The 288,358-nt window shown below is 38.3% G+C and overlaps 10 protein-coding genes across 20 annotated transcripts; 7 read left to right on the top strand and 3 right to left on the bottom strand.

Annotated features, from left to right (window-relative positions):
* The first annotated feature begins 36,319 nt into the window (after positions 1–36,319).
* Positions 36,320–62,439, top strand: loxa (lysyl oxidase a). The gene is made up of 9 exons (XM_077243013.1): positions 36,320–36,384; positions 54,760–54,897; positions 55,001–55,677; positions 56,378–56,486; positions 56,937–57,074; positions 60,056–60,212; positions 61,480–61,575; positions 61,664–61,779; positions 61,863–62,439. Exons 3-9 carry the CDS (start codon positions 55,056–55,058, stop codon positions 61,867–61,869), a joined length of 1,245 nt encoding a protein of 414 aa, XP_077099128.1. The 5' UTR covers positions 36,320–36,384; positions 54,760–54,897; positions 55,001–55,055; the 3' UTR covers positions 61,870–62,439.
* Positions 62,440–72,637: 10,198 nt separating this feature from the next.
* Positions 72,638–77,759, top strand: snx24 (sorting nexin 24). The gene is made up of 7 exons (XM_077243016.1): positions 72,638–72,926; positions 73,278–73,361; positions 74,636–74,740; positions 74,854–74,948; positions 75,104–75,133; positions 75,408–75,472; positions 76,407–77,759. The coding sequence occupies exons 1-7, from the start codon at positions 72,702–72,704 to the stop codon at positions 76,475–76,477; spliced, it is 675 nt and encodes a 224-aa protein (XP_077099131.1). The 5' UTR covers positions 72,638–72,701; the 3' UTR covers positions 76,478–77,759.
* Positions 77,718–89,578, bottom strand: ggcx (gamma-glutamyl carboxylase). 2 transcript variants are annotated; one of them, XM_077243015.1, is made up of 15 exons: positions 89,325–89,578; positions 88,440–88,646; positions 88,208–88,366; positions 87,155–87,320; positions 86,934–87,012; positions 86,731–86,837; positions 85,904–86,067; positions 85,521–85,822; positions 82,233–82,364; positions 81,750–81,901; positions 81,443–81,612; positions 81,213–81,343; positions 80,944–81,091; positions 79,047–79,251; positions 77,718–78,971 (listed from the first exon to the last, which is right to left on the bottom strand). In XM_077243015.1, exons 1-15 carry the CDS (start codon positions 89,353–89,355, stop codon positions 78,812–78,814), a joined length of 2,313 nt encoding a protein of 770 aa, XP_077099130.1. In that variant the 5' UTR covers positions 89,356–89,578; the 3' UTR covers positions 77,718–78,811. The 2 variants fall into 2 exon arrangements, with proteins under 2 accessions (XP_077099130.1, XP_077099129.1); XM_077243014.1 differs by having other exon boundaries at positions 88,440–88,649; positions 89,325–89,571.
* Positions 89,579–90,704: 1,126 nt separating this feature from the next.
* gmcl1 (germ cell-less, spermatogenesis associated) lies at positions 90,705–99,222 on the top strand. The gene is made up of 15 exons (XM_077243012.1): positions 90,705–90,936; positions 91,365–91,551; positions 94,155–94,278; positions 94,375–94,471; positions 94,580–94,677; positions 95,769–95,881; positions 95,961–96,026; positions 96,102–96,186; positions 96,749–96,839; positions 96,911–97,051; positions 97,240–97,309; positions 97,391–97,466; positions 97,542–97,687; positions 98,306–98,393; positions 98,478–99,222. The coding sequence occupies exons 2-15, from the start codon at positions 91,376–91,378 to the stop codon at positions 98,619–98,621; spliced, it is 1,515 nt and encodes a 504-aa protein (XP_077099127.1). The 5' UTR covers positions 90,705–90,936; positions 91,365–91,375; the 3' UTR covers positions 98,622–99,222.
* Positions 99,223–99,984: 762 nt separating this feature from the next.
* fam136a (family with sequence similarity 136 member A) lies at positions 99,985–102,165 on the bottom strand. 2 transcript variants are annotated; one of them, XM_077243010.1, is made up of 4 exons: positions 102,071–102,165; positions 101,812–101,944; positions 100,436–100,576; positions 99,985–100,353 (listed from the first exon to the last, which is right to left on the bottom strand). In XM_077243010.1, exons 2-4 carry the CDS (start codon positions 101,896–101,898, stop codon positions 100,165–100,167), a joined length of 417 nt encoding a protein of 138 aa, XP_077099125.1. In that variant the 5' UTR covers positions 101,899–101,944; positions 102,071–102,165; the 3' UTR covers positions 99,985–100,164. The 2 variants fall into 2 exon arrangements, with proteins under 2 accessions (XP_077099125.1, XP_077099126.1); XM_077243011.1 differs by having other exon boundaries at positions 102,083–102,165.
* On the top strand, positions 102,121–108,488 carry pcyox1 (prenylcysteine oxidase 1). Its single transcript, XM_077243009.1, has 7 exons — positions 102,121–102,250; positions 103,668–103,812; positions 104,763–104,969; positions 105,582–105,756; positions 105,851–106,062; positions 107,134–107,286; positions 107,768–108,488. The coding sequence occupies exons 2-7, from the start codon at positions 103,701–103,703 to the stop codon at positions 108,436–108,438; spliced, it is 1,530 nt and encodes a 509-aa protein (XP_077099124.1). The 5' UTR covers positions 102,121–102,250; positions 103,668–103,700; the 3' UTR covers positions 108,439–108,488.
* Positions 108,489–111,728: 3,240 nt separating this feature from the next.
* stoml2 (stomatin (EPB72)-like 2) lies at positions 111,729–120,033 on the bottom strand. Of its 2 annotated transcripts, XM_077243007.1 has the most exons (11): positions 119,846–120,033; positions 118,315–118,467; positions 118,138–118,237; positions 117,996–118,054; positions 117,819–117,920; positions 117,596–117,730; positions 117,373–117,517; positions 116,355–116,434; positions 116,063–116,191; positions 114,470–114,586; positions 111,729–113,296 (listed from the first exon to the last, which is right to left on the bottom strand). In XM_077243007.1, the coding sequence occupies exons 1-10, from the start codon at positions 119,888–119,890 to the stop codon at positions 114,470–114,472; spliced, it is 1,065 nt and encodes a 354-aa protein (XP_077099122.1). In that variant the 5' UTR covers positions 119,891–120,033; the 3' UTR covers positions 111,729–113,296. The 2 variants fall into 2 exon arrangements, with proteins under 2 accessions (XP_077099122.1, XP_077099123.1); XM_077243008.1 differs by lacking the exon at positions 111,729–113,296 and having other exon boundaries at positions 114,221–114,586; positions 118,315–118,455; positions 119,846–120,003.
* A 3,116-nt stretch (positions 120,034–123,149) lies between these two features.
* Positions 123,150–231,854, top strand: unc13bb (unc-13 homolog Bb (C. elegans)). Of its 8 annotated transcripts, none has more exons than XM_077243000.1 (48): positions 123,150–123,389; positions 135,363–135,392; positions 148,130–148,229; positions 154,703–154,820; positions 154,980–155,103; positions 158,046–158,119; positions 159,952–160,009; positions 160,295–160,324; positions 161,924–162,137; positions 174,565–174,861; positions 174,967–175,036; positions 186,131–186,177; positions 186,367–186,445; positions 187,612–187,686; positions 187,784–188,003; positions 188,648–188,875; positions 189,022–189,163; positions 190,355–190,524; positions 194,516–194,631; positions 194,733–194,896; positions 199,119–199,269; positions 208,774–208,842; positions 208,936–209,025; positions 209,139–209,279; positions 210,156–210,286; positions 210,378–210,463; positions 210,608–210,734; positions 213,950–214,046; positions 214,418–214,561; positions 215,070–215,147; positions 215,577–215,654; positions 215,996–216,016; positions 216,175–216,216; positions 216,309–216,338; positions 217,843–217,881; positions 218,553–218,573; positions 218,718–218,744; positions 220,001–220,021; positions 220,340–220,428; positions 221,808–221,954; positions 222,038–222,161; positions 222,437–222,487; positions 225,221–225,298; positions 225,381–225,528; positions 225,941–225,997; positions 229,599–229,691; positions 229,788–229,947; positions 231,082–231,854. In XM_077243000.1, exons 1-48 carry the CDS (start codon positions 123,368–123,370, stop codon positions 231,365–231,367), a joined length of 5,004 nt encoding a protein of 1,667 aa, XP_077099115.1. In that variant the 5' UTR covers positions 123,150–123,367; the 3' UTR covers positions 231,368–231,854. The 8 variants fall into 8 exon arrangements, with proteins under 8 accessions (XP_077099115.1, XP_077099114.1, XP_077099117.1 ...); XM_077242999.1 differs by having other exon boundaries at positions 174,967–175,057; XM_077243002.1 differs by lacking the exon at positions 135,363–135,392 and having other exon boundaries at positions 174,967–175,057.
* LOC143750688 (uncharacterized) lies at positions 163,089–174,081 on the top strand. Its single transcript, XM_077243876.1, has 2 exons — positions 163,089–163,096; positions 164,160–174,081. The coding sequence occupies exons 1-2, from the start codon at positions 163,089–163,091 to the stop codon at positions 174,079–174,081; spliced, it is 9,930 nt and encodes a 3,309-aa protein (XP_077099991.1).
* Positions 231,855–242,061: 10,207 nt separating the features above from the next.
* On the top strand, positions 242,062–287,305 carry atp8b5b (ATPase phospholipid transporting 8B5b). The gene is made up of 28 exons (XM_077243023.1): positions 242,062–242,211; positions 244,185–244,262; positions 244,377–244,432; positions 251,508–251,621; positions 251,764–251,862; positions 251,964–252,025; positions 252,135–252,207; positions 258,110–258,180; positions 258,276–258,358; positions 258,535–258,693; positions 260,054–260,142; positions 260,225–260,418; positions 262,344–262,552; positions 262,638–262,681; positions 265,702–265,867; positions 274,635–274,823; positions 274,907–275,022; positions 275,101–275,265; positions 275,409–275,520; positions 275,670–275,775; positions 276,057–276,198; positions 276,326–276,509; positions 278,943–279,166; positions 282,034–282,117; positions 282,212–282,457; positions 283,286–283,424; positions 283,503–283,633; positions 286,615–287,305. Exons 2-28 carry the CDS (start codon positions 244,208–244,210, stop codon positions 286,870–286,872), a joined length of 3,570 nt encoding a protein of 1,189 aa, XP_077099138.1. The 5' UTR covers positions 242,062–242,211; positions 244,185–244,207; the 3' UTR covers positions 286,873–287,305.
* The last annotated feature ends 1,053 nt before the right edge of the window (positions 287,306–288,358 follow it).

Below are 288,358 nucleotides of genomic sequence, written 5' to 3'. Positions count from 1 at the left end.
CCATGGTATCATTTTCTTCTTCTTTGCTCCAGATGTTTTACCTATTGTTTCCTCAGCTGACTTATGCATTAACTTAATAATCAAATTGTTTAATTCCTCAATGTCTTCACTCAAATTTGGCATCATTTCAATTAATTTGCTGCTTGTTTTAAAATTATACAGTCCCCAATTGACCTCTTTCATTCTCCATCTTGGAATCCAATTTTCTTCAAAACTAACATTTTGACTCCTTATCTTTACCCAGATAGGATAATGATCACTACCTATTGCATTATCACTTCTCACATCCCATATGCAAGAACCTGCTAGTTGTTGTGATACAAAAGTAAGATCTATTGCAGTTTCTACACCATGTGCTACATCGTATCTAGTGCCTCTTCCATCATTTAAACACACTAACTGATTATCATCCATAAAATCCTCAATAATGTACCCATCTCCATCTGTTCTAGCACTTCCCCACAGGGTATTATTTGCATTAAAATCTCCACATATTATAACTTATTTTTCCACATCATATATACTCTCCAACATGTCTCTAGTTATTTTTTACAAGGATTATAAAAATGTATTATTCTAGTTTTTGTTTTATTCACCCATACTTCAATTATAATTATCTCAAGCTCTTCACTACTGTTGATAACTCTATAATTAACACCATGTTGAATGAAGGTTATAACTCCACCACCCATAGCAAGGGTTCTATCCTTACGTACTGCTGTATATCCATACAATATAAAATCAAGTGAAGGTTTTAGCCAAGATTCCTGAATACAAATAATGTTAGGTATGACAGATTGCTCCTGAATGTGCTGTTTTAATTCTTGTCCGTTCGCAATTAGACTCCTCGCATTCCATTGTAGAATGCTTAGCATCATTATTAATCTCCACCACCACATGTTGATTGTGAATCTGATATCCCCATTCTAATTGTTGCATTGATGATCTCTACTGACATCTCTTCCATTTCAAAATATTTTTCTGCCGCTTTTGCAATTATCTTAATTCTCTCTGTTCGGCTACATGCTTGGGCAGAGCAGTTAATGATTTCCACCATAAATGCTACAAACTTTTTCTTCTCCACTATAAGTGTATCCTTGGTAATATTGCTACACTTATGCAAATTTTGAACTGGGGATTGAATCACAGGTGCTAATCTACTATTATCCTCATTAGATTTAACCTTTCTAATTGCCTCAACGTACGTTAGTTTTTCTTTTACCTTCACATTCTGAATTTGAACCGCTTTTTTATGTGCATCACATCCTTTGTAGGCAGCACTGTGCTCTCCTCCACAATTACAACACTTGATTTTAGCTCCTCTCTCACATTTCCCGTATTCATGTTCCCCTCCGCATTTGGCACAACGGAGTTTACTCTTACAAGCTGCTGCAATATGCCCAAAATGCTGGCATTTAAAGCATCTCATAGGGGGAGCGATATATGGTCTTACTATATAGCTGACAAACCCAATTCTGATTCTTTCAGGAATTTTATCTTCCTCTAGAGTCAACAATACAGACAAGCTGGGCCCCTTAACACCATCTCTTGTAAAAGGTAAACGTTTAACTCTCATTACTTTCACTCCTCTTACATTATCCCTGATTTCTTCTTCAGTTATCTCAGTTGATACTCCAGATATTACTCCCATAACCTTCCTTCTGTCTTCCCATACTTGTGGTTTAACCTCCTTCCCAAGCAATGATTTACACTTCATTAATCCATGCTGCTGAACTCTATCTCTACATATAATCAGTAGATTCCCATCTCTTAAAGTTTTAACAAACCGTACTTCACCTACCAATTTATATATTGCATCACTAACCTTCAAGGGATTTGACGTACAAGGAGATTGAAATCGCAGAATGACTTTAATTTCAGAACTTTGTTCTTCCTCTCCTTTTTCTCCTTCAGATTCTCTCTGCTTTCTTTTCATTTTTTTCCGATTCACTATCCTCCATTCTTCGTTGTTTGATTTTCCCTCGTTACCTGTGTCTACCTCAATCTCACTTCCTTCATCCACCTCACTTCCTGCACCTCCCGGATCACACCTCATTCCTCTCAACTCAGCCATTAACATCGTGGCCTCTCCCCTTCAAACTGAGTTACGCGCCTTCCGGAAGTCCCTCCTTGCTCGCGCTGCCAGTCAACGCATTCACAGCACTTCCTGTAGATCGGCGACGGCTCTGCATTGGTTGCTAGAATGTAAATAGAATGACCGGAAATGAATACGCCAACTTCCCAAACCGGAAGTTTGTTCCTTCGCCTGTGCACGTAGCCCATAGCCTGTGCAAAATACTAAGTAGGCCTACATTTATTTCGTTTGACACCTAATGGCTGAGATGAGAAGACTTACCTCTACTGGGCTTTCTTTTTATCTTTTTGCTTTCTCCGTTTTCGTCCCTTTAGAGGGTTTAGACCGCTTCATGTTTGATCAACGCGCCAGCAGCTGAGCACTTGCCTAAAGTAACGCAACTTCCCCCACCCCGTTTAGAAACGATCGACAATAATCATCAATTCAATTTAATAATCAGGTTGACAAGTAATTAAACGTGGGGCTGAAAGGGGCGCCTTAGGGTGATCATGTTTAATAAACATGTTTTTGTTTCATGCCAGTGCGCGCCCGCGCCCCCAACACATCGTTCGCATTCACAATGGAATCACAAAAGACCGATGTAGAACACAGTGTGTAAGGAACACTTCAAGGTAATTTGCATTCAAAGCACAACCTGGAAACTTCGTTTTGGTGATTTCGGGTAAATGTGTTATAACCAAGAAGTCCAGAAGGTAAGACGTGATATTTACGTTTTAAGAACCGTTAAAAAACAACATTTTTACGACTTTATGCATTAATGCAACGTTGTAAAAAAACGTATTAAATACGTCGGATAAAAACGTTATCACAACCTTTTCATGACGTGAAAAAAACGTTTTTAAAACGTTTTTGTGTTTGCTGGGAAGTTGATCATTTAGTCACTGGCTTGATTTACTAATGCATTAAACAGTATTGAACGATTTTGAGAGAAGATAATATGTCTGAACTCGAATAATTACACATCAAATCACAGGCCAGGCATTAGAATAAACATGGTTACTTGCATGTGTGGTGTTGCTGGCACTATCGTAAAAGTCTGTTTGCAAAGCATGCGTCGAAATTGACTGAAATAATCCACAGTGAAATGTACCGGATAGCCTACAAACACTGCTGAGACATTCACATTGTTGAAAGAAATCCCATTTCCTAGCATTTGGATCCTTTAATGATCCTGTGTCGATCTTTTCTCGTTCTCAAGTCACTCACTAACGCCAGCGGTGATGTAACGTTATATGTAGACTTACCGGTAGTTCCTATTCTAATTTTTTTTTTTAAGGAATTAACACATTTCTTATATCACAAATATATAAGTATAAAAATATATATATATATATAAATTTACACACAAACATATACATACATATACAATAAATGTATTCCATATAAGTAAGGTAAAAGGATACAAATAAAAGTAGGCTATCAACCACAGAAATCAGAAAAATTAATCTTACACAAACAATACATAGAGGGTAAGTTAATCACAATAATATCAGGTAATCTTACCAAATATACTTTTATAACACTCTATAAATCTATTACTTTTCTTATTATCTATCAGGATAAGAGAATTAAGAAGTAATTTAAATTCCACTAAAAATAAAGGGAATGAGGGCTGAGACCCTAAGAATTTCTGTTTATGAATGAAAAATTTCCCCAATAAAATACAAAAATTAACCACATGAGTAAGAGATTGATCCTTACTATTATCATAGTAACATATTACATCCTTGAGAGAAAATGTATAAATTATCATGGGAGGGTGAAATATGAAATGATTTAAATCAGACCAAAACTTCTTTGTAGAATCACAATGAAAAAAAAGATGAGTAAAAGTTTCATCAGCGCATCCACAAAAGGAACAGGAGCTATCAACATCCATATATTTGGATATTATAGAATTTATAGGATAAATTTTATGTAAGATTTTAAAATGAACTTCTTTTACCTTGTTGGAAATGCAAAATTTATGAGGTAAAAGCCATGTTTTTTTCCAGTTTATATCATCCAGCTGTGAATTCCAGTAAAATTTTCCTCTTGGAAGAACTTTGTTTTTACTTTGCAAAATTCGCCGAATGTATTTATTGTTAAATTTTTTATCAAGTAATTGAATGCCGTTCAAAGACAATGTAGGTTGAGCATATGAGGTATTTACTTTATTAAAAAGAACATGACTCCTAATTAGATGGATCAAACCAGAAGAGATGGCTTTAACGACCGCATTGTATTCCTTAAAAGGAATGGGAAAACTGTGCTTTATCATGAAGTCCTCATATGATAGTATGGAGCCATGTTCATCAACCAACGTCAAGATATTTACAGTATTTCTTTGGAACCACTTTGGATAGAAGAGAGAGGAATTTCTAATAGTTATATCAATATTATTCCATAAGAAAGTTCTGTGAGGAGAAAAATTGTGGACAAAACATAGCTTCCATGCAAGAAGTGACTGCTGATGAAACTTAGATAATGCAACAGGAAGTTTGTTTGGATGATAATTACATATCATGACAAAAGAGAGGCCACCAATTTTTTCAAAAATGTAGTTGGGGATAAGAAACCATACAGAATTAGGGTTTGCCAGGCATCTTTTAAGCCAGTTAATTTTAAAAGTATTAACAGTATCAATGAAGTTTAAAACTTCAAGACCTCCTTCCGCTCTGCTAGATAGCACAGCATTTTTAAGTTTGTGAGTTTTATTTCTCCAAATAAAATCAAGGAATAACTTATTAATGTCATTGGCCATGGATTCATTAACAAAAAGAGAAAGTGAAGGGTAAACAAAGCGAGACAGACCCTCGGCTTTTGATAAAAGCACTCTACCATATATCGTTAAGTCTCTTTGAAGCCAGAGGTTAAATATATTCTTAGTTTTTTTAATTCTCTCATTAAAGTTCAAATGTTGTCTGGCTGAAAGATTCCTGGATATATAAATACCTAAATATTTCACTACATTCTTTACAGGAAGACTTCCTATCGAAGTATCTTCACAATCATGCACAGGCAACAATTCACATTTAGATATATTAAGCTTTAAACCTGAGGCTGCAGAAAACTGTTCGACTACCTCAACAGCTTTTGGTAGCTGATCTTTATCTTTAAGGAAAAGTGTTCTGTCATCCGCCAGTAGCGAAATTTTAATTTCCCTATCAAATATGGAGATACCTTTAAAATCAGGATTGCATACAATGTTCCTGGATAACAACTCAACAACTAAAATAAAAAGAAAGGGCGAAATAGGGCAACCTTGTCTAACACCCCGCTTTATATCAAATCTAGGAGATTTACTATCACAGAGCTATTAATTCCTTTATAAAACATATCAATCATCTCTACAAATGTCTTTCCAAAACCAAACAACTTGAGACATTTTATACGAAAACCATGTTCAATGGTGTCGAAGGCTTTATAAAAGTCTAAAAAAAGGATGAAAGCTTTAGAGTTTATTGAGTCTGCATAGTCCAATAGATCTAATACAAGTGTAACATTGTTACTAATATGCCGTCCCTTAATAAAACCTGACTGAGGTTCAGCAACAATATGATCAAGTCCGCTCTTTAATCTGCTTGCAAAAACTAAGGCCAAGATTTTATAATCAATAGTCAATAGAGTAATGGGCCGCCAATTATCTATTAGTAAAACATTTTTATCAGGTTTTGGAATTAAGGAGATAACCCCCTGTTTCATCGTTGTGCTCATTTCTCTCTGACTGATGCATTCTTTATGCATGTAGAATAAAAGATTTTGAATAAGGTCCCAGAAATGAATATAAGATTCAACTGAAAGGCCATCTATACCGGGTGCTTTCCCTTTTTTCATAGAAAAAAGTGCTGTTTTAATTTCATTTAACGTAATCTCTGAGTCACAAAGTATTTTAAAGTCATCCTTAATAGCAGGCACATCCTTCATTGATTTAGAGATGAAATTTTCACATTTGCAATCATCAAATTTGGAAGTGTAAACGGTACTGTAAAATGAAGAGACAAAGTTGGAAATCTCTGTTGTATCTGAACAGTGAGTTCCATTAATATCAAGAACATCCAGTGATTTCCTCCTTCCATTTCTTTTTTCCAGAGCAAAAAAGTAACTGGAGTTGGTTTCTCCTTCCTCCAGCCATTTAGCTCTAGACCTTATAAATGTCAGGAGCCAATCAGATCCCTCACATGTCACCACGCAAAGATCACTGTCCCCAGATTACTGATCACCTGCACCTGTTTCCACTCAGCACTCACTTCCCAGCCAGCACAAAAGCACCCGATTCACTCCCAATCATTGTCAAGCCTCCAACAGGAACGACCCTTACCAGTCACCACTTGTCTCACTCTGAGCCATCCTTCAGCAACGGACGTAAAGTATACTTACCTGAAAGAAACTAACCTTGTTGTCCTTGTTCTGATGTTCCCAGGATCCGCTCCATGACTCATGTTCTCCGTTTCCTGGAATCCGCCACGAGTCCCGTTTCCCACTGGATGAGCTGCAAGAGAAAGGGAAAGTATCACTGAACTGGTGAGCTCATTGTCAAGTGCACTTCAAAGGATCTACTCACCTGGAATCCTTCCTGAATCACGCCTATCCACGAACGATCTGAAAATAGAGAAAAACTCAAGTTATTGATCTGTGTTAACCGCCACGTTATTCCTTAAGAAGAGGATTCACTCACCTGGATGCATTCCTGCCACATATATCCTCTTCGAGAACACCGTTGAACTCCCGAAACCCTGCATACTTACCTTTGAGTTAAATAAAGATACATTTATGTTTATCACTTACCTCTGTCTCCGAGCCTGAATCCTGACAGAAGGCTTGACCTAACAACAGAAAGAGGTGAGAGATGGATTCCGGACAGCCCGCTGTTGCTACCAGCTCCACACCTACCACCGATCCTCCGACAGAACCCATGTTTACTCCAGTGAGAACTTCCGCGAGCGCCGCTTCTTCGATTACCTGCTTTGCAACTCCCCCGTCGCACCCAGCGCCCTTCTCTGGCCGGGCGGAGGACTGCAACGGATTTTTGCTCCAGTGTTCGCTAGCTCTGGAACAGCAAGTTCAGCTCTATCCCAATGAGAGATCGAAAGTGGCATTTATCATTCAGCAACTCTCTGGAGCAGCTCTGAGGTGGGCAGAGGCGTTATGGATGCAGGAATCCACAGTGGTTGCGTCAGTTCAAGAGTTTGTCAAACATTTTAAGGAAGTTTTCGGACGACCCGCGGATGATTCCTCATTTGGAGAACAGCTCCTACAATTACGTCAAGGAAAGAAGTCATTGACTGAGTATTCTGTGGAATTTCGCACACTTGCATCAAATAGTGGATGGAATGAGAGAGCTCTGATTTCTGTTTTCCGTCGAGGTTTAAACCCAGCATTGCGCCTCCAACTGGCGATCTATAATGACAGCTTAGGAATTGAGAAATTCATTCAGCAAGCCAAGCGAGTCCATCAACGATCTTTGAGTTGTTACGCTGATCAGTCTCATCACCATCCTGTGTCTTTTCAGAATCCCAAGAATCTCAATCCAGAAAATCAAGTTGGAGAGTGTTGTGGTTTTCAATCTTTCTGAAAAATAACTTCGCAGAGATCTTTGATGCCAGAAATAATTAGACTTTATTTTCGAACGCCGTCCCGTTCCATAGAACGGCGCTCTAACGCTCTCTGGCCCTCTGGCCTTCCAGTGCGCGCTCCCGAGTATATTTTGGTTCAGAGTTATATACATACTTCTTCTTCCAAAGAAGGTAACACACCCTATAGATAGTTTTGGGTAAAGGTCTTTTACCATGTGACTTCTCAGAATAGAATTTTCTGCAGCAAACAACATTCCATTCAAGGTCTTTCACATACACAGAGGAAATCCAAAGTCACAGACAGAAGAAATAATTGTGTCCAAATATATAGCAAAATTACTTGTTTTCTAAATAATAAAATCTTCTACATTCCCTCCTCTGAGGCTTATCTAAGCCTCACTTTCACTAGCTTTTTCCAGAGTGTAATTTCAAAATCCAGCTCCCTCAGTTATGCTACCTAGTGACCCAACTGAGTCACCCATTCTCCTTTCCAATTACTAGATTAAGCCACCACACTCTGGCGGAGCACTCGAGCCAAACATCTTCTTCCATACATTTTTATTTCTTTTAGTTCTTTCTTTTTTGTTTAATGGAAAAAGTAAAAAACTCGAATTCTCCCTAATCAAAATTAAACCAAAGAATAAGACAGTGTTATAAGTGTGTGTATACATTTGGTTCAGCATTGCCTGTTATTGACACAGTTATGTAGAGTATATCAAACATAAAAGTCTCTTATACTATTGAAAGTTTTCTTGCGGTGTAGATATCCTCTAGGGTCTCGCTCATCAATCATCTTCTTCGTCCTCAATTCCTCATTTAATGGGATCAACATCCAGGGTTTGTAAATATCAATTTGGTTGCCCTCTTAAATTAGTTTTCATTATCTTTTTTCCCACATTTCCATTCGTTTAACCGTGGTTTTCCAACTAGTGATCTTAATATACAAAGTACACAACAGAATAATAACCCACTTTTAATACTGCATCTCCAAAAACATCTCTAATTGAGAAAATCATAATTTTCCAGACTTTACATTAAGTTTTTCTTAACTTCTGCTCTTAAGTTTTTCTTGACTCAATCGTAATCGCTAAATTTTCCTCCCTGCGCAATATTATTTAGTAAAAGTGCAACACTGATCACCAAACATAAGTCATTCTACTTTTTTCATATAATTGTTTTTCTCCTAATGCAGACAAAGCATTATAATAAATATCTGCTTATTATAGTAGTCTAATTGATTTATTATGCATTTTTGTTCTACTTGATCCATATGACTATTAATTCAAAATATGGCTGGGTAAACATAACTATCTCATTTTTATCACTTCTTATGAGAGAATATCATTTTCTTAAATTCGAAGAATCCATTTTTTAGTCAGTCAATTTTAGTGAACAGAACACTTTACACCTATCTAATAAATTGCAATACATTTCGCTTACTGTCTATTTTATTACCAAATTTAAACAATAAATTCCAATTTGACCTTTTTAATCTCGCGTATTGCTTCCTATTCTCACTGTAGCTCCTCAGTTCAAGACTAAACTGAATACATTTTCTTCTTTTCTACTAATTTCTAAATAAACTATCATGAATAAACTAATTATGTCTCATGTAATCACTCTAACTAAGAAAGCTTCAGAGCAATGTTACATTTATCTCATAAAAGTCATTCAATAAACTCATTAGACAATTAGAAAAATAACTCTAGCAAATAACTTTTTGCACTCTTACATATTCCTTATATGTACATTTCTTTTTCTTTATATCTAACAATCCAAAAGTTTTTCTATCAACCTTTTAAACCATTAGCATTATAACTTAATTATTATTAAAACTTCCTTGTATTCGTATGCAATTTATTTTTAATCTTCAATACTTCTGTTTAGTTGACATATAATCTGATCTTATTTCTGATAGACTTCCAATCTAAGGATTACTTCTCTGTCAGAGATTTAATTTCTGTTCCTGCCCTCCTCTGCTGATTTCTTTGCTTTTACCCATCTATATCATGTCCACATAATCCATTACCAAGTGTTTTAATAGTTCTTCTGGTATACTGACATATGGCCTATTTTTGTCGCTGTTCTTTTCTTAACTTTGTTTTTGCACAAATTTCACAAAACTTTGCAAAAATGCATTTAATTTTAACTTCATTTTAATTTTTAATTCCTTTCCTTACTCCCCCCTTTGATGCGCACTGGTTTAAAACCATTGCGCATCTGGACTGAGAATATTCAAAAGTATTCATTGGTTCAACAATCTGTCCTTCATGTGAATGCTAAATATCTATTCTTGACCCCCCTCTGGTGCCATTTAGATTGTTCACAAGGGCCTGTTTGTTACTGAATTTCAATAACTTCTTGTAAGTCTATAAACTTTCTATAAGTACTACTTAATATTAGTCAATTGCATATTGAATCAAATCTTATAAATTCAATTTTGACATTGAATATTTGTTAATACCCAGTGTTAATACTTGCTTTAATTTCAACTGTAGCCTTAAATTAAGTATACCCTTGTATTGACAAGTTACATCTGAGTACCCCTTAAAATGTATTTTAAAGTTATTTTTAGTTCTAATTTTTTCCTTCATGAATTGTCTTAATTCCCACTATGCTATATCAATTTCTTAACATTATTTTAGTTTCTTTTCTTAATTAGTCATTATCATTGTTTTCTATGTTGCGTAATATATTTTTCTCCTCAATAATTTTTTGTTTTGATGGGGTTATTATTAAGTTGCTACTGAATCTATTCAAGGGCTGAACATTCAATCATAGGAAAGTTGGTTGATGTTGACTATTGTTTGAGCTTGTACTCATCTCTGTTGATTCTCTTTTCTTTGCACAGTTCCTCTCATTACTGTGTTTCTGGTCAAGTTTGTCTTTTCTTCCATTCATGATTTGATCATTCTGTTAACCTTGTCATCAATCATTACATCTTTCACCAGGGTGTCTCCAGTGAGTCGTTCGTTGCAATGGACTCTTTCTCTCATTGTCAGCATGTCCTTGATCCCTCACTTCAGTTGTGGGGGGTTGCTGAAGTCAGTTGGTGTATTTTAAGTTGAGAGGCATGGACTCAAATGTCACACTGTTGATCACTTCTTCTGAAATTACAAAGCACAGTTACTGGTTCTTTTTGTTAGACTTGTTCCAGAATCCTTCCTGGAATTGAGCTGTTGCTATCTGTAAATTAAAGCTTCATTATTTTTGTTAGTGAAAACATCATGTGATTTCAATCATCTGCTCATCTGTCCCATTGTACTTCTCGCTGTTACCTGTAGAAAGGTCATGTGGGCTGAGTGGTGTCCTTTCTGCCTTCATTAACAGCAGGAATTTAATCCATATATTCTTATTTGTTTTTCATAAATTTGACTTTTCATCATTATTTGCAACTTTTTGCATTTTTCTTACAATAAATTTCAATGTACTCTTATAATTAGTCAATTCAACTCAGTTATCTCTTTGTCTTGAGTTCCACTATCAACCCACTATTTATTAGGCATCTTGGACAATACTCAACCCACTTTGACAAAAGTTACAAGACAATATTTCATACTTTTGACAAAGATCAGCTCCATCACGATATGCTGAAAAGAAAGGCAGACGTGTTATGCTGAAAAGAAAGTCAGATATGTTATGCGCTGCGCAAATGTGGCACTGTTTTTATATTTTTTATTTTTCTCTTTTCATTCTTTGTTTTTTCATGTTGTTACTTCAGTTCCTGACCAGGAAATTTAACCAAATCCATCCATGGTCATTATTTTATTGGGCAGAATTTTCCCTGTGGGCCCACATGTTACATTTTAAATACAGCTGTATTTGCAAAATAATTGATTTGCCTTAGATGTTTCTTCAAACACCATCTCTCACTCATTCACACTCAGTGTCTCTCACACACACACTGGCCAGCATACACTCTTGCAGGTTGTGCTATAAATGTGGCATCCTATAATTGTAGCCAAGGGTTGATCAGGTCAACACAGCTATGTGAAACACTACTGAGAAGTGTCAATGATCATAAGGTTTAGTTTAACACCGTTGTTATAATCCTTTTTTTCTTTTTACAAATTCTAATAGACTAAGTATTTTAGAATAATAAGCCTGCCATTGTAATTTTTCAAATACATTTTGTCATTTGTTTTTCTGATTTTTCCTATTGTTTTTTGCTCATCAGCTGCTTTATGAAATAAATTGGAGATCTCTGCATAATCTTGGATCCATGGCCAACAACATTTCCATCTCATTATCCCAGTTCTGACAGCATTTTTTGCGATTTCATAAGCTTGGACTTTTGGAGTAATTTTTTCTCCAATCTATATCTCTAAAAACTTAGCAAAACAAAATGGAGTGACCAGTATCATTGTTTTGCAAACAATAATAATAATTCTTTGACATTTTGCGTCTATCTTTTTCTTTGCTACAGAATAATTTTTCTCATGCTTTTAGCCCTATAGTTGTTTCATATAATAGCCCTCACTATAACAAATCCAGCCTCAGATTGAACTATTTGGTGAGTTGAGCACCCACTTCTCTCTTTCAGTGTATTCTCTTTCTTTTTTATATGGCTGGACTTGAACCTACCGGAAAAGCAAAGAGGGTTAGTTTAGCAGAGAATATAAAGAATTGCTTATGAGACCAGTGAATAATCAGAATGAATAAAGTTAATATAATAACTAAATTTGAAGCAGTCTCTAGAGGGATCATCGGAGTTGCCACACCTGTGTTGCCCATAAGGGAAGGGTTTCAGTCAGTTCTTCTGTTTTTAGATTATCAGTCTGTTGAAGCTTCATGGCTGTCGCTCTGCATGTGTCGTCAGCCTAGCTGTCACTCAAGGCTTGGTGTAAACAGGAATATAGGCTCTGTTGTTTCTCTGCCCCTTCTCAGTTTGGGCTTTGATAGATTTTGCCACAGCTTTGCATCTCAGGATTTTCCTCTTGTCCTCAGGAAAAAGTCTCCAGTGAAATAGTGAAAGTTTCACCTTTTCCAGCATTAAATCAGTCTTTCTCCATGCCAGTTTTCCAGAGAGTGGTCATCTTCAGAAGGGGAGCTGAAAGCCCCTCACCCTCTCATCTTCTTCTCTCTGCAGTCGTGTCTTTGACCTTTCACCTCTTCCATTCGACACTGAAGCCATCTGAAACTTGAACACTCAGAGAGCTGCATAGATCAAATTAGTCTTTATAAATATTTGTTCCTGAGCTATTAGCTTTTTATCTAAATTCCACTTTTTAACCATCTTTTTCCTAGTTCTTTTATACTATATAATAATCACTGGTTGACAACAGCAGTTCTCCCATTCTGTTTTTAGTAAAGCAGTTCTTCGTTGCAGCTAAGCAAGCTATTTCTTCATTGCAATATCAGCAATAATCTAACTTTGATTTTCTGAGTATAATACAATTAAATAATTTTCCCTATCATAAAATCAGCCTTCAATCTTTCTCCTATATTTGCATGCTGTGCTCAAAATAATCTAACATGGTGAATCAACTTTTCCTCACCCATTTCCAACAATTCACATTTACTACAATTCTAAGATTGCTGTAAATTATTTATGACTGTTTAAACTTGGTCACCCAATCTTGTTCACTTTTAGCACACTGCACAAGTTATTTTTTCCTTAGCACAAACTTAATTATCTACAATGGAATCATTTTTCTCACTTTGTCTTCAGGGATAATGAGATACAAATTTTAGACGTCTTCAGATATAAGATAGAATATATTAAGCACGTGCATTCTTATTTATTTATCCATTAATATATATCAGTCCATTTATTAATATATATTTTATACTTTAACTTATTTCATGCTACAATAATCTGCAAGACTAATATCTTGAAACAATTGTTTTCTTTTACTATTTCCTTTACTTTTAATACTCATTTATACAGTACTTGTCCCTCAAGCACATTCACACATTCCTTGTCCCCTATTTTTAACCACAGGCACAGTCAAGCAGACACACAGGACAGGATCCTACATACACACACAGAGCTATATTCTACTCACAGTGTTTCTCACTGTTTTTACAAACAATACTTCACTGAATAACTTTAAACTATCACAGACCTCTGCGATTCACTTCCTCCGACACAACAGAGTCATATACTACATAGCTTTTCCGTACAGTCCCTTGTTAACCTATAACAAGGCGGTAGCCAAAAGCTAAACTTATCTGTGCAATATTCGCCATCCTTCCAGGCCCTCTTGGCGAAATCCACATAAAACTTACCCAGTCCCTTGTTAACCTATAACAAGGCGGTAACAATAAACCAAACTTAATCTGTGCACATGCAATTAACTTATTATCCTCAAGGCCCTCTTAATAAGTAACACAGAGTTTTGGTAACCTTTACCAGTATACTTAACTTCATCTGTGTACATGCTATCCCATTATCCGTCAAGGCCCTCTTAATAGGAAACACAGAAACCTGATACCCTTTATCAGTATACTTAAATCTATAAGAAACCTGATAACCTCTATCAGTACACTTGTCATCCTCAAGGCCCTCTTGACAAGAAAAAACAATAATTGTTATCCTTTAACAGTAAACATAAAAAACCTTTAGCGGCACATCAGCATCCTACCAATATTCACACAATCTGCATCAGATTATATAAACACAGGCAAACACTAACGGGAGCTCCGCCGCGCTATAACACAGTACTTGACATCATCAACAACAATAGACACTTATTTCTAGAATCAAAGATCCTCTTTTCAATTTTTTAGTTCTTTAAACTTGGAGAAGCATTTTAAAGGGTCTTACCACTCTGGCTCACTGGTGACAACACATACTTTTTCAAAAGCAAAAATCTGCTCACCTCAAAGTACAGTGGCCACTGTTGTCTGTGTCGGTCACCAGAGTCGCCTTTCGTGGTTCCTTTTGCTTCAAAAACCAAGTCCCTGTTCGGGCGCCAAATGTTGTGGTTTTCAATCTTTCTGAAAAATAACTTCGCAGAGATCTTTGATGCCAGAAATAATTAGACTTTATTTTCGAACGCCGTCCCGTTCCATAGAACGGCGCTCTAACGCTCTCTGGCCCTCTGGCCTTCCAGTGCGCGCTCCCGAGTATATTTTGGTTCAGAGTTATATACATACTTCTTCTTCCAAAGAAGGTAACACACCCTATAGATAGTTTTGGGTAAAGGTCTTTTACCATGTGACTTCTCAGAATAGAATTTTCTGCAGCAAACAACATTCCATTCAAGGTCTTTCACATACACAGAGGAAATCCAAAGTCACAGACAGAAGAAATAATTGTGTCCAAATATATAGCAAAATTACTTGTTTTCTAAATAATAAAATCTTCGACAAGAGATGCAAGTCGACACTTCAAAAATTTCTCAGGCTGAATGTGTTCGTCGAAGAGAGATGAAGTTATGTATGTACTGTGGTACCAAGGGTCACTTCAGACTTAACTGCCCAATTCGACCGGGGAAAATGATGGTAAGCTCAGTCTTTAATCAACCCATAGTCTCAGCACCACTCACGATTCCTGTGATATTAAAGATTCAAGAAAAACACATCTCTGTAACAGCTATCATCGACTCAGGGTCCGCGGGAAACTTCATTTCGGGAGAACTCTGTAAGAGGCTCAGTCTGCGAGAGATCAACACTCCCAAGTCTTACGCCATCTACGCTGTAACGGGTGAATTAATTAACAAGACGAACGTTACTACCCAGATTGGTCCTATTCAATTGTGTGTGGGAGAGACGCACCAAGAGTGGTTTGAACCATTTGTGTTGCTAAACAGCCAAACAGATCTCATCCTTGGTCGGCCATGGCTCGTCCATCACCAACCCACCATTGATTGGACGTCTGGGAAAATCCTGCAATGGGGATGTCAATGTCCAGAGATCAACGATCCAGTATCCCGTTCATCCAGTAACCCAAGGACCCAAGTGCTCAAAGTTAACTCCACGTCCATAGAGAGTCCCACGGAAAACTTGTCAACTAATATCCCAGCCTGTTATTCTAAGTTCTCTGACGTCTTCAATCCTGTCACTGCTTCCAAGTTACCCCCTCATCGACCATGGGATTGTGCTATAGACCTGATCCCTGATGCACGTCTCCCCAAGGGTCGGATTTACTCCTTGTCCATTCCAGAGCAATGCTCTCGAACAACTCAGAGAGGCAAAGATGTTCACCAAGCTTGACTTACGGAGTGCGTACAATCTAATCCGTATCAAAGGAGGAGATGAGTGAAAGACTGCTTTCATAACCCCTGCTGGCCACTACGAATATCTTGTCATGCCATATGGTTTGGTCAACGCTCCTTCCGTTTTCAAAAGTTTCATGGATGAGATCCTCAGAGACTTTCTAGGGAAGTTTGTTCTGGTCTATATCGATGACATCTTGATCTATTCCAAGAATCCAATCGAACACCAGAGACATGTGTCTCTAGTCCTACAACGTCTCAGAGAATTCACTCTGTTCCTGAAAGCTGAGAAGTGTACCTTTCATCAAAGCACCATCGACTTCCTGGGATACATACTCAGCGATCGAGGAGTGGAGATGGACCAACAAAAGACCGAGACCGTCCTGTCCTGGCCAAGTCCCAAGTCCGTGAAGGAGCTTCAGAGATTTCTCGGGTTCGCCAACTTCTACATGAGATTTATCAACCAGTACAGTCTTCTCACTTCTCCATTGACCTCCTTGCTAAAAGGAAAACCTAAGATCCTGCAGTGGAACCCCGAGGCTGAGAAAGCTTTTCATGCTCTGAAATCTGCCTTCACCAGTGCCCCTTTGCTTCACCATCCAGACCCTGAAAAACCATTCATGGTGGAAGTCGATGCCTCCACCACCGGGGTTGGAGGAATCCTGTCCCAATGTTCCGAGTTCTCCTCAAAGCCACTCCCTTGTGCATTCTTCTCCAAAAAGTTTTCTCCAGCAGAGGCAAACTATGATATTGGAAATCGAGAACTTCTCGCAGTAAAACTTGCCTTGGAAGAATGGCGACATTGGCTAGAGGGAGCCAAACACCCATTTCTAGTCCTAACCGATCATAAGAATCTCCAATACCTGAGAGATGCCAAGCGGTTAAATCCACGTCAGGCCCGATGGGCGTTATTCTTTACACGCTTTCATTTCAAGATTGCCTATCATCCAGGATCCAAGAATACCCGTGCAGACGCTCTTTCCCGTATCCATGCCCCTGAGAGCCCTGTTGATCAACCTGAGACCATTCTACCCGAGAGGTTATTCGTAAATCCTATCCAGTGGGAAATAAACAAACAGCTTCAAGAATTGGCTCATCAGCAACCCAGAGTTCCCGGATGTCCTCCCGGGAAGATTCATGTCCCTGAAGAATTTCGCAACGCCTTGATTTCCTCAGCTCATTCTTCAGTGGCCACTGGACACCCAGATATAACCAAGACCTTAGCCACACTTCAGGAGAAGTATTGGTGGGCTCACATGCGCCAAGATATCACTCAGTTCATTCAAGGTTGCATCCCATGTGCCATCTCCAAGGTCCCAAGAAATCTGCCAGTGGGGAAACTGGTCCCCTTGCCTATTCCAAATAGACCTTGGTCCCACATCGGAGTGGACTTTGTTACTGACCATCCGATTTCTGACGGAAATACTTGCATCCTAGTAGCCATCGATCGGTTCGCGAAGGCTTGCAAGTTCATTCCATTAAAGGGACTTCCAACCGCCTTTGATACTGCTGAGCTTCTCATGGAACATGTCTTTCGAAATTTCGGTCTGCCAGAGGACATTGTCTCCGATCGAGGGCCACAGTTCATTTCCCGAGTCTGGCGATCATTTTTCACTCTCATGAATGTGACAGTGAGTCTGTCTTCCGGGTATCATCCACAAACCAATGGACAAACCGAGAGAAAGATCCAGGATCTAGGTCGGTTCTTTTGCACATTCTGCCACTCCAACCAGAACATCTGGAGTAGGTACCTCATCTGGGCAGAATATGCACAGAATTCCCTCCGACAAGCATCCACTCAATTGACTCCATTCCAATGTATCCTTGGTTACCAACCTCCGTTATTCCCATGGTCCGGTGAACCTTCAGAAGTGCCCGCGGTTAACAAATGGTTTGAGGAGAGCGAACAGGTCTGGAACCAAACTCATCAGCACATCCGACAAGCTGTGAATAGACAACAGCAGTTCGCTGACACCCGCCGAAGATCCACGCCAGAATACCAACCTGAGCAACTAGTCTGGCTTTCCACTCGAGATATCAAACTGTGCCAGTCATGTAAGAAATTAAATCCCAAGTACATCGGACCCTTTCCAATTGTCAAGCAAGTCAACCCAGTCACTTACCAGCTCCGGTTGCCCCCAGAATACCGTATCCATCCCACGTTTCACGTCTCACTTCTGAAACCCCATCATCCACAGATTCCCCAGTCAGTCAACGAGGTCGAACCCGAAGAAAACCCCCCGATACCACCCGTTGAACCCGAGCCCATCTACCTCATCAAGGAGATCTTGGACTCTCGACGTCGGGGAGGTCAGTTAGAATACCTCATTGATTGGGAGGGATATGGGCCAGAAGAGAGAAGTTGGGTACCTCGTAATGATGTTCTTGATCCCAGTCTGCTCCTAGAATTCCATGCTCAGCATCCCGAGAAACCTACACCACGACCCAGAGGCAGACCCCCACGACGTCAAGGTCCGCTGGCGCGGACTCTGGAGGGGGGGGTACTGTCAGGAGCCAATCAGATCCCTCACATGTCACCACGCAAAGATCACTGTCCCCAGATTACTGATCACCTGCACCTGTTTCCACTCAGCACTCACTTCCCAGCCAGCACAAAAGCACCCGATTCACTCCCAGTCATTGTCAAGCCTCCAACAGGAACGACCCTTACCAGTCACCACTTGTCTCACTCTGAGCCATCCTTCAGCAACGGACGTAAAGTATACTTACCTGAAAGAAACTAACCTTGTTGTCGTTGTTCTGATGTTCCCAGGATCCGCTCCATGACTCATGTTCTCCGTTTCCTGGAATCCGCCACGAGTCCCGTTTCCCACTGGATGAGCTGCAAGAGAAAGGGAAAGTATCACTGAACTGGTGAGCTCATTGTCAAGTGCACTTCAAAGGATCTACTCACCTGGAATCCTTCCTGAATCACGCCTATCCACGAACGATCTGAAAATAGAGAAAAACTCAAGTTATTGATCTGTGTTAACCGCCACGTTATTCCTTAAGAAGAGGATTCACTCACCTGGATGCATTCCTGCCACATATATCCTCTTCGAGAACACCGTTGAACTCCCGAAACCCTGCATACTTACCTTTGAGTTAAATAAAGATACATTTATGTTTATCACTTACCTCTGTCTCCGAGCCTGAATCCTGACAATAAATGCATCTTTGGCTAAATCCTTATACATTTGATCTATTTTTAGTTGTATCTCCTTTAACTCCATTTCTTCCTCAGAAGATACAGTACGTTTAGTTAAAAGGATTTTAATTCAATTTAATAATTCTGATTCTTTTTGATTCCTAAGGAATTTAAGTTCTTTACTTCTCTTAATAGCAGCACATCTAGCCATATATTTAAAGTATTCCCATTTTTGCTTGAATTTGGAATTTGTATTATCATTAAATATTTCTTCAATTATTTTTTTTATACTATCAAGTTGACGGAAGGAAGTTGAGAGGGAGAAGAGAGTTATTGAATTTCCAGTAACCTCTTAAGTTTGCAATTTCCTGTGAATCACCCAATTTCAGAATAATTTGTTTATGATCTGATAAAGGGCAGAAGAAAGAGACACGTTTTTAAGAAGATGAAGAGCATTTGTTGAAATTAAAAAAAGATCAATTCTAGATTTACACGACAAACTTCTGTTAGACCAAGTAAAATTCAACATATCAGGATTCAAAAAGCGCCATGCATCAGTCAGAGACAAGTCACAACAAAGTTTTAAAATCAGATTGTTACTTTGTAAAGGTTGGCCAATCTTGGGAGGATACCTGTCTTTTGCATCATCAGCACATTCGTTAAAGTCACCACCTAAAATTAAGAGGGAGTTTGAATACTTCTGTAAGAGTTCATTTAATTTTAAGACTATGTGAGAGAAAAGCCCTTTGTTTCAAGAGCGTGAGTTGTGGCCATAAACATTGCACAGAATAAGGACTGCATTATCCTGCCTAATGACAATAGTTAACCATCTGCCATCATCAGAAGATACCACCTCTAGAATATCTCCTTTAAATCTATGTAGAAAGATAGAGACCCCAGCTGAGTGATTGGTGCCATGACTACAGTAAATTCCATTTCCCCATTGCCCTTTCCAAAACTTAATATCCGATTCACAGGAATGTGTTTCTTGAAGTAGAATCAAATCAGCCTCACTTCTTTTACAAAATAAAAAAATAGCTTTCCTTTTTACAGAGTCCCGTATACCCCTGGTATTCAATGACATCACAGTAAGAGAATTTAACTTAACATCCATCAAATAAATTAGAAAAACAGACACAGAAAAACAAAAAAACTATAAGACACAAACTTAAACAAGCTCTCAACTAGTAACAAGAAATGTAAGTGTTTAAGTAACCATTGAAGAAGGATTGATACACAACCATTAACATTATGGTGAACAAATAGCGACTAAATAAATGTATATTAAGGCACCATATATTTGATTTGGTATAATAATAAACAGAATTACAAACTATCCTTAACATAGCCATTTATATAATACTTTTATCAACTTAGTTTAATTATATATATGAACTTAAGGTATTACTTTTAAAGATACTAACTTCTTTAGGAGAACATATTGTATAAGGTTAATTAGAAAATTTCAGAACCAAACATTAGGACCAAATAATCACAAATAACTATATTAGCCAGCCACTAGCCCATATTTGGGTGAGAACCTTTAATTCGTTTCAGGACAAAAACAAAATACTCTTTTACTGTCCTTTTGTTATTTTCTAGACCGTTAGATTCACTCTGGGATCACGGGGGATGAGAAATCATCATACAACTTCCCGTCCATCAAATGTCAGTTTAGAAAGTATTAATCACTGTCTGCGTAGTTGATCTTTTTCCCATCAATTAGCGCGAGGGGGCCAAGGAAAGAAGCTTTTTTCCCCTCCTCTCTTGCTTTTTTAACTAGGGGCCAGAGCTTCTCTCTGGCAATTCTGTCCTCCGGTGACAAAGCCTCAGTAAGCTGCAGTTTTTTGTCACGTAGGAACCTGCTCCCTTTGGCGCTCTTCCAGACAGCATAACGGATGCGGCGAAGTGCAAATAGAATAATGACAGATCTTTGGGGACCATCCTGTTTTTTAGGGCCGACACGATGGGCAATGTCGATCCCCTCCTCCAGGTATTCCTGTAGCCCAGGTGCAACTTTTCCAATCACAGTAATCACCACCCTTCTCACATCCTCGTTGGCCTCCTCTTTCAGCCCGTGCAGCTTTAGCGCCCATCTCCAGCTATAACGCTTACAGTCAGCGACTCCTTCCCTCAGGATTCGGTTTTCTTTTTCAGATGTTCAATCTCTTGCTTCGTGTTTTTCAGTACTTCTTTATGTTGCTGAACGTCCACCACAAGTTGTTGAACAGTAAATGAGAGTTTCTCAATTTGCTTAGAGGTTTCATTTGTTGTCAGTTCGATGACCGAAATTTTATGTAAAGAGTTGTACATTTTTTGCCCTAGTTCACCACAACTTTTGGCTAAATCTTGGATAGCAGCCAAAATGTCCGCATAGCCATTCTCTTCGCCGTCACCGTTACCATTACTGTGTTCGCGCTTCTTCTTTGTGACAGGTTTCTTAGAGATATGAGGTGAGGTGGAAAGAATGTCACCTGTGTCAACGTCAAGTTTATTCAATACATTGTCTTTACCCGAGTCTTCCATTGGAACTTCTGTGGTACTGACATTAGAAGGTCTTCCATTGCTTTCACTCTCTGGCGTGTGTTCCCGTATTGACAAAACTTTAGCCTAACGCTTACCGCCAGTTGTGACTTTTCCCTTTTGCCGGTTCTCCTTTTTAATGTAGGCTATATGAGCATATTTTCACAACACACTTGCCTCTTAGCACCAAAAATGGTTTCCCTTACTTTCAAGCCATCATTACACAGGTTTCATGTCAAAGTAATTAGGTTGTGTTATCAAAAACCTCCACTTTTCTGACAGAAGAGTTCAAAACAGCCTCCTGAGACAAGCGCCATCTTGGCTCCCGGTAGTTCCTATTCTAGTTGATAGTTTTTCGCTGCCCTCTGACTTCACAAGTCTCCACTTTTGAGATCCTGTCGTTTTTTTTATTTTATTTTCGAGAATGGTCCCTTTGTATTGCGCAGCTATATGCAGTGGGGAAACTATTTTCCTCAGATTATTAATGGCTTTTATGTAAAACGCATTGCAGCTGCACAGCGAGCACAGTGAGATAGGTCTGGCTGCAGAACCGCAGAACCATTACGTCATAACAGTCTGAGGACGACAGCGCCAGCCCCACAGTCTGAGGGCGGAAGTGGGCGTGGCAAGGCATTACGCTACTTCCGTGTTTTGGAAAGTTTTAAAGTTTAAAACAACGTTATTATAAAAACTTTGTTTTAAACGATTTAATTGAAAATGTATATTTAAGATTGATTAACAATATTATACATTAAACAAAGCATAAAATGAAAAATAAATAATACAATGAAAACAAAGCTTGAGATTTGAATATTTTATTCAATTGAAAATACTTTTAAAAACTCAACCAACGAAGACCACCATGCACAATAATATGATGGACTGAAAACACAAAAAATATTAATTTAAATAAAATGAGTTTTTTCCTCTGAAATGTAAAAATAAATCACACACTATAGCTGTTTTCTAATTAAATAAAATTACAAAATTAAACTATATAAATAAGTTATATAAAACAAAATCAAACCAAAGAAAATAAATCTTATAAAAGTTATACAGGCACAAATTTGACAACAATAATTCTCAAGAGAAAAATAAATAACAAATTAAAACTCCATACACATGGAGTTTATTCTGAGGTGCCTTTCGTCGTGACATTTGAAAAGAAAAACTTCCATGTCCTGTTAAAACTGGAACCGAAACATGAAAGGCTCTTTGGCCAGTTCCAGAGCATCTTTTCCTTCTGCCCGATCAGGTTTAAGAAGGGCCACTTCCTGGTCTTCCTTCTCTAGGTCCAGATATGACGGCTCTTGCACAAAACCTCTGACGTAGTGGCAGGTGTTCCGCAGCCATCCAACTGCGGTCCTGAGGTCTTTGACCATCTGTGGTTCCTTCATGAGAGAAGAGTACAAAAAAGGAATGAAATAATTAATTCATTTAAAATAATTATTCTCACAAGAGAAGAGATGCACCACATTTGGCTGCTAGCTAATTTCCATCTGTTGTCCCTGAGTGTCCTCAACAATACATTGTGGTTTAATCAGGATGCATGTAAATTAATGCTTTGAAATTATGCTCTTTCATGTGCCCGTTTGAGACAATAAAAACATACCTTGTCGCTGATTTCAGAGTCTTCTTGTGCTTTAGGTGGCTCATGCACATCAACGGCAGCATGTTTCCTGTGACAAATACATTTTTAAGTAAATTTATAGACAGAGAAAAACTTGAGAAAGCAAGAGAGAGTTACCTCCATGAGGGGATATATATATATATATATGTATGTACAAACTTGGAGACATTGAAAGATGCTGTACTTACTGAACATTCATACATTGAAGGTTACCTGGAGAAGGTTTCTTAAGGTTAGACATGGTTAGACATGGTCTTTCCACTCTTGGTAGCGATAAAACATTCCACACAGTGGGCAATTCTTACAGTAGGTTGATACTTCTATCATTCAAACAAAGTATTACATCAGAGGACAGTGTAATTTCATTGCATATATGCATATTCATAACAACGTCCTACCTTCAACAATGCACCAGTTGGAGAGTATTTTAGCTCTCTTTGTAATTAAAATAGGGTCACTAAGGGGGACGACACCTGGGCATCTATGACAATACATTAGATTACCAAGCAAATTTTATATCTTCAGTAGGGCATTGGTCTGCGTGCATGGAGAGCAGTGTCGTTTTGCTCTTAGTGACAGGGGTTCGACTCCAAGGTCCGACCGTATTTTTATCTCCGCTTTGTTTCTATTGTATTGGTCTGTTGGTGTATGTCTTTTAAATTTCGGAAGACTACCCGATAGCTGACAACATTGAGTAGCCTAACAGGCTGTAGGCTACTTATTAAGGAAATGACAGCAGCAACTGTTTTAAGTCCGTGTAGACTGGCTGCTGTGGGTCCCTTTATTGCTGATTATAATGATTTAGATGGGCCAAGGTATATGCTTCACGATATAGTCCATTTCGCTTTTTAAGATAATAAGACTATTTTAGTAGTTCACAGGATACACAGGTAGAGCCTTCCTAAACGATTGAACTAATAAAACAAGAGATGACGCCAGCCCAAGCGAGGACCACCGCTGCTCTTGGCCATCATACAAGACTGTAATATATTTCACATATAAATTACTTATTATCACGCTGCCATTGCCTTCAAATAGACATTAATATTGTTAACAGTGAATAATATATTTTGTACTACCTTGTTCATTCTGATGTCATACAGGGGCGTGTCTAGGGGGAGGCTGGGGCAGGCAGTGCCTCCCCTAGGATAAGCCCTGCCTCCCCTGAGAAATTATCTGTCCATCTGATGATAAATTAAGATAAAAGTGGATTGTTTTGTGCATATTTTCCCATCGCTAGCGGAAGGGTCTGACCCAACAAAAATCCAGTTAGGCGCTGTTTGACAGTGTGCGCGTGCTTCGGACGTATACGCACTCAGAAAAAGTGCATAATAATGTGAGAACAGAACGCCAATGAAATGTTTACCTGTCAAAGCTTTAAAGCACGAGCAAATAATGAACTTTTGTGATTGCGAATAAGTGCAGTGTCCTGTGAGTTTAACTCTACCGCTGCATTAACATGTGATGTGAATGTACGTCGAGTATTGGGACTGCAGCTGATAGAATGTGCGCTGTAGCACGATACTATCATATTATACTATATCATATTTTAGTTTCCATGCGCTTAATGTGTTTCCACAACAATGTTAGTGAGTAAATCTACTGAAATGGCCAAATGATGAATGAGAGAAAGCCGTGTGCAGTGCGTATGCTATATGTAGAATATATTTAGTTGCTCAAGCAAGTGGTAAAATATTCAACCATGTATTTATATTAAAATCTGATTCGCAAACATTTTAAATTAAAACTTAAAATGGACAAAAACAGCAGACTCATACATTTTCTTTTGCATTTAAATTTTAATACAATAAATCCTGCATTTCACAAAGAACTTGTTTTTCCACCTCCACGAATGAGACTATTATCGTTCATTATGTCGCCTTGTTGAGGTAAATTGTAGTCTTCCTTGCTTTACCCCGGTCTTAAAGTAAAAAGATGACTGTGAAAAATTTAAGTATGCAATGACATACATCTAAGTCTATTTTGACTATAGATCTCAAAACTCCTCCAGTAGCCCCTTAAATAAAAAACGAACAGTCCTAACCAGAACGTTCATTAAATTTTTTTTAACCTATTGCTTTTCTATGACCCATTATTGGGGGTGTGTCAGTCTGCTGCCGGATCACTTTAACAATCAGAGAGCGCAGCAGTCACAGTCACTCTGCACACAGCCGATATAGATTTTGAATCTGTTGGCAGCTCGTGTTAAAAGTCTCACTGATCACAACTTTGTTCTTTTCTCATTTAATGCTAGTGTGTACTTATAAGCTTTTCCTGAAATTCTTGTGGTTGAACAGTTAAGTTTTGTGTGCACTTTTTTTGTCATTTTAGCAGGCTATTAATTTGTTGGGTAGCCCAGGCTGCTTAGCTAGCTGCTAGTCACTCACTTAAGTTGCTAGTCTCTAGTCACTGAAGTTGGCACTGACTGACTGAAGTCAATGAAGTAGGCTTTTGGATTTAATAATTAGACCAGTTTTTATTAAACATAAAAAATGCATAAGTGGCTCATTTAAAAACAGGCACCTTGTCCTTCGCCCTCCATACAAGCTGTCTCTGTTGAGCTCAGCTCACCTGCTAGCAACAGTGAACATGCTGCCTCTGACAAGCCCAGTACCTCTCCTTCCGACACCGAGCAGAGCCTTGTTGCATCCACAACGGTAAATCCTCCAAACGCATGTCCTCCACAAAATCCACATGCACCATCCTCCAGCTCTGCATCTGTGCCAGCAACATTCTGCCCTCCCCAAAACAGACAATCCTCCTCCAGCTCTAGCGTGTCTGTTCCCCCTGACTTAGATTTGTATAGCCCATCCCAGCCCAAGCTAAGTAGCTATCCTAAGCGCCCATTTGGACAGGCTCTCAGGTGTTTCAATGCGGGCTGGTATCAGTCTCGACCATGGCTCGAATATTCTCTCTTACGGGATGCCAGCTTTTGCTTTCCCTGCCGTAAATTTAGTGTCTCCAATTCAGAAAGAGATGACGCATTCACAAAAGTAGGCTACACCAATTGGAAAAAAGCGCTGATAAAAAACAGTGGTTTTCAGAAACATGCCTCCGGCACTGCGCATGTCAGAGCCATGTCTGCGTGGCAGGAATGTGCCGGACAGAGACCGATAATACCATTGTTCACCAGCTTGGTCAAACTCACATAGAAAAAAACAGATATTATGTAAAAAGTATTGGGGAAGTTATTCAGTTTCTGGCGGTTAATGAACTTGCTCTACGTGGGCACCATCACGGGGGTGGGGATGAGGAAGGTCTTTTAATTCGGCTATTTGATTACACCCTCCAAAAAGACCCTAAACTCGCAGAGATTGCAAAAAGCATTCCCGAAAACGCGAAATACACGTCCAATTTGATTCAGAACGAGATAATTCAAACTCTTGCCAAAATGGTACTAAAAGACATCCAGACCAAATATGAGGAGGCCGACTCTCCTGGCCTTTGTATTAAAAGTGATGGTACCAGGGATCGGTGTAACATTGAGAATTTGTCAGTCATCATTAGATTTGTCCGCAACTCAATCCCAGAGGAACACCTAATTGATCATTGAATTGAATCAGCTTGATGCTGAGTATGTGTGTGACCAAATTCTGTCTAATCTGTCTGACCTGGGTTACAATGGTGACAATTTAGTGTCTCAGTGTTATGATGGTGCTTCTGTCATGTCAGAAGTGAGGGGCGGTGTGCAGGCTTTGCTGCAAAACAAAGTGGGTAAAGATATCCCATATGTGCACTGCTACAACCACCAACTCCATTTGGCAGTGGTACATGCAATGCATGCAGAACCTGTGGCAAAGAAGTTCTTTGACTGGTCCAGTTCACTAAACACATTTTGTCACAGACATTATGTTGCAAATAGATACAGTACACCCGCACTGAAAAGACTATTAGAAATTCGCTGGACCAGTCATTATGATGTCACCAAGTCTATTGTTCACAATGAGGATGTCATCAGGAGGCTTCTGTCTGAGATAGCAGAGGATGACAGTGCTCCATTTGACATTAACACAGAGGCATGTGGTCTTTTGACTCAGCTTAACAGACAGAACTTCTTTGACACTGGCAAATTTCTTCTGCATGTGCTTGGTGCGCTGAAGCCCGCCAATTCAATTCTGCAGTCCCAAACAGTGGATTTGTGCATTGCAGGGGAAGTGGTGACAGCTTCCCTGGGCACACTGAAGGAGATGCGATGGGACTCATTCTGGGAGGAGCATTTCTCTCGGTGTGGAAGTAGGCCTACCAACCCACCTAAAAGAAGACGGATAGTTAATTCAGAACTTGTCAGTAGTGTTATCTTGTCTACAATAGGGCATGGTGGTGACTCTGATGACCAAACTGCTCCTAATCAGACTTTTAAAAGGGCTATGTTCAACATCCTTGATAGGGCTATTGTGGAGATGGAGACGAGATTCTCTCAAAGAAATGTTGATTTAATGTGGGCAACATCATTTCTCCTACCAAAATCAGCGTCTTTCCTTGACCCTTCTCTCCTGAAGCCACTTCAAGTGCTTGCAGGCACAGAGCAAAATAGTATGACCTTGCAAAATGAAATTGCTGTGGCAAAAGCAATGTTGCTCAATAAACTGTCCACTGATGCTAACCTCTCTGAAGTATGCAAGTGCATTCAGCAGTACAAAGAGGCCTTCCCCATTTTGCATAAGCTGTATGTCACAGCACTCATCATAGGTGTGTCCTCAGCTGCATGTGAAAGTTCTTTTTCTACCTTGAGCCGCATTCTCACCCCTCTCCGAAGATCAATGCTGCATTCAAGGAAGAGAGATTTGGTCATTTTGGCACACGAAAAGAAAATCACAAAAGGTCTGGACATGAATCGATTTGTTTCTGAATTTGCCAAGACTAGCCGCAGACTGGTCCTGTAGATAGGATACACTGGATGATTCAGGGACCTGATTAAATCCATGAATAAGTACCACTAAATATATATATATATATATATATATATATATATATATATATATATATATATATATATATATATTTACCAAAAAAAAGTTATGTTGCCTCTGCTAATCATATCATAATTTCAATTCTTATAGTTTCACAAAAAATAGCTTTTATTTCAACTCTCTAGGTCTCCTGACCCCCTGCATGTAGCCTAATATGTTTCCTTTTATCTAGGCCTACATTTTTACATTTATTCATTTAGCAGACACTTTTATCCAAAGCCACCAGAGAATAACATTCAAATACTGTTCTCATACTGTTCAAATGAGCATATCAAAATTGTTTACCTGGGGCCGCATTCACAAAGAATCTTATAAGAGGCTACAAGTAGCTCCTAACTGGCGAAACTCCTAAAAATAATGGGCGTGTGACTCATAACTTTAGACTCCTAATGTGTTTTACTAAGAGTACTGCAAAACGTAGAGGGGTTACAATAATGGCCCTTAAATTGTATGACTGTTAAATTTTTTTTGCTTATTCTTTTCCGTCCGAGTCACGTGACTTTCAAGATTCCGGCTGGGAGAACAAAAAACATGATGGCGGACATTTTTCATTTTTAGAGAAAAAAATCTATATTTTGAGTTATTTTCCGCATTAAAGATAAGTTTTGATTACATTTCTAGCGAGAAATATGTATTTTATTTTCATAATATTCACTAAGTGAATGTACATAATCACTCGCTTGCTCGTTGTTGCGAATATTTTTCAGATCTCGCCAGAATAATGTGAAACTGAAACGTTTTGTTTGCTATATATATGGACGCTGCTTTCGCCATACTTTGATTTAGTTTCTGCATGAAAACAAGTTTTGATTACATTTCTAGCGAGAAATATGTATTTTATTTTCATAAAATTCACTCGAAGATTTTTTTAGATCTCGCCAGAATAATGTGAAACTGAAACGTTTTGGTTGAGTCACGTGACTTCAAGAAGGCTGAGGAGTGGGTAGTTGTTAGAGTATCTGATCAAGTTCACAGTAGGTGGCGGTAATGCTCTATCTATCTATCTATCTATCTATCTATCTATCTATCTATCTATCTATCTATCTATGTGTGAAGGAGAGAGATGATCTGTCAAGCTTTTACAAACACAGCATGTGTTCTCTGGTTTTCTACAAAGTGGGAGTCTTACAGGCTTTTGAATATTTTTTTTAATATACTGTATAACAACATAAACATAGCTTATGGAAAAAAACAATGGGATTGAACATTTTCTTAATTCTTGGTGTTCTCCTCCGCCACCCACTGTGTCGGCCAAGTTTTCCCACTGTAATTAAAAGAGATTGTTATTAATTTAGGTCTTTACATCAGCCATGAATTTAATTCAAAACAAACTTGACAAGGTTAAGGGCAATGAGGAGCAGCAAGCCACCCCTTCATTCAGTAGGTTTATAAACTTACAGTAACCTTATAGTAGTCAATTGCCTGCCTGTGGTAATATTTTGGTTAAGGTTTGAATATGTATTACCTACGGTGTAGCCATTTATTTGAAATCATATACCTCTGCTCTGAAGGTATACATTGTAAAAGACCTTTGCAATTTGCTGCACAATAATAGTCTTGAAAATGTAGTCATGAAAGACCTCTCAAGTCTTTGGACTTTTGTAAATGCCTTTAACCAATGTGTGTTACTTTATGTCAACACAATGTCAATATCTAATCAAAATTCAATGTAAAGAAAAAGGAAATCCTTGCTCAGAATAAATTGGTGATTATGTCCAACATATGTCTCTCCATTATGGCAGTCAGGTTTATCTGCCTTAAGCACTACATAACTGATAAAATACACAAATACTGTAAAACTTGAACTAAAAGCTCAGTGCCAAAAATTGTCCGCCCTCTTATGGGCCTGATGTGATAGCACATTTTGATAAGTGAAACTCAGTCTCAGTTAGTTTTTTTTTTTCATAGTAGACCTCCGTTCCCTTGCACTGTATATGTTTAAACTTTAGGCAGCATGCGACATATCATTATTTAGTTTGATTCTAAACAATTAATCCATCCAGTTAATCTCATGGTACCCACATGCACCAAATTATAATTCATTTAGATTTGAGCAAGAGCTTTGCACAAAACAAATTAAAGGTAGGCCACATATAGATGGCTATCCCAAATACAACCCGTTCAGTTAAGTGGCTGAAGCAATTATGGATATTAAATGGACTTGCACTTATATAGCGCTTTTATACTTTCTGGGACCACTCAAAGTACTTTTACAATGTTCATCACTACCACCCTTTGACACACCCATTCATACAGAACTGTTTGCAGACAGGCTTTGGAGATTGGATTCCCACGTATTCACACACCCAATGACACACTGGGGGGAAAGTGTGGGTTCAGTGTCTTGCCCAAGGACACTTCGACACACTGAGCCACAGCCGCCCACAAATACAAGCCAAGGCTATTACTTTAGTATTAGTTTTGAAGTACTAAGAATTAGGATATTCCAAGCAAAACTATGATAAATTGTACATAGCAAAGTGAACAGGGCTCCCATTCCACTAACTTCATTTGGATCCCCTGTAAAAACAAAGTTGGGGGGTTAAGGGGTTTCCAGTTGGGGTGCTGCAATTCCACCGAGTACAGAGTACATCTAAGACTTTTAATTATTGTAAAGCTAACCTTCTGCATTTTGCAGCGGATCACCCTCTTCACTTGGTAGTAAGGTTCCCTTTCTATGATTCCATGGTTACAATCTGAAAGAGCAAAAAAAGTAAATGAGTTTGACCTCATACATCATCAATATATTTAAAAATTATTTTGACAGGCTACACATGATATATTTATGACCTACATATATCTGGCTAAGGCAAAAGAATCACAGTATTTGAAGTCTGATTTGAAATGGTGAAATGTAAATCTAGGAAAGCTTAATAACCTTTGGGTGATTGTGTCCCCCTCAGTTTCTTCCTTTTAGACATGTCTGAGACTGCAGAATTCTTCTGCTTCTTTTTGTTGTTTGCAGACATCTCTGTTGAGATTAAGGAAATGTATCTGTGAAGAGCTGTTATTACAATGAATACTGGCCAATAACAAATATATAATGTCACATTACAATTGGAAACATATTTGCAGGGCACTCATTGAAATACATGGACACTGTTCAACCATATGCTGTATGGTCCCTTATTCACTCTACAGTACCAAGGGTTATAGAGTACAAGATGTACAAACAGGTGATCAATTGAAGGAAAAGCCTGGAAGATGAGGGGAAAAACAATTAATGTAGTTCCTCCTACACATATCACCTTATACGGTGACAGGGTCTCAGAGAATGATTTACTAATATGAAGATTCTGTCAATCTGATTCAATGGGTTTTACAAACCCCAAATCCAATTAAGCTGGGTCAACTGTAAAACGAAAATAAAAACATAATACAACGATTTGCAAATCATTTTCAACCTATATTAAATTCAATACTCTACAAAGACAAGACAAGACGAAGACAAGACATTTAATCTTTAAACTGAAAAACTTTAGTTTTTTAGTTAATATTAACTCATTTTGAATTTGAGGCCTGCAACATACTTTTAAAAACCTGGGACAGGATAAAGACTGGGAATGTTTGGAACATTCCACAGGTGAACAGGTTCATTAAAAACACTCGAGTGTCATGATTGGGCATTAAAGGGGCATCCCGGGATTCATTCACAAGCAAGTCATCCTTGGTTGTGATTGACTGAGCCTTCTGGGGATGCTATGTGACGGTGGGAATCTATAACTATAAAGGATATTAACATGGGCTCAGGAACACCTTGGAAAACGATTGTCAGTTAACACAGTTTGTTGCTACTACAAGTGCTATGAGTGCTGTACACATTTAAAATAGTTTATGGAAATCATGGACGTCGTGTTCCTCGGAATAAAGAGGAAATTGACCTCCCAGATTGTTATCAGCGCTAAGTTCAAAACCCATGGGGGGTTGTTAGTGTCCATGGCATACCCATGCTCCATGACATTCAAAATGAGTGTATCTTTGCAAACAAACCATGAGCTTAGAATTATACAGTTCTATCTCCGTTTAGGGGTAGTTCTGAGATATTGAGCATCAATGGTTTTAAATTCCTGCTGTTTTGTGAGATGGAACCTTTTTATTTTATTAATAACTACTAACAAAATATTTTTTTTTTGACAAAAATAACACCACACAGGCATTAATAAACACCTAATGGATAAGATTGTCAAAAACTCAATTTCGACCAAAAGTGGAGATAGAACCATATAATTCTAAGCTCACGAAACAATAAAGCTTTTCAGTTTGAACATTAAACACCTTGTCTTCGTTGTATATTCATTGAATATAGGAACTTCACTGGAATAGGGGTTTGTATGATCCTCAGGGGCCTAATTTAGACAGAAGTGAATTCTATACAGCTAAGAATGAGGCACCAAAAACCTGCAGCAGACTTTGGATGTGCAACAGTGCTCTCGATCGTCATCAGTTCCTACATAGATTGAAGCTGTTCTGGTTGCACATTGTGGCCGATACCACCTCAGTAATTCACTTGCCAAAAGTTTTTGCTTCAACATCTGTCAATCATCCTGTCAGAATTTTGAAACGTTATATTTCCCTTTAGTAATATTTGAAAGGCAAGTTATCCAGACCTAAATATTACAGTAGTTACTGGTATAACACCTCAGAAGTCACCTCACACTAATCAGTCACTTATATATATATATATTTGTTCAAATTTAATACATTTCTTCATTTAGAGTATTATTTCAGTTTAAGGAGAGACATATTAAATGTTTTACATGGTTATCATGTATATCCTGATTAAACAACATATGAAAAAGAAACACGACTAGCAATTGAATCATGATTTATATGCTATTTGAAAATATCAGCAGAACTTACTGCGTTTCTGCTGAGGTGGTTCTGTGATGGGTAGGATGGGAGGACTGGTGGTGGGCTGGATGGTGGACTGGATGGGGGGAGGACTGGTGGTGGGCTGGATGAGGGACTGGGTGGGAGGAGGACTGGTGGTGGGCTGGATGGTGGATTGGATGAGGGACCGGATGGGAGGAGGACTGGTGGCGGACTGAATGGTGGACTGGACGGGAGGACCGGTGGTGGACTGGATGGGAGGAGGACTGGTGGTGGACTGAATGGTGGACTGGATGGTGGACTGGATGGGAGGAGGACTGGTGGTGGACTGAATGGTGGACTGGATGGGAGGAGGACTGGTGGTGGACTGAATGGTGGACTGGATGGGAGGACTGGTGGTGGACTGGATGGGAGGAGGACTGGTGGTGGACTGAATGGTGGACTGGATGGGAGGACTGGTTGTGGAATGGATGGAAAGAGGACTGGTGGTGGACTGGATGGAAAGAGGACCGGTGGTGGGCTGGATGGAAAGAGGACTGGTGGTGGGCTGGATGGGAGGAGGACTGGTGGTGGACTGGATGGAAAGAGGACTGGTGGTGGGCTGGGGGGAGGACTGGATGGGGGGAGGACTGGTGGTGGGCTGGATGAGGGACTGGGTGGGAGGAGGACTGGTGGTGGGCTGGATGGTGGACTGGATGGGAGGAGGACTTGTGGTGTACTGCTGGTTAGTACAACCTGTACAAATGGTACAAAAAGAGGAAATTATTTACCTCCTGTAATAAGAAAAAATGTCCCCTTTTTCAAGCAGTGACTGTGCTCCATAAGTAAACATCCAGTACATTTGTCTTTTGTATTCTTCTGTCTATAAATGCTGCCCTATGGACTCTATCCTCTCTATCGAACTGAGGCGAGGCTGATTTTGTACTCTGGTGCAAATTGTATGATCTCATTACCCCATGTGAAGTGGAGGTATGTGTTTATAGTTTTTTGAAGTTGAATTGAGCAATGCATCTTGCTGTTGACTCTTTTGCTATGTATGGCAGACAATCAGTGAGCTATGTGGCTCTGCAAACAACGGTTATTTTCATAATCTAAAAGATGATGTATGAAAAAAAAAATATATATATATATATATATATATATATTCAAATGTAAGACTCTGAAAGCAGAGCATTTGTTATTAAACAATGATCAAAATTGTTGGTGATTAATTGTATAATTGATTAATAATCTCAAATATCAATTCATTGTTGCAGCTCTAAAAGAAAGATCTTTATAACACTTTATAATAATGGTCCGTCATTAATAAGTAACTGCAGGAAGTAATGCAGGACTAATGAGTAGTACTGCATTAACACTTTAGCTACTACTATTAACTAACATAGAAACAAGCTTAACTTATCAGTAAGTAATATCAAATTTAGGAGATAGTTCATTATTAGGTAATCAATAATTACTTAATGAGATAATTAAGAAATAATAGGTAATTATGACAAATTAAAAAGAATAACTAATTAAATTAATTACTAATCACAACATTAACGCGTCTGAGACTTTAGCGATTGTCTTTTTTTACTCTCAACATGGTCATAAAATGCATCACTAAAACTCAAGGGTTACCTAGTCACTCTTCAAGGACTACTAGTGATCTGGACCATTATTTTAAAGTAAGAAAATATGTTTTTTACTTTAAAATATTGGTCCAGATCACTAGTAGTTCCTGCATAGTGACTAGGTAACCCTTGAGTATTTATTGATGCATTTTATGACTACATTCAGAGTAAAAAATTTGACTGATTATGTCTCAGCTGGCCGATGCCCATCTTTATGCAAATTATTCCGTTGAACGCGACGCGACTATCCAATAGAAGCAGAGCATATGTAGACGGGAGGAAGTCCTCTGTTCTAGACTGGCCGCTGGCTCAAAACCACACCCATAGCGGTAAACTAGAGGAACGCCCATCAAAGTACAAATATGGGGAGGCGTCGGGACACCATGTCGCTACTCGATCCGTACCGGAAACACGATCTGTACTGCGCATGTGCGAGAACGAAGTTTTTCTGCCACTTCCTGTCATCATCAATGTTTTTACGACATCGTCACTGTCACTACTCGATCCGTTTACTGTCACAATTTGTACTGTACTGTGCTGCATGTGCGAAAAAAACATGGATTCTTTTGCATTTTATGTGAAAGTTCAAGAATTTCTCTTAAAAGGAGAAATGCCTGGCAATCACGCAGAGCGTCGGAAAGTGAAACGGTCGTCTGCGAATTTTATCATCAAAGGTAACTATGACAAGGTTTAGACTAATCCAGGATTAGGCCTTAGTTCAATTTTGTTGTGTAACAATATATCGTGCCACAATATATCGTAATACAAAAATCATGCAACAATACGATAGTGACAATATATGTATCGTGGATAGTTCACCCAAAATAAAAATTGTGTGAGGAAAAAAATTATGTTTGCAGAGTTTTTGTATAAGTACTACATTAAACTACTATATAATGTTGTTTTAATGCCAAACGTCTTATGTTACCAGAATGTTAAGCATATTCGTCTAAAATAATTTTTATTCTGGTGGCATCACTATCTGCTCTGTGTTGAGTTTTTTTTCTATAATCTTTCTAGCTGTAACATTTTAATTCACAAGGTAGGGTTAAGTGCGTTCTATTTTCATGGATATTAACAAAATACCCATTTCAGGTTATGTTGGTAGCTAAAAGGGAGATACTTTTCCTTGATTCTCTTCGTCCTGATGGTTTTGGAGATGAGAGTTACAGAACCATATTTAGGTTGGTTACATTTCCAAAGGGAGCCACTTTCTCAGGCTTCGTTCACATAAAAGCCTCGTTCTCAGGATTCAAGTTCACATAAGATCCTCGTTCTCAGGCTTCAAATTCATAAAGCCTCGTTATCACCATACATAACTGATCATTTAATTACATATGTATTTTGTGTTTTCTTTGGAATGCCAGGCACATTGAAAGCTCCATTGACCCAGGATCCTGGACTGAAAAAACAGGAAGAGACCTTGGGGTATGTTTTAAAGGATAGAATTGTGTAAAGCTAATTTAAGTATGCATGTATAAATGTTTAAACAAGCTAGCAGTTGTTTTTAAAATTACTTTGGATGGACTTTCCCTTTTAGAGGTTTCTGTTCAAAAGTGTTCAGAGAATTCCTGTGCTGTTTACATGCTGATGGTAAGAATAATTCATTTGTCAGAGGTGTTAGATAATAAAAATCAAAGTCTTACAGTGTTATTTGTATTTCACAGTATGCTCTCAGTACCTGTACTTCCTGTCCATTAATATTCACAGAGGTAAGCTGGATTTTCACACAAGTATCCCATCAAACTCATATGTATCAAATATTTATTTTTTATTTTTGTGTGTGTTTTTAGGAGGAGGTGCCATTGATTCGCCAGTGGTGGTGCATTCAGCTGATGGAGAGGTTTTGCCTAGAAGGGTATGACAGATTCTACATATAAAATGGAGGGATGATGGAGGGAAGGGAGGAGGGATGGAGGGATGATGGAGGGAAGGGAGGAGGGATGGAGGGAAGGGAGGAGGGATGGGAGGAGGGATGATGGAGGGAAGGGAGGAGGGATGGAGGGATGATGGAGGGAAGGGAGGAGGGATGATGGAGGGAAGGGAGGAGGGATGGAGGGAAGGGAGGAGAGATGGAGGGAGGGAGGGATATAGATGGAGGGGTAGATAGATAGATGGATGGATGGAGGGATGGATGATAGATGGATGGAGGTAGGTATGGATTAATTCATTTATTAATAAATAAATAGTTATTCTGAGTGTTTCTGTGTTTTTTCTTGAGTGCAGACATTTGTTAAAGTATGCTGCAATAAGTAGAACAAACCTTTACAAAATGAAATATTACATGTAGTAATATTGTAAATATTACAATATATTACAATATTACTTCTGTAGAGGAGACTACATACACATCTGTATGTAAAATTGACAACAATAACTGGCTTAAACAGAATTGACAAATATATGAGTGTTAACATGAAACGGAGTACGTAGAATAACACAACTTTAGGGAGAAGAAAATAAATTAAAGTTATAATAAAATAAATAAACAATCAATAAAATGACAAAGGATAAATAAAAGTCAGTTAAGGGGCTTCAGTTACGGTCTTTTACTGTCTAGGGTTACGATACGGATCGGGTAGTGTCGAACAACAACTGCTGTAAATGGTTTCGACATCAGACAGGAAGGAGACGCGTTCTCGCACATGCGCAGTACAGATCGTGTTTCCGGTACGGATCGAGTAGCGACACACCACACTAGAGTCGTGTCGCAAAAGTGGATCTCTACCGTAAAGTGGAGCGCGGCGCAACAGAAGTGTCGCACGGACAAGTGGATCTGCACCGTCACACAGGTTCAAACCTCCAGGGCACTAGCGTAGCCAGAAAAGCGTCTTTGGGTGTGCATAAGAAAAACTGGGTGTGCCACATTTATTGTCAAGTAATAGAAAATCGGTCATTCACTTGTCCAAATAAAAAAATTGGTTGTCCAGAAAAAATGGGATTTTTTTGTGTTGTAAATACAATTTATTCTGAAGCAATATTCTCATCAGTGTTCAGTCAGCTTTTACATATTTAAATCTGCATATTTATGATATTTTAACCTTATAACAAGCATTTCCCCTGATCGGTTTAAATATGTGCTTCATCTTTCATTTTAAATTCTTAAATTTGATCAATAAATTCAATTGAAATAATAAGAAACTATATGGCTGTACCAATCAAATTAATTTACACTGAAATATTACAACTGCGTTAAATAATGTTATGAGATTGTTTTAAATATTTTTTGAATATACAAATAGAATTATAGCCTACTTTTAAACACGAAACTAAACCACCAGTAGGGGGCGGCAGATGACCGTCTTAATGAGTGAGTTATTAGGTGTTTCTCAATGTCAAGGAAGGATCCTCGGAAGCCGTTATTTCGAGGATGCTACGTCATCGACATCCGTAGAAGGACTGTTCCAATGTCGAGGATCCTCAGAATTTCAACCAAGGACTGAGTCCTTCGTTCGAAAAATATCCCATTCACAGGAAAGGATGCATATGTGTAGCATATCAATCATTCAAATCACCCACAATCCTATGTGCCAGCTTTGCTATCTTGTTCAAAAAATAAAAAATGTCAGACGTTAGCGGAGTCGGAGCAATAACGGGGCGCTATGCTTGTACATGTAAGTTACCATACATTTGTTATAACCGTTATACATCTAAGTAAAGTTTAACGTTTAAGTGCCAATACAAATTACTACCGTATTGATATTACAAATTATACAAATATATAAAAATTACGTTATTGATAGCTAACTGAACCGGACCTTTCATTTAGCTTGGTTGCCGTCACCGGCATTTCTTTTATAAATAACTAGTTAAGTTGTACAAAGTAATTTAACATGATTAGCAGAAGAGAATTCTTTTAAAAGCATTTAAAATCGTACTGGCCCCAAACTTTTGAACGGTAGTGTACATCACAACTTTTTGATCTTTTTGAATTTTTGCAGCGCCAAAAGCGGATCTTTTCACTGACGTAATGACGCAATGACGTGCACTTGCTAGCCTGTTCCATTTACGTGTTCTCCGAATGCTAAAGAGGAGCCTCGCCTAGCCTCTGAAGGAAATGACTTGGAAGGATCAATCCTGCCAAGGAAGTATCCTTGACATTGAGAAACGGCTATTGAGTCATTTATTCAAATGATTCGTTCAAACGGCTGAATCGTTCAGGAATGAGGCAGTTGTTTAATGGGTCATTGAATCTTTGACTCAACCGATTCATTCAAAGTGCTGAATCATTCATTAATGCAGTTATGTGTTCCGGTGAGCTGCGCTGTGGTTCTGCTGTGATCTTTGTTTGAACTATTTTCGCTGCTTGAACAAAAACAGTCAATATTGTCTCTAAAATGTAAGTGACTTGATATTAATTACTTGTTTTTTGAACTGTCATATGAAATCAGTTTCACGTTTTCAATTGTGATGGTATTCAGCACTCGTGATCGTGTGATGTTGCTTAACTGTATAATATGTTATAAATCTAAAAACTCCGCATTAATTTTTTAACCGCTGCGCTCATTGTTTACATTTCTCTTCATGACGCGCGAGCCTCAACAGCACAACACTCAGCGGCTGTTTGCGGATTGGTTGGCATGGTCCAAATGTTGGCAGATATTTTTTTAACGATAATAATTAAAAAATGAAAATACATTTTAAATGTACAAATATTGTAAGTAAACAACAATAGTCCAAGTTTAGAAAAACATTTTTATTAAGACTTTAAAAAATAATTCTCCATCTATTTTTAGGTGTGGCACCGGCACACACATGGCTACGCCTATGCTCCAGGGCCTCAATGGCTGTGACCTAGGCCGGAGAGAGTGCACTCTGGCTGGGGAGTGAGTTCAATCTCCACCGTGGTGGAGCTTTGAAAAACATGAAACCTCCAGGAAAAGGCATGGCGCACTTCTCCTGGTTAAAAATAAAGCATGGTGATGAAGCCAAGCTCGTAATAATGACAAAGTCCAAAAAGTTGCGGTGGGTTCAGAGCTCCATGCTCTCAGACCTCCCTGGGTGGCCCGTACTGGGCCAGAGTCAGATTAACATAGAGGCATAGGCGGCTGCTTGAACACTTAAATATAATTAATATTCTTAAGAAATACGTTGAAATGTTGAAGTAGTAGTTAAAATGTCCAGTTCAAGGTTATCTGTCCCTACACATAACACCCCTTACTTTCTCAATGGAATGGACTAGTCCGTAACGGTGCGCGCTGTGGCGCGAAACGGCGAAAGATAAACACACAATGGGTCTCATTCATGAAACATTCGTAAATATACGAGTAAATATGCGAGTGATTTGCGCGTAAAGAGACCTTCCCGAAAACTTTTCTCCTGATTCACAAATACTTCGCAAACGTCAGATGTGATAGTGAAATGTGTGTGTGTTAATGAATTCCAATCAGTCGTAAATGGGATGCGCGTGCACGTTCATTCTCAATTACCATAAATCCCGCCCATTAAATCCGACTAACAACTAGGCCTATATATGGGCATCATATTATGACATGAATGCGAATGAAAAAGAAAAATTTATCAGATGCAGGAATTGAAGTTTTATTATCAGAAGTTCATTCAAAACGCCACATTTTATTTTCAAGCGTACATAGTGGCGTATCGGGTCCTAAAAAAAAAGAAGTTTGATAGCATATTACAGATGCAGTCAATGGAGTTTCATCTATTAATCGAACATTCCCAGAAGTGAGAAGAAAATGGTTCGACATTAAGCTTTAGTTATGGAACTAAACAAGAATGCATAGAAAGTAACGTTAAGTCGCACACACAGTGACTTCAGACTCCACTTTTAACTCTCCTCAAAAGACTGTGTGTGCGACTTAACGTTACTTTCTATCCATTCTTGTTTAGTTCCATAACTTTGTAAATTAACACAAGCTAGGAAGGGTTTGTCTTTCTCCTGTGTCATTCTTGTGATTTGGTAACGTTACACACACTGGTTCTATTGGCATCACATGTAATGGTACACTCACCTTATGTCATTCTCTGCCATCCGACGACGAACTGTTGGTTCGCTGACTCCAAAAAGCCTTGCAATGGCACCAACAGGCAAACCCGCATGTAAAAGTCCTTCCATGGCGTCCACAGGCAGCATATAAGCAGGGCGACCAGCTATCCCAGGTGTGTGATTAACGTTAGCGACCGCTTCCTCCAGATTCTGAAAAACTACATTGTCGACATCTGTGTCCATGTGTGCCGCTAACTGAAACACATGTTCTGTCAGAGCGTCCAAACGAAAAATAATAAAATCAATACAAACGTTAGCATTGTTTTCAAAAACAGTTGCTAAATGCCTCAGCTCACTGACAACTTCATCGTAGGTAGCCATCTTTGTTGTGACTGTGGCCGGTGGCATGTAGATTCGACCGATGCAGTAAAATGCTAACAAACCAATGGGCAGAAGTTGACCCCTTAAGACACAGCCCCTCCTCATTTGCATAATGAGGCAGAAATGCATTCAGAAATGTAAAAGCGACAGGCAGAAATAAATAGCATTGAAGAAATAAATAGGGTAAAAAAAATACAAAGGAAGAATAAAACAGACAAAAATATTATAACATGCACATAAATAAATACTTAAAAAAATAAGTAATTAATAAATAAAGTTGAAGATTATAACGGACAATAAATAAATGAGGTAATTATTACAAAGGTGAATAAATAAAGAAGCTAATTAAAAGAGATATATACATTTATGTCTCACTGTATAATTTAATTTCTACCTACATTTAGTTGTTTATTGTATTTTTGGGGGCAATTAATTTTATGCTTATTTATTTATTGAGCATTTATTTATTTCTGTATTTATTTTTAAATATGGTACAGTTGGTCCTCCATATAGGACTCCTAACTCGAGTCGTAACTGACTTCCCAGGTAATTATGACATGGTGTTATTGCGGTCCTGCGGTGGGAAGCAGATCCGTCCATAGACCTTTGTTTATGGAAGTAAAGTAACAATTCTACAAAACACGTAATGAAACTAACTTTAAATGAATGTGTCCAAAATGACTTATGTAAACTGTGTTTTGGTTAAAGACTGTGTTTCCTTGACGATGAAGAAGAAAAGGAAGCGCGCCACAAGTCGTCGTCACTGATCGGGTGTCTGCACGTGCAGGTCTCGTGTTTCCCGTCGAGCACTTTCAGCAAACGTTCAGCACTGGAATGAACGAAGTTGGTTTGACGTTGGACGTTCGATATTCGCCTATTTAGGGACCGTCTCTAAAGTTACATGCGACACTGGTATAAACGTTTTTTAACTTCAATAGAGTTCGAAGACTTGACTTACAGTCATAAAACCTACTGTACATTGTTCACCCAGGTATGATGCACACCGTTTCGATTTTGGTATGACAATAAACTGTTAAATCATATGTAAATATTGATATGTATTTCACTACTGTATGGGATCATAGACAAACTATGACAATATTTAAAGCTCAATAGCGTTCAAAGACAATTACTTACAGTCATAAAACCTACTGTACATTGTTCACCCAGGTCTCAGGTATGATGCACAACGTTTCTTTTTTGTGTTTCCCTTTTTTATATCTGGCCATGATGCCTGTGACTGCAGTCTGCTAACAGCATGCAAATCTTAATTGACTGTTGGGCTAAGTTAATCAAGACAGTTCCGAACTCAGAAGTCCCTCCACCGGGGCCGGATATAGGCATGGGCAAGGAGGGGCAATGCCCCCCCAAATGCCGTGACTGCCCCCCCAAACGTGATGACATGCAAAGATCACAAATTTAAAAAATATTTCAAGAAAAATGGTCAGAGTGAGCGCTCTCTGCTCTCTATCCCTCATTAAAAGTAGCTACTGATTGGTAGATGCATAGGGAGGGCGTGGCCGCTTTACCGGCTTGTGGTGAACCTGCTGAGCTTCACGTCTCAGTCAGTCACTGCAGAGCGGAGCACGCAGACACACTGTCGTCAGCTGAGCTCAGCCCCTTTTTTGAGTTTCCTGCGCCGTCAGTCAGTCACTGAAATTATTTGGTTACTCTTTCTGTAAGCGTGTTCTCATTTCCTCCATATCTCTCTATCGCTTTCTCTTGTAATTTGCACCTAGTGACGAGTAGGGCGTGAAGTGCTTGAAAGCAGCTTTTGATGCGCTCGAACCGAGTTCGAATCCGCCTTTTGCCGAACTCTCTCTTCTCCCTTTTCCCAACACATATGTAAAGATGTAAAATGTATAACCTAAAATTAAGGTCTCTAGCGTTATATTTTGCCAACAAACTAAAATTTAAACCATGATATGGCTTTGTGTCTTTATAAAACAGCACAAGACTTTAAAGGAGAACTCCGGTCAATTTTAACATTGAACAAATTTTTTTGTACATTTGGAGTGCTGTCAGTACAGACAAAAACGACAAAAATCGGTGTTGCCTATGTAGCGGGGCTCTCTCTCTTCTAGACGAGGAGCAAAAAATAAGGACACTACCTCTAGCTTAAACATGACTACGCCACCCTGTTTACAGGGAAATGTTAATACTTTGAATCCAAGATTTTACACAGGACACACAGGAACGTGATTTGTCAAGAAGGGCTAGAGACGTGGATACCAATAATACAAAAGTTTTATTTAAATACTCACAATAATTTTTAAAGATATAAAACTGGGTCATTCTCATTCACAATACAAAAGAGACCACAAGATAAAGGAGACCGAGGCTTAACGGCAGATGCACAAACTCAGTAAGCACAAGGCTTGTATATCACTCTCAGCACCCCGTGTACAAGTATCAGCACACACACTGCAATAAAGGCAAGAAATAACCACACAGCACTCTGTGACGAGCCCTCCACCACAGCGTAAGGGCCTACTAGTGGCCTACCATGAAGCCTCGGCTCCTGCAATGAGGGCAAAAAAAATATTACAGGTCTCAAATAGATCACAATCACAAATAACATTTAAACTAGTAAACCATATTACAAAAAATGAAAACATGAAAGTCAAGAAGGGTTTAGTACTAGTGCTGGTATACCCTCACTGATCTTCTACCAGCACTTTTAAAGATCACGAAATACTGTAAAACACTCAACATAAACCAATCAGGACAGTCAGTAGCACAAACAATGATACATGAATATACTGGAAAAATAAATACCAAACACAAACACTTGGGAAGTGTGGAAGACACCCGGCGCTCACGGTGGCACGTACTGGAGAGCGAGCAAGCCTCACGCAAGACGCCTAGGCTGTGCACGCACACACACGTGTGTGGGGAACAGAGTTTGTTATCGAGATAATCTTTATGTAGACAGAGCAGCAGCATCAAATCAGCGTTGCCCACCAGGTATCACAGCTATTCCTCCTAAAAATACAAACATAAGCATACTTGCGATATATAAAAGAATGAGCGCTGTAAAAATTGGAGGTTTCACGTACCTTTAATTCATAAACCCGTCGCCCATCCACGCATACAGAGGACACGGAATACACATCCCCGAAGCACGGGAATGCAAGAGGGCCTACAAAGAGAGAGCGCCGCCGCTCAAAGCTCACTCCGCAACCTATCCCGGCCGCTCAAAGCATCATGACACGGGACTACAAGAGAGGCATGTAACGTAAGAGCCGGAGCCGCGAACAGCCGCGTACTATCCCGATGCTATAAACACAATCGTTTACACAACATCCCACATCGGTGTTCACTACCTACCTCAAAGCGGAAGCACTACAGGGACAAAGGGCAGTCCCACGGGCAATGACGCGACACTCAACCAGCAAGCACACGCAATAAGTGACTACATGTTCTCTTTTTTATATCATCCCACCCTGTTTGTGATTGGACCCACACTACCCCAAGCACATTAAGTTGATTACCGGGCAACAATACGTCCCACTACACCTACACCGTGTTATCCTCTTGTTAGTCCACAGTAGTCGATTGTCGAGTTCGCGTGCGCGATCATTAGTTATATTAGTTACCAATGATCGCGCGTGCGAACTCGACAATCGACAACTGTGGACTTCGAATGAAAACAGGAAGTAAATACAGGTATGTGAGCTGGCTGAATTAACATCATTTTTATTAATATCTTTCACATCTACTGCAGTCAGATTGACCGTGGTCACTCTTAATAACACCACCCACATGGCTGTGCACATTTTAAAAAGAGGATAACACGGTGTAGGCAACACCGATTTTTGTCGGTTTTGTCTGTACTGACAGCACTCCAAATGTACAAAAAAATTTGTTCAATGTTAAAATTGACCAGAGTTCTCCTTTAAGAATAGGCATCCTGTCTGTGCTGCGTGATTACTTTGCTCACGCGATCAGCATGGTTATCTGGTGTTTTCTCCTAAATAAAAGCTCAAGGAGAAATTAGGACAAAAATATTTTAATTGTCCTATATTATACAGGTCCTTCTCAAAAAATTAGCATATTGTGATAAAGTTCATTATTTTCCATAATGTAATGATAAAAATTAAACTTTCATATATTTTAGATTCATTGCACACCAACTGAAATATTTCAGGTATTTTATTGTTTTAATACTGATGATTTTGGCATACAGCTCATGAAAACCCAAAATTCCTATCTCAAAAAATTAGCATATCATGAAAAGGGTCTCTAAACGAGCTATTAACCTAATCATCTGAATCAACTAATTTACTCTAAACACCTGTAAAAGATTTCTGAGGCTTTTAAAAACTCCCAGCCTGTTTCATTACTCAAAACCGCAATCATGGGTAAGACTGCCGACCTGACTGCTGTCCAGAAGGCCATCATTGACACCCTCAAGCAAGAGGGTAAGACACAGAAAGAAATTTCTGAACAAATAGGCTGTTCCCAGAGTGCTGTATCAAGGCACCTCAGTGGGAAGTCTTTGGGAAGGAAAAAGTGTGGCAAAAAACGCTGCACAACGAGAAGAGGTGACCGGACCCTGAGGAAGATTGTGGAGAAGGACCGATTCCAGACCTTGGGGGACCTGCGGAAGCAGTGGACTGAGTCTGGAGTAGAAACATTCAGAGCCACCGTGCACAGGCGTGTGCAGGAAATGGGCTACAGGTGCCGCATTCCCCAGGTCAAGCCACTTTTGAACCAGAAACAGCGGCAGAAGCGCCTGACCTGGGCTACAGAGAAGCAGCACTGGACTGTTGCTCAGTGGTCAAAAGTACTTTATTTGGATGAAAGCAAATTTTGCATGTCATTAGGAAATCAAGGTGCCAGAGTCTGGAGGAAGACTGGGGAGAAGGAAATGCCAAAATGCCTGAAGTCCAGTGCTGCTTCTTGCCCCCGAACCCCCCTAGAGGCACAGAGGTCCACCCAACATAGTTTTACAAATCGACCATTTATGAACTTTACTCCAGCATAGTACAACAAAGTTACTTTTAAATCAGTAAAACTTTAAATGCCATATTAAAATGTCCCTGGACAAAATATACATTTGGCCTGCCTAAGAGGGGACCTACAAGACATTGTGCCCAGGGGCCTCTGAACTCTTAATCCGGCCCTGCCGGCGACGAGGGCCAGTGGTCTACGAAATTTCCCGGTAGATTTTTTGGTCCCACTCCGGCCCTGGATTTCGTTTTCACAAAACAAGGATTTACTAATTGGAAAACTGCATTGGAAAAGCAGACGACTGATGCTATAATGACTGATATAAGCTGATCAAATCACTATATTTGTCAAATTTAAATGTTCCGTTAAATGACTTGCCCCCCCTGATATTCTACCTGCACCCCCTAGTGGGGCTGGCTGAATCCGGCCCTGCCCTCCACCAGGTCATATGGCATTTGTTGGCATATTTGATTTGATTTAAAGGGTAACTAACCCCCTGGTCAGAGCCTGACTCCACCCACTGGCAATATTTGAAAAATGCTGGAAAAGTGGGCAGAGCCCAGCGGAGGGGGCGTGCACCTGAGACGCATCTGTCTGTATGGAACTTGCCTACCTCACCAAAAACCCCTTACCTCACGAACCACCCCAAACATCCAATAGGAAAATTCAACTGCAGTAGCCACCGTTCAACCTGAAGAGGGCAGCACTCAGATGTTTTTACACCATATATTGTAGAATTAAAACACTTTATACACAAATCTCAAAAAAGTTACTCGAATCAATGAACAGTACTAATAAAGCCCCATTCTTTCAGATCATTAACTAAAAAAAGTTGGTTTAGGGTTTAGGTACCCTTTAACAATTTATTGTCATACATATCAAAAATCTAAAAGGTGTGCATCATACCTGAGACCTAGGTGAACAATGTACAGTAAGTTTTATGACTGTAAGTCATTGTATTCTAACGCTATTGAGCTTTAAATATTGTCATATGTTGTATATGATCCCATACAGTTTTGAAATACATATCAATATTTGCATATGATTTAACAGTTTATTGTCATACCAAAAATCGAAACGGTGTGCATCATACCTGAGACCTGGGTGAACAATGTACAGTAGGTTTTATGACTGTAAGTCATTGTCTTCGAACGCTATTGAGAGTGAGGAGTTGTCGTCATGGTACAGAGCCCCTCCCCTCGATATCACGGGATCTCGCGGGATTCTCACCCTCTCCGCCATGTTGGCAGGATTCCGGCGGCAAAACAAGATTGTTTACGTGTGTTGTTAACTCGGTAGTAGAGGAGGTTCTCGCATTTCCACACTGTTTTACCATGCCTGGAAGTCACTGTTGCGTTAAAAACTGCTCCAGTACCTCACACGATACATTTGGAAAACGTAGGAAGAATGGAATACAGTTTTTTAGGTTACCGAAATGGACACAGCATCAGGGAGAGCAAGTCTCTGACGAGGAGACGCCGGATTGCTTGGTTGGCTGATGCCTTTGATAAGTTGACACTGTTTGCTGTGCCTTAACGAACATGTGCAAAAGTGTTGTTTGAGTGCCTTGTTCATTACTTTTTTATTTCTTGAAATAAATGCTTGAAACAACTTGATATGGCTTAACAATATATATATATGTATTTTTTTCGGACAACATAAGTTTCATGGACAACATAAGTAATAATAATAAAATAACAATACTGTTCTTAGTGCAAAAGAACAAATATCTTGATGCTGCTTCTCCAAATACCGCTGTTTTGCGCTTGGTGTGAGCTTGTTCCTGTAAGGTCCCTTTTCTTTCGCCTTATCTTTTTGCATTTCTTTACTTTCTTCCTTTTTTTCTCGTATTCGTAGATCTGTCTCTGTCCCGCCGAAATAATAAATGCGCGAAAATAATAAATTCGCAAAAATGAAAGAGCTCTTGAATGTTTAGTCGCGCTTCTGTGAAGTTCTGATGGCGTTGCCCCTGGCAACCGATAGCGTCTCCTACCATCATGGCGGACCGGCTCAGACCCCGCCCACATCGGCACGTGACTCCTCAATCTCAATAGAAGTTAAGAAACGTTTATACCAGTGTCGCATGTAACTTTAGAGACGGCCCCTAAATAGGCGAATATGGAACGTCCAACGTCAAACCAACTTCATTCCAGTACATTTAGCGACGGAAAGCCCATGCAGACCATCGAAGAGGAGGGCGCAGTGTTTTTCACCGGGGCGTTGGAGTTCCTTGTGGTCGAGGTCCTAGCTTTAGCAGGACAAGATGTTGTACTTCAGAAATCATATAAGATCACACTGCATCATCTGCCTGGACTGCAAGACAGAAGGAGATACGCAGAGTTGAATGGGACTCTAAAGAGGAGGAAGGAGTCGGTATAACTGACTGATGCACGAACACTTATTACATCTACAGCATTGTTTTCTCAAGCACGCTGTAGTGTTCCTTGTCGTTAAGTTTTGCTTGACATGATGTCTCTCAAAGCTCTGCTTTACTGCGGTTATTTATGTTTTGAGGCTGTCCAGTCCTTGTGCATTAAGTGTGTTCTACACACGCGTATTTGTTGCATTTAGTAAATGGGTCAGCATAACTTAATTAGCTAACAAGATATAGCCTAATGGTATTTACAGACAATGTTTAAACTAGTCCCAGGCTAAAATGCATTTGATCTGTTTTAACTGAAAGCGACTTGCACTGACATATTATCTTAAAATACATTGCCATTGTTTTGTCTAATTGAACTAAGGCCTAATCCTGGCTTAATTTAAGACCTGTGTAACGGGTTTAGGGTTACATATGGTATTTGTAAACAATAAGAATGACCTAAATGGCCCAGTTGCATTAAAAAAAAGATTTACTGTCAAATTATGCATTAACTGTATTTTCAATCATAGGCCTGTTCCGTAATTAGTGTTTCTGAGAATATGATCCCTAAAATGTTAGAAGACTAAACTTGATTCGGATGGAAAAATTAATTTGTTTGCATAAGTACAAAGAAAGGGATTTAAGATATGTTCAAATATAAGATGTTGAACTGAACTGAAGTGTTACAGTTACAGATCTTTGCAAGTAGGTGGAGCTAGTACCACATCCTGTAGTGAAAAGTGACTGTGGCAGTGTCCCGAATAGCATTCAGTATATATTATGTACAGTATACTGTGAACACTATGCAATTATTATGTTTTTATTTTTTTGTATATAACACCCAAAGGAGCAATATTTTCTAGTGTGATGGAAAAGCAGTAATTTTCAATATATCTTTCTTGCATCATTATTTAAACATACCTCCTATAATTTAAAAAAAAACTTTATTCAAGCATGCATCATGATGAGGACGAGGTCATCTGACAAAAGTACTTATTCATTTTTATAGTAGGTAATAAAATATAATTTTTATACTGATTAAAAGACAGTTCTTTTCAGCTGAATTTGGATATTTATATTTGGCCTGTATGTGTTAATTTTCAGTAGACTTATATCCCTTTAGATAATAGGCTACATTTTAATATTGCTTTGGAAAATACAATTGCTTTGAATGTTTTGTGAAAATAGGTTCCTATATGGCCTATATTATTTAGCTAATCCTATGTACTTTCACAATATATTTATATATATTATATTTTTACCCCCATTGTCCATATTTGTATTATTAGCAGACTAAACACTATTTTCTTCTGCTGATTTCAATCAAACAACTTACATTATCACCATATTAAGAGGGAGGGAAAAGACAAACAAAGCCCGACTTCAAAACCAGAAGAATTTCTGTGGAAATGTTTAGCCAAAAGTCTGGGATAACTTTGAATTCTTCTTTTGTCACTACCAAGTATAACATTGTGGTTTACTCCTACTCATAAACAGCTGCTATTCAGTGGGATTTATAATGAGGTAATTCAAAAATGGCCGAAAGGGCATGACAGAAATGTTTAGAAAGAAGATGGGAAGATGTTCCCTATTCTAAAGGAGAGAGGGACTCCTCCCCTTATTCACTCTCGGTGAATTCTCTCCCAATCCAGCATACACGTGCTGAGTGCCACGTAGTCCAGTGTATACCAGTTAAGGCTTTGCTCCTTGCTTATGAGTAATGGAAACCTGCTGTTTTTGCGTGTTTTTTCAAACTGTGTCGAGTTACAACTTTATTTGGATAGTCTACAAATAGTATAGATGTGTTATATTAGATCATTTATGATTTAAGTTATTTAAAAAGGTTTTATTATAGGAATTTATGGGCAGTCCAATGTTAGGTTAAAAAAAACCCTGATTTTCTCGCAATTTAGTGAGTTAAAGAAGTCATGTGCTAATTTTGAACATTCCCCTAATGTATTTGATTCTTGTTTAATATTAGTTTAGGGATATATAGAGGAAGATTTTCCTTTTCCATAAGTTAGGAAATCAACTAATGGGTTTTTCGCGTGCAGATAACAAGTGTTTTTAAAACGATCCCTTTTCACATGGATCTGCTAAAATGACTAAAATCCGCTGTATTATTCATGCCAGGCCAGTAGATGGTGATGCTACTTTGTAAGGAAACACTGCACACCTATAGACTGAACAGGTAATACGCATGTGCATGCCCTCACCATTTTCACAAATTCAGGTTTTTGTTGTTTACATGGATATGATAATGGTTTTGTTTCTTTAATCTAGCTTTTAAAAGGTTGCGTTCAGGCCCCCAAAACTCCGTGGTCATTTAAAAGAACGGCCAAAACGCATAAAAAGTTTTCCATTTGTTGAAAACTGTCTTGAAAACAACCCTCATGTCAATTTAAACATAGGCCTTTTGCAAACTAGCTGCTTAGAAGAATGTTCCCCCTGTTAGGGGACGTTTACTCGACACAGTTTTAAACTACAAACGGAAAACGCTAACTTTTGAAAACGGTTTCAAAGTGCACGTTTTTGAAAACGATACTTTTAACTTCTTTGTGTAAACTACAAAAAACATGAATTTGTTTAACTTCTTTGTGTAAACTACAAAAAACATGAATTTGTTTAAACGGTGCCGTCATGCACATGCGTATAATAGTGTTTCTTTACGAAATGACATCGCCATCTACTGGCCTGGCATGAATAATACAGAGTTTTAGTCGTTTTCGTGGATCCGTGTGAACGGGGTTCGTTTTGACAATTTTGTCGTCCGTACACAAATAAATGCAGGAAAATCTTTTCTTTTTTTATACATCTTTGTCGTGTAAACATACCCTTAGTAGCCTATTTGGCTCCTGTTTGGTTATCTTTTGAAAAACAATTTTTTTTTCTATATTTTGTTGTTGACGTGATTCAAACATATGGTAGATGTGTTGCTCCTGTAGGCTAGGCATTAAAAGTAAGTTCACATTAACCATCGCTCAGGGCGAAAATGTTTTCCAAGCAGATTTCACTCTTATTCCAGTTGGTCACGAATTATCCACGTTGACCAACAGAAAATGACCTCTGTATGAGCGATGATTGATGTGCCGCTAGGCCTACTATTGATAATGGACCATTTTTTATCTGTAAATTTTTTCTAATGTAACCCCACCTGCATGTACAGTGCCTGACAGATATATGATTCACATTGCATTTTACCTAATTCCCCTGTGACCACCACTTTTAGGCCGTCTCTGTGTTTTCACCAGACACTTTTGACTGCATAGCCTATCAATTGAAGAGAAAGCAAGCAACGTGGACAGAGGAACTAGGTTAATTACTTTCATATGTGGTTCTACTGTCTGAGGAAAGCAGGAGTGACCGCTGCCAGAGGAAAGGGAAGCCCATGCGCTGAACGTACCGGGTGATGTACGAAAAACAAAGTGACCCAGTACAGCTGGTTCTGCTCATGTGGCGCTGAGACGACAAGTACAAAGTGTTTTCTATTTTTCTTTCTCAAAAACATGGCAGACAGCTACACTGGAACGCAAGGCTTTATTAAAACGTTTGAATCTGGCCTTCTGGAACATGAGCAGATATTTAGAGCTTCATTCTCTGAATACCCCATCTGAGTCCTTGTGAAGAAAAACACTTTTATTTATCTCTTTGAATGCGCCAGCAGATCATGGAGGAGGACAGGAATTTAGGGTTTGTTTTATAATATGTTACCATTTTAAAGTGTTTTTTGTGATGTAGCCTACTTTACATTCATTTTATTCTTGTCATAGCCTCTTGAACCAAATGTAGCATTTTCAAACTGTTAAGACTCGCTTACCTCCAAGACATTTTGGGCAGACATCCACTTTTGTGCAAAATTAGCCTTGCTGGCATGTTTCAGCTTACGCAAGCGGTTCAGGGAGGTCATAATGTTCATATGTATGGCCGATTTTTGAGTTCATGTGTGCTTGTCATAGATTTTCTCTAGATTATTATAATAAATCAAACGTTTAACTGATACAGTTCTTAACACTCAACTGATTGATGGATACTTTGATGACACAAGTGGAGAACATTGCATGGCATGGCTTTAACATATAACATGCGGCAGACTATAAAACAGATTCCTGGATGCTGATTGGTCGATGCAGCATTCCAGCTGTGGCATGAATCACCAGTTTACCTAGTTTGCTATATAATAACTGCACAGGTTACTTTGCAAATAGTTTTTTTCAAAATAAAATATTAAATACTAAAAAAATTTAAATGAAAACTTTTTAAATAAAAAATTATAATAAAATGGAACATTTTAATATTAAATTAATTTAATTAATTCATATTAAATTAATTTAATTTGATTAAATTAATCAAATATCTTGATTAATTTAATGTCATTTTAGTTATGTGGTAATTATTTTACACCAGGCCAAACTATATTGTGAGTATAGTCACCATATTTTAGGCGGACAATCTGAACCTGTTTGCATAGCACGTCATGCTGTGATTTTCTTCATTTGCATTATTTTAAATTTTAACTAAGTTGGGCATCTACAAGTTGTTCTAAATACATTCACTGTACTGAGGATACAAAATATCATATAATCCTCTATTACGGCTTTAATCAAATCTTTAGCATGTCTGTAAAGAAGAGTACCAGACTTTTGTTAAATTAAAATGTGCCCTCTAGTGTCAACATTATGGAAGTTGACTGCACTCGTGGATGATAAATATCGCTCATCTACCAGAGCTTTCATTTACATTGACTCAGATAATCTTTGGGTTCAGAGTGAAGGCCACAATGAAATATGTAATGTATGATCCACGTTCAACAAACCCTTAAATTTAAAGGATTTTCTCTGCTGGTCCACTGAAAAGAGAGGGAAAAAAACTTTGGGAAGCTGCGATGTTGGTCCTTGTGTTTTTTTCACTGGGCATGAGTGGTTAAAGAGGCTAGACACAGAATTTCAAGACCATTGATTAAGTTCTTCTAACTTGCAATCATGCAAGCCATAGGATGCATTGCTCATGGGAAAGTATAAGGCAGTAGTTGGGTCAGATGAGAGCAGTTGAAGGAAAGAGTGGATCTATGTTGAGGTCTGGGTGGCCCAGGTACGTTTATGATTGAATGTTATAAACAGTGCATCATGTGACAAACGTAGAACAGTTTCCAACAAGTCATGGAGCTCCTATTGAAAGTATAAGCACATGTGATGTTTAAAGTAGCACCTCGTTGTCACGGAACACACACAGGAGGCAGAAAATCCAAGAGCAGTAGTTTTTAATTAAAGGGCAATCCAAACTCGTAGTCATCCAGGCAGGTGTCAAAATCCAATAAGGCAATCCAAAACACAAGACAAAAACAAGAAACGGGCAGATACAGACTGGAAAGTGAGGTGACATAAACAAGGACTCCGTAACAAACACTAACACAGACAGGGAATATATACACACAGAACTAACAAGGTGATGGGAAACAGCTGAGTGCAATAATCAGATAAGTGACAGAACAGAATGCTGGGAATTGTAGTCTAATGTGAATGACACACTGAGAACGAGGACCTCTAGTGATAACCCAGGGAAACACAACCAGACACTGTGACAGGCCCTGTGAAGGCCCCACACATGTGAACCTGTGAAGGCCCCACACATGACTTTGCTTTCACTTTTCAGAGAAGTGGCAGAAAGTATCAAAGGATTTTGTGAAAGTGATTGGAGGAAAATAAAAAATGGATTTTATTTTATGAGCAACAACTTCCCGAACAGACAACATAGTGTAAATATGCTTTACCTACTTTGCAGGCCCGTATTATGAGACAATGACATGTGGAGACATTTGTGCCAAGAATTCTTTTTCTGAAGTGCCTCTTAAAGGTTCATCCAAAAGTCAGACTGAGAGGGATTTGTCTAAACACAACATGAAAACCAAATCTTTCTTCAAACATCGTTTGTTAATAATGTTTAGAAGGAATCGTTTAATGATGTGAAAACTTTTTTTTTCCCCCCCATCTGGACTGTATTAAAAAATATAAAAAGTCAGAAATGAACGTAACTAAAAATAACAATTAAAAAGTCTTTAAACATATTTTGGTGTAAGTTTGGATTTATTTATTTATGTATTTATTTATGTAGGCTATTTATTTATTTGTTTATAAAATACATAAAGCAATATGACAACAAAACCTTAAACAAAGAGTGTGTGTATCAGGGTCATTCCATTTGTTTAAAAATATTTAGACTTTTGTATTAATAAAAATGCGTTTTAAGTCAAATGGAGTAACCTTCCCAATAATGTAGCCTAATAATAATTTTAACTTTGAAAAAATATTTTGGAAAATAATGATTTAGGCCTATAGCTAGACCTACATGTCTATTCAAGGAGCAAGTAAAGTATTGTTTTGTTTTTTAGAAAATGGTAGGCTATATCATTATTTGGTATAGCCTATAATAGGCATATCCTTTTAAAAATGTAGTGAGCATACGATTGGGAATGTATTGCACCGAGGAAAATTGTAATAAATATTTTTCCACTGATGTAAGAAAAAAATTCTTTGCATGTTTTCGTCTTTTTTTTTTTTTTTTTTGAACATGTTGAATCTCACGTTTTGCAGCTTTCATAAGAACCGTTACCGGAGCTTGTATAACAAGAAACTTTAAAAATCAGCTCCTCCTCCCTCTTACACTTGCGCATCAGTTAGTCCAAATGCAGAGCAATAGGAGGTCGCACGGAGATCTCACCTTTCCGTTATGTAAGTGTCACTTTATTTAATTTTAATAATTATTTTAATTATTATTGTTTTCAAATCAGCTTTATGAAAGAGCACAACTTAGACCAGTGTCTTGTTCCCCCAGTTCAGTTACTGGAACATCGACAAGCAGAAGAACTGGAGAATCCAATTAAATAAAAATGAGTACGAGTTTAATTGAAACCTTAATTTACGCCTTTGCGCATGTGTGTTTATTAAGTTGCATTGTACAAACTGGTCATTCTCAGCGTCAGGGCAACACTGGTGCGGAAGCTCTCAGACAAACCATACAATGGCAGCACAACGGCAAACTCTTTAGTATATTAAGTCAAGGCTCTGAGTATCAGCCACCGTTAAAACGAGACGGAAAGAAAGAGCAGACGGAAGCCAGGCCGATAGCCATTGTGCGCAATGATGATGCGGCTACGAGAACCGACGGCTCAGCCTCTTCATCTTCCCCTTCACGAGCCTCTCAGAGCCGCGGCTCCGCGCGTTTGCCGCCAGGTATCGGTGCGCGCGGTGGCGCCTCGCGCTGGTTATCAGGTGGGGATGGAGAGCGCGCCAGAGGATCGCACGGGCGCAGGAATCACACGGATCAGCTGCAAACATCGGTCAACGGCACCGACAGAACCGCGCGGGAAGATGATGTAATGGTCGGAGATGATCCTTACAACCCATATAAGTCTACTGACCCGGACAACCCGTATTATAACTATTATGACACGTACGAGAGACCCCGTCCTGAACAGCGCCCGGGATATGGCACAGGATACTTCCAGCACGGTATGGACAGATCTATCTATCTATCTATCTATCTATCTATCTATCTATCTATCTATCTATCTATCTATCTATCTATCTATCTATCTATTCAAATCAACTTGATGTTTAAGTAATTTTCATTTAAAAAATGAGTTGAATCTTGTATAACGTAAATAAAATTTGAAAATTGCTTGACTTATTTTGATGAGTTAAAGCAATGTAAAAACATGTTGTTATAACTTATTGATCATATCATTTTTTGAAGTGTGATTGAGGATTAAAAATGTTCTGCAATGCTATGGCAAAAAATCAACCATTAGAATGTCTAATTTTGATCAGTCAGAAATTTAGGTCGGAAACTTCGTAATGTCCACCATCTACTGGCTACAATGAAAACTCTATCACTGCAGCTATATTGAAAACTAAGTTAAAAAAGGTTTTAGAAGTCGCTCAAACAAAGAAAAGAAAGCAGGACGCCATCAGATCCACCTCTTGTATTTTAATTGCATAATTACACACATTTTTAATTCAATTAAAACTGTCAGTTTAAAATAATGACATATTTGCAGCAAAAAATGGTTTGCTGGTCAGGGTGGTCTAGTTATATTGGGTTTAGAGGGTTTTTGGCGTTCGTCAGGTGGCCAGGCTGGTTTAAGCTGTTATTTTTATGGTTCTGTAGATTTTCTTGTATCTTTTAATAAAACATTTCAGTGTTTCATAGGTTTGCCTGATCTTGTGGGAGACCCATACTACATTCAAGCGTCCGCCTACGTGCAGAGGGTTCCAATGTACAATCTCAGATGCGCCTCTGAGGAAAACTGCTTGGCGAGGTATAATTATTGATATAAAACAGAAGAACGTAAGAGAAGGAGAGTTAGTACACTTGCATTCCTCTGAGTGTAACAGATGAGTCATGAGAACCTATTTAAAACCCATGTGGTAGGAACATCCTATAACTCAAACCAGCTCTGGGAGAGGGGGAAAAAAATTAAACGAAAGTCCTGCCACGATGGGAAGTGAGAAACTCTGCAAACAGACTTCACATAAAGCTGTTTACATGGAAAAATGATCACATGCTTGACTGCGAAACACATTACTGGGGCACACAAGAATAGTCTAGTCCAGTAAAAGGAGTGTTTTTTGGAGACTGTAGTTGTTCCATGTGCACTTGAATTGTGGCCACAGGGCCAAGAAACACATTCTGAAAGCTGTTAGGACAATATGAGAAACTCAAAGAATGTCTGATATTCTGTAACCGCTGGGCTGTTTTTGTTGAGCAGCTCTGCATACAGGTCCAGCGTGAGAGACTACGACACGCGCATGCTGCTGAGGTTCCCGCAGCGAGTCAAGAACCAAGGTACCTCCGACTTTCTTCCCAGCAGGCCACGCTACACCTGGGAATGGCACAGCTGCCATCAGTAAGTCTGATTCTAACAGCTCAAATCATTTGCAGCATTTTCTGCAGTTTTCTCACTTGTGTCTTAAAGGTGTAGTTCACTTTAAAATGAAAATTAGCCCATGATTTACTCACCCTCAAGTCATCCTAGGTGTATATGACATTCTTCTTTCAGATGAATACAATCGGAGTTATATTAATATATAGTTTTGAGCTTCTTTTGAGATCTGTTCGTTGCAATCCACTGCCATTATTAAGCTTGGAAGAGCCAGGAAATTTATTAATATAACTCTGATTGTATTCGTCTGGCTTGACGGTGAGTAAATCATGGGGTAATTTTCATTTTAAAGTGAACTACTCCTTTAAGTAATGCATCACAGACCACTATAAAGAACTCTAAAGGGAGATGATGCATTGAACTGAATTCTTTAGGGAAAAGCAAGATTGTGAAGCTCATTTGCGGCTTTATCATGGTTTGAGTGTTTTATCTGAGGGATATCTCAATCTAGTGCTGGTGGTGCTGTTTTTACAAGGAAACGGGTCTGTGTTCTTGTCTAAATGAAAACACTCAGCAGAGGCCCGGTATTGCTGCTTATACTTCATTTGAGTCAGTAATAGCTCTCTGCATAGTTTCATCCTGAAGTAAGCCGAGTCTCACCACCAACTATGGCTTACATTTGGATAAGCTCCAGTGTGTACAATGACTTTAGGTCTTGTGCATAAATGGGGTGTAAAGTCTGTGGGCTGATTTGCATTTATTTGACGTGTCATAATATGATGGTTTTCTGCTTTTCTTGCCTGTTATTTATTTATTTATTACTGTACAAAATGTTTTTCTTTACAGTGGGCTATTGAATCATCCAATATGACTATATTAAGTGTTTTTTTTTTTGCTATGCTGCAGTTTTCCCGATCGATTTAAAGGAGTCATTCACCAAAAAATGACCATTTTGAATCTTTTACTCAGTCAAACCCTGTATACCATTCTTTATTCTGTGAAACATAAAAATAAATATTTTGAAGAATGTACAGTTTGCTTTATTCCATACAATTACAATAAAGCGACTGGAGCTTTCATGCTGCAAATATGATGCAAAACACCATAAATTAGTCTTGATACCATTTGTGTAGCAATGATAGCAATTGTTCTTTTGAGTTGGATCAAATTAATGAATCATTGATTCAGTTCACAAATCACTGTGTAATCCTGTTCACAAAAACAGTCTGAAAGATTTGTTCACAAATCTGAATTATTAATATGTTTCAATCCGAAGCCAACACTGCATTGTCACGAAAGTTTAAGCATTGCCAATTTAAATAATCAAGTGCAAGAAGATGCGAAAGGGAACACAATTTGTTACTCGCACATCCGAAATGGACATTCTCTCCCAGAAAGCCTCAGACAGCGCGTGAATCTTGAATTTAGCTCTCTTTCCTTCTTGCTCTTGAACAGACAAATTCACACAAAATTGTCAACAACAACAAAAAATTCCTGTCTTGGTAAGTAGTAGTCGGTTATGTCTTAAGTGAACGTAAACAGTTGAGAAATAAAAAGCATGTGTTACACTATATTCGATCCTGGCATTAGCTCTTAAAGTGACAGCAGCCTAAGAAACCTGCTGCTGTCTGTGATTTTATTGTTAATCAAACAACATGGACAAAGAAAAAATCACTCACTGCTCTTGACTCAGTAACTTTTGTCACTTTAATAAGGATTCATCTTTTTAATTTATACAGTAAAGATTATGCAGTGTTATTTTACATTTGATTAATCATAATTTCTGTACCCGAAAACTACTGTTAGACCTACCTGAAAAGCACTGTTTATTTCATTTGTATATTTGTTCTACTGTATTTATTTGTCATATTGCATGTAATTTGATTATTTGTTCTTATATTTAATTATTTAATAATGTTTTGAATTTATATTAGTTAGGCTAGTTTTAGCTGTGGTAGCCTATCGAAATTGTAATAGAGATTTGTGAATTTTGTCATAACCAAAATTTTGGTTTCATGGTCGGTAAAAAACTATTTATTGCCGGTAAATTTTTTTATTTACCAATTGCCAATTGGCAGGTATGGCAAAAAGTTAGTTTTAGGCCCTGCTTATAAGCCAACTACGCAAAATTGGAATCTCGCATAAAACATTTGCGAATAAAGCACCGTTTCATCCCATGTGGTCAAGAGAACAAAATCGTTTCTTCCTGGGAAAATGGCACAATATATCTGTAATAAAAATAGAAGTTGCTGCAATCGAGGAAGCCACTTCTCTTTTTCCTCCATCATAAATGACTTTCGTCTCAGAGAGCGAAGATGAAACGCAACAAATGCTGCAATGTTATTTTGTGTTCGGATGCTTGGTCTTTGGGAACGCAATTGTGTGATATGCTTCTGGGAGGTCAATATACCAAGCATTATTTTGATGACAGACTTTGGCTCAGAAAATGTGCATACAAATAGATGGATGGAAACATTAGCTAATGATCTGGTAGCACTGATTCTCAAATGAACAGCTTACTGGAGGGAAAAGATTACATTTCAGTGTGTTCCTCACACAATTGAATGGGTTAAGAAGCTTTTATTGTGCTTTTGCTGCATTTTTGAAGCTCTAAAGTCCCCATTTATTGTAATTGCATGGGGGAAAAAACACATGAAAAACTGTTTTTAAATGTTCTTTTTGAGAAAAAAAAACATCATGAAAAAGTAAAAGTAAATCATGCGAACTGTCCTTTTAACAATTTCACTGGCTCCACTGAAAATATTTGAGGTGAACTAAGCAGATTCTGGCGTGGTGTAAATTCCTGCTCATACATTGGCCACGAAGTCCATCTGGAAAGGCTCCACATGACATTCCTCTCTGCCTGAAAATCTGATACATGTCCCATTCTAAGTCGATTAACTAGCTCACTTATCAATGCGATTCCCAGAGGCAGGCACAATTTGAAATGCACCAGTTGAAAGTCATGCATGATGATAACCTGATATATTTTGCTGTCTCTATAGGCACTACCACAGCATGGACGAGTTCAGCCATTATGACCTGCTGGACGCCACTTCTCAGAGAAGAGTAGCAGAGGGACACAAGGCCAGTTTCTGTCTTGAGGACACGTCCTGTGACTACGGCTACTACCGACGATACGCCTGCACCTCCCACACTCAGGTCACACTCATCTATTAAAGTCGGCATGAAACAAAAGTTGCGATAGTCTTTTCTTCCCTATTGTGACATATATTCAGTTTCTGGAACAAGAAAAAATGTTGGGCGGGACAGGATGAAATGCATGAATGAAATGACTTTCAGTTGGCGCGAGATTGCTGACTGCATTCAAAACAAAGCAAACAGATGAAAACTGATAAACTGTTTTGATAAAGGTAACTAGATGATGCTTTTTTAATAGTAGGCTACTGTAAATGCTTATGTTAGAGCAAAGCAGAATAAAGATGTGTAGCTTTTTTTCTCTCTTCCGCCAGTGAGATAGCAGTTAAACTACTATCCTGTCAGTGAGAGACTGTGTGCATGTTCGTTAGCTTTATTTATAATAAAGCTGTGGTCAGAGTCGGTCTTGCAATTTTTTTGTATGGACTTATTTAACCCTTATTTAATCAAATTTCTTAAGAGTTGCATGTCTTGCAACAATGTGTAATGGTTTATGTGTTTATACAGTCTGAAGCCGGCTCTGAATACATTATAGTCACAATGAAATCAAAATTGAGCATTCTTATTTTTTATGGAACATTGCATTATTTATTATAAGTGTATCCATCATTATTATTTTTTTAATTCATGTGCCCTTGTAATATTCAATCAAAATAATTTCTCCTCCCTCTTGCAGCGACTTCTCTTCTCTTCTCTGAGGGAGGAGCAACCTGTCACTCACATGAAATCAAGCAATAGCAAACGCCAACCATCCAATCAATTCCCCATGGACGAAATCAAGTCCCGCCTAAAATTTTTCTCTTTTGAGATGATGGATATACATCATAATAGAGAAGAAAAGACTATCACAACTTCAGTTTCAGGTCGTTTTGCGATTCTTCAACCTTACTATAGCAGTACCATGGTCCAGTGATGGCATGATATGGTAATACTATGGTACTTTGTAAAAAAACATGATGCTGTATGAATAATATATCTTGGTTTTCCCATTATATTTCAAGGTACATCAAATAAAATTAGTGCTTTATTTTACAGTCCTGTTCTTATAGTGATTACAATAACTGTATAATAACTATGCACTAACCCTGAACCTACCCTTAAACCTAACCGTAACCCATATAGTTACCTTATATTACCCAGTATTTCTTAGGTAAGAATGCTGTAAGTACACGTAAGTGCGCGTACTGTAAAATAAAGTGCAACCCAAATAACATACCTTTACCATTTTACATGTCTGTGTGCTGAAAGTATACTGTTGTTGTTGGTCCAGGGTTTGAGTCCAGGGTGTTACGACACTTACAATGCCGACATCGACTGCCAATGGATAGATATTACCGATGTGAAACCTGGAAACTACATCCTCAAGGTTTATGGGCTTAATCAAATGAAGAGTTATTGTATTCAAGAAATATCTTGTTCCTGAGTTCCAGCCTGTTTTTCCCTTTCTGGTTTAGGTTAGTGTAAATCCCAGTTACCAGGTGCCAGAGTCGGACTACAGTAACAATATTGTGCGCTGTGATGTACGTTACACCGGAAACTACGCTTATGTTTCAGGATGTCATATTTCGCAGTGAGTATAACTTAATTATTTCGAATGACTAGGGCAACTGCATCTAGTTAAATTTAACATTCATGTTTTTGGTTTTATTTCAGGTATTAAGAATCTGCAAAATAATCCCAAGGAATAGGAAAAGATCATCAGAAATGAAGTTTGATGATAAAAACCTGCGACAAAGTGAACAGATGGCGGTCATGGGCCACTTTCCTGTTTGTGAGAGCCAATAATCAGCAGGGCATTTTAATGTTGACTATGCATAAATACAGTTTTAAAGTGAATTGCATTATTGATTTTTTTTGGTTTTGTTGCTTTGAATTTATTAAGCAAAAACAATGTTTTTATATGTGTCCAGGGTCATATTGTGCTGGATTCCTTCTAAAAACTGGATAAAATGTTGGTTATTTTTCCAGAATCCTCCACTGTTTGATACCACACATTCCCCAAATAATTTAGCATCATTCTCGCAGACTGATCAAATATACAAATGAAACCTTCAGATGTTGATCCACACTGTTGTTTTTTTTACCTAAAACCTGCTTTTTTGTGTGTGTGCTAGAGGGAAGCTTTAGTTGTGTATTCTAAGTAGATATTTATATACAGATACTCATATTACTGCAACACATTTTATATATTAAATGAAAATTACTTGAATAAACTTCACACTCAGCCCCATTAAGTGAATTTGTCTTATTTGTATTCTGACTTAGTATTCTTTGATGTTTACAAATGATGCTTAAATTTCATAAAATAATGTTTGGCCACAGGTGGTTAAAATAAATATTGAGCGCGCCCGCGCGCGTCAGAGCCCGCCAAGATGGGCGTGGCCAAGAGCTATATATTGGGCGCCCCGTCATGAGAGTTCTTTAGGTTAAAACGACTGATGCGAACTAACCAAGCACAAGCACGGCAGCTTACGCAATACTCGTTCCCTCCTCTCAGGGAACCGAGGTTACGTTAGTAACCGAGTCGTTCCCTTTCGAGAGGTCTCTCCTATTGCGTAAGTAGCTTACGCTATGGGAACACCATGCAAAACGCTGTGCGTGCTGAACTTCGCCTTATGATAGCCAGAGGCAGGTGCCTGAGCTAAAAAGCAAAGTTCTCATCCAACTAGCCGGCAGAGGCGAGCTTTATATGTGGGAAAAAGGTAAAGAGCGGCTAGAAGGCGCTCAGTGTGACACAAGCACATACATAATCTAGATACGAACTCATAGTTCTTCTAGCATCATGCTGATAGTACATTGGAATGCAATGTCGGGACCTGTAGGTTGTAAAACCTGATAAATGTGGACGGTGAGGCCCAGCCTGCCGCCGCACAAATATCCTCGATCGGTATCCCGCTCGACCACGCCCAGGAAGAAGCCACACTCCTGGTGGAGTGTGCTTTGACTCCCCAGGGGCATTGAAGTCCCTTGGCTTCATAAGCCAGAGCTATAGCCTCAACTATCCAGTGAGAGATTCTCTGCTTTGAAACGGCGGAACCCTTCGTACGGCCGCCAAAGCATACAAACAGTTGTTCTGTCTGTCTGAATAGGGCAGAACGCTCCAAATACACTCTGAGAGCCCTAACGGGGCAGAGTAGGTTAGCGTCGTGTTCGTCTGCTGGAGACGATAGCGCAGTTAGGGAGATAACCTGTGCTCTGAAGGGAGTGGTGAGCACTTTAGGAATATACCCATGTTTTGGCCTAAGGACGACCCTGCAGTCGTTAGGTCCGAATTCCAAGCAGGCAGCGCTTGCCGAAAGCACGTGCAGATCGCCCACTCTCTTGACCAAAGCGAGTGCCAGCAAGAGCGCAGTTTTGAGCGAGAGCTGCTTAAGGTGCACGGTTCGGAGTGGTTCGAACGGGGGCCCTTTAAGAGCGTCTAGGACAGTAGCTAGGTCCCGGATCGGCACTGAGGGGGGGCGTGAAGGGTTCATCCTCCTAGCGCCCCTTAGGAAACGAATAATTAGGTCGTTTCTTCCCAATGGACGTTCCATCACAGGGTCGTGGTATGACGCTGTGATGGCCGCCACATATACTTTGAGCATGGAGGGGGTGCGGCCCACCTCCAGAAGCCCTTGTAGAAAAGCGAGTACGTTCGTAATCTCGCATGTTTCAGGGTTCAGGCCCTCGGCGTTACACCAGTCACTGAACACTTTCCATTTCTGGGCATATAAGCGTCTCGTGAAGGGCGCCCGCGCCTCAGCGATGGTTTTTAGCGCTCCACTCGTGAGGTTCCTGGGAACCCGTTGAGGGCCCATGCATGAAGGGCCCACAGATCGGGGCGGGGATGAAATATCATCCCGCTGGCCTGACTGAGGAGGTCTGGCCTCAGTGGAATCGGCCGTGGTGCAGATTGCATTTGCATCAATTCTGGAAACCATGTTTGGTTCTTCCAGAGTGGGGCTATCAGGAGCACTGCGTTTTTCTCCTCTCTGACCCGACTGATGACCTATGGCAGCATCGTGATCGGGGGAAAAGCATATAAGGGGCGGCTCGGCCAGCTCTGGGCGAGCACGTCCGTGCTTTTCGTGAAGAAAAGAGAGCATTGTGCATTCTCCTTGGAGGTGAAGAGGTCGACCTCCGTCTCGCCAAAGATTTTCCATAACCACTGAATCGTCAGCGGGTTGAGAGCCCATTCTCCTGGGAGAATCTTGTCTTTGGATAGCATGTCTGCCCCTTGGTTCAGCGCGCCTGGCACATGCGCTGCTCTCAGCGAGCGCAAGTTGTGCTGGGACCATAAGATGAGTCTCCTGGCCATTGAATGCATGGAGCTCGACCTGAGTCCACCCTGGCGGTTTATTTTACGACACTACCGTCATGTTGTCCGTTCGGACCAGGAAGTGTTCGTTTTTTAGATGTGGAAGCAGGGCTCTGAGAGCCAAAGCGACCGCTTTCATCTCCAGACAGTTTATGTGTAGGCGCTTCTCTGGGTTTGACCAAAAGCCGGAGATAGGCCTGCCCTCGTAAAGGGCCCCCCAACCGATTTTGGAGGCATCTGTTGTGATCATCTTTCTCCTTGTGTTCACACCCAGACTCACGCCTGACTGGTACCAGTCGGCGTCTTTCCAGTGCGTCAGGGCTTTTATACAGCCGTGGTTCGCTCTGATTAAAAGGTGGCCCGAACGCAGCTCTTGAGCCAGCGTTGGAGAGGAAGCATATGCAACAATCCTAGCTGGAGTACGGCCGATGCTGAGGCCATGAGACCCAGCATCCTCTGAAACCGCTTGACGGGGGCGTGCGCACCCGCCCTGAATGATGTTGCAAGGCGCCGGATGGTGAGCGCGCGCTCTGATGAGAGACGAGCTGTCATTTGCATCGAGTCTAGAACTATTCCCAGGAAAGAAATCTTCTGGCTGGGAGATAGTATACTTTTTGCAAAATTGATTCTTAGACCTAGGCATTCTAGATGGCTGATAATCCAAGATCTGTTTGTTATTAACTGACTCTCTGATTGTGCTAGGACCAGCCAACCGTCGAGATAATTCAGTATTCGCACTCCCCTTCATCTCAAGGGGGAAAGTGCTGCATCCATACATTTCGTGAATGTACGGGGAGCCAGGGACAGACCGAACGGAAGTACTGTGTACTGGTAAGACTGTCCCTCGAAAGCGAATCTCAGAAAAGGCCTGTGATGAGGCGCTATTGGAATGTGAAAGTAAGCATCTTTCAGATCCACTGAGAGAAACCAATCTCCTGGGTGGCAGGGCTTCGAGGGGTGGTAAGCCTTGGCTTTCCATCCGGTGGTGGAGGGCGGGCAGAGATGATTGGCCACGGCCTCCTCGAGGGGCGGCGTTCCCTCGTAGCCTCTTTCCTTCGCGCCGTCCACAGAGGAGAGCGACGAAGAAAAAGAAGGCTTCAGACGCGCAGAGTGGGGGGTTTTCCATGACTTGGTGAGTTCGTCGTGAACTTCCGGGAAGAAAGGAGAAGGCCTTTGCCGAGGGGCCTGCTGGCGCCCCTGCAGAAACCACTCATCCAGTCGGCTTCGGGTTGGTTCTTCGGGAGAAGACCAATCGAGCCCGAGGTCCTCCACGGCCTTCGAGAGGATGCGGACAATCTTGTATCCATAGAGGAGCCCCCACTCGTGTTGGTTAGCGTCGACGGGGCGGAGTCGAAAGTGGAGCCCGGCCAGTCGTCAGATGCAGCGTCGATGGACAAAGAGTCATCTACTCCCCCGTCGTCCTCAGACGCGCCGAAAGTCACAAGGCCCACCGCTCTGCTAGAGAGGGTTTGTGGGTCCGGCTGAGTGAACTGAACCGGCGGTGGGGAAGACAAGAGCGGCGGTGAAGCACGCGGAGACTGGCTCAGCGTGACGTCACTGAGCTCAGGTTCAGGAAGCCTCTGTGAGCGGCGCTTTTTCTTAACACGCGGCTCAAACAGAGGGGTGTCGGCGATGGGCTCGCTCGCGGCGAAAGTGGCGAAGCGAGCCCGCAGTGCGGAGAGACACAGGTCGTCACATTCCGGGCATCCGCCCTTGGTCAAAGCAGCTTCTGCGTGGTCCCGGCCCAAGCAGCGAGCGCAGATGATGTGACGATCCCCGTCTGGGAGAAGGTCTCTGCACGACGCGCAGGAAGGCATTTGAAACAACGCCTCAGAAAATTGCTCTTTTACAAATGTCGCGGGGCGAACAGATGTAAATACTTGTGTGTAGCACGCCGGATGGCTCAGTAGGATGGCGTTCGAAGGCGGCTGAAGATGCCGACGTCCTCGTAGCAATCCCGCTTGTATGCTTTTCCACGGCGGCGAAGGCTTTCAATAATCCGGAGGATCCAGCGAAGAAGGTGTTCGCTGAAGGAGATTAAATCTAAAGAACTCTCATGACGGGGCGCCCAATATATAGCTCTTGGCCACGCCCATCTTGGCCGGCTCTGACGCGCGTGGGCGCAAGGCGCGCTCATTGGTCGCGCATTTTGAGTCGCCCCGTCATTGGTTCGAGCAAGTTGCCGCAGCACAGCCAATGACCGAGCTCCTTCGCTCATTGCTGTCTGCTGTGCAGCTGCAATGCGTTTTACATAAAGACTTCAATATTCTCGAGAAAAGGAGTTTTCCCCATAGCGTAAGCTACTTACGCAATAGGAGAGACCTCTCAAAAGGGAACAATGGGTACAATGGGATAACAAAATGGGTATCTCGGTGCAAGTCATTTTCAGTTAAAAAAGCTCAAACATGCATTTTAGTCTAGGAGTAGCTTAAGATTTGTCTGAAACCGGGGGTTAGTGTGCTGTTGTGTTATTTTTGTAACATAATGGGATGTGTCTGAATACAGTTTTGTGTGATTTATATATATATAGTAATTACATACGGTTTTTCTTATTATGAGAGCCAGTAATAGCATCTGCGATGGTGGTCCTTCTCCAGATTTAATACGATTTTTCCGAAGTGAACTAATTCGTTTTTTACTCTCAAGCTTAATGTCGAACCATTTTCTTCTCACTTCTGGGAATGTTCGATTAACAGATGAAACTCCATTGACTGCATCTGTAATATGCTGTCAAGCTTCATTTTTTTTTAGGACCCGATACGCCACTATTTACACTTGAAAATAAAATGTGGCGTTTTGAATGAACTTCTGATAATAAAACTTCAATTTCTGCATCTGAGAAATTTTTCTTTTTCATTCGCATTCATGTCATAATACGATGCCCATATATATAGTTGTCAGTCGGATTTAATGGGCGGGATTTATGGTAATTGAGAATGAATGTGAACGCGCATCCCATTTACGACTGATTGGAATTTATTAACACACACACATTTCACGATCACATCTGACGTTTACGAAGTATTTGTGAATCAGGAGTAGAGTTTTCGGGAAGCTCTCTTTACGCGCAAATCACTCGCATATTTACTCGTCGTATATTTACGAATGTTTCATGAATGAGACCCATTCATACTATAAAGAACATACTTATTTAGTATTCAAAATAAGAAACCTACTCAAGAGAGTATGCGATTTTGGATTCAGCCCCATAGACATCATATAGATAGACGCCCTATCGACCGCTACTGCCTATGGGCGCAGACGAGCCGTGGGGCTGCCATCTTAAGCCGGTCACCCACTCCGCTCAGTGTAATCTGTTTGGCAGGTGCAATGAGCTGCCAGCGCATTTAATTAATCATATCTCACTGAATACCGAACTGATTTTCACGCGGGTTTTTTTGCTGCAAAGTTCATTCACGTAGCTACGATACAGGACACATTGAATATTTTACTCACAAAATACAAACAATACTACGGTAATGTTAAATGTTAAATCTTACTTGTGAAAAGTAATCCCCGAGTGATGGTCTGCCGATTTGAGCAGGAATATGCTGCACAGTGCTCTGGCATCTACTGCTGTTATGCAACGCAAATATGAGTATGACCGATTTAAGATGGCGGCCGCATTTCAATAGACCAATTTCGAGCCGACGTCACAGTTACGTCACGGCGCTAGCTGGAGGCAAAACAAAGGGAAAACTGCAGGCGGCCAATACAAACCAGCACAGATTCGGCTACATAATAAGGAGCTTAAATTGTTATTATTATTATTAAATATCATCTTGTTGTGTTGTTGGGTGCAAGAATCGATGAAAAATGAATATGCTGTATCTGAAATTTTTATTTCTAGAAAATGTTCACATCGTTAAAATTGCACCGTAATGTCACTCTTTACATTGTCGTCTTCTTGGCGCTGGCTAGGCAGAACTGCGGATCGTACCACACAAGTCTTGTACGTGACCATTCATCAAATAGTTCTAGGCATCTAAAGATTTATATGCCCTCAGTTTCTCTATCGGATAGGTCTAGAGGTCAGGTCACTCAACCGGAGGTAGCCTAGCGTTAACGTTAATCCTGTCAGATCGTCCATCATTGAGTGAGCGTGTAACGGCTATGGGTCAGCCAATCTGGTTCCGTCCTTTAAAATTAACTTTTGCAAATAACAATCGCGGTCTTGGACAGTGAGTGACCTTGCACATTAAGATAAAATCGGATTTTCTCCAGTCAGTGTTAAAAAACAACCTAACAAAACTTGCATACTAACGTTAGGGAAGCGGCCAGAGGGATTATTCTGCCATCACCTAAGCTCCGCCCACAAAAAACGTTACCATGTTTACCAACTGAAAAGGGGTCTATAGGGCATCTAGTCTCTATATGATGTCTATGTTCAGCCCAGCGTACATTGGTTGTAAACTCGTTATTGCAGTGCGTTGTGGGATTGAATGAGTGTACTTGATAACGTCCACTATGATTTCAGACACTACTACAAATGGCTGTCCCTTCAAATAGTGCCTTATTCAAAGGTACAGGGGGCGATTTCGGACAACGCCCATGACAAAACTAGGGCATAATCAGTAACCTAGGAAACAGAAAGAGAACAGGAAGCAGAAAAGCAGATAAACAGTTCACAGAACAGAACGGAAACCTGAAATATACATAATTTAGGTCCTTTTGATCATTTGTCTTACAGTAAATGGTAACCAAGCTGAATGGATGATGTTGAAAATTGATAGTCAAGTCATAATAATATGTTTAATTTAAACTACAAAATGAGACTGCATTTATAACAATACATAGGCTACATCTAACAGCTGCAACCATCTTACTCATTTAAGGTACATATATCCCAATCTGCCTTAAGCCTGTTTTATGCTTCTGCGTCGTATCGACGGCGTACCCCCGCAGACCCTTCTGCGCGCTCATCGCTGCAGTCAGTGTTATCAGAAAATGTCTAAAATGGGGAGAACTTCTGGCTTCTGGACTGGTTGCAGTTCCAATCTGGTTCCATATGAGGGCACTCACAGGACGAGTGCAGAATGAATGGAGGTCAATGGAGCTATACCCCTCAAAATCCACTTTTCTCAGGATATAATACTTTTGTCTAGTAATTTGAATGTTGTATTCAAAAGGAAATGCAAAGAAATTACACATTGCTAATTGTTAATTTATCTCTTTCACTTTCTTATCTCTTAGTCACTTATTTGCTTTAAAAGGTCTTTTAAAATGTCAATGACGTCATAAACATCGTACGACCAGAGATACGATAATCCTTCAGTCACTTTGGTGCTTTCGCGCTCTGCACTTTCTTTGTGTTGTCTCGAGGCATCGACAACACAACTGACACAGGTAAATAGACGTGCTACTCTTCTAGCACGTGTATTTACCTGTGTCAGTTGTGTTGTCGAAGTTTTTGTTTTGTTGTTTTAAAAGACCACGCCAAAAACACACACACACATTCTGGTTCCGCTTCGGATACTACAATGCCATCAAGCAGTATCTCTGGTCGTAATCAGTCCTTCACTGACTAATCAGCGTTTGTTAGCAGAATGCTAGCGTGTAATGGACAACAATAACTCAACCTGTAAGAAATCGAAAAGACATAAGTACTCGCTCATTAAACTTTCAACCTATAACCCATGTTGAACTTGCAAAACCTACAATCAAATCTGAGATTTCTCAACGCCAATCGGGTGAAAGAGACAAATTTAACCGCCTAGCTTCATAGACTCCCATTCATTTTGCACTCATGGGCGATCGACCCCCAGTGGAACTCTGGTGGAACTACAACCAAAATTTGGTACAATAGGACTTAAAGCAACACCAAGGAACTTTTCCTCTGTGGTCGCCCTACAGGTTTGAAGCGGAATTGTCCATTACCGCTGTCGTAAATAATTTAGCCTACCGCAGCCTACTGTCGCACGTGCACTCTCGCTGTTTATCCAGCACCGGCTTTGGAATGAACAATGGCCACAGACAGCAGGCTTGTGCAAAATTCAGAATTTCAGAATTAGCCTCCATTCAATTCATGAATTGGAATTTGAATTGAATTGACTCCGCCCCACAGGAAGTTGAATTGGAATTGGAATGACAGGAAGTGGAATTAAATTCATGGCAATTCAAAGAAATTCTACACAGTCACACATAGGGTGACCACCATCAAACAAACCAAATGTGGGACTATGTGGGACAAGTTACCAAAACTAAAACATAACCTGAAACTGTTATATAATGTCCATTTAACTTAATAAAAACATTTGTATTCTGCATTTCAGCTGATAAAAATACTTTGTTATTTAGTTCCTTCCAGACAACACAGTTACATCACCAATGTAACATTACATGTCTTTATTTTACTTGCCATTTAAATTCAACATCACTGAGCAAGGCAGCAGGCATCATGCAGACAACTATTTTTGAAACAGTTCTGACTAAGTCCAACTAAAATCCAACAAAATAAATAATGAACAAATAAAATATAAAACAACATGATATTAGTTTATTGACAGCCTTATATATTAAGAATATATTACACCAAACACTATCATATTTTTAGAAAGGATGTGAATTAAAACAACTACAGCAGGCAATAAATTGATAAATTCTGTTAAATTAAAATGTTAATTTACCGAATTATCCATTTGTTTTCGCTCCATTATCCAACACATGGAACGAATCACTGCTCAACATTTTGATTGACAACCTACTAGTGACCGTGTTTACTCCTTTCTTTTCAACCATTGGATATGATTTTAAAAACGGCTGTTGTATTTGTAGGCCTACTTCTGACGAAGCGCTGTTAAATATAGGTGAAAAACTACGGCGCAAAAAGAAGAAATAAAATGCTTTCTTAAAAAGGCAAAAAAAACGCATGCACATTTTCTTAATATGATCAAAACAAACAGACTGATAAAAATGCGGGACATTTTATCAATATGCGACGTGGGGGACAAGGGGTGAAAATGCTGTGCGGTAGGCTACAACACAAAGCCTGACGGGTGGTGGTCACCCTAGTCACACAACAGAAAGAATATGTTGAATCTCACATACATTCAGCGTTAGGAAGGTTACTTTGGAAATGTAATTGCTTACTGTTGTAAGTTACCCATTATAAATGTGGTTTGGATTATTTTATTTGGATTACTTTATCAATGTAAATCAATTTCCTCTTAATTTGATTAGTAACTAATTAAATTACACATTTTACCTCAGTAATACAACCAAATACAATTACATTCATTTTGTAATTCAATAACATAATTTCATTACAGGTAACTCACTCCTCAACCCTGCATACATTTTGTTCTAATATATATATATATATATATATATATATATATAAACAAAAACAAATGTCCACCTAAAATTGTTTTTTTTTCTTCTAAAGATTTACTAAAGTAATTCTGGGAGTCATGTTCTATCATGTTCTGAGTCATGTTCTATCATGTTCCACAAAATTACAATTACAATAAATCAAACTTAATTATTTGTTCTGTGACTAGAGATTTTAACATTCATTGCTTGGGGAAAATATTTCCTGTTAATGTAATCTGTACAAGTAGTTCAAACTAATATCATTTATAGAATATGTAATACAATCATATCTGACATATACTGTAAAGCTTCATTGTTAAACACTTCAACTTAAAATATCTATATGAATTTCTTAGAATTTGTTTTGAATTACAATTCTGCTTCCTTTAATTCAAATTCGAATTGTAATTCTAGATCCTGTTTTTGACTTCAATTCAAATTCAAGAATTGAATTGGAATTTAGGAGTCATTCTCAATTCAATTCTGAATTGTGCACAAGCCTGACAGACAGGGTAGAGTATGATGCATGATTTTATGAAATACATCACAAACGGAGAAAAACTATGTATGCCGTAAAGCAGTTAAATTTTGTAGTTCTTTTTGTGCTCCGGTTACTACCGAAACCCAAAGTTACATAGTGCCAGTAAAAGAAATACAGACCACGTCAGACTATGGCAGACGTGTCATTTAACCTATTGTAAGTCGATGTACCATCACAAGGGTCTTGGAAATATATTATGAAGGTTGAAAAACTACATAGTGTTACTTCATTAGGGAGTGGCCAAGCTCTCCGTAGACGGACTCTGGTGTTATTACTGATGTATTCTCTGTCAGAACGACAGGTGGCAGCATCACATCTGCAGACCGACCGCTGAACCTCCTGCATGCGATGGAGAAGAAGTGCGTGGAATATTTTCAATTCATGTCTGGCGTCCAGTGAACTCGACAACCAGTACAATTACTCTGAAGGGGGCCACCAAGGTCTCTCGCAATTACTTGATCTGGTGTGCCACATAATTGCTGATATATCTCTTTGGATCATGCATCCGTTAGAAGTGTCAATCCCGTCTTTTCGATCGGAGGGCAGTAACATGGAGAAGGGCTACACGGTGAGTTCAACAGCGGCTACTTTCAAGACCAGCCAGCTGGCGTAAACATGCTTTCATTCCAATTTACGATAATAAACGTTGCACTTGACCTCAGTAAGTAACGATAAATGTCGATTTAAGACGTAGAGTCTTTGGGAGTGTCTCAAAGCCTATTGCGGTTACTACTTGGAGCAGGTTCGTGCGCGTTTGAACACTCCTACCGCTCCTATGATGCCTATAAATGATGTCTAGGTTTTGATATAGCCTGTATTTAAAGTGAATTCATCCTGATATTTATGAGCCATCTCATCTCACTCAATTAGACTGTATTAAATTCGAAGGAAATGATAGCAAAGCACTTTGTCTCGCCAGGTTTTTAAGATCGAGGTGCTCATGTGTGGTAGACAGCACACTGTTGAGAAACGCTACAGTGAATTTCACGCCCTGCATAAAATGGTAAGCACGCATAAAACTGCTAACAATATTCTTTATCACACTGCAGTAAAATATGTAATGGTGGATACGAAATGTATTTGTTGGCAAAAAAAAAAAAACTATAAACTTGGATCCGAAGAAATTAAATTAAGAAAATAATTGATGACAGAATTATTTTTTGGGGTGAACACTCCCTTTAATTTTGACTCACTTGTAAGTTGATTACTTTGGATAAAAGCATCTGCTAAATGCATGAATGAAAGTGTAATTATTATTAATTTGTATGCATACTTTCAATAAATTCGTAACACTTTAATTAACATTAGTTAATGTATCATGAACATGAATTACCAGAGAACAATTGTATATCTATGAATTAAAGTTTGCATGAAAATAAATAATTACATAGGGAAAACATACACATATAGAAGAAATCATAATATCAAAATTAAGTGAAATATTTCTTTAGGAGAATTAGACTATTTTTTGTTTGTGAATGAAACATTTTGCATGCAATATAAAGAAATTGGCTACATATTCAGGGTTTTCATGATAATAAATAATATCTTTGATAACAAATGAGTTATTATCTTCTATAGGGCTAAAATGAAAGAGTTTAAATCAAACCAGAATTTATTTGTGATGTTACAATCAAAGAACAAATGGCCGGCTGTTTCTTCTAATACACAGCAGAATGAGCATGTCTCATCAATGTCAGAATATATTTAGAAATAGAATGAACAGGATCATTTTTAATTAAAAATGGGCTTCCTTAACCTTATCAGACATCTCCTAAATGATATGCTGTAAAATATCACATGTATAATCTAAGTAACGCATGAACTAATATATTTTGACTTATTTTGCACACAATTGTCACAGGGTGATTCCAAAAAGCCAATAATAATATACTATTATTATCAAATAAAAGCATGTACATGTGTAAAAGCAGTGTTGCTGAAATAGTTAGGCCTAATTGGAAAACATCTGCAAGTTTTCAGCAGAATTTCTCAGATCAGCACTTCTTATTTGTATATGATCAGAAATAATGTTGAGTATTTATTGTGTGCAACTGGAGTACATCAAGACTGTATGATTGTGTACATTGAGGAAAGAGGATATTTGAAGTCAAGTGTCAGATGAAGTGGAATTTTACGCAATTTACAGTTTTGGCAAAATGCAGAATTTCCACTTGAAAAACATGCCTGCCCTGACCTGTGTGTAAACTAGAGACTCCTTCTGGACAGTGTGTAACATGTTCTCTCCCCCCCCCCCCCATAACTACTCTTTAATAGCTTAAAAAGAGCATTAAACCTCCAGAAATCCCTTCGAAGCATGTGAGGAACTGGGTGCCTAAGGTTCTCGAGCAGAGGAGACTGGGACTAGAGCTCTACCTCCAGGTATTGAACCGTTTACTGAACAAATTAAATCACACAGTGACAAACAGCCCCTTTCCCGTATCTTGGAATAACCATTTGGGGTTTTTTTTCTGTGCGTGTGCATGTGTGTGTAGACTATAATCATGGAAAATGAGGTTCTTCCAAAGATATTCTTGGATTTCCTCAATATCCGCCATTTCCCGTCACTGCCAAAAACTGAGAGTTGTGGGTAAGGCTTTAGTTTATTCTGGGTAATTTTGTCTGAAGTATAGGCCTTAGAAAGCAGACCTTTGGACAAACAAAGTCTTTTCAATATAGTAATTACAAAAAAGATCTTTGTACAATGTGCATGTGTGTTAAAGTGACTTTCTATTTTCTGTTTAGATCATTTGAGACCGAATCGGAGGAATCAAGGTATGCAATATTTACATCTGAAAGAAGCACAGAATGTAAATATCCAACCTTTCCAAGCCATTTTGATGTGTGACGTGCTGTTATAAAAGCATTTTTGAGAAGTTATTGCGCTGGGTGGGAAATGACACCAACCATGTGATAAATTTCACAGTCCGCTTTGTTTTTAACACTGTCATCAGAAACCGAACCAGTTTGTGAGTCATACTGTTCTCTCTCTCTCTCTCTCTCTCTCTCTCTCTCTCGATCTCTGACCTTTCCTCTACAAACACTGCAGTAAACTGACACATCAGCCAGCACTTCTCTTCCTGAGGGATCCCTATCTGCTGCCTGTCACCAATGGTACATGTCTATCCTTCAGCTTTCGTTTTTTTAAGGGGCAAAAGAATGTATGTGCATTCATGTTTCCGGCTGCTCTTTGGGAGTGACAGATGATAAATTATATTATTAAACACATAGCAAAAGATGTTATAAATAAATAGATATAAATATAAATACATAAATGATATAACATTAAATTAAGTATAGATAAATATTAAATACATGTTGATCAAGGATGCATTTTATATGATCAAAATACAGTAAAAACAGTAATATTATGAAATATTATTAACATTTTTAATAACTGTTTTCTATTATAATATATTTTAAAATGTAACTTATTCCTGTGATCAAAGCTGTATTTTCAGCATCACTACTCCAGTCTTCAGTGTCACATGATCCTTCAGAAATCATTCTAATATTATGTTTTGATGCTACAGAAATGTTTCTTATTACTATCAATGTTGAAAACAGTTGTGTTGCTTCATATTTTTGTGGAAACCGTGATACATTTGTTTTCTGGATTTTTGAACAGAAAGTTTTTTTTTTAAATAGAAATCTTTTGTTACATAAACCTCTTTACTGTGTCTTCTGATCAATTGAATGCATCATTGCTGAATAGAAGCATTCATTTCAGTAGTGTATACATGCATGTAAACTTGAGTTCAAATCAACCAATGCACCATTTGAGCCATTTATTTGTGAATCAGTCAGACAACTCCCATCTTCACTGAACTGACTCAGATGACTCTTTCGCTCACTTAACCACAGGATTATATCTGAACTGAGCTGAGAATTCAGTCAGTCTAATTACTGTTCATTTGTCACCATGTAGTTAAAGTTTCAGAGTCTTGTTGCAATAAATAGTATTTTACTAAAATAAATCCTGTATTTAACACTGCATATGTATTATTGTACATATACATTCAGTGAATGCTTTTCAATTGTTTTGCAGATACGTTTTCAAATATGGTTATCGAAGGTGTGTTACGTGGAATATTTTATCCAGACTTCCAGCCAAGGTAGATCTCAGCACTACGGACGACATCACGTTCACTGATAAAAAGGGATTCATATTACCAACACTAAACCACGCAGCACCAGTTTAACAGACCCACTCATTACAGCCTTGAAGAGTGGTTTGGTTTCAACACTCCATTCAATTTTATTGTTTGTTTTTGTGTTCTGCAAATGCAGGAATTGATATTTAGTTTTAGTGAACATTCATATCGACTGCCGAATCAAGGTTTCGATTAATATGAGAAGTACCTCCGCAAGTATTTGCACATCTCTCCTCGTGTCATATATGAGGTCAGATGGATTCTCTCATCCGCTGACTGCATGTTTCTCTAGATGAGGTGACTTATCAAATAAGGAAGTTGTTGAAAGAGCCTTAAACCTTTTCATTTGTTATTGAATTGTTGTATGGACGTCATTTACTTTGTTTGCTTTTGATTTGGCAATTTTCGATTAACAGCCTTGGCTTATAATTAGCAAAAAGGGAAGTAATGGGTGGACCAAGTCAGTGTATGTATAGGTGTGTTAGACTTGACCGATTGGTGTGTGACATCAAAGTACCGCAAGAGCGATTCGAAAGCATACGGAGACGTCTTCTCTCTTATCGCGTTGTTTTGATGTCATGCACCGATCGTCTGCACAGCGCTGTCGATCACACCTAATATCTCATATCATGTTACTGCCCAAAACTATGAAAAAGAGTTGTTAAAAGTCAAAGACTTAAGTTACCATGCAAGTTAGCTTTGCTAACCTGGAGCCAAGTAAATCCTTTTCAGTGGGTTAACCTCTTTGTAAATGCAGTTTAATCTGGACCAATGTTAGTCTAATATTTTTAGGAACTTCACTGTGTAAAAAGAATGCATGTGAACAATAGTTTTAAAGCTTACACACTACGTATGGAAGTAGTACTGGTGATGACCATTCGGTTTGAGCTGTTATGAGTCATAGCTGTTTAAATGTTATAAAGATGACAACGATAAGAATGGATTTATGTACCATTTCAAGCAGTTTTTCAGAATTTAAGTGTTTGTTTTCATTTAGATGTCTTAATTCTGTGTGGACGATGTGCCATTCCATTATGTGTGTATTTTAGTTGACACTTTGTATTGTCTCTTGCACTTTAACAAGGGTGAAAAGATCAGTTGTAACTGAATATCATTTAAAAACTGATAGCAATAAAACAGAACAAATTTATTCATTAACTAAATACTTTGTCACCACTAAAGCATGTTATAATGACACATTGGGGTAGTGTTGCACTTTTTTTAATTAAAAATCAGACAAAATCCAATCTGAACAGCTTATTTAAATTCCCAATCCCACAATCACAGTGTGCATATAAAGAAGGTTGAGTTCATGTTATTTTAGGCCACCCAGGCATTTAATAACAGCATTTAGCATAATGAAACTTATGCATCAAAGACAATTCGGTACCCATCCATGTTTGGCACGTTTTACAGCCAAGATTTGTCCAATTGAAAGATTGCCTGAAAATCGTTTGATGTAATGTATGCATAAATCCTGTGAGACGAACTATAGCAGGATCCCTTAAGCACAAATGAGTGAATTGTAAGATAAAAGCTTTTATTTGGTTTAAAGGTAAAAAAAAAAAAAAAAAAAAACTAACAAAAAAACTGCACTTCAAACATTCTCACAAAAGGCCAAGTTTCATTTAGATTTATTTTAATACTGAAAAAGTAATAGTAAATGAATAGCTTTTAAACTTAAAAAAGCTTTTAAGTTTTTTTTTTTGACTACTCCCAAAAAAAAAGTAAGTCTTAGTGTCATCATTACTTACATTTCAGTAACCAGTAAAAGGGAATGAAAAAATAGTTAAAGTAAAGATTATAAAATCAGTCCATCATTGTTCCAAACCTGTATGACATCCATGGGACACAAAAAGAGAATTTTTTTTTTTAGAATGTTCCAGCTGCTTTTCTCTTTCTCCATATAATGAAAGTTGAATAAAGAAAGAAATTGTCAAATTCCAAAAAACTGAAAAATGTACTGTACAATAGTCTTTTACCACTTGTGCGCTACAGTACATTCCAGGTCTTTTGAAGCCATATGACAGAACCATATTAGGAACAGGACAACATTTCAGGACTTACTCACAAATATTAAAATCTAACATAGGTATGCGGGTCTAGAATGACATAAGGGTGTGTAAAATATTTTAATTTTGGGGCTTAAGTGTATAATAAAAAAACATTTAAACAATAACCTGATTTTTTTCTTTTCTTTTTTCTTCACAATCGTGGAATGTTCCAAAAATACTGACTTAATAAAGCATTTGTTGATTTTCTGCAGGGTCAGCCAGCAGCTCAGTAACAGTCTGTTTTCTCACAGCTCTCCGTGGCCCACCTCGTCTTTAAGACGTTCATCCTGATTGGTCTCGCTCTCCGGCTCCTTTAGGTTGGCATAGGCCACCTCTCTTGTCAGTTGCTCTAGCGGTGGCAGACCTACAGCCAGGTTCCGCAAAGCGATGGCTGTCATCAGGAACCTAAGAGATGAACCAAAATAATTAATTTGTACTGTCGCAAGACATTTAATATCTCCGTTTAATACCCCTACGTACCCTCGTCTAATCGAGTAGTATTTCTTTGAGGCAAACCTCTGGAACCTCTCGACCACAGAAGCTTCCCGACGCTTTTTCACCTCCTGCATGCGCTTCTGTCGTTTGAGGAAGATTCGTACTACAGGGTCGATCACGCTGTTGTCCGAATCCTGGTCGTCGAGACCGGTGATGAGCGGCTGCATCTCAAGAGGCAAAGGCTCGGTTTCTACACACGGCAACAAGTTATGTGTGCTTATTCAGCGTAGCTACACAAAAAAATGAAATTCTTTCAGCCCCCTCGATGTTTAAATATATTATACTAAAGGGAGCTTTTGATCTAGACCATTGTTGCTATTATTAAAGCCACCATGAAATCAAAATGAACAATTCTTATATTTATTATGAAATATGATTTATCTGTGCACAAAAAAAGTGGCCATTCTGTGAGACAAAACACTATATGCCCTCGTAATCTTTCTAAGTAACTTTGACATCTCTTCTCTGATGATGTGTTTACTGGCGCAAAGGCGGGACAGCCTGTCACTCACATGAGATCGTCGAATAGCAAATCACAACCAGCCAATCATCATATCAATTCCCAATGGACAAAATCAGGCCCCACCCTACATTTATTCTTGTTCTTGTGAAGCCGTTTTACTTAGATATACGTCACCAGGGCCGTCACATGTACGTCGCATTATTTCGCAGGGCTCTCAAGTTTTGAAGACAGTCAAGAGTGACATCCAGCCAACAGATACATTTTTGTCATTGGTTGTTGCGTTAAATCTTACCCAGATACGATAGTGCTATTTTCTGATTGGCTATTGTGTAGCTCGACGAACAACACCAGAGGAGATGCGCTTGATTCCTGCCGGTTCCACAGTGAGAGCGGCGCGGCCAGAGTTTTGCCATATTAAATATATTACAAATAGTTTTTCAGCGTGAGAAATACAATGTGTGGCGGGAGAGCGTGACAGTCACTCATTTCTGTCTTTTGTCACGCTCTCCCACCACACATTGTATTTCTCACACTGAAAAACTATTTGTAATATATTTATATATAAAACACATACACACAAACATTTGGCCTGTGTGAACGAGGCGATTGCCTGAGTCATGAGATTAAGGAGAATCTGCATGCTACTCAATACAGCCGGAGGAATAGTCGGGAAACTCTGGTTTATTTTTATTTATCTTAGCCTATTGTTTTTGCTGTAGGGCATATGTATTAAGATTAATATCCACTCTGTAGACAATATAATGGTGTCCAATTATTGGGCTCATATCAGGCCTCGTTTAAAATGATCATCAAACCAGTTTTAATTTTGACTTCTTCAATCCATTCCACAGCCGACGCTCTTGGTTTGCTTCTTATTTATTAAATCCAGGCAATTGGGTGATAACACAATTAAAAATGAAAATTAGAAATATTGCCTTGGCAACTGACTGAAATAAATTAAAGTACTGAAATGACCAACTGAAAAATGTTATCTGAATAGAAATATAAAAAACAAACCAATAAAAATGGCAAAACAAATTACTAAAACTAAATTACAGTAAAAACTGAAAATCTAAAAATAAAGGTAACTCACAATATTAAATACTATAATAGTATATAAATAAGCTCTGCTCATATTGTAAATAAAGATGTTCTTGGTTTTGTTGCTATTTTTTTGTGGCTTGGCTTTGTTTTACACTGAAATAATGTGTGTTGTGTTGTTTGTGTGAAGTGAACCCAGTTTGCAATGTTGCATTGGCAAAAATATATGTACAAATCAAAGTAAATATGTTAAAGAGAATAAATGAACTATTTGACATGTAAAAATTATTGGTAAACAACAAAGAATTAATTTAATCTGAAGGAATTTGTAGTAGTTTTAAAATCAAAGTTTTCACATGTAACCGAAAAGTGACTTACCTGTTCCATTGCGCACTTTCTCCTGAAGTTCAGAAAGCTTGGTGAAGTTCTTCTGAAGCTCCGCCTCAGTAGTATTTACATAAATGTACATGTAACAGGATGGCCCTTCTGACACAGTGTACACCTTATGGTACGCCCCAGCTGGAATCTTAATACACAATAATGAAATGTATCAATATAGATACTAACATTAATAATAGTAAGAGTTTAAAATGTTACACTGGAACAAAGAGTTCAGAGTTTCATAATAGAGTATAGGAGAATTTTACCTGCATCTTTTCTCCTGGTTGTAAACTGTAGTTCTTCTTTTCGTCCACTATTTCAACCTTCACTAGACCCTCCAGGACCTGAACACTGGTGTTCCCAAGATCCTCACTCACAAAGTTTTCAAGAAAAAGGCCTGTGGATGTCACATTAATAATAACTGAGCACCTGAGTGTGCAAATTAAGCAAAAGTATTCCAGTAAAAAAAAAAAAAAACACAGTTAGAGATACATACCTGGGAAGTCAGCAATGAATACCACCTCAGTCTGGTTGTCCAAAGACCCCTCAATCTCCTCAAATTTGGTTCTCCATGGTGACAAGTCAACGAGAAGTGGCATGAGCCATGGATTGGGGCGGAATGGCGACCAATCGGCTTTTACAATGTCAATGCGTGGGTCAAAAATCCTATTGGATAGAAGAAAAACCAAATTGAAATGAAGGCTTTTTAACTTTGATGTCAGAAGCATTGGACTATCATTTTATCTGTATGAATCAAAGAACATCTAGTAGTGTAAATTGAACACACAATTAACACGACTAACCTCTGTTGGAAACGGTCATTGATGGACACCCAAATGTCAAAGTAGATTTCTGGGTCTGAGATATTGAAGTGTGGCAGATTTTCACTGAGGCAAGTCGCGTACTGCTTCAACATGTCTCCATGGTCTTTCCATCTCCGGCTCTGAGTGAAAACCTGCACCATATTGGAATGACATGAGAAGATAAGCATATAAAAGCAGAATAATGTAGTGGTGCAATTTGAATAACTCCAGTTGTTGTAGTGTTAAAATAAGGAATATTGTGGGCTAAAAACAAGTCAAGCTCTATTGATGGTATCCGTAGCATGTTGACGATTATCACAGGAAATTAATTTAGAATCACTTTTCTTTTACTTATACTTGCATTGCAAGCTAATGAAAAATGTAAAAACAAAAATTTCCACAAACGGGTATGGTTTGAAATTATTACTAATAGAGCTTAAACTGTTTAACCTGGAACATTCCTGTAAAATAGTTTTGACTCACTCCAGGGTTCAGATATCCAACCTCGCCTGTTACGCCATCTCTGTAGGTGATCTTGACATGCTGATGTGAGCGAGAGTGAACCATCATGTCCCATGAGTAGCCATACAGTCCATTTGTCCAGTTATTATAGCCCTGTATGGCCAAGAGATTAAATGTTCAACATTTGAAAATCTTATATTTTTCTATATATTTATAATTCTTGTACAGGGCTTGACATTAAAACACGCCAAATAGGGGTGGATTTCAGCAGTGGCGTGAAAACACAGTCACTCCTACTAACCACCTTGGCAGGATGAATTGTATAAATTGTAGTCTTTTAAAAAGGCATCTGAAATATTAAACTAAGTATAGTGTCAAAAATATAATTTTTTTCATACATATTGATACTGAAATATCTTAAATGCTTCTGATAATCATTTTCCACAGAATATATGATACCAGCTGCTTTTTTTGCTCTCACACCCAAAATGCGCTCACATAAAGCCGCCTCTTAGTACTAAATTTAGTTATTTTTAGCTGTGTATTGCGCTTAAACAGTCAAATACACACAAAATAATGTAAAAATGCCGGTCTTGACAAGTATTCACCTAAACAGTTAGTTATTTTTTAAGAGAACGTAAACAGTTGAGAAAGAAAACAGTATAATGGGTCCGTGCATCAGGTCTTAAAGTGACAGCAGTGAAATTATGCTGATAATAGGGGTGTGACAAAATCTTGCGAGACTAAAATGTGATTTGTCGCCGAGTGAAAAGCTGTCTCGCTGTTTTTATAAAAATAAAAACCATTGTAAACTATTGTGTACGGCTGCTCTGCTCATCAAACACGAGTTGCACAGTTCACTGATCGTGTGACGATGGCGGAGGATTCGTTGCGCAACAGAGCCTAAGCGTCTGATAAATGTCTTATCTTTTAGAATGCGCGCTCAGCACCGCTGCTCCCTTTACATAGTAGGTGCGATCGTGAATTTTAAAGTGAAAGTAAAATTGTTTGCACTTAATAAGACTAAGAAAAAATATATATTTTTGTGATTTATACTGTTTTTATTTCTATGTTGAATTTGTGGAAAGGAGTTCAATTAGCAGGTCACACACAGCCTCAATCAGTTCAAAGTTCTGGAAGCTCATAATTCATGTACAGTAAGGTCTGAAAAAAGTCATGTGAAATCATACAAAAGAAAAGCCAGTCAGTTGAGTTTGTAGCAAAACCTTTTACAGTGCTTGTATATTGTTGTCTTTCTATGCATTTTATTCATACTCATAAAGCAAAACTGAAATGACATTCATTAAAAGATTATTAGTTAAAACATTGCAAAATGCACCTGCAGACTATTTTTCCAGTCATGAATTTTGTCATTGAGGATTTCTATAAAATATTGTGCAAAAATCTAATTTTGTCTCGTTCTCGTGAACACAATCTCGTGTCTTGTCTCGTGAGATAAGTGTGTCCTCACACCACCGGCTGATAATATTAAAAATATTATATGGCCATTTTTTTCCCCACGGTATCGATGTCAAAATTGTGGCTATTTTACATTTTTAGGGGCTAGTAACTTTGGAAGACCACTAGCCACAGTGGCTGGTGAGCAAAAAAGTGAATGTCAAGCCCTGTTCTTGTATAATAATAATAATTTTAATAGAAAGTTAAATTATTGGTTGTTTTAATCCGTCTCTTTTCTCCACTTTCAACCATTTCCTGATTTCTTTGAAGAGAGGGTCTATGGGTGGGTAAATGTGTAAGACTGGAAAAACTGGAAGGACTTTAAGATAGGGCCACTCTCTGAGAAAACAAAGGAAATTAACATTTGAACTCCCCCTCATGCACTATTGTGACGAAGGTCTCACCTCCCTCATCCTAATCTACATTTCTCTCCCCCATTCTTCATCCTGGCAGAGATCTCCCAAACTCACACAAGAATCTAAATGGTTTAATGTGAATGATTATCATCGAGTTTTAGACATGTTTGGTATTATTTGAAATGTCTCGGTGCGACTGGTAAAAATGTCTCATTCCCAAAGAAGTAAACCAAAAGGTAATAAAGTTCTTAAGAAGTTTAGAAATATCTTCCACGCTGGAGAGTTAACACTTTCTGACCATTTGACTGAATGCTAATTCCACTGCTAGCAAATGGTGATTTACAGGCAAATTTCCACTGTGGATGATGTTTAGATTTGAAATGAGGTCTGGGTATATAATGAAACGCAGCGAGAGCTCGGGGATTTTTCTATATTTGAGATCGGCCTGTGAGGCTGAGAGTTGCGAGACTCTCAGCCTCACGCATTTCTTGTGGGGTAAACTTTTTCCTCTTTTGTTCTACAGCATTTGATGTTTTGCATTGATTATCTTTGAATTGGTTATGAAATTGTAATTATACATTTACCTGACATATTAAATTGTGATATTTGATTATTCTAATTGAATTTGACAATTTTCATTCAAGAGTTTAAATAGAATAGTAAAACATTCACTCACATTTAATGATGCACAGATATCATTAAAGCCTTTTTCATTTATGGATTTAGATGAAATAACGAGTTAATACATATGAGAAAATGTATTGCATTTAACCAAAAATATTTTGCCGTGAGAAAAGACTTGTAACACGCAAGGACCTTCACCGCTAATTCGAATACCGCCATTGGATCGAGTTAGACGGCCTTACAAAGTGGTTTTTTTCAGATCTTTCGATTTAATGGACAAAATAAGCTTGTGCAATTTACATATGAACGCACCTGGAGACGAAGGAAAAACATAAGGAGAGCAGCAGCTTTTGTTTCTGCTCTGACAGCCGCAAGATCACGCTGACATTGTGAGTGCGTGTTAGAAATCAGGAATGGTGAGAGAACATTGTGCTTGGTATGTTTTTTGTCTTCAAACCAAACTTGGGTCTTCAGCCGACAAAGTTTAAATCCCGTCTAGCAAGTGCCCTTCCCTTAATGTTTTTGCATTAGGTCAGTAGGCGGAGAGTAGGTGTCTTTTGTGGTCTTTGTGGCCACATGAGCATTTACACTATGAAAGCAATCCGGTCTAATGTGTTTTTGACTACCTCTGGAAGTGGTCAAAAGTGGACAGTCTCAAAATGTTTTAGACCACCTCGACCAAAACGCATCTTAATACCAGGTGTAAACAGGGCCTTTGAAGTGAAGCGTGAGCAAGGCATGTGATTCCTCTTCCAAAGGTTTGTGCAGATATTTGCTTTTGTTCACTATCTGTGTTTACATTGATTGTGAAAGCTCAATGAACCTTCTAGATCAAACTGCATCTAAACAACAGAGTGAAGTTTAAAATCACCTGTGTGATGAAGTGCGAGTATGGCAAGAAGAGCTGCTCTGTGATGTAAAGGATGGTGAAGAAGGCTCTAAACTTGTGTTTGAAGCTCGGTGTGGTGGGTCTGGGACCCGAGTGGGTCTCATCTTGTTCTCTAGGCACACTGGGTGGATTTGGGTACACGCAGGAGGAGCTGGCACTCGGGGCAGGAGAGATGAAGGGCAGTACAGGCCAGAGGAACTCTGGGAAACGGCCAAAAAAGCGTCTAGGCCAGTCAGGGTAGCAAAAGAGAGGGCTTGTGGCCAACATGGTGTAAGCAAACATTCCTGAGGATAAAAATAAAGATCATAAAGTTTTCAAAATCACAAATCTTTTGAGTAAACTAGTCCTTTAGTGTCATTTTTTACCTATGCTAAAAAGCTGGGAATTCATGCAGTGGAAATAGCTGACAAAGAAGATGGCGACAGGACGTGTGGCATCGAAGAAAAGCAGATAGCCAGCTGTGAGGTCTAAGACCAGACCCCCGCCATGGACCACCATTAGACTGACCAATTCAACAGGCAAGATCATTCTGAGACAGAGTGAGGGAGAGGGGGGAAAAAAGGACAAAATTAGGTCTGTCATCATCATGAATTTAACTGTCTCATAAATAATATGCGATTATCAATTGAATGATGTCAGAATCGGAAGACTAATTCACCGCTGGTTCCTTTGAGATTTTCCCATGGGGGTTTTTCAATTTATGAGTAAAATAAAGCCTGTGATAAACATAACTTGAAACACGTCATAACTGCACCACTCTATAAATGCTTAAATTTATCTTATTTGAATGTCAAAATGTCACTGAAATTTAATCTGCGATTTATCAATAATCGTGACAGGCCTAGACAAAATATGGCCACATTCAGACTGCAGGCAAAATATGCCTAAATCTGTTTTTTTCCGCTCGTGTGACTTCGATGTGTAAATGCTGTCTTCAGTAACCTCTGTGTTTACGTCTTGTTATTGTTCTTTTGAGCATAAAGGGTCAGTTCGGGCCTGCGATCAGTTCAACCTCGAAACTGATATTGGACACATTTTTTAAAAAATGTGAACAGCCAAACAAAAAAATCAGATCTGAGCAATAAATCAGAATTGAGCACTAAGGCTTGCAGTGTGAACATAGCCATGATACTGATCCATTACAACAATGTGTCATGCTAAGGCGGATGTAATTGGAGGCTAATGTACTCACTTGAAAGGGTCAAATAACCAATGGTGTGCCAAGTATTTCATTGAGTACCCTTCCACCCAATCAGCATCTAGTTTCTTGACCCCAGCGATAAAGTAGACTATGAAAATCTGTCAAAGGCAATGCACATTTACTATCTCATCATAACTTAATGTCCTACAACACAGGGATGATATTTCAGGCCAAATCTAGATACATCAGCTGACCTGAGTTCTCAGCAAAGTGTAGTTCCACAGCGGTACATGGGCGTTCCTCTTCCTGGGGTTTCGGAGTCCATCTAATGACCTGCATTAAAACAATGTTTTGCTTGTTTTATGTTCAAATAGATTACTCTTGGATTAATGTTTTGTTGTGTAATACATATTTTTAAGTGTGAGCTAAGTGTCCAAAAGTTTTTGGGGCCACTGTACAGGAAGTGTAAGCTTACCAGTATCTGTTGGCGTCCATGAGCGTGAGCTGGAAGCCGATGAGTCCGTACAGATAAGAGTGATTGTTCCAGGTCGTTTTATCCAGGAAGAAAACGTACCAGTAAGTAGATACAAACATCAGACAGGCAAGGCGATAAAAAAGGCCGAGCATGATACCAACAGCGCCTGCAAAACACACACAAGTGGATGATCAGTCTTGTGTCTTCTTAAAGAAGTGCTGTGTTCACATTTGTCAAAATGACACGATGGGTTCTGGAAATAAAAATATCATTACATTTCTCCATTCTGGCTGACACCAATACATCGATAATTATTTTCAGCAATGGCTGAAAACTGATAAATTGCCAATAATACATTTCTATATTATTTTGTCTAAATTAAAAATAAAACTATAATGTTGAATGCTACGACAGAATTTAGGCATCAAAACATTGTACAAAATTACAATGTACAGTATGAAACATAGATATTATAAAAGATTATATTTAACAGTGTTATTAAATTATTTCAAGTTATTTAATATGTTTTTTATTATGTTTTTTAAAGATTAACTTTCAGTGTGTTAAATGAAAGAAAAAGTAATCTAAAAATAATCTGTAAAAATAGAGACATGTACAAACAACTATCGAATGACAGAAATAAATGTAAAATTCTTTTAATATCGGCCAAGAACCAGTATATTGTGAATCCCTACAAAAAATATTTGTAACATTTAATAATTCATATATTTTAATAATAATAATAACTGTATACATTTTAACAATAAATATATTAATTATATTTATATATTTAACATTTATAAAACTCAAATTTTAATTATAATTCATGTAAGTCCATATTTTTATATTTTATAATTTTTTTTAAATAATTTAAAACTCAAAGCAATACATCTCATAGCAGGTTGGTTTGGTTCAAAGTCAAAACACTTTACTAAAGAATTTTTAGAAATGCTATGGAGAGAATGAAAGGTGAAAAAAATACTTCCAGAAGCAAGGTCACTAGAAAAGTGGGCAGTCAATGTTGCATTTGATAAAGTTTTTCGAGGAACTCACCAAGGAGCATAACAAAATACACAAAGAACATCCAGTCCATGGGAAGGGGCTTCAGGAAGTTGAAGAGGGGGAAGCGGCACACCGGTACCCCGTCTAAATACTTAAAGTCCAGATGACTCAGGCCTCGCTCCTGGGTGATGTCCAGCGCCATCAGCATCCCTGAGGAAACACAGCACACATCAACACCTTCACCACAATTTGAAATTATGGATGCTGTAAAACACATACTCACCAAATAAGAAACGGAAAATGCCCAATGAGGCCGGGTCAGTGGGGCGATTGAGGAGACACACCAGCCGATGCCATGATGACACTTCTTCTTTCTCAAAGCCAAAGAGACGCTTCATGGTGCTGGTCTGCTCTGATGGGGACAAGGTTGCCTGTTCGTTCTCCTCCCTGCTCTTTTTCTTCGCTTTGGAGGGTTCAACGTATTGAGCACCTGCTAAAGCAACAAAGGGAATCTCAATAATATCTCAGTAGTTTCTCCTAATCAGCGATGATATTCAACTGAGAGGGAATGGAGATTTAGCAGCCAGTATCTCAGATTTTTCTCCTGAGAAAAATAAAAACATTATTATACTGATGCACATCACACCTACAGTTTCAGAAGAGATCTCAAAAACGTCTCAATGTTCCCAGTTTTCCAAAGTTTTCAATGACAAGTCAGAGATGTCAGTTGATTTTAGATTACATGACCTCTGAGAGATATGCTGTTCAAATTAATTTTACAGCTTTCTACACCAATATTTATATTAATATTTGTGTCTATCAGGCACTTCACAGAAAGAATTTTAGGAGAAACATCCGACACAAAGTTAACTGAATAAATCTCAACATAGAACTCATAAGCTATAAAATAAGCAACCTCTGAGGAATACATGTTCTTATTAGTACACTTCATAGTATACTACTAAAAGTACTTGCATTGTTTTCGACTCAACCTCGATAAATCAAATTATATCTACACTTTCACTTTTAATGCACTTAATCAGACTATACGTACACCTTATATAATCAGATGCATACTAAAGCTAATGTTATGCAAAGTTATCCGATACAGTATTATATCCATATCACCCTCTTTAGGCCACTTTTACTGTAGTAATACAGTATTTACCTGCTGTCGCGTCACTCGCCCCTGGCTCCATGTTGTAGGTTATGTAACCAGTATGCACTGAACGTTACAAAAGGTCTGTCAGTCTTGAACCGCCCGAAACTCTTTCACACCCGTTACATGGGTAGACTTCCACACAACAGGGTGAGGTACGTGTCAAACAGACACACAGCACCCTGAAAGCTTGGCTATCCGCAGAAAGGTAGGCGACTGCGTAGATGTCTCGATGCTCATTGGCTGGTTCCGTCTTAACTCCCGCCCATCCAATGGGAAGTATACTCTTTGTTATGGTCAAAACCCGTCAGTGGTTGTGGTTTGTTGGTGGGATTTTTGTTTTGTTCTTTACATTTCTATTTTAGAAAAAATTTAAATATCTCAGCTGAATACCAATCATTGTTGTTTTGAAGTAAACTGGGAAATAATGTCCCTGCATATGTCTTAAAATATAGAAAAACCTCACTGTTTTAAAGTCAAAAGTTTAATTAGTCAAGATTAGTTAACTACAGTAGTTAATATGGACAATACTTACAGCATTTATTAATCTCTGGTAATGTTAATCTCAACATTTACTATTCTTTTTTAATAAAAATGTGTGTCTGTTAACATTAGTTAATTCCTGTATTTTTTACTAACATTAACAAAGATTAATAAATGTTTAAAGATGTATTACTTAAAGTTTGTCCATGCTAGTTTATACATTAACTAATAATGTTTCCAAATGAGACATTGTGAAGTGTAAAGTGCACTGTAAAATTATATGATCGATAACTTATGACAATATATGTTTTTACATTGCTTTAACTCTTCAAAATAAGTTAAGCAATTTTCAACTTTTTTCAACAATTTTAAAAGTAATTTTAATGTAATTTAAATTGAAATGACTTAAACATCCAAGTTGATTTTACTTAAAATTTTAAGGCAGCAACTTTTTATCATTATTATTATTTTTTACATTGTATTCCATTGCATAGTCAGTGTAGGCCTATTATGTGTAAAGCGTTTCAAATAATTTAATTGATTATAAAAAATAATTAATTCAAAATATTTATCGTTTTATGGTTATTGCAAATTTATAATACAAGGCGGAGAGACAATTAGATAACCACTAAAAAAATAAAAAAAATAAAAATAAATAAAAAAATTAGATAACCACTGAGATGAACGCTAAATAATAAAACTTAGATAATGTCAACACAACATATAGAATTACACTAAACAAGACTGAAGTAAAATAATATCGTTTTTATGACATAGAAGAACGTAAACAGTCTTTCTTTTTTATTTTCTTAAAAAAACAACGTTTTCATAACAAAAAATAGAGTTGTTTTTCAGTCTGCAAAGTGTTGCAGCGTCTCCGCGACAGCAGGGGCAGCATCGCCCGATGATCAGCACACAGCCGTGACGTGGAGGAGAGACACATACCTCTGTTTGTTATTTAGCAGTCTGCTGTTGTTTCAAACGGCTGCTTAATTCATTATACATTTAACAGCCGATTTTGATGTACAGTCATTAACGGCCATTATATGCGTTCATAAACGCCTAATGATGCATTTGCGGAGCGCTTAATGAGCAGATTCCAGGGTGTGTCCAGTGTTTTGAGAGTCAGAAGCGTGTGGTGAGTGTTTACAAGAGGCCAGATTTCTGGTTCTTAACATACACACGACTTTAATATACAGCTTATGGAAAAACAATAAGTTCTTGATGTTGAAATAATACTACTGACCGCATAACTTCTCTGTTTCTGTACTAAACCATCAGAATGTAGCTTCACAGGACCTAAATGAAACCACTGCAAAATGAAATAACATTAATTTAGGCAAAATAACTTTAGATATTGCAAGCTAATTAAATTAGGCAGTGAACGTGATCTCACTCACCACCTGTCACCTGACTTCACGCCCTGGTAGCCATACAGTGCTTACATTTAATTATTTTTTAGACTTTTTGCAGGTGGTACCAAGTTGTCATGCCAGTTGTCATGCCACGTCAGTGGTGTTGTGAAACAGTTTAGTTATATGACTAAATGAGTAGTGTATTCTGTAGGCTAAATAATCATGGGTTCACTCGGGAGCCGGTTCCAGTCGTCAGCACGGGGCCCAGAGGAGGCCCTGGAGAGGCAGTGCGCTGGAAACAGACACAGCTGTGAGTGCAGGAAGAGGAAACGCAGCTCACGCTGTGAGTGTGACAGTGAGCCGGAGGAAGAGGACAGCCAGCTGGACACGCCACGCAGGTCGGAATACAGTTGTTTTGCCTTATATTTTTGTGGAAATTGTTTCTTTGATGAATAGGAAGTTCTTAAGAACAGTATTTACAGTCAAACCAATATATTTTTTTACTAGTGGGTGCAGGACACTCTAGTTCATTTATGTAAGTGAGAATAGCAAAATAAAGTAAACTGTGACATATTATACCCAAATATTCTTCATACAGTGGAGTACCAGTACATTTTATAAAAATTTGTGGCCAAAAATTATTCAGACACTTGACCTGGCCATGTTTTCGTAAGTGTTTTTTCTTTATTTGCTGATACAACCTTTTTACACCACAGACTGAACAAATTAAGCATTGCTTGTTAACTGGTTGACCTAAATTAGTATTATCTTATTGTGCACTTAAATTTAACAGCTGACAGCTATTCAACATAATTAAAGCTGCAGTAGGGAGTTTTGAGAGAATGTTGACTTAGTCTGAACATTTGAACAAGCAAAACTTACAGGTCCAACCCCCTTGCTCTCTGCTGCGCTACAGCCCTCCCTCCACAGCTCCTCCCCCACAGCGGAGCCTGCCGTGAACGGGCAGGCTAGTAAGCAGGACCACCAATGGCGGTGGATTATAAACAGTTATGGAACATTCACTAATAGGGACGAAACATCAACAATATGCTTTACATTGACTATGGCCTGCCCATACTTTGACTACAAACATGGTCCTCAAATCATCATGTATTTTGCAATACATGTAACTTTATAACGTTGCACTCTTTCTATAAGTTATAAATAGCTAGTAAGATAACGTTAAAGGATTAGTTCACTTTTAAAAAAACTTTTGCTGATAATTTACTCACCCCCATGTCATCCAAGATGTCCATGTCTTTCTTTCTTCAGTCGAAAAGAAATGAAGGTTTTTGATGAAAACATTCCAGGCTTTTTCTCCATATAATGGACTTCAATAGACATTTCAGTGCAGCTTCAAAGGGCTTTAAACAATACCAGACGGTGAATAAGGGTCTTATCTAGCGAAACGATCGGTCATTTCAAAAATAAATAAAAAACTTTAAGTTTTATAAGCACAAATGCTCGCCTTGGTCTGTTCTGTGATGCACGTTCGTGATCCTGTTCGAACTCGTTCATCAAAATGAACAAATCTTTTTTCGAGACATTTCGTTCGTTGAATGAACGAAATGACGCCGAAAAAAGATTGGTTCATTTGGATGAACGAGTCCGAACAGGAGAGTCACGTACGACGGTATGCGCTCGCGCTGTGCAAGAAAGGGGTGATCAGCGCGTACACGAGCGTGATTGACACTGCCAAGACATTCCTCCTGGCTCTGATTGGTTGTTTCTGACCGGGAGCGGTGTATTTCTGCAAATGGCAATAGGACCACAGGGAGGAGCTTGATTTTTTCACAGATTATCTGTCTCATATTCTACTGTCAGGACATAATGACAGTTTTAACAAATATTTGTTTACAAAAGTTACCTACTGGAGCTTTAATGTGTGAGACAGTCTAACAGAAGGATGGCCAAAACCAGTGAAATATCAACTTATTTTTCATATTTTATTATCATTTTCAAATCTATAGCGACTAAACTGTGATAATGTGAGAAATGTTGAAGGTGTCTGAATACATTTTGGTTTGACTGTATTTGAAATATAAATGTCTTGAAGGACAATTCCAGCGCTAACCTAGAGCTAAATAACACATGGGTACCGAGTCGACCGTTCTCTGGGATGCGTTTTCATGATAATCGAATGTACCCAGTCTTAACGTTAGTTTTAGTTTAACCACAGATCAGCTTATAACGCTAGTGTATGGGGCATCGAATAAGTAAAAATAAAAATCGCTAGTTAATACCACTAACAAGGCTCAAAATAGCCCCACACTAACACGGTAGCATAATTAGGGTCCCTACCTGCAAACCGTTTAATAAGAAGATACTTTATAAAGACAGTACACTTTACGTATACAAGCAGGAGCCATCTTTGGAAAACAGTCTCGATCAGTCAAACCACGAACGCCGTGCTACGTCCTGGTCAATAGTCACAGTTCAGCTGACGTAGCACGGCGCTCGTGGTTCGACTGGTCGAGACTGTTTTCCAAATATGGCTCCTGCTTGTATACGTGAAGTGTACTGTCTTTATAAAGTATCTTCTTATTAAACTGTCTGTACACTTACAAAGTTCTCAATGCTTCGGTTTGCAGGTAGGGACCCTAATTATGCTACCGTGTTAGTGTGAGGCTGTTTTGAGCCTTGTTAGTGGTATTTACTAGCGATTTTTATTTTTAATTATTCTATGTCCTATATACTAGCGTTATAAGCTAATCTGTGGTTAAACTTAAGCTAAAACTGGGTACATTTGATTATCATGAAAACAGATCCCAGAGAATGGTCGACTCGGTACCCATGTGTTATAAACCCCTAGACTCATTTTGTGCTGGAATTGTCCTTTAACTGTCACTTTTGATCAATTTAATGCATCCTTGCTGAGTAAAAGTAAATGTCTTTCTTTTAAAAAAAAATATAAATGTGACAGTTGATACTCACATTAGTTAGAGTTGTTAATAGATGTCTAATTTTTGTTTTTGTCTGCATTCTTTTTTTCTGCGGACAGGAAGAAGTTGAAAAGCACCTCTAAGTACATCTACCAGACTCTATTCCTGAACGGAGAAAACAGTGACATCCAGATCCGTGCCCTGGGGCAGGAGTGGAACCTGCATAAAATATACCTGTGTCAGGTTGGTCCAGCTGTTCAGTTCTCCTAATAACAGACTACTCATTTCGCTTTTGATTTAATTGTTTTTTCCCCCTTTCATTTTCCTGTTTGGAAACAGTCTGGCTATTTCTCCAGCATGTTCAGTGGTTCCTGGAAGGAGTCTAACATGATGGTTATTGAGCTTGAAATCCCAGACCAGAATATTGACACTGAAGGTGGGGATTTTACAGCACCTTGATGCAAGGAATGCATTTAAGTTGTTGTATTTGTATTGTGGACACCAAACATTCATATCCTGACCTTGTTTTCTTCTCCATCTGTAGCCCTGCAAGTTGTTTTCGGGTCACTCTACAGGGATGACGTATTGATCAAACCAAGTCGGGTTGTTAATATTCTCGCTGCTGCTTGTATGCTTCAGTTGGTAAGTATGTCTAGGGTTAAAAACAGCGTCTGATCCATAAAGATATGCGATTTCTCTGTAATGCAGATTCAGCCTGTCACGTGCCCTATTTTACATTTTTGATCATGTGCACACATTTTTATTTATTGCAAACTTTTGGTTTCCAAAATTGTGGTTGTAAATTCTGCTAATCAACTTGTTAGCTACATGAAATGATCTAATCCACTAGATAGATTAAATTGCAAGAATTACTTTTGATAGTCATAGTGACATATCCGTATGAATGGGTTTTGCCATCTGTGCTGTAATTTTTCAGCAAAAAGTGGTAATGAATGTATGGCTGTCTCTATTTTTAGAGTTTCAGTTTGATTTTGATAACTATATTATCTAGGTGTTATTGAGCTACAATGCAAAGGTTTATGTTTTTTTTAGAAATTAGTAGTTTTGTTCAGCAAGGATGCATTACACAGATCAAAAGTGATAGACAAGACATTTAAAATGTTACAAAAGATTTCTATTTCCACAAAAATATTTAGAGGCACAAGTGTTTTAAACATTGATAATAATAATAATCATATTAGAATGATTTCTGGAGGATCATGTGACACTGAAAACTGTAATGATGCTGAAAATTCAGCTTTATATCACAGGAATAAATTACATTTCATAATATATTACAATAAAAAGTAATTTTAAATTGTAATAATAATTTTCAATATTACTGTTTTTAGTCTGTTTTTATCAAATACTTGCAGCCTTGGTGAAAATGAGACTTCTGTTAAAACGGACTCCAATTTGTTTTTGTTTTTTGTTGTAAAGAGCTTGTGTACAAAATTTATAATAGTTTATAATATCATATAATTCTTGTGTTTTTAACAAGTGCAAACATTGACAGGGCAATACAAATCTGAACTACTAGAATGACATGACAAGCAGAAAAAATCATCACTGCTGCAGAAAGCGACAAATACACAGCCAATCAGAATCACTCTCCCAGCAACACCTTAGCAACCAGATAGCAACACCCCTAGCCACCAACTACACTTTTTAATCACTGGTGCGGGTTGTCTTTCTAGTGTCATCCTTAATAATATGCGTTTTGTCTTTCTCAGGATGGATTAATCCAGCAGTGTGGAGAGACCATGAAGGAGAACGTGAATGTGAAGACCGTGTGCAGCTATTATAACTCAGCCACCATGTACGGCTTGGACTCCGTCATGAAGAAGTCAGTAGTCTTGTTTGATTCCCTTCATTATTCTCCAACACTCTTGTGACATAATAAGCATGTTGCATGTGCATTGCAGGTGTTTAGAGTGGCTCCTCAATAACCTCATGACGCACCAGAACGTGGACCTCATGAAGGAGCTCGGGTACAGTCTTACTATATGCATCTGAAGGTTTAGTTTTTATAAATGTTTGGTCTCACTTAGTATGTGTGTGTGTAGGGTGGAAATTATGGAGCAACTTATTCAGTCTTCCGATCTGTTCGTAATGCAAGTTGAGATGGATGTTTACACAGCACTGAAAAAGGTAGGTGATGTGATCCACATGTCTTCTGTCCCCTGGTGGTTTAAACATGCTTCAGGAAGTAGATGGAAATTTCATACATTTAAATATATTTTTGATGATTGTGAGAAAATAATAACAAAAGAACAACAATATAAGGAGAAAAAAAGAATACACTTTATACTGTTACTGATATTTCTAAACATAATGTTTAGTGGATTTAAACAACTTGTGCTTTCTTAATATTTCATTAATTAATTATAGAACATTTGGGTTTAAAATATGATGCAACACGTATTTGAGGGATTATATTAGTGTATGTATGTGTATGTATATATATATCCCAGCGAGGCTGCATTTATTTGGTTAAAATACAAAATTCACGCCTTTCATATGTACTACTGTACACCAAAAGCGCTTTACAATCATGTCGGGGTCTCTCCTCAAAAGTTTTATTTTCAAGAACATTAAAAATAAAAAGTGTTTCCGAAAAAAAAATGAATGTCAGTCTTTGTTTTTAGCAGTGCACTGAAGTTACATAACAGCTTATTATTATTTTTCTATAAAAACTTTTTTTTTTTTCTAGTGGATGTTCTTGCATCTTAATCCATCCTGGGATGGTCCTATCAAACAGCTTCTGCTTGATGCAGATGCCTGGCTGTGTAAAAGAAGAAGTGGTACGTTCCAAGCATACAAATGCTTAAACACATTTCTGTAATCTTCCTCTAACTGCCACACTCGTACACAGAGGCTGGAGAGCAGGAGCCCTTTCTGACCTCAGATGATGGGATGACCTTCGTGCCCGTTTTCCGACTCATCCGCCTGCAGTACATCATTAATGACCTGGCCTCCGCCCGCATGCTGGAACGGGACAACATCCTACCACCCGGTGAGACTCCTGCTGCACTCATGACTTCCAGAACTTGCATGAATCCAGCCAGATTAAAAAATTGAGAAAGCTTTTGATATTTTTGTGTGCAGTATGCATCCTCTTGTCCTGAAACGGTCCATTGTTATCTGAGGTGGATATTAGTGGGGGGTATATATTAACCCGACTTCCTCTTGTGCGTTTATCAGAGTGGCTGAGCACCGTGTACAAACAGCAGTGGTTCGCCATGCTGAGGACAGAACATGATAATGATAACGGGTGAGAGAACGGCCAACACCTGCACTGCTACACATTAAACATGTGGTTTGAACTGCAAATGAGTGAATCTGATCATTACAGACCACAAGAGGCCAATAAAGAGGAGTTTGAGCTGAACAGCATGCGCTGTGGACGAAAACTGACCAAAGATGGAGATGTGAGTTGAACTCTTGCTATACAATAAATTGCATATTTTTGTTTTGAATAACATGCATTTTTGTTGTCTCTACAGTACTGTTGGCGATGGACGGGGTTCAATTATGGTTTTGACCTGCTGGTGACTTACACAAATCGCTTCATAATCTTTAAGAGAAACACCCTGAGTCAGCCATGTGGGGGCGCTGTCAGCTTACAGCCACGACGCCACCTTGCATACCGGTGAGCTGTTACACATCTGGTTATTTTTCTCATACGATATTACATTGCATTACATTATGAAGGAATGAGTATCATAATATAGCAATTTATCTTATGCATCTTCCTACAGACTGTCTAAACTACAAATAATAATGTTTGCTTGTACAGTGTGTATATGTTTGTACATACTGTACATATGTGGACATTGTTTATTAGTAATAATTTTAATGAAATTATCTAGAAAACTCTATTCATAAAAAAAGTAATGTTATTAAAAATGATATGTATATGCTTTAAAATAATTAATAAATTCATTAAATTGAATAATTTCTATTACTTTATAATTATTTAGTAACTAATTTAATAATGTATTTAATAATGAATGATATATTAAATAATAGTAAAACATATTACATGTTTTAAATCAATTTTTAATATGATATTAGCAAGGTGGAAAACAATGTTTTATTTTTTTTTTTTCAAATTGATATTATATAATTAATAATTTCAGTTACTTTATAATTCATTAATTTTGAAAATTATTTAACGTTAATATTTAAATAAATTATAATACATTTTTTAAAATATCAGAAAATATTTTTAATTTAGTATTTAACAATTTTTGATTTTCTTTTTCAGATTGCGCCTTGCTTCCTTTGATAGCAGTGGAAAAGTGGTTTGCAGCCGGTCAACTGGCTACCAGCTTGTTACCCTTGAAAAGGACCAGGTATTCTGTCATCATAATGTCATATATAAAATCATTTTTTTTCCAGTTACTTGACCGAAGTACTACTTTGTGTCACATTGACAGGAATATGTGGTGATGAACCTGGACAGCCGGCTCTTGTCTTTCCCTCTGTATGTGTGCTGTAACTTCCTCTACACTTCTTCGTCCAGCGAGAGGAGAGGCGACACGCCAGAGCCAGAGAGCAGCAGCGCACGCAGTGTGTCGTGACCCAACACCACATAAACCAGTCCAGCCTGTAATCGAGCCCCTTTTTATTATTTATGTTGTTAGCCTCATGTATATTATTTCATTCATTTTATTTGTATCCTTAATTTGTAAATAGTCAGGTGCCTTTTAAATAATTTACTATATATCAGAGCTAAGAGTGAGTGCTCTTGATCCTGTACTTCACTTTCTTTCTGCCCGTTTGATTCTGTTTGTAAATTATTTGTTGGAAGTTGTCTTATATTTAAACATTTCTCATTGTTATTGTTAGGCTGGTTGTTAATTGGTCAGGCATTCCCACATTTTTTTCTTTACAAAAAAAAGAGAAGAGAAAAAGACTGAATATTGGTTTTGTACTGTTACAATCGTTTGAAATTGGTGCTAATATGATAGAAGTTGTTGTTGTTTTTGTCAATGCATGCTGATGTAGGATCAGTGAAGGTTGAACTAGCATGTGTTGGTTTACCAGCAGGGCATTTCAAGTGACTTCCACAAGTGTCCAATGAAAATTTATACAGTGTTTTTGGTTAAATGTAAATATTGTTGGACCAAAGCATCATGATAGAAATTCTTATAAGATGAGAATAAAAACAGAAGAAATGTCTTTGACTGAAGAAATTTTTCACTTTTTATCCAGTATTAAAAACATCTCATTCTCACTTCAGTGCAGTAATAAAACTGGACTAGAACATTTTCAATTATTTTAATTATTATAGACTTAATTTAGAACAGTTAATACTATGAAGATGTGTGTGTGTATGTACACACACGCACACATTTTATAGCTATATATACATTTATTTATATGTTGTAAATATATATGTATGTTGTAAAAAATATAACGTTTTTATTTTTAATTATAATAAAATTGTTTTAATAGTTAGAATGATTAATACTACCATTTTGTTAAGTGTGTTTATTATGATTAAAAATATTTGTTTTACATTTATTATAAAAACAAAAACGTATATTTTATACATATAAAATATATACATATATGTTTATATATATATATATGTGTGTGTGTGTGAATAATACACATCTTATTTTCATTATAATTAAAAATTCAATTCAAAAGTGTTATTTATTAATATACATATACATTATATACATACCACACACACGCAGATATATATATATAACAATAACAATGTATGTTACATATATATACATACATATTTATGCATGTTATATAAAACAACGCCTTGAATTTAATTATAATAAACATTTACTACAAACATTTTTAATTATAATAAACATTTAACAATACAAAAAAAGTTTTAATGGTTCTAAAAATAGAATTCATTTTCTTTCATCAAAATGTTTTTTTTTCTGTTTACCTGGGACATATTCAACAGACAGCAAGTTGATTTTGTCACATTTATTGCCTGTACAAAAGCCACAAACAATACAGACACAGTGATCAACACACATCACTCACCAATAAGGTGACAGCAAAGAGCAATCTTCTCCAAGAGCAAATCTTCATGGTAAACCGACGAGTTCACAAGAAAGATTTTCTACAGCCTCAGCCATAGTCTGATCTTCACTGAGGTATTGAGTTCAAGCTGTCCTTCAGTCTGCGGGTCACACTGGGCAGCAGGTTCAGGTGCTCGTCCACACAGCTGCTCACACAGCTGTCCATCAACGCCCGCACAGCAGGCTCCTTCGCCCCGGAGTCAAACAGGTCCTTGGCTTTATCGTTACAGTGCATCGTACACCTCGAGAGACGATCCTGTGGGTGAATCAAGAGTTCTTCCACGTCACGCTCTTCCAGCTGGAAGATTAAGAGTAAATGATCTCACAGAACGACTGACCTGAAACTGCTCGAGCTCACTAGTGACCAGTCCTTGAGCTTTAGCCAGCGGTGTGTGGCAGCGCTCGATACACTGGTGCACCTGGTTCATGGACTCACCGGGACGCTCACAACACTCGGCACTGCAGTGGAACATGCGGCCCTGAGAGCACATTTCAGTGTTAGCCGCCGTTTACCTCTGACTAATAAGTGGTCGAAGACTATATTTTAGATATTAAAAGACTTCAAATCAATATAGAATATCAGGAGGGAAAGACGAAACAGAATCAATGACAAAACTATGATTAAACATCTCAAAACATTCTTGTATAAAATTAGCTATATGCAGTTTTTATTACTTCATATTAACAGAAACCACATGTAACAAAAAATACTGAATGATTTTTTAGAATATTAAATAAAAATGTAAATTATAATGAATAACACTGTATATTTTTTGTATAAATCAATTTGATATAAATAATATATTCATATTAATTCATTTTACATATATTATATCTTATAACTATAATTATTTTTTATAATATGAGAAGTATCTTATGCTTGCTCACCAATGCTGTATTTATTTAATCAAAAATACATTCAACTGTAATATTGTGAAATATTATTTTAATTTAAAATAACTGTATTCTATTTGAATATAGTTTAAATGTTTATTTATTCCTGTGTTCAGTTCAGTTATTTTTATTTATAAAGCACATTTAAAAGCCACAGGCCTGACCAAAGTGCTGTACAAGCTCAAATAACCTGTGATAGCAAAGCTTTAATTTCTTTAATAATAATAAATACAAAAGCATCTTACTGACCCCAAACTTTTAATGTGTGAATATATGATTAAAAGAAAGAAATTAATATCTTTATTAAGCAATGAAGCATTAAACTAATCAAAAGTGACAGTAAAGACATTTTTATAACACTATGAATGATTTGTATAAAATAAATGCTACAATTTTGTATTTTTCTATTGATCAAAGAAGCCTGAAAAAATGCAATATTTTAATAAAAATATTAAATAACAAAAACTATTTTCAACATTGATAATTATAATAAATGTTTCTTGAGCATCAAAACATCATATTAGAGTGATTTCTGAAGGATCATGTGACACTGAAGACCTGCGTAATGATACTGGAAATGGCTGCATACAGTAAAATATAATGAACTAAAACAGAAAACGGTTATATTAAATTGTAATAATATTTAACAATATTGTTGAACAATGAATGAATCATTGCTATTCATATCATAAAAAACCTGAAATGAATGTCGAGCCACAAGGAGCAACAGTGTTCTCGTATCAGCATCTTAACCGTCAGATCAATTACTTCTGATTTCATGTTTTACAATGAATCTGAAGGTCATCCTCATCCTCCTCACCTGCATCTTCCGGATGTGATCTCTCTCGAGACTCTGAACCATGTCCTCCACTGCCTTCTGCACGCGAACCTGCTGAGCCTCTGCCATTCCTGATCTCACATCCACTGCTTCAGTTCTTCTTTAACCAGCGACTCTATAAAGCCATGAATCACAACAAACACGTGTTACTATCAACTCCTCGAAACCATTCCTGAAACCTTACAAATGCATCTGTTTGAACTGAAACCAAAATGCTTCAATAATACTAGAGTAAGGTCACCTCCTACTATACCTAAGCATGCTGCCACTGTAATCACGCCACTTCCGCCATGGTGCGCCTTGTTTCCGGTTCCGTACTTCTTCTTTCAGGTTCCGTACTTCTTCTTTCAAAGGACGAATCTGGGGCTGATAGATTTCACGCACTTTATTATTTTAACTTCTCAAAGCGAGATTTACAGAGGTGAGATGTATGGTGTTTTGACAGCTGCGTAAAATTGGACGTGACATGCATGACAATGTCGGCATGAAAGTCTTAAGTAGTTTAACTTCTTTAAGTTAATTTGTTTTGAATCGATTAGACTTATTGGTAACGTTACTTTGTCCTCTCTGTGGTCTCTCACTCTAACGTTACAGCATTTTTATCAATGCTATTGATTAAATATTTACATTTTTATTACAGCTTACATTATTAGCAGACTGTCGAAATTGTAAATTGGGCTTATCCATGCTTGTGTTCAAGAACAGACGGAGCTCTACGCGACTGAACTGAAGATTCTCGAGATTCGTTTTCCCAGGCGCGTGTGTCAATCATAGACTGTAAAAAAAATTAGTTAAATGATTCCTAAAAAATGGACGAAACGAAAAGAACGAGTAAAAAAATATTTTACTGTTTCTCATTACCAGTGTTGTGGGTAAAAAGTAACGCGAGGTACGTAATCAGATTACTTTTTCAATTAACTAGTAAAACATTACCTTAAAATTTACTTTATTAATGATCTAAGTTACTTTTTCAAATAAGTAAAGCAAGATAATTTGTTTTCATATATTTATTGACGGACAGTTCTCCTGTCCCCATGTTGAGAAAAAACTGGAGTAAGTGCAGAAGCGTTGTGTGGCGCTGAGTGAACATGATGGTTAAAAGTGCTACACTAAATGTGAGCACTGACGAGGCATTTACTCATCTCACTGGGACAAAAACAGAAACAGTACTATTCCTCAAAATTTATAAAAACAGACAGACTAATACAAATAAGCAAAAATTGCTTCAGTTAAACATCACATTTGGTAATTTTTTTTTCGTTTTTATTGCTGAATTAAGAAGCTTCATCCAAAAAATCATGCTCTCGTGAGTAGGTAGTATTTAGCTTAAATAAATAGTTACTTTGCAACCGTTAAAGTACATATAGTATGAATGTGTGCTGTAATCTGGGCTACACTGGGCTATATTTGAGTCAAAACGGTTTTAGAACATGTAATATGCATGTCACAGACCACATGATGTCAAGTTATAACTTCGCTGTGAATGTTGACAGTGTCAGAATCGCTAAATTACTCTCTTTTGAACCAGTTCTTTGTAATTTATTGTTAGGGAAAAAACAAGTAGCAGAAATGTGTCACATTTGACATCCCTGCAAATTTATGAAAATTCCTTCATAGAATACTTTTCTCTAACATATTTTATCAACCAGATAAAAAAATGTAAATCTGGAAGCAAGCTACATGATTTGTTTTAAGCAGAATCTGTCTTTTGCTATTAGATTATATAAAACACTGCTAATGAAGACATTTCGAACATCCACCTTCTTCTAAAGTACATTTCCTAAATGAAAAAGTTTATGATCTCATGTAAATGCCTTTTCTTGCCATTTCTTTTTCAGATGTTATTATTTGTGAAACACTGAATCCCTAGAATGGCTCTGAGACACCTATCGGTGAAGGCTCTACTTTTCATTGGGCTTTGTCATGTAGGACGCAGGGGTTTTGCCTCTGCTCCTGAAGTCAGAGAGCCACCCAAGAAAATCGGTATGGTCAAATTCACATCATTTATTTATTTTAGTAGGTGTAAGACTTTTTAACCCTTTAAAGACCTACAATGAAATAATAGTCAGAAAACTAAATTTTTAAATGGAACAGTTTATTGACCTTTAGCATACATCTAAAAACAAGAAGTTTGCATGTGTGTTTCAGATTTTGTATCATATTTGATACACCAAGATTTTATAGCTCATATAGTATGATGTAGTGAGAAATATTGAGGTCACACTTGAGGAGAAAAACACCTTAATTTTATTCAGAAGTGACAAGTCCAAACTGAGCAAAATTCTGCTATTTTGTGCAGATGTTATTTATATGGCCAAAATGTATATAGTTTGTAAAACCAGTATAGCAGACTAATTGCATAAAATTTTCATAAATATCAGTTTTCAATCTATATATCTAATAACAATATGCCTTAGTAAGATGATATGTATATAATTAAATTATTTTGTGGGCGAAAACATATAATGCGATACAATGATGATTGAGAGATATTAACATACGTTCTTCAAAAGCCTGATGTATCATATTTGATACTCACATTTTAATATGATTTTTCTAAGAAAATACATATGGATAATCAAATAAACCTCAGTTGCTTCAGTCCAGTAAGTGTTCATCTTGAAATATTAATAGCAATATAAAATTATTCTTTTTACTTGATCGTTTTCTTTTAAAGATTTCACTGCAAAAAGACAGTTACACTTAAAGGCCTTTTACTTGCTAAAAACATTTGAATTATTAATAGTGCATGTAAATGAAAATGCATGTAGTAAATTGTGTACAACAGGTTTTTCAGCAAAGTTTTTATCATGTTGTTAATTTATAGGCTAAGCTTTAGAAATTCATTTATCAGACATGAGACTGTAGACTTTATAGGGTTAATGGGAGTGTTTGGTGGGACCTGATGGATAAAGAGTCCATTTCTTCTTCAGCAATAATTGGGGGTGGTATTGGAGGCACGGCAGCAGCGTTTTTCTTAAGACAAGAGTTTGGGCCGGGAGTGAAGATCGAAGTGTTTGAGGCGGGGACTGTCGGAGGGCGTCTGGCCACTGAGAACATTGGAGGATACGAATATGAGACGGGGGGATCCATTATTCACCCCCTTAACCTGCACATGAAGTACTTTCTTGACAGACTCGGTCAGTGTCCACTTCCCTCTCAAGATCTTTCTGTTTAAAGAAATCTTATGATGTTCTTCTACAAAACAACTGGATATTTTCAGTTTAATCTGGAAAACTAAAGTGTGTCACTTCAGGGCTTTTCACCCTGGGTAAACGGTTAATCTTTGGTATTATTGACAAGACACTACATTCCTAAACCCTAGTTTAATGTCCTTATTTGCATATTTGCAGCGCCAGTGTCACTGATTGGACGAGCACAGGATCGGTTTATATAAAATCAAATTTTATACATTGCCGACTGTGCGATCAAGCTGAAACTGCTGTTTATACAACATACAGTGTTTCCGTGACTGTCCAAAGCACAGGAATTTGAGGCATGTGATGCATCTAGCCGTAACATTCTATCACCAGATCATTTCACACGTTTGGCACCGCATTACAGAGTTAACAGTGCAAAAGCGATGCTAACCCTGCTCTGGACCAGGGTTTCATAACCCTGGGTAAAAAGCGCTTATCCTGCTTTTAAATTACAAGTGTGAACCTTTACCTGGGGTTAAAAGCAGGGTTTAGAGCGACGACAACCCGGCTTAAGTGTGAAAAGCCCTATCTTATGTAATTTTCTTTGATCAGGTATGTCACCTCGTGCTGATGTATCTTCTAAACTGGCGATATTTGACGGGAAGGAGCTGACCTTTGAAGAGAGCGACTGGTTCATCGTGAATTTCATACGCATGCTTTGGAGATATGGATTCCACTTCATTCGAATGAATATGTGGGTGGAGGGCATACTGGACAAGTTTATGAGGTTTGCCTGTCGTGTTGCCTTAATTCATCTAGTGAGGAATATAATGATTATAACCAGTAAGTTCTTAAGTTCCTTTTATTGTCCCTTTCTGTAGGATATATCAGTACCAGCAGTTTGGCTACTCGTTCTCCAGCGTGGAGAAGCTGCTGCATGCTATGGGTGGAGACGGCTTCCTCACTCTGGTCAATCAGACGCTGGAGGAGGCCATGCTGGCCGAGGGCTTCTCTCAGGTCTTTCTCAATGACATGGTAGCACCCATCACACGAGTCAACTACGGCCAAAGTGTCCGAATCAATGGATTTGCAGGTATGTTTATACTATAAAGCAGGGATAGGCAACGTCAATCCTGGAGTGCCGCTGTCCTGCAGAGTTTAGCTCCAACCCTGATAAAAATTCACCTGCCTTTAGCCTTAGTGATCCTGAAGAAATTGATTAGCTTGTTCAGGTGTGTTTGATTAGGGTTGGAGCTAAACTCTGCAGTACAGCGGCACTCCAGGATCGACTTTGCCTATCACTGCTATAAAGGATGTTTGTGACCTTTCAGCATTAATAACAAATGGGGATATAACACAAAATTTTTGTCTTAATAGAATCTATTGCTATTTAAACAGTGTAAATAGCCGCTACTTTAAAATATTTATAATACTCGGAATGTGTGATGTTTGTGCCAAATCAAAATCATCTGGTGCAACCAGTGTGCAAACATGCAGGGAAATCATATCATGACTGTTTGTCAAGGTCAGTTTGTCTCTTAAAATATCAGATAATTTGACCTTTTTATGACAAGGCAAAGCTAGTTCAGGTTGAAGAATGTTATGTGGTGCGACTCCGCAAAAACTTTATGAGATTTACAAGTTAATGATTCATTATATTCCTAATAAAAATATTCTTTTTACATTGAAAAATGTATTTAAAACTTTTCTGAAAATAATGATTAAAGTGTGTACACTCATAAGTATTCGCAGTTGAAGAAAATTTTATTATTTGGTTACACCACATTTTTAGTCGTCATATTTTTCCTTTTCTTAATTTTTACATTTTTCTTAAAGTTTTTCAAATTAATATGAAACCAACATACATTAAAAAAAAAAACTTTAAAATAGTTTTTCTTTTACCTTTTCTAAATGATGTACACTATTATTTGTCATTGTCTCAAATGCCATATAGACCATGTGCTATAATTATGTAACAGCAAAGTTAGCATTTTTAGTTTTGTACCACAAATTTGTTGTTGCGTTGGGTCAACACGTCATATCTGTGTAATCTGATGTATAATCTTGTTGTCTAATGTGTAATCTGGTCCTTCAGCAAAAGCATTTTGGAAACACTGATTTAATACAGACAGAAGTGTGTGAATATGACATGTTCCTATTGTAGGCGCTGTTGCACTAGCAGGAGCCGAGTCAGGTTTGTGGGCAGTGGATGGAGGGAATAAGTTGGTTTGTTCCGGGCTTTTGTACCACAGCAAAGCCGAGCTTGTTCCAGCTCGTGTGACTACCATCTCCATAAAGATGAGACCATCCAAAATTGGTACAGTCTACTATGAACATTATAGTAAATCTTTTTATATAGTATGTACACTACCGTTTGGGGTCAATACAACACATTTATTTAGTAAGGATACATTAAACTGACCTAAAGTGACAGTAAAGACATGTGTAATGTTTCAAAAGATTCTATTTCAGATAAATGCTGTTCTTTTGAACTTTCTATTGATCAAAGAATCCGAAAAAATTTTCACACCGTTGTTTTAATATTGATTAAATATTTCTTGAGCATCAAATAAGAATATTAGAATGATTTCTAAAGAATCATGTGACATTGCATCACATGAATAAATAACAATTTAAAACACACTGTAATAATATTTCACAGTATTACTGCTACTGTATTTTTTATCAAATACATTCTGCATTGTTGTGCATAAGAGACAAAAAAAAGTTAAAATCTTTTGAATGGTAATGTTTACAGTCTGATCATATTTACCAATTTTTTTTTTGTTGCCTTTCAGGTTCAGCCACTAATTTCTATGAGGTGAACTATGTTGGGGAGTCTGGTGCCGCCCACTCCATGTACGACATAGTTGTAGTTGCCACACCTCTCCACCAGGGCATGTCTGAGATCAACTTCTCAGGCTTTTCTCCACCCATTCCATCCCACTTCCCCGGCCGTTACCACCAAACGGTGGCCACGCTGGTCCATGGTCTGCTCAATGTGTCCTTTCTAGGCACCACAGACAAGCCGGAAGACTTCTTCGTATCCGATGTCCTCACGCTGGATAACAAAGCCGCCGACATCCTGAGCCTGAGCTCTCTGAGCCCGGTGAAAATTCCCAAGGGCTACAGTCCAAGCCCTGCCAGCCAAAGCAAAGTTTGGAAGATCTTCTCGTCCCAGCCTCTTTCTCTGCAGCATCTGCAGCAAATCTTCCTGTCCTGGGACTCTGTGTCGGAGAAGCGCTGGCTCGCGTACCCCTCCTACAACCCGCCGCACCGCAGGACGCCTCCCTTCATCCTCCACGATCGCCTCTACTACCTCAACGCCGTGGAGTGGGCGGCCAGTGCCATGGAGATGAGCGCCATTTCGGGCCGTAATCTGGCCCTGCTCGCCCACCACCGCTGGTTCCAACAGACGGGCAAAATCGACCAGGAGGATCTCCACACCCGACTCAGAGGTGAACTTTGACAGAAGAGCAGTGCGGTCAAGAAGTAATAAACTCTCTTATGGAGATGAGATATTCGATTTATGTGCTGTTTATTTGAAATGAAAAAAATGTTCTTGGTGAATCTGATAAAGAAATATCTGCTTTATATTTTGCCCCCCTAAAATAAGAAGTTATATTTCACCCATTTTTTAAATATTATTTTCAGTACAACTAAGCACTTTCATCCCACAATTCTCATTACCTTAATGTGGCAGAATCTTATTATCATTACATAAGTTCAATTCAGTATAGTAAATACTTGATCTGTACTACAAATATACTTTATATATTATTATAAACTATATATTATTATAATGAATGGATTTTTATATATTTTATATTAGATTTTTTTGTCAGTTGTTTTGCGATTCATTCATGATTTCGTTAGCAGTGGCCTGGCATTTAAAGTAGCATCACTCAACTTCACTGCAAAAAAAATTGCAATTAATAGTTATACTAGTATTTTACTGGTATCTTTATTATTATAGATTTCACAGAAAACTCAAGGGTAAATCAGCATGTTTCACAGACTACAAAGAGAAAATAATTATGTGACAGACAGTTAGTCTACATTACTCTTTTGTACTAGTAAAGGTTGCTAAGACACGATTGGCCACGCCCGAAAACCGCCACGGGCCAATCGTGTCTTAGCAACCGTAACTAGGCGCGGGAGGTCTGGCAAGCTTTCGAAATTCGAGCGAGGGAAACATGCCGAAGGGGAGTTGTGCGTATGGATTGTGCAAATCTGATACCCAGTTTCCTAAAAGTTTGGACGGGGGAGTGGATTTTTTTTCCTTCCCGAAAATCTAAAAGCCAAGGGGAGAAATGATGTGCGTGGCTCAACCAGTGTGGGAGACCCCAATCACATCTGAATGTCGACAGGATTAACAAAAACACCTAACGTTATTGCTTGGAAGTTGGAAATAATGACGGTTCTTTGTTCATAATGCATATATTTTAACGTAAAATAAGACGATTAAAGACAAGACGGCGGCTCACTGACATACTTTCAAATATATTTCAGCATTTTGTTAATCGACGGCCTACCCTGACTGAGTAACTTTAACCCAGTCCGATCGCGGCTCTCCCGGTGTTAGTGTTATTCCACAAGATTTATGGATAAACTGTTTGATTTATAATTATTAGATTATTTTCACTTTTCACTTACCCTGCTGTGCACCAACATAGCTGTTCCTCAATTTGTGTTTCCCATTTGAATGGTCAGCGTATGAGGCGACTGCTGCTTGTGCTGGGACTATAGGCTTTAGCTTCAATTTTTATGAAATTATTCTCTAATCGGTTGCATATTATTTCGTGGATATATCCCTCGAATGCACACTGCAGTCCCTTTTGTCTCGCTCTCTCAGATACTTCACATGTTCGCCAAAAATTACTAAATATCTCATAGGGAATGTCTGACACTGGTGCATACACACTGTAACAGACGTGTCAGGCGCGAAAGCTTGACAGGCGTAGCAACCATAGACAGTAAAAGAAATGGACACAGCGACCCCATTGATTTCAACGGAGAAGACTGAAGCCCGATTATTGCACTGATGGCTGAGCGACTGCGCTGGCTTAAACTGAGCGTGACGACAGTCTGAATGTTGTACATCTTCTAGTAGCTGTGGCAAAACAAATCTGAATCACCTAATTCCTCAAAAACGTTGTTGAAATATTTTGTCCCGTTGTTTTTATGGACTCTCTATCTATGGGCTTCTCCCTTGACTTTATGCCTCTATGTCCCCCCTATTGCCTCATAGACAGTAAAAGATTGCCTGCGAGCTTCTCCTCCTGTCTATACGGTAATGTCTCTGTTGTGCGACATAAAGTCGCGTGGTTATGACGTAATCGTTAGCCTGTTTTTAACAAAAAATTGTGCATCTGAGATAAGACCCGCAGTGAGGGATTAATTGACACCTGCTGTCAAACTCGCTAAAATGGAGAGCAACTGGAGTGACGCAAGTAGCTTTGCAACAGAGCGCTCATTTGAAGTCTTTTCTTCCCCACCTTCACCTGATATTTCCTGAATTTTTCAGGTGTGGTCATATTTCGGCTTTTACAAAAGTCCCGAGGGAAACTTAATCGATGATGGTCACCCTGTCTGCAGAACATGCACAAAAAGTAGCTGCAATACACTTCAAAATGTTGTTTTGAGTTGAAATATTTAATCTCACTCACTTGAAATAAACGTGAAGCTTCCACGAAGAAAAGTTCGCATTAATGTTTTAAATCTTACCTGTTTATAAATCCATTTTGTACAGTGTACAAAACAATCGTCCAGACAAGATTATCACAACAATATTATCAAACTCTGTAAACAATAAATTAACTCTGATTTCATTTTCAATACGGCAAGTTGTATTTGAATGAAACGAGAGAGCGCGTCCGTTGATGCATGGATTTGTGATGCGTTGCTATTGACGACGGACAGAAGGAAATGCCACAGAATAGAATCTTGCCTCAAAAAGTGCATAGAGCTGCTTGTTTTATTTGTTGATTTTCAACTATAAAACTATCCTGATCGTTTTCAATACTCGTAATTCCAACTCCTGACTCGCTACAGTAGTTTTGACGGAACCAGATGCTTTTGTACCAGGGGCTGGCAAGGGCGTGGTGAGCTCGCACCAAGGGCGTGACAGAGCATCGTCATAGAGTACCCTACGCCACAGAGTACCCCTACTTCAGGAGCTTTCCGTGTAACCTGAAGAGGGCAGCACTCAGACGTTTTTACACCATATATTTGAAAATTAAAACACTTTATACCCAAATGTCAAAAAAATTACTTGAATCAATGAACAGCATTTGTGAAGCTCCATTCTTGCAGATCATTAACTAAAACAAGTTGTTTAGTTACCCTTTAAGCACTTATTTCCCCATTACCAAGTTTTTTTTTCATTGGGCTTGCATTGATAATTTTCATTAATACGTTTTAGCCATATTACATTAAACAAATATTGTAATACAAGTACTTAAATTAAAAATTACAAATTAAAGACTACACAACTAAAACAATGATAATTACAATACAATATTTTCCCCTTGTATTGTTTTCTAGACGAGTTTAATGAGATTCATTCTTGTTTCCTTCAGGTACATTTTATAATTATTATTAATATATTCATTTTATAATTTGTAATTATTCGGCACCCAGGATGCACTAAAATGTCACCGTAATAGTGAGCGTTTAGAAGATTGTGGGTATATTGCCCACTTAACTCTTTTGTGATGAGAAACTACAGTATGTTGAATCACTGGGATTAGCACTATAGATGGTTAGACTTCGACTTCTCTTTATTAATCCTTTGGGATGACTCCCGCAAGGAAATTGAAAATTCCAGCAGCAGTTTTAGCAAGGAGGAAGGAGAATAGTAGATAAAAAAAGTACAATAATAATAAAAATAATAATAGTAATAATAACATTAGTCAGAATATCAACAAAAAAGACCATAAATAAATTCTTTTAAAAGGTGTCAGGGTTGAGTCCAGTGTTAAAGTGATAAAGTGACCAGGTATTAATGTAAGTCCAGGTGTGTATGTATGTATTGTCCGTATCGTCCTCTCTACCCTATTTCCTCCTCCCCCCAAGTGAGGAGTTGTAGAGTCTGATGGCATGAGGGACAAAGGAGTCCTCAAGTCTGTTTGTTAGTCTGGCACTTGGGAAGGAGCAGCCTCCCACTGAACCGGCTCCTCTGGGTGCTGATGATGGTGTGATGATGGTTCTTTTTTTGATGGTGTGATGATGGTTCTTTTTTTTTTTACGAATTGGAACAAAGTAATAATATTGATCGATTGATACTACTGCTACTAGTGTGTTTGAGTGGCCAGGGTCACTATCATGTGCCAAGTTTGCACTGATATGTTAAAACAACCACGTTAGATCACTTGTTCACTCCTTTAACTTGTAATTTACAATGTCAATGACCTATAACTCTGATGAATGTGCATAAGAAACTATTTGACTTATTTTGTTCTTCCTGCAAATTTACATTTAATATATTGTTAATTATTCTTTGTGCCTTAAAGCATCTTCCGTTTTATTTTAAAAAAACAACAAAAAAACTTTAATGACAGTTTAAATATAAAAGAATGGATGTGTGACTTGATTTTATTTCCACAGACCACAGTTCCAGTTTTTTTCACCCACCCAAAATTATGGAGGTATTTGTTTTACTGCCGTCAATTAATGGTGATTTAATTAAAAATAATAGCATTACATGTGTTTAATAATGATCACCATGGAGAATAATGGATCAAAACCTTCAGAAGTATTTTTTTCCTATTTGCATAGACATTTACAGTCACGGCATACTGGCAAGTATTGAGACTACTGATACTTGGACTGGGGCTTGATATAAGTTTCTATCTCTGTGTTTTTCATGCAAATGAGCCTCTCTTTTCAGTGGTTTGCTTGTAAATGTTGCATTCCTACAAGCAACATACTTCATTTCAGTCTGTTTACATATTTGGGATTTTTTTAATTCTTTTATTGAGGAACCGTGTTAAGAAATGAATGAAGATTGTTTTTTATAAGAACTAATGGATGATTGTTCAAATTTGTCAAAAGGATTGACATTGATGGGAAAATTTTATGTTGATTGAAGATCAAAACATGTTTACAATTGCAATAAAGGTTAATGTCTTTTAAAATCTCATTAAATGTATTATTTTGTGCAGTTTTAACAATTACATGATATACTTAAATGTTTGTGTTAGTGGCCTCAAGACCAGTGAAATTAGTGTATATGACAGGTTTTATCTCAGCTTGCTTTCCATGATTTTCTATCGAAAGTTTCCGCCAGGGAATACAAATTTGAAAAAGTTGATCTTGAGTAAATCCTAGGGACCAAAAAAAAAAAAAAAAGTGTTAGAATTGCGAGATATAAACTCGCAATTGCGGACCAAAAAAGCAAGAATTGTGAGTTTATATCTCAATTTTCAGGAAAAAGTAAAAATTATGAAATTTTCTAGTCTTGATCACCATTTGGTTTATTTTAAAACATTTTTTTGCAAAATATTATACATACACGAACCTCTACTTAAAACCATATAAAAGTAGCTATAGATCTGAATTATAAACTACTTTTTTTGTTGAGTTTGCTGTAGTGCACTTTTAAATGCAGGAAATATCATCACAATTACATTTGTCTTATGAAATATTTGTCTTCTATTGTATGGACAGATGTGTAAAGCTGCGGTCACATTTGCCATTGTTCGGTGAATTTTCACGGGCAAAATCCAGTCATTTGAATAGAAGACCATGCCATCGGAAATTTCGCGATGAATAGCGCAGGTTTCGCAACGAGTTCAAGTTGGTCAAGCAAAATCTGCATTGACCAACATCATAATCCTGCCTAGTGTGAAAGTGACTTCTGTGCGCTTACAGAGGCGCCTGCAGGATTTTATCTTGGGTACGCATCAGATCAGAACTGATATGATCCGAGACCATTCCCATCACACCACCCTTCAAACACTTGCCACTTTCATCCATATAAGGACCATGCAGAAACAGTCCTGGCATTCTGTACAGTAGCAACCACACGCAGTGAAGCCCTAGTCTAGTGCATTTAAGTCTGTCCTATCTAAAAACCGCATTCATTTTCGCCCATGAAATATTTCAGAGATTTCGCTATTGTGATGTACCTTAAATCACAAAATACATCAGTTTGTAAAAAGCTGTGTACAGCCATACAACATTTACCAATCTTCTGCAGTTCATCAATTAATTCATTTGCATGTAATTTGAATCTCATGAATATTAACTACTTGTTTAATATTTTTTATTGAAAATATGAATAGCAGAAACCTTTGAATAATGGTGAATGGCCTTTAATTGTACAAGAGCTAGAAACAAATCATCCCAAACTTATTATAACAGACAGAAAAAAACATAAAATCTTTGTGTAGTTACAACAGAACACCATAGTGCTTCAGGTATTTTATCATCATAATTGAATTTTTATCACATCAGTCCTCTACAAATGAGATCTTGTCCCAGAATGAGACTCAAACCTATTTCTGTGCAGTTTCAGTTTCAGACGCTGTATTTCCTTCCCAGGACTCGTGGGTCGCGATGTCTGCTGTGCTCGGAGCTTGTGTCTTTGATAAATTCCCATAAATCGCCATGGCCTGAAGACGGTAGAGAACAATGAGGAATACATGTCAACTAAAAATGATTCTAATTATTAGGATATTTTATGTGCAATTTAGACACTAGCGGTCAAAAGATTTTAAAAAATAATTCAGATTTAATGTTTTTAAAAGTCGTCTATTACTCTTATGGAAGTAATATTTTCAAATTTAATTATAATTTAAAATAATTAATAACTGCATCTTAGAATGATTTCTGAAGGATCGTGTGACACTGCAGACTGGAGTAATGATGCTGAAAATTCAGCTTGGATCACAGGAATAAATTACATTTTAACCCTTTCACACCTACGTTTAAAATATTCTAACTGACCCCCCAGCGTGAGTTTTTCAAGGCGACCGTTATTTAGAACTTGTCACTTTAATGTTTCCATGGTGACGCGTCATTGCTTGTCACGTGACACAGCGCAACCACAACACAGCGCTGAATGAATGATGATCTGCTTTTATGTAATTTTCCCTTTTTTATTAAAAATATTCACAAATGTATTAGCTATAGCATGAAACACTGATATTCCGATTGTCAAATATGTGCAAGTGGAAGTGTTTTGTTGTTTAAACACCTTTATAACGATCGCGTTAGTTGAGCTGTATGCGCGATGGGCAGCGCCATGTTAGTTTGTTTCACAGTTTAGAGAATCGGATCTGTTGGATTTACAACACGTCAATTCCTCCACTTCTCACGAAATACATGAAAGTAGGTGGCCGGTGAACTGGGAGAAGAATAGGGTCAAATGTAAAGCTACTTACACCATGTGTATCGGATAGGAATAAAACGTGTTGTCTTATTATAATGTAAAGGATTATTATTGCCGCTTCCATAAACATCACCGTGTGTTACAAACTCAAAATCATTGTTTTGCTAGTACTTGTGTGTATTTAAATGTCTGAAACCTAAAATAAACATTATGTGGTTGCAAACACTCAATAGTTGTGATATATGACAGCACTGAGTGCGTCCGTCTCTGGCTCAGCGCCAGCAAACGCGCGAAAGCACATTTGAATTTAGCAGTTGATCACATGATGCACTGACAGTTCTAATCACACCGGTGTGATCGTACGTGCGAAAGGGTTAAAGGTGCAGTGTGTGATTTTTATTGGTATCTAGTGGTTATCTTACTAAGAAATTAGGTTTACTTAATGATTCAGTAAAACGATGTTATTGCGAATAATAGTGTTACTTGTTCATAATTGGGTCAGTGTTTTATTCACTGACTTTAGCTAGCTTCCTTGCTCGAAGAACAACATAGTGACGAAACGCGTTTGTTCGTTTAGGGCTCCTGTAGAAACATATCAGGGCATTTTAATGTAAGGGGACCCACGGTATTTCACAATATTACTGCTTTTGTTGTATTTTTGATCAAGTTAATGCAGCCTTGGTGAACAAAAGAAACTTTCAAAAACAATGAATCAGAATTATTCCTAACTTTTGCCAGGTTCAGAATGAAGTCATACCTGAGTGACCATACTGCTGATGTCTCCTGTGTTCGAGGGCAGCAAGATGGTGTTGGACTCCTTGGCCAGGTTGGAGAAAGCAGAGACGTACTGTTCGGCCACACTTAAAGATGCCGCAGCATTTCCATTCTGTACAGATATGAGACATCAACAAGATGCCTTTATAATGTTAAACAGTCTCAGGTGTAATACTCTATAAGTCAGTTTACACATCTGAATGACTGAAGAATTGATTTCCTCTCTTCTAAGATACAGTGTCATGTTTATAGGTGTGATCTGAGCTGAGGTGTACCTGCAGAGTGAGCGCCTCGGACAGCAGCCGGATGGCTTTGGCCTTCGCCTCAGCTTTAGCCAAAACAGCATTTGCTTCTCCTGCACAGGGGAAAAAGATATACGTCATATACGTCAGTGAAATTATATTCAGTAATACGTCAGTGAGGATTATGAATAGTCATTCATTCGTTTAATTATGAACATATAATTAAAATACATTTGCATTATTTAAAAATAATAAGAAAAATGTTTCTTAGATTTCTTCATAATAATATAAACAATAAAAAAGTAACAATTATTTCACAATTTATTTAAATTTGTTTGCTATTATCTGTTATTATAACAGCAATTTGTATTATTATAAATCAATAAATGTAAAAAACTACTATTTTAAGCTATTATATTCATGTTTATTTAAATTCACTATAAAAAATATATATATAAAATACAAATAACCATATTAAGAATAAAAAAATATTTTAATATAACATGAAACAGCATTCCTAACTTATTTAATTTTAAAATGTTCATGCATTTCCAAGTGAAACGGGTATAAAACTGACATCCAGTGTTATATTAGCATAATTGATATACTATTATAGTTACTTATATGTAACTTATATTAGTATATTAAAACATAAACTATTAGTATAACATTTTAATTCTAATTTTCTTTGTTTTAATTTATTTTATATTGTCATTTTGTTTTTTAATCATTTTTAATATATATATATATATTCAACTTAAACTAAACAAATAAGAGAAATAGTAAATAGCTGAAATAATTCACATTCGATATTACAGTTACCGTTTATTTTTATTTCAAGTAATGAAATCATTTTTTTTTATGGTTTTCGACTTTTAACTTACGATAATAACCCTGGTGACATCAGCCAAAAAAGAAATTCAGTTCAGAGGTGGGGTAAGTTATACCATGAATTGTTCACAATAAGATAATTTTGGTTTAATTTGGATTTCAGATTTGACAACAACATTTTATTTCTACTGCTAACATTATTCCAAAGTAAAAAGCCCACCAGCAGCTTTATTAATCTGTTCGGCCTTCTGTCCCTCAGATGCCAGGATCTGAGACTGTTTGCGACCCTCCGCCACATTGATGGCCGCCTCTCTGTGTCCCTCGGACTCCAGGACAGTCGCTCTCTTTTTCCTCTCGGCCTCAACCTGAACGACAATCATGTCATATCAGTCATATGATTTAGAGATGCTGAAGAGATCAAGTTGAAGAGTAAATCCTCATACCTGCATTTGCATAGACTCTTTTACCCGTGGAGGAACGTGAATGTCTTTGATCTCGTATCGAAGACATCGAATCCCCCATTCATCTGATGCCTGGTTTATCGAGTGGACAATATTGGAATTCAGGGACTCTCTTTCCTGCCAAAAGACGAAATGATCCTTAAGCATGCAAATGAATGGTATATCCAATATTGTAAGTCATTGACAGATTGCCTGGCATTCATACCCTAAACACTTTGTCCAGGGTCAGTTTTCCCAACTCTGATCTCATGGTGGTCTGTGCCAGCTGGGTGACGGCATATTCTGGGTCCTCCACGCCATAACTGGCCTTCAGATGAGAACAACAGCACATTATGAGAGGAAAACCTAAAGAAACACTGGAATAAAGCAGCAAAGCACTCACCTTAAACGGGTCAAGTATCCTGAGGTATAAAACTCCATCTATCTGCAATGTCACATTGTCTAAAAGCAAAAAAATCATATTAAGTTCATCTCAATAATCCATAAAAGTGTGAGTAAAAAAGATCAGAATGCCTGTGATTTACCAAGGGAAACTGCTGACTGCTCCGGCACATCTATCACGATCTCTTTGAGGCTTTGAACATATTTAATTCTGTCCAAGACTGGAATTAAGAAGTTTAGACCCTGCGGGGAAATCAAATATTTGAAATGGAAGTGATGCATATATAGAAGCTATTGGTGGAGAAGAGATGAGAACTCACTGGTTCCAGGATTCGGTGGAAACGGCCCATCCGCTCCACTACCCAAGCCTCCTGCTGGGGAACGAACAGAACCACAGTGTTCATGGGAAGGCTGGAGGCCCATCGCTGCTGAGCTCGAGTCCCCCACAACACAGGCACTGTCTGACGCGAATGCTGTTCACAGAAGAGAGACAGAACACAACCAGATGTAGTATATGAAAGCAAATTACACAGCAAATATATATATACATTTTTTTTTTTTTGAAAGTCTCTTATGATAAAAGATTAAAAGATTTCTATTTTTGAAAAATATTAAGCAGCACAACTGTTTCCAACACTGATAATTAGTCAGCATCTATAGAATGATCTCAGAAGGATCATGTGACACTGAAGACCGGAGTAATGATGCTGAAAATTTCAGCTTTGATCACAGAAATAAATTATATTTTCAAGTATTTTAAAATAGAAAACTATTATTTTAAATTGTAATAATATTTCACAAAATTACAGGTTTTTTTCCTTGTATTTTTGATCAAATAAATGCAGGCTTGATGAGCATGGAGAAAATAGAAATACTAAAAAATAGTAATGTTTCCAAACTTTTGACCGGTACTATTAATAACTTTTTTATTTGCATAATAAGATAAGTAAAAAAAAAAAAGGAATTTTATATATATATATATATATATATACATATCAGTGTTGTCAAATCGATTAATCACATCTATTAAAATTTTGAGTTTATATAATACTGTGTGAGAATATTATGTATAAATATATGTTTTATGAATAATTTATACTACTTTCATACACACACACATATATATATATATATATATATATATATATATATATATATATATATATATATATATTTATACACACACACACAAGCATATATTCAAACACAAACTTTTATTTTAGATGCGATTAATCGATTTGATAAATATATATAATTAAGTCAATTTATTTTAAAGAAATTAAATAAATATTAAAACTTTGAGCACTGTGTAGTGTAGTAAATGTTGTACAACCATTAAAATATATAATAGATCAGCGAGTACAAATCGATGTACTAATTCTAGTACTACTTGTACTTTCTCTCTCTCTCTCTCTGTGTCTGTGTGTGTGTGTGTGTGTGTGTGTGTGTGTGTGTGTGTGTGGTTGATCAAGATAAATTTCGCTCATCTCTGCAATGGCAAATAAAGTCATTGACATCTACAAGACCTTTTTATTTAATTCAAAAGTAATTAAACATATCTGACACCAGCCATCATTCATATGAGGCTTGACGTTGAAGTTCACGTACACAGTAACGTTAATGTGGGATGTAACACGCCCGATGAACTAAACAGCTGATGTTATAATCATCACGTCTTCAAAGAAATTCATAATACTTATATTAAATATTTAGAATATTATCTCGAAAGAAAACGTGCGAACGATCTCGTTTATATCGATTTAATTTCGAAATGAACTTCAAGACAGAATTCAGCTGAAGTGTCAAGCAGTGAAGGGACAGTCCTACAGAACAGCAGTGAACGTGTGTTACCTTTAAAAGGCCGCTCCCTGCCCGACACACCACCGTCCTCAGCATTTCCACCCTGTATGAAAACAGATGTTGAAGATGTCTATAGCAAATGAATGAACTCTTCCCGAGCTTACACTACAAACGTGACCCTCTAACAACTGCGGAAATCAAAGTTACAACATCACAGCGTGCGTCAATTACAAACATCCGGGTCTACGAGGGAAACAAATTTCTTTAATATATGGTTCCGGGAATATGTCCGTAATGTCTGTAGCTGAACGTTGAGTGTGAAATATTACAAATACATTATAACGTTTAATTGTACACACCAGTATATTTATGAATGTTTCAAGGGATGTTTTTTTTCTTCTTCTTCTTCTGTTGTTTTTATTTTAAAATTCAGCCAATAGTGGGCAGTCATATTTTTTAATTCAGCTTTTAGACGATGTTGTAAAGCAAACTTTTACATTATGGCTATATAACTTCTCTGGGGTGCAATGCCTTATAGGCTAAAAGTTCCCTTGGATGTAATTTTTTTCTACATTACAACATACACTACTATACTAAACTACTATACTGCATCAACTAGTTTTGCATAATTTGGGAGAAATTATAATTTGTTGTGATAAATGTGCAATGTGGGCTCATATCAACAGCTCCAGTCCCATGTTTTTATTGTTAACCAAAACTAAAACGTTATTAAAACGTTAATAAGTTTCGTAAATTAAATAAAGCTGAAATAAAATGAGATATGGGCCTGGTTTCACAGACAGGGCTTAGATTAAGCCAGGATTAGGCATTAATTTAATTAGGGCATTTAAGTAGCTTTTACATACGTGCCTTAGAAAAAAACATTAGTGTGCATCTTGAGACAAAACAATGGCACTGATGTATTTTAAGATATCTCACTGCAAGTTTATTTCAGTTAAAACAGCTCAAACAGTCTGGGACTAGCTTAAGCGTTGTCTGTGAAACCAGTGGTTTAAGACTTAATTAAAAAATGAAACAAAAAAATTAATGAAAATTAGTAAACTAACTGAAAAATATATTAAAGCTAATTAAAAATATGAAATAAATCACAAAAGCACATAACATGACTAAAACTTAAACTATAATTAAAATGAAAAATATAAATATACTTATTAAAATAAAATCTAATTCAAAATATTAATAATTAATATTATAGTAATCCTATAACACTGCTGAAGTCACAATGAAGATTTGTAAAATATAAAGTTATTTTACTAATAACAGAATAATGCATACATTAAGTTCTGCATAAACAAAACAAATAAATACAAAAATGTACATAATTGTGTTACAAAAACAACAACAACAATAAAAATTTAACCCATAAATGTTCACTTTTTTTTGTTTTTGTTTTGTTTTTTGTTTTACACTGGTCATATTTGACCAAAAGGATCACACAAGGTTTTCACGATAGGAGAGTAAATAACAGAAATATCCATATTACACTGTATCGTAAGGTACTTTTCTTCATATGTTTTGGGAGTGTCCAGTTGTTGCCAACATATGGGATAATATAAACTTGGTTCTATCCTCCTTACTACAAATTGATTACATGTCTAATCCATGTTTTTGTCTTCTCAATGACGATTCTGACTCCCATAAGTTCATTGCAAAAAATAATGTTGTTTGCTGGGTTTACAGCTGCGAAGAAGACAATAATACAGAACTGGTTTACTCCGCACATGTGTGCAAAAACATATTGGATTCATAGCCTCCACAAAATAGTGACTTGTGAATGTACAACAGCACGAATTAACAAGGCTCAACTTAGAACCATTGATGCATGGCAATGTTTTTCTTCCAAAATATTGGATTATATGAAGGAATGACTATTTAAAGATCTCCTTTCTTTTTTTTATTATTTTTATTTGTATTATTATTTTTCTCTGTCATATTGTTAATGTTTTGATTATATGTCTGTTACTCCCCCGTCCCTGTCTTTTTGTCTGAGTGGATGTTTGTTTTATTTTTATTTCTTAAAGACAATAAAGAGTTGATCACAAAAAAAGAAATATCCATATTAGTTGACTTTTTACTGTTATCCATGTCCACCTAATGGACTGATGAAAGGAAATATGACAATGTTAATTTCATTTCAACAGTCAAATAGTCCATCATAACAGTACATTCATTTATAAAAAATGTTTTTATTGAATAAACATTAAAATTATGAATGCACTTTTGTTCAAATGCAAATTGAACAATAGGTTTATTATAGTTAACTAAAACTAAAATCATTACTAGAAATAAAACAATGTTAACTGAATAAAATAGTCAAATAAAAAAACGTTTTTACTTGCCAAGGCATTTTTTCTCATTTTAATTTAGTTTGATGTCCTTTTCTAAAATAACTAAAAATAAAATAAAATAAAAATGAATAAAATCTAAACTGACATATTTGAAGAAAAAAAAACGAATAAAATGACAAAAAACAAAAAAATTACTAAAAATGTAGGCTGACAATAAAAATGAAAATGGAAAATATAAAAAATAAAAAACTGATTCAAAATATTAATATAAACTATAATAGAATCTCAGTGAGGCAAAATTAACACTGGAACATAATACAATTATGTATACAAAAATAAGAAACAAGAGAAAAGAGGGAAAATGCAACTTTAGAAAGAAAGAAAGAAAGAAAGAAAGAAAGAAAGAAAAAGAAAGAAAGAAAGAAAGAAAGAAAGAAAGAAAGAAAGAAAGAAAGAAAGAAAGAAAGAAAGAAAGAAAGAAAGAAAGAAAGAAAGAAATGGCAGTGGGGTAATAATATAAATGTAAAAATCTGTTATAAATCAGATATCAAATAAATACTTTGTAGAGCTCACAAACTTTTAAAGTCTTCATAGCTTTATAGAGTATCTAGGCTATTTCTATGTACTTAGAAAGTAAAACATTCTAAAGAAAACTTAAATCGGGTTTTTATCAGTAAAGCTGCATTTAAGAATGTACAATTTTGTCGAAAATATAATTAAATTATATTAAGGCACTTTTCATCCTCTTTAGTATATTCAGTGAAGCCAACATTTTCCCATAAAAGTGAGAGAGGTCTTGAGCACTGAATATTTTCATTGATAAATTCTGTATCTCACTCCACAATATAACTGATTAAGTAGAATGGCAAAAATATTTATCCACGTTTTGTAGGCCAGCGTCACACCTGTTCCTAGCCATAAGCCGAACCCATTAGCTCATCCATTGGTCAACAGTCCAGCAAACCCCGCCCTCTGGGTCAGGGACAATTCTGACGCCATTAAAATCCCTGCAAGCCCCGCCTCTTATCCTGTGAGTTTCTACACATTCAATTTGGTCATGGCGATGGGACATTTGAGTCAGTACGCGTCACCTGTAGGATAAAGCCGAGTTACTCCGTCGAGCATTCGTGCTTCATCTAACTTACCCTCAGAAGTGCGCTCATGACGAGGAAACAACTTGTGACATCATCTGAAATGTCACCGGACAGCTGAGAACTTCGATTATACTGACAGGATTTATCCAGGAGGAAAAACTTCGGTTGCCATGTCTCTCCTCTGCGTGAGAGGTGAGTGCTTTTTTACATGTGTGTTCGAACTTTCATGTATTAATGTATTTGCACCTGTTATCAACTCAGCATGCAGTCAGCAGGTGTTTTGTTTCTTTAAAAGTTCAGAGGCGCGAGCGCTTTTGTAAACTATAAACATCTTATTATTTCCTTTCTCTGTTTTCATGGAATTATATAGATTTCACATGAATTAAGTGATGGTGTCAAGTTCAAACAGGTCTGTGATATTACATAATTTGAGGTTTGCTGTAAGTTAGGTGTGATGATGTAGCTTGAGGGAAGCAGCTGTTTGTCGTCATGATGTAATACAACTCTGCAGCCGAAACAATAAATATAGATTTCTAAACTATTGTTAGGTATTAAAAATAAATGAATATCCTCCAATGTTGTATCAATTTTTTTTTAATTTGAAACACATCTCACCAAATCGGTGTTGGAGTTATTCAGAACAACATTCAAGACAACTAACTAACAAATATAAACAGTGTGGGAAATAAAGAATACATTTAATTTATTGCAAAAAAGTTGTACGTTAGGCTAGCTGATACTTGCATATAACATGATCAGATATCTGTATTATTTTACGCAAAATTATATAGTGTATGATAATATTTTAATAGCCTATAGCATGATAATATTTCTTTATTTTTATTTATTTATATTAGTATAACAATTTAACCCTAAAACAGGCAACTTGACTCACGAGACACATCGTTTTTATTTTATTTTTTGGGGGCAGAAGAACGATTTTTTTCATCAAATTCTTGTATCACTTATGACAGCCTGGTCTGTCTTGAATATTCTGGTCACATCATTTGCTTCAATTTTTTTGTGATCAATTAGTCAGCCTGACCTAAATCCAACATGGCTGCCAGTGGGGCAGAACATTCAGATTTTGAGATAAGTAGGCTAAATATATATTAAACTTACTTTTCCTCTGTAAAAAACTATCTAACTAATCAATCTATCTATCTAAACAAGTTGTGTTCCAAATTTGAAATTGATATTACAAAAATTGAAGTTCCCATGAGATTTTGTTTAGGCATAATAGTAAAAATAGCCACCGGGTGACTTGCATTCCATTGAATTTAATTGTATGCATTCTGCCATAACAAATTAATACATTTCTGTCCAAATATCACTTCTGTCACAAAATATGAAACCTTGAGACTCAGACCTTTCTTACAATATGTGTTTTGTCAAGATTAGAAAAGGTTTTGATCATAAATGATGAAACATGACGATGCCCAAAAGGGGAGGAGCCAGATAAAATAATTTAGAGTACTGTTTCAATGGTACGGCAACGTCCAATTTCAAAACGGGTTTCACAGGCAGAATCTTGAGTTTGTACGCTTTCGAATGATATATCATTTGTCAACATTAGATCTGGTGAAGAATGGGATATAATTGTTGTAAACATGCAGTGGCAGTAACAGTTAACAGGTTAATGACTTGGTCCTTTTTTATACCCTAATCAGGCAACGTGACTCAGGAGACACAACTCTTAATATATATATATATATATATAATTTTTTATATATATAATTTTTTTTTTTAAATTCTTTTGGATATGTTTTATTTAAGTCCAGATGATATAAAAAATGACATGAAATAATTTTTTGCTTAGCATTTTCCACTCTTGCCTGTTTAAGGGTTAAGTATTAAAGTAAATTATATAATAGAAAAATAAATACTAATTAATAATCGTTTCACAGTGAATTAAATGAAATATATTAAAGAAAACGTATCAAATAAAAAAATACATGTTGTAATTTGTATATATATAAAATATAGTAATAAAATGAAATTGTATACGTTATTTTAATATTTAATACATAATATTAATTTAATATTTTAAATACTTTATTTTGTGGTTTAATTTAGTTATTAATTGAAGACTATACAATTAAGTATTTACATGTTAATATTTCACATGTTATAGTTGGTATTTGTATAAAATGTATACATGTATTAATGTATTTAACTATTTATTTGAATTCTATCTAGTTTCATATTTTAAATGCTATATTTAGTGATTTAATTGAGCTATTAATTGAAGACCATTTTAATTATTGTTAGTATGCAGTATTTTGTAAATGATGCGCGCTCATCAGGCACTCTTGAAGGAAAGCAGATCAAAAACATTGTGTGTCTTCTGCTCTCATACTCTTTCAGAGATGCACATTCTCCTTTTATCTTTGGTCGCCGGCCAGTTGCAGATCAACATCTCCATCATTTCCTCTCTTTCTTTTCTGCACTCAGTGGCAATGCTTGCTTTGCTGTTTGCTGTCTTTGGTGAAAGTGTCTCTGCTTAATGTCCACACACACAATATAGCTTGAAGGCTGAGTGGGGTGTGGGGGTGGGATGGGATCTGTACTCTGATTGCTCATCCACATCTATGAAGAGGGGCAGGCTAATGTAATTTAAACAGTGATTGGGCTGTTCGACGAAAGAAAAGAAGCAAATACATTTTACAGTGGGACCAGTCATTGTGGTACTCTTTTGTTCCCTGTAGAGTGGTGCAGAGATGACATCAGAATCCAGAAGTCTAATTCACTACTGGTTCCTTTGAGATTTTCCTATGGGGTTTTATAAAAGGGTTTTTTCAGTTAATGTGTAAAATAAAGCCTGTGGTTAACATGACTATACTTTGAAGTTTTGTTCTACAACGTAAATTGCACACACTCACACTCTAAAATGCCCTATCTAGTTACTTTGTATGTTTTTAATTTTTCAAAAATAAAATTTGTGTGTGTCTTTAGCCAGGTTCAAAGTTGTGGGAAGAAGGAGGCGGGAACCGGCGAACATTTAACATCTTTAATAATAAAATAAATCAAAAACAAAAGTATCCGAAAAAACCTACACATTGTCCCTTTATGTATCAATCTTTAAATGTGTTTTGTTCCAATGATTCCCATATAAAGTAATTGGTTCAAATCACTTACTGAAAAAATTATTGTCATAAAATACAATTGTCTGTTAACAATGAGTTGAACATTCTTGTTCACTTTTATTTATTTTGAAGATCTGAGGTGAATTGTTGCTTTCAGTACGGCTATAAAATACACACAAAATGTTATTCAAACTCACAGAGACGCTTAACATTAAATAAAGCATATAAACAGTACCTGAGATTATCATATTTCCTGTTTTTGTTGCAGCCGTGACGTTGCAGAAAATAAATCGTTACTAAAATAGAATCATCGCGTGTCGCGGCTGGTTAGGACAAAAACTTATTTAGGACAAAAAAAGATACCTTTAATTGCGTGTTGCGTTGCTTCTAATTAGGACACTGTGTTAGGCCTATGTCTGTTGTGATGCATTCATAATAAATTCATGCTGCTGTTTATGCTTCATTATTTGCTCCTCTAGATTTAATTTTATATATGGGTCAAAATCACTATCAATTACCTTTGGTGTCCTCATCAGAATCACTCAGTCATCATGAACGTAATGCAAAAGAATGAAATTCTCAGGTTTTATGATAAATCAACAAACGCATAGAAGTACAATGATGAATCTCTTGAAATGTGTTTTTCTCATTTCATACCATTTTCTTTGATTGGATTATGTGACTTTGGCATGTCCCACAAGCTGCTCAGTGTCACAAACTGATGACATCATCAATGCTGTGTTTGGACACGTGAAGGATGGCTATAAAGTAATACACCACTAAATAACATTATGTCAAAGTTTGTGTGTATACAATATTGACGTTTAACATATTTTTCTGAATTTCCAATCTTAGTTCAATGTGGAGCAGGCTCTCAGTCATAAGGATCCACATTACAGAAGTGACCCTAACCTCTCTGATCAGGCTTTATGCCTGGTGTACGTCATAGCCACAGATAAAGTCCAATTCACAGATGATAAACTTATTGACAAGCTAAAGATCATCCGCAAGAGAATCAGTGAAAGGGGTGGTGAAATGACACAAAATTAAAAATTATTTGTATTCTTTTTTTTGATAAAAAGTTGTTTGATAAAACACGTAAATTTGATAATTTATATGCTATTTTCATAATAATATTAAACATATATACACATACGTTTAATCGAGTTGAGGTGCTGTGGGTTGCCCCGCCCTCACGCCAGTAAACGCATCATCAGAGAAGAGAAGAGGGCTCCGTCCGAATACGCATACTTTCTTCAGAGTAGGTACTTATTTTGAATAAGCAATTACTTCACAGCCGCTAAAAAGTATGTTAGATAGTATGAATGTGTCTTGTTTGAATGTAATCTGGATGTACTACGTTCACCATTCAGTGTCAGTTTAGTCACTTCAATGCCGTTTACAAATCCTCTGCTGTGGCCTCATGGGATTGTAAAGTGTCCATCGTATGCATACTTCAGGGTACTCTTTGCCTACTCTGTTATGAGTACTGTGAATTCAGACATACTTTTTTGGTCACATACTGTTTTTCGCTTACTATATAGTAGGAAAGTATGCGATTTTGGATGCAGCCGAGATGTCGTTGCAAGAGAGAGGAGAAGATATTTTGATTAAAGATTAAGAAATCACTTTAATAAAAAAAAAATTATTTGCATGAATAAATCATTTATAATACATACAGCAATATTTCATAAAAAAGAACTGTCCATTTGGATTTCATGGTGACTTTAAAGGAATAGTGTGGTTTTTGATTTGATTAAGGTGACACCACAGGATTTATTTGCAGCAGACATTCCTAAAACAGAAAGAATCAGTGGAGACGAGTAGATCTGCGCAGATACAAACACTACATAAGAAAACGTTCACTGAGGATCTCCAAACAAGTCAATTATTCAGAGAGATAAAGGAAATGTTTGTGCAGGAACCAGACTGTGATTAAATTCCTTAGCGTGTCTCACAAGAGCTTTTTAAGGTATAAAATGTCACAACCCTTTTCTCAACAGACTTCCGGTATCCTCAGATTTCACAAATTACACCTTTTACTCGCACGGAAGTTTGGCTTTGTTGGTGGATCACCAGTTTTAAATTCTTCTGCATGTTTTCAATTGTGATGTAGTTTCCTTATTGTTCTTTCTTGTACACTTATCCGGAACAGGAGGATATTAGTATTTGGAAGCACATTAACTCAGTAGTACAGGACATACAGAGTGAAGAAAGTGCAGTAAGCTTGGATATCCTCTTCTCAGTGTTGGGAACTTCTGTTGTATTCAGTGCAGGTGGGCGGCCTGAACTGAGCACAGGTTATTATATGTAAGAGCTGCCATTTAGCTGATGACTTGCAGTTCTGCTCATAAGTTTACATAACCCTCGAAGCAAATGCTAATAATAATTTAAAAAAAGAGGGATCATAGAAATTGCATTAATTGTAAAACTGCCCTTCAGAAGCTACATAACATGTTTCCCCAAAGACAGAATAAGCCTTCAATTTACCCTAATCATCTAATTCAAAAAGTTTACACCCCCGGCTCTTAAAGGGATAGTACACTAAAAAAAATTAAAATTCAGTCATCATTTACTCTTCCTCAAGTTGGTCCAAATCTGTATGAATTTCTTTCTTCTGCTGAGCACAAAAGATGATATTTTGTAGAATGTCGGTAACCAAATAGTTGATGGATCCCATTGACTTCATTGACCCATATTATTATTTTGTTCTCCATACTATGGAAGTCAATGGGGCCTTGGGCCTGTTTGGTTGCCCATATTCTTGAAAATTTCTTCTTTTGTGTTCAACAGAAGAAAAAAAACTCATATGACTTTATTAAAACCCTTTCACACGTAAGTTTAAAATATTCAAACTGACCCCCCAGCGTGAGTTTTTCAAGGCAACCGTTATTTAGAACCAGTCACTTTAATGTTTCCATGGTGACGTGTCATTGCTTGTCACGTGACACAGCGCAACCACAACACAGCACTTGATGAATGATGATCTGCTTTTGTCATTTTTCCTTTTTATTCAAAATATTCACAAGTGTATTAGCTATAGCATGAAACACTGATATTCCGATTGTCAAATATGTGCAAGTGGATGTGTTTTGTTGTTTAAACACCTTTATAACAATCCCGTTAGTTGAGCTGTATGCACGATGAGCGCCGCCATGTTAGTTTGTGCCACAGTTCAGAGAATCGTATCTGTTGGATTTACAACACGTCAATTCCCCCACTTCTTACGAAATGCATGAAAGTAAGTGGGCGGTGAACTGGGAGAAGAAGAGGGTAAAATGTAAAGCTACTTACACAATGTGTATCTGATAAGAATAAAACCTGTCGTCTTATTATAATGGAAAGGATTATCATTGCCGCTTCCATAGACATCAGTGTGTATTTTACAAACTCAAAATTGTTTTTGTTTAGCATTGACTAGCATTGGTTTGCTAGTACTTATGTGTATTTAAATGTTTGAAACCTAAAATAAACATTATGTGGTTGCAAACACTCAATAGTTGTGATATATGACAGCACTGAGTGCGTCCGTCTCTGGCTCAACGCCAGCCAACACGCGAAAGCACGTTTGAATTTAGCAGTTGATCACGTGATGTACTGACCGTTCTAATCACACCGGTGTGATCGTACGCTCCAGGGACCAGCCAAGACTGATCACACCGGTGTGATCGTAAGTGCGAAAGGGTTAAAACTCGTCCAACTCATGTTTGGAACAACTTGATGGTGAGGAAATGATGACTGAAGTTTCATTTTTGGGTGAACTATCCCTTTAATGTATTTTCTGCAAAGGGTATGTAAACTTATGAGCAGAATTGTACATCACCCAAATACTGTCCTCTGTACTGAATTACCTGCGTTTAGACTAACCTAAGAAGCGCTCTGGCCTTCCTGAATCACCGTCCACCTCTTTAATCATGGTTTTGTTTCTTTATTTATTGCTGTTCAGACAAAAGGCCTATCTCCATGGTGATGTCATTACACACACAAATGAGCGATCTCTCCATGCATCCACGCAAGACGGACACAAAGAGCGCCCGTGAGGGGTCACATGGACCTACGTTTGTTAGTGTGACTGGTTTGGTTTGATCACTGGATCCGTTTGTTGTGGGTTTGCAGAATAGACGTACCGGTGCACGTTTGCAGACATTTATCAGATTGTCTTTATTAGAGCCATATGGGGTGCTGATCTGCTGTGTTCACTATGTTTAATTAAAGAGATAAAAGAGCTATTAAATAAGTGGCTTTGTACACTTGTGTTGATGGATTGTGTGTATTTATGAAGCATGCATGCATGGCTGGGTTTTACAATTGTACTGCATTCACTTGCTTACTTGTGATCCCGTGGTGTGGTAATGAAGGTTCCTCATGATGCGTTTGAATCATTTAGTGAATTGTTGTTCAGCACTTTTTCAGAATGAATTACTAAAGGCTCCGAATAAATCATCTGGTTATATGTTTTTTTTATGTTTTATTTTATTAAAAATGTATATCTTTAACTACACATTGTCGTATGAACAATTATTCTGTATTGATATTGATTGATGCTTCACTAACTTTAAGTACACAAAAAGTTCAGTTAGTAAATCAAATTTTGATTCGGTAACCTCGCTGACCAATTCGGTCAGTTTGTTCACTGAAGTATTTGTTAAACTGATTCAGAATGGTACCTTCTAGTGCTGTCAAATAAATGCTTGTGTTTATATAAAATATGTGTGTGTGTATATATATAATATATATATTATTATGTGTGCGTGCCTGTGTGTGATTAGTAGACACACACACACACACACACACACACACACACACACAATAAATATATATATATATATAAACCACAAACTTTTATGTTAGATGTGATTATAATCACGATTAATCGATTTGAAAGCACTATTACCTTCTGTGTTTTCTAAACCATTTGGTTATAGAACCAGCTCATATGAGTTATCTTGTGAATGAGTTATTTTGTGGTCTGTTTTTATCACCAGAAAATATATAGATTTTTTTGAAATTTGACATATAAACTGGCAATTGCAAGGAAAAATGTCAGAACTGTGAGCTGACATTTTCTCTCAGAATATTGTTTTTATAACTTTTATAAGAAAAAAAGTTTTACCAGACCTTTTTCTATTTTTTATTCCATGGTGGGAACAAACTCCAGAGAAAAGGAGCATTCCCTGTATTGTAATTAATCATAAAAGGGTCATATCTGTCATCTTTTGAATTCAGGTAAATGTAAACAGTTTAATTTTGTTGCTAATGACCATTAAAACCCAACACCAAAAAATACAAAATGTTTAATTTTAAATGTCAGAAGAAACTCGGGAGAAAAAAAATGAAATATTTATTAAATATTATAATTGAATTCTTGAATTTAATGGTTATGCTCCAAAGGTAGCGAGTGAGCGTGTGTCTGACTGTGAGTCCTCACACTGAAGTGAGTGGGGGGATTGAAAATGTAATCCTCTAGCCATCTGTTGCTCTCTCCGTCCAGTCATCCAGCATCCTCCTCGCTGGCTGCAGGGTCGAAAGTTAACCGTACACCGTATGACGCCCCGATTCCACTTCCTGCTTCGTACACTGTATTTCTAGCTTTCCTCCAGTGTTTGTCTGGTCACTTTATAGAAGTTGAGAAGCTGCAGAAATCTCAATCACATGATGTGTAGCTGATGTTTTAGTTAATTATTTTTAGTAAATTCGCAGTAAATAATGTTAAATAAATGTTCCATTTATTTTAGCAATTTTATGTTCATCTCATTTGCTGTCATTAGTAAGTAGGCTATTTTTAAATCACTATTTATATCAGCAATTTGCCACCCTGGTCTCTAGATATCGGCTATTGAAAAACACGTATTGGTTGATCACAACTGTTAGGTTAACTTTTTTGCTGTTTATATATATATATATATATATATATATATATATATATATATATATATATATATATATATGAGAGAGAGAGAACTCTGCTCACTATTGTCTTGTTGAGGCAGACAAAATCACAAAAGAAATCCTTCTGACAACAGAATCGGTGACGTGCAGCTGCAGAGTAAGGGTGTGTTCACACTTTTAATTTGGTTCTCTTGGTTACTTTAGTTAACAGGTAGGGGAGATAATGTCAAGTACAAGTAATGTCCCAATAAAGCAGCATACATTTATGATTTCAATAAATATGATACACTGATTATGTTATTATTGCATACTGTTTTGTGTTATACTACAATACACTGAGGTGCAAAAAGTATCTCCCCTATTTGTATCAATAGCATTTAACAACTATTTACACTTAGTGCAAAGTAATACTGTGCTGCTATTTACACTGTGTATTGCTACTTGTCGCAATTTGTGTAGTAGAAAACTGTGCCACTCATGTGTTATACTGTAAATGCAGTCTTTTTTGACTGGATTCTGTGGTTCTGTCCTTATTTTCCGCGTTGCATTAATCATAGGTCTACGTGTGTGGTAAACCACTAGACCGTTTCTCTGACAAATGTTAAAATTTTTGAATCCCTGTTGATATAATGTTCACATGTTCATGAAGTTTTTTTTCTTTTTTTAGTTTTTTTCTAAAAAAATGTATCCACCCTGACCTGAGCTATTTTGCTGGTGTTAGTTGGTCTTTGAGGTATTATGGCCTCTTTTCAGATGACCAGACTTGGTTTAAACAGGTTTTATTAGCAGAGTAACTGGAATTTCACAAGCTGAAGTACATTCAGGAAAATCTGCGAGAAGATTGGACAAACTAACGTTCCACAAAGGAGACACTCAGGAAGTTCCTGTCCAACCGCCCCCTATCAAAACAGCATCTCAGGATGGCTTGAATCGAATGTCATGCATCGGTTTCCGTTAGCACCCGCAGTAAAGAGCCATGAGTTTCCACTGACACGGTGACCCATACCCTAGGGCTTTTAATAAACCTAATGTCTGTTTCCTCTCAGTTAGAAATGTGGAAAATAGTCACACACTCGGATATCCTTCGTCACACAAGACTTCCAAACAAAAAACACTGAATGGTGATTGTCAGATTTGCTTTCTGGGAAATGGACACGTATGGAACTCTATTTCTTGCATGCGTGTTCCTCATTGCGTTGTTAACCTTTGTCTCAGTCTTAATCTCAACATCATTATGTCCCACGAGGCTCGTGTTCCTGTGTGCGCTACGTCTCATCAGATGTCCAGCGATAGTTTGCAATACACGTTAGTAATCCACTGTGATGTCTCGCAGACCGCCATCCAATCCCAGCATCCATCTGGCATATCCACCCAGCCACGGCCAGCACACAGGGCTCAAGCAGCGATCAGAAGTAATCTGCTCTAAATCACAGCTCAATCCCATAACAGTTATTGTATGGCTGTGGGCTTGGTCTTGCATGGAAACAGGAGTATTGTTCAAAATGTGGCTTTTGTTTTTCTAAATTTTCTAAATTATAAACACAGAATGCACAAGGGCTCAGCAATAAGATTTCTTTTCTGCTGGTCATTTTTATTTTCCCTGCCAACATAAGTTGTTTTTTATGAATTCATTTTTATTATTTTATTTTATTTAGCCCATTCTAACGGATGCTTCAAAGACTATCAGAAGTCCATCTTGCAATAATTACACCTTCACTTAGGGCTTAGTCTTGATGTATGGCTCTCAAACCTCCTCCTTTAAACCGTCAGATTTCAGTCTCATGTTTATTTTTGAAGCATTTTCTTTTACCTCGTATGTTGGCCAGCTAGGCGATGTTACCCTCGTGGTGACATATTTATATATCACTTTTTGTTTTTCTTTTTTTTGTTATTTTGCTGAGCCTTTTGTCATATTTTATGATTTTTTCTACTTCATAAGGTGCATCCTGAGATACTTTTTGAAATAGTGTTGAAGGAGTTGCAGCTTTTCCTTTACTTTTCTGGTCCGATTCATCAAACGAATAAATAAATAAACGAATAACTACGTGCAATATATGTATGTCTGTATGCGTGTTAAGACTGCACACAAATGTATTACACTGTTTAACTACCTCATTCAGTATAGAGAATAGGATTATGTATTAAGGTACCCACACACCTCAAGATAATCGGGCCGATTTTGGGCCCAATTCTCTCCTTCCGACAATCCTAGGTAAAGTCCCGATTATCTTGAGGATTCTACAGATTATCTTTTTAGATTTTCTTGTGGTGTGAGGTGTGTTAAGAGTGACTGAATCTGCTCGGAAGAACGTCCGGCCGCACCGATATCAAGTCGTAAATATCCAACAAGTTGAATATTTACAATCAGAAATCCTGTTGTGTTGGGGGAACCCCGAGGACAAACGCTAGCATGCTCTGTAGATTGTCTCATGGAACAAAACGATACCCAATCAGAAAGCAAGCTGATGGAAGCATAACAATCTCCATGACTTCATCCAAACCCTTTTAATTTTTTCCTGTGAATTTTCTGTAAAAAGCTGTCTAAACACTATTATCGCCATTTCTTCTTGCCCGTCGCCCGCATTGTTTGTTTACTATAAAGTAATATTTGACCGCGAGAGATTTGTGAGATTTCCCGTGTTCACAGTCGGGACTCTGGTTGTTTTTGATTGGAACAAAACTGTTAAATCTATAATACTTATCATCAGGTTTGTGGTCTCACATTTTGAATCAAATTAAATATTTGTGTGGGCTAGCCTTTAGATAACTTATCAAATCAAGATGTGAACATAATGTCTAGATGGAGTGAAATCACTGTAGTTTTTTTTTTTGTTTTGTTTTTTTGCTAAGAATTACTCTTTAAATCCAAACACAGACATTACTTGGGCTCAGCCATAATTAGTTTCTCTGCTGGGGGGTTACGCCAAAAGATAAATGGATAATTCACCAGAAAAATGAAACTTATGTCATCATTTAAATACCAAAACTATTGCCAACATTTCTCAAAATATCTTATTTTGTGTTCTGCAGAAGAAACAGTCATACAGGTTTAAATAGGATTGAGTAGATGGACTATCTTATTAATGTTTTTACCTAGACTTGTGCCAGTGTAATATATGTAACTCTCTTCATGAAATAATAATGTAAATATTGTGTCTTTCTGACCATTTATTTTTATTTTTTATTTCAGTTAAGAAAGCCAAACTCCAAGGACCTCCAGGTAAGCAAATTATCACATGTTCTTCTGTTCTTCTAAATACAATTCAGAATTATGTAAAAACAATATTTGCTTTTCTCTGGGCCATGTAAAACGAATGTAAATCTTCTTGCTTTGGGGATGTTTGGACAGTGTGACAGTGTTTTTGTTTTTGCACTCTCTCTTTTGTTTGCAATCTAGCCTAATACAACACCCCTCAGCTTGTGATATTTCACATCACATTTCATTTATTTAATGTCCTTGAGGAAGAAACTTTGATTCCTCTCATTGTGGAGTCATGAAGGTTCAGGTGTTCATTTGATAATTGATTCTGCACTTCTGTTATTCGTCTTGTCTGAGTCAGCTTTTGGATTGAATTTGGACATCACAGGATTCCTCATACCTCGCGTTTATATTTTTGGCCCAGTACAAATGTTGGCTAGTTTAAGGGAGGTGTGAATCTCTAAACTTTGAACGATATATGCCTTGGGCAATGTTTTGGATCGGAAATTAAAGGGGCTGTTCACCCCTAAAATGAAACTTCTGTCATCATTAACTCACCCTCACTTTGTTCCATTTACATTTATTCATTTAGCAGACGCTTTTATCCAAAGCGATTTACGAATGAGGAATACAACATGCGATTAATCTTAAGAGGAAATAAACACAAGAAGTGCCAGCATTACAAACATTGTTCAGAATAGTACAAGGTAGAACAGAGAAGGACTAAGGAATAGTGACAACATATTTTTTTTTTCTGCAGGATGCAGTTACTCTGTGTGAGTTTCTTGAATGTTGTCAGAGATTCAATTGTCCGGATAGTGTTGGGAAGATCATTCCACCAGCAAGGAACAGTGAACGAAAGCGTGATTTTGTGCCTCTCTGTGATGGTACCACGATGCACTGCTCACTCACCAACCGCAGGCTCCTGGAGGGCATGTGGGCTCGTAAGAGAGAGTGGAGGTTGGAGGGCAGAGTCTGTGGCCGTCCTGTAGACAAGGACCAATGACTTGACCTTAATGCGAGCCGCAAAGGCAAGCCAGCGCAGAGAGGTAAACAGAGTGTGATGTGGGCTCTCTTGGATTTATTAAAGAACAGTCTAGCTGCTGTGTTCTGGATCATTTGTAATGATTGCACATGTTGGAAGTGTAGGCAGAAGAGCTTTGCAGTATTCCAGCCTAGAAATGACCAGGGCCTGGATGAGAAGTTGTGCTTCATGCTCAATTAGGGAAGGGCCTGATATTCCTAATGCTGTGCAGTGCAAACCTACATAATGGTTTTGTTGTTGCAATGTGGTCTTTGAAGGTCAGCTGGTCATAATGATGGGATTATTGTTGATGGACCTAGTTGGATGGTGAAATTGTGCTGTACTGTTGGAGTGGCTGGGAAGACGAGAAGCTCTGTCTTCGCTAAGTTGAGTTGCAGGTGATGTTCTTTCATCCATGCTGAGATGTCCACCATGCTGAGATCAGTGCTATGATATGTATATGGATAATAGGAAGGGTCCAAAAACCGATCCCTGAGGTACCCTGGTACCCTCTGGATACCTGCACATTCTGGGGACACAAAATAAAATATTTTTGAAAAGTGTTTTGGGGCCAGATTTTCTAAACAGTGCAAATTACTGTGAGACCGCAATCCCATTATAGTGCAGATAGGAGTGGAAAGTTCAGCTTCTGATCTTCTGACAATGCGCAGATTAAAGAACACAGACGCTAAGAAGTTAATTTCCATTATGACTAATGCAATCGACTAAGAGCAGTGCAAATTAGCGTGGGGTCGCACACAAGCAGAGCCGAATATAATTAGGTGCTATATACAGGTCCTTCTAAAAAAATTAGCATATTGTGATAAAGTTCATTATTTTCCATAATGTAATGATAAAAATTAAACTTTCATATATTTTAGATTCATTGCACACCAACTGAAATATTTCAGGTCTTTTATGGTTTTAATACTGATGATTTTGGCATTCAGCTCATGAAAACCCGAAATTCCTATCTCAAAAAATTAGCATATCATGAAAAGGGTCTCTAAACGAGCTATTAACCTAATCATCTGAATCAACTAATTAACTCTAAATACCTGCAAAAGATTCCTGAGGCTTTTAAAAACTCCCAGCCTGTTTCATTACTCAAAACCGCAATCATGGGTAAGACTGCCGACCTGACTGCTGTCCAGAAGGCCATCATTGACACCCTCAAGCAAGAGGGTAAGACACAAAGAAATTTCTGAACAAATAGGCTGTTCCCAGAGTGCTGTATCAAGGCACCTCAAAAAGTGTGGCAAAAAACGCTGCACAACGAGAAGAGGTGACCGGACCCTGAGGAAGATTGTGGAGAAGGACCGATTCCAGACCTTGGGGGACCTGCGGAAGCAGTGGACTGAGTCTGGAGTAGAAACATCCAGAGCCACCGTGCACAGGCGTGTGCAGGAAATGGGCTACAGGTGCCGCATTCCCCAGGTCAAGCCACTTTTGAACCAGAAACAGCGGCAGAAGCGCCTGACCTGGGCTACAGAGAAGCAGGACTGGACTGTTGCTCAGTGCTCCAAAGTACTTTTTTCGGATGAAAGCAAATTTTGCATGTCATTCGGGAATCAAGGTGCCAGAGTCTGGAGGAAGACTGGGGAGAAGGAAATGGCAAAATGCCTGAAGTCCAGTGCTGCTTCTCTGTAGCCCAGGTCAGGCACTTCTGCCACTGTTTCTGGTTCAAAAGTGGCTTGACCTGGGGAATGCGGCACCTGTAGCCCATTTCCTGGACACGCCTGTGCACGGTGGCTCTGGATGTTTCTAGGGCTGGACCAGAATATTCGAATATTCGAATATTCGTTCGGTGGGTTGGTATTCGATTTGAAAATTTGACATTCGAATATTCGTTTTTTTTTTTGTTTTTTTTTGCACACCTGGGATCCCCCGCGAAACGGTTCTCACTCGCGCTTGAATAAGGCCGGCGACACACTGGCTGCATGGCGTGAACGTCTCAGCTGTGTGGCATGTACGTTTTTATTTCAGCTCCCATGTTAACAGGTTGGAGTTTGCACACTGCCTGTGTGAAACACGCGTCTCAGGCGCGGCTCGAGCCACGCGGAAAATGCGTGCATGCTAGAAATAGAACCGACACCTAACTGCAACGGGAGTGTTCTCTGGCTAGAGCGCAGAACAGCGGAGTTTGTATGGACCGAAGTGCATGCCTGAGCTTGTGTTTTGGGTTAAGCTGCGTTGCTTTGACATTGTGGAAAATAGAATAATAGAAACAAAATGTATTAGCCTTTTACCCGTTATTATCAATCTAAATTAATCTCGTTTTTAATTTAACTTAATTTCGTTTTTCTTTATTTAAAATTTTTTTTTCTTTATTTAAGTTTCATTTTTCTTTATTTAAATTTCGTTTTTTCTTTATTTAAGTTTCATTTTTCTTTATTTAAATTTCGTTTTTCTTTATTTAAGTTTCGTTTTTCTTTATTTAAGTTTTGTTTTTCTTTATTTAAATTTATTTTTTTCTTTATTTAAATTTCGTTTTTCCTTATTTAAATTAATTTTTTTCTTTATTTAAATTTCGTTTTTCTTTATTTAAATCTACCCTTTACTGTGTCAGTAATTTGTTAATCAGAAAAATATTAGACTACCTTAAAAGTATTGCTTAATTTAACAGACCTGTGTGTGTGCGTTTTATATCATAGTGGAGTGTTCGTTCTCGGAGCATATAAACCCTGCCCGCGTGAGGTGCGCTGCTTCCCGCTCGCGCTGTTCTGTAGCTGACTAAAAGTTTATTAATTCTGAATGTGTCGCGTCTCGCGTGTCCATCTATATTGCACCAAATGCAACACTGCACTCCCTTGTGAAGTCGGTTGGATGAACGGTTCTCGAAATAATCAAAATGCAAAAAGACAGACCAACACAGAGATTCCTGCCTTTATTAGTGAAAAGAATATGTTCAGCCCCCTCTCGCCGAAGCTTCGAATATTCGATGTTCATTACTACCGAAGCTTCGAAGCTCAAAAAATGGTATTCGGACCAGCCCTAGATGTTTCTACTCCAGACTCAGTCCACTGCTTCCGCAGGTCCCCCAAGGTCTGGAATCGGTCCTTCTCCACAATCTTCCTCAGGGTCCGGTCACCTCTTCTCGTTGTGCAGCGTTTTTTGCCACACTTTTTCCTTCCCACAGACTTCCCACTGAGGTGCCTTGATACAGCACTCTGGGAACAGCCTATTTGTTCAGAAATTTCTTTGTGTCTTACCCTCTTGCTTGAGGGTGTCAATGATGTCCTTCTGGACAGCAGTCAGGTCGGCAGTCTTACCCATGATTGTGGTTTTGAGTAATGAAACAGGCCTGGAGTTTTTAAAAGCCTCAGGAATCTTTTGCAGTTGTTTAGAGTTAATTAGTTGATTCAGATGATTAGGTTAATAACTCGTTTAGAGACCGTTTTCATGATATGCAAATTTTTTGAGATTTCGGAATTTCGGGTTTTCATGAGCTGTATGCCAAAATCATCAGTATTAAAACAATAAAAGACCTGAAATATTTCAGTTGGTGTGCAATGAATCTAAAATATATGAAAGTTTAATTTTTATCATTACATTATGGAAAATAATGAACTTTTGAACAATATGCTAATTTTTTGAGAAGGACCTGTATATATATATATACACATGTATTTTATTTTTTTAAGAATATACTTATTGAACTCCAAATGTACTCAAACTTCATCTCAAAATGGCTAAAAATCACCCCATTAATCATGTTTGTCTTTTATGGAACACAAAAGATATTTTGAAAAATTACTGAAAAAGCTTGTCTTAAGTCATTGATTTTGCATCTCATTTCCTTTAAATGCTGTCCCTGTGGGATAATAAAATCACAAAAGCCTGTTTTTTCTGAACCGATGAGCTCACTCCCTCTCAGACTCTTGAGCACTCTTAACTCAGATCACACCCGATCCTGAATGTCCCAATCGCTCTGCGCCATCATTTAAACAAACGTGCAGCTCGGCACATGTCAGACTGCAATGTGTCACTGGCTCTATTGTGTCAGAGAGTAAACAGTCTCTTGAGGATAGGCCTGTCGGCCTCTGTCTGTCTGTGACAGGTGGCTCTTTTGTGTTACATCGCTGGAGAGTGTTTACTTTACCTCGCTAAAACCACTAAGTTTGTTCGGCCAGAGCCAGCATTATCCTGCCTCTAATGTGTGAATGCGTGACCTATATTGGACAGAAATTGCTGGACTGTGTTGCAAGAATATTTGGGTCATGTTTTAGTACTTTTTATGCATATTGCATATAACTTTCAGTATAATTTTTGTTGTTCAAACAATTGTACCAGATTTGAAAAGTAAAACATTTATTACACGAGCCCAAAAAGGGCAGTGGTTTCAGAGGCGGGACAAGTTGTTAACATTTTAAAACTCTTTTTTTTTTTTTGGGAATAGCACACAAAAATGAACAATGCACAGTAAGGCCAGGAATGTATATTAAGGAAACATGGAGGGAAATACGATTTTGAATCAGCATTTATCAATAATTCTTTTAGAATTATTATCCGTGCAGTTTAATTATTACCTCCTATTAATTAAGTGGAGGAATTAAGAGTGGAATATATATAGAAATGTTTGTACATTTAAAAAAAAAAAAATTGCGCTTCATAAACATGTAGTTGAATTAGTAAAGACAAAAAGCAGTAACATTTTATTTTACACATTGTCATGAGGAAAATAATCTCTTTTTTCTACAGTAATTGAGGAAAACTATATATTTCAGTACCTTTATTTAAAAAATATTGTATGCTTGTATATTATATATTTACTTTTAATTTTGATCGAATAAATTATCAAATAAATAAATCATACATAGTCAAATATGATGGAGGCACCAATAATGACACCATCAGTTGAATTGTACGCCTATCTAAAAATGTCCTCATTACATAAACCATAACTTGATTAAGGATTTTTCCTTAGTCCACCTCTGTTCAGCAGAAACTCTTTGTTGATGTAGCATAACTGCAAAAACTGCACACATACAAGAATCCCTCATGTGAACCTGCATATACAACCTGCAAATCCATCCCAAACCTCATTCAAGATTCATCAGGATTGTGAAACGGAAATGTCAGCTCTCGATTGTACGCTACCTTTAACTAATTTATTGGAAAACTCAACTGCAGTCAATAATGAATGATGATGTGGTGCAGTCATGAAGACACAGTAAAACCATCATGTTCTCAGGAAACTTCAGACAGATGTAGTTAACTTTTATGGAAGTAGTAGGAGTTTTGTCTGTTCACATAGTAGCTCGCATCCATGTCACTTTTGGATGTACAGAAATTCTAGATGTCTAGACCCTTTCCTGCTAATTTGTGTTTTCTGTCAGTCTGGTTGAAGACATCACTGATGTGAGATTTATTTCTTTATTTTTTCCCAACCATTATATATTGTAATATCAGGCATTTCAGATAATTTAGATGCTAGAAGCCACATAAAACCAGAACAAACTCTGTTTGGGTGGTTCTTGACCAGAATAAACTTAAATCTGGACTTTATCCTAATCATCAAAAGTCTGGCTATGTGAGACTAAAATGATTTAAGTTTACGGTTTTACTCACTTGATGTGCGCTTCATCTGTAGCTTTTCCCCACCTCACTCTCTCTCCTACGCTACCTGACATAATGGATAATCAGGAGAAGTGCTGAATCCGTTATTGGCATCTGAATGAAAAGCAGCTCTCTGCTAATCCGCCCAGGTGTGATACATAGTGTCATAGTTTTGTCTTTTGAGATGCTCATTGATTAGTTCCTGTCAACCCTAGTGTCCACCTGGTTAGAGCCAGAGCTTAGAATTGAGTTCATTGGCAGTTCACTGCTTTTTTAATTAAAAGCATCATCATGATCAGAACTAATTTTTTAATTTTATTTTGCTCATTATTTCGTTTGCGTTGTTGTGCTAAATATAGTGACCCCAACCCTACCAGAAGGTCCTTAAATAATTGAGTTTGAACAATTTATCTTTTGTTTTGTTTTTTAAATTGAAACCCAGCATGCATCTTTTTGTGAAATGTTTTAGTGTTAATGCTAATGTGCCCTGGGCCTGATGTGTCCTGGGTAACAGCTCACCTCATCTGTCAATCACTCATTGCTCTAAAACAAACTTTGCTTAATTTCATTTTCTCATAATATAGATTGCAGCATCACTTCTTTTCTCACAATGTCTGAAATGGTTTTATAAAGGATTCAGTTTCTCTAAACCCCTCCTTTTCGAGAGCTTCCTCTGCTCTGATTGGTCAGATGGCCCAGTCCGTTGTGATTGGTCTACTCTGCTCTGATTGGTTAGATGACCCAGTCTCTTGTGATTGATCTACTCTGCTCCGTTTGGTCAGATGGCCCAGTCCGTTGTGATTGGTCTACTCTGCTCTGATTGGTTAGATGACCCAGTCTGTTGTGATTGGTCTACTCTGCTCTGATTGGTCAGATGGCCCAGTCTGTTGTGATTGATCTACTCTGCTCTGATTGGTGTCAGATGACCCCGTCTGTTGTGATTGGTCTACTCTGCTCTGATTGGTCAGATGGCCCAGTCTGTTGTGATTGGTCTACTCTGCTCTGATTGGTCAGATGGCCCAGTCTGTTGTGATTGGTCTACTCTGCTCTGATTGGTCAGATGGCCCAGTCTGTTGTGATTGGTCTACTCTGCTCTGATTGGTCAGATGGCCCAGTCTGTTGTGATTGGTCTACTCTGCTCTGATTGGTCAGATGGCCCAGTCTGTTGTGATTGGTCTACTTTGCTCTGATTGGTCAGATGGCCCAGTCTGTTGTGATTGGTCTACTCTGCTCTGATTGGTCAGATGGCCCAGTCTGTTGTGATTGGTCTACTCTGCTCTGATTGGTCAGATGGCCCAGTCTGTTGTGATTGATCTACTCTGCTCTGATTGGTCAGATGGCCCAGTCTGTTGTGATTGGTCTACTCTGCTCTGATTGGTCAGATGGCCCAGTCTGTTGTGATTGATCTACTCTGCTCTGATTGGTGTCAGATGACCCCGTCTGTTGTGATTGGTCTACTCTGCTCTGATTGGTCAGATGGCCCAGTCTGTTGTGATTGGTCTACTCTGCTCTGATTGGTCAGATGGCCCAGTCTGTTGTGATTGGTCTACTCTGCTCTGATTGGTCAGATGGCCCAGTCTGTTGTGATTGGTCTACTCTGCTCTGATTGGTCAGATGGCCCAGTCTGTTGTGATTGGTCTACTCTGCTCTGATTGGTCAGATGGCCCAGTCTGTTGTGATTGGTCTACTCTGCTCTGATTGGTCAGATGGCCCAGTCTGTTATGATTGGTCTACTCTGCTCTGAATGGTTAGATGACCCAGTCTGTTGTGATTGGTCTTACGCTTACAGCGTGTGTCGGAAACTTAACGCCCATTACCATATATGACTTTTAGCTAACGATGGCATCAGTTTTACCATATATGTTTTAGTCATCAATCATCATCCTTTGGAACTGCATGCAAAGTGGATTTGCTTTCGCAGCACACAAAAAAATCGTCCCCTCAACATGTCAACAACACAAACCTACTTCAAGGCCTCAGCTACAACTACAGAGTTTGAGGGTCAAAGTAGATGTTGCTTGCAGGCAGCAAATGAAGACCAGAGGCTTCCATTATGCAAATTCTTTACAAACCTACACAGGTTTAAGCAGGAAATAGGACTGGAATTACTGTAGACTGGTTTCAGGCAGTCTATCTATATCAGGCAGTAAAGCAGCTATATTACACACTACATGGAAGCTAATACCTAAAAAAAGTATAATAGGGAAATTTTAGTTTGCAATAACCGAAGCACTACTGAGTTACACATAATAAGACAAGGAACATGTATCAAGAAAGTAAATGGGGTCATTTATTTATTATTTCATGTTGACTTCACTACTAAAGCAGGACAAGCACCTGCTCGTTCTAGCAGGACTCTTTATCTTTGTGAATGGATTGGATGGTATTTTTGACCCCTGTGTCTAATGGTTTGTGTTACATTTTGTTGTTGCGGAGAGGCCTGTTTCTCTTTGTCTCTGTGGAAACCTGTTGAAACAAGGAAACAAACACTGTGAAGCACCAAAGTTTATCAAATCTGTTTTAACAGCTGACGTCCCTTCCACTCTTCTCATGAGCTAGCCCTATTGACATAAAGATATCAAGCTGTGCTTAAAGTAATAGATACAATACATCATTAGTGCTGTCAACTGACATTAAAATGTAGTGATTTAAATCAATTAAATACAATAAAAATATAAGACAATAAAATATGATAATAATAACAGCATTTAATATGATTACTATCTTAGATTTGTATTTTATTAATTATTATAAATATGGTAGTCATTAATTTTAAATATTAATATTTTTTATAAATAACGTGTACAATCCTAAAAATAAATAAAAGGCATCTTGCAGATTTTGTGATAAATGTAAGAAGTTTTCTTGGACTAAAATGTTATGGACTTCACTGTTAACAACAATGGCCAATAAGACAATTGAACTTTATTTCACACTTTTCCAGGCAAACTTAACACTTAAGATATAGCAAGTGTCATGTAATGCGTCACAATAATATTGTGTCAGCTCCCTGAATGCTTGGATATCTGTTAGGGTGGGAGGAGAGCAGTGGGCGGCACACTGGCACAGTGTATCATCGGGCACGTGTTGGCCGGCCCCCATCGCTGGCAAACAGGAAATGAAGTGTTGGTTATGTCACTGTCTCAGTAATCCTTCTGCAGTCGACACTGGTGCATACGTGTGTATATGTGTGTTTGCGTGCATGCTTGTTTGCATGCGTATAAAGGACCGTCCTTATGAATTTGACTCGGAAATATTCCGTATGCATGCTTTACTTGAATCAATTAAGTCACACATTTTTTGGAATACATTAAATATGCTATTCATATACAGTAACTTGAATATAACTCTTCAATTTTTTGTTATTTTATAATAATAATGGAATTTTTTCCACGCCAAATCAAAGTCATGCGGTGCAACCAACATTCAGAAGAATGCAGAAAATCACATAAAACAGGAAATGATATCACACTAAAGACCCCTGCAGACCCTCTTAACTCTATCTGAAGGCTTAAATATAGGGTTAGGGTAAGGTATATGGTATAGGTATATGAGCAATGGTTGTAATGATGCTAATAATTATGTAACGTAGCTAATTAATACAATTCTCGCTTTGTGGCACATTATTCTATATGAGGAAAAAATTCCCAAAGAAATGATGTTAAAGTGATGCTTTTTCAACTCTGTTGAGGATCTGATGTGAGATTATGGAGGTCAGGGCTCTGTCTGTCTCTCATTGCTGTTGGGGGAGGGGAATCACACTAATCTTTACTCTCACTCAGCACTACAGCATTATTGCTCAGGCTTTATTTAGTCACGTGCCCTGGGATTCCCAGGCAAACTTGACCAACTAGCATGCACACATACTAATAATTTTGGTAACACTTTACGGTAAGGGTACATGAATTATCATGAATTCATGTATAAATTCATGCATTAATTCTGCATTCCTTCATGCATTAATATCTCATGAATCATCAGGTTTCATGATTTCATGGATGAACAACGCCTTAATTAAAACATTAACTAAGATGAGCACATCATCATGAATTATGATTTATTACGCATGATCATTTTGTTTTCTTTGTTCTTTGTCTAGGTCAGTGACCTAGTCACCACTTTAGTTGAGGGCCACACACATGATGAAGTCATTGGTAGATAATGCTTAGTTAATGATGATACTGTATTGGACAGACCCCAAAATAGACCTATCGCAACTCATAGCACACAAATTCTGTTGACATTCAAATACAGTAGTCATCATTAACTAAGCATTATCTATCAAGGACTTCATCATGTGTGTGGCCCCTCAACTAAAGTGGTGACTAGTCCTTTGAAAAACTGATGAACAATGTGCTATTAATGGTGGCATAACTGTGAACAAAGAAAACATCATGATCATGCGTAATAAATCATAACTCATGATGATGTGCTCATCTTAGTTAATGTTTTAATTAAGGTGTTGTTCATCCATGAAGTCATGAATGAAAAATGTTGAACTTGTGTTAGTTCCTGATGATTCATGAGATATTAATGCATGAATGAATGCAGAATTCATGCATGAATTTATGATAATTCATGTACCCTTACCTTAAAGTGTTACCATAATTTTTTTTCAATACTGTTACTTTAGAAGCATGCAAAACAGGATTTTTTAAAGTTTATTTTGTTTGCTTGCAGTAATTGCTACAAATGCTAGGTTATTGAAAGAGTTTTTGTGTGCGCATGTGCGTGTGTGTGTGTGTGTGTGTGCGTGCATGCGCATGTCTCTGATTGATTATCAGCAAGTTCTAGTGTTTTTTTAGGAGTCAGAATAGCCAGAAAAGGAACATAACACTACAGCTCACATGGTTTGAGTTATAATTAATTTCTGTAGCACAAACTGTGAGGGATGTGTTTCATGTTAAAGTTTAAAGTTTTCTTTAATGTGTTGATATATATTTTGAAATAAGAACGTGAGACTACAGAGCCCTGCACATGCCATGCAGAAGAACAAGTAGATATTGTGGCCATTCGCTCATTTTAGTTAAATTGTGACCTACATACTTGTTTGCTCCCTCATTCTTGTCAAATTGTACTCACATTGCACTAATTCATCTCATTTTAGTTAAATTATTGGCTAGTGTTTACTACAGTTAAGTTGGCCGAGTGGATCTCTGAGCTTGTGTGAGTGAGTGGAGACGGAGCTAATATGCATATTCATGGATCCTCATATACTAAATGAAGCACAGGTGTAGAGTTACATTCAAACTATTTTAAGGCATGAAGACATTTTTTCACAGAAAATGTCATTTCGGTGAGAAAAGATGAGTTTTAAGTGATAAAATTATTGACTACAGTTGGACTTTAAATCGTGACCACGTTGTACTAATTTGTTCCCTCATGTTAGTTGAGTTATGACCAAGTATTAATTCGCTCCTTCACTTTAGTCAAATCGTGGCCATCCATGTTGTACAAATTTGTTCCCTCATTTTAGTTAAATCATGGACACGTTCTATTTTTTCGTTTCCTCATTTTAGTTAAATCATGGCCACATACTAATTCGCTCCCTCATTCTAGTCAAGTCGTGGCCATCTTGTACGAAGTAGTTCCCTGATTTTAGATATATCATACCCACGTTTAAAAAAAAAAAAAAAGTATCCCCCCCAGGTGACAGGTTATATTAGGGGGAGGGACATTCTAATTTTCGAGAGCATTTGATTGGACAAAAAATGGACATGCCCACGAGTGCAGGATGACTCATCTTTTTTTAATTGGTCCATTTTACCTGAATTACCTTATTTTCATAACAGCATCATCATGATTGATATTCAAATTGGAAAGCAAGTACGGCCTTGTTTACATTTTGTTCCTCAGCAGGCCTTGAAGTTTCTCTTTTTGAATGACGAATATAGATACTTGATACCTGCTGATATAGACAGTTATATTCAGAACGCACATGCTAGTTGGCAGTCAGCTGTAACCTTTGCTGTGTGTTCAAGCGCAGCTTTTTGTCCCTGACACAGTCGCCGAGAGGTGCTGGTTCTTTGACGTCGACTTGGTGTGTCACAGCCTTTAGATTTCACTGTGGTCTTAATATACTTATGGTTCCAATTAAAGTCAATTACTTTGCAAACACCACTAATTATTTCCATAAAAACTGTATATAAACATGCATTTTCTGCTTTATTTCTAGATAAATTCAACGCCTATGTGACGCTGAAAGTCCAAAATGTGAAGAGTACCACTATCACTGTGCGGGGAGACCAGCCATGCTGGGAGCAGGACTTCATGTTGTAAGTTTGTTTATCACAACCTGCCGCTGTAACGCCATTTACCAGACAGCAGTCTGTTATTGCTAATGTACTGATAAATTACTATGTGCTAGGGAAAATGTCCTATGTAGAGGGTCTGGATTTCTTTCCACTAGTTTTTCATCTGTCGCAGCAGTGAGCGATATCTAACCAGGCACCCACACACACTCTTTTAAAGCTTCTGTTGGCAAACTAATGAGCTTCTCTCAGCCGCCAAGAAAACAACCCTGATAATCAGGCTGTCAGTGTGTCACGTTCCACGTCTAGACCCTGTTGGTTCCTTAAAGGTGAAATGTGTAATTTTCTGTTTTAAAATACTTTCTTTCATTATTCACTTGTTAGAACCTCCCAGTGATTAACTTACGTATTTGTTCTGTAACAATGACAATGATAAAATGTAGGATGATTAGATATCAGATATGTTGCAGATTTGGAACCACATTGGAAAGTGACCTAAATTGCATGGATGCAAAAAAAACCCTAATATCTTATGTATTTTCGTTGTTTACATGGATGCAACAAAATCCGACCTCTACCAAGTATCAGTGAAAATTGTGTGACAGTGAACATGTGGCCTTGGTTTTAGGTGGTTTCGATATTTAATATAAATGTATTTCATTAAAAAAGTAGTATAGAAACAAAAAAAGTTAAAAGAATGTAGTTTAGATGGAAACAATATTGATCCTGGCTTTATGGCTCTTAGAGAACTTTTTTCTCTGTGCCAAGGACAGGTGGCTTGCTTCAGGAAATGAAACTGACTTGGTGTTCCTTGTCGCTCATTCGTTTCTGTCTCCGAGATTTCTATCTGTTTATTTAGATTCCCGCCCTGGATGTGTGTCTTTGTTTGCATTGACACCGGGATGTGGTTGTCTATAGTTTCACAGCTTATGTGGACTGTGGTTTCACATTTGTAGTGCTTTTCTTCATGTAGTCTTGAAATTGCTTGGACTATTTAAACATGTATTAGTATATTTATCACTCTAAATCAGTGTAACTCAATCTAGTTGACACATTTCTTTTGTTTACTTCTTAAAAAAATTTTTTTTCCTGGTTATAAAATGAATCACTCATCCCTTAAATTATGTCATTCAATTAACTACATGCAGTATAAAACTACTAACTATAGATCAATGAAAATATATAAACAGTTTATTAATTGATTAATTTATTTTCAATTACCTATAATCAATATTTTTATATATACAGCAAGTTGTTTTAGAAATAAATAAGAGGTTGACCGATAGAGGATTTTACCGATAATGATAACTAGGTCGGCCCATGCTGGCCGATAACTGATTAATCCGATAATGTTTTTTTTTTTAATTGAGACTGAATTAAAAAACAAAAACATAAAATAGTACGGTAGCAGCAACTTCTTTCATTGGTCTGTTGTGCAGTGTAGTTATTAACCTGGAATTTGTCAATTATTATTATTTTTTTTTTGTAATAATGAATTAGAAAACAGACTGATTGAAGTTTCTACAGAAGTAGGCTATTTGATTTAGAAAACCAGTTTATCCATGGAAATCTTGGAAGGGATTTTTTCATGGAGAATCTGACTGTTGTGATTTAATTCTCAAGTTTGTGAAAACACAGGAAAAGATCCATATAATCTAGTTATGGAATGATTACTACTGATCAAAATAATGACCATCAGGACTTTGAGAAACATGCATGAAGTTCCTAACATGGATGAATTCTTCAGTCCTCCTGTTTAAAATGCTATGACATAAGTCCGTTCTTAAATTACAACCACTTCACATCGTTGTGAATTAAATGCTGAAAATTTGCCTTGTAATCTGTAGAGCAATTTTGTCCCAGGTCCATTCTTAATTTATGCTACAGGCTTGTCCACAGGCACAATAATGTTCCCATTGATGACTTCATGCTTTCTTGTCTTAATGGAATTTCAGAAAGCCAGATGTCCTTGTAATTGAACAGAGCCCTTAAATCTAGTCAAGCTTTGTGTGTCTTTGTTCTCGGAGGAGCGTTTAAAAGCAGCATCCAGGTTAGTGAAATAATGTTTGAGCCCTCTGGGACAAACACAGGCCGATGGGCGATGAGCAGAGACTGATTATTACATTGATTTCTGATTATATAATATGTGCTACATTCTTGCCTGATGTCATGCATTCTTAAAGTTTGACTGAGAAAGAGTCTTTTATCAGTTAATCAATTTGATGATCAAGAAACATTTATTATTATTATTAATGCTGAAAACTGTTGTGCTGCTTAATATTTTTGTGGAAACTATATATATTTTTTATAACTATTTGATCAATAGAAAGTTTAAAAGGACAATTTATTTGAAATATAATCTTTTGTAACATTATAAACGTCTTTCCTGTTAAGGTAAGAATGTTTTTTAAAAAGATTAATTCTTTGTCTCGTTAATTATAATCTTTTGTTGATGCATTTACAATAACTTATAGTACATTGATTCTTGATATCTTGTGCTACGTAAACAAGCATTTTCTTTACAAGATAGAACTATGCTAAGCTAGTAGGCTAAGGTGTTAGTATACTAACTGAATGCTTACTGAAATATTTTTAGCTTCCGTAATATAATGTAATATTTAAATACACAATATGTAAGATTTTTGATAGTTAAAATATCACAAAAACCAGAGCAATGTTATATATTTTGTTGACTTGTGTACTTAACCCAAATGTTTCCAACAATGTTTAAATCCAGAGAAATCATAAATTTTAACCAGTGATGTCAATGACGTCAAATCCGCTTTACCCTCGATTTCCGAAGTATTTGAGTGCACATTAACTCAAGATTAGTTAAACATTTGTCTTGTAGCAGCGTTGCCTTATAAAAAAGCTCCTAGATGAGCAATATTCAAAACCAATGATGTGTTGCATACATTTCCTTCCAACCAAGTCTTGCCCATTGAGGTTAAGCTTAAGAAACCCGCACACTTTTGTCTGTTTGCTCACTCTGAGCCTGTTTGACTAGCTTAAATAATTATGATGATATAACCGCATCACCGATGGGATAACAGCTGTTTATATAGCTCCTCGCTTGTTTGTTTAATAAAAGGGCAAAGTTATTCTATCATTCAGACGTGTCACGAGTTCAGCTGTTCCGTGTGAACCTCCGTGTGACCCTTCGGGTTAGTTTTTAGACGTGACGTCTCTCCGGGACTGCATTTTTAGCGTGCGTGCTGTGTGTGGCGTCAGCAAGCTCTAGCGGTCTCTATAGCAACCTATTAGTAATTACTCAGCCCATCATTGCTTGGCATGTTCTGGAAAAAGAACAAGTGCCAAAAAAAGAGAAATTGCAGACAAGCAAACAAAGGTGTTCTCTGGGGGTCTAGAGCCATTTCATCCTCACCTCACTTAGGAGACAATTGAAAGCCTAAATGAATAATGAATGGATTTCCAAATGTTCCTCTTTAGTTGCTGCGCGCATGTGTGCTTTGGTCTTCTCTATTTATAACAAGCAGAGCGGCAGATAAAAGCCGTGTTTGTGTCATTCAGTGGTAGAAAGCCTTGGAGCCTGTTGGCAGATGGTGTGAAGCCGCTGTAATTGGACCACGATTCTACCGGTGCAAGCATTATTTTAATTTTTACACTGTATGTGATTATGCAGATCAGACTTCAGCGTTTGTATAGTAATTTGAAGAAATTCATGGGCCCTGAGCAAAAAAACACACACTTGATATATATAAACTATGTAAATATCAATTAACGTAATTGTCAATTAACGTAAATATCAATTAACGTAATTGCATATTTGCAGTAAGTGTTTCTGTAAACTTCTCGAACACACTCTTCATAGTTTACATTTTTTTGTGTGCTAATTTGTTCAGAAGAGGTGTGATATATATATTTTTTAAGTGACGAGGCTTTCACCTGCTGTATGATGAAGTGGGTATGGAAAAAAGCTTATTTTTTTACATTGAATCCCATATTGAAATCCCCATTGAAGCCATTAAAAACACAATTGCCAAAGTGCGATTCATCTTGCTCTATTTGTTTACCACTAGCGCATGCTGATGATGTTTTATTCTTCTATAATAACTTGCGTCGTAGCCTACGATTCAATTGGTGACATCATCGTACAGTCTACATACCAAAGTCGTACCAAAGTTTATTAGATCCATGTCCTACAGTTTGATTTGTAATGATCTTCTAGGATTGCTGAAATCGCAGTCTCTAGCTGGTATTAGGCTTGTGGAAGCAACATTTGTGCAGTTTTTTTTACTGCATGCATCTCTTAATCTTTTTGTTTGGAAAATCTTACACGACACCTGGGATCTTATTAAAGACGATGAAGATGAAGCTAATTAGATGTGCGTCGGCTGCTTTTGTCCTTTTCCTCTTGTCTTGTTGGTGTTGTGAAGTGCCCCACAGACTGTAAAAATATGGAGATCAGGCACTCAATACACTGGAGTGCTGGTGCTAGTTTATGGAAGGTCATTTATTAACACATTGCTCAGTTTGTCTTCACATATATACTACAGTTTAAAAAGTTTAATGTTTTTAAAAGAAGACTCTTATCCAAGCCTGCATTTATTTGATGGAATACAGTAGAAAATGAATATTGTGAAATATTATTTCAATTTTAAATACCTGTTTTTTTATTTTAATTTATTTTAAATATCATTCATTCCTGTGATGCAAAGATTAATTTTCAGCATCCAGGGCTCCAGACTAACTTTTTTTACCTCCGTCCTGGAACCGTCCTGAAAAACAATTTGAACCGTCCTAAAGTGAATGTCAACCATCTCAAAACAAAAATGTTTATCTACTGTAGATTTAGTTGACTAAAATCTTATTGTATTTCTGATGACTAAAATATAATGGGTTAATAAGTACAATTGTAATGCATTAATTTAGAATTTCTTTAAAATTTCCAAACCCACATACTCTTTGGAGAAAACATCTATTAACCTGTTAATATGAATGATTTTAAAGTTTGAACATGCAATATAGATACAGGTTTAACTACTGTGACTTAAAAAATATCTTAAAATTAAATAAAAACATTTTTCCTAAAGTAGAACAGTCCTCTTTTCAATGAATGATATATGCATTCTTTATAACTACTTGCATACATCATTCTTTATTCGTTCAAGCAGCAGACATATTTATTTGAATTAAATATAATGAATCCTTATTAAAGCTATTAACGAGCAGTGAATGCTTTTTTCTCTTTTTCTTTGGTTGCATGATCAATATTAAGGACACAGACCGCATTAGGTTTATTACCCTCTGTCACTTTAAGACATCCATGACATGCGGATCCAATTGCACTGATGCACATCCGATACACTCACAACTGTTTAAGACATAACCAACATAGTTTACATGAATACTCTCCAAAGCGGACATTTCGACATAATGTTGTGTGTATTTGTCCATTCAGACACACAAGAGAGCTCAATTCAGTCCTTGCGCGCTGTCTATGTGTATGGCTGCACGCTTCGGGTCGGGTGTGTGCGCACAGAAAACCATACCGAATAGAGCTCTTTTTTTGCGTCGTCACTCTTATTCAGATCTATATGTCTGCTCTACTCATTCTCCCAGACGTTTACATTTTTTTACGTTTTATGAGACAAGCAGCGCATGTCAACCCGTGTGCCGCTGGGTAGATCAGCACGTTACAGTACAAATGTGCGCATCTACCACAAACGCAGGACATCAGTTCTGACTGGATCGCTTCCCAAGGCGTCACTATCTAACATTTTCGTGTAGTTTTTAGATGCAGGGCCGTCTTCTTGGTGCTCAATCTGTTTTTACCTTACCGTTGTTTAACCAGCGCAACATATTTGCGATGTCATTAAGCCATTTGATAGATGTACGGCGGAACAAGTCTCCGGTGTAACAACATGAGAAGACGCGCTCCGTTGTAGTCAGCGCTTGGTCGGTTAATTTTGCCATTTTCTAAGTAAGTTAGCCTAATAGGCTAGTAATAAATAAACACGCAAACAAAAATGTCTTTCGTTCTGTAGACGTCCTGGAGAATATATCTGTTCGTCCTAAACACATTTTCTATCGATAGGACGCCGTTAGTCTCGAGCCCTGTCAGCATCATTACTCCAGTCTTCAGTGTCACATGATCCTTCAGAAATCATTCTATTATGATGATTTGCTGCTTAAAAAAACAATGAAACATTTTGAAATTTTTTTTTAAGGGCTCTGATGAATAGAAAGTTCATAACCGCATTTATTTGAAATAGAGATAAATCTGTAACATTATAAATGTTTTTACTATCACTTTTTGTTAATTTACATTTATGCATTTGTAATTGAGTGCATCATTGCTGAATAAATGTATTAATTTCTTTAAAACAAAATAATACAAAAATCTTAGGGACCCCACAAGGTGCTGAAAATTACAAAAAGTTAAACACAAACAACAGTTACACACACTGCTGACAAAAACTAACAAATCATTTTTCACTATTGAAGTAGATTAATGTTCTGTTTGTGGCCTTCAGTGAGATCAGCCGACTGGACCTGGGCCTCATTGTAGAGGTGTGGAACAAAGGTCTCATCTGGGACACCATGTTAGGAACAGCCTGGATCCCGCTCAAAAGCATCTGCCATTCAGAGGAAGTGAGGAAGTCCTTCATATCTCACAAAATCTTCCATCATTCCATGTTAAAATATATTTCTTATGGGATGTTTTTGGTGAACTTGCTCTTCAATTCAGGCGGTCCTGCAGATTCCTCTCTTATGCTGTTTATCGTAATGAATAACCTTTCATCTGAACAGGAGGGCCCTGGCGAATGGATATTTCTGGACTCTGAAGTTCTGATGAAGGCAGATGAGATATATGGGACTAAAAACCCAACGCCACATCGAGTCCTGCTGGACACTCGCTTTGAACTGCCTTTCGGTGAGATTCACTCTTTAAAATTATTTTCTATTGTTTAAAAAACAGTTTATCATGTGTTATTTAATGAATCATTTCGACCCTTTTCACATTTCCGGGGTTCTCAGAAGTGAAGGTTGTCATAGTTGGGTAAACTTCTATAGCTGTGAATGGGAGACGACAGCGAATATAATTTTTATATTTCTATTTGCTCTAATAGCAAAAGAAAAAATCAGTGATCAGTTTTCCACGACTTTCCAAAAGATGGAAATAATATAGAACAATTGATTAAGTCAGAAGAGAGAAAGATGTCAAAGCTGTTACCACTTCTTCAGCCATTGTATTAGAAACACCCTCATAACTACGTTAATTCTTTTTTGCAATTTACTAACAAGCTATTATAACACAATATAAAGCATTATAAATGTTTATTAAATTTGTTTGGGTAACACTTTAGTTTATGGTTGAATTCTCACTATTAACTAGTTGAATATTAGCATGCATATTACTAGAATATTGATAATGCCTTATTCTGCATGACCATACATATCCCAGTTTCCACAAAAATGTTAAGTTTTCTACATTGAAAATGTATTTTGAGCATCAAATCATCATATTAGAATGATTTCTGAAGGATCACGTGACACTGAATACTGGAGTTATGATGATGAAAATTCAATTTTGCCATTTCAGGAATAAACTACATTTTAAAGAAGAACATTTTAAATTATAATGATATATATATATATATATATATATATATATATATATATATATATATATATATATATATATATCTCTGTGTTTCCAAACCTTCCTTTCTTCCGAGGTGCACAAAATTAGAAATTTTCAACTTCATTGTATGCAAAAGAGCATTATGAACATTGTGTCCCACATTAAGAATGGCTTGCTGATCTGTTGTTTGGAAACTCTGCTTAAGATCAATCCCGTCTGCCTCTCTGATGCTTTTGCTTTCTATTGATTTGTTGAATGTCATCAGGGTTGAGTGAATCTCCTTCAGGCAGCTTCTTTCTTTTTAATAAATCAGTTATCAAACTGTCTCTCCAAAACAGCTGCTTAATCCAGTATACACTGTTGTAATGTGGGTAACACTTTTGTAAATAAAAAAAAAAAAAAAGAAATGATAAAAAGTAAAAGCAAACAAACATAAAACAGCGTTTTAGGCTAGAATGGCGCAGTTTCCTGAGAATTCATGCAGTGGAGGGATAAAAGAAGGCTTGAGGAGGCTGGTTCAATTATCACTTTGATTTGCTCCTCTTTGTGTAAGACTTCACAAAAAATATTTGCATGTTTGCCAGCTGTGTCTTCATTGTGAGTGGAGCTATGGGCTGTAAATAAAGTGAGTGGCGGTGCAGGTTGGTGGGATGCGAAAGGTCGATCCTTCGTAAGTGCCGCGTTTGGCCTGGTTACCTGCCATTGATCCCATTCATAAGCCTGACCGTTTTATCCGAGCACTTTGAAGCTACTCTCCTCGTGTCAGTATCCCATGTGCCTTCAAAGGACGCGGAGCGCAGTATCTCTGGCTTTGTTCACATTGCATCCAATTCCAATTTGTTTTTAAATCAGGACTGCCGTTTTGCAATGAATTCGGATCTGATTGTTCAAACAGTGTACTACTCACTGATCAATAAACATAAATCACACGGGGGGGAAAAGTGGGGAATGATGTACTTTGAAACAATTTTCACTCTGTAATTATTTGTGAAATTTACTAGCAATTTCTAAGAAACAGCAGCACTATTAAACTGTAACGCACTGAATTTTGAAAGCCTGAAATTACATTTTTAGCGACACTTTAGTTTGGGGACCATTTCTCACTATTAATTAGCTGCTTATTATTAGCATGCATATTGGCTGTTTATTAGTACTTATAAAGCACATATTAATCCCTTATTCTGCATGACGATATTCTACATACCTTAATCCTACCCAATAGGGCCTACCTAAACCTAACCACTAAAACAACAACTTTAAATAACTATTAATAAGCAGTAAATTAGGAGTTTGAGGCAAAAATCGTAGTTAATAGTGGTCGTGTTCCCCAAGCTAAAGTGACCATATTGTCTTGTTGTTAAATAAAGCTGTAAGCCGTGATTTACAGTGAATTTAGAACAACTAAGGGGCGTTGTTAAAGCTGTTCTAAATTCACTGTAAAACATGTCTTCAAGGGGCTTATTGCTTTTATAAAACAGCTACTCCATAAAAATATTCATTTTAATATTTATTTTATTCATAAAATAAACACCAGTGACAAAAAAATAACATTATAACACATTTATTCCTCTGCCAAGCAATGTAGTTCCAAAGAGGTTGCCAAGCAACACAGACAACAAAGAATCACAAACAGCAGTTGCACAGCAATACTAATGTAATGCGGTCATACCTGTATGTTTGTTGAGTAATTTACAACGGCTTCTCAACCAATAAGAATCAAGGACCGGAATTCTCCGGTTTTATAACATACAATAACCTTCAGAAAAAATAATTTTGATGCACATTTTAAACAGTGCTGCTCTGATAGCAATGACTGTAAAACATGAAAGACTCTTATCGTTCAGACTTTAAGAATTTTTTTAAATCTGGTTTCAAACTATATACAGTATGAATGTCCTTAAGATCGGGGGGGGGGGGGGGGGGGGGTTTGTTTGCAAAGTAACTGGTATTGTCGGTATGAACTGAACTACTGATTTTTCCTGCCCCTCCTTGTATTGCTAGAAATAGAGCTTTAGTCCGACAGCACAACATCCCTTTGTCCCTGTACTTGCTTTTAAAGTGTCATGTAATACGCTGTTTTTTTTAAACTGGCAGACTATTTTTGAGGTCCTTCGGCCAAGTAGCTCATTATACATTTAAAAGTGCTGAATACTTATTCATAACTTATTCATAACGTCTCTTGGCACATGTCTTAGACTGCAAAATTCACATCTCACTACCATTTTTTGCAGAAATCCCAGAGGATGAGGCTCGATACTGGACCGGCAAACTGGAACGTATCAATGCTATGGGCATTCACGATGAGGTAAGACCTGTGTATGTGCAGCAAAATATCAGCATGACTTCAATATTTCACTACAATGGGGGTAGTTCGCAAACAACAGTCCACACTGACTGTCGTTACATATAATATAATGAGAAGAGATTGATGAGGTGGCATGACAATTTTATGAGTGCATTTACATTGTCTACACTTTCAAATGCAAATTTCAGTGACAACTGTACCAAAACACAATGTTTACCAGAAATCATAATTTTACTTTATTACTTAATTCAAGATCATAGCTGTGAGATTGTGGGTAATTGTAACACTATTTATGAAATAGAAAGTGTATGAATGAATTTTAATATCTAATGAACTTGATGTCTTCCATTAATCTTATTTTATTTGACTTTTGATTATAAAAATATTTATAGTTAATATTAAAAATGACAACATTTTTATTAAAATAACATGGTTATTAAAATATGTAATGCATCACTTTACTGTATGTCTCACTTTGACTTTCTACTTTAAACACACATCATCCCTAACAGGCGACAGTAAAAAGTATTTTAGCGATAGAGGTGTAAACTCTTTAGTAATATTAATTTTAAGCGGTTACACTTTATTTAAAGGTGTATTTGTTGCACTGTTATATTAAGTTCTGAGTAATATTAAGGAACTACATGTGCTTACCATAGGGTTAGGGGGATTAGAGTTTGGTTTGGTTTTGGGTTTGTTGCATGCAATTATGCATAATTTATAGTTATTATTACTGTAGTAACTACATGTAACAAAGACACTGTAAAATGTGTTACCTTTTAAGTTTTAAAATGTAATGTTATCTCTTGAAGATGTGCTGTAATTTGAGATTGTTTAATATTTACATCTCAACCACCATCACCCTCTTTGTAACACAATAAATTGGTCATTATCTAGTTTTCCTTGTCAAGTCTATTGTTACTTACTTTTGGCACTTATAAATTCTTATATTAAATAGTGCAGGTATATTTGTTGTAGTCTCTGAGTTATAAATGTAGGTCTAATTATATATGGTTTTTAATGTTTTTGTTTTTCTCTTTTTCCATCATGGTTATCTAATAATTAGCGTCACAGCATTGGTATGGGATCAGCATGTGTGTGTGCTTTGAGCAGTTTTTGCTGTGCGTTAATGTGACCAGATTAATAAAACTCATATATACTAATATAAGTATATATGAATTTCAATAATATGGGTAATATTACTAATATAAGAATTTCATAATATGGGTAATTGTCTTGGACTTTTTGTTATAATCATAATCAAGATTTTTGCTTAATATTTATGTGTATAGGAATTGTCTAAACCTCGACTAAATAATTTTAAGCAGTCCTGTGGTGTGGCAATTTTTTATAGTACAAAAAGTACAAATATTACATGTAGTCCCTCTAATACATATAAGGTCATAACTGCATGCATGATTTATTTAAAAACAATAAGCAGTATACTTTTCAAATACCACTGGACATGTCAAAATTTAAATCTACAAGTATTTCAAATAGGCTTTTTTCTCCCTTATTCTGTAAAGCAACCTTGGGTTTTGGAAAGGCGATAATACAATAAAAATTATACATATATATTATTGTACTGCAGATTTATCAGTGTAATCATGAATCCATATCCAATAATTGCTCCTTTTTCAAAAATCATAATAAAGGTAGTCCTTAAATTAATCAGTCTCATGATATATATCATATTGTATTGAAGTGAGTTTATGCATGCAATTTAATGTTTTTTTTATTTTATTGGAATCTGCATGTAATTAGTTCTTAACAATACTTTATACTTTTTTCATGTTTACTCTTATCCTCTTCTTTCTCTCTCCTCGTGTTAGTTTCCCTTACAGGATGAAGTAGCGGGACGCCCTCTGCCCTTTGCTGCCTCTCAATGCTGTGAGTGACAACATCTCCCACTAGATGGAGCCACAGCATCATGCCTGATGCTTCACTGCACTCTCCACTCCTTTATCTTCACATGCCTCTTCTTTTTGTCACCTTCGAGTGGTGTATATGTTAACACACAATCTGTTCACAGGGTATCTGTTCACATATGTTTGCTAAAGCATCCTGCATTTGAATCAAACACAAGAGCATTCACATTAGAACCAAAATGTCAGTTTTTGTAAATTATTTTATTTTTGCACATCTTCTCTCACTCTTGAATTTTAACCTCACCAGGCAACTATTTTGGATGGGCCAACAGCCAGAGTATGTAATTTTATACAGTAACCCTTTACTCTAGATTACTCCCTAGAAATTCCCTGGACCCTTAAAAGCCCTTCTGTACTTTCACATGAGCCCAAAGTGTTGAGATTTTCATGCACACTTGCAAAGATGAAATCTCAATACAACCCCAGAGATGTATGTATTGTAACACATTTTATAAATATTTTTGCAAATGGCAATTGTAAATATTGGCAGCTAGCTCTTTAATGCCAAACTTGTTGAAATATTTCAAAAGGTGAAAAAAAAAGCTGAAAATATTTGATTATGAACCTGATAGTTTAATTATATGATAAAATTTAGGCTTACCAGATTCTACTGTGTAGTGCTTCATGAAAAGCATCTTCCAAGTAAATGAGGGATGATATAAGTTTTAGAAGTTTTTACACTCTGTAAAAGTATTTTGCAAATTTTAGTCAAATTCCTGTTTGTACATCTTGTTTTGTTTAGGACACAGTCATTTACATAAATATTTGGCTGCGTTGTTTAGATTGGATGCATGAACTTTTCCCCTGTTTTTCCCCTGTTGAGATAATGATTTGTACTTTGTGTATGTTGTGAGCTCCCTGTTTAAAGGGTCAGTTCACCCAAAAATGAAAATTCTGTCAGTATTTACTCACCCTCATGTTGTTCCAACCCCGTAAGACCTTCGTTCATCTTCGGAACACGAATTAAGATATTTTTGATGAGATCTGAGAGCTGGATCACTCCTCCATACTAGTCCATAGGCTTCTTCAGGGATTGAAACTTGCCAGCCCCAAATAGTCATTAAAGACATCATTAAAATAGTCCAAGTGACTACTGTGGCTCAATCTTAAGTTTATCAAATAACGAGAATACTTTTTGTGCGCAAAAAACAACAAAAATAACGACTTTATTTCAACCACTCATTTCCTTCTCTGTGGGCCTCGAGTCAGTTCACTAGTGTAATAGCGTAAGCTTCTGTTGTTGTACGTCACACGCATCACCCACATGACCAGCGTCGGCCAATAGTGAGCCTAGTGTGATGTACCATACTAAGTTAACTGACTAGAGGCCAACAGAGAAGGAAATGAATAGTTGAAATAAAGTCATTATTTTTGTTTGTTTTTGTGCACAAAAAGTATTCTCGTTGCTTGATAAACTTAAGATTGAGCCACAGTAGTCACTTGGACTGTTTTAACGATGTCTTTAATGACTTTTCGGGGCTGGCAAGTTTCAATCCCTGAAGAAGCCTATGGAGGAGTATGGAGGAGTGATCCAGCTCTCAGATTTCATCAAAAATATCTTAATTCGTGTTCCGAGGATGAACGAAGGTCTTACGGGGTTGGAACAACATGAGGGTGAGTAAATACTGACAGAATTTTCCTTTTTGGGTGAACTATCCCTTTAAGTTGCATTTACTTCCGTCTACTTGTTTGTATTGTGTGGCAACTTTGTTTCAGAGAGACACATTTGATTTCACTTGGATGATCAGAGATTGTTTTATGTTTTTCTTTTATTTACATCAAAATATATTTATAAAAAATCCAAGATAGATTGGAATTTTATACTCTACTCATCAGTAATATTTACGGCCTGACCTTTCTGCCTCACCCTATCTAGCTTTGGATGACCTGGACAGTGCGGTGGAGGACAGAGACAGTGACTACAGGAGTGAGACGAGCAGTAGTTTGCCTCCCCGCTATCACACCACAGCCCAGCCCAACTCTTCACTTCACCAGTATCCCATGGGGCCACACTTTCAGCAGCACATGGACTCTTGTGCTGACTCTTTGCACAGCTTTGAATTTGACTATAGGGAGCACCATGCAAGCAGGTACATTCAGTTACTACAGAGTACTGCACTGTATGCATACACACTATACGTCTTGTTACTTTGTGTACTACTGCACCCATTTTACAACACTTTTAGCACTGAACATAATGATTTTGGAACAGATTTGTCCATAAACCAGCTTTGAAAAAGCAATTTGAAAAAAAACAAACCTATATTAAGGAATATGAATATCTTTTTATGAGCGTCTTTTTTTCCTTGTTTCAACATATATTTATATATATTTTTTTATTCATTGGTTTGTGTTCTGCCAAATATCCTGCTGGGTGCAGACCATCTTTGTTTGTTTTACCAAACTTTAAACTTGCAATCTGAGAATGGATTTCTAGTCTTTTAGACTTGGGATTTGTGTAAGAGAAAAAAATGAAATGTGGTATTCCGAGATTGTGGTTAATCAGAGTCTTTTGTGTGGCCCAGCACAGAGCTAATTCGGATAATTCTATTGCATCAGATCCCTTTAAAAAAATACAGACTAGAGATTGTGTTTCTTTTGATCATTAAATTATGGTGGGGGGGGTGGTATCTATTTGTCAGTCAGGTGAAAGGCATTTCATGGTATAATAAGGAATGTTAATTTGTTTTCTTAACTTTACTTAAAGTGCCCCTATTATGGATTTTTGAAAATGACATTTCATGTAGTGTGTAACATGTAGTGTGTAACAGAGCTCTAAAAGAATGAAAACATCCTGCAAAGTTTTAAATCTGAAAGTGCATCATATATAAAGTTATTGTCTTTCAAAAGTAAGAGTCTACGGAGTCAATGAAATGAATTGTTTTTCAAACAAGTCATAAGCCGCTTCAAGACGAAACATCATATTGCCCGTCCACTTATTGTGTGCTTAGACACCAGGGCTAACTTGAACCCCCTCAATCCAGCAGCTGATTCCTGTGGATGCTGGATAGCATCATGTTGAGAAGAAGCTTTGCTCTATAATGGGAAGGTAAAGCCAGTTTTTTCACTCCCAAGGACAGGCATGTGAAGAATCAGTGGTTAAAATTCATCTTTACCATGATACCATAGCAGTATAATCCTAAACTTTTGCTGTGTTCCCTTTATTTTACTTACGACTGCTTCTTAAATCTCTGAGTTCAGTGTAGGATTCGCAAACCGCTTGCTCTTGAAAGATGGTGTTCAAAATAATTAGTTTTGAGTTTTATATTGTGTAGGTGTCCTGCTAACTGGTCTTACTAAAATACTTCTACTGATCAGTTGTGGGCCACTATTACCTAAAACTGTGTCTATTAATGCAGATTGTCTGTCGTTCTCACTACTTTGAGGAAAGATTATTGGAGAAAGATTTGTTTTACCAACATCTATGTTACATCAGTCATTCACGCTAGAGTTCGACTAATGTATGCACTGTTATTGATACAGTTTCCACATGTTCACCGCAATAAATTAGAAAAATACTTGCTAAATATGTACAAGTAAAATAATCAGTTTGTTTGATGCACATTCACTTGTTAATGCTGATGTTGAGGAATTACAGTTGCAAAATCTCATAATGTACCTCAAACTGAGTAGCATAGTAGCGTTTAGGAAGCCTCAGAACACGCAGAGCTGATCTTATGGCAATGGGCGGTTTTGTTTTCGACACGCGCTGCATGCAGTTGACCAATCACAACAGACTGAGCTGTCTGGCCAATCAGAGCACAGTAGCTCGCGGAAAGGAGGGATTTAGAGAGATTTATTCATCTGAGTCGTTTGAGAATCATTGATAATGTGGTGATGTGCAAATGTATTTTATGAGAAAATGAAACCGTTTTTTGACCTTTGATGCATGTAAACCTGTTATAGGAGACTCCAAAATAACATTTGGAAAATTTAAAATCGCATAATAGGGGCACTTTAAACCAAAGCTTTTGCTTTGTCATTGCTTTAGTGCATCACTATGATCATGTTTTTGCTTTCAGCAGCTTTTGTCTCTAATGTTGAAATACATTTTTTTCTTTCTTTCTTTCCCCCTCCTTTTTATCCTCTTCCATCCTTTTAATCTCTGCTAGAGTTCCTAATCAGAGGGGTAGAGTTAGGATTGTCCCATTAGATTCAGGCCTGGGTGTGGAGGATTGGGAGGTAAAATACAAACCCCAGGGTAAAAGTACCCTGAATGAGTTCCTTGATAGAGAGAAACAGGCATGGATTGAGGAGCATATTGAAAAGGCTTACCATGACCCCATATTCAACCAGTTGTCTCCAATAAAAAATAAAAGTGCTTCATTAAATGCTGCTTACCCAGAAGGCTATGCCACTATTGACCGAAGGAGAAAGAAAAAAATCAGGGACCCAGGAGGACTGGAACATGTCGGAGCAGAGCATTTCCCTCCCGATCTTGCATTTCTCCGTCAAAAACGAAGCGAGCTTGTGTTACGTCAAGTGCAAGAAATGGAAGAGGCTGATGAAAACATGATGCCATGCCTGAAACCATACAAAAATGGCTTACTCTACAAAACTAGAATGTGGGCCAAAAACAAGCTAGAAAACACACTGGAGAATTATGTCGCATATCAAGAGGAAGAAGCAGCTAGACTGAGGGAAGATGTAGGTTTTGATTCTGAGGGCTCAGATGAGATACAATATTCCATTGGCTCTGAGGAGGAGTTAGAGGAAATGACCTCTTTAGCTAAGGCACTCAGGAGTGAGGAGAGGAAGAATTATAGCCACTATGGATATCTCTCAACATATGGTAGCCAAAGTGAGAGGTTTCAAGGTTACCGTGATAAGAAAAGTGGAAAGTGTAAAATTGGTGGATGGGCTCCAGAGGTCATGCTGTCTCCTGTAGAGGAACCTAGTGATGAATATGTTGATCCTATGGGTGAGCTGCAGTGCCTGGTTGAAACTGTATCAGAATATCTAGCTGAAAAAGAAGAGGAGATCAGTAAATATGGATCCTTACCGAAGTCTAACAAATCAAGGCTGTCATCTCAGGGTAGTGCAAGAACGGAATCCGTTAGAGATGAGCAAGAGATCATCTCCAACGAAGTAAAGGAAAAACCCGTAGATGCCAAAGAACGAAATTCAAGTGGTGCTTCTGAACATGGAGTGGCAGAGATAAAGAATGCCATGAGCTCATTATTTAGCTCTTTAACAGATAAAGTTGTGTCAAGCTCAAAACAAGTGGGATCTAAGTCTGTTGAACAATCAGTGGCACCAAATAATGTTCCAGCCTGTTCTGGTATATCAAAATTGTTGCACTTCATGCCAAAGTCTGCAAGTCCCACACCAGTAGCTGTGGTGTCACCTACTCAGGATCCTCAGTCTGATAGGAAATTTTCAATGCCATCTCTTTCATATTTCCAGCCATCTGATGCCAACTTTCAAGAGGTAGACCAGTCAACTCAAACAATCAGAAAGGAGTACAACAAATACAGTGGTGTCACAGCTCACAAAGAGACACCATCTTCTATGAATTCAGTGCTGAAAAATGGGAACATTTTCACTGGAGAAAATGTTGTGAATGTAATGGACAAAAGTTATTTTCAAAAGGATTTTGATGCAAGGCAAAATAAGCCAGGAGAGCAGCTCAGAGTTTTAAATGACAATACAAAACAAAGTAAAATTTCAGATGCATATCAAGTTGTTGATGGTGAACACCTTAAAATTCTTACAACTACCTCTAATGCAATAAATAGTGAGAAGACACCTTTAACACAAAACTCAGCTGAGGAGTCAGGATTTTTTAGTCCTTTTAAGAAATCTCTCAGTTCATTAATCTCACCTGGATATCCAGTGCCTCTTCAGACTCAAACACAGACAGTTTTTCCTGTCTTCAGATCAGCGGAAGACATTAAAGTAGAACAACTTTCAGATAAGTCCTCCATTATAAGGCAACCTTTTGTCTCCACTGACAATGTATCTGTCCCACAACCTCAAAAATCAGAAGGGGGGCTGTTTTCTGGATTTCTTAAATTTGCAACTGGTGAGGATTCTAGTACAACAAGAAGTATGTCACAAAACTCAGTTAAGACAGATCAAACAACTCCTGCCACAAACATAATTACAGGTGTATTTCCATCTTCAGTTCCTGACAATACAAAATCAACACCACAGATCCTGAAAGAACCCCCTGAGGCAAAGGCTATGGTGAACACAGAAACAGGTTGGTTTTCTAGTTTTTTTAAGGTGGCAACAAACGAAGATCTGCAACCTGTTACTACACCTACCCAAAGGCCTAATATTCAGAGCTCTCCACTTCCTCCCCAAAAGCCTAATATTCAGAGCTCTCCACTTCCTCCAGGGTCAAATCAGAATGTACCTAGGATGCAACATCAGAATCCAGTCTCTGCTAAAGAACAAATGCAATTTAGGCTCCAACATCCTGGTTCAACTGAAGTCCCTCATGTTACAGAGCAAAAAACATCTCAAAATGAACGTCAGGGTCTGTTTTCTAGTTTGTTTAAATCAGCTGGCTCTGATGATTCATCGGGTTCCCGAACATCTACTAATCAATCACAGCAAGGAGGCTTACTCTCAGGATTCATGAAATTTGCATCAACGGGTGATATGACAGCAGTTACTCAACTCAATCAGTCACAACAAAGGAGCCAGTCTGCTCAAATAATAAATCAACAAAACCAACCTCACCCCCAACAAAGTGCATCTAATCCTCTTATCTCATCCTCTTATGAAAATGAGTCGACTCATAGACCTCTCCAAAAACTCAGTCCATTCTCTGAGCAACAGTCAAAATGTGCAAGTGGACCACCTCAACAGGGGAATATTTTGTCTGGCCTTTTCAAATTTGCCTCCACTGACAAGGTGTCAGACACTCAAAAAAATATGTCCCAAGAGCAACAAATATCATCAAGTGTGAGTTCTCAAGATCCTGTCAAGATTAATGCAGAGGGACAGAGCTGCAACCGTGCTCAGCAGTCCAGAATTCGGAATCAGCAGTCAGACCAACATCAGAAAGACATATTAGATGACCCTGGACAAAGTGTATCCCATCAAGGACCTTCCCAACAATGTGACCTTTTGTCCGGCCCTTTCATATCAGATGTTTCTGTCTCTCAGTCAACACAACAAATACAAGCATCTAACAATCAGTCCTCTCCTCTCCAGCCAAAAACAAATGTGATGGGACAAAGCCCCTCATCTCAATATAATTTATTTAAACAAAAACCCCAGTCAAGTGGTCTCTTCTCTGCCTTTCTTAAAATATCCTCCACTGAGTCACAGGAACTGAATGTGCCAGCTGTTACAAAGGAAAACAATGAACATGCTTGTTTGCAGCAGTCAATTGAGACAAAACAGAGTTCTCCTGTGGCAAGGCAAGATACATCCTCTCAGTCAGGAATTTTGTCTGGTCTTTTCAGTAAGCTCACATCCTCGCATCCTGAAGATGTATCACCAAACAGACAGAATTCATTCGAGCAGAAACAGGAGTGGCAACACATACCAACAGAGATTTCCAATCAGACAGGTCAATCAAAAAGGCAGCTACCTCAACTACCCTCTCAGAATCAAGCTGAACTGCAAAACCAAAAGCCTTCTAATCAACAAGGTTTCTCTGGAATATTCAGCAGGATTACAACAGATGTTTCCCCTACCAAAATTGAGGACATGGTTGTGGAAGGATCACATTCTATAGGACTTCTGAGACACAATGTATCTGACCTAAAAAATGTGCCTAGGATCTGTGAGAAGGAGAGCCTTGATTTGAGGACACCAGCAAGTTATGCAAGGTCACAACAAAATCGTGCTGCATACACATCAAATAGCACTGGTAATTTACCTCTCTTATATAACTCACAAAACTTTTTGCTCTCAAGTCAAGTAAGAAACACTTCATATACCACTGACAATCTTCATAGCCCCCTTCTTAGTTACCCGACTCGAGCTGTAATGTCACAGGAATATTTAAGGCAGAGTTATCCATCCTTACATAGTATATCTGAACAGTATGGTTACCAACAAGGATCTTCTTCGTATACTTTGGGACTTAGTCCCAATGATGAACACTCATGGATCCAAGAATCAATTTTGTGGCAACAGCTGAATGATCAGTCATTGGCCTGCTGTCCTGACAGACTTGGAAGTACACTTAGCGATGAAGTCCACAGATCTTCTCAGTGTCTGAACAATATAAATATGGATGTAAATCAACAATATTGTCCTACTCGGGAATGGATGAGATGCCAGGGAGAGAACGATAATCAACCGGAGTATTTGAAAGATATTCCCAGTAGTTCAATGAGACTGAGAGCGTGGAATAGTCATAACAGTTTGGATGTGATTAGTAGCCAAGAGTTTGGTGTATTGAATTTGAGCATGAAAAATAATGCTAAATTAGGCAAGTGGCACTCGTTTAGTGCAGAAAGTTGTTACAGTCTAAACAGTGTTGCATATCATGAGGGATATTATGAGGAAACCCCTCCACATCTTTCTTACTCCGCTAATGGACAGTATATATATCAAGGCACATCAGATAATTTCAGTCAACCTTGGAATAATGGAAGCTATGTTAATGTTGCTACATCACCAAATCAATGGAACTACTCTTCAACAAGCAACATTGATATGGAGGAACATGTTTATCTTGAGGAGTCAGAGTGGTATCAGCAATGGCTTTCACTTTTGGACCAAGGGATGTGGTGGCCTGCAGATGATGGAGATTGTGGATATTTTGTCTACACTGATTATGAGTATATTTACGCTCTACTGACAGATGAGTCTGGGCAATATGTCTATGCATGTGCCCCAGAACAAGAGTGGGGAAATAAAGGGGACTTCTATCCTAGTGCCTGGTTGTATAATGAGATGGTTAAAGTGTGTGGTTTTAAGATTCCTCTCTACAATGAAGATGAGCTCCTCTGGCTTCCAGGGCCAGACCAAAATGAAGCTGAACTTCTTACTGCACCTCTTGACTTGTCAGCAGCCTATAGAAAAGGTAATCAAATCATGAATTTGAATCTAGAGTGTTTCTCTCAGATGTTTGAGGATTCCATTCTTCGTCAAAGACAGCAAGCTCTGGATTTTTCCAATTATCAATTCAACAAGGTTAAGATGGATACAAAACGACAGCTCCAGAACAATTATCGTTACTGGGATTCTTCTCAGGAAGCTGTTGACCTCTCATTTTATGGTGTCAACCACAATAGTGCAAATCTCAACATCAGAGGAATGAAAGAACTGCTATCCCAAAAGGTTTCTATTTCATTTGGTGCTACCCCAACTACAAATTCACCTACCACAGGTGTCTATACCTGCTACCAGCCTCAACAGAGACGCCGATCATCCCATGGAGTACAAGTAAAGCATGTAGATGATGTTTCAGAAGAAGAGTGGAGAAAGAGAGTACAGCCTGGACAGGAGCAGCCAGATCGATCCATTAAGAAAATATCGTCATTTCTATCCTCAATTGGTGGCAAAAGCTCAGATTCAGAATCAACCAAAAACACATCTGCCTCAAGATCGCCTCCTGCCAAAGATGCTCAATACCCAGGACAAATTCAAAGTGATTTTATTAAAGCCCCTGAAACTCGACTTATTGATCAGCAAGCCAAAAACATTATCTCAACAGGTTTTCAGAGTCTTAAATCAAAGATCATAAAGGATGACTCCTCTTGTGGAACAACTCAGTTAGAGAGTACACATCAGTTTGCATCCAAACCAATTTCAAAAACATCTGGTGTTCCACTAACATCTCCAACACAGGCACCAGCTTCCACAACTCCTCGAGGTGCATCCACTTTATGCTCATCTCAGAAACCCAAACTGGCTAGACAAGTCACAATGTCACAACAGTCCTCTGTTCCTTTAACATCCATTGGTTCTACTACTACAACTTCAAGAGACTGCTCAAGTGTAACCTGCAAATCTGCCTCTCCAGATGTTTCTCAGCCAGGAGATACACATGGTGGGAAGCCATCTGAGCAGTTGGGTGGGTTTTTAAACTTTTTCAAGACAACAGTGGGAATGGAGGAAGTAAAGTCAGAGCCCTCTAAATCTACTCAGCAAGTATCTAGGCAACCAGAGAAGGATGGATCTGCTTCTGCTGGTATAAAAGATTCAACCGCAAACCAAGACAAAGCTGGAATGTCTAGCCTTTTTGGGTCAATAAGTGATTTTTTTAACATAGAAAGTCCCTCTCCCACACTATCAAAGCCAAATCTGCAAAATTCTCCCTCACACCTGCAGCTAACTTCTATGATAAACGATGTAAACAAAGACTGCTGCCAAACAACAACAATTCCTAAAGGAATTCAGAAACAACAAACATTAAGTACCTGTGGACAAGATTGTCAGTCAAAATTACCTAGTGTATCACAGTCATTTCAAAAAAGGAGTGTCTCCGGATCTCAGATATTTTCTGCCGATACTAACAAGGTACCAACACCAGGGAGATCTCAAACTATGCCACCAACTGGGGAGACAAAACCAGATGCCCCCTCCAAGCAGTCTGGTGGGTTATTTGGTTTCTCTGTTGGGGATATTTTCTCAACGACCACAGCCTCTAAAGAGGAAGGCAAAGGGCTGCTGTCCATATTTGGTGGTTCCAGTCAGCAACCAACTCCATTTCAAACTGGATCTGCCTCTTCTCTAGAATCAATAGATGGTGCATCTTCAAAAGAGCTACCAGGCAAACACATCCAGACTTTATTTGGAGGTTCCAGCATTCAACAGACTTCACCGCAATCTGGATCCACGAGTCAAACTCACACACCAGGATCTGCTCCTCCGAAAGAGACTCAGGGTCTGAATTTATTTTCTGTGTTCAGTGGTACTAGTACACAACAGTCTTCAACACAACTGGGTTCTTCTAATCAAAAACAAACACCAGGAACTGTCCCTCCAAAGGAAACATCAGCCATGGGATTACTCTCTATGATTAGTGGTTCTAGCACTCAGCAGACTTCACCTGTATCTGGAGCTGACCCGCCAAAAGATACACCAGTAACAGGACTGCTATCTATGTTCAGTGGCCCTAATCTCCCCTCTACCACTCAGCCTCCACCCCAAGGGGATGGACAACCAAGAGAGCCCCTGGGTAAAAGTATATTTTCTATGTTTGGTGGTTCAGGGCATCAACCTTCACAGCAGGCAGGATCAGTTTTGGGGGGTATATTAGGTGGATCATCAAGCTCTAATGAGAGTCCAGCAAAAGGGCTATTCTCTATGTTTGGAGCACAACCACCACCCACCAAAGTTCCAGTCCCTACAAATGAGCAGAAAGTTGAACATACTACTTTGTTGGATGGGTCTAACTCTAAAAAAACTCCACAATCGGTCTCTTCTCCTGCAAAAGGAGCAACTCTTATGAAGGAACCACCTAATGACAGTCCAGCAAAGGGTTTACTTGCAAGTTCCGGAACAACCAGCCACCCAACAGCTGTACAGGGAGGCTTGACTCCTGAGTCTGTTGTCCCACCTAATAGGCCATGTAAAGAGCAATCAGTCAATGAAATACCCTCCTTGTCTAGTGGACCTAGCCCTCAGGAACCAAATTCAGTGTCAAATTCCATTTCTCTTGATAGTAAAGAGTCAAATGAACCACAAGGTAAATACTTCCCTACTATTATCACTGGACAAAAAACATTGCCAGGCTCTTCTCATCCTCCTTCACTTCTAATTGGTCTACTTTCTAATGAATCCCCTGGTAAAGGTCTTTTGTCAAATTTCAGTGTGGCTACACTTCAGCCAAGTGAGACACTAAGCTGTGGTCCAAATGTATCAGCACCAAAAGCATCACAAGAGGTATTGCCAGCTATTGAAGGTAGTTTGGCATCTTCTGAATCGAACAAGTCACCAGCACACCAGCAGGATTCTTCTGCTCAGGGTGCAGTACCACCAAAAGAGGGAGCAACCTCAGGCTTGTTGTCAATGTTTTCTGGGTCAGGTTCTCAAAATGCTCCTCCTCAGACCGGATCTATACTTGGTGGGATTTTCCCAGGTGCCTCAGGATCAATGGAAATTCCTGGCAAGAATCTATTTTCTATGTTTTCTGGACCAATTTCACAGCCCAGTACTGTCAATGCAGGGCATAAAGTTGAGAGTAATAGTCCAGGTGCTTCTGCCTTTAATGAGTTGCCAGGAAAAGGTTTATTTTCTGTGTTTGGTGGATCAAGTCCACAACAGGCCACTCCTCAGTCTTCTTCACTATTTGGAGGTATTCTATCTGGAGTTGCTTCTAAGGATGCTCCTGGAAAAGGTCTTCTTTCCATGTTCAGTGGTCCTAGTTCAACACCTTCACCTAGTCAAACTGGACCAACGTCAAAACCATCTGAGACTGAGGGGCTGTTGAAAGTTGCATCATCATTCTCTCATGGGGGTGCCACTGAGGATAATAAATCAAAGACTCTGGGCTTTGGCCTGTCAAATTTGGGCTCCATGGAGGAAAAGAAATCAGGACCCCAGGATGATGATTCCAAGCACTCTATACCCTTGGCCGATGAAGAAAAAGCAGCCTCAATGGCTTCAGTCTCTGCTGATATCTCTGAAAAAAGCTCAGATCCCATTGTTGAGACAATGGTTGTTGAAGGGATTAATCTAGATGTTACCCTAAAACATTCTAGTGTGCCTGGAGATGCTGTATCAAAGGATATTGATTCAAACTCGGAGCATAGTATAAAAACTGAAATTCAGACTACAGATGATCAAACTCAACATCTAAAACAGGGTGATTCAACCATGCCCAGTGACTCTGAGGGACTTTCTAAACATCCTGAGCCACAGAAATCTGTCATAGACTCATCAGCTGAAGCTGTTAGTGGCTTTATGTCTAAACTGTTCACTGGTGCCAGTTCAGCAACAAATTCATCAGGGGGTCTCTTCTCACAACCACACACAAACGCCACCACACAAAGAACCTCATTCTTTGGCCTTCCAAGTAGCTTACCTACTGAGTCCATAAAAACTGACCTTTTCAGTATGTTTAAATCACCAGAAGCACCCAAAGCAGCTGACACAACACAATCTGTTACCTCTACTCAGTCGCTTCAGGCAGTCCAAGATCAGAGTGCACATAATGATTCACTATCATCTCCTGGGGATGTTACATTGTCTAGAGACAAAGATAAAAAAGATAAAGTAGAAATCCTTTTACCTGTGAAAGAAATGCCTGCTGATGATACTTTCAGTAATTTAACAGTTGCAACTGTAGATCCCACATCAGCTTCCAGCTGTCATCCAGCTGAAACAGTTGTTAAGGTGCCTACTGAAGGTGAAGTAACACATGAGAAAAACATTGTCATTGTTTCTGAACCTGAAGCAAAGATTACAGACAAATCAGTACCTGCAGTAGATAGTAGCTCAAAAATAGCTCAACACCCTCCATCATCAGAACCTTCTCAGTCCATATTTGGCATGCCAGGTTTAACACCACCTAAGTTTGGTTTCATGGCTGGACCTGCAGATGCTGGAAAGTCTTTTGGGTCTTTCTTTTCTTCACCACCCTCAATATCAAACACAGAAGGTGGTAAGTTTTTTTCTGGATTTAAGTCAATTTCAGCAGGGCTGTTTCAAGAGGAGAAGACTATGATATCAAAAGAAGAAACGTCAACATCTTTATTTGGAACAAAATTTGGTTTTCCATGGCAGAAAGAAACTCCAGAACCTCCTAAGCAACAAACACCTCCAATTGTTACAACCCAGCCTAAAGCTCAGGAGAATAAACTACATATTGAAGATAGTACAACTGCTAAAATAGGGCATAACAATTTTATCTCAAAGGAAGAAAATGGTAAAATCACACACCCTGTTGATATTAAACAAGAAATTGTTGCAAATTCTGAAGTCCAAAAGACAGAATTTGTTGTCCCAGAAAATGACACAGATAAACCCCAACTTGGTGCTTCCACACCTGATTCACCTCCACAAAAAGAATTAGAAATCCATATCCAGACCCAAGCTTCTACAGATGTCTCTTCAGGATTACAGCAGGAAAAGAAGGACCTTTTGATTCCAAAAAGGCTAGTAGCAGCATACTAAATGGTTTCATAAACCATTTATGTTGCAATAAGTTTACATGCACAGTCATAATTCTTACAAGGCTAACATATATAAATATAGAAATGTTTATTTCTTATGTAGTTTAGTGTTTTACTTTTATATTTATATTTTTGGTTATTCTAAGCAATAAAATATTCTAAGGGCTCATCATTATCAAAATATGCATACTAAGAATATTAATGTGCATGTAAACACACTCACTGACTTTAGTTTTAGCTTTAGTTTATGAAGATGGTGTCTTTCCCTACATGTGATGTGTTTCTTCTCAGTGCAATGTGACTTTTATAACTGTTCTTTGGTTTTTTGTAAATGTGTATTTCCATTAGCTGTGTGTTGCTTTTATTGTGTTTCTTAATTGGAATTTAGACCTACTAATGCAGTGAATGTAGTTCACAATATCAGTGAATGTAACTCACTTGTTACTTCATCTATCTATCTTTCTTTCTTTCTTTACAACCCTAGCCCTGTGGACTCTAGTCGTTTTGGATCTTCAGGCAATCTAAGTCAAGCTAGTTCTCAGCTTAGTGAGACTGGTCAGGAGAGTGCTGTCTGTTCAGAGTTAGAGGAGTCCTACCATTCCTACCACAGCACCGGCTATCGGCCATCCAGAAATGGGCATCACCCTACCAATGAACATACTTCCTGGGGGGAAGATGAGGGATTGAAATCGTCCCAAGAAAATGGAAAGGCTATAAGCAGCACCATTAAAAATGAAGGGGTTTCTCAAGTGGATAAAATGCCTGAAAAAACTCTCAAAAGGTACAGATATTGTACTGGCTTATGGAGAGTTTATAGTGTACATTTGTTATAATAAATGTTTCCAATAGCATGAATTCAATTTCATAAGATGTTGTATTTTTCTAGCTTTAGGGGTGATGGATTACCTTTGCCATTCTCTCCATCCAGAGTACGCTGGCTTAAGGCAATCAACAAAGTGAGAGTTCAGCTTAAGGAGGTATAGTAGGGAGCTCATACCCTCCATCTCCTTTGTCATTCCTCCTTCAGTTGATCCAGTTTCACACTTTAGATCAAACACTACCACACATCCATTTTCCTTCTGTCATGACATTATCTCTTGAATTGAATCTACTTACCTGTATTCTTTTCTAGTAGGTAAGTATGAATTGAACAGCCCCTATCAGCTCATTCATGAACATCTGTTTTGGATTGGTTGAGTTTTACCATACAAGATTTAAACTTGAAAGCTTTACATTTTTGAGGCTTTTTAGAAATATTTATTTGCATTTCGTTGTTTGGTTGGTTGAAACTTGGGGCATAGTAAATTCATCATGGCAAAAGTGGAAGTCCACTATGGTACTGTATCAGCTAGGAAAGGCATGGAGGGTTCCTAGCCTAGACCTCACAGGATTAATCTGCAAGGGCCAAGGTCAGGCTCTGAAGAGTTGCTGTCTGATGCCTCTGATAAAGTCTCAGAGTAATTAAGCATAGAGAAGCAGGGAGCTAGAGATAGTGTGTGTCTTGAAGGGTATTTAATGACGAGTTAAAGGAAATTGGGGAATTGACTCTGGGAAGTCCACAAAGTGAAGTACAGGGCTATTGGTCATGTCTAATTGTCAAAAGTGGTGGAATATATTATGTTAAAGGTGTGTGTATAAAAATTATAATTTAATAGCACTTATGCTTAAATTATCTTTGCAGTATTTTAAAATATTAATTGTAAATATGTTCTATAATTGATTTCCAATAATTCATAATTTTATAATTATTTCTATGAATTGTTCTCTTATTGTTATATTTCCTTTACATTAAAATAATTATTGGCTATTTTTTGGCAATTATATGCCATATACATTTTTAAATCTATGTACCTATGTAGTGTATTTAAATTACTTACATTTTAAAGCTTTGTATTCCATCGCTATATTTCATTTTTTTGTTGTTTTTTCCCCCTTGTACGGTTGTGTGTTCTATAAATCTAGCCCTGTTTGCCCCATTTCTTTCTCTCTCTGTCTCTGCCTTTCTTTTTCTTTCTCTTTCTCTCTCATCTTGACAGTCAGTAATTAGCTATGCTGTTTTCCCACTTCGTTTCTTTCATTTGACCGCACACAAAATGGAGTGTGTGAGCCACTAGAAATAAATTAACATCGCAAGGCACTTTTGTGGCTTGATCACCTTAAATCAGAATTAATAGTGTCACAAAATAATGGCAAATCAGATTAATTCTAACTTATTACTTTGGATGAAAAGTGCCTGCTTTTGATTTTATGTGACAGAATATGTCAACTTTTATGTATAATGTCTGTAGGACTATGAATTTGTAAAGGTGTAGTAATTTATTCCGATAACGCACCGCTCATGCTAATTAAGTGGTTTCACATACGGCACTCTTGATTAAGGTTCCATTATAGTGATTGCTGCTTGCGACTTATTGTGAATGATTATGTAAAAGCTGCTAATTTAATACACTGGAGACAATGGGTGTGGCTTAGCATGTTACTTAGTCACATAAATAATTTTTGCTGTGAAGGACATAGGGAATTTTTCGAGATAAGCTTATTCTTATAAACATCTGCATTAAAGGAGATTTAGCTGTAAAACAGCCTCTTATATGCCTCCTTACAGCCATAAATCAAACACAGATAAGACTGTTAAGACTAGATTTACACACCTCTCTGCTGTAACAGTGTAATACGATTTAGCTAATCCCCTGATTGGTCTTTACCAATTTACTGAATTGTTGATTATTGTCATTGGTTGCATTTTTTAATTAACATTATGTTGTACCACATCATGCCATATTTATGGAGGATTTTTTAGCAGTGATATAACATTCCTGTTATTTAATTAATTGACTACAATATTCCTTAAAAACCAAAGTGCACTGTAACATTCAAATGTTTAATAGGCGGCAATAGCGACGAGAGGAGGGAAAAAGAGAAGAGATGGAATGCTGGCATTTTGACAATTCCAGATTAGCTTTGTGTTGGAATACATTGCCAGAGGACACAGAGAAAGAGAGTGAGTGAGGGAGAGCGAGTGAGGAGGTTGTTTGAGGGAGAGATGCTCCACTGTGTCACACTAGCCTAGACTGGAATTCGCTCAACTGTGCAGATGTCAGTTTGTGGAGAGGGTTGTGTCTGCTTTTTTGTTCGAGGTGTTGGATTGCCAGAGCAGCCGAATGGATAAATCCTTGCAGTGCAGGAGTGTTGATTAGGTCAATTTGAAATCCGGAGGCATTTTTATTTGCAGGTGGTTTGGGTGTTCTGGAATCCTCAAAGTGAAACTTGATTTTTGTCTTTCTTTTCTCCTGTGAGGTAAGTTTGGTACTTTTTTCAGTCTAGTTTTTTGGGTCTTGTGCTGATAAAGATTAGTAAGGGTGAATTATATGAAAATTGACAAGAAATGCTGGGGTTATATTTTACCCGAAAGCCTGTATTTAGAACCTTTTTTTTTCATCTTGGGGTGAAATAAGTACTGATCACTTGTTCATAAGGTTCACCTGAATATGTTGAATGTAACATGGCATTAAACTTAAGGTTGAATGTTTATTATAATAGTAATTGAATGCTTTATTGTTAACTTTGCAGTTTGGTCTGAGTTCTCAGCTTGTTTATGCCCTTCAAAAAAGTGATCGCAGACATCGAACACAAGGAGTGATAGAAAGTATTAGAAGTACTATTACTTATAACACCTAATTAAAAATATATTAAAAATCAATGCACTATAAAAATGAAAGCACTTAAAGTCAATCTGAAAAGCGCTCAACAACCCATGTTACTTTTTTAATGTGACTTATTTCACTTGGAAAATAAGTATTAAAAAATAAGATTACAGAAGTGTAAGGCAGTGATTTATTTATGTATATATTGATAATTTATTGTATTGTGAATGACATTACACAATTTTAAAATAACTATTTTGTATTGTAATATATGCTAAAATATAATTTATTCCTGTGATGCAAAGCTGAATTTCATCAGCCAATAAATCTAGTCCAGTGTCACACGATTCTTCATAAATCATTCTAATATGCTGGTTTTATTATCAAATATTATCAGTTATTATGAATTATTATTGGTGTTCAATTATTGATAATCTTTCTTACTATCAATGTTGAACATTTTTGCTGCTTATTATTTTGGTGGCCATTTTCAGGATTCTTCAATAAATCGAAAGTTCAAAACAGTATTTATTTGAAATAATTTTTTTTGTCACGTGAAGTCTTAAGTGTCTTTACAGTCACTTTTATTCCGAAAAAATAAGTATTTAACTGGTCAAAAGTATGAATTTCACATAAATAAAAAATATATATATATAAAAAAATATATATATATATATATATATATATATATATATATATATATAGTGCTTAACACTTAAAGTGTTTATTACAAATAAATTACTAAATGCTAAAACTGTAAACGAACAAAAATTTGCGTTGCATTTACAATCCTGTGCAGCACCCCTACCTTCCGTGCCCCTGAATAGAACAAATATACAAGTAAAAATAAACAGTGTTTTTCAGGTTGGTCTAACAGTAGTTTTCAGATACAGAAATGAAGTAATCACAAGTGAAATAATACCATAGTCTTCACTGTATAAATGAAATGGAGATGAATCCATTACAAAAGTTATTCAACCAATGCATTTGTTTGATTTAAAATTGCTTGATTAACATTAAAAACATACAGCAGCAGATATATTAGGCTGGTGTCAGTTTAAGACCTAAAGCACGGATCCAATATACTGTTACATATGCGTTTTATTTCTCAACTGTTTAGTTCACTTAAGACATAACCGACTTTTTTTATGAGGATATTCGTCATATGGGCATTTTGACATGATGTTGTGTAAATTTGTCTGTTCAATGGCAAGATGATGTGAAAGAGAACATAATTCATTATTTGTGCGCTGTCTTTCTGGGCTCGCGCTTTTGATATGTGCTCACGCAAAACTTCTCAAACCAAGTGGGAGTAAGGAATTGAGTTCTCTTTCGAATCTTCTTAAACCTTGAATTTTTAATTGGCAAGGCTTAAAGTGCAAATGATAAACTTTGTGACGATGCAGCACTTACCTGATCACCAAACCTGTGACGATGCAGCACTTACCTGATCACCAAACCTGTAAATAGTAGTGTAGCACGGTTTCCACAAAAATATTAAGCAGCACAACTTTTTCATCATTGATGTTTCTTTTATACCTGTATTTAAATGTTGTCATTAAATGCTAATGTTTCTTGAGCACCAAATCAGAATATTATAATGATTTCTGAATATTTTAAATTTTTAATATTTCAAAGTATTACTGTTTTTACTGTATTTTTGATTAAATAAATGCAGCCTTGATGAACAGAAGAGACTTGTTTAACCCTTAACTGTCATCATCCCGCTACCGGGACGCCTAAGTTTACTTCACTACATTGCAATTATATCCTAATCTAATCATGACAAACTATATATCGTTGGAAAGGTCTAAAACTCCTTTTAGATATTTTAGCACTGATTTTTGTTACAAATTATGTAGGAACAGTAATGGATGAATTTATGACGAGTGCACCTCCAAAAATCGACATCATCTGACGTTCTGTCCTTTGTCACAAAAAGTCGACGCACACTTTTAATAATTGAAACTTTGTTTTTCTGGCCAAATTGTTCATAATAAAACATATAATCGACCCTTTGTCAATAACAAAATTATAAAATAATATTATTCACTAAAAAGTATTATATATATATATATTATATATATAATATATATATATAATATAATATTTTCTTTTTTATTGCCTTTTTTTATTATATCACATATTTTAGTAGTTATCATAAATTAGATATCATTTGAAAGCGTACGAACTCATCCTGTTTCCGCAAGAATTCATCCTGTGCAAACCATTTTGAAATTGGACGTTGCGTTACCATAGAAACGGTACTCTAAATGATTTTATCGGGCTCCTCCACTTTTGGGGGTCATCATGTTTTATAATTTATGATCAAAACCTTTTCTAATCTTGACAAAACACATTGTCAGAAAGGTCTGAGTCTCAAGGTTCCATATTTTGTGACAGAAGTGATATTTGGACAGAAATGTATTAATTTGTTACGGCTGAATGCATACAATTAAATTCAATGGAATATCACCCGGTGGCTATTTTTGGTATTTCGCCTAAAAAAATCTCATGGGAACTTACATTTTTGTGATATCAACTTCAAATTTGGAACACAACTTGGTTAGATATGGCTTTGATTTTATAGTAATTTTATAGTAAGGCATATTTTGTAAAATATATATTTTATATAAAAGAAAAAATATTAAGTACAGTATATTTGATTTTCTGTAAACTTAAACTTCCATAACTTTTTCATATTTTTTTTTTTTTTACTTTTCATGTTTGCACTTGATTGTTTTCTTTAAAACAAGACCAAATTTAGGTCTATATTCCAAAGCATTCTTGAACTACACCCATTTAAGTTTGAATAGTGCATTTTAATGTCCATTCTCCAAAAGGGGGGTAAAAAAAAAAAACTATAATTATTCCAAACTTTTGACTGGTATATATTCTTGCAGTTTTGACAAATTCTAATCTATGCCAGTCAGCTAAATGATTTAAATTACCAGACATCAACAGAATTTATACAAAATTTCACTCTGGCCTGGTGCATTGAGTCATTCTAATTGTTGAGTCCTGAATTATTATATTATGTTTTAACTTAGCCTAGGTAAATCAGGGTAAAATACAGCACTAGTAATGAGAGATACTTAATCTAAACAGTGCAGTGCAGAGATAGTTTCAGAGTTTCTTATTAGAAATTCTGCGGCATATACTCTTATCTCTTATCTCTTGGTTGGAATAGCAAATTAGGCAGGAATATGAAATATTTAGATACCTGAGCTATCTACGGAATGAATGTCACAGAAATTAGTTCACAATCTTATTTAATTTCAGCAAGTTTAACTAGGCGTTTTTAGTCACATATCAGTTATGGCCCCATGGTCCTTCAAAGAGTGTCTGATTATTTGTTTCTGTCAGCTGTGCTCTTATCATGTAATTTTGGGTGATATTGGGCAGAGGTTAAATTTATAATAGGAATATTTAAATGTAATTTATGAAATTCAGAGTATTCTTGTGGCATGAAAGTTAAAGGCAAAACTAGGGCACATAGATTGTGTAAAATTTTAACTTGAGCACTTTAAGTAATATTTTAATTAGTTTAGTTAAAACAGCTTAATTCGAAAGTATGTCATTTCCTGTAACTGTATTAAATGTAAAGTTAAAAATCCATCATAAAACATACTGTCCCTGACATTCATTTTAGCCTATTGCAGACACATGGCAAGCAGCCAAAATGTGCCCTTGAAAGCTGCCAACCTAAACGCTCATTGTTGGAGTCACAGTAAAGATCATGTTGGCCATTAAATGCTTTTGGAGAATAACACAGAGGACAGTCTCTGAATTTCAATGACTGCCTTGTATGACCCCCCCTTTAAATATGGTAAAAGAATGTGTCTAAATAAATAAAAAAGCAAAAGCTGAATAGCCTAGTATACTAAAAAATTTTTAGGAAATGGGATGAAGCTGCTATTAGACCCAGCAGGTTCTGCTCAACAATCATGATGCAAAGTGAACACAGCTGGGCTGTCACCCTCCCTGTGCTGTAACAGTTACTGTTAGAAGCGCTGACAGGCAAGAAGATAATATGTTGTGTTCTGTGTGGAATATGCCCCACCAGTTTGGCAATGTCTGGACTTCTACAACAAAACGTCTTCAACAAAAAATTTAATTAGAATTTGCATACGATCACATTATTTGATTAAACACTTAAAACTTTGTACCTTTTTTGGTTTATTGAGCTGTTTTCTGGAGACCAAGATCATTGCAGTGCTTTCTTTCAATTGAGTAAATTTTAACGATATTAAAGTCATACTGTAGTATTATATGACTAGGTTTATAAGCAAGCTAAGGGCAGTGTTACAGTATCAGCTGATGAGTCGTCACGTGCCATGTACATCCTGCGTAAACAGTGTAAAGGGATTTAGCTTTGTTGTAAAATCAGTTAAACTACAAACTACATTCAGCACCTTACCAGTTTACTTGCTGTCTATTACATAATGAAATATGGAGTCATTAGCTCTTTTCCAAGAGCAACAAACTGATTTGGAATGGCTTACATGGGCAGAATTTCAACTGTGCCACACAAATAACACTCCTGATGCCTTAGAATTTGACTATAATAAACAATGTTTGAATACTGCACAATTAAGGTCCATACATTTTGTTAATGGCCTTCTACATCTGTAGACAATTAGGTTTTAGAACAGAGCAATAGTGTCTTTGCAGAAGTGCAAAAGTTTGAATGGCCATGAACAAAAGAGTAAATGTTGATTCTTTTACATGCATGCTAATATTTAACTGATGAATTTCATTACATTCTCAATAACATTGCAACATATGTCTGTTAAATTGTATTAATCTATTCATGTCATTGTCCTCAAATGTCAGGTGTGCCTGAAGCTCAGTTATGATCTTGACTGAAAAGCACATCCTTGTGCACTGTTGGTGAAATGCAACAACCCTGTAATCACATGCACCAGAGCTTCAAGGTTCTGGTCCGCACCTGAGGTACAGTTGATTCTAAGGGATGTTATCACGGAGTCATTCGAATGAGCAAGATGAAACAAATGAGTCGAGCGAACTACAGCAAAAAATGTCTAAGAAAAGAGACCTTGGGAAGAAGCGGACCCAGAGTCCTAAGGTCAATCGGAGCATACGCAAGAAGATTCAGAAATTCCTCCAGGGCTCAGGGGAAAACACTGCCTATGACTCCCAACACTCTCCTGTAGAGATAGAGGATGACATGTTCATCTGTGGCATAAAGAGAGACCCCTGTACTCATGAGTGTATTCTCTCGACTCAGCGTAGTTTTGAAAGTCATACTAAAACCTCCAAGAGTCAATTTATTGGGCAGGGGAGGCGTAATAGTGATGGCAATATTACAATCCCATGCATCATAGAAATGAATGGTCCTTCATTGAAGCCCACAGACCAAGCAGAAGACAGTGGCTGTGTAGATGGAAGAGGTGCCATGGATAATAAACCAAGCCAAATTAAGGACAGAGACAAGACAAGAGGAGGTGGCTCAAGCACCATAGTGGAGCACATTTTGAAGGAACTGCAGGGGATCAATAAAATCCAAGAGGAGATATCAGATTTGAGACAATACCTGACATCTGTAAGTGGCTCCGTCGATGAGGTGTCCTGCTGTGTAGATGCTGTGCTGCTGGAAATCGAGGAGCTGTACTCCGTTGGTGCTGTAGGGCATTCATCACCTCAAAGAGTTGTGGCTCATCATAGGAGTCCAGATGGGCAGAATGCCGCTGCAGTCCCACAAAGTAGAAATAATAGCCCAGTTGTAAAGCATAGAAAATTGGAGAAGGATGAAGTTAGATCACTAGCAGCCAGACCTAACGTGTCAGGATGGGATATGGAAACTGATTATCGAGATGTACCTAGAAGAGCCAAGTTAAACAATCCTAAGATTTCTGACAACTTTAATGCCCCCTCTTCCAAATTTAAGAAGTCCAGTTATTGTCCAGTTTATGGGCAAGAATTTACAAGCACTAGTTCCTTATCCTCAGGTCTCAGTTCTAACAGTCATGATCACGATGCAAGTTCTCATTTTAGGGAGGTTAACCAACATAACAGTGGTTGGAGACGTTCGGAAATGCAGTTGAGCGTGAGTGGAGAAGAAGGATGGAATAGAGACACTGGATGGAGTGAGGAGGATTACTGGTCCTGGCAGAACAGTGCAGACGAATTCGAAACTGCTGGACACCCAGATACATGGCACAGGTACAACGGTGGCGTGACCAGCAGCACACCGTGTCATTCATCACGAAGCAGCTCTGAACACCTATCCCTACTGTTTGGAAACCATAATGACTCTCCATCCAGTTCATCCAGTGTTGTAGATTGGAGGCATCCTAAGAATCAGACTGTCGGTGACATTGGTTGTGACTGCACATCAAATTGCCTGTACTCCCGAAGTTCTGGATACCACACCATGGATGCATATGCTGATGAATCATGTAGTGGGCCATCCCGAAGCCTTAGTTGTTCAACTGTTGGAATGACAGACTATGATGACGGTTGCCAAAATCTACACTCCTCTTGCGAACATTGCCTCTGTGATATGGATTCGGAGAAAGAGTGGCCAGGCGCCGTTTGCCCAAGTGTGTCTGAGGACCAATATGACCCAGATTACTCTGAAAATACAGACACTGAAGAGTCACAGACACCTAATCTAGGATATGATGTTGTAAAGATAAATAAAGCCATGGTAACCTTCCACTACGCTCTAAAGGGAGCCTTGACAAAGCTTGACATGCATGAACCCCAGTGTCTAGATGAAGACACCAAGTATGTAGTCTCAAGTCCCTGCAAATCCAATGACCCTGAGGAGGAGAGTGCTGGGGAATCAAATGTAAACATTGTTGTACACTCTGATGGTGCAACTTTAGATCTCAGTGAATCTCCTCATAAGAGCATCAAAGCCTCTATCCATGGGAAGGACTTGCTGGAATTACTAAACCGACGGCGTAATTCTCAAGCCTTTGATCCTCTAGTATCTACTCCTAGCACGATTTCCCCTTCACATACTCCAACTGAATACTATGCAGTAGATCACTTAGATACTGTAGAGGAAACTTTAACAGATCAAAAATGTTCCAATCTTCAGTGTATTCCAGAGCTTAGCCCAAAACGTGTGGGTCTGAGTTCAGGAACTGTTGAGTATTATAATCACCTAATGGCATTTGGCACCAGTAATACCGAAATAAGTCCAGAGGGCACTAATTCAGGAACACTGGAGACAGATGTTAATGCGAAACAGGTGGAGCATAGTCTTGACAATGAACCTGCCCTTGAGGACCCTCACCACCAGAAATGCCTTGCCAATATTGAACGTGTGCTCAAAGAGAAGAGACATCGGCATAGACTATCCAGGATTGCCAATGCCTCAAAGAACACTTTCTCTGAAGAGGAATTTAAACAAGGTACTTTGTTGTGGTTCAGAACTCAAAAAGGTGTCTTTTATCATTGGTTGGTTATACATGTAATTAAGATCAATAAAATGTTCCTACTGTTTTTCTGTGAATCTTCCCTAATTTTAACACTGTTTATCAACTGTTCTTTTCTTTTTTCTTTATTATCCTGCTCTGTCTTACAGAGGGAAGCAGGGAAGATGATCAGGTCATAATTATGTTTTGGTCAATTCTTAGTCATTATTTATTTTCTTTTTTCATTAATGCCGGTTTTCTTTGTTTTTCATCCAAAGTTTATTTGAATGCACATTCTTTATTGGAGTGTATGATAAATGTATGAGGCTTCCCTCTATTCGATGTTGCTGTATCTTCTGTCTGACTTTAACACTCAATGTTTTGTGTTTTTTAATAGTTACATGTGGTGTTTTGCTTCTGTTTTATTTTGCTTACCTTAATGTGATTTGCCATCTTTTTAAATTATTGATAATTTGAAATGGTGTTCTTCGTCTTGCTGCATTGTTGCTTTTAAAAGCAGTTCCATACCACATGCCCTTGGGGGACTTCAGCTATCCAGCTGTACGTCTATTTATGTGAGGAAGAATACTCATGCTATTACAAAAGTGGTTCACCTCAGATGGAAACTGGGACAGTTTGCTAAATGTTTGTCTTGATTTCACTTGGGTGTTTGTCCATCATATAATTATGTTTTGCTGGCAATACGAGAGTGTGTGTGAAAAATGTATTTATTTTTTCGCTTTTCATTCATCTTTTTCTCTGATCATGAGTTGCATGTCAATCATCTGGATCAGATTTTTAAGGATTTCCATGGAACTTAAAATCTTCGTCTTTTTCTTTTTTTCGTTGTCTTGTTTTGGTTTGCTTTCTCAGACCTTTTGGTTAAACTCAACCAATCCTGTGTCCTCTGCATTTATCTTAGGTTATGCTCAAGTTTTATTGTTTTTATTTTATCTTTGTTATTGATTGCCCCTGTACACATTGGTTATTCTAAACTGTATTTTTGATGCCATAGGGCAAAGAAAAAGGAGATACTTCCAGAAATGCTTGGGTTAAAGCTGGGTAAGTTTCTCTTCAGGTTTTATGGATACTATAACGTATTGTACTTTTTCTCATTTTTGTTATGGAATTATTTATGAGTATATAGAATAATTTATAAGAATTTAGTAGCATTTTATTAACATGTTCATTGTCTGTGTATTAATTATTAAGCATGGAAAATACTCCTTCACAATGTGTTGATATCCACAGAAATGGGAGTGGAATATTTGGAATTGACAGTATGCCAGACCTGCGGAAGAAGAAAGCTATTCCTCTGGTTAGCGATGTGGTAAGCACTCTTTCCACCTCGCATTAAAATAAATAAAAGCTACCTGTGTTTTTATAATTCTCAACAAGGTGTTGTTCCCCAATAGAAACATCATCAATCCAAATCCAATTTTGCTAAAATATTATTTGTTCAGTCTTATAATAATAAGTAAATTGACAATATTAAGTCACCAAATAAAACAATCTAGACAAAGAGGACTACAAGAAATGTCCAGTTTCATAAGCAATAATTGAAGACCATTATAATTTTTAAGTTATTACTCAAAAAATATAAAGTGAAGTAAAATCAACTCTCTGATCTCTCTCCTCCCCATGAAAACTTACATTTAAACTTCTACAACTCTTTTGAATGCATTCACTATGCATGGTCAGGCTATGGTAAGTTTTCAGAATAACCCATACAGTATGATTGAACCTACTTTTTTGTTTATATCAAGATAATACTGCATCCACAGGATCAGTATTTCTCTAATAGTTTGCAAATACACAGCTAGAACATTTGACAGTGTAAAATTAATTTGACAAATAGTCAACGTTTTTCAGGGTGTTACAATGTAACTAATTGTTAAAACATACGAAAACAAAATATTTTAAATGTCTGTCTTTTAAATACTTCAAATTACCTGGTAATATCACAATACATGTACTATTATATATAATATGATTATGATATTATGATAAAACATTTATTTAATGAATGTGTTTGCAAACCATTACAACCTTCCTTGATATACTGTACAAGCAAGCAAAGAAAAAAAAGTCCTTTCTACTGGTTTACTTTTATTAGTTTACCTACTTTCCCTCCGACTTGCATTTACATGTTTGGGCCATCACTTTAAAAGGGCTGTTTTATAGCGGGTTGTTCTATTCTATTTTAAAGGGTGTTTTACTGTAGATGCCTCTTCACACCCAGGCTTAATAGTGATGGTTACTTCATTAACTCCTCATTCCTTTACTGTACAGACATTGGTTTCCCTTTTTATTTCTGGGACTCCCATAGTCTTCACCCTTAGTTTTGAAGTTCTGGGTTGATGCTCTTACTGTAGTTATAGATGTTATTTTTGACATCTAGATTTCACTTGGTTTCTGATAGCTATTTCACCTGGGGTTTTTTATGGGATTTTGTGTGGTTTTGCATTGTTCTAATATCTATTCTTTGAATGACAGTCTCTGGTTCAGGCCAGGAAGGCTGGCATTGCATCTGCAATGGCTTCACGCTCCTCCATAAAAGATGAAGAACTGGTTAGTTTGTTTTGCGCTCTCTCACCATATTACGCACAGACATTTTATTAGTTTTCTAAATGCATGTTTATCTACTTTTATTTCGAAACTTCTACAGAAGAACCATGTGTATAAGAAAACACTACAAGCTTTAATCTATCCCATTTCCTGTACCACACCTCACAACTTTGAGGTGTGGACGGCCACTACGCCCACCTACTGTTACGAGTGTGAGGGGCTTCTTTGGGGCATCGCAAGGCAGGGTATGCGCTGCACTGAGTGCGGGGTCAAGTGTCACGAGAAGTGTCAGGAGCTACTGAACGCAGACTGCCTGCAACGTAAGTATGAGCACCTGTACTATATCTGAAACAAAAGACCTGCTTTATAGCATCCTAACTTCATGTTCTGCCTTAGAATTTTACATTTACAAGGTTTCGGACACAGCCTTGGTTACTGGTGCTTTCACTGAAAGTCTCCTTTGAGCTTCTGTCGTACCAAAACACTATTTTTATTCTATTTACATCCGCCCTGTTGAACTCATTTACCCAAATGGACTTCCTTCAGTGACATGTTGACAGGTCCATTAGCCAAAATTAAGAAAATGATCTAGAGGTGATTCTCACAGTAAAATAATCATCATCACACATATATTTTATAAGACAGGGTGTTTATTGGATTTATGAGCTTGTCATATTCTACTGTTGTTGGTTAGTGCGTATTAATATGGAAGACTTTTTGCAAATAGAACACGCAATACAAAATTTTAAATGCTTTAATTATAGAATTCCATTATAAAATATGAAAACAATAAATGTATTTAATGAATTACATCCACAATAATTATTTTTTATTTATTAAAATAATTATAGAAATCACAAATCATTTTTTGAATTGCTTTATTAGATATAGATTTTTTTTTGTTGCAATCTTCAGATCTGTGCTAATAAGACATGTTGTTACCATAATTTCTTCTTTCAATCAGGCGCGGCTGAAAAGAGCTCCAAACATGGTGCAGAGGACCGCACTCAGAACATCATCATGGCCATGAAGGATCGCATGAAGATCCGTGAGAGGAACAAGCCTGAGATCTTTGAGGTCATCCGAGACGTGTTTGTGGTCAGCAAGGCCATCCACGCTCAGCAGATGAAGACCATCAAGCAGAGTGTCCTGGATGGAACCTCTAAGTGGTCAGCCAAGATCACCATCACAGGTTCAAACATTGTCATTGCCACAATTTCTCATTCCCTTGTAGCTATTTAAAAATCAGCAATCTCAGTTCAGTTCTAAATGGTGCACTACACAAATTCTCTACTATACCTTGATGACTTCCCATCTTCTACTCTGTCTCGGTTATAGTTGTCTGTGCTCAAGGGCTGCAGGCTAAAGATAAGACCGGCTCCAGTGACCCCTACGTGACCGTCCAGGTGGGTAAAACCAAAAAGAGGACAAAGACAATCTACGGCAACCTCAATCCTGTCTGGGAGGAGAAGTTTCATTTGTAAGTACAATTTGACCAATCAGAGACCAAATCTTTGATTGAAGGGTCCTAGGTGTCATTCTTTGTTTCTCGTGCCCCAGGCTCTCTCACTCAGAATGTGTGTCAACCAGTTTTCAGTCTCGTCTCTTTTCAGTAATAGAATAAACTTGTCTGAGTGAACAGGCTCTGGTTGAGCCACTGGTCTACCTTAAATATTATTCAGGCAAATTGTACAATAGGTTTGGAATACAACTTTTAATATCAGATTCTTTTGATTATTGTTAGATAGAAAACCTTCCGCAAGTTCGGAGAAACACTTTAGCACTTTGTCCAGCCAAGCAACTACCTGACCGTCTTTACTATTAGTTAAAGTATAAATTAAACATGAATGAACATCAGAAGGTGTGTTAAAAGATACAGTACAACTTACTGAAGTGTCATGTCTCATGTAATCGCTCAATCAGTGTTTCAACAGTGGAAGGACAACAATTAAATCGACTGGTAAACAAAATCGCGTCATGCTACGTTTACCTCAGAAAAGCCATTCAATGACCATAAACACAATATTTAGCTAGAAGAATGAACTTTAGAGAGGAGCATTTAGCTATGCATGTATTGTATTTAATACTGTTAAATCGCATCTAACATAAATATTTTCGTTTATATAATATATATATATATATATGTGTGTGTGTGTGTGTGTGTGTATGTATATATGATATTTATATATATGTTATACACACACACACACACAGTATATTAATATATGTACACACATACAGTATATTATATAAACAAACTTTTATGTTAGAATCGGTTAATCATGATTAATCGATTTGACAACTCTAAATGTATTACTTATTCATTATAGTTTACTTAATCAGTTCACTATTTACTATGTACTATTTCATTATTCACTGTATGTTTGAATAAATCTGTCATAATGTTTTTAAAAAAAAGTTTTTATTACAGCCGCTTAAATCTTTATATTTCAACTACCAATTGAAGTAGAAACATATTTTATCATTAAAAAATGAATATAAAAACTGCCTTATGTGGATTTTTTAATGTTTATATACTATACAACTCAGTTTCTATTCAAGTGTTGATTAGCACATAAATGTGATTAATTGATCATTAAATAAACTTTATTTTTGGTCTTGGTTTTCAGCTAAATGAAATGTAATGACATGTATATGTGTTGTCTTCCAGTGAATGCCACAACTCCTCCGATCGCATCAAAGTTCGTGTTTGGGATGAAGATGACGATATAAAGTCGCGAGTGAAGCAGCGTCTGAAGAGGGAATCTGATGACTTCTTGGGCCAAAGCATCATTGAGGTGCGCACGCTGAGTGGAGAAATGGACGTCTGGTACAACCTGGGTAAGCTAGTGCTGTTTTGTGTGTTGTTGTGTCTATGAATCTTTTTTTTTTATGTTGAGATTTAGTGCTAATTGAGGAAATGCGGGTTCAGATCCAGCCTGCATATTGTCCTGATCTCTCTAAAATAATGTAAAAATTCAGGGAAACAGGTTTAATTTAGCTGGTTGTTTGATTTCTGCTGAATCCAGGACATGCAGGAACTTGACTTAAACCCTTCTGCCTTACACTGCGCAAACGACCGGAAACATTTCAGTTATTTGATTCAGAATGTTGGAATGAAACGATTGTAATGTTGACTTGACACTGACTCAACAAAAGTTGGTGTGCTGGTGTTTGTTGACTCAGAGTAAACTAGCCGGAAGAGTAAAGAGTCTCCTCAGATGACACTGTGCTGTCATTGTGGCTTGATGCATCTATTTAATGTGTTTGGTCTTTTGTGGAAAATCTCTCTGTCGTGCTTTGACTTCGCTATAAAAAAAGGTTATTTTGTTACTAAAATATTAAACCTAAGGCACTTACAGAGCACAAAACATTCACATTGACTTGTTGGTATTAAAGGATTAGCTGTCATAATTTACTCACAACATCTTATTGCATTGTGGCAATTGCTCAAGATGATGGATGACCACCATGTGTAGACAACCTCTCTGCCTGTATCTAAGTGGGATGTGACCCTTTTCTAAGATTTGTGTGTGTACTCCATTACCCACATCTCCCAACCTGACAGCACATCTCTTCTCGCCCAATTACCCCAGTGAGCAGCCCAGAGGCCTCCAGGACGTCCCAACCGTGAAATCCACTGCTCCAAATTCTGTTTCCATCTCTCCCTCTTTTTCTCTTCACGTCTCACTATTATTCTGATGAGATCTACCCTTTTGTATTCTCTCATTTCTGCTGTCCTCATTTGTACAGTCTGTTCTAGTGTTCTGATAGTCTTCCTCTGAATCTTTGGCCACCACATCTGCTGTTACAATTATTCTCAATAGTAGTAATTCAGCTTCACGTCTTCTTGTCTGTTTCTCACCCGTATCATCTTCTCTCTCTCGCTCTCTCGCTCTCTCGCTTTCTCTCTCTCTCTCTCTCTCTCTCTCGCTCTCTCGCTTTCTCTCTCTCTCTCTCTCTCTCTCTCTCTCTCTCCCGTCTCCCTCTCTCTTCCCTCCTTCGGAAGAGATATCCTCCTTGATTATTATGTAGCACACTCCAGTTGGAAATTCGCCACTTAGTCGACACATATAAATTATCCCAATAATTTGCCTGTCAGGGGAAATGTTTAGGCAAAGAAGAACCCGGTGTCTCTATTAAAAGACCTTTAAAGGATTTTTCTGTTTGGAGAGAGACAAGACATACCATATTCACATGACAATAATAAACATTAAAATTAAAGCTGTAAAAATATTTATGAAAGCTGTGAATAACATTAATGAATAAAGCTGAAATACTAAATAAAATGACACCGCACATAAAAAAATCCTTTAAAATTAAATTGAAAAATAATATTTACTAAAATATTAATAGATATTATATTAATAGATATATTTTGTGAAGCGACCTTGGGTTCTTGAAAGGCGCTATAAAAAATAAACTACATAATAATAATAATAATGATAATAATATTTATTATTATTACTATAATGGTGTATACATACTACTAATATAACACTGGCTTGGTAATCTTACAGTTAGGATATTACAGTTAGGATTATTTGACATAAGCAATGTTTATTAGATCAATATTTGTTGGTCCAGTTTTATAAAATCGAGCTTAAGAACATGGTAACATCTTTGTAAAACATGGCTTTTTGTGACTTGTTACTTGTTGCTTGTTGTTTAAATGACTGAAGCCTAGTGATTTTCATGACATTTGGTTCTAGAACATCTACAATACATCCTTTTGCCAATGCAGACAAAAGTGATAAAATATGTGATGTAAACATCAGAGGCGTTGTCATGTACAACCCCAAATCAGAAAAAGTTGGGACATTTTGTAAAATGCAATAAAATCAAGAATCTGTGATTTGTTCATTCTATTTAACCTTTTATTAACTGACGAAAGTACAAAGAAACATTTTCCAATGTTTTCACTGACCAACATAATTGTATTTTGTAAATAGGAACAAATTTAGATTTTTGATGGCTGCAACACACCCCAAAAAAGTTGGGACGCAGAGCAAATAAAAGTGAAAAGATTATCCAAATTAGATTATCCAACTATTTTGAAACAGTCCACAATGAGCAGATGAATTGGTAATAGTTGAGGGTATCATGTTTGGGTGTAAAAGTGCTTCTCAGTCTTTTTAAGCAAAGATGGGTCATGGCTCATCACTTTGTGCCAAATATCATGAGAGAATTGTCAAACAATTAAAAAATTCCATTTCTCAATGCAAGATTGCAAAGAATTTATGCCTTTCATCATCTTCCATACATAATGTTGTCACAAGAGAAGGGGGTGTCAGGGAATCCAGAGAAATCTCAGTATGTGTAGGGCAAGGCAGTAGACCTCTGTTGAATGTGCGTGACCTTTGAGCCCTCAGATGGCATTGCACAAGATACCATCATGCTAATCCGTTAAATAAAGACACATGTGCTCAGGAGTAATTTGGAAAACCGTTTTCACTGAACACAGTCTGACTCTGCATTAAGAAATGCCACTTGAATCTCTGTTACGCATGGAGAAAGCTTTACATCAGTTCTATCTGGAGATGCCGGCATGTTCTCTGGGCCTGAGCTCATCTCAGATGGTCTAGAAGACAGTGGAAATGTGTGCTGTGGTCAGATGAGTCGATGTTTCAGCTTGTTTTTGGGAGAAAATGGACATCGAGTTCTCAGTCCCAAAGACGAAAGGGACCAACCAGACTTTCACCAGCGACAGGTGCAAAAGCAAACATCTGTGCTGGTATTAAGGGGCATCATTGCAAACGGTATGGGTAACTTGCATTATTGTGAAGGTACCATTGACATGGAGGCATGTATTTGGATTGTACAGAGACATAAACTGCCATCAAGATGACATATTTCCTGGGAAGCAAGACAATGCCAGGCCTCATTCTGCACATGCTAAAACTGAGTGGTTTCTAGACACTCTGCACCATAGAAGGGATGTGCCTGCCTGTTTACTGCAGTCCAGATATGTCTCTTATGGTAAATGTATGACCCATCATCAAAAGGAGAATCAGGCAACGATGACCACAGACTGTTGAGCGGCTGTCTTGTATCAGACAAGATTGGGCAAATATTCCACTAGCAAAACTCCTACAATTAGTATCCTCAACCCCCAAATGATTAAAAAGTTTTATTAAAAGGAAAGGTGATGTGACACAGTGGTAAACATGTCTCTGTCCTAACTTTTTTGGGGGTGTGTTGCAGCTATCAAAATCAAAATTTGTTCATATTTACAAAATACAATTATGTTGGTCAGTGAAAACATTGGAAAACATTTCCTTGCACTTTTGTCAGTTAATAAAAGGTTAAATAGATTGAACAAAACACAGATTCTTGATTTTATTCCATTTTACAAAATGTCCCAACTTTTTCTGATATGGGGTTGTAGATCAACCTGTGTATTATTTTAATGGCTGTGCTTGTGAATTTACAATCAACCTTCAAGTGTATGATTCATTGATTCTTATCATTTAAAATAAGTAGTAAATGTTTTCAGACAAAAATGCATGACAGAAAATACTATTGAAAACTAAAAGTTTTTTACAATTATATAATTTATACAATTTGGCAAGGTATTATTGCACATGTGTACACACACACACACACACACACACACACACACACACACACACACACACACACACACACACACACACACACACACACACACACACACACACACACACACACACACACACACACACACACACACACACAAACAAATATATTCAGGTCCTATCTAACCCTGTTGCACTTATTTTTACTGCACTGTTCCCTTGGGTTAAATATATCTGCACGTACAGTTATTATTCATCCATATCTCACACCACAGAGAAAAGAACGGACAAGTCTGCTGTTTCTGGTGCCATCCGTCTTCAGATCAGCGTGGAAATTAAGGGAGAAGAGAAAGTGGCCCCCTACCACGTCCAGTACACCTGTCTGCATGAGGTAGAGCAACACCACCAGCTCACAAACACCACAAATCTGTCATTATCAGTCACGGTTGATGATCTACTCAACGATATTTTCATCTCTATTCTTTCTCGTAGAACCTCTTTCATCACATCACAGATGTCCTCGGTCAGGGTGTGGTGAAAATCCCAGAAGCCCGTGGTGATGACGCCTGGAAGGTTTACTTTGACGATGTGCCAGAAGAGATAGTGGATGAATTTGCAATGCGCTATGGGATTGAATCCATCTACCAAGCCATGACGTATGTATTAGTCCTTCGTCCATACTGTCTTCTATTGTTATCATATTTCTTTCCCCTCATCCACCTATTTTTATTTGCTATATTCATACTAAGATTTAATTTATTTTTTAATAAAAAAATTATAATTCTGTAATTTACTCAGTTCTGAACCTGTATGACTTTGGAAACACTGAATAAAAGTCTAGAACAGATGAACAGATGACAGGGGTTGTCCGGTGTCCGGTGGGGACAAAAAAAAGGTTGTTGATTGTGGCCTGTGGAATGTTGGTCCACTCCACTTCAATGGCTGTGCGAAGTTGCTGGATATTGGCAGGACCTGGAACACGCTGTTGTATACACCGATCCAGAGCATCTCAATCACATTCATTCATGCTGACTGCAGGAATGTCCACCAGAGCTGTTGCCTGTGAATTGAATGTTCATTTATCTACCATAAGCCATCTCCAAAGGCCAAGGCAGGACTTAGGGGGTTGGGGTTCCCTTGGCTTGAGTTTATGTTTGGGCCCTACTTACCCTACAAACATCATTATGGAGTAGCACACATTACACAAAAATTAAAATGTGCTTTGAGGTTCCTAGAACAATTAATATGCAACATGCCTATAGTCAAAGTTTAGTGGTAGGCTAAATTATAAAATAGTCATTATAATACAATATAATGCAGGATGTGCTCTCTCGGTTGAGAGAAGATCAAAATTCTAATAATAAAGCCAAGAGAAAACAGTATTTTTAAATTAAAGCTGCAGTAGGGAGTTTTGAGAAAATGTTGACTTAGCCTGAAAATATGAACAAGCACAACTTACAGGTCCAACCCCCTTGCTCTCTGGTACGCTACAGCCCTCCCTCCACAGCTCCTCCCCCACAGCGGAGCCTGCCGTGAACGCGCAGGCTAGTAAGCAGGACCATCGATGAAGGCGGATAAACAGTTATGGAACATTCACTAATAGGGACGAAACATCAACAATATGCTTTACATTGACTATGGCCTGCCCATACTTTGACTACAAACTTGGTCCTCAAATCATTATGTATTTTGCAAACATGTAACTTTATAAGGTTGCACTCTTTCTATAAGTTATAGCTACTAAGATAACGTTAAAGGATTAGTTCACTTTAAAAAAAAACTTTTGCTGATAATTTACTCACCCCCATGTCATCCAAGATGTCCATGTCTTTCTTTCTTCAGTCGAAAAGAAATAAAGGTTTTTGATGAAAACATTTCAGGCTTTTTCTCCATATCATGGACTACAATAGGACACAAACGTTTCAAGGACCAAATGACAGTTTCAGCGCAGCTTCAAAGGGTTTTAAACGATACCAGACGATGAATAAGGGTCTTATCTAGTGAAATGATCGGTCATTTCAAAAATAAATAAAAAACGTTAAGTTTTATAAGCACAAATGCTCGCCTTGCTCTGTTCTGTGATGCATAGATACATCACCCCTGTCTTGCACAGCGCGAGCGCGTACCGTCGTTCGTGACTCTCCTGTTCGAACTCGTTCATCCAAATGAACAAATCTTTTTTCGAGTCATTTCGTTCGTTGAATGAACGAAATGACTCCGAAAAAGACTCGTTCAAAATGAACAAATCTTTTTTCGAGTCATTTCGTTCGTTGAATGAACGAAATGACTCGAAAAAAGATTCGTTCATTTGGATGAACGAGTTTAAACAGGAGAGTCACGAACGACGGTACGTGCTCGCGCTGTGCAAGACAGGGGTGATCAGCGCGTACACGAGCGTGATTGACACTGCTAAGACATTCCTCCTGGCTCTGATTGGTTGTTTCTGACCGGGAGCGGTGTATTTCTGCAAATGGCAGGAGGACCACAGGGAGGAGCCAGAGGAGCTTGGTTTTTTTCACAGATTATCTGTCTCATATTCTACTTTCAGGACATAATGACAGTTTTAACAAATATTTGTTTACAAAAGCTACCTACTTGAGCTTTAATTGTCATAGCTATCTGTCATCTTATGTCAGATTCTTAAATTTAGTCAACAAATTCAATCAGAATGCAAAGACACTGTGTAGACACTGTATTTGGTCAAAATATGGCTATGTATGGATTTACACAGCAAATTATAATTTCATAAATTATGTTAAGAGGTTAATGTTTTAAATGTAAAAGTTTTGTGTAGAAATATAAATGATTGAAAAAAATGAAATAAGTACTTTTTAACTATGAAACTAACAAAAGTCTCCGTCTTAATGATGGGAGTTGAATCATTTATTCAACCGATTCGTTCAAAAATCCTAATTCGTTTAACCTAGCAAACGACTGTATTTATGAATGGGTAGCCTGATTGAATAATTTACTCGTGTGATTCTGTCAAAAATGCTAATATTTTGAGGAACAAAACACATGTTGCTTGGAGGCGCAGCGGTACTGCTGTTTGTTCTGTTTTCTTTGATGGAGCAAAAACAGAATGCATCTATAAAAGTTACTCAGTAACTTTATTGAACTGTTGTATAAATGTCACATTTGCCATTGTGCTGATGTTCGGAAAAACAGCACTCTTGCTGGTGTGATTATAAATAGTGTTATAAATATATAAAATGGGAACTCGTTAGGCCTAAATGTTTTTTTTTTTTTTATCATTTTAATGACATGTATGCCCATTCCTATATTGTGATGGCAGTGGAGAGAGCGCTCAAAACTCTCCAGAGCGCATAATTTAGTGAAAAAATTAATATAAATGATCATTTTCTGTAAAGTGTAATGAGACGTGAACATATGAGAATTTATCAAGATTTTTCAAAATGTGGGCTCTTTTGGACTAAAAGCCTAATTGAAGCTGTTTAAAGTAGCCTATCACAATGGAGCAGATGCGGATCAACATGCGTGTTATTCTTTGTGAAATAAAGATAAATATCAGGTTGCGCCGTTTGATTATGGCCTCGAAGCTCTCAGCCGGAGGATTAGCCGGGTATTTTATTCCGTGCTCGCCTCCGTACTTTCAAACTAGCCTTTCAAACTACTCCGTGAGCGCGGAAAGACGCGTTCGGCGCATGCGCACGCACTATAGTGTATTGGATTTTGTTTTCAAGCGCTCAAGTCACTACTTTGATTATAGCCCTCGCTCGCACATGGCCAGACAGTGGAAATACGACTAATAATTTCTAATACGACTAATATTGAATAACTGGCATACAAGTTAACCGAACAAAACAAACGAATGCCCCCAGACCCCCCCAATACAGTAAAACTGCACATTTTAGAGTGGCCTTTAATTGTGGCCAATTAATTGTCTCGGCAAAGAAGTGCTCACTAACACAGATTTAGACAGATTTGTGAACAATATTTGAGAGAAATAGGCCTTTTGTGTACATAGAAAAGTCTTAGATCTTTGAGTTCATCAGCTCATGAAAATAAAAGTGTTGCGTTTATAATTTTAAGTGTAGTATGTGATATGCTCTATGTATGTGTGTTTATATGTGAATAAAGCCTAAATACAATCTGTTCATCATACGACGCCTTTATAACCTTTTTGGATCTTCTAAGTTTTGATTCCCTGTACTTTAGAGACCGTCATGAGGTTGTAAGCTCTAGCGCACATTACCAGTCAGTTTACCTGATAATCGCATAGAAGCAATGATTCACGACTAGTTAAGATGGCAGTTGTGTGAAATTTTTAGCATTTGAGAACTACAGCTCAAGTATAATAACTTTGACTATCAGTGAAGGTAAGTGAAGGATAAATAAGTATAGTCGTCATCTCTGTGGCAGTAGCTGGATCTTGGCTAGCAAGGGCAGTAATGAAATGAACTCCTGAGTGCTGTTCGTGTCCGTGGTTGTTAATGGCTTGAGTATGAGTCAGTGTCAATCAGGAGTCAGGAATGTGAGGAGATTCTCATTAACTGAGCACATCTCTCAAATAAAGCGCACACAAATGGCCATATTTCACGCCAAATGGGCCACAAGGTCAGTTGGAGCAATGGCAGATCCTTCTACCCAGCCAATCAGCAGTGATTTAACTAGGGGTCTCTCAGACAGATCTTTTTGGAGAGCCATTGCCTCTGAGTGAGAGCCAAAAGTGTGGAGGTTGTCTCAGTTCAACATTTCATCTTGATGAATTCATTTCACCCAGTTGACTGTTTAGCTTTGTTTAGTGACCCTAACAATCATGGAATCTTATAAGCATTGGTTTTGTAGTACTGTGATTGTCATTCTTTGCACAAAGCTCACTTACCCTCTGCATCTCTCCTGTCTGTGTGTGTACAGGCACTTTGCATGTCTCTCGTCTAAGTATATGTGCCCTGGTGTCCCTGCTGTGATGAGCACCCTGCTGGCCAATATAAACGCCTACTACGCCCACACCACTGCATCCACCAATGTCTCCGCCAGCGACAGATTTTCCGCATCCAACTTTGGGGTACGTTCAACCATCAAACAATATGCGAACTGTAAAGTACACATACATATTGTCCATTCTGAAGGTCTGTTCACACCAAGTCCAAGTCTGTCACAAAAACGCACAAGATTTGACAAAAGCATCTCTAGGGTTGGCTTGTTTATTTATGTATTTAATTAAATTCTTCAGATGCAAAGTAATTCATTGAATTGAATGAATTACAAATAAACAGCAAGTAAAAATTTTAAAATAGAAATACTGAAATAACATTTTCTTGTTAAAGGGATAGTTCACCCAAAAATGACCTTCATCTTCGGAACACGAATTAAGATATTTTTTGATTAAATCTGAGAGCTGGATCACTCCATAGGCTTCTTAAGGGATTGACACTTGCCAGCCCCTAAAAGTTATTAAAGATATCATTAAAATAGGCCAAGCGACTCACTACAGTGACTCCATCTTAAGTTTATCAAACGACGAGAATACTTTTTGTGCGAAAAAAATAAAAAATAACGACTTTATTTAAACTATTCATTTCCTTCTCTGTGGGCCTCTAGTCAGTTCACTAGTGTTATAGCGCAGCTTTTCTGTTGTTGTATGTCACACACATTACACACATGACCAGCGTCGGCCAATAGTGAGCCTACGTGTAACGTAGCTCTACGCTATCACACTACATTAACTGACTAGAGGCCCACAGAGAAGGAAATGAATAGTTGAAATAAAGTCGTTATTTTTGTTTTTTTTGCGCACAAAAAGTATTCTCGTCGCTTGATAAACTTAATATTGAGCCACTGTAGTCACTTGGACTATTTTAACGATGTATTTAATAACTTTTCGGGGCTGGCAAGTATCAATCCCTTAGAAGCCTATGGAGGAGTGATCCAGCTCTCAGAATTCATCAAAAATATCTTAATTCGTGTTCCGAAGATGAATGATGGTCTTACGAGGTTGGAACAACATGAGGGTGAGTAAATACTGACAGAATTTTCATTTTTGGGTGAACTATCCCTTTAAACATACTTCAATAACCTTTGTTTTATTTGCAAATTGCAAAAAAAATAAAATTTACAATGCATTTTAATGTTAACCGTCACCAAACTAAAAACGCTGGCATCTTGACTCGGGATGAAAAGGGAACATCCTTTGAATAATCAAAAACTGGTCATTTATGCTCTATCAAAGCTTCCACAGAGGATAGGTGAGAAGTATAGCTTGATGGTAACTGTTCAACTTTTGACCAATCTGTGTTGAGGCGAGACACGGCAGGCAAAAACATAGTTTTTTTTTTCACTGGTCAATTTTGAGATTTTGGGCTATTTGTCTTCAATAAAATGTCTTGTTTCAGACTTGTGCTGAAAAAAAGTCCAAAATACACATTTATGTCTTTATTTTATTACACTTTGTCTGTTTGCGTGTGTAGATTTTGCATCAATTCAACAAAAGTTGGCGTTCTAAATCATCATGCTGCTCCGCGATCGCTGTCTGCACCCTGTCATCATAGAAAGCTCTCTCTCTTCTATGCAATGCTGTCGGATCCAAATATGGTCATTTCCTGTTTATCGGCAACCGATCATGAAAGTAAAACGGGACGATTTAACTCGAAATGCGCAATCTCATCGGCTGATTTCTGACAACGTGATTTGTTCAGAATCGTCACGTGACGCGCTCTGACATTATATACATACATCACATATATACTATACTCTACACACTATATATACAAAACAATTACATTACACAACACATTTCAGTTTTTGTATAATATAATTACTGTATAATACTAAACAAATCTGTAATTGTGGGATCCTAAAGTGGTTGTGAGTCCCTCAGGCAGATCATATTCACCTGTGTGATGGACTGTTGATGTGTTGTTTTGCAGAGGTGGAAAGAGTACTAAAATATTCTACTCAAGTAAAAGTACTACTACTTCAATGAAATTTTACTTAAGTACAAGTAATATTACCGGTCTAAAAATCTACTCAAGTAAAAGTAAAAAGTAGCTCATTTAAAATGTACTCAAGTAAAAGTTACTGAGTTACTTTTTTAACAGCAGGGTGGGGTGGGGCGGGGTGGGGGGCTCTCCCGTGTAGGGTTGTAATGTATGAGATTTTCACAATATGATAACGTCTCAGAAAATACCACGGTTTACAGTATTAATCAATTATCAAATAAATAAACTGTATTTAATTTTGGTTATTATTATTATCATCATCAGTTAAAATGATAGTTATATTAAAGAAAACTATTTTTTTGGGGGGGGGGTGGAACAAGTGCTTTTACTATAACAAACTTGAAATCATTTTTTTTTGTTTATTAAAATTACAATAAAACATGTCTAATCAATTAAATTCAATAATTGATAATGAATTCGATTAACAACTTATTTTTAACATTAATTCTATATTAAAATGTTTAAGAATAATATAGTCCTATGAAATGTATTTTATTCAGAAAATGAATGTTTCTTTTTATGATTTAATCCAAATATATTATCAAAAAAGGTGGTAATCAAATTAAAATTTAAACTTGTGTCCTTATTGTTTGGGGAAGAGCTGCAAAAAACAGATTTACTAAATTAAACCATGGACAAAAAAATATTTGCCTTAAATAATGTTTAAATAAATTGTATTATTATTGTTGCTACTATTATTATTTTGAGAAGTACATTCTATTGTATGCCTACAATATTTTTCTGTCATAATTTCTCCTAGTTAAACCAAACTTTTATTTTGACGGGTTGTAGTGAAGACCTGTTTCAAAGTGTATTTGACAATGGTTTTTCTCAAATAAAATGGTGAAAATGCTCATTAGGCGTTCTATCAGAACAGCTCTGGAATTTTTCATGTAGGCTATTCATGTCCTCAAATTGTTTGTGAGACGCTGAAAACACCATGAATTTCACGCGTAGGCCTACTTGAGTATGTAGTAGACAAAGCGGAGCAGCTCATTTACACCGATTCAGAATCAGAAAGAGCTTTATTGCCAAGTGTGCTTGCACACACAAGGAATTTTCCTTGGTCCTGAAGCTTCCAGTGCACATATACAAATACAGATAAAACAAGAAACATAGTAATACAAATTCTACAAATAAAATTATACAAAAAAATATGAAAATACTATAAAAAGTGGGTTTTGTCAGAATAAACATTTACAGATTATGAACATATTTACAGTATTTTGAATAGTATTAATAAATATAAATAAATATAAATATCACCTGAATTTTTAAGATATTGCACTAAACAGTGGGAGTATTGCACTTACAGGCATATGCCTTGGGAGATATGTTAACTGTTCAGAAGGGAAATGGCCTGTGGTAAGAAACTGTTCCTGTGCCGAGATGTTCTAGTGGCCAGTGATCTGAGTCGCCGTCTTGACGGTAATAGTTCAAACAGGAGGTGTGCAGGGTGAGTGGAGTCTGTGATGATTTTACCTGCTCTCTTCCTCACTCTGGAAGAGTACAGGTCCTGGAAGGATGGCAGGGGGGCACCAATGATTCTCTCCGCAGTCCGGACTGTCCGTTGTAGTCTCCTGATGTCTGATTTGGTAGCTGACCAAACCAGACAGTGATGGAAGTGCATAAAACAGACTCAATGACGGCTGAGTAGAACTGAATCAGCAGCTTCTTTGGCAAGTTGAACTTCCTCAGCTGGCGAAGGAAGTACAGTCTCTGCTGGGCCTTTTTCACAGTGGAGTCAATGTGATTGTCCCACTTCAGGTCCTGAGAGATGGAAGTGCCCAGGAACCGGAATGACTCCACTGCTTCCACAGTGCTGTTCATGATGGTGAGTCGGGGGAGTGCGGGGGTGTTCCTCCTGAAGTCCACCATAATCTCCACTGTTTTGAGCGTGTTCAGCTCAAGGTTGTTATAACTGCACCAGACAGCCAGCTGTTCAACCTCCAGTCTGTAAGCAGACTCGTCACCGTTTTGGATGAGACCGATGACAGTGGTGTCGTCTGCAAATTTCAGGAGCTTGACAGTGGGGTCTTTAGAAGTGCAGTCATTAGTGTAGAGGGAGAAGAGCAGTGGGGAGAGAACGCACCCTTGGGGGGCGCCAGTGCTGGTGGTGAGAGTCCTGGATGTGTGTTTTCCCAGTCTCACTAGCTGCTGCTGGTCCGTCAGGAAGCTTGAGATCCACTGACAGATCGAGGATGGTATGGAGTGCTGGGTCAGTTTGGCTGTGAGAAGACCAGGCATGATGGTATTGAAGGCCGAACTGAAGTCCACAAAGAGGATCCTTGCATAAGTCCCTGGTCTGTCGAGATGTTGCAGGATATAATGCAGTCCCATGTTGACTGCATCATCCACAGACCTGTTTGCTCTGTAAGCAAACTGAAAGGGATCCAGCAGGGGTCCAGTGATGTCCTTCAGGTGGGCCAGCACCATTCTTTCAAACGACTTCATGACCACAGACGTGAGAGCGACAGGCATGTAGTCATTAAGTCTAGTGATTTTGGGTTTTTTGGGGACAGGAATGATAGTGGAGCGTTTGAAGCAGCAGGGAACTTCACACTGCTCCAATGATCTATTCAAGATCTGCGTGAAGACCGGGGCCAGTTGTTCAGTGCAGGCTTTTAAACAAGTAGATGAGATGCCGCCTGGGCCTGAGGTTTTCCTAGTCTTCTGTTTTTTGAAGACTCGACTCACGTCCTCCACACAGACCTTAAGCTCAGGTTGGATGGCAGGAGGGGGGAGTAATGGGGGTGCAGGAGGTGATGGTGAATGTGTGAAGTACAGATCAGACCGGGTGTGTGGTGTGAATGAGGGCTTTTCAAACCTGCAATAAAATGAGTTTAAATCATCAGTCAGGTGTTGATTGTCCACAGATCGGGGGGATGGTGACTTGTAGTTGGTGATGTTCCTCAGGCCATTCCAGACTGATGATGGGTCGTTGGATGAAAACTGGTTTTACAGTTTTTCAGAGTAGCTTCTTTTAGCAACTCTGATCTCCTTTGTCAGTCTGTTTCTGGCCTGGTTATAGAAGATTTTATCCCCACTTCTGTAGGCATCCTCTTTGGCGTGACGAAGGTGTTTGAGTTTGCCAGTAAACCATGGTTTATCATTAGTAAATGATAAGAATTTCCTGGTAGGAATGCATGTATCCTCAGAAACTTATATATGATGTTACAGTATCTGTGAGCTCATCCAGATCGTTGGTAGCAGCTTCAAAAACAGTCCAATCAGTGCAATCAAAACAGGCCTGTAGATTCTGCTCCGCTTCATTAGTCCATCTTTTTGCAGTCCTTATTACAGGTTTAGCTGATTTCAGTTTCTGCCTGTAGGTCGGTATGAGATGAACCAAACAGTGATCGGAGAGCCCCAAAGCTGCCCGTGGGACGGAGTGATACGCATTTTTTATTGTGGTGTAACAGTGGTCCAGTATATTACTGTCTCTGGTGGGACATGTAACGTGCTGTCTGTATTTTGGTAGTTCACGGGAAAGATTTGCTTTGTTAAAATCCCCAAGAATGATTAAAAGAGAGTCAGGATATCTTTGTTCTGTTTCAGCTATTTGTTCAGCCAGCTGTTGTAGCGCAGCGCTCACACACGCGTCTGGAGGGATGTATACATTCACGAGAATGAGAGAGGAAAACTCCCGAGGCGAGTAGAAGGGTTTACAGTTTATGAAATGTGCCTCTAAATTAGGAGAGGACATCTTCTTTAGTGTTGTTACATCTGAACACCAACTTTCGTTAATGTAGAAACACAATCTTCCACCTCTTGTTTTCCCCGTTAGCTCCGCGATGCGATCCGCTCTGAACAGCTGGAAGCCCGGCAGATGTATCGCGTTGTCTGGTATGGCTTCACTCAGCCAGGTTTCAGTGAAGCACAGAGCAGCAGAGTTTAAAAAATCCTTGTTAGTGCGGGTAAGGAGAAGAAGTTTGTCCGTTTTGTTAGGAAGGGATCTGAGATTCGCAAGATGAATACTGGGGAGTGCAGTGAGGAGGCCGTGCTCGCGGAGTTTAACCAGCGCGCCGGCTCGCTTCCCGCGTTTGCGTCTGACTGCGCGTTTGAACAACAACGCTGCCCCTCCGACGAGAATGTCCTGCAAGACGTCCGAATAATCAAAAACTGTAGAAAAGTTATCTGGTGTATGTTTCCCAATGTCCAGTAGTTCGTCTTTGGTGAAACTGATAGGAAAAGAATGACTAAACGCAGAACAAACGAACAAAAACAACACAATAGCTGGAGAGCTCCACACCGGGGCAGCCATCTGCGGCGCCATCTTGATATTATCATTCACACAGAACAAGCAGGTTATATATTTACATAGCAGTATTTTTGCCCTTAAATATTCACAGACCATGTCGCGATTGGATTTATTGCACAGTTCTACTTTCCATGTATTCATCCATCCATCATTTTGCCTTTTTTACTTGACATCTGTTATGTAAATTCCATTTTCATGACTGGATTCCGGGATTCCCTCTGCATCACGTAAATCATTCGGCCTTAAGTTACAATGGGACATACCTTTATCTGCAGGAAGGATGGTCTATGTATCCTCCTTTTGCAGCCACTTTGTGTCCACATTTTTTTGCAAACTGGATATCTATCTTCTAGGACAACCACACTTTTTTTACTTCCAAAGTATTTCCATACTGGCCATAATTCGCTTCATAAGAATTCGAGGGCGCTTTGCTTTCAGCTTCAGCTGGGTCTGCGTCACCATTTATTGCGTGTTTGTTCTCCCGCCCTTCAATCAATGCAGTAGTTTCCGGAGTCTGAGAATTTTTTTTTTTTTTTTTTTTTTCTCCTTGTAGCCTATTATTATTTTTTACTCAGTAACGGATATTTCAAATGTTGCGAAGTACAATACTTCAAACAAAACATACTTAAGTAAAATTACAGATTTTAAAAACTACTTAAAGTAGAAGTACACAAAAAACTACTCAATTATGTAACGCGAGTAAATGTAATTAGTTACTTTCCACCTCTGTTGTTTTGGATGTTATGATCCGTGATGGATGAAGCAATGATGAGTTTTGGAAGTTAAACAGTGTGATACATTGATTTTACTTGGACCTAAAGCATATTTTGTCTGTAATTCGTGGCTTTCAATAGAAATTAGTGGAATTTTGCCATAAAAATCTTTAAAGGCCGTTTTCTCAAGATGAGTTCTTTCTCACACTCCTAGTGACGATTTTCCACTTCTGTAACACATACATACACCAAACTTTACAGTCCTATTCCTAACTATACTGTGAAGGTTTGTCCAGAGGGATTTGTTGATATATCATTCTTGGCCTGATTTATATGAAAATTTATGCCTAAAAATAGGGCGGAAATCAATTTTTTAAGGCTATTGTCAGTATTTTCTGATTTACAGGGTAACAAAAGGAGATATTCATAATCCCCCCTGGTAATGTCTTTTCATTGAATATCAACAAAGTGCACAAATAATTTTGAACCCTGTTTTTTTTCATCTTCAAAAAAGTAACTTCAGAATACATGCAAATTAGCGCATATTTAATTAGATATAACCTGATTAGCATATTTAAACATAAAATTACAGAAAACTTGCAATACATTTTTTTTTCTCCTATTCATGCGAGTAATCAACTGGTAAAGTTGCATGGTGATATCTGTAAGTTAAAATGTTTACCCTATTCACCTGTAGTGTCTCGCCTTAATGCAAAATAATACTTTTAAATGATGGAGAAAGTAGACACAGTTATGGAACAGAAGCAACAAAAAAAATGGATTTCTATTTTGCTTGTTTTACTGCATTTTGTTGGAGTTGACTTCTGATAAAGTTTTCACAGTTGTAATGTGTCAGCACTAAACCATTAAACATGTTCAGGTCATCAACCAGGAAATTTGAAAGACGAAATCGAAAGACCATTTTGAAAATGGAAGTTTCTACTTAGCTGGTCTGTCAATACAAGATGAAGAAAGACTGCCACAAAAAAGTACCATGGGACACACAATTCAGTATCACTTCAGCTAATTACAAGTTGTAAATATAGCAATATACAGTATACTCTATCACGTTTGTAAACAACATACCACCTACACAAAACCTTAAACATACCCAATAGTGTAAACAGAAGCAAACATGAGATAAAAACGCATTTGCTGAAGCTACCATGCCATTTTAGGTTGCTTTTACAAGTCTTTGAGCTCTTTTATTATGACTCGTGTTTCACGGGAGTCGTACCTGAGCATCTTAAGTATAATGCTGTATCAGGTGAGATACATAGCAAGTTAACTACATCAGAGAAGCCAAACATATCCAGCTGTTTATGTGATGCAAACATCAAAATGTATTAGTTTACAAATGGTGCACTATTGTAAAGTGTCTTGAGGTAATTAACAGTAATCGATAATCTGCCCTTCTCTGAAAAAAATAAGTTGTTTGTGTTTTAATGCCTCTAGTATTCATGTCAGCTGAAAACTACATTGAATTGTATTTACTGTATAGGTACGTTTATGGAGTTTTGCAGAAATGTAGGTAGAGGCAAGTTTTTCCAAACAAGCCTGTGTTGAATTATAGTGGCAAGACAACAGTGTCAGTTGTTTAATGTTATTCTTAAGTTGCAGATGAAAAATAAGCTTTTTAATGCCAATAGGGTCAGTTGGCTCAAAATCATCATTTACTGATGCTCATCTTGTTCCATCTGTATGACAACAAAAAGTGGATGTCAATACATATTGTAAATCTCCTAAAAGGTCACAAAAGTGCAGTGAAGTATCATTATAGTTGTCCATAAGACTGCGTTATATGTCAAGATGCCTCAATTAAATATTTCCTGTATGGATGCACGATATGTCAGCCACCATATCGCTATCAGCCGATATGTTCATTTTAATGTTATTGTTATTGGCTCGATAAGAAAATTTGGCCGATATCTTAAAGCTGATGAATAATGTATTAATTCCTTCTGCTAAGACACTTCAGATGCGCACTGTTCACCATGATGATTTTGAATTGCTTGAAATATGATTGGAATCACTTTGCAAAGGAAAATACAGTTAAGTCTGTCATATAGGCTTCATAAAATTATAATGAAAAACTACTGTTTTAAGCGCATCCATAACGGAGTTATACATTCATGACTGTAAGTTCGATTGTGCATTCGCAGCCTTTTGTTTTATTCAATTGTAAGTTGTAATATATTAATTTTGTGTGTGTGTATGTATATATATATATATATATATATATATATATATATATATATATATATATATATATATATATATATATATATATATATATGTATATGTGTATATGTCCCCAATTTATCTCATATAAGAATAATTTGGTTAAGCGTGTCAAATTAATTTTAAAACATGCGCTGGATCAAACTTGGCTACTGTATATGCTTTATTTATGTTGAAGTGCTTGGGACATGGCTTTTAATGGTGACATGGCTTTTATTTTTGAAACAAAAAATATTTATTGGCTTTAATATATAAAGTATTATCGGTATCGGCCAAAATGTTCATATTGACGAATTCCTGATTTCCTGACAATGTCCTAGATGGCTGAATCTTGCTTTATTCTTTTCCTCTAACAGAAAGAGAGGTTTGTCAAGCTCTTGGATCAGCTTCACAATTCCCTGCGCATTGACCTCTCAATGTATCGAGTGAGTTTTGGTGACTTACTGGCTTTTTCATTGACAACCTGTTTTTAGCTCATAAGATGGTGATTCTCAGTGTTTGTATCTTCTCTTTCTCAGAACAATTTCCCTGCGAGCAGTAAGGAACGTTTACAGGACCTCAAATCTACAGTGGACCTCCTGACCAGCATCACCTTCTTCAGAATGAAGGTGAAGAATGACAAGCAAAAAATATTAAAACCAGTTTTTGATTCTCAAGCCTATTTTCCATCAGTGCTTATTTTGTCAGTTATATGTACTATCTACCATATTACTCTGGACAGGTCCAGGAACTGCAAAGTCCCCCAAGAGCCAGTCAGGTTGTGCGAGATTGTGTCAAAGCCTGCCTCAACTCCACGTACGACTACATCTTCAACAACTGTCAAGAGCTGTACAGTCGCCAATATCCTCAAATTGGAGACACGGTTAGACAGTCACTCCTCTACCACCTACCATTTATGCATGCTCTCAAGATTTAAAGCTGAAGTGTGCTATTTCTCTGCCGCTAGCATCACCAATCAGTGCTGAAAGTTAACAGATCGCCCAGACTCACACCATTGCTTTAGATCTGATCAGGGTGTTCAACAAACCATTTTTAAACGGCCACAACATACACATTATACACTTTTGAGGGTAAATCAACAACAAACTACTTGTAGTCACAACAAACAAAAATGGAATGGAATAAAGTATTTTAGTATTATTTATATACCAATATAGTATTTATTAATTTGTTGAATCAGCTCTTATATATTTTGTTGTTCTTTTGTCTTTTTTTTCTTGTCATTTATATATTTTTTAAATTTCTATTTAGCTTCTTATTTTTATTGAATTTATTGTTTTTTGTAGTGTGCGTGTGTGTGTGAGAGTTTTTTGTAGTTTTAGTGAAAAATATTTAAGTGTATTAAATTAAAAGTGTTAAAAAAAGTTTTTTAACACTTTTAATGTAATACAGTTAAATGTTTTAAAACTTAAATTGTCTTTTTTTATTTACTATTTACTAATACTAATGTGTTAAAAATTTACATTTTTAATCATTTTAAAATACTAATTAAAATGTATTTACAATCTCAGTGTTTTGACAGAAGGATTGGGTGTAGTTTTTTTGTTGTGTTCATAAAATGGCTATATTTAATTTATTTATATAAATTAAATAAATGTATACATTTATATAAAATAAAATAAAAATACATATATATTTTTTTTTTATTATTAATATTATTAACAATTATAATTAATTCATTAGTTATATATTTTACCATGCAAATGTACCATGGTTTTTATTTTATTTTTTTTGCTAGCATAAGGACGAGTGCACTGCAGAAGATCAGGGCCCGAGCATCAAGAACTTAGACTTCTGGCCCAAACTCATCACCCTCATTGTGTCCATCACTGAGGAGGACCGTAACTCTTACACCCCTGTCCTAAACCAGTGAGTGTGCAATCAAACTTGAATGTATACACACCTCATCTAACTCGATTGTCCTGCCATCATGTGACTGTCTGTTCCTGTTTCTCCACAGGTTTCCTCAGGAACTGAACGTTGGGAAGTTGAGTGCAGAGGTCATGTGGAATCAGTTTTCTCAGGATATGAAATACGCCATGGAAGGTCAGTAACAGTTCTGTCCAATGATTTGGTATATTAGAGATACCAACTTCTTTAAACTTCAAACTAAAATCTTGTGCGTCATTGTGCCTATCTTTTTGTTTAGCCACCAAATGTTGTTCACTATCAAATATTCTTGCTCCACAGAACATGAGAAACACAGACTATGTAAGAGCGCAGACTACATGAACCTGCACTTCAAGGTCAAATGGCTGTATAACGAATATGTGAAGGATTTACCAGCCTTCAAGGGAGTTGTGCCCGAATACCCCACGTGAGTGAGCTCTTCATCATCCTAACTACCAAACACATTCAGAAGCAAAAGCGGTTTAGATATTTGTTAACATCAGGGAACAGATTTATTAAACAGGGTAGATAAGTAAGAGCGCAATTCCACAGAAGCGCCGATGGGATATTAATGGCAAAGTTGTCATTACACTCTATTTAGCACTAATAGGGCTACCATAGTATGTGAGCAACATGTATGTACATGTTTGTATTTTTGAGAGAATATTGTTTATGCATGGTTATTGAAAAAACTAAAACTTACATTTTCTGAAATAAGCCACAAAACACATACTAAATATGTGTCCACAAGACTTTTGACTAATGGATGCTGTCGCCTAGAGTGCTTGGTCCAAAATCATCTGAAAATCATCCTGCCTAATCATTTACACAAAACAATACATTGATTTAAATTTTGTAAGACACTTTATGTTTGGAAAGGCAATATGTGTGGGGGTGTGAATAACGCTCTGATTCACACCTGAGAAGACAATGACCTACATAATGGGCTGCATAATGAGCCTTTCACACAGGTGTGTCAATGAGTACCAAAGAATGCGAGGACAAAAGAAATTTTACATATATATATATATATATTTTTTGTCCTCGCATTCTTTGTGGTATCCAGTGGAAAAAGACAACTAACTTTGAACCAATTCTGTAGAATATATATTATATATATATATATATATATATATATATATATATATATATATATATATATATATATATTAGGGCCGGGACTTTAACGCGTTAATTAAGATTAATTAATTACAGTCTTTAATGCGTTAATTAAGATTAAAAGCGTTAAAAATTTTTCAACATTTTTTCGTACCGTGGAACGTTTCTCACTGGATGAGTTTCGGCGGACCGATTATACTGGAGCACCAACTAGCGTTCATGACTTCAGACAACAAAAAACCACAGTGAACATGAACGAAGAAGCTGACGAGACCGCTTTGGTTGGCCCCGTGGTTGGAAGCGTCGATAAGAGCATGGTTGTGTGCAAGTTATGCAACAAGGAAATCGCATATCACCGCAGCACATCGGGCCTCAAGTATCCCCTCAAAGCAAAACATAGAGCAGCTAGCGTGGACCTATTCGGCTACCTGAATTTCTGAAATGTACTATATTTCTAAATATGCTATTGTAACACTTAATGGCAAAAATTGGACTGGTCTGCTGGACTTGGTTGAACAAAAATAAACAATATTTTGTTGCTTAAGCTTGTGTATTCCGTCATTATTCAATGGTATACTAAAAATCCAAGTGAAAAAAATTACTTCTCACTGTTCTCAGGTCAAATATATTTGATTAATTTCGATTAATTCATTACAAAGCCTCTAATTAATTGAGTCCCGGCCCTAATATATATATATATATATATATATATATATATATATATATATATATATATATATATATATATATATATATATATATATATATATATATATAAACATCTTGAAAAAATTCCTTTTCCACAATTATTTTTATGCATGCAAATTGTATAATATCCAAGCAAAACATTTCTAGTAATTCTGCAGTTAATTCTCATATTGTATTTTCAGAATTTTTTTCCCCCAAATATGTCACTAATAAAGCACAATACAAAAAAAGGTTACAATTACAACAAAAATTAAAATTTTAACAATATTTCAAGTGTAATCTTTCTTTGTAAAAAGTATAAATTTTATCATGCGTATTTCAAAGGTAAGAATTCATTAGTTTGAATATTGGAACAAACACTATAATAACATCATAGTTGATAATTCAATGTACCTACCTTATTTTTGACAAAACATCCCATACTATATATTTAACATATGAGCAGAAATTGGCGAACAAAAGCTTATTTGATGTGGCAGTAGTCTTTTTTTTTTACAGTAAAAACCTTATAATCTATTCAGAACTAATCAACGAAATCTTGTCTAAACATTCATATTTAGTCTGTAAAATATCGTGTTTATGATATATTAGCATATAAATGTTAATTTGCAGTTTGTTGCTTATACAAAGACATTTTATTTTATTACAACTTATTTCAGTCTGTTTTTAATCATCTCAGTAGGCTATAGCAATATAGTTTGGATGTGTTCATGTAAAAATACAATTTTTACTAATGTAGGTGTCAGTGTGAATGAACGGCACAGATGCGTGCTGTACAGCTGTAGTAAACAACAGCACACACGCATCTGTGCCGTTCATTCATTCACACACAGACACGCAATTCATATTCAAACAGTCTTTTTGCGGTTTACAGACACTATTCCATATCGCGATTAGAACAAAGCACTTAAGAATAAACTTACTAATCACTTCAGCTGGATCTGTTACTCCTCGGAATTAAACTACCAGCACTTCTGGGGTAAATTTTCCAAGATTATCCTCAAGTATTATTCCTCACAGCATAGCAAGACGACGTAAAGTACATGATTCTTATTAAACTTGATGTTTTTTATCCAGCTGATGTGGGCATTGGCATGTTTGCATGGCTTGCCTCAGATCATTTGCATTTGAATAGCGCGCGCTCTCCGTGGGCGTTGTCACATTAACACTTAATGAGCTGTAATGAGCTGAAAAGAAAACGACTGACATCTCTCTCTTTTCATACAGATTACATAAACTGAGAATATTTGTTTTTTACATAAATTACTTCATTTAAAAGAAGAGAATTCAAGCTTCATGCCTGTGTGCCTGTATGCCTGCGTGACTGAGTATTTGCTGAGTTACAGTTAATTTTCGGACGTTATTCAGAATGGACTTCACTGACAGAGAGAAGGCAGAACTCGCATCATGTTTATTTTTCTTTATGTGGCAAAAAGCACAACACTTTGTTTTTATTGTGAGTATAAACAAAAAATAGACACTTAATAGGATCGAATGATGTATAACACTTATATGTAAGATCAAAATCAACAGAGTTATTTGAGTCTCTTTTGGACTGATAAGAAAAAAAGCGAGCTGGTAGCACAAACGTTAGTAAATCACCTTGCATGATTCATTTAAATACTCTCCTCCCATAAATTTTGCATCTGAAAGGGAAACTCCTACAAATGCATATGCAATAAGGTCAGCCGTAAAAATAACATTGTCTGCGCCTTTTCAGCGCAAATTTATCACTGCATGATTAGTAAATCCTTACAGTAGTTTTAAGGTTTGCGCTGTTGCAAGCTGTTAGTAAATCTGTCTTTTGTTTTCCAGGTGGTTCCAGCAGTTTGTGCTGCAGTGGCTGGATGAGAACGAGGATGTGTCCATGGAGTTCATGCATGGAGCCCTGGAGAGAGATAAAAAAGATGGAGTAAGATGTTTTTCAGTGCAATTTCCCTCTAATAGCCTGTTATCTTTCACAAATTATCACAGAAGTGTTTCTTGGGCTTTATGGTGCTCTTGCGCCCACAATCCGGTCGTTTTGGCTTTCAAAACTGTTGAAGAGTTCAAAAGTTTTACCACGTGCAAGTTTTTTCAGAGTAATTTTAGATCTTCTGTACAAAAATGAGTTTCTTCCTTGGATCAGCTCACCCCTGTGTCTGTATTAATGAGGGATACATCTTTCAAATTGTCCAGTAATTGTTCTTTGCCCTTGACATTTACCAATTGGCAAGTGTTAAATTTTGACACAAAACTGAATCGAAATGGCATTTAAATGATGTGCTTCTATCTCCTCTACAGTTCCAGCAGACGTCAGAGCATGCTCTCTTTTCCTGTTCGGTGGTGGACATCTTCACCCAGCTCAACCAGAGTTTTGAGATCATCAAGAAACTGGAGTGTCCCGACCCCAAAGTCATGGCCCTTTACAGCCGGCGTTTCGCCAAGGTGGACCAGCGTCCTTCCTAATCTGATTACAAATAGATTCATGTCAGAACAAATGTCGACTGTCAGAGCATCATCTCGTTTCTAGAATTATCTGCGATTTCTGAGAGAATGGCCCATTTTTAGCCAAAGGGCATCTTGCTGCGGAGCAGATGAAGAATATCAATGGAGCAAAAACATTTGTCTAAAAGAATGAGATGCTGTTGTAATCAAATGAAACTGCTTAATGCAGGCCTTTCCATTAAGCTTCAGTCAGTCCCCAGACCAAGTCTCTGATAGAAATGCATAGTCTCCTCAAGAATGTTTATGGGACATGTGGAGAGTTTATTGGGCTGATATCCAGCAGTTTTATGGTAGCAGACACAGAGCGCCGAGTGCTGAAATGGCCCCAGAGAGCTTCTACTAGATTTCCTGAAATGCTTTTTCATTTGTTTGGTTGGTAATGCTATTACCAAGACATTTTGACTTTTGAAAAACGTTAAGCTCGGTTCTTATTCCTTTGTCTTCACAGACCATTGACAAAGTCCTCCTGCAGTACAGTGCCATTTTGAAGAAGAGCTTCCCATCCTATTGTGATAAGGAGAAGATTGTAAGTTGTTCTCTTGGTAGTTGACATTTCTGTTAGTTTGCTGTCTATTCTAATACCTCTCTCTCTCTCTCTCTCTTTCTCTCTCTCTCTCTTTCTATCTCTATCTCTCTCTCTGCTTTAATTTGTAAAGTTTTCATCATTTGGATTATCCATTATGTGTGTGTATATATATATATATATATGTAACTAATATAAATATAAGGAATCAAATATATAATATTACATTTATATTAGTAAATTAATACTTTAAAAAAAATTTTTTTATATATATATATTTATTTATTTTCCACATCTATGTTTATAATAAAATATTTAGTTTGCCTTTGGTTGCTATTCAAGCATATTTTGAGTACAGGCTTAAGTGTATGTTTTTTTGTCTTTTTTTCCTTCTTATAATAAATCTGTCTATGTCTCTCTGTTTGTCCTCAGCCATGCGTCTTGATGAATAATGTCCAGCAGTTGCGTGTCCAGCTTGAGAAGATGTTTGAATCTATGGGTGCCAAACAGGTAGGAGAGCAGCAGAGAAAGATGTCCTTTCCTAAGCACAGGAGTCATTTGTCCTCTCCTCATTTGGCTGGTACATCAGAGGAAATCAGGGGCCTGTATTCTCTCTGCATATTAAGATAAATCTTTCCCAGGTGTATCCGGGTTGGCTTGATGCAGCGTTGTCGTCTTGTCATTTATAAAATTAACGTTTCGCTTGCAGGTTCCTTTAGGAATTATTTAAATATCTAAGTGTTTCAAAGCTGTTCATTTTTTTCTTTGATAATATCATTATACTTAGCTCGTATTGCATTCATTACAGTTTTGGCTGATGTTAAAGCAGCATTTGTGTCTTTCTTCATCAGATTGCCTCAGAGGAAGCCAGGGTATGAATAGACCGCTCTAGAATTAGTAGAGTAGTGTTAGTTTTAGTCTTTCTGACGGTTTGAATTTTCTCATAGTCAACATGACTTCAGAAATATATAGCAGACTTCAGAAATATATAGCATAAAGAATGTGATTAACATTTTTTTATTAAATAAAGTTGGATTCAATAGTGGACCCTGGGGATGAGGTGGAGGAGGAGGTGGGTACACAGAAATGTTGTGTCCCAAAATACACACATGTGTATGCGTGTTCCTTAAGGCATTTCACTTTTTTTCGTCTGTCATTAATCAGGTTATTGAGGAAAATGTGGAAGATGGCAAGGTGGGTACAAGTAGGCTAGATGTAATTGTGCCAGACATTAATAAATCATTTCAGTCCTGGCCACTTTTCCATACTCCATTCTAGTGAAACCATTTACATAGAAATAATATTAGAAAAGATTTGTAGTGTTGAATGTAGAGTAGTTGCTTGTGTTGTATATGGAATGTGTGCTTGATTAGAAACCCTGATGTCTTGAATCCTGTTGGATCAGATGGCTTAGAATTCATTTGGTTGTATTCATTTGGGGTGGATGAGAGATTGAGGTTAGTGTGCACGTGTGTGGGTGTGTGGGTGTGTGGATGGTCCTGGTAAATCCTATTTTATGGGGACCAAATGTCCACAAAAAGATGGTAATACCAGTAATTTTTTCCCTTGTGTCGCCTTGTGCAGAATTTTGTTTTTTGAAAATGTAAAAATGCAGAATGTTTTCTGTGGTGGGTGGGTTTAGTGTTAGGGGGCAGAATATAGTACAGTATAAAAATCATTATGTCTATGGAGAGTCCCCATAAATCATGGAAAAACATGTGTGTGTGTTGTGGCATTAGTTTGAGCCCGTCTCAGGCTGGTTAGTTAAGGATTAGTGAAGTCTTGCTTGCGTTTCTGTGCATGAGACTGTGACATCGAGCTCTCAACATTGCTGATCTGTTTATTTTCTTTTTGCTTTTTTATACGTTTGTTAGATTTGTTGTACAGCAGCATTTAGAAATCCCAGTCAGTTTCAGATTGTTGGGGTTGATTAAGTGTAAATTTGTTTGATGTCTCCCCTTTTCTTTGTAAATTATTATTTTTTATTTAAAAAAAGACAATTTAGTGTCTATCATTTGTTGTTTTCAAAAACTGTGAATAATGCTGTATATGCATTTGTTTTTCAGTTAAAATCTATAAATCCTTAGGGTTAGGGTAAGGTAAAAAAGTTTTACTAAAAAAGTAAAATAAAATAGCATAAGCTTTTTTTCAGAGAATATGTCTTGAAGTTAATTACAATTGTAAGATTTATTAAAGTAAATAAATATTTTTTTTGGCAAGTTGTTTTTAAATATAAATATCCCTAGCTTTTGTCAGAATTGTGCAAAAAAAGATTATTTGCCAGTGGGGTAAAAAAATTAAACTCTTATTTAATTTTCTCCGATATTTTCTGAAACCTGTTTTAATATCTTAATATCTGTAATATTTATTTAAGGTTTTTATAATGTATCAATATTTTTTGTTACTGAAAAACAAGTTAAAAAATATGTATTTATTTATAATGGTAAGATGTTTGATTTCTTGGCAGTTCTTTATTACTTAATGGTTCTGCTCTATTAGAAATATATATTATTTACTTAGAAATAGAAAAACGGGGGTTCTGAAGGAAGCTTCAGGTTTACTCTGCGGTGACATCTGCTGGCCAGATTTCTCCACAGCTCATTGTTTAGGAAGGTGGTACATTACGAGAAGCTCATATTTGTATGGGCGTCACACATTAGCTTCAGTTCTGACTGTATGATCTGGCTTCTGTCCCCAGCTGGAAGAGAGTGAGGATGAGGAGGACGAGTTACAGGAGGTTTGTTATTGGATCATGCGTGCTGGATTCATGGTTGTGTTTCATCCGTTATTGTCCATTTAATTCAGCAGTCTCCCAAGCCCACAGACACGCTGCTGTCCCAGTGCCGGCAGTCTGCCGTGTCTGAACTGTGTGTGAACTCCCATCCGAGCCTCAGCCCTTCCCCTCCCCCGTGAAGCCTTTAACAGTGGCTCACTCTGACCTTCATTTGTGTCTGTGTCTTGTAGGGGAATTTATTACATTCTCTTCATACCCTCCACCAAAGATCATCTCAAACCCTCAATCTGAATTTACAGACTAAATTTTCTTGAGCATCAAATCAGTGTATTAGAATGATTCCTGAAGGATCATGTGACACTGAAGACTGGAGTAATGATGCTGAAAATTCTTTGCCATCACAGGAATAAATTACATTCCAATAACATACAATTTTTTTACTGTATTTTTGATCAAATAAATCCACACTTGCATAAGAGACTTCTTTCAAAAATATAAAAAAATATATTTTTAACATAATAAAATTTCATATTGAGCCTCATGGAATATCATATTCATTCTTTTAACCATCACCCTAGTGTTGCTCCCTAAACAGCACAGTAATTGTTTTACTGTATCTCTATATGAGAGGTGGACAATTAAAGACTCTTTTTTTCTCTTAACCTTGCCCATAGATGGAGATCTCAGAGGACAAGGTGTGTATTGAGTCCTTTGTGTCGCTTTTGTCCCTGAATTTGAATATAAATGGATTTTATTTTTTGTATATTACACATTCAAAAATGAATCTTGATTTGCACTTGGTACTGAATTCTACAACATTTCTTTATATCTGTGAAAAGCCTGAGAAAGCTGGCAGGAAGCAGAAGGTGAGGCACAGACTTGTTCATTTAAGCAATCCTTTTAATAGAACCAGATTTTGTCTCAACCTTCCTATTGGTTCAGAGATCAAGCAAAATAACCTTTAATTTCATTGAAAGAATGAGAGTTAGCATGACCAAGTGTTGAACATTTCGGGATTGGTTGATTGTGCTAGAGCAACATCATTTTGGGCCAAAAGGACTATCATATGCAAATTCCCCTGACTTTGATTGCCCATGATTGGTCGAACATGAGTTCAGCAGTATAGAGCGCTGCAGTGATAACGTATTTTTAGGCCAATCCCGGAAGTTCGCATCACCCTGGTTCCCTCGACAAAAACATTTCCATTGGCTTTTGGATTATTGCAGGTAATAAGCTCTGTGGCAAAACAAAAGTTTATGATTCTTATACATTTTGTTCACCATGAAGATCTTCACAATTAAACTAACCTTTTATGAATTTAGATGCCTAAATACAATCGCCAGAAGTAAAAACTAAACCTAGGCAATTAACGAATTAAACTACGGTCTCATGACTTCAACATTGCCATTACTATAAAGCTCCTGACAACTAACCCTGAAAGTATGTGTTACAATAGTTTGCAAGAGTATAGAATTATAAGAGTATAGAGTATAGAATTTGTTTATAAGAATTATAAACAAAATGTGGGTGTTAAAGCGGAATAGTGAGTAGATGAGTTTACTTGTTCGGCGTGATGATGTGTAATATTCCCTACAACCTCTGTAGTCCCATTTAGACACTTATTGGCAACCGCCTTGCCCTTTTACAAGACCAGCGAAACCTCAAAATCACATATCACAGATCATTACTGATGTATTTTATGTCATAGAATAAAACATAAAAATAAAAAAAAACCTTGAGCTTGTGTTCACCACAGACTTTATTTCAGGCATTTAACCAAAAACCCATTCAAAAATTCCCATTGACTTCAGGACAATGGAACTGCAAGTGCTAAACTGTGAACCCAATGGGTCAATGGTTTTGACCCACAAAAAGGCCTACAAAAATATGTTGTCTCCTGAAGCACTGTATTGCATCTGCAGTACATACTACATGCTTGTAGACATTACATACTAGTAGTATTCTATTAGTAATAGTATCTAGTTCACCAGAATGATTTAACCCATCAGCCCTCCCTCCTTTTCAATTCAGCTAATTAGTCTAGTTAATTTATGGGGTTATGACATAATTGGTCAAAATGAATGAGAGTTAAACGCGTTTCTTTACTTTGCTCTTTCTGAAGGTGGTGTACAGCAGTAAACAGGTGGGTTACGCATCCTGTGCTGTCATACGGTACACGTGTGTATTTGTGTGTGTTTGAGAGCTCATAAACGGAGCACATATACAATAGAGGACTCCAGTTCTGTCTTTCTTCATTTCCCCTCTCCTCTCACTGGGACTATGAATTTTCACAGGCTATTCTTGCCCCATCACTGTAAACCATGTTATTTTTCACCCGCTCTGAACTGCCATACCATCAATGAAGCATTGGGGTTATGAAAATGGTGTTTGTGCACCGGGTGAAATGATGTGACGCTGGAGAGTCACTGAACTAATCTGAGCTGTCTGTGTCTGTCTGCAGCTGGACACCGAGGCCAGTGACATCCTGAATGATCTACAGGTCAAGCTGAACAACGTCCTGGACGAGCTGAGCAGCACATTTGGAAACACGTGAGTGTTTATATATCATATACACATGGGTGAATCCCATGAAAACAGACATAGTGCAACCCCCCCGGCTTTATTTCAACTGTTCATTTCCTTCTCTATGGGCCTCGAGTCAGTTCACTAGTGTAATAGCGTAAGCTTGTGTGTTGTACGTCACACGCATCACACACATGACCAGCTTCGGCCAATAGTGAGCCTACGTGTGATGTAGCTCTACGCTATCACACTACGTTAACTGACTAGAGGCCCACAGAGAAGGAAATGAATAGTTGAAATAAAGTCGTTATTTTTGTTTGTTTTTGCGCACAAAAAGTATTCTCGTCGCTTCATAAACTTAAGATTGAGCCACTGTAGTCACTTGGACTATTTTAACAATATCGTTAATAACTTTTCGAGACTGGCAAGTGTCAATCCCTTAGAAGCCTATGGAGGAGTCTAGCTCTCAGATTTCATCAAAAATATCTTAATTCGTGTTCCTAAGATGAACGATGGTCTTACAGGGTTGAACATGAGGGTGAGTAATTACTGACAGAATTTTCATTTTTGGGTGAACTATCCCTTTAATTACACACCATCTTGTTGTTCCAAACCTGTAAGACTTCATCTTCATAACACAAATGAAGATATTTTTGATGAAATCTGAGTGATTTCTGTTCCTCCATTGACAGCTACGCAACTACCACTTTGATGCCTCAAAAAAGTTCATAAAGAGATCGTAAAACTAATCCATATGAATTGAGTGGTTTAGTCCAAATTTTCTGAAGAGACTCGATCCCTTTATATGATGAGCGGATTGAATTTAGGCGTTTATTCACATATAAACATTCTCGTGTTACGCATCACGTTTGAGCTTCAGCAAAGTACCAATTAAATGGAAGTCTTACGGGTGTGGAACGATATGATTGTGAGTATTTAATGACAGAATTTTCATTTTTGAGTGAAATATCCTTTTTCAGCATAAATTAAAGGCAGCACACGAAATACCGCCAAAATGTATAAATACTGCATAGTTTAAATATTTCACAATTGCACTATATTAATTATAATTGGTAGAAATCTGTGCTTGATGAAATTATTCTATCTTGTTTCTCATTACTGTGATACAGTATTTTTTTTGTGTATTTTTTAAAATAACCATAAACAAAATGTAGTACAACAAATACCATGATATAAATACTTAAGAAATGAATAATAACTATTATTAGAAATAAATTGATATATTTATGTATCATTATATAATTTTTATAACTTCACTCTTTGAGTAAAGATTAAAAAGTCCTTAATTGATTTAAATGAAAAGGAAGACATTCATCTCACACTTTTGCACTTACTGCAGTCCAGCATGTTTCTTCTTCATGCTAAACTCTGATCTTCTTCTGTAGTTTCCAGAGCCGTATTGATGACTGTATGCGTCAGATGTCCAGTCTGCTGTACCAGATCAAAGGTCCCGTCAACGCCAACAGCCGTAACCAGGTGGAGGCCGACTCTGATAACATGCTGCGGCCACTGATGGATTTCCTGGATGCAAAGTGAGTGAAAAACTCCTCACCTGTACAGAAACTACCATTAGTGTACCTGAAGCCTGCCCTGATCTGTGTGTATTTGTGAACAGTTTGATGCTGTTTGCCTCGGTGTGTGAGAAAACTGTGCTGAAGAGAGTGCTGAAGGAGCTGTGGAGGATCGTGATGAACAGTCTTGAGAAGACCATCATCCTTCCACAGGGCAGTGACACCTTTGTAAGACCTGCAAGAGATTCTCACACTTTTTCTAGACAAAGCTGTCTAAATCAAGTGATTGTTTAGTTTGCCAAAAAAATGTTAGATTGACCCTAAATGCTTAATTTTAAGAGCCAGTGGCTCTAAAGAAAATATTTTTGACTGAAACCTTTTAAATGCTTCCTGTAAGAAATGCATCGTCTTAAAAAGTAAAATGTTAACATGCAAAATCCCTGTTTTACATGTAAAGATTTCCCCAAACACAATGCTGTAACACTTTTATCTCTTTCTGGCAGGGAATGATATTTTCAGCGGCTAAAGAACTGGGTCAGCTCTCCAAACTCAAGGTACCGCTCTAGGCTTGTTTAATCCGGACTATGATCTCTTTAAACCAGTTCAGCAAGAGAATATAGATGAAGAGTCTCAATTTAAATTCCATCTACATGTTTCTGTATCCTGGTCAGGGCTTGAAAACAAACAAACTTTTAACAGGAACATAAGAAAAACAAAAATTAGATCAGGTTTAATCCTTCTGAACAGAAACAATTATTTGAAATGACCATTAACCGGTTAATAATGTTATCTTAGCGTTCTGTTTAACATTTTAATTTGGCAGTCAACCAATCATGAATTCAAATAGTACGACCTATGCAAATGTGACAGTGTGACATCCAACGTGAATGAAATACCCACGCTCATTTATCAAGTCATCACAGGTAAGATGCTGACAGTAGCTTTTGGATCTCAGGAGTTTTTCCAAGGAAATGTCACTTACCGTTTAAGCATTACATTTAAGTGGAAATGAATGGCAGGTAAAATCCAGCATGGTGTGCGTTTTTAAACCAGTGAAAATTGCAGGTTAGTGTAGGACCGCTACTATTCAGGAAATAAATAAAAAAAACTTAATTTTTTACAAATAATTAAACACCATGTTGTCAAAGTTGGTATTGCGGCTTTATTTGTTGTCAGACACTTGCATGTGTCATTATGTTATTAGTATTTTACCACAATCAAGCTCAAATGGAGTTACAATGTTTTTCACCAGTGAGTGTCGGAGATTTATGTTTTGTCAGTCATTAGAACGTCCGTATCAGAGGCATTAAATGCATTGCATCACGTTTTCATCGACTTACAAAGTTACCAAGTTGTGACTATGCGAGTTCTCAGTTTTCTGTCATTTAATACATTTGAACAAAATTTTGTTAAAAAAAATGCTATGCACTGGCAGTTTATTTTTGTTCTTGTCATTTTTAAATGTATTTCTTGTGACATTACATTTCGCAAATCGTCTTGTAATTGCAACTTCATTTCTAGTCATTGCAACTTTATTTCTTGTAATTGTGTTTTTTTTTTTCTTGTAACTGTGACTATATGCGACAACGTGACCTTGCATATCACAATTTTATTTACAACTTTATTTCTTGTCAACGCAACTTTAATTCTTGCAATTGTGACTTTATATGGAACAACATGACCTTACATCTGATATTTGCAACTCTTTATTACTCATAATTGCAACTTTATTTCTTGTAATTGTGACTTCACACTCACCTAAAGGATTATTAGGAACACCGGTTCAATTTCTCATTAATGCAATTATCTAATCAACCAATCACATGGCAGTTGCTTCAATGCATTTAGGGGTGTGGTCCTGGTCAAGACAATCTCCTGAACTCCAAACTGAATGTCAGAATGGGAAAGAAAGGTGTTTAAGCAATTTTGAGCGTGGCATGGTTGTTGGTGCCAGACGGGCCGTTCTGAGTATTTCACAATCTGCTCAGTTACTGGGATTTCCACGCACAACCATTTCTAGGGTTTACAAAGAATGGTGTGAAAAGGGAAAAACATCCAGTATGCCGGCAGTCCTGTGGGCGAAAATGCCTTGTTGATGCTATAGGTCAGAGGAGAATGGGCCGACTGATTCAAGCTGATAGAAGAGCAACTTTGACTGAAATAACCACTCGTTACAACCGAGGTATGCAGCAAAGCATTTGTGAAGCCACAACACGCACAACCTTGAGGCGGATGGGCTACAACAGCAGAAGACCCCACCGGGTACCACTCATCTCCAGTACAAATAGGAAGAAGAGGCTACAATTTGCAAGAGCTCACCAAAATTGCACAGTTGAAGACTGGAAAAATGTTGCCTGGTCTGATGAGTCTCGATTTCTGTTGAGACATTCAGATGGTAAAGTCAGAATTCGGTGTAAACAGAATGAGAACATGGATCCATCATGCCTTGTTACAACTGTGCTGGCTGGTTGTGGTGGTGTAATGGTGTGGGGGATGTTTTCTTGGCACACTTTAGGCCTCTTAGTGCCAATTGGGCATCGTTTAAATGCCGCGGCCTACCTGAGCATTGTTTCTGACCATGTCCATCCCTTTATGGCCACCATGTACCCATCCTCTGATGGCTACTTCCAGCAGGATAATGCACCATGTCACAAAGCTTGAATCATTTCAAATTGGTTTCTTGAACATGACAATGAGTTCACTGTACTAAAATGGCCCCCACAGTCACCAGATCTCAACCCAATAGAGCATTTTTGGGATGTGGTGGAACGGGAGCTTCGTGCCCTGGATGTGCATCCCACAAATCTCCATCAACTGCAAGATGCTATCCTATGAATATGGGCCAACATTTCTAAAGAATGCTTTCAGCACCTTGTTGAATCAATGCCACGTAGAATTAAGGCAGTTCTTAAGGCGAAAGGGGGTCAAACACAGTATTAGTATGATGTTCCTAATAATCCTTTAGGTGAGTGTATATGCAACAATGTGACCTTACATCTCACAGTTGCAACTTTATTTCTCAGAATTCCACCTGTATTTTCCTTTCTTTTTTTAAACTGTCTCACAATTATTATTATTTTTTACTCTGAGGCAGAAATGGGTTTCCATAGGTTTCTGATATCAGAAATCCAAAAACATTAAAACATTACCGTCAATGACATCTATTCAGAATTCAGATACTCCTGTCTATTGAGATGATAAGAAGTGTTGTAGGGTTTTGGTTTGCGTCAGTGGTTGTTTTTTGTATTGTGTAGGTTTTTTTTTTAAAATAGTTTTTGCCTCTGCAGGATCACATGTCTGGTGACGCAAAAAGCCTGACGCCCAAGCAGTGCGCGGTCATGGACGTGGCCCTCGATACCATAAAGGTATAAATGATGTTTTCTTTAAAGCAGCTGTAAAGTTTCATGTTTTTTCAAAATTTATCTGGTTATTTACTATCGTCTGCAGCAATACTTCCATGCTGGAGGAAATGGATTGAAGAAGGCCTTCCTGGAGAAGAGTCCTGAACTGTCCTCACTGAGACATGCACTGTCCCTCTATACCCAGACCACTGACACACTCATCAAGACCTTTGTTACTTCTCAGCATGCTCAAGGTAAATGCATATAGTAACACATCCACACTATCTTCATAAATATAGCATCATAATATCAATATTAAAGCAATAGTATGACAATTCACTTACTTTCGTGGAACATAAAAGCTCACACTGTTTTTTCCATATAATGATAACTTCACTGATCACTCTCTCATATCTTACTATTCATATATTTTGATATCTTAAAGATTAGTTTAAGCAATGCTTCACTAGGTGTCAGTATTGACCTGTGGATAACTGTAGATGGACTCATTTGAATACTTTTTGTACAGAAACCTATTGATCTCTTCGAGCTTTATCTGTCTCTTACAGTTTAATGTGGCTACTGTCCATGTTTCTCTGTTGTTGTTCTTGTTTTTAATTCTTTGCTTTTGATCATTGTCTCTTTCACTGCTGCTTCTGCCCCAAGTGCATAATGGGAAGGGTATGAGGATAACACCTAGTGAGAAAATGCAGCCCTCCAGGGGTAGGTCACCATAGATTCCCTGAGACCTAAATACCCTCACAGCCCCCTTCTCCAGATCCGTTCCTACATTTGTTTTGGGTTAATTTGCCCTCTAATGGGGTGAATCTCAATCACCATGTCATTTTATTTTATCCCAGTGGCGGATGCAGAACGTGACAGATGGGTGGGCCTGGATTAAGTTGAGGTGGGCCTGAATTTAGTAGGCTATATTTATGGAGATGAGAAATAAAAACCGCACTGTACAGCTATGATCAGCTGTCCGGCCGAGCTTTCGAAGTTGTTAATACGGAAAGACCGAAGCTGACCGGTTGGTTTTAGTCAAATGACCTTGCGGCACTCTCTGAAAAGTTGAGATGTTTTTCATCTCGCCGCGGCATATAGGCGCGCCTGGAAAAACGAGCGCGCTGCAGCCTGCACCACATGCGTATGGCAAGCAGTGTTGCCAGATTGGAAATGTCCAATTATCGTACCAGAAGTTCAAAATGATCATATTTGGAAGAACTTTATCGTACACGACGTAAACGTGCAGAATACAGCTATTTATCCCAACATGTAGGATGGATTAGATGGAGTAGTGTTGACGTGCGGGCCGGGCGACACGTGTGGTGCCTGTGTGTGTGTGTGTGTGTGTATACGTGCTTGCGTGCAGGCAGGTGAGCCTGCAAAATGATTCTGGGTCAGAGAGAGAAGCGGTAGGATGTGTGTTTGGACGAACGACTGAAAACTCTGAAATTATCGTACATTATGGGATTTTTTTCATTATTGAACGTACATCGTACAGAGGTCAAAATTATCGTACAAATACGATAATTATCGTACATCTGGCAACACTGATGGCAAGCTAAAGTATTCATAAGGCATGCGGGACGCGCGATTTGCCATAAAAGCGCGCATTCTTAACGTGCACTTTGTGGTCACGGAAAACGCGCGCCAGAAATTTGTGGTTTTTACATTAAAAAAAATATAATGTTTGAAACTTTATTGTAAAGTGTTACCGGAATTACAACTGGAAAATTTGCGAGATGTGTCTTGAACGAAGGGATTAAGGGACTGTCCGAGGTGCTGAAATAAAAAACAGTGAACTTGAAACCGAGAGTTGTTTTTCTTTTCTTGTTACAAAAACACTTCAGAGGCATAAAACACCTTCAGACAGAAACAATATCATTTAAATAGCAGATCACACGTTGAGGACGCACGTTTTGATGCAAAAAACGCGCGTTTCTGACGCGCTTTTTCCGTGACCACAAAGCGCACGTTAAGAACGCGCGCTTTTATGACAAATCGCGAGTCCCTTGGCAGTCGAAACGCATGCGTTTGACGAGTCAATCAGATGCCTGACCACGTCTTTCACGACCGCGTCGCTTCCATTATGAGCGCGAACATCTGAAATAACAAACTTGAGCGCGCAAAAAACGCGATATGTGAACGGGCCCGTCTTTGTCTTTCCAAGACACGGTGTTCATGTGAACAATGAGCCTCGTCCCCTCTCCTTGCAAGGGTGTCAAAGTCTGGACAAAATATGTACAGTGACATGACATAACTGCCAGATTCAAACTGTGTGTTCGCGCGTTGTCTGGCGCTGAGCCAGAGATGGACGCGCTCAGGCTTGTCATATATCATATAAAGTGTTCGGCGGGCCGTATTTGGCCAAACTTAATTCATTATTATTATTATTATTAAAATTAAAAATTTAAATTTCGTTTTTATTAATCTGATTGGATGGGCCACCTGTCAATCCACCCAGGCCCGCCCATAAATCCGCGCCTGTTTTATCCAAAACTCAAAATAAATAAATGTTATTTTGCATGAAGAAAATTAAGCCTATTTTAGGGAACATAAAAGACGCCATGAAATAGCTTTATGGTTTTTCCCGGTGTTGATGTATTCCCAGGAAGTTGAGATGCAACACTTTTTAAATAGTGGTCTTTAGTTACGTCACAGCCATGAGCCCTGATTTTAATCAAAGTAATGTGGTATTATATATTCTAGAAACCATTTGACTGGACAAAATGGCACATAGAAAGTATATAACAAACTGCCAAAACATGAGGGCAGGAGTACAATTATAAAGGGAGCTGAGAACAAGAGGAACAGGTGAGCACACTCAGACAAGGAACAGATGAACACACACAGACAAACGAAGACTCAACTAGACAAGAGGGTGTGGTACTGGGAAACAAGGAGGCAGGAGCAGAGGAGCACATGGCTAACACAAACAAAGACAGAGCCATATGTTCAAGCACAACACAAACATAGAGACATGAAACAAAAGACAACACAGACAAAGCTGCCAGGGCAGAACCCTGACACTCCCACTTGTAATTTAGGCTCTGCGTTCTCTTTGCCGTTGCCATCACTTCCTATTTATGTAAATTGGGTACAGTTGGTACATCTTTCCTCTCTGTTTTTCGAATGCTTAAATTTTTCTTAAAGGGTTCATCGGATGCAAAATTCACTTTTGTATGGTTTTTGCATATAAATGTGTCTTTGCAGTGTGTGGACACAACCACCATACCATGAAAAAAATCCATTCACTCCTCTTTTTTTTTTAATCCTCAAAAAGTCTTAACACTCAATAATCAAGCCGTTTGGATTTTCTGAGCACTATGATGTCATAATGCTCATGCTCTGCCAGACCACTGATGGACTGTCATGTATTAGCATATTTCTGCCCTCAGCCATTCGACACCCCCCATGGAAGAGAGGGTTGGGGTGAGCAGTTGCTCATTATCATTTAACCCTCTGAGGTCTAAGTGTCTTATAATTTTACAAGACACCTTTTGTTTGTAAAGGCAATATGCGTGGAGGCGTGTTCATACCTGAGAAGACAAAGGCCGGATAATGTGCCACATACATGATGAGCTGCATATTAATTAGCCCTTTCACACAGGTGTGTCACAGGATCCCAAAGAATGCAAGGACAAAAGAAATTATCTATATATACATATTTTACAATTAGAAATTGTAACCAATTACAAATAGGTTACAATTACAACAACAATTACAATTTTAACAATATTTCAAGTGTATTTCTTTGTACAAAGGATACATTTTATCATACGTATTAAAAAAGGTAAGGATTCATTAGTTTGAATATTGGAACAAACACTATAATAACATCTTAGTTGATAATTCAATATAACTTCTTTTTTTTGACAAAACATTATACTATAGTATATTTAAAGAGACATGCACTAAAACAGGTCACTGTGAACAAAGCTGTTTTTGAGGAGGTAAAAGGTTGTTGTTTTACAAAACCATTGAGGAATTTTAACCAAAGTATATTACAAACTTTACATGAATATCCTAAAGAATCATACCACCTTGTGGAAAATGGGCATCCGATGACCCCTTTAAAATCTCCTTCACTGTGCATGTTTGCTGAGGCCTTTGTTTCACTGTGTGTGTGTACCTACTTAACCCTAATTTGGTACTCCAAAGTGAGCTAAACCTGACAAAACCTAATTTCTGAGACAGAATCTGAAAAGATTTTCTAACTTTCTGGTTAGGTTATAGTATTTATAACTTCTCAATATAAAAAAACGGAAGTCAATGGATTATCCCCATTTAGATAACGAAGTAAATATATCTGTGTGTTTAGGCTCAGGAGTTGATAAACCAGTAGGGGAAGTATCCATACAGATCGACCTCTTTACTCACCCGGGCACAGGAGAGCATAAAGTTACATTTAAAGGTATGTCTTACTGCATTTTTATCTGTTTTAAGTGAGCTTTTTTTCTGTTCCACAAGTGTATTGTCTGATGGTGGAATCACATTTTTCTGTGTCTAGTTGTGGCTGCAAACGATCTGAAGTGGCAGACGTCTGGGATGTTTCGCCCATTTGTGGAGGTCACCATGATCGGCCCTCATCTCAGCGACAAGAAGCGCAGGTTCACCACCAAATCAAAGAACAACAGCTGGGCGCCCAAATTCAATGAGACCTTCCATTTGTGAGTGCAAAACCTAGTCATTCAGGACAAATTAGATTAATGAACAACGGTACAGTAAACGATGCGTGAGGAATTAAATAAGACTACAAAATGGATGCATCTCTCTCTTTCACAATTATGTATGGATGGATGATAGGTGGATAGAAGTGTGGATGGATGGATGGATGGATGGTGTGTAACGGTACACAGAAGTCAGGGTTCGGTACGTACATTGGTTTTTGGGTCACATTTCGATACGAGTTCGGTACAATAGGAAAAATGGTCACACATTAGTTCATGTAATAGCATTGGACCCTACACTAAAGTGTTACTGGAAAAAGCAACAAATCCACAATGCTAGGTTTCTTTTCATTTATTTTAAACAGACAGTAGTCCAAATGACAGTTTGTTCCTGAGGTAGTTAGTGCTTAATACACTATAGGAGGCTGTACTGTACCAAGCAGTAAACAGAATGCACTCTTGCATAGGTCATATTTTGTTGCAGGGCTGATCAAAAGTATTTGGTCACAATCAGGTACAAAACTGAAAAGCATGTCGTGTTTAAAAGTACAAAATAAAAAGAATAATGAAAAATGTAACTTGTGCATTAGGAGTGTTACAATTTGTTCCACTTAAATTATATTTAAACATTCAAAGCTTAAGCCCAACCCTCCTATACTCAATTTTACATGCTCCGATCTGTTTTACGCACAGTTGAATGGCTGAGCCTTTCAAAGTATACTCCTTTGTCCGTGAGTGCAGAAAGACGCATTCGACACATGTACTGGACTTTTTCAAGTGCTCAAGTCATTCGCACATGCGTTGTTCTTCTTCTGCTCTTTTTCCTGTTGTGACTGTTAGCAAACAGCGTTGCATTACTGCTCGCACCCCCTTCTAGATTGGAGTGTGAATCGCCTGTGACTCACTGTATTTGTTGTCTGACTGTATGCACTGAGCTGTGACGTCCGTACTGTGACTGTTCGGTATGAATGCATGTACCGGTACAGCCCTAGTGGATAGATAGATGGATGAGTGGATAGGTGGATAAATGGATGGACAGACTGAAGGGTGTATAAATAGATAAATGGATATACAGATAGATGGGTTGTAAATAGTACAAGTAAATAATGAATTCCCCCCCATCTGTCTGTGCAGTATTCTTGGGAACGAGGATGGGCCGGAGTGTTATGAGCTGCAGGTGTGTGTGAAGGACTACTGCTTCGGCCGTGCGGATCGTGTGGTTGGTATCGCCGTCATACAGTTGCGTGATGTTGCACCGAGGGCCAGCTGCGCCTGCTGGTGTCCGCTGGGTCCACGGGTACACATCGATGACACGGGCCTCACCGTCATGCGCATCCTCTCCCAGCGCTCGGGTGACGAGGTGGCCAAAGAGTTCGTAAAACTCAAGTCCGAGACACGATCGGCCGAGGAGGGGAGGTGAGGAGGTTCTTTGACAGCCAAAGACAATCCGAAACTCTTTTAGTTGTTGACGGATAAACAAAGGCTGGATTTCAACACTGTCACCTTTCTGTGTCCACATCAATGTTATTGCTGCCCACTAACACACACACTTGTGTACCACAGAGAAGGGCTTTCAGCGGCCATGTGACATTTTTATAAAGGGCACTGTTAGTCTGAAAGTGAATGGGGAGTCATCCTGATAAAAAGAAGAAAGACTTTATTTTTTCCAAATGTTGATATCTACAATGAGAGAAACACTCACACACCAAGCGACTAGTCAGGGTAGATGCCATATTTGATGAAAAACGAGACTGATGGATGGACATACAGTACTGGGTTGTATTGTGCCTAACTTTTGCCTAATTATGTTTGTTGGCCATTAGATTTTTTTTTTTTTTGAAATATGCATTTAAGTGAATCTAATGAAAACAGACCACATTTACCCCAAAACATACAAATAAATATAATATAAAAATAAGAAATTATTACATTTGTAGGATTTTATATTTATAAAATGAATCCTGTTTAGGACTGTTTTGACATTGCCATCATTTTCTTGACTGTTAAGCTCATTTCACACCTTAAATTCTAATTTCTATTTATTAATTGTTTTACTAATAATTACAATGCCGATTTTCATTACAGGTATTTAAGATGGAACGACAAATACTATGATGTATTAATTATGAATACTTTACCGGTATAAAAAATACAATTAATATTATAAAATAATTAAATTAAAATAAATAATACAAAAAATATCACAATGCAAATAAATCTAAAAAGTTAATAAAAATAGTTCCTTTTTTTGCTGGTTTTGGGGTGAATTTTGACCCTGACATTTATGAGATGCTTTCATTTTGTGATTCAGCCATTTTTCATGTTTTCATTAATATAATAATCAAGATCAAGGCACACAACCAGTAAAACCAGGCATTTCTCTCTCACAAATTTCTCTTTCCCTGACTTAAGTTCCTATGAGTATTCAGAATGTTTGAATCTGAGATTGACCTCCGACCATTAGATGGCGCTGTGAGTGTGTGGGGTCATTAGTTTGTAGAATACAGAGATTCCACATCCATTCATGCACTTTTTCTCTGTAACCCCTTTTTTGCATTGTGTTTATTGCCTTATTTTGTTGATGCTGTGAATGTGTCAGTTTGAAATGTAATGATTATGATTGTTATGAATGTTGTGGCTCCTGAGACGCAGTGTGTTAGTTTCCAAGGGGCCAGATCTCATTCACTCGGTGTTGTGATTCGTGCATGAATCAGAATAAGTAATCAAAACCGACAAGTCAAAAAAGTGTTTTGTGAGTGAGATAAGAGAGATAAAAGTGATAAGAGATATCATGTACATTTCACCTAATTTCCAAATCTGCTCGCACGTGACGCATCCGTCAGCCGAAATTGTGCCTTTGTTACAGGCTTTGCGGCCTCTCAGATGATGGATGACCTGTTTGCGCCTCAACCCACAAATCCTCTGCCTCATATGGTCACAATTCGTTTCAAAGTGAGTGGTACTTCAGCAATCGTCTATGACCAGTAGGTGGCAGCAATAATCTCGTTCAAATTTACACCTGCTTTTTGTTTTTGTCCAATGAAAGACAACGCAGCATCATCAGACAGTATTGAAGCTAAAACGTGTGACTGCTTTAATTATGGGGTGTTGTGTAATACTTTTCAATTCTATTTATATAGTGGAATGAGAGCGCTGAAAAATCAGCATCAACTGGGGAGAGAATATACAAAAGTTAACAAATATCTGATCAAGCTCAAATACGATCACTGATCAATTAAAGATAATATTGAGGTTTGTTTTTCGTTTCAAAGCGGCCTTATTTTATTTGCTCTGATATTTTCTATTTAAATGATTTTAACTTTTTTTAAGTAAATATGAGTGTCTTTTTTCTGTGAAGTCTTGTTACTCTGTTTCTTTGTTTTGCTTGACTGATTTATTTTCTTCAGTTGTTCATTTGAGAAATTTTGTACTATGTTGTTTTTCCAGAAATGACTCAAAATGCAAAAACAAACAGGAAAAGGACAGTAACACTAGATTAGTCCCTTCGTTTGTTGCCTGTGCAAAAAGTCTCACCTTTTTAAACCAAATTTCAATGTAAATTATTGTATTTTTCACAAGCACTGCCAATATGTAAAATGTATGTTAATATTGCCAATCATTATTGTGACTGTTAAACCTGTTATTTATTTCTGTACATTTCTCACTTCTAACTCTGTGTCACTTTATATATTGTCACCGTTGTTTAGGCCAGCAGTGTTTGGACTGTATTTTAGAAGAGAACTGTCACTCTTTGTAATATACACATTCCTTGTGCCAACTTGTGGAAGTTCTCACCTTTTTTCAAACTCTTGAAACAATACTGACAATAATCACTGAGTTTACTCACATTTTTAAGTTATATAGGTTATTGTACACAGTCACTGACATGGAAAAATGTGTTATTAAAATGTTTGTGTGTGCACACTCAAAAAATAAATGTATGTATAAAGTATCTTAAACTAATGTTTGCTTGAAGTCATTTATGTAAAGGAAAAAAATGGTGTGATGGGCAGTTTATTGACTTAAATGTTAAATGTTAAATGCGTATTCACTGAAAATTTTCATTCACTCTCAAATATGAGTATGTGGAAGATGGGGCTGCACGATATTGGAAAAAAAATGACATCGCGATATTTTATTTTTCTGCGATTTATATATTGCGATAAAACAATTTCACTCCATTACTTGAATTGCTCCATTTGGAATAAATGTATCATTCTAGAATGATTGGGGTGATTCTTGTTGGTGTGCTACATAGAAAGTAATAAACAAATTAGATAAAGCATAGATAAATACAATTAAACAAAGTTACACATGAAATAAACAGTGCTTTGTTTTCCAGGTAAGTCTAACAGTATTAAGGTATGGTATAGAAATTGAATAATCAAATGTAAAGTAACTCTCCATAGTCTTCACGGTATTACATTAAATATAATTAATCTTTGTTAAAGTTAGAAAATATTTAGATTTTCTTTTTGTTGTTTGATTAAAATCCCTGCAAAGTCAAAATTAAGTATGTGTTCTGAGTTTGTCACACCACAGAAAAATGTGTTATTTGCCACCCAGCCAAATTCGAATGATAAAAAAAGCCGGCCCTACATAAAATAAGCTATCAAAATCTTGGAAAAATGAGCTCTCAAACGCTGGGGGCGTGTCCGCTTGCTGCGCTGAAACCACGCCCACTCCCGGGAAAGCTGCCATCGAGTTACTGTGGACTACCTATTATAATCATAACATAAGCACACAAGGCAACTTACACTAATTGGTGGGCACGCACTGCCGATGATGGCACCAGTTGTCGGCGCGACGGGAGGATGAAGGCCGAGGCGGGAGATAGTCGGTTTGGCCCCATTCACCAGTAGCAGCGGATTATCATTGAATCCCAGTTTTCTCCGAAGAAAAGTTTATAAAATGTACTCTGTTACTAACGTAACCTCGGTTCTCTCTAGAAGAGGGAACGAGTACTGCGTAATATCTTACGCTATGAGGAAAACCTCTTTTCCACGAGATATTGAAGCCAAAAAATGATCCTTAATTTTGAATTAATGTAAAACGTGTTGCAGCAGCATGCAGCCATAGGCAAGACGGCTTCCGTGCCTATTGGCTGACATGCAGCAACAGCAGCAGCCTATCGAGAGAGGCCCTGCGTGACGCCATATCCAATGGGGGCGCTTCGTGCCACTATGTCACGTCCTGCCGAAATAGGCGTGGCCTTGACCAATAAATATAGCTCGACAGGCTGATACAAACTGTTTCCTCTGTGTACTCGTTCCCTCTTCTAGAGAGAACCGAGGTTACGTTAGTAACCGAGTACGTTCTCTTACGAGAGGTTCTCTCGTACTGCGTAATATCTTACGCTATGGGGAACACAGTGTAAAACGCCGTGCGTGCTGGGATCCGAGACCAAAGTCCCAAGGGCAGTAGCCCGGGGCATATATAGTGCATAATCACCATGGACTCACAGAGAGTTAGAGAAGAGAGACTGTAAGCGTCATTCCCCATAAATAGCATCCTACGGGAGCTAACCATATTAACAGTGTTCCACGCAGTCAGGGTGAAAAACGTTCAGCCTAAACTGGGTAGCAGTACGGGTCTTTCAATATCCATGGAGTTGTTCTATCGATCAGTGATCGATGCACAAGCAAAACTCAGCATTCTGAGCCAGTGCAACGGGGCAGATAGTGCTGATTTCTAGACTGACAGAAGCTTAGCCTGTAAGGCGGGAACCTCTAGGTTATAAAGCCTTATAAATGTATACGGCGAGGCCCAGCCTGCCGCCGTACAGATATCTTGCAAGGTAATCCCGCTAGACCACGCCCACGACGAGGCCACGCCTCTTGTGGTGTGCGCTCTGACACCCAAAGGATACTGCAGGCCCTTAGAATTGTAAGCCAGCGCTATGGCATCGACTATCCACCAGGATAGGCTCTGTTTTGATGCGGCTAGTCCCTTAGAACGCCCCCGCTAAACAAAACAAAGAGCTGCGCAGTCTGTCTGAAAACAGACGAGTGGGACACATAAGTTCTCAGTGCCCTGACAGGGCAAAGGAGACTCGCGTCTTCCTCCTCATCGTGAACCGGAAGGGCGGACAGGGAAATAACCTGGGCCCTGAACGGCGTGTTGAGGGATTTAGGCACGTACCCGTGCCTTGGTTTGAGTATGACTTTCGAGTCATTAGGCCCGAATTCCATACACGTTGCGCTCACCGAAAGCGCTTGCAAATACCCAATGCGCTTCACTGAAGGGAGAGCCATAAGAAACACTGTTTTGAAAGACAAATGTTTCATATCTGACAAATGGATTGGCTCGAATGGGGCACCTTTCATGGCTTCCAAAACTGTAGAAAGGTCCCACACGGGGACTGAAGGGGGTCTGGGATGATTCAGCCTCCTAGCTCCTTTTAGGAATCGTACGACCAGATCGTTCCTCCCCAGTGACTGGCCAGATGCCAGTTTAGTAAATGCTGCTATGGCCGCCACATAAACTTTGAGCATGGATGGGGTTCTGCCCTTATCCAGTAGCTCTTGAAGGAAGGCGAGAACTTCCGTAACCCCGCAGTCTAGGGGTGAACGGCCCTGAGCTTGACACCAGCCAGAGAACACAGACCATTTTGAGGAATAGAGCCGTCTAGTAGACGGGGCTCTAGCCTGCGTGATCGTGTTTAACACTCCCTCCGGAAGGTTAGCGGGTCCCTGTTGATGGCCGATGCATGTAGGGACCTCCTCATCGGTATTGGCCACGGGGCAGTGCTGGTCAGCTGCATCAGGACTGGGAACCAAGTCAATGAAAGCAGATTGTGCTGAGCCCAGACCAGGAGACGTTCCGTCAGCCTGTAAAGGTTTCGGGATCTGATGCCACCCTGGTGATTTATATAGGCCACCACTGACATGTTGTCTGACCGGGCCAGGACGTGGTGACCTTTTATCTTGGGGCAAAAGCGCCTCAGCGCATTGTCGACTGCCTTAATTTCCAGACAGTTTTTGTTTAGAAGCTTTTCCCGTTCTGATCACTGCCCAAAGAACGGTCTGCCCTCGAGCAGCACTCCCCATCCCAAGGTGGAGGCGTCCGTGGACACCACCTTCACACTCGAGAAAGTCCCCAGGCTCACACCTGACTGATACCAGTCGGTGGCTTTCCAAGGTTCCAGAGCTGAGACGCATTTCAGATCGACCTTGAGGCGAAACAGACCGGAGGCCCATGCCCGAGGTGGAACTCGCGCTTTCAGCCACAACTGCAGTGGGCGCATGCGAAGCAGACCCAGCTGGAGTACTGAAGATGCTGAGGCCATGAGGCCCAGCATTTTCTGAAACCTTTTGAGCGGGACTACAGTGCCGCGGCGGAAGGATTTCACGGTGGCTGAATGTTCAGTCCGCGTTCCGGCAACAGATGCGCTGTCACAGACAGCGAGTCCAGTTCTGTGCCCAGAAAAGAAATTTTCTGACTGGGAGACAGCGAACTTTTCGCCCTATTGACTGTGAGACCCAGTTTCTCGAGATGCTCGAGTAATATGGTCCTGTGTTCTATGAGCTCTGAGTGTGATCGAGTTAGAATCAGCCAATCGTCCAAGTAGTTCAAATCTCGCATGCCCCGAAGTCTCAGGGGAGCGAGAGCTGCGTCCATGCACATCGTAAATGTACGGGGTGCCAGGGACAGGCCGAATGGCAGGACTGTGTATTGATATGCCTGGCCCTCGAAGGCAAATCTCAAGAATCGCCTGTGACGTGATGCTATTTGTATTTTGAAATAAGCGTCTTTCAGATCTATTGTGCTCAGCAGAGTGAGAGCTCAGTCTCTGGTCTCGGGCCTGGCGGCGCTGAAAAGCGCCGGGGGGCGGAGGCTGCGGCTGGAAGCTCAGAGCAGACGGCTATTTTGAGCGACCTGCTGCGGAACTAGAGCGCTTCGGCAAGAAGTGCTTCATTGCCTGTGACGTCTTCTGAACCTCGACGAATCTGTCCGCGAAATCCTTGAGGGCAGATCCGAAGAGGCCAGCTGAGGTTCCTGTGTTCCCATTCAGTCAGTTAACTCGGTACAACAGTTTAATAGCAACTGTTGATATGGGCGGGGTCACCTACCCACAGCATATAATTTCAGTCGCATACGTCATTCCCTTAGTTCTCCAGCTCTTCATCATGCTGGACACCATCAAGACACATTTTCGCAAGAAGAAAAGCCCGCAATGGTGATTCTTGTCGAGTTTAGCTTTGCTAACGAAGGGCTAATAAGTTTTTCTCAAACAAAATGTTAAAATACGCCATGTTCACAAGAAAACCCCCAGTGGTGACACTTTTTGAAGGAAAAGGCATAAAGGAGAAGGTTTTAAGCATGGGTTTAATACATCTAACAAATGGCTTATAAACTTTTTGATGAGAAATATCTGAACATAAGTTCTAGTCCCTGTCTCTTTGGCATGTGGGTGTTTATGGTATACTCACAAGCACTTTCCAGTGTGTTTTTAATTGTCTGCGCTAGGCTGGATCTCTCCAACCCCAATGCATGTGAGCATTGCCTGTGTGCTGTATCATTCTTCACTCAAGCGGCATGTAGCGAGTGCTCGGCAGGACAAACACGGTCCGCTCCTGTTTTGGTTGCTAATCCAGATGCAGATGAATTCAGACCCTTCAAGATTCACCATTTTTGGAGGCCACAGGGAGTTGGGACGATGGTGTGGAGGCCGAGGAGTGTCAGTGTGGTGTTCACAACATGGTTTCTCTAGCTGCCCCTAGTCTGAGCGAAACTTTGACTGTCAGGGGGATGATTCTTTCTCTCTGGATGCGGGGGAGAAATGCTTTGACGACATATTTTTCAAGGTCTCCGCCGAGGGGATTGTTGGTTCTGCTGTGCCATCAGAGGTCAGACCTATTTGGGCGGCCTGCTCCTGGCTGCAGACAGCAGGGAACAAGCAGTGTTACAAACACATGCACTTATTTCACATTTACGAGCTCTGGGATTCCAGATTAATCTCAAAAGGGGCTATTATATCTGATATAACTTATATGGAATCCACGGCTGGATTCTCCTCTTTGTGCGTGGGTCCCGGGGGTTGGCGCTCGGTAGCTTGCAGTATGCCACACTACATTTATGCATATGTCGATAGCGCCATTGTGCATTCAGCCCTTATCCCCTGGGAAGCCTGAATCTGTTGACAGAAGGAATTACCCTGGGCAGGGTTATGTCATGTGTAGTAGTGACGACAAATATGTCACAAAACAGACTAGAAACTCTGTAAGAGGAGAGTGGTCGACAGCGCTGTAAGAGCGTCACATACATAGATTTTTTAGAGTAGTTCTCCTGATGTTGAAACACTTGGCCTTAGAGGGTAAACATATATAAGCAGGCGAGGGGTTACTCCCTCTCTTTCTCTGTTACAGTACTCGGCCAGAACAGTGGTATCTAGGGGTCTACCTGTTGAGCGAGGGAAAATCTAATTGTAGCAACGATACAGAAGCGCTTGCATTTTGAAGTATGTTGCATTGCTTTGAAGTAGCGTGTAATTGAAGCTTGGTGCGGGTGAAGATCTGAATCGACGTATCAGTGCCCAATTGAGGGGATACTGTGTTCTTTTCTGAAGGAAAGTCACTCCCATTCCATGCTGGAAGTTTAATGAATGGCTGTTTCGGCTTGTCATGAGGGCATTAATGGTGCTGCCATTATTATCGATTCCTTAAAGGCCTGAGTATACTCCTTTGGCCGCGTGGGTGGAAAGACGCTTTCGGCACGTGCACTATCTAGTGAATTTAGCTTTTAAGGTGCTTTAGTTTTCAAAAAAGTCACAAAAATTGGGCTGCACACGGACGGTGTGCGCGGACATCCGTGGACTCTCCTGATGGTGATAATTCCGTCACACGGACAGTGCACGGACCATCATGGAACTTCCTCTTTCCGCTCCATCTTTCACACAGTTCACTCCTTTGGCTATAAGTGCAGAAAGACACATTCGGCACGTGCACTTGCTAGTGGACTTTGATCCCAAGCAATCAAGTCATACATGCTCTGTATGCCATGGACCCTTCTGTTGACAAAAATGACCTCATGTGGATGAAGCGCGGAACGAAGGGTCTGCGTTTAAGGCTCGTTACAAAATTTCATGGTGCCGTCATGACCTGATGATAGGCCTGGAGGTTGTGTATGAATCTCCGTTTGAGCCTGAATGTAAGGATGCTGCTCTGTCGTTGGTACTGGCATCAGCGAAGCATATTGGTGATCTTCATAGGCTGTCGATGCATCCCTTTTACATCTAGTTTGCGTTTGGTGGTGTTGCGTCCAAATGCGGCGCATGCGCCTAAAGTCATGTCGGGAGTGCGCTCTCGTTCGAGCTGCCTGCCCTGTAAAATCTCCGACTCAGAGGAAGACAGGAGACTTGCTTCGTGCCCGCTCGCCTGACCAGTCTTTTGTCATCTTTTCCAACTCGGCCAGAGGGAAGCTACTATCTTAACTGACAGCTTTCACATTGGATTGTAAAAAAGCTATGTCTATAGCATATAAGAAGTTGGTTCCGCCTTGGTTCCGCTACGGTGTGTGTGTACTCTACAAGGGCATGGAGGTGTCATGGGAGTTGTTTTAAGAATTTAGTGTGGATGCCAGCTGACTAGATATCACTGCGGCGACGGTAGCTCAGTCCGTGCTGACCCAAGTGTTTTTTTAACCAGGGGCTGTCTTTCTCTTAAAAACTGGATATGTGGTTCTTTAAGTTTAGTTCAGTGACTTTCCCGGGCGTGAATATATTTCCCATAGTCATGTGTTGTACAGAGTGAACCGACTGAATGAGAATGTTGAGTTATGCATATAACTACTATTCCCAGAAGAAGGAAAACGAGGTACAACACCTCTGAGCCCCACGCAGTCGGAGGCTCGGTGAAGAGCTGGACTGAACAAATGGAATGATGCATGCGATTGCATTTATATGCTGTGAGCACGTGGCCCCGCCCACATCGTCATGCGGCATTGGCCTTTCAGCCCTGAATAAAGGTGACTGCAGCAGAAGCTGCAAAAGTGTGATATCCTATAGTCATGTGTTGTACCTTGTTTCCCTCCTTCTAGGAACAGTAGTTTAACTTTCACTCTATGATGGTAGAACTTGGCAATTAATCACATGCGTTTCAATAAGCTATGATCCCTGCTATACTTGACATTGCACATCCTACAATCAGAACTACAGTATGACTTAAAGACTTATAATATAGTGAACAAAAAATATGGATTGCTTTTATGTTTTTTTTTTCTCCTCTTTAAGTTGCATTTGTCCCCATTTACCTTCATGATTTGGAAAAGAACAGCATGAACCTAACTATCTTCTTTTGTCGTCCACCGATCATACAGTTTCAAAACCTCATTGGGGTGAGTAAATACCATGGTTTAATTTCTGGGTGATCTATTCCTTTCAGTCTCACACTACTGTATGTACAGTAGGTTGATGCCGTAGCCTAGTGGTTTGCGCACATGCACCAACTCGTTGAGCTATGGTGCTCATGTAGGAAATTTGAGTTTTAATCTGGCTTGCAACATTTGCTGTTCTTCTGCCCATTCTTTGTAATCTGAATCAATAAAACAGGCAATAAAACAGCTCTTTCTTGCATATATTCAGCTAACAAGTGATATAGTATGCTGTAAACATGAGCATGATCTGTTTTTGAGTGTTTTGATAGTTTTTACTTACAGGAGAGAGTTCTATGTAATATGTCAGTTGTTTGTCGTATACAACAATTAGATTAAATGGAAGAATTGTCTCCTGAGCTGTGAATGAGCAAACTCTGAGTAATAAAATGAGTTTCTTCTTGGTACGGCTGTCCAAATTTGAGCTAAACTATGTAAATGAGATTGGTAGATTTTCCATTACATAATAATTCAGCCGTTTTCTAGCGACTGGCTCACGTCATTCCCTCATCCAACTGTTTTACTAGCTTCCCTCTTCCATCCCAGCAGAGTCCAAAGATCATCCACTGTTTGCTTTCTGTCTGTCCCTGGACATGCTACACTGTACAATCCCTCCGTTTTATTCAAGCATAACCAGTTCTCCAATCATTAACCCTTTCAATAGGAAACAACTGCAGCCGGTGGCTCCGCTCAGCCCTGAAAACCTCTTCCTGATGTCAGGTTACACCCTTAACTTTCACCTGTACTCTAAGTAGGGGACTCGTTTGCAGTTGCATTATGGGAACTGTAGTGAAGGTTCTGCGTGTCCTTTTACACGCATGTTTATGGGGTGGTGGTTTACTCTGAAACGCTGCTGTTTCTCTAGGGATCTTGGATAGCAAACGTGTGACTCAGGTATGACACCTCTTTAGCTGGTGCAGCTTCATTATTTAATAGATGTTTAGTGAGTTTTTGGGAAAGTATGTTGATCTTGTAAGATTTTCTTTTTAAGGAGGAAGGTTTTTCACTCTGAAAGTACAGTAAGTTACTTATTTACAGTAGCTAAAGGCACTTGCAGTGCTGTGTGCTTAGTTTAAAAAATACGGAACATTATAACGAGTGTGAATACGTGTGTCAGTATAGACATAGAGAAGAATGTAGATTTGTCAAAAGCGAATAGATAAGGTGGTGAGTTTTAAGCAGTCATTAAGGGTGTGTGATTTTCCTTGTTGACTCTTGAATATACATGGTGAAGGGTCGAGTGTTTTCCTGCTGTCGAGGGGAAACCGGTCTCTAGGCCAACGCCATTTAACGCCAACATTAGTTATGGTCATTGAACTGTTCCTTGTCAATGTGGCAAAATCGAGTCACTCTAATAGAATATAACAATTATAGATTGATATGGGGGGGGGGGGGGAACAGTTAATAAGTTAACCATAAGTAACCTTACCATAAAATCATATTTAAAAAGACAATCACATTTGTTTTATTTACATAGTTTTTACATATTATTTATGTGGCTTGGAGTGTTTCGTGCTACGTATACATTTTCTGTTTTTAGTGCATTTATTCACATGTAACACTGTGTTCTTCATTGTAGTAATTTTACATGGCTACTAAAAAGGCCTTTTTGAACTTAGTTATGTAATAATGTAGCCTTCCAATGTGTCATTATGGTGATAATTATATTTAAAAATATTAAACAAATGATTTTAGCCTAAGTCTGTTCATTACCAAATCATAAATCATACAGTCTCGCAATGTCCTTCCATAATGCCAGGAAACATTAACATTTATTATTTTTTCAATGTTCTAGCAACCACAGCTTCAAGTTTTTAATAACAAGTTTAACAACATATAATGATAATAATAATAATAATTTAATAATTGGGAACTTTATATTACAGTGTCATTATTTTCTAATCTATAGCGTTTAATTTGATGACATGCATTAGAAAAATTATTTTTGAGAACTTATATTTGAAAGGACTGATGTTATGTTAAACCTATTTTGTTTGGAAATAAATTATTTTAATTTAAACGGTCGACCATTTTTGATACTTCCCAGCAATTCTCTACATGGGCGTTGGCGATGTGTTGACTTTTGAGCGATCATAATAATATTAGATTAGATAAAAAGTGAGATGGTATGTGAGTTTGGTCTAATGTTCAGGGTTGTGAGTGAGTGTATACAACACTTTTCACTAGTTTCAGATTGGCCAATTTCATTTTAATTTCATACAGTATAGCCTTTTTCATATATAGTGTTTTATGTAATCATTTTCAGTCTTAGTTTTTGACATGTAGACAAACGTATGATAGTCTAGAGGCATATAATAGTAATTACAAATAAAATTGGGGTTGTTTGGGTAAAATGTGGAAAAACTCAACTATTGAGTTTAAGAATTAGTTTACAAAAAATGTAAACCAACGGTTCGGTTTGTCCATATTTGACCCAACTTTGTGTTGAAACAACCCAGCATGTTAGAGTGTTATTTAAGATCAAGCTGAATGTCTCTGTGTTACATGAACAAATGCATAATCATAGGACAGGTACATAATCTATGAGATCAGGAAACACAGCGACAATACATGTATGTGGAGGCCTATATGTGTAAATACATGTTCCTCTCATCAATAACCTGCGCTGATAAGAAGAGAGCTGTAAAACACACTGAACTGTCTGCCAGTTTATCATTAACCACAGCTAGACACTAACAGAAAGATCATAATACATTACGATGAGACTCTAGCTTTTTATTACTAGAAGATTTTGAAGCAATTGATGTTTCAAGTTTTGTAGTTTTCTTCATGTTTAATGTTTTTAAGAACTATATAATTTATTATTATTATTTTTGTGTTTTCATGGTTTGGTTTCTCTTTATCAGCGTGATGATTTGATCATAGAAACATGGGCTCTCTGCTGTCTGCGTGTGGAATTAACGTGAAGAAAAAGAAAGTAGAAGGTATATCATAACTACACTGCATGCACCATTTTAAACTTGAAATAAAACCACTTTATAGTTTCTTTTCCTAATGTTTTAATGTTATTTATGTTTTTATTTTTTTACCTACCTCAGAGGAGAGGCATTTGCGAGCTAATGACAGGGAATTCAACCTGTCGTTTAAGTATGCGGTGAGTAGAAATATATTTAACTTTTTTTTTTTAAAGTGCCCCCATTATTCTATTTTAAAGGTTCTTTTTTTAAATAGTTTTTTTTTTTTTTTGATTGGTCCGATGGCCCAGTCTGTTGTAATTGGTCTACTCTGCTCTGATTGGTCAGATGACCCAGTCTGGAAGACTGTCCCAATTCGCCTACTTATACTACACCCAAAAAGTATGTACTCTTTTTGTGAAGAAAAAGTACATACTTTTGAGTGTGTCAAGCTTTGGGACATACTACTTCGTCATCTTTAACGGACATATCTGTTGCTTGCATCCTGTCACCGTAAACTGCCCTGTCAATCATCTTGTCACAGTTAAAATCCTCCATTCAATCTAATTTAATTTCCTACCGTTTCGGAGAGAAATGCAGTAGCACGTCCATCGTGGGTCTTTCATGCGGAGACTCTCCTCGTGTGTTTGCAATTTGAATATAATGATGCATTTAAAAGGTAATGGCTTAACGTATCTTTACAAAAGTTCACAATGCTGCTGCAGATGCAATATAATGTAGACAACATTGAATAAATACATTTTCGTCAGGTTAGATACTGATAATTAATCACTCAAACAAACCCCTTTATCTAAACCACTCTACATAACCGGCGGACTCGCACATCCTCCATGTCTGTAGTTTTTTTTAACACTTTTCACTCTTGTTTGTAGTTCTAACCGAATCCTCGTCCAACGCACAATGGGTTGTTGGCAATATTAGCCGTTAGGCCATGTGTCCACCAAAGCGTTTTTTCCAACGCCATGAGCTGAGCGTTTGACGTTTTTTACTGGTCGCCGAGAGTTGAAAAATGTTCAAATTTGGGTAAAACGCAGCGCTCATCACTGTCACTTTTTACCCAACCGTCCAATCACAGTGGAGGAGGGGCAGGACAAATATCTCACCGACGAACCGTCACATTCTGCTTGAACGTCAACAGATGACAACAATAACGGAACAAATAATTTAAAACAAGAGCCAGAAAAAATATGTTACATTGTATCGACATTTTAATATAGAATCAACACAGAAACAAAATATGTGTGAAATGAGATACTATTAACACTTTCACGGATATTCTGTATCATAACAAGCAAAGTGTCTCAACTGAAAAAAAAAATGCTGTGCTGCCAAAACGCTCTCAAGCGCCCATAGCTAGGCGTTTTTAGCAGAGCGCCTAGCATTTTCAGCTGGCTAAAAACACTTTGGTGGACAAAAGCGATGCCTTAGAGTGTGCATCGATCTTCACTTCGGATTCTGACCGGAAATAGTAGACATACTACGATTAACATACTACGATTTGGGATAGCTAATTCTATTTTCGAATACTATTTAGGACGGATAGTATGCGTATTGGGACGAACCATTGGAGTTAAGCTTTTCTTTGAAAAAAGAACAAAGAACGGCACTGAAGTCTGTAGTCCGTTGCTCTGACTACGCCACCTTCTTCGTTGCTCTGGTTGGTTGTAGCGCTATCCTATTGCGTGCATTTGGGAATTTGAAAGACAACCGTTTATCCTGCCCCTCGGATTGAGCCCTGCCAATAGTGTGTTCCCAGACCCAACAATTTGATGTGGGTCTGACTTTTTAGGATTTAGACACTAATCGCTTATGGACTAATACAGTATAAAAAAGACCAAACTCCCACCTTATTGTGGATGTAGGAACAGGCAAGCGGACTCATAATATGAACGTAATGCGCAGTTTCACGCTGAGCGAATCCCAGTGAAATACTGGCATAAAGTTGGCTTAACATTGGATATTCGATATTCGCACATTTAGGGACCGTCTCTAAAGTCACATATACGACATTGGTACACATGTTTCTAATTTCTAGCATTTGAGGAGAATGAATTACAGTCACAAAACCAACTGTAAATTGTTCATGTAGGTGTCAGTCATGATGCACACTTTTTAGATATGCCTAGTTGATATTAAAATAAATATGAGATTATGCAGTAGGCCTACTGAAAAAATAGCAATATTTACACATGATTTGACAGTTTATTTCATTAACAGTGGGGATTTCTTTAAGACTGCAAGGGAAGCTTGGCTTCCCCTATAGTGTCAAAAAATTTATAGTCAAATATGTACTATTGTGTTAACATTTTATTGACTAAAAATGCGTTAGAACACGTTCATCTCGAAGACGAGTTTGTTCAGAATCAGCTACATATAGCAGGTCGGCTGACTCGATTTCCTTCTCATACATTCCCGTAGTGCATTTCCCTGTTGAAGCTGAGCGTCCATTGACTTCAATGGGGATGCTTTGAACAGTTTTTTTCAGTGCTTCGAAACTAGACGGTCATTGGATAAATCTGCGATAATGTCCCTCCCAGGGACGCTCAGCTTCACTGAGGAGAACGGAGTGGGCGGGGCTGGAGTTTTTTTTTTATAGATTGTTTGTTCATTCATTCATACAGTAGGCTAGGCTGTAAATGGACAATTTTTATGATGTAGGCCGAAAATGAGCTTCCCCTCTTTGACAGACCAGCAGACGCCACTGATTATTAAATATCAAAAATCTAAAGGGTGTGCATCATGCCTGGCATGCACCTACATGAACACTTTACAGTTGGTTTTATGTCATTCTCTTCAAATGCTATTGAAGTTAGAAACATGTGTTGCAATGTCGCATGTGAGATTGTCCCTAAATGTGCGAATGTCGAATATCCAGTGTCAAGCCAAATTTATGCCAGTAAGCCTATTTCACTGGGAATCACTCAGCGTGAAACTTTGCGCGTTACGTTCATATTCTGAGTCTACTTGCCGGTTCCTATATGAGGTATAGTCTACATGATAGTATATTTGAACTCTTGATGTTATATTCAAACTCCCACCTTATTGGGGATGTAGACTACATCCCCAATAAGGTGGGAGTTTGGTCTTTTTTATACTGTGTTAGTCCATTAAGTGTTAAGTGTCCTGACCGAAGGGGAATCCTGGAGAATGACGTATTGAGGGAAACACTAGTACTGCTGCACATCACAGCAATATAAAGTTAAAGGGTAACTAAACACTAAAACAACTTTTTTTAGTTAATGCTCTGTAAGAATGGAGCTTCATAAATGCTGTTCATTGATTCCAGTAAATTTTTTGACATTTGGGTTTAAAGTGTTTTAATTCTACAATATATGGTTTAAAAACGTCTGAGTGCTGCAGGTTGAACGGTGGCTACTGCAGTTGAATTTTCCTATTGGTAGTTGAAGTGGTTAGTAGCGGTTGTTGGTGACGTAGGCAGGTTCCATACAAAGAGATGGGTTTTGCCCACTTTTCCAGCATTTTTCAAATATTGCCAGTGGGTGGAGTCAGGCTCTGACCAGGAGTTTAGTTACCCTTTAAAGAAACAAACTAAACAACGGAGAGAAATATGTCTACTAACGTTTTATCTATACATCAGCTTCGGGGAATAACATTATCTCGTTCACGGTAGAGAAAGCTGCTTACATGTGCAAAACTGTGAAGACTTAAATGTAAACAGCTGTTGTGTCTTTATCAGCTTTTCCATATACTGGCCCTGATCATCATCATCACAAATAGGCCTACTTACTGTTTGCTCCATTTTTGTGAATCCGTTTTTTGAATGAATGACTCTCTCACCCGTTGCTCTATAGCTTTCTTCGTCGACAGCCGCTTGTACCCCCTGCTGGTGAGGTCGACTTACAGATGTGAAATGTTGAATTTTCTGTCGAATTTGAACCATTGAATTTGTGGAAGTGAATTTGTAAAGCGAAATAAAATGGACCGAAAATTGCCTGTCAAATATTTTAGGTTGTATTTTTTAAACAGAATGAATATTTTGGAAGTGAAATCTGAAAGGTGAATATGGATTATTGATTTTTTATTTATGAAAACGTGTGTGAAATGTTTTGAATTTAAATATTCACAGCTTAAATATACTAGCCTGGGAAAACCCAGACGAACTTCCGGCAAATTTAGATTTGCTCTGCAAGTTAGTCTGGCGAAGAGCCCATTCAATCTTTCCACATCGAGGCACCAATCACAAACGTTGAGGCGGGCTTTACAAGATGACGATCGATCTGATTGGTTTTAAGGTCTATGCAATTGCTTACACACGCATTTGAGCGACGTCCATTGGTGACACCCCTTTGGAAATGAGCTGTCAATGAACCTTCCCCAGACCCCAATTCAGTTACGACTGAGAAGGGTCTGGTTTTAACCAGGCTATAAATATACAACCATGTTGAATTTCAGCCCAAAAAAGGCAAGCAGGGTTGATGCAATGCATATTTTTTCAAGTAGTGCAATTCAACAAGCTTTTTTGTTTCAAAAACATGTCATTATTTTACTTCCATATTAATAGACAGACGAATCGAAAGATTAATCGTGCAGATCTATTGTCTTATCTCTCTCTCAGCATGAGTAGCGCGAGGGCTTTTCAGTCTCACATTTCTTCCACGCGTCCACTTGGGATATTACGTCACTCAGCACTCATAGATAACGACACATTTCATCCTCTGTTGAACGAAAGTGGCTAACTTTTGTTAACCTAATCTACAAGCAAGGACAAAAATAAAGCAATTGAATTTGAATTAATATCGATTCTAGAATAAAAAATCGAAGTTAGAATCGTAAAAAAAAATGTAAAAAAAATTGTGATAGCTAGGTGAGTCGATTTTTTTCTCCCAGTCCCACGCGGAGCATGAATATCCGAATCCAGACACAAAACCCGAAACCAAACTAGACTGACGTGCTGGAATCCAAACACCACGCCTTACATATGTAACAAGGCACACAGACGAGAGCGAATGGCTCGAGAGCGCTCGAAGCCGCGCGCCCACACAAAGACATGATAAAACATGAGTGTCAGGGCTCTGTCACAAAATCATGAAATAGACTAGACAGAACCCTGACACTACCTCTCCTCTAAAGGGACGCCACCTGGCAAAAAACAAGACAGGAACATGACAACTCACCAACAGACAACACAAGACGGGTAGATCAAAACACAGAGACCAAGAGGGGAGGGAGGGGAGCCAAGTCAGTGCCGTCATAACGGACCAGGAAGTCTTTAGAAGTGACCAGGGAGGCAGGGTTGAGCCAGGGAGGCTCAGGCAGGGCTAGAGTCCTGGCAAAAGGCCAGGGCGGTGCCAGAGGGACGGACCAGGCGGTCTCTGGTGGATCTGGAATCCTGGCAGAGGGCCAGGGCGGTGCCGGATGGACAGACCAGGGAGACTCCGGCATTCCTGGCAAAGGGCCAGGGTGGTGCCGGATGGACGGACCAGGGAGACCCGGCGTGTCTGGATTCCTGGTAATGGGCCAGGGCGGTGCCAGAGGGACGGACCAGGCGGTCTCTGGTGGATCTGGAATCCTGGCAGAGGGCCAGGGCGGTGCCGGATGGACAGACCAGGGAGACTCCGGCATTCCTGGCAAAGGGCCAGGGTGGTGCCGGATGGACGGACCAGGGAGACCCGGCGTGTCTGGATTCCTGGTAATGGGCCAGGGCGGTGCCAGAGGGACGGACCAGGCGGTCTCTGGTGGATCTGGAATCCTGGCAGAGGGCCAGGGCGGTGCCGGGGGACAGACCAGGGAGACTCCTGCATTCCTGGCAAAGGGCCAGGGTGGTGCCGGAGGGACGGACCAGGGAGACTCCGGCGTGTATGGATTTTTGGTAGAGGGCCAGGGCGGTGCCAGAGAGACAGACCAGGCAGGCTCCAGCGGTTCTGGAGTCCTGGCCGCTTGGGGCAGTGCCGGCAGGGCAAGGAGTTTGGGGCAGAGCCAGCTCGACAGACAGCAAGGGTGGCAACGGCAGTGCAAGGAGCCTGGGGACGGCCTCTGGGCTGACAGCAGGCTTTGGGACGGTCTCTAGGCCTTGTGGGACGCAGGAAGTCCTCCTCCTTTTCCGAGAGCGAAGCGCTGCTGCAGCCTCTTCGGCCACCACTGGGGACGCTGCAGCCTTTTCGGCCACCACTGGGGGCTCGACAGAGAGAGTGGACGGCTCTGGGACCACCGAAGTCGGTTACCCCTGGACCACCGGACTAGGGACCACCGAAGTTTGGTCCTCCTGGACCACCAGACAGAGGACAGAAGGGGCAAATTAATCACAGGCTTAACTATCGGTAAGCAGGGTACACGGTTGCTTACAGGCCCAGACCAATCAGATGTCGCCCTTGGGCCTTGGCCTATGAACCTCTTGAAAATGACCGCATTAACCGCATAGAACAACAACGAAAAAACATATCTAAGCGGTCTTCCTTTTCTTCTCAAACAAACTAACTGCATCTTAAACAGCCCAAGTTTCAAAATTTCCCGGGGGAGAAACCGGACCCCCGTTAAAATAAAATATTCAACATGCAGGGCTAAAAAAGCCTGCCCCGGATCATTTGCACTACTAGCGACGCCCCCCTGGACATGCAGACACGACGCAAGGGCGGCCGCGCTACAAAACTAACATTTTTATTTAAAACATTGTCTTACCTGCAAGCGACGCGCGAGTATCATCCCGCTGTCTCTTCTTTTTCCTTTTTTCCGCCCCGACTCTTGGTGCCTTTTCGAGGCCATGTCCGAGGTCGGTGTCTGCCACATTTGACATTGATTGAGGCATAATCGAACAGACCACTGGGAAGTGGGGAAGGGGGGGCACCAGAGGGAGACTGGCACAGGAGATTCACCTTTTTCTCGACTAATTTGGTCTAGGCCTATATTATTTTTGTATTGCTTTTGTATATTAACATGCTTTAGACATATTTTATTTGTTATTTATACTAGTAGCCGATTGTGAGGATTTTTCACGACCCAGATTTTTTGGTGCCCCCCCAAGCACTTGGTGCCCTAAGCGCAGTGCGTGATGTGCGTGTGCGGAGCGCCGGCCCTGATTACGGACAACTTGTTTCAGGCAGTTCAGAATAAGTTCTTCCCTTTAGGAGACAATTATCTGCACTTTGATCTTTGAAATTTTGCAGACCTTTTACATTCCCAAACAGCCATATTACACACTGCATGAAAAGTATTATCCGAAATGCATAATTGGAGCACTTTATAAAAAAAATCTATTTTTTAAGTATATCGTGAGCATTTTTATGTGTGTCCTTACAGAACAATGCCATCAAGACCTCCAAGTACAACATCTTCACTTTCCTCCCTCTCAATCTGTTTGAGCAGTTTCAGAGACTAGCCAATGCCTACTTCGTCTTTCTTCTCATCTTACAGGTAACTAGTCAAATAGATCTTAACTAGATTACCTCATTATTATCTTAAAATTTTGCTCTGAAATTACAAAAGTATATTTAAAAAAAAAGTTTTATAAAATGAGAGGAATTCTAACATACTTGACTGTGTTTGTGTTGGACAGCTGATTCCTCAAATCTCGTCTCTGTCCTGGTTCACTACTGTAGTTCCACTGCTGCTGGTGCTGTCTATAACTCTAGCCAAAGATCTCTCTGACGACATTGTGAGTCTACTTCCTGTCCATGTCCAATACTGACAATAATGTGACTGTCCGCTCATTTGTCTCTCTGTTTCCTTGTGTTTTATGTTCACCCTACAACACAGACCAGACACAAGAACGACAATCATGTGAACAACAGAAAAGTGGACGTGCTTATTGATGGAGAGTACGTGTTCAACCTCTGTGTATATGATGTTACTTTTATCATTTTTTTTTTCAAAAAGTACTTTCCAAAATGAATTTGGTGGTGAATAAAATCTCATGTTCTCAAACAGGTTGAAAAGTGAAAAATGGATGAATGTTCAAGTGGGCGACATTATCAAGCTGGAAAACAATGAGTTTGTCACAGTAAGTTTATGGTATTGATATTAAACGCTACGTTTATTAAACACTATTAGGTTTTTTTTTAGTTTTATTTTGAGAAATTATGGTTAACAACTAGCTGGTGGGTGATATAGCCAGAACAGTGTTGTTATTATAACTACAACTATTAAAAATTATTTTCATTGAAATACATCTGAAACAAATTTAAATAAGAATATTAGATGAAAACTTCAAAACTTAAGAAACTAAAACAAAATTTTGATTCCTGCTATTATTTTACCACAATTTTTAATTCATAGTTTTCAGTCATGTGACTGGAGGGCAAAACATCAATCGAACTGCAGCACAGGCAGTGTTGGGCATGTAAAAGTAATTAGTTATAGTTACTAGTTACTTCTCACAAATAGTGACTGAGTTACATCATTATAAAAGTAACTAATTACCAGGGAAAGTAAGTATTGTATTACTTAAAAAAAAAAAAAAAGTTGGATGCCCCCAATATTAAAATGTAAAATGGGGGGGATTAAAATCTTAATATTTTAGATTTTAATATGCACACGACACATTTCTGAGCGCTTTATTAAACAGAAATTTGCTGTTGGTGTATTAGCCTAAAACAACATGCTCACCAGATTGTTTATCTAAACAGCCCTATGTTGTTAGAAATTACTGTTTACCAGGTTTTAGGTTATTTCCTTGATTTAATTTTTTTTAGTCTTTTTTAAATTAAAACTAACATCATAAAGTATGATTTTTTTTTTTACTTTGACCAATTCTGGAGCTTTAATTGACTCTTCTTAGGAGCATATAATACAAAACAGCTCCTTGGAAAAAATGAAATGCAATATTTTAGGAGTTATAAACAAAGGTTTATTTTAATTCAGATTAGTTTGAGGACAGCAATTGTATTCATAATGTCAAAATAAAACCGACGTAATGTTACCTGAAAGTATTATAGCCTACTATTCCTGCCAAACTTCCATGGTTGCAGTTAGTGTTACTACAGTGAATCCATGGTGAATGTTGCTGATTTGTGGACACTGGATAGTTCATTCATGGAACAATTTTTCTTTCTGGTTTCCACGTCAGTGCTTTTTGATCCGTTAATAACGTAGAAATGTGAATGTTTCTCACTAGATCTCGCAAGAGTCGCAGCGATGTTATTACTTCTCTGGCACATTCAAATGCTTCCTTTACTGGATCTCTTATTAGCGCTTTGTAGTAGTGTCGCTTGCATAGACATCATAGAGACTAGAAGCCCTATTGGCCGCTGTGGCGCAAGAAATGCGGCCGCCATCTTAAACCGGTCATACTCCTATTTGCGTTGCATAGCAGCAGTAGATGCCAGAGCACTGTGCAGCATATTCCTGCTCAAATCGGCGGACCATCACTCGGGGATTACTTTTCACATGTAAGATTTAACATTAACATTACCGTACTATTGTTTGTATTTTGTGAGTAAAATATTCAATGTGTCCTGTATCGTAGCTACGTGTATGATCTTTGCAGCAAAAAAACCCGCGTGAAAATCAATTCGGTATTCAGTGAGATATGATTAATTAAATGCGCTGGCAGCTCATTGCACCTGCCAAACAGATTACACTGAGCGGAGTGGATGACCGGTTTAAGATGGCAGCCCCACGGCTCGTCCACGCCAATAGGCAGTAGCGGTCGATAGGGCGTCTATCTATATTATGTCTATGGTCGCTTGATCAAGATCGGCTCGCGCTGCTTTGGTCCAAACTGATAAACGGTCCGTCAACCACACAATAACGAGCAGTTTCGTTCCGCTTGCATTACGTTTGCCATTTAATGTTGGGCAATGTTGTTGTGGCTGTGGCGGATTATGAGCGCGCTTACCACGTGCCTACATTTGAAAGAACGAAATTTTGGTCGGCATGAAAATGGCCTACACCCCCCCCCCCCCCCCCTTTAAAAAAACTCCCCGGTTCTACACGATTCACGTAAATGACCCAATTGACCAAGAAAACGGCGATTGTCGCCGAAAAGCGACAAGTTTGAAGGTGTGATTATTATAAAACTGTCAGGGTATGGGGTTGGTGAGATGAGGCAAGGACTCAAGTACAGGAAACAAGGGCCTTTTATTAATAAAAATAAAACAAAATACGAACAAAAACTACCCCAAGGGGGAAAACAAGACAGACTTGGACTTGACTCAACTTGACTAGACTAGATCAGACCCGACCCGTCGCCAGACTCAGTCTTAAAGCTCCAGTAGGTAGCTTTTGTAAACAAATATTTGTTAAAACTGTCATTATGTCCTGAAAGTAGAAAATGAGAGAGATAATCTGTGAACAAAATCAAGCTCCTCTGGCTCCTCCCTGTGGTCCTACTGCCATTTGCAGAAATACACCGCTCCCGGTCAGAAACAACCAATCAGAGCCAGGAGGAATGTCTCAGCAGTGTCAATCACGCTCGTGTACGCGCTGATCACCCCTCTCTTGCACAGCGCGAGCGCGTACCGTCGTTCGTGACTCTCCTGTTCAAACTCGTTCATCCAAATGAACCAATCTTTTTTCGAGTCATTTCGTTCATTCAACAAACGAAATGACTCGAAAAAAGATTTGTTCATTTTGAACGAGTCTTTTTCGCAGTCATTTCGTTCATTCAACGAACGAATGACTCGAAAAAAGATTTGTTCATTTGGATGAACGAGTTCGAACAGGATCACAAACGTGCATCACAGAACAGAGCAAGGCGAGCATTTGTGCTTATAAAACTTAAAGTTTTTTATTTATTTTTGAAATGACCGATCGTTTCACTTGATAAGACCCTTATTCATTGTCTGGTATCGTTTAAAACCCTTTGAAGCTGCGCTGAAACTGTCATTTGGTCCTCGAAACGTTTGTGTCCTATTGAAGTCCATTATATGGAGAAAAAGCCTGTAATGTTTTCATCAAAAACTTAATTTCTTTTCGACTGAAGAAAGAAAGACATGGACATCTTGGATGACATGGGGGTGAGTAAATTATCAGCAAAAGTTTTTTTTTTAAAGTGAACTAATCCTTTAACGTTATCTTATAGCTATAACTTACAGAAAGAGTGCAACCTTATAAAGTTACATGTATTGCAAAATACATAATGATTTGAGGACCAAGTTTGTAGTCAAAGTATGGGCAGGCCATAGTCAATGTAAAGCATATTGTTGATGTTTCGTCCCTATTAGTGAATGTTCCATAACTGTTTATAATCCGCCGTCATGGTCCTGCTTACTAGCCTTCGCGTTCACGGCTGGCTCCGCTGTGGGGGAGGAGCTGTGGAGGGAGGGCTGTAGCGCAGCAGAGAGCAAGGGGGTTGGACCTGTAAGTTTTGCTTGTTCAAATTTTCAGGCCAAGTCAACATTTTCTCAAAACTCCCTACTGTAGCTTTAAGGGGGGGGGGGGGGGGGGGGGGGGGGGGGCATATGAAATGTATGGGGGGGCACAATTATTATTAGACTACAGTATGTATATCAACTCTAGTCGCGCAGCACGTAATCGTCACGTTAAACATATAACCAACAGCAATATGACCAGGTAGCCTAGCCTACACCACATTACACAGAAGCAATGTTATGAATATCCATAAAACACTTGACTTCACAACATATTAGATGTAACACCAGAAACATCTCTCAAACATTGCATTTTAAAGCAGTCAACAGAGGGATATGCATTGCCATGACACACACACACACACACACATACATACATACACGCAAATACACTCGCACAGATACTTTGAGTGGAGGCAGCGCAGTCCTCTCTCCAGTCCCAGTACAGCGGGAGGAAGCATTTCTCCGAGCAGAACCTCCTCATCAAAGTAACGTTATCATTCAACTCGGAAGGAACTGAAGCGAGTAAGCCGGCGAAAACTCGTTTTTTGAAACCTCTTTCAAAAATGCGCGGACGTACGTAGCCTACCGTTCTTTTGTAAGGCCGTGATAGGCTGTTGCAGTGTAGATTCCCATCAATCAAACTAAATCACACCATTGTTTCTTTATATTTTTAATATTTTAATGATAAAGAATGCAACACAAAATTAGCAACTATGATAATATTACAATTAAATTTAAATTAAATTATCTGTGCCTCAAGTGGGGGGGCACAGGCATTTTTGGGGGCACAGGCATTCATAGCGACGGGTCTGGACTAGATCACAGGAGGAACACACAAGGATAACATTCCATGTACAAATGACATACATACGATGACAAAACAGCACAGGACTGCAAACACAAGGAGAATGAATAGGGAGAACAAACAAAGGAGGTAATGAGGGAGGACAGGTGGGGCAAATTAATCAATCAGGTAACAAGATGGGAGGGGCTGGACAATCAACAGGAGACATGGCACAAGGAAACATAACAGCCATGTGCTCACACCAAACATGACAAAAACACAAGCACATGGCCAGTCAAACAAATCACAAACCATGTGCTCACACAAAAGGAGACAAGCAGCCAATGAGATCACTCATAAGCCATGTGTTCACAGAAAACTTGACAACATGAAAGCACACAGCTAGTGAAAACACAAGCTGCCTGCTACACAGCACAAGACAAAACATGACATGAAAGTACATGAAACAAGGCACACAGACAAGACAAAACAGGAGTATCAGGTCACAAAACCAAGAAATAGACTAGACAGAAGTGACAGAACCCTAACAAAAACACTACATCTACATTAAATATCAACATATTTTAATGTTGCTGTGAGACGATGTGAGAAACACCTATTCAATTCAATATATTATTTTAAATATTATCATTACTATAGTATAACAATAAAACACAATGAAGTATTGTCTTCCTCACTAAAGTAAACAGTTTAACTCTCCATATATTAATAATATATATTGAGAGTATATAATACTCTCAATACAATACTGAACAATGTACCAAAAATAAATAATAATAATACAAATATATTATTTTGGGGTTTTATTTTTATAACCTACAGAGAACGTCATCTCAGAGGTTATTTAAGCCAAATTCTAGGCTGTTTGCCGCACGTGTTCACAACCGGTCATACAATGTTTAATTCCCTGCAGATTATTTTCGGGTTTTATTTTATAACCTAAAGAGAACATTCCCAGAACGTCCCCTTAAGTTTTTATTCTTATAACCTAAACAGAACGTTCCCTGCATGTTATTTTTAGATTTTAATTTTATAACCATGTAAATTAATTAAAACGTTTAGATGATACCAATCAATAAACCAATAGATGATACCTGTCTCAGACATCAGAGATTATTCTAATGCTGAAATTTGTAATTTATTTAGAAACAAATTCATAAACACACACACACAGACACACCAGAGAAAAAAACTTTGCAGGTCCTATGTCTGAGAGAGAGCCTACTCGGTTGAAAACCGCTTCAGTGAGCTCAATTATAGTAACGCCGCATTTTAGGCTATTGTCAGTAACCTAACGGTAACGGTGTTTGTAACGGGGAACAGTAATTCGTTTGACTACTCGTTACTGAAAAAGATATAACGCCGTTAGTAACAACGTTTATTTATAACGCCGTTATTCCCATCACAGAACACCGCCTTTCAGTTTCATCTCATCTCATCTTTTTATAGCCATCTTAAAAGAAGAAAAACTAAAATATCTGAACAAACTGCATGTTTTGGGCACTTGTGATCCATATACAGCATTGTATTTGGTCTTTCTTACAACGTTAGTACTTATTACAAACCTGGTAAAAATGACTTGTGGAGGAAAATGGAGGAAAGCCAATTGTTTTGCCCTCCAGGTGAGCGTTCCTATAAGGCTGTAATGTCCTGTGAAAACTATGAATTGCCAACATTTGTGCAGTGCAAAAAAACATGATTAATTTTGATTTTAAATTTTATAAGTCATTACATCTTTGTTAGCAACTTTAAAATGTAACTTGCCTGTTTTTCTTGTGCTCTAGGCTGATCTGTTGTTGCTCTCTAGTAGTGAACCTCTCAACCTCATCTACATTGAGACAGCTGAGCTGGACGGGTCAGTAGCTCAGCATGTGCATGTAAACATGAACTTCATCTGTAATAACTGTGTACCGGAGCCATCATCTGTCTCTCTTTCCCTGTCTTTCACAGAGAGACAAACCTGAAGGTGAAACAAGCTCTGACAATCACAGGAGACCTGGCCAATGACATCCAGAGACTAGCAGCATTCAATGGTGAGTGACACTTATACAGTATCTGCATGATATCAGGTTGCTAGGTATTGCTAAGTGGTTTCTATGGTGTTCTGAGTGTTTGCTAGGACATTATTAAAGTTGAATTGTACAAAAACACGTTCGGGGCTCAAAATTTTGGTGTCTGCATATTAAATATATAATGCTTTATGTCTCAGGTGAGATGCGCTGTGAGCCTCCAAACAACCGTCTGGATAAGTTCACAGGAACTCTGACAGTGGGAGGAGAGACGTTTTCCGTGGATAATGAGAGGATTCTGCTCAGAGGATGTACTCTCAGAAACACAGAGTGGTGCTTCGGCCTGGTGGTGTTTGGAGGTGCGGATTCATACTGAAAATTGACGTATTATGCTTATATTAAAAGAGCCTGTTTACTAAACAGGGCAAATTAAAGTGAAACCGCATTCCCATAAAAGTGCCAATGGGAGTGGAAAGTTTTGCGGGAGATCTAATGACAATGTGCATATTAAAGAACGAAGATGCTGCTGCTCATTTCCATTATGACTAATGCAATCTACCAAGAGCAACGATAACTTCTTCCTCTGGCATGCCAAATAAATGTTCTCCCTTCTATCACGCTCTATCTGTTCTCTGCCTCCTCCTATAGCAACTATCATAGTATGTCAAGCATGTCAAGCGTATATAATACAATTATATATGTAGCTGTAATATAAAACTCTAAAATATACAGAAGAATAAAATAAAGCATATTTTGTTTCCTTTTGGAGCTTGGAAGAGTTCAGTTTCAGCAGATGTTTTATACCATCATACTGTCCTCGTCAGAGCTCATTTCCCAGTACATTCAGCATCTGGCTCATATTCGTGATCTCAAACATATTCTCAAAACTATCTTTCTCAACATATTCAAAATCAACATTTTGATCGCTGACAGCTTCTTCACCAGATCCACCATCAAGTGACAGTGACAGTAATATTTGATTGCGTTCAGTACTTGCTCTGCAGTAAATCACAGAGCCATTTCAAGTTTTGCTGATGATACTTCCTATTCTCTTGTTTTCAGCCTGCGGTAACTATGAGTGAAATGTCACTTCATCTTTGTGTATTAGACATTGTCATTTTGCCGAATAAAGGTTAATAGCACTCAAAGATTAAATTATTGTTCTGCAAGAAAATATATACTTACACTGTTACACACCTCGGGTCATTAGTGAACCGATATAAATAAAATAAAAAATGAATGGGAAACCATTCTTTTGTACAAAAAAATTCTTGTTATATTGTTTATAATGAATTGATTGAGAAATACTAAAAATGTTGATGTCTAACTTTAAAAAATGAATGAGGAGGAGGATGGTAGTGAATGTGAGTGAATAGTCCCGGGTCACTTAAGACCCCAGGCATGCTTTTAAGGGTTGTAACATGCTTTTTTTTATGCACAAAACTACTGCAAACCTAAATCACATTGCATGATTTATTTAAATACTCTCCTCCCATGAATTTTGGGTCTGAAAACGAAACTCCTACATATCCAGTAAGGTCAGCCACATGTCTGCGCCTTTTCATTGCTAATTTTTCACTGTGTTTAGTAAATCCTGACTGTAGTTTTTAAACCCCAAAACCAGGTTTGCAGTTTGCACTGGAGCAAGCTGTTAGTAAATCTGGCCCAAAGTTTCTCAGATTATTATACAGTTTAACAGCTCTGTTCAAATCTGGTTAGGTCCTGACACAAAACTCATGCAGAACTCTGGCAAATCTATCTTCAAGAGAACCAGCATTGATCGTCTCATGAATGTCCTGGTGATATTTGTGAGTAGATTCATTTAGAACTATTTTTGGTCTATGTTTGTAAGTGATATTTCATTTCAAATCTTGTTCATTTGTTTGTTAGATTTTTGGTTTTCTGGCCTTCATGTGCACCATCTTGTCTATTGGGAATGCCATTTGGGAATACCAGGAAGGGAATTCCTTCATTGCCTTCCTCCCCAGGGCTGATGGGGCGAATGCATCTCTTTCAGCATTTCTCACCTTCTGGTCCTACGTCATCATCCTCAACACTGTAGTGCCGATCTCTCTCTATGTCAGGTGAGACCTCAACTTATTTTTTTGATTATAATTTTTATTTTCAATCAATAAACAACACGAGCATTCGGAGCAATGTTCCCTCTAAGCTGCGCATGCGCAGTCGCGCACTTCTGATGCCGCGGTCGCGCACTTCTGAAGGCGAGAGCGCACAGGAAAGAATAAAATACCACGCAGAGGACTAACGCGAAATGTGTGGGGAAATCCATTTGATTGTAGTTTAAGTGAGAAATAATTTCAGTGCTCTGGTCAACCGCTATAGAGTGAAAACTGGTGAATGCAGTTTACAGGTTTCATAGAAAGAAAATGATGTGAGCACGTGTGATTGGCAGTGAGTCTTGTGTGCGGACCAAATAGCTCAATACGAGAGGCAACGAGAAACGCAAAGACATGTGAAATAAAATCACATCATAATGTTAAAGTGGTGGAAATAACGGTTGATGGACACAGAACGGTAACAATTAACGCATGGTAATTGGCATGGCTGGATTACTATAAAAGAGTTCACATATTCACATTCACACATAAACACACTTTTCTTGAAAATATTTAGCTATTAGATCTATTGAAATGCTTCAGTTTGTTTTCATATTATAATAATATAGTATGTAAACAAATTGAAGCATTTAATCTGATATATTATATCACTTCAAATACTTCAATTCGTTTTTTTATATTATATTATATTATATTATATTAGGCCTATATATTATTATATTATAAGCCTAAATAAAGAATCTCACAAGGGTATGGTTTAGGGCTCATTGCCATTAAAAAGTTTGAAACCCCCTGCTAAAGAAAATATTGGAAATTCATAAGCAATAAACAATCATTTAACTTTGATTGTTTAATGCTTCCTGTACACAATTAATTGACTGTACAAAAACACTTTATGGTTTTCCCAAACTATCTCAGTGTAACAGCTTACTTTTCTTTCATACTATATTCTATTATTGTAAAGAATTGAACTGTCCTGCAGAAGATTTTGTAAATTATTTTTCATAGGATTTCTAGACTGTACAGTTAACAGCACTGTAAAAAAAATTATCAGGTAACCTAAAATGTGCTTAATTTAGTGACTTCTTAATTAACTGCTTGTTTTTCAAAAATATGATTTAATACCAATAAGTTACATGAAGGGTAAAATAAAATAGAAATGCCACATTCAAGTTAAAAGTTACAACTGAATGTTGAAACCATTGAGTTTCTACGTATGCTGTACAGGTCAGGTATAAAGAATATTTTTGCTCAAGTGGCGAAAAATGTCCGTCCAATAGAAAAAAGTTTTGCTCAGCAAGAAAAAAAATTAGAGGGAACATTGATTCGGAATGACACCCCAACTTATATTGAATAAAAATTATCTGATTATTTGCATGCATATTACATATCTTCAGGAAATGAAGTTAAAACATCTGCAAATGTCCTCTACTTCATTAAAATGACATACAGTGAGGTAAAAACGTCTGAGACCTCAAAAAAACAAATATTTTTGAAATGATACAAATTATTTTTATTTATACATTTTTGTTAAAATTTAAAACAAAATAAGTTATGATGAAGAGATATTTAATGACTACCAAGTACATTGAAAAATTCTGAAATTCATGTAAATCTTTTAGTTAAATCTTTCATGAATGTGCTGATATAATTAGTAAAAAAAAATAAAGAAAATATGAAATTATAAAAATGTTGGTTAAACATTATATTTGGTGACCTTAACTACTATGCTTAACGATTTTACACCACATACGTATTACTATATGTCTATACATGTTAGTGCATTATACGCATATTTAAAGTACTTGCATGTAGTTATGTGTAGTATCATTTGTAACTCTAACCCCTATAATCCTAAACCTAACCATATTTCATACTTATTAGCTAACAAGCATAAATTGATACTATTGATCTTTTCCCCCTGGCAATAGTGTCGAGATCCTTCGTCTAGGGAACAGCTATTTCATTGATTGGGACCGTAAGATGTATTATGTCAAGAGTGACACACCAGCCCAGGCCAGGACGACCACTCTCAATGAGGAGCTGGGTCAGATCAAATATATCTTCTCTGATAAGACGGGAACCTTGACCCAGAACATCATGACCTTCAACATGTGCTCCATCAATGGAAAATCGTATGGTATGAGCTCAAAGAGTTGTTATATTGCATGTAACAATTTCAACTACAAGGTATACAGTAATTCACCCGTTTTTACATTCCTCAGGTGAGGTTGTGGACTTTGCTGGGCAGAGGGTTGAAGTCACTGAGGTTAGTGGTTCCAAAATGGACAATGTATATTTCTCATAAATATTCACTTTGAGTAAAAAGTGATTCTAGTCAGTGTTCGAACCAGTGCTTTAAAGGGATACTTCAGCTCTGGGAAGATGAATGTGTATTTAATAGTGGTCATTTATATAGTAGAAATGTGAAATTATTTTTGAAATTGAAGCATTCTAGAGTGAGAAAAGGCAGAAAATGTATTTCTTACTCATGTGGCTGAAAGACAACAACTCCCAGAATGCACTTGCTTTGCTCCCTAACCACGCCTACCGGTTACAGGCGGCAGTATCCGAAAAAAAATTCCACACATTGTCTAGGCTAATACATACTCTAGTAACAGTAAAGGTTTATAAAAAGAACCGCAACCAATGTGAGTTATAACTTTTAATTAAAAATATAAAGAATATTAACACTTTTACACTCAAAGCTCTTCCAGAGCTTCAGCTGTTTCCTTATTCACAATATTGCCCGTCAGGAGGCTGGATATGTCCGTCTTATATCCTGGACAACACAGGTGGGCAAAACGAGACGATTGCCTTTACTATGTCCCTCGCCTTGCAGCACCCATTCCATAAAGTGACGGCAGGCTGTTAGGCGTCGGCGATATTTTCTACAAAACAGTAACGTTAAGCACAACGTTAGCAATGCGAACTATTTGCACATACAGTATGCTAGCATAGTAAATATAACAACAGCTCAGCTGACTACGCGTGAAGAATATTGTGATAATGCCGAGAGTCCAAACTCCAAAAGTCGAAACTCTGTTCATTATGTCTTAGTAAAAAAAAGAAAAACAAACCAAATACTCACTTTACACTAAGCCGTCCATTTGTCCCTGCGGGCTTTGGCTGGCGTTTCCAATTTCGTCCAGAAGAAAATGACATCACTGAAATTCGCGACAGCAATAGGACTCTCTATCTGTTTCCATAGGCGCACAGCGAGAGCACTGACACCACCAGTCCGCCCCAGCTGGAGTCTGGCCGGGCTCGAGTCAGGTCTTGCTCCCCTGCTGCTGCAGCTGCTCCGGCCGCCTCTTGTTCCTCCATCTCCCGAAACTGTTCGTCGCTGTATTGCGGCTCGTACAGGTAGCCGCGAGCATCAGATTCGCGCAACAGATCTTCGAAATCCCCTTCTGCCATTTCAACTTCAAAACTCGTAAATCGTGATTAGACTACTATACAAACTTTCTACACAGAGCAAGAGCCTGTTAGCTTAGCTTCAACAGAAAGATGGCTGACACTATCTTTACTTTCTGTGAGTGAGATCCCGCCCCATATGGGCGTGGTGAAAACATGCGGAACTAGCTACTAGTACTGGCTGTAGTTTTAAGCCTCTGGCCCAAAAATCCTCCGATGACGCAAAATGATGATTTTTGCGTCATCGGAGGATTTTTCCCAGACTAAAAATACATAAATCTCTCATATCAGGGGGATATGAGGGGGGGAAGCATGGTAATTCAAAAATACTACTGGTTTTCTACTGATGCAAAGCTTAATGCTAAATCCTGAAGTATCCCTTTAAGTGGCCCAAAAGATGTGCCGGTACTCTATTATTAATTAAATTTTTTTTTTTTTTTTGCTGACTCCCCTCCTCCCCTGAGGTAACTATATTGAAGGGATTTTATAAATATATATATATATATATATATATATATATATATATATATATATACACATATATATATATATACAGTCAACAGACGACCTTATAAAAAATAATTTAATTGTGGATTTGCTTGAGCTAGAAAGAGCTACTGAACATAAATAAAATGTGCAAAAGGGTATTGAAAACATTTTGAACAAAATGTAGGCTACATAAAATAAATTATAAAACATAATAACATAACCATAGAACAGTAGAACATAAACATGAGTCTTGCTATGGTTCATTCATTTCTTTACCCGTTTCACACACCCTCTCCGGACCACGTTGACCATCGTGCACGTGCCGAGGATTCAAGCGCCTTTCAGACAGGACGCGAAATGCGCAGTGCTGCGCTTTGAAACTCATTAATTTCAAGGACTTCCAAAGATACATAACAGCTACAAGTGTATGCACTATGCAAGCACAATATACAGGATTCATCCTATTATACTTTATCGACACACATTGATAAGTCAAACAGCAAACAGCCATCCCCAAATAGTCTATAACTACATAGGCTGTCTTTGACTTGAGCAAGGTTACATTTCTCGTCAGGCTACAGAAGAGTACCATAATTCATCCGTTCAATTAGGCCTAATGGCGTGTTCACCCCGAATGCGAATTTAATTATTTGTGCGAGTAGATTACATACAAAGTCAATGCAAAGACGCGAATAGATTGGGCGACGCGTTTGCCGCGAACGTCTTCCGCGCAAGTTGAAAAATTTGAACTCGAGCGAATGTTCAAGCGTCTAACTAGACGCGTAGACGCGTATTTGACGCTCTATTCGCGTTCGGTGTGAACACATCAAGAGTCACGCAGACCTATAACAACCAAGCCACAACATATAATTAGGAATAATGCCTTACCTTAACACAGAATGGATTTCAAGGACTTCGCGCGCAGATCAATGGTATCCACCGTTTATATTTATTCAAATCTTTGAGTTAACATGTAGCCTACGTAAACATGATTGGAATTTCGACTGCAGCGCCACCACACCTTGATGCTCATGACAAGAATAGCATGTATAGTTATCATTATTGAAGTGAATTAGGTTTAAATCGCCGTCATGCATGCATGAATGAATGGTATTTTTGCTATTTTACACATAATACTCCACGACGATCACATTACACAAAACTGAAATTGCACGTCAAAATAAAACATTGTCAATATTTTTTGAGACCACCCAAAATTTCACGAATCACGTTTTCAGGAGAGCCCATGTCTTATTAAGGAGAGCCGAGCTCCTCCTAGCTCCCCCGTACTGTAGTTCGCACCCTGATTCTAGTGATTACCCTAAGAATAAGAACAAATCTCTTTACCTTACCTATTCTTTCCCTTTTCTTCCTCATTTATAGAAGACAGAGAAGGTTGATTTCTCCTGGAACTCTCTTGCCGACCCAAAGTTCTCTTTCCATGACCACAAGCTGGTGGAAGCGGTGAAGTTGGGCTCTCCAGAGGTCCGGGCCTTCTTCCGTCTGCTGGCGCTCTGCCACACTGTCATGCCTGAGGAAAAAACAGAAGGTGAGTGCCATCTAGTGCATGCTTTAAAGCACTATTAGCTATTCACAATGGATACTCATATATTTATACACAGATTGCATTCATTTTTAATGCAATGTTTTAAATATACAGGGTGTAGCAATTTAGCTCTAAAGAAATATTAATAATAAATCATAACATGTTAGAATTGATTATGAATATTTGGATCACTTAATAGAATTAACTTAATGTTGTAAAATTAATATTACAATCAATTAATCTGTTTGTCCCGTGAACACTCAGTGTTAATTCTTTATTAATTCTAAGAAATTTACATTTCCGGGGTATGGGAAATGTCTTTCTTAATTTACAGTACTTAAAAGAGCAAGTAGTCAAAATCTGAATGATTAGGGACTGCAGATAAAGTGTATGAGCATGAGACACGGACAACTTTATACTCTAACATATGCATACATACATGCATACAGTTTACCAAGGGAAAGAGAGCTGAAGCAGAATACAGTAAAGCAAGAAGTTATAGCATTGTTTGATATTCAGCAGATCAACAGCCTTGAGCAAACCATCAGTTTAGTTCTAACACGCCCTCCTTTAAAAGGGGTAAGGATACTTAATGTATCAAATAATGAGACTAAGTTTGATACTTGCATGTCTCGCCCATTTGAATTAAACTGTCCTGGTTGCAATTTGTTGAGGCTCCAGTTGATATTTTCTGATGTTGTCTTGATGAGAGAGAATCAGTGTGTGAGGATCTTTGGTGAATGGAAAGACAAGGCCGCAGTCTGGCATAAGCTTGGGGGTCCTTAGAAAACTTCTAGTTCAGCATCAGCTTCACATCAGGATTTCAGAAAGGAACTAAGAGAGTTAGAGCTAAGAGGCTATGAGAGCCCGTGATCTTGCGATCAGTAATTTTTAAAGCGTGAAGATCTCACACCCTCTGGATGGTTGTGAGCCAATAAGAAGTTGTTCCCTCTGGAGGGAACTTCTTTACAACCTTTTGTTCAAGCAGGCCTTTGAACATGTAATTTGATTGGGTGTTTGACAAAAGAATCTTCAAGATTCTTATAATACTAATGCCAGACAAAGTTAGCAAAATGTAATTTAATTTAACAAATGGGGGACGAATGGAGTTTATAGAGACTAAACATGCTACACCTATGATTTTGGTAAGTATGCAAGTCTGAAACATTAATCCAAATGAGTTTAACAGAGAGAATGAATGCATAGACCAAACCACATAAAAGGAAAATCATGAGATGGGAAAATTAGATACATGGTTTATACATTTCTCAAGTGGTTATATATAGAATATATAAGATTAAAAGGGTTTATTTCTCCTTCTCAGCAAGAATTAAGTGAGAATCACAACGTAAAAAATGTCTTATCAGTCTTAATGTGTCCTGTAACAAGACTCTGGGTTCTGCCAGTGTGTTAGATTCATTTGGGATGTTAGTTTTGGGGGGGGAAGTTTCATAGACCTTTGTTGGGTAAGTGAGTTTGCTGGATTATTCATTAAATATAATGAATAATTTGTGTGTGTCTTATTGGTCCAGCTGGTATAAGGGGCTGGACAATGAAATTGAAACGTCTGGTTTTAGACCACAATCATTTATTAGTATGGTGTGAAGTCTCATTTTTGTGGCCAATATAGCATCAATTCATCTTGGGAATGACAGATAAGTCCTTCACAGAGATTTTGAGCTATTTCTTTTCCAGAACAGCGGCCAGGTCACTATGTGATGCTGTTAGAGGAAAACCTTTTTGTTCCTCCAAATACTCCAAAGTGGCTCAAAAATATTTAGATCTGGTGACTGTGCAGGCCATGGGACATGTTCAATTTAAATTTTTTATGTTAATCAAACCATTCTGTCACAAGTCTTGCTGTCTGTATTGGTGCATTATCATGCTGATACATGGCACCTCCTTCAGGGTACAATGCTTGAATTAGGTGCACATGGTCCACCAGAATGGTTCGGTAGGTCTTGGCAGTGTCGTGTCCATCAAGCACAGTTGGGAATGCCATGATATTGCAGCCAAAACCATCCCTGATCCATCCTGTGCTTCACTCTGAGCAGCAACAGTCCGGGTGTTAAGCTTCTCCACACCGTAACTCTCACGGATGTGGGAAAGACAGTGAAGGTGAACTCATCAGAGAACAATACATGTTTCACATTGTCCACAGCCCAAGATTAGCAATGTTGGCACCAATGAAACTGACATTTGGCATTGGCACGAGTGACCAAAGGTTTGGCTATAGCAGCCCGACAGTGAATACAGTTTTGGTGGAAACAGGAGAGTCACGGTGAGCATTTAATTCTGTGATGGTTGGACAGCTGTGGTTTTGTTTTTTGGATACAATCTGGACTAGCTGTGCTATTGCTCTACTAATTCAATCTTCACACTCTGCTCTTACTGATGGAATGTAAAATCAGTGAAAATTGGTCACAAGGCTGCACATATACAGTGATGTGAATACGTTAGGACACCCATGCTAAAGTTGCCTAAAAAGAGGAATCAACAATTATCTTTTGGAAATTGATCTTAATGCCTTAATTAAAAAAATGAGGAAAAATCCAACCTTTAAGGACATTTTGTATCATACATAAATAAATGTTCTTCCTTAAAATACAGGGTGCATAAGTTATTATTTTTAAAGGCCAGTTATTTAATGGATCCAGGATAATATGCATCCTGATAAAGTTCCCTTGGTCTTTGGAATTAAAATATCCCACATCATCACACACCCTTCACCATACCTAATACTTGGCATGGTTTTATTTCAGTTAGCCTAAAAGCTGGTCTGTTTTGAATTGGAATTGAAAAAGATGATTGTGGCGAACAGGATGGCCGAGGGACGTGAGAGAACGGCGCGAGGCCGGTGGTGCGATTGCTGATGAGCAACACCTGTGAAGCACACCTGTCTCGCATCTCTCACGGAGGAGCGGAAGCATAAAGGAGGAGCGACTGTCATGATCCTGGTTCTTTCTTTCTGTTTTCCCCTCTCTCTGTCTCCCCCTGGTGTTCACTCACTCAGGTATTTACACTCGCGGATTACTACACCATTCATTACACGCACTTCATCCTTATCACCTCCAGCTGTATCTACTCTCCAATCATTATCTAATTATCCTATTCACACCGGTTTCCTCTTTCCTCCTAATTGTGTATGCCTTTTCTTCCCCGGTTTTCTCCTGTCTTGTAGCCAGATTATTCAAACGTGTTACGTATGTCAGTGTTGCACTTTTGCCCTATCGAACCTGTCTTGTCTAGTCCTGTTCTGTGCTCACGCTCCTTGAGCTATCTACCACCATAGAGATCTGTTACTGAGCTGTGCCTGTTGCAGAGTACCTGTTTGCTGTCTTCCACCTTCGTCGCTTTCACCTGTGAGTTTCCGCGCTGACTGGCTCTGCTTTCATCTCTCCAACTATCATCAATCTGCCGTGCTGTCAGGACGAAGAGTTTATGTTACTACTGACTGCCAATTGTCTAGTTTTTCTTGCTTCAAGGCCGAGATAATCCATGTCTTCGACCGTTCCGCCTAAGGGGAAGAGGCTTCCCGAAGGCTTTCCTCACTTCGTCAAGGCAAACGCTCGGCGGCGGATTTTTCATAGAGTTTCGCACTCTCGCGACCACTAGCGGATGGAACGAACCGGCATTAGCATCCCGTTTCTTGGAGGGGCTCAATCCTGAAGTAAAGGACGAGATTTTAGCTCGAGAGATCCCTTCTCGTCTGGATGCTTTGATCGACATGGCCATTCGCTTTGAGAGACGCTTTGATCAGCGTCACCGGGCACGTCTCCTGGATTCTTCTAAGCAATCGTCTCTTACTTTCGTGCCTTCTACTGCCCCGGAGCCAGAGGCTATGCAGCTCGGAGGTTTACGCATCTCTACAAGAGAACGAGAACGAAGGATTACCAACCGTCTATGCATGTATTGTGCCTCACCTAATCACTTTAATGCGTGCCCGGTAAAAGCCAATGCTCGCCAGTAAATGGAGGGCACCTGCTCTGCCTTGATAGACTCTGGAGCGGAAGGGAATTTCGTCGACGAGGTGTGGGCTCAACAACAAGGGATTCCCCTCATGGAGTTAAGAGACTCCACCCCCCTTTTCGCTCTAGATGGCAATTCACTTCCTCGGATATAGCGGAGGACTATTCCTCTCTCACTAACTGTTTCTGGAAATCACAAAGAGACTATATTTTCTTTATATTTTTTGTTCCCCTTACCATCCTATGGTTTTAGGACACCCTTGGTTGGTCCAACATAATCCACAGATTAATTGGTCGAATAATTCTGTTTTATCTTGGAAGTTATCGTGTCATGTTAAGTGTTTGACCTCTGCTATTCCTCCTGTATCCTCTGTTTCTGTTTCTCAAGAAGGACCGGGTGATTTGTCTGGTGTACCGGAGGAGTATCACGACCTGCAAGAGGTATTCAGTCGGTCCCGGGCCACCTCTCTCCCTCCTCGACGACCGTACGACTGTGGCATTGATCTTCTTCCGAGCACTATGCCACCTCGAGGTAGACTTTATTCTTTATAGGCGCCCGAACGCGAAGCACTCGAGAATCATCTCTCCGAGTGTCTTAAAGCGGGTACTATTGTTCCGTCTTCGTCTCCGGCCGGCGCGGGTTTTTTCTTTGTCAAAAAGAAAGACGGCTCTTTGCGTCCCTGCATCGATTATAGGGGGCTGAATGAGGTCACTGTCAAGAACGTTATCCCTTGCCTTTGATGTCTTCAGCCTTTGAACTATTGCAGGGAGCAAAGATTTTCACTAAACTTGACCTTCGCAATGCTTACCATCTCGTGCGTATCAAGGAGGGTGACGAATGGAAGACCGCATTTAACTCGCCCCTCAGCCACTTTGAATACCGGGTTCTTCCGTTCGGCCTGGTCAACGCTCCTGCCGTGTTTCGAGCTCTCGTTAACGATGTCTTACGGGACATGCTAAATATTTTTGTCTTTGTCTACCTTGGCGACATTTTGATTTTTTCTCCCACTCTCCAAGTGCACGTCCAACACGTTCGACGGGTTCTTCAACGTTTACTGGAGAACAGTCTTTTTGTCAAAGCTGAGAAGTGCTCATTTCACGCCTCTTCCGTTACCTTCCTCGGTTCAGTTATTTCCGCGGAGGGGATCAGTATGGCCCCTGCTAAGGTTCAAGCTGTGACTGATAGGCCCGTTCCCGACTCTCATGTGGCGCTTCAGCGTTTCCTAGGTTTTGCTAATTTTTATCGTCGTTTTATTTGGAACTTTAGTCAGGTAGCCGCCCCTCTCACCGCGCTGACTTCTGTCAAGTCTAAGTTTTTATGGACTATAGCAACTCAGTACGCTTTTGATCGTCTTAAGAAATTATTTACCTCTGCTCCGATTTTGCTCACCCCAGACATCTCGAGACAATTCATCGTCGAGGTCGACGCCTCGGAGGTGGGGGTCGGGGCTGTCCTTTCCCAGCGCTCATCAGCTGATGAGAAGGTACACCCCTGTGCGTTCTATTCGCATCGTCTCTCTTCCGCGGAGCGCAATTATGATGTCGGGAACCGAGAACTGCTCGCCATACGTTTGGCTTTGGGCGAGTGGCGTCAGTGGTTGGAGGGGTCCTCGGTTCCTTTCATTGTTTGGACAGACCACCGAAATTTTGAATACATTCGCTCAGCCAAGAGATTGAACGCTCATCAGGCACGTTGGGCTCTGTTTTTATGCGCTTTGATTTTACGATTTCATATCGACCAGGATCAAAGAATATAAAAACTGACGAGCTCTCCCGTCTCTTCGACTCCTCGATTCCTGTCTCCACTCAGGAGGAGATCATCCCCTCTAGTCTCGTGATGGGCTCGGCTGTCTGGGGAATCGAGAAGTTAGTTAAACGGGCTCTCGCTCACTCCGTCGTTCCGCGCGCATGTCCTAGACACCGTTTATTTGTCCCCGTATCAGCGCGATTGGCTACTCTTCAATGGGGAAACTCCTCTAAATTATCTGCCCATCCCGGCGTTCGGGGAACGCTCACCGTTATCAGCCAACGCTTTTGGTGGCCCACGTTAGAACGTGACGCGCGTCGCTTTATTGCCTCCTGTGATGTCTGCGCTCAGACTAAGACTGGTAATTCTCCTCCCGCCGGTCTTCTTCGCCCTTTGCCGGTTCCGTCGCGTCCTTGGTCCCGCATTGGACTCGATTTTATAGCCGGTCTTCCTCCTTCTGCAGGGAACACAGTAATTTTGACGGTCATAGATCGCTTCTCCATATCTGCACATTTCATTCCACTCGCTAAGCTTCCCTCCGCTAAAGAGACCGCTCAGATCATGGTTGACAATGTTTTTAAATTACACAGCCTCCCCGTCAATGTGGTATCAGATAGAGGACCACAGTTCTCTTCTCAATTTTGGAAGGAGTTCTGTCGTCTAATCGGTGCCTCTGCTAGCCTTTCGTCTGGTTTTCATCCCCAGACTAACGGCCAAGCCGAACGAGCCAATCAGATCGTTGCCCGTATCCTCCGTAGCCTTGCCCACCGTAATCCCTTGTCTTGGTCCGAGCAGCTCGTCTGGGCAGAATATGCTCACAATTCCCTTCCCTCTTCCGCCACGGGCCACTCACCATTCCAGTGTTGTCTGGGCTACCAACCTCCGCTATTCTCCTCTCAAGATTCTGAATCCAACGTCACTTCCTTTCAAGCGTTTATCAAACATTGCAAGCGCACTTGGAGAATCGTGAGATCAGCACTCTGTCGCGCAAGAAGACGCATGACAACCTCTTCCAATAAGCGTTGTGTAAAGAGCCCTCGCTATACATGTGGCCAGAAGGTACGGCTCTCTACTTCCAATTTACCCCTTCAGTCTGAGTCTCGTAAACTGGCTCCTCGTTTTATTGGACCGTTTCGTATCACTAAGATCATCAATCCTCTCGCAGTCAAGCTTTCTCTCCCTCCTAATCTCCGCCGTGTCCATCCCATTTTTCCCGTATCCTGCATTAAACCGACCGTACGAGGCCCTCTCTCCCGTTCGTTCCCCCTATTCGTGTAGAGGGTTCTCCTGTCTATAAGGTCCGTAGACTCTTAGAGATGCTTCGCCGTGGTCGTGGCCACCAGTACTTAGTTGACTGGGAGGGATATGGTCCTGAGGAGAGGAGCTGGGTGTCGGCTCGGGACATCCTGGATCCTTCGCTTGTCGAGGATTTCCTCCGGTCTCGTCAGCCTCCCTCCTCGGAGCGCCAGGAGGCACTCGTTGAGGGAGGGGTACTGTCATGATCCTGGTTCTTTCTTTCTGTTTTCCCCTCTCTCTGTATCCCCCTCGTGTTCACGCACTCAGGTATTTACACTCGTGGATTACTACACCATTCATTACACGCACTTCATCCTTATCACCTCCAGCTGTATCTACTCTCCAATCATTATCTAATTATCCTGTTCACACCGGTTTCCTCTTTCCTCCTAATTGTGTATGCCTTTTCTTCCCCGGTTTTCTCCTGTCTTGTCGCCAGATTATTCAGACGTGTTACGTATGTCAGTGTTGCACTTTTGCCCTATCGAACCTGTCTTGTCTAGTCCTGTTCTGTTCTCACTCTCCTTGAGTTATCTACCACCATAGAGATCTGTTACTGAGCTGTGCCTGTTGCAGAGTACCTGTTTGCTGTCTTCCACCTTCGTCGCTTTCTGGGATCTTTGATCACCTGTGAGTTTCCGCACTGACTGGCTCTGCTTTCATCTCTCCAACTATCATCAATCTGCCGTGCTGTCAGGACGAAGAGTTTCTGTTACTACTGACTGCCATTGCCCCCTAAGGCTTTTTATGTTTGCTTAATTGTTTTGTGCCTACCTGGACAGCACCTTTTCTGTTTATTAAAGACTGTTTGCTGCTATTTCTCTATTGGTTCTTCTTTAATCATCCATTACAGCGACGACGTTGATGATCGAGAGAGGAACAGGCCTGTATTTTAGTTGTGTTTGGTTTTTGTAATTGTATTGTTTGTTTTTTTTGTTTTTTTTATAAAATATACAAACCAAACTACCGAAAATAAACATAAAAGGAACTGCCAGCAGCCCCTCGCGGTCGACTGCTGGCTAAAATAAAATACAAATACAAAAACCAAACACGTCCCTCGGCCGTCCTGTTCGCCACAATGATCTTATGGAAAGTACTCCATACCAATCTCTAGGTATGGTGAAGGGTGTGTGATGATGTGGGGATATTTTAATTCCAAAGGCCAAGGGAACTTTATCAGGATGCATATTATCCTGGATCCATGAAATAACTGGCCTTTAAAGATAAAAATCTGCCTGACTCTATGGGAATTTAACATGGGGTGTCCTGACTTATGCACCCTGTATTCTAAGGAAGAATATTCATTTATTTATGATACATTATTCATACACAAAGAAAATTGGTGTCCTTAAAGGTTGGATTTTTCCTCATTTTTAATTAAGGCATTAAGATCAATTTCCAAAAGATGATTTTGTATTCCTTTTTTCAGGCAACTTTAGCATGGGTGTCCTAACTTATTCACATCACTGTATAGGCATGAAACCTCCAACACTACATTGGCCAGTGTTTCAGTTTCATTGGCCAACCCTTGTATTTTCTGTATTAGTGTAGTAACAATTTATGAATGTATCTGAAAATTGTATGCATCAATTATGAAAATTAATAATCATGTATAATTATTAGAATGACTAAATGTATAGTACATTTCTTAAGAAACAATTACCGGTATTGAATTTCATATCCATCCATCCACATTCAAATGAAATTTGAATAATTTATAAAATATAAAGATTGGCCTGAACTCTCTCTTTCTCCACAGGAGAGCTATTTTACCAGGCTCAGTCTCCAGATGAGGGGGCTCTGGTCACCGCAGCAAGGAATTTTGGCTTTGTGTTTCGTTCTCGTACCCCAGAGACCATCTCTGTGGTGGAGATGGGAGTGCCCACCACCTACGAGCTACTGGCAGTGCTGGACTTCAACAACGTCCGCAAGAGGATGTCTGTTATAGGTGAGACTTGAGAGATTTGGAGGTACAGCAAAACATTCTGAATCTCCAGTACAAAGTCGTCTAGTATATGTGTGTTTCTTCAGTTCGTAATCCAGAGGGCAAGCTGACACTGTACTGTAAGGGAGCCGACACAATTATCTACGAGAGGCTGCATCCATCGTCCTCCAAACTCATGGAGGTCACCACAGAACACCTTAATGTGAGTTAAATTTGTGTTTCCATGAGACTGTGTTGAGTGTGTGTGTGAGTTGCTCCTGTTTGACTAACACAATCCCAGGAATATGCTGGAGAGGGTCTGAGGACACTGGCTTTGGCCTATAAGGACTTAGATGAAGACAAGTTTGAGGAATGGAGAGAGCGACATCATGAGGCCAGCACGGCAATGGATGACCGCGAGGAAAAACTGGATGCTATTTATGAAGAAATCGAGAAGGATTTGCTGGTAAAATCACCATCACACATAATGCTAAAGCGTTGCTAGGTTTTTTGCTTCTCTAGATGTCCCTCCTTCAATGTAATTAAATGGGATTTCTCTTATTTCTGAGTATTTATTCTTACGTGAAGTGTGTTTATATGTGCGTTCAGCTCCTTGGTGCTTCTGCAGTTGAAGATAAACTTCAAGATGGAGTGCCTCAGACCATTGAGCAACTCGCCAAAGCTGACATCAAAATCTGGGTGCTGACAGGAGACAAACAAGGTGAGTTAACTTATTAATTTACACAAATTTAGCTTTTAATAATGGCCTTTTAAACTTCTCAAAAGATCAGCTTATTCCACGCTGGTTTGGTGCTGGTCTAGTTGATGTTTCCATCCGCTCATTATGCAAACTATTACTATGTCTCACAGAGACAGCTGAGAACATTGGTTACTCTTGTAATATGCTCCGAGAGGAAATGAAAGAGATCTTCATAGTGGCTGCCAACACAGCAGAGGAAGTGCGAAGGGAGCTTGTGTGAGTTTCACCTCTCTATCTCTAAACCAGGGGTGTCCAATCCTGCTCCTGGAGAGTTCACTGTGCTGCAGAGTTCAGCTCCAACCCCAATTAAACACACCTGAAGCAGTTAATCAAGCTCTTACTAAACATACTAGAAACTTCCAGGCATGTGTGTTGAGGCAAGTTGGAGCTAAACTCTGCAGGACATTGGCCCTCCATGACCGGGTTTGGACACCCCTGCTCTAAACCACTTCAAATGGATCACATTTGAAATTAAGTGATCCACACTCTATGTTCAGGAATGCCAGGAAAAAGATGTCGCCAGAATCAGGGGATGAGCCACCCATTGAGAAGAGCAGATTTCTGGGTAAAAAATCTCAGGTGGTTGAAGACGAGAAGGTTGATGGGGAGTACGGACTGGTAATTAACGGCCACAGTCTGGTAAGAGAAATCTAACCTTGGTTTATTTATTGAAAAGAGGATCCATTCCTCATAAGTTCAATAAAACACAACAGTTGATTAGTAGAAACTGTTTTGATCCTTGTGTATCCCAATATTCTGTGCCCAGGCGTTTGCTCTGCAGAAGGACATGGAGTTGGAGCTCTTGAGAACTGCATGTATGTGCCAAGCGGTCATCTGTTGCAGGGTTACCCCTCTTCAGAAAGCTCAAGTGGTGGAACTTGTCAAGAAGCACAAGAAAGCTGTGACTCTAGCGATTGGAGATGGAGCCAATGACGTCAGCATGATTAAAAGTGAGTGTTTCTCACTCATACCCCTTTTCCACCAAAGCATTTTGAGAGCCGGTTCGGAGCCGGTGCCTACTCGCGAACCAGTTCTTTGTTACCCCTTTTCCACCAACAAGAACCGGGTGCTGGTTCAGAGCCAGAGCCAAAGCTGGTTCAGAGTGGGTTCGACTGACGAGCTTAATAAGAACCGATTTGCCTTTCCACCGGCTAGAGAGCCACAACAGAGCCAGATCTTACGTCACTGTATACGTCTCATGTTGCCCAGCAACGCTAGTGCGGTAGCGCCAAACAGTACGCCAGGCTTGTTCGAGATGCATCGGCTTCTCGCAGATCGATCTCCGCATGACATCAAAGCACTGCGATAGCGATCTAAAAGCACAAGGAGTCGTATTTTCTCCAAACACTCCCGCAGCTCCGATCGGTCCGCGCCGCTCCGATGCATCTCGAACAAGCCATCAACAATAACGGACGTTGCAATACTATGGATGCTCATGGGTTTACAAAATACATCGGAGTCCAACGCGTTTGTGCAGCTCGCCGTAACTTACATAGACGGATATTTATAATCGAGCTGCTATTAGCTCGACTAGCTGCTATTTAAAAATGGCGGTCACAAGTTTCTATTCGTCTTGTTGGTCACGGTAACCCCGCCCCCAGCCCCTGACGCAAGTGGTTCTTACTTGGCTCTGTTCTAGACCAGCAATGATTTGGTGCTACTTAAGAACCACTTTTCCTGGTTCGGAGCTGGTGCTTTGCGTGTGGAAAACCAAAGAACCGAATTGAAACTAGGCTCTGGCTCCGAACCAGCACCAGCTCTGCCTTGGTGGAAAAGGGGTATGTGTTTCGACAGCCAAAGAACCGGTTCTCGGCCAGGAAAACTGGTTCCAAAGCGGCACCAACTCTTTGCTGGACGAGAACCAGAGAACCGTTCTTTTACCACGTCAAGCTTACGGCGGGGGCTGGGGGCGGGTTTAGATGTGTTCTAAACATCTTTTCTGACCGCAAAGCCAGGAGAAACATTTGCAGAAAAACGATGTAGTCCGCCATTGTAATTGTTATGCTTGAAGTTGGCGCAAGCGTTTCTAGTTTTTTTTATTTTTTATTTTTTTTATTGGAAACATTATGTAAGCAAAGAAGAAAACAGTCACAATATAGAACAAATAAACGGAAAGAAAAAAAGACACAAGACAGGGGTACATAACTAATCAGAAAAGATTACATATCAAAGGAAAAGATTAAAAGACTTACATATTTCAATTGTTTTTAAAGCCTTCTTGGTACACGAGTTAGAGATAATCCCAAAGTAATGTTGTACTTGCAAGCGTTTCTAGCTAAGACGTATAGCAACGTACACAGTGACGTAACTACGTCGTTCGCTGGGCGCTCTAGTCAGTGGGAAAACAAACCGGTTCTGAGAAGGTTCACAAGTACCCCTTTTCCACCAAAGCATTTTGAGAGCCGGTTCGGAGCCGGTGCCTACTCGCGAACCGGTTCTTTGTGTTTCGACAGCCAAAGAACCGGTTCTCGGCCAGGAAAACTGGTTCCAAAGCGGCACCAACTCTTTGCTGGACTATAACCAGAGAACCGTTCTTTTACCACCGTGTCATGCTTACGGCGGGGCTGGAGGCCGGTTTAGATGTGTCCTAAACATATTTTATGACCGCAAAGCCAGGAGAAACATTTGCAGAAACACGATGTAGTCCACCATTGTAATTATTATGCTTGAAGTTGGCGCAAGCGTTTCTAGCTTTTTTTAAATTTTATTTTTTTATTTAAAACATTATGTAAGCAAAGAAGAAAACAGTCAAAATATAGAACAAATAAACGGAAAGAAAAAAAGACACAAGACAGAGGTACATAAATAATCAGAAATGATTACATATAAAAAGGAAAAGATTAAAAGACTTACTTATTTCAATTGTTTTTAAAGCCTTCATGGTACACAAGTTAGAGATAATCCCAAAATAATGTACTTGCTAGCGTTTCTGTATGGCGACGTACACAGTGACGTAACGACGTCGTTCGCTGGGCGCTCTAGTCAGTGGGAAAACAAACCGGTTCTGAGAAGGTTCGCAAGTTGAACCAACTCCGAACTAACTTTGAACCAGCACCAGTTCCGAACCAGTTCTTTTTTGGTGGAAAAGGGGTAAAGTTGAACCAACTCTGAACCAACTTTGAACCAGCACCAGTTCCGAACCAGTTCTTTTTTGGTGGAAAAGGGGTAAAAGAGAGATGGCATGAGTGTGAAAGGCACAAAAAGTAATCTGGCAAGAGTAAGATTATATGCGCTCATAAGAAACAATGGGTCAGTGACAAAACTGGGAACGTTACAACATAAACAGTATATGTATAAACTTAAGACTAGTATCTCAAAATCGCTTACCAACCTTTTCTGTTTAAAAACATTTACAATCTTTCAACTCCTCATGACCTCAATAGCTGCCCATATTGGCGTTGGCATTAGTGGTCAGGAGGGCATGCAGGCGGTTCTCTCCAGTGACTTCTCCTTCGCCCAGTTCCGTTACCTCCAGCGCCTCCTGTTGGTACACGGCCGCTGGTCCTATCTGCGCATGTGCAAGTTCCTGCGCTACTTCTTCTACAAGAACTTCACTTTCACATTCGTCCACTTCTGGTACGGCTTCTTCTGCGGCTTCTCTGCACAGGTGAGATGGAAATCTTTAAAATTATATCACATGAATTTGGTTGTACTACAGTTAGTGATACAGTAGATGATGTTTGGTCACTTTGAGATTATTGACATAGCGGTGCCGAAATGTACTCTCTTCCTACCACTCGATCCAAAATCTGCAGATTTTTTGTGAATATTGAGTTTAATTTCAGTTCAGCAAATCTGTGTACAATAGTTGATAACTTTAAATTATATTGTATATACTGTACAGTCCAAGTGGAATGCTTAGTTTTTTTTCTAATTGAATAGATTAAATTACATTACATTTATATTACATTTACATTTCTAAAATGTGTTTATTGTATAATTAAGTTAATTTAAGTTCAAATAATTATAAATGATACATTATAATATTACATATGTATAAAATTATACATATAATAATTATGTATATATTTAAAATAATTCATTATAATACAAATAAAATAAATTTACATTATCAGCAAAACAATTTGAGTTAAAGTGTGAATTGAAAAATTTATTCTATGAATGTCACGTAAAGATCAGGATGCAAGTGCAAGTAACAAAGGTAGATTTATTAAACACATAAACAGATATCCAGAATGACAGGAAACCAAGACATGCCAAAGAACCAGGTAACAATGACAATGATCCGAACAGTTAACAACCCAACAGGAACTACTTAAATAGACAGAACTAACAACTAACAGATGTACCGGTGATGATGAGGTAATAATTAGGTGATCAGTCCAGGTGATGACAATCAGTGCAAACACGCACACATGAATGGATCATGGTTAACTAACCATGACAGTACCCCCCAACTAAGGAGTGGCTTCCAGACACTCCATACCAAACAAAAACAAAAATCCAGGTGGGAGGAGACACCGAAACAGCCCTGGGGGAGGGATGGAGGGCTAGAAAACCAAGGCCAGACCAGAGAAACAGGAAGCCAAGGTGGAGCTGGCCCAGCAGGAAGCCAGACTGGTACCGAAATCCAAGGGGGCGCTGGAGGCAACAGGAACCTAGGTAGAAGGAGAAACAGAAAAACAAGATACACAAAAGGCCTCACGGCCAAGTTAAAAGGCTCAGTATTCGCCATCTTGGGTGAGGCAGAGGGTTCAGGCAGTTCGAGATCGCCCATCTTGGGTAAGGCAGAAAGTTCAGGCAGTTCGAAATCGGCCATCTTGTGTAGGGCAGAGAGACTAGAAATCTCAGAAACGGCCAACCTTCTGTTCAGGACAAGGAATACCGAAAACTCAGACAACTCGGCCATCCCAGATGATTCTGCCATCTCGTGACCAAACTCAGACGACTCCGTCATCTCGTGACCAGACTCAGACGATTCAGCCCTCTCGTAAACGGACTCAGACGATTCAGCCCTCTCGTGAACAGACTCAGGCGATTCAGCCATCTCGTAAACAGACTCAGGCGATTCAGCCATCTCGTAAACAGACTCAGGCGACTCTGTCATCTCGTGAACAGACTCAGACGACTCTGTCATCTCGTGAACAGACTCAGACGATTCAGCCCTCTCGTGAACAGACACAGGCGATTCAGCCCTCTCGTGAACAGACTCAGACGATTCAGCCCTCTCGTGAACAGACTCAGACGATTCAGCCCTCTCGTGAACAGACTCAGACGATTCAGCCCTCTCGTGAACAGACTCAGACGATTCAGCCCTCTCGTGAACAGACTCAGACGATTCAGCCCTCTCGTGAACAGACTCAGACGATTCAGCCATCTCGTAAACGGACTCAGACGATTCAGCCATCTCGTAAACGGACTCAGACGATTCAGCCATCTCGTAAACGGACTCAGACGATTCAGCCATCTCGTAAACAGACTCAGACGTGGTGACGGCTATCTCAGGAACTGGATCAAACATGGCGATGGCCATCTTGGGTACTGGTTCAGACAAAGGCTCATGCAGGCTTAGCTCTACCGCCTGCATAGTTTGGTGCTCACTACTCCCCTCCAAAAAATTATTAAGACGGGACCTCTTCCTCGATCTCACCTCTAAGGACGGGGAGTCAGCTCTCACACCATCAAAAACCTTACTCATCTCCGTCGACAGCGCTTGAAATGAAGCACAGCATGGGTGCTTATTCTCCCATATAGCAGTCCCCCACAATGCTGCTCGACCGGTGAGCAGAGTGAATACAAATGCCACTCTTGAATTCTCCGTCCCGAACATGCTGGGTTGTCTAGACAGATACACATCACACTGATTAATAAAGTCTTTGCAAGAGTTAGGCTCACCCGCTTATCTCGCCGGGATAATTAGGTTCGTTTCCATTCGATCACTCGACTCCACAGTTGTAAGAAGAACAGACGGTACAGGTGTTGCAATAACACTCCTCAGACTCTGAACCTGCCGTGTCAGTTCCTCCATCTGTGTCGTCAGTGCCCATGTCTGGCGCCTCATCTCGGCTTCTCTCTCCCGATACTGTTCACTACGAGAGGCGTCGAGATTGAGGAGTTTCAGGAGAGCCACGGTACTTGCTGCATCCATATCTGGTCGGATCATTCTGTCACGTAAAGATCAGGATGCAAGTGCAAGTAACAAACGTAGATTTATTAAACACATAAACAGATATCCAGAATGACAGGAAACCAAGACATGCCAAAGAACCAGGTAACAATGACAATGATCCGAACAGTTAACAACCCAACAGGAACTACTTAAATAGACAGAACTAACAACTAACAGATGTACCGGTGATGATGAGGTAATAATTAGGTGATCAGTCCAGGTGATGACAATCAGTGCAAACACGCACACATGAATGGATCATGGTTAACTAACCATGACAATGAATTTCAGAATATTTTAGCATACATTTATTTATTTATTTGTGTGTTCTGCTCTTTTCGTAGACTGTGTATGATGAGTGGTTCATTACGCTCTACAACCTGGTGTATACGGCTTTACCTGTTATTGGACTCAGTCTCTTTGATCAAGTATGTCATCATACAGTATATCAATATACCCCACCCCTGGATTAGCATGCTACATCAAAAGTAAATTCATTCATGAACATGTGTGCGTGTGCAGGACGTAAATGACCGCTGGAGTTTCCAGTACCCCCAGCTGTACGCTCCAGGACAGCTGAACCGGTATTTCAGTAAGATGGCCTTCGCGAGGATCCTGCTGCACAGCTGCTACAGCTCACTCATCCTCTTCTTCGTCCCCTGGGCAGCCATGTGCGACACTGTCAGAGATGATGGCAAAGACATCGCCGATTATCAGTCCTTCGCCCTGCTGGCGCAAACCTGCCTGCTTATTGCCGTCAGTGTGCAGGTAAATTTTAATTTAACACTATACAAAAAATTGTAAAAAATCACAACAGTTATTAACACATATTAATGTCTTATACTCCAAAGTTTGATCGATGAAAAAAATTAATTGTTGCACATTTTAGCAATGCATTGCATCACTCAGTTCGTATTGGACACATACTATATAGTGACCCCAAAATTATTTGCTCATTTTTGGGAATCTAACAATTACTTTTTGTGAAATGTTTTACTAAAAAAATGATTTTGTGTATTATTTCATACATTTTTAGTGTGGCTTGAGAGTCCAAATAGTTTTAAGGTCACTGTACTGTATACACTACCATTCAAAAGTTTGGGGTCGATTTTTAATGAGTTCTCTATTGCTCAACAAAGCTACATTTATATTTGAATCAAAAATACAATAAATATCATTGCAATTTAAAATAACTGTTTTCTATTTTAACATATTTTAAAATGTAATTTATTCTTGTGATCAAAGCTTCATTCAGTGTTCAGTGTCACGTGATCCTTCAGAAATCATTCTATTTGCTGCTCAAGAAACATTTCTGATTATCGTCACTGTTGAACACAGTTGTGCTCCCTAATATTTTTGTGGAAACCGACCATGATACATTTTGCTTTAAAGAGTAGAAAGATCAAAGGTGCATTTTGTGAAATGGAAATGTTTTGTAACATTATAAACATCTTTACTGTTACTTTTAATCAATTTAATGCATCCTTGATAAATAAAAAAAATATTTATCTTAAACTTAAACTTACTGACCCCAAATGTAGAATGGCAGTGTACATGTTCTCATGTATATAAACACCATGTTTATGTGTGTTTAAGCTGGGTTTGGAAACGTACTATTGGACAGCAGTGAATCAGTTCTTCCTGTGGGGCAGTCTGTCTGTGTATTTTGCTGTCACCTTCACCATGTACAGCAACGGCATGTACTTGATCTTCACGTCTTTTGTTCCTTTCATTGGTGAGTGTCCCCTCCCTCCTAAACACATCTGCTTATCCTGCTGTTTGTGTGCGTTTTAAACGACTCAATCTTTCTCAGGCACTGCAAGAAACTCCCTAAACCAGCCGAACGTGTGGCTGACCATCTTTCTGACCACCATATTGTGCTCGCTGCCTGTGGTGGCAAAACGGTTCCTCTTCATCCAACTCAAGCCCACTATCAACGACAAGGTGGGTGATTCAACCAGTTCCTTCAGTAATAGAATTTCCTTCAATAATACAATTTATCATTGTTGTACTCTATAGTGCGACACCATATTTTCATGGGCTCTTAAACAATTGACAGTTCTCAAAGACCCTCTCTCTTTAGTTATTGTTGCTACGTCCGACAAGCCATGGCTCTCTCATGCCACACATTATGTTCTCATGCAGTGAAATATACATCGCGGAGCAGAAAGGACACTGACAACACGCTGACAGACAGGACATAGCAGGTTACTTTTGATATGAAACAAAGACTCAACTTTCAAATTTTGTCATTTTTTAAAGAAATTAATCAAATAAACATGTATGAACATTAGAAGGAATGTTGTTTCAACCGCAGAAACACATAAGTACACACCGTTTTTCAAGTTCAAGTCCACCGATGTTGATCTACTAGCTCTCCTGCCTGCTTTATCTGACAAAATGATGGATTCGGCGGGTAGCGGATTACGATTGGTCGGATCGCCGAATGGTGAATTGAACCTTCGAGACATGAAATTAAAATGTTTTTTTTTACAAAAGAGTATTGTGTGATGGCTGGAATTTCGGCATGGATCGTGCATAATTTTACTAATTCCCGTAGATTTTGTGCCCACACCAAAAATGCATGCACATAAAGCCGCCTTTAAGTACTAAATTTAGTTGTTTTTTTCGCTGATTATTGCACTTAAACAGACAAATACACACAAAATAATGTCCAAATGCCCGTCTTGGTGAGTATTCACGTAAACACAGTCAGTTATGTTTTAAGTAAACGTAAACCGCTGAGAAAGAAAACACATGTGTAACAGTATAATGGATCCATGCATCAGGTCTTAAAGTGACAGCAGCCCAATTATAATAAAATAATTAATTATGCCAAATTATTATATAATTTTTAAAATATCTGTATGTTAGTTTTCCCTCTTTGGCATCGATGTCAAAATTGTGGCCAGTGAAACAGTGGCGGCTGGTGATAATTATTTTTTTGGGGGGGGCGCATTTTTTTAAATTTTATTGAGGGGGGCAAATGAATACAAAGCAGTACCAAAAAGCATGTTGAGTACTTGAACATAAATTTGTATCTCCTTCATTTACATTTCAGACCAACAAAGCACTACCAAAAAGTATGTTTCCTACTTGAACATAAATGTTGCTCTCCTTTATATACAATTCATACCAACAAAGCACTACCAAAAAGCATGTTTCCTACTTGAACATAAATGTTGCTCTTCTTTCTTTCTGGCCAGCAAATTTCTCAATTACTCCGTCATCAGTCATCAGTCTTCGTCCTCTGTCACTGGCCTGCTGCTTGATTTGTAAATCTGGTTGTTCCGGTCCGAGATCCTTTATCCTTTTTTTTCTACAAGCGAAAGCCTTGTGAACGGGTTTTTTTGTAAATAAATTACAGAATTTGGATTAACAGCTGCCATTATTTATACAAAAATGGTTGTCACTTGTCACCCTAGCAAGGTTTTGGCGGAGTCTGTCACCTGCGCACTCGCAGTAGTGGGCCAGAGCATAAAGTTGAATGACAGGTGACGAGAACCAATCAGATTGGATAAAATAACATGTATCCAATTCTGATTGGCCAGGGACGCAACGACTTGCGCCCGGAGGAGAATCTTTAAGAAACCAATTAGAGAACAGCTTCAGATCACATGCTGCCCGAAAATTTAACGTCTCACATAGACATCCATTTGTCCGGCGTCCCTCCCCCATGAAACCTATGATGAAACATATTGAAAAACATAGAAAATAGGTGACCTATTAAAGCCAGTTTTTATTAAATGCTGATGCTTTTCTTACTACCAGCCGGCACATCGTATGAATAAACCCTTTTATTTTTGTATTTTAATATAATTTTTGTATATGTATATTTCTGTAATCTTTATGGGGGCGGCGCCCCAGCACCCTCTATTGACAAGCCGCCACTGCAGTTAAAACGTTGAGTGGCTAGTAACCACAGTGGCTGGCGAGAAAAAAAGTTAATGTCAAGCCCTGATGTTTCAAATTTAAAGTAGTTCTGTTCTAAAAGGAAATTCAAACTCTCTCAGGCAATGCGACAGTACTCAGTACAGGATGACGATGTGAGATCTTCCTCTCTTTACAACAACACTTAGAAACACTTCGAATCAGCTATATGGTTCCTCTTAAGACCAGAGGACATAAGAATATCTATTATAATCAATTTTTAGGAAATTAGAACTTTGCTGTTCTTGTTATCTTGCTGTTAGTCTGTCCACACGTAAAAAGTCCTAGAGATTATTCAAAAAGAGCTTTATACAAGCAGATTTTAAGTGCTATAATTGTGTATGACAATTTTGTAGATGTTTTGTATGTTTCTTTTTTGTTGGTCTCCAAAATGTATTGATTTGACATTCTACTTTATCATGTTTTATACAAAGATACAAATGTGCCTTGATTAGTGATATACAATAAACTTTAAGAAAATACTTTTGTATTTTTATTGTATTTGTCTTAGTGATTGTTTTATTTTCCAAAATCTATTTTAGTAGTATATTGTAGTAATATATGCACAGTACTGAGCTCAATCCATTTATGGAACAAAACATTTTAAGCAATCAAGTCAAATTCTCCTGGTGAGAAAAAAGTTAATGTCAAGCCCTGATGTTTAAAATTTAAAGTAGTTCTGTTCTAAAACGAAATTCAAACTCTCTCAGGCAATGCGACAGTACTCAGTACAGGATGACGATGTGAGATCTTCCTCCCTTTATGAGTAGAACGCATGTGTAGAGTGAGTCAGAGCTGTGGGATGCAGTGGCACGGCGGCTTCATGCTGAGGAGTAATGTCAAGGTTATTTCTGGAATCCACAATCAGTGGGGTCATAATCTCATGAGCAGGAATCATTATTTTTTTCCTTCTTTCTGCTTCTTCATTTCTAATGATATTCTTTCCTTTCCACTCTCTATATATTTTCTTCTTATATCTGTCTTCCGCTCTACAGGTGCGACATAAAGTCAGACAGGCCAAAGCTGTCCCTGCGCCGCTGCCTCGCAAATTCCCCCGGAGACGAATCAGCACACGGCGATCTGGTTATGCTTTCTCTCATGCCCGTGGTTATGGAGACCTTGTCACCTCTGGACGCTTCCTGCGTATACCAGTTAAGACCAGACCGGCTCTTTTCTCCCATAGTGAGACACCAGTGGCTGACAGCATACCCCAGACGTATCGAACCATATTCGAGGAGACTCAGAGCCCCTAAAGGCCCTTATTCTATTGTTTATTTACTTGTGAGGACTTACCGTCAAGCTTCGGCAAGTTTTAATATTGCATAATAAAGGAGTATTTGGAGAAGTTTTCTTAGCAGGGCTTAAAAATATGGAATATGAGAGATGAAGTGAAGCTGTGAAGCTTTGAATAAGTAAGATGCTCTTTTTAGCTGTGATTAGTTGCTGAAAATCATGTCATAAAACTTGCACTTACAACAAAACTTAGAAACTTCAAAACAGATATGGTTCCTATTAAGACCAGAGGACATAAGAATATATATTTTAATCAATTTTTAGGACATTAGAGCTTTGCTGTTCTTGTTATCTTGCTGTTAGTCTGTCCACACATAAAAAGGCCTAGAGATTATTCAAAAAGAGCTTTATACAAGCAGATTTCAAGTGCTATAATTGTGCATGACAATATTGTAGATGTTTTGTATCTTTTTTGTTGTTTTTTTAAATATTAATATTTGAAATGGTCTCCAAAATGTATTGATTTGACAATCTACTTTATAATGTTTTATACAAAGATGCAAATGTGCCTTGAGTAGTGATATACAATAAACTTTAAGAAAATACTTTTGTATTTTTATTGTATTTGTCTTAGTGATTGTTTTATTTTCCAAAATATATTTTAGTAAAATATTTTAGTAATACACTCACCTAAAGGATTATTAGGAACACCATACTAATACTGTGTTTGACCCCCTTTCACCTTCAGAACTGCCTTAATTCTACGTGGCATTGATTCAACAAGGTGCTGAATGCATTCTTTAGAAATGTTGGCACATATTCATAGGATAGCATCTTGCAGTTGATGGAGATTTGTGGGATGCATATACAGGGCACGAAGCTCCCATTCCACCACATCCCAAATATGCTCTATTGGGTTGAGATCTGGTGACTGTGGGGGGCATTTTAGTACAGTGAACTCATTGTCATGTTCAAGAAACCAATTTGAAATGATTCGAGCTTTGTGACATGGTGCATTATCCTTCTGGAAGTAGCCATCAGAGGATGGGTACATGGTGGCCATAAAGGGATGGACATGGTCAGAAACAATGCTCAGGTAGGCTGTGGCATTTAAACGATGCCCAATTGGCACTAAGGGGCCTAAAGTGTGCCAAGAAAACATTCCCCACACTATTACACCAGCACCACCAGCCTGCACAGTGGTAACAAGGCATGATGGATCCATGTTCTCATTCTGTTTACGCCAAATTCTGACTCTACCATCTGAATGTCTCAACAGAAATCGCGACTCATCAGACCAGGCAACATTTTTCCAGTCTTCAACTGTCCAATTTTGGTGAGCTCTTGCAAATTGTAGCCTCTTTTTCCTATTTGTAGTGGAGATGAGTGGTACCTGATGGGGTCTTCTGCTGTTGTAGCCCATCCGCCTCAATGTTGTGCGTGTTGTGGCTTCACAAATGCTTTGCTGCATACCTCGGTTGTAACGAGTGGTTAATTCAGTCAAAG

Source organism: Siphateles boraxobius, unplaced genomic scaffold (genome assembly GCF_051911475.1).
Source record: "Siphateles boraxobius isolate OS27281-9 unplaced genomic scaffold, OSU_SipBor_1 25, whole genome shotgun sequence".
Classification (NCBI taxonomy): domain Eukaryota; kingdom Metazoa; phylum Chordata; class Actinopteri; order Cypriniformes; family Leuciscidae; genus Siphateles; species Siphateles boraxobius.
This window is presented reverse-complemented; position numbering and strand designations above follow the sequence as displayed.

Coding starts and splice junctions, on each gene's coding strand:
- loxa (XM_077243013.1), top strand. CDS start 55,056: ATGAGTACGAGTTTAATTGAAACCTTAATTTACGCCTTTGCGCATGTG. Junction 55,678..56,377: donor CACAGGATACTTCCAGCACG/GTATGGACAGAT, acceptor AGTGTTTCATAG/GTTTGCCTGATCTTGTGGGA. Junction 57,075..60,055: donor GAATGGCACAGCTGCCATCA/GTAAGTCTGATT, acceptor CTGTCTCTATAG/GCACTACCACAGCATGGACG.
- snx24 (XM_077243016.1), top strand. CDS start 72,702: ATGCGATGGAGAAGAAGTGCGTGGAATATTTTCAATTCATGTCTGGCG. Junction 73,362..74,635: donor TTCACGCCCTGCATAAAATG/GTAAGCACGCAT, acceptor ACTCTTTAATAG/CTTAAAAAGAGCATTAAACC. Junction 75,473..76,406: donor TCTGCTGCCTGTCACCAATG/GTACATGTCTAT, acceptor ATTGTTTTGCAG/ATACGTTTTCAAATATGGTT.
- unc13bb (XM_077242999.1), top strand. CDS start 123,368: ATGTCTCTCCTCTGCGTGAGAG. Junction 158,120..159,951: donor CTATGGGCATTCACGATGAG/GTAAGACCTGTG, acceptor TCCTCGTGTTAG/TTTCCCTTACAGGATGAAGT. Junction 222,162..222,436: donor CACAGGGCAGTGACACCTTT/GTAAGACCTGCA, acceptor TCTTTCTGGCAG/GGAATGATATTTTCAGCGGC.
- fam136a (XM_077243010.1), bottom strand. CDS start 101,898: ATGGCAGAGGCTCAGCAGGTTCGCGTGCAGAAGGCAGTGGAGGACATG. Junction 100,577..101,811: donor ATCACATCCGGAAGATGCAG/GTGAGGAGGATG, acceptor ATGTGCTCTCAG/GGCCGCATGTTCCACTGCAG. Junction 100,354..100,435: donor GTGAGCTCGAGCAGTTTCAG/GTCAGTCGTTCT, acceptor ATTCACCCACAG/GATCGTCTCTCGAGGTGTAC.
- atp8b5b (XM_077243023.1), top strand. CDS start 244,208: ATGGGCTCTCTGCTGTCTGCGTGTGGAATTAACGTGAAGAAAAAGAAA. Junction 252,208..258,109: donor AAAACAATGAGTTTGTCACA/GTAAGTTTATGG, acceptor CTTGTGCTCTAG/GCTGATCTGTTGTTGCTCTC. Junction 283,634..286,614: donor AGCCCACTATCAACGACAAG/GTGGGTGATTCA, acceptor TCCGCTCTACAG/GTGCGACATAAAGTCAGACA.
- stoml2 (XM_077243007.1), bottom strand. CDS start 119,890: ATGCTGAGGACGGTGGTGTGTCGGGCAGGGAGCGGCCTTTTAAAG. Junction 118,468..119,845: donor CAGGGAGCGGCCTTTTAAAG/GTAACACACGTT, acceptor TTCTGTGAACAG/CATTCGCGTCAGACAGTGCC. Junction 114,587..116,062: donor TCAGCAGTATGGTCACTCAG/GTATGACTTCAT, acceptor TACCGTCTTCAG/GCCATGGCGATTTATGGGAA.
- gmcl1 (XM_077243012.1), top strand. CDS start 91,376: ATGGGTTCACTCGGGAGCCGGTTCCAGTCGTCAGCACGGGGCCCAGAG. Junction 95,882..95,960: donor TTGGACTCCGTCATGAAGAA/GTCAGTAGTCTT, acceptor TGTGCATTGCAG/GTGTTTAGAGTGGCTCCTCA. Junction 96,027..96,101: donor GACCTCATGAAGGAGCTCGG/GTACAGTCTTAC, acceptor GTGTGTGTGTAG/GGTGGAAATTATGGAGCAAC.
- pcyox1 (XM_077243009.1), top strand. CDS start 103,701: ATGGCTCTGAGACACCTATCGGTGAAGGCTCTACTTTTCATTGGGCTT. Junction 105,757..105,850: donor ATACTGGACAAGTTTATGAG/GTTTGCCTGTCG, acceptor CCCTTTCTGTAG/GATATATCAGTACCAGCAGT. Junction 106,063..107,133: donor CCGAATCAATGGATTTGCAG/GTATGTTTATAC, acceptor TTCCTATTGTAG/GCGCTGTTGCACTAGCAGGA.
- ggcx (XM_077243014.1), bottom strand. CDS start 89,355: ATGGAGCCAGGGGCGAGTGACGCGACAGCAG. Junction 87,013..87,154: donor ATGGACGCCAACAGATACTG/GTAAGCTTACAC, acceptor GTTTTAATGCAG/GTCATTAGATGGACTCCGAA. Junction 81,902..82,232: donor TTGGATATCTGAACCCTGGA/GTGAGTCAAAAC, acceptor AATATGGTGCAG/GTTTTCACTCAGAGCCGGAG.